The sequence below is a fragment of the Capricornis sumatraensis genome, chromosome 16 (assembly GCF_032405125.1).
Source record: "Capricornis sumatraensis isolate serow.1 chromosome 16, serow.2, whole genome shotgun sequence".
In the NCBI taxonomy this organism is placed as follows: domain Eukaryota; kingdom Metazoa; phylum Chordata; class Mammalia; order Artiodactyla; family Bovidae; genus Capricornis; species Capricornis sumatraensis.
In genome coordinates, this window is record NC_091084.1 from 51709549 (window position 1) to 51962991 (window position 253443).

At 42.6% G+C, this 253443-nt stretch overlaps 2 protein-coding genes and 1 pseudogene across 9 annotated transcripts; all 3 read right to left on the reverse strand.

Annotated features, from left to right (window-relative positions):
* Positions 1–2363: 2363 nt before the first annotated feature.
* On the reverse strand, positions 2364–41881 carry RRM1 (ribonucleotide reductase catalytic subunit M1). Its single transcript, XM_068988278.1, has 19 exons — positions 41767–41881; positions 34611–34699; positions 31003–31180; positions 29812–29912; positions 28028–28087; positions 27136–27175; positions 26727–26889; positions 21568–21709; positions 18961–19044; positions 17703–17864; positions 17260–17339; positions 14465–14666; positions 11693–11842; positions 11267–11488; positions 9476–9552; positions 6633–6768; positions 5662–5757; positions 4451–4639; positions 2364–2903 (listed from the first exon to the last, which is right to left on the reverse strand). The coding sequence occupies exons 1-19, from the start codon at positions 41783–41785 to the stop codon at positions 2718–2720; spliced, it is 2376 nt and encodes a 791-aa protein (XP_068844379.1). The 5' UTR covers positions 41786–41881; the 3' UTR covers positions 2364–2717.
* Positions 15625–16510, reverse strand: LOC138092912 (transcriptional enhancer factor TEF-4 pseudogene; annotated as a pseudogene).
* A 2202-nt stretch (positions 41882–44083) lies between the features above and the next one.
* Positions 44084–242441, reverse strand: STIM1 (stromal interaction molecule 1). Of its 8 annotated transcripts, none has more exons than XM_068989186.1 (13): positions 241861–242441; positions 126167–126297; positions 98823–98937; positions 82754–82865; positions 79180–79295; positions 63432–63609; positions 58945–59122; positions 54595–54762; positions 53996–54096; positions 53467–53702; positions 52227–52319; positions 50358–50424; positions 44084–45984 (listed from the first exon to the last, which is right to left on the reverse strand). In XM_068989186.1, the coding sequence occupies exons 1-13, from the start codon at positions 241991–241993 to the stop codon at positions 45468–45470; spliced, it is 2145 nt and encodes a 714-aa protein (XP_068845287.1). In that variant the 5' UTR covers positions 241994–242441; the 3' UTR covers positions 44084–45467. The 8 variants fall into 8 exon arrangements, with proteins under 8 accessions (XP_068845287.1, XP_068845286.1, XP_068845288.1 ...); XM_068989185.1 differs by having other exon boundaries at positions 53996–54117; XM_068989192.1 differs by lacking the exon at positions 52227–52319 and adding an exon at positions 48190–48226 and having other exon boundaries at positions 45815–45984.
* Between the last annotated feature and the right edge of the window lie 11002 nt (positions 242442–253443).

Sequence of the window (253443 nt, forward strand, 5' to 3'; positions counted from 1 at the left end):
CAATTCAGGAAAATTCATCCGTAGGGTTCCATTCCAACAGAACCATTTTCAGTACCAAAACCTTTTATTAGTCAGGGTTCTCATTCTCCAAAGAAAATAAGCTCTGTGTGTGTGTGTATATATATATATATATATGCACACATATACTATCTTATCTATATATTCCCTTGACCCTTGAACAATGCAAGGATTGGTTTTAGGACACACTAAGGATATGAAAATCCATGGATGTTTAAGCCCCATGATACATCCATGGTTCCACATTCAGATCCAACCAATCACAGATTGTATACTACTGCCACATTTATTGAAGAAATCCAAGTATAAGTGGGCTCATGCACTTAAAACTCATGTTGTTCAATGGTCAACCATCTCTCTCCCCCCTCTATATACACACATATATAAAATTGTGGAACTGGGAAATCCAAAATCGGCAGACTAAGCCACTGGGATGGGAACCCAGAGCAGAGCAGACATTGCAGATCAGTCCAATGGCAGTCTGGAGGCAGCAGTCCTTCTTTCTCAGGGGACCACAGTCTTCTTCCTCTTAAGGACTTTAACTGATTGGATAAGGCCACCCACATTTTGGAGAATGATCTGATTTACTCAAAGTCAATGAATTTAAATGCTAATTTCATCTAAAGAAATATCTTCATAGATCTATTTAGTGTTTGATCAAATATCTAGATACTATGGCCTAGCCAGCTGACACATAAAATCAACCATCACATTCCTTAGGCTCAGAGCAAGCCTAGAGAAGTATTAGTGTCCTAGCACAGAGCCAATCCACAAAGACCTAGGAAAGCTATCAGAACATTAACTGAACATACTCTGAGAGCAGACTTCACTGCAAAAACATTTTGGAAACGACTCAGAATGTTTCAACAACAAAAATCACAAACATTATAAAGAAACAGGAAAACATTCAAAGGAACAATATAAACTGACAAAAACCACTCCAGAGAAACTCAGCCATCAGACTTTCTAGACAGACATTAAAACAACTGTCTTAAACATAACCAAAGAGCTACAGGAAAACAATGTAGTAACAGAGATTTTGTAGTAACAAAATCAGACTATCAACAAAGACAAAGAAATAAAAGGAATCAGACATTCTAGAGCTGGAAAGAGCAATAAGCGAAATGAAATTTTCACTAGAGGGGCTCAACAGCAAGCTGAGCAAGAAGAAAGAATAAATGAACTGGAGGATAAGACTACTGAGATTAGAGGAAAAAATAAGATGAAGAAAAGAGAACAAAGCCTAAAGGACCCGTTGAGACACTAATAAAGTGGACTGATAAATGCAACACAGAAGTCCCAGAAGGAAAAGAGCAAAATCATTATCTGAAGTAATAATGGCTGAAAACTTCTCCAATTTAACAAAAGATGTGAATCTACTATACCAAGCAGCTCAATAAACCCTAGTTAGGATAAATTCAGGGACCCACACCAAGACACATTATAATCAAATAGTCAAAAGTCATTAGTACAGTTAAACAGAAGATTACCAGATATTCCAATCACTGAATTTCTAGTACATACCCAAAAGAACTGAAAGCAGGAATTCAGACTACTTGTGCATCAATGTTAAGAGCAGTATTACTCACAATAGCCAAAAGGTGGAAACAGCCCAAATGTCCATTAAGAGATGATTGGATAAACAAAATGGGGTGTGTATATATATATATATATATATATATATATGTGTGTGTGTGTATATATGCATATACATATATATATATATATATATACATGACGAGGTATTACTCGTCCTTAAAAAGATATGAAATTCTGATATGTGATACATAAATGAACCTTGAAAACATTATGCTAAGTGAAATAAGCCAGATAGAAAAGGACACATATTAAGATCCCTTCTACTTGAGATACCAAGAATAAGCAAATTTAGAGACAGAAAGTAGAACAGAAGTTACCAGGCAATGATAGGAGAAGGGGACCGGGAATTCATTGTTCTATATATAAACTTTCTGTTTGGGATCATGAAAAAGTTCTGGAAATAGTGGTGATGGCTGTACTTTGTATATGTATGTACTTAATGTCACTAAATTGTATACTTTAAAATGGGTAAAATGGTAACATTTAGTTATGCTTATTTTACCACAGTTTTTTAAAAAGAGGAAAAAGGCACATATTAAAATCAGAATTCTATATGGTATCTAAGTAATTCGTCTTAAAATTTCTTCTCTGAACTCTCAAAGAACAAAAAATGCTTTTACAAATTTGACCTTTGAAAGAAAATAAGTGACAAAATTAGTCTGACACAGTCATTTAGAAATGTTTATTATCTTTATTTCAGAATGACCTATTAAGACCATACGCAGATAAAGGCCCCATCAGCACTTCTCACAGGTTATGACTCATTTTGCTTCTATGCACACACCAAAGTTTCCTTACCAAAATGGAAGTCACCAGAAAAGGGGTGCCATATGGGTGATAAAAACCCTACTTAATCACTCCCTATTTGCAAAATGACTTCTTTTGCATTTCTAAAACATCTACTTTGATTCCCAATATATCAATAAAAAAAAAATAATTACTTTCACACTTATACAGAAATAGTACTTTAAACCAATTGATCTTTTTGCTGCAAAAAGGTCCAGCAAAGCCTTACCACTTCAAGCAAACCTACTGCACCTAACTATGCTCAAGAAGTAGTTTGGCTACTGAAGAAGTGCTGGTCTCTTCTAAGCCCTTCCTCAGGACCCACACATCAGACATTCATCTCTGTTCTCCAAAGAGCACACCATGGCTGCTGTGTTCCTCTCCTTCTCTTCTTCTTTCGATACCTTTTCCTTATCTTTCAGCTTTTCTTTATTTAGAGTGAACTGGATTGGATTAGCGGCTGGTCTTGTCCTTAAATAATACATCCCGGTCTTCAAACCCTAAAAGGGAAGTAAGTACAACTAATTAGGAGAAGCTGTGAGAACATTAAACATTCAAGACCAATTGTAAAATACATTTCCATAGACCAGGTCAAACTGCTTTCTAAATTTAGAATTATATCTCCTCTAGGAACCCCCAGCTGTTTTTTTATTTGGGTATCCCTGGTGGCTCACATGGTGAAGAATCCACTTGCAATGCGGGAGACCTGGGTTCGATCCCCAGGTTGGGGAGATGCCCTGGAGAAGGGAAAGGCTACCCAGTCCAGTATTCTTGCCTGGAGAATTCCATGGACAAAGGAGCCTGCTGGGCTGTAGTCCATGGGGTCGCAAAGAGTCGGACACGACTGAGTGACTAGGCATGGCACACACACAGCACAGGAAGCCCTCTCAAAAACGCTTAGAGAAAGAGGAGACAGACAGTACACGCTATCCTTTTCACCACTAAAACAAGCTTATCTCTTTCAAAATGTCAAATATTTTTGTTCTCTAGTCTTTTTTTGTTTATGTGTATGATTTCCAAGTGTACCTAAGAAAACCTGTCTGCTTTAGATTATAACTATTCAGAGGTCTAGACTGTTTCTCTGTATAAGAACAGATGACGAATATTTCATGGATAAGAACCATCACCTTCTATTCAGTACCCCCAGTCCTGGAACACAGCACAAGTTCAATAAAAGTTTGTTAAATAAAAGGATAAAATTATAATTGTATATAAATACCTAGAACATTGTTAGGGAGTACGAATACATTATAGGGACTTCCCTGATGGTTCAGTGGTTAAGACTCTGCCTCACAATGCAGGAGACATGGCTTTGACCCCTGGTTCAGGAACTAAGATCCTGCATGCTGCAGAGCAACTAAGCCTGCACCCAACTGCTGAGCCCGCACACTCCAGGGTCCAAGCACCACAACTAGAGGGTCTGCGTGCCCCAACGAAAAAGACCTGCGTGCCACAACTAAGACCCGACGCAAGCCAAATAAATAAAAATAAATATTCTTTTTTTAAAAAAAGAATACATCACAGACTCACAGGTCTTTACAGTTGGCAGTGACTAGCTAAATGATTGGCTTTTATTCTGTTTTAAAGCTGGGAAACAATGGATATTTTTGAATAGGTGGCTGATGTATATAGTTTTATTTTAGGAATGGTAGCAGGACACAAGCTGGCCTACAGGAAAGATACCAGAAGCAAAGAGATGAGGTAAGAACTTAAGAATAAAGGTGGTGGCGGCGACGGAACAGAAAGAAAGGCATTCAAGAAATAGTACAAACGAACAACCAACAGCACACGGTGAATGACTACACGGGAAGTAAAGGAAGGATCATAGATAACCCCCATGAGCTTACAAACTTCGAATAAAATAATCCCACCCAAAATAAGAAAATTCAAAGTGAGAGCTTAATTAAGTATAAACCCGTGCGTTAGTTTTAACATATTGGACTTAAAGTGAAAGAACTTCTAGGTGGCAATATTTAATAGGTAGCTAGAATATAAAACTCTGTTCCAATTCTAAAATATTCCAAGTTGGTTGACTTCCTCCACCAACCTGTTTCCAGCCGTAGAAGTGCATACTAGTGAGTTTGCCATAGTTAGGCTCAGCAATATGTATGTTCAAAGACTGGCTTTGATCAATGAAAGCGCCTCTCTCGGCGGCCATCTTGAGTACGGTTTTCTGAGAGATTTCCCACACAGTCTTATAAAGCTGCTTCAGGTCATCAGGAATTTCTGGTATGCTCTGAAGAAGGTAAAGCAGATGCTATTGTACTCTGGTTGAAGAAAGCAGTATAATTAATAGAACGATGCCCTAGGGTCTGGCCGTGATTCTACTTCCAGTCAGATCTGATCTTAGCCATTCCATTTAATACAGTATGATCCTCATCAAGTTTCCTAAGACTACTAACTTCCAGCTTACAAAGTCCAATAAAACCCCATCTAACCAACAAAATATTAATCTGGTGGTAGTTATGTAAGATTCATTTTTAATTGGTTAATGGCCAAAAGCTAAGCAACAAATGACCCTTGAGTTTTGCAGAAAATACAAAAACTCAGGGCTGTAACTCACAGAAACATGACCCAAGGAAGCAATGAGACAAAAACGCTTTAAATATGGTAGGACTCCACAAACTCCACTCGAAGTCAATAGAAATAAGGCTTTCTTATTTCTTAGGTCTAGGGTTAGCGTGCATCGAAACATAGACTGGCTAATGCTACAGTTTCCATCAGCAAATACAGAAATGTTACAGGAATCTTTATCTGTGTTGCTGAGCAGACCAATATCTAATAAGTGGCCTCTGTCTACAAATAAATGCTTCTTGATTCTCAATTGCAAATATTTTATTGTTAAACACTATTTGTGGCTCTGTCTTTTGAACTATCAGTCTTCAATCTCCATCAAACTTTTTAATTAAGTTTGACTCTGATTTCAGGCTTTACATCACTGGTCTCCAAACTCTGATGCACTTTGGAATTATCTAGAGTCTTTAAAAAATACTGATGCCTGAACTCTCATTCCCAGACATTTAATTGATATGGGAACAACCTAAGCTTCAGCTTTAATAGCTCTTTAATGTATTCTAACGTGCAGAAAAGTTGGGAACCATTGCTTTATAGTGCTGCACAAACAAGAGGGTAAGGCCTAGACATATGACCAGATGAACAGCCATTCTTTCTCTGTATTGCCTGGGATAATCGAGAAGGTACCAATGTTCAACTTAGCTCCTGAAGAGCACACTTTCTTTTTTTTCGGTCATTCTATACCTGGATGGAGCCATTGCATGCAATAATCTGATTCTTCATCTCTTCATTCCACAAGCCCCGCTCAGTAAGATCTTTCAGTAAGTGAGGATTTACAATCTGAAAGGAAAAGGAGAAAAAATGTGAAGGAATAAACAACAACAGGGCCTGAAGAGGATTACACACTTGGAGTTTAACATTTGATTGCTTGGTAAATTCTATTTTTTATGAAACTGAGTGACATATTCCATCACATGAAAGCTACATTCCTCTAAAATCCTGATACCTGTTATTCAAAACATAACATACAGTATTTGCAAAAGTGGAAGGAGCTAACTGCCTAACCTGGGTATGTAGAATGATTCTTTTCTTGTTTTAAGTATGGACACAACAAATACTTGAGAAAATTATAAATGTACCCAACCTTATAAATTATAAATGTACTCAAACCTTACAGAAATTTACTTCAGAATATTTGTGAATTCACAAATAAATATCTTTTAAATTAGTGGTTCTCAACCTGCACACAAGAATTACTTGGGAACCTCAAAAAAAAAAAAACCACTGGTCCTTCCCATCAGAAATTCTAATTTGTAACCAAGGCTGAGAACCACTATCTTAAAAGATACTTCTATACATCTGCAGTATCATCAACTTAAGCATTTGAGGCTATAGTATATGTGTTATAGTTTAGCACACATAGTATAGCGTAGTATATGACATATACTACATGATTAAAGAATGGTTACACATTGCATGAACTCTCAACAAGTTGCTTTCATACTCAACCCTCAATCCTTCATTCTTCTGACAGATATTTATAAAATGTCTATTATATGCTGAAGTAACATAAATAATATTAGAGATGACAGCTCACTTTACCAAAACTTTGCCCCCATTCTAAGACAGAGGGTCATCCTAAATATGGGTAGCATTTACTCCTAACATCAGGCTTCTAAAAGACTTTCCAGTAGGTCTGGTTGTAATCCTCTCACCTGAAATTCTCCTGACAAGACTCTGCGAGTGTAGATGTTACTGGTATAAGGTTCAATGGACTCATTATTTCCCAATATCTGAGCAGTTGAAGCAGTAGGCATCGGGGCAATAAGTAAACTGTTTCTTATACCATACCTGAAGAAAAGGAGATTATTAGGTGCTGGTCCATATGCTACTATCTGTCAGGAAGACAGCTACTTTAATCATTGTAGCAAAGCAGTTGCTGTAATACCATACATGTACTACACTCACATGCTGACGTTTGCATTTAACCCTTACAGGGATGCAGCTCTACAGTATGTCCCTCTCCTAAATGAATGGCTGATTCCTAAACAGAATGAGCACAACTTTTACTGCTGACAATCTTTATCATGCCATGACTTATGCCATTTAAGAATCACATTTTGCCCAAGGAAACACTCAAATGGCTGTTGGAGAGTCCCCACCTGTTTCAGGTACACTCATTTAACCCTCACTCTTTTCTAACAGTCTGTGTGATCACTGTGCTAGGCTCTTTAAGGAAACTTAATGATGTGAAAGTGGTAAGACCCAAACATCTATCACCACAACTCTTCATTATACTGAATAGGATAATGAATAGAGAAAATGATGCTCAAAGTATAATATTCCTGACTTCCTCTATCACCTCGTTAATTAAAGTTCCTAGAAGAATGCTAACACCTTTTGACTCTATTCAGTACCATAGAGAGTGCTTAAAAATGTAGTATCTGAGCTCTGAAAATCTTCAAACTGCGCTAAGCACATCTTTCAAAGCTCAGCCTAGGGACTTCCCTGGTGGTCCAGTGGTTAAAAGTCTGTCTTCCAATGCAGGAGATGTGGGTTTGATCTCTGGTTGAGAAACTAAGATCCTACATGCCTCACGGCAACTAAGCCCACATGCCTCAATGAAGAACCAGCACAGCCAAAATAAATTAACAATAATTGTAGTAATAAAATAGTAATAATAAAAACCTCAGCTGAAGAGATACCTATTCTAAAACATCTTTCCTGACCAGGCAGACAACACTAAGTAAAGCTGTCAAATACAAGTATTTGCATTGCAAATATTTTTTATGACCTGTACCTTTATGTATATTTTATGTGTTTACATGTCTTACTTAGTTTCTCAAGCACAAAGAGCTTGCCTTTGCTACATTCCATACCTCTAGATTTTTGCCTGGAAAATTCCATGGACGGAGGAGCCTGGTAGGCTGCAGTCCATGGGATCGCTGAGTTGGACACGACTGAGCGACTTCACTTTCACTTTTCACTTTCATGCATTGGAGAAGGAAACGGCAACCCACTCCAGTGTTCTTGCCTGGAGAATCTCAGGGATGGGGGAGCCTGGTGGGCTGCCGTCTATGGGGTCGCACAGAGTTGGACACCCCTGAAGCGACTTAGCAGCAGCAGCAGCAGCAGATTCATACAGTACTTAGCATCGAGCCTCATATCCTAATGGAGTGTGTACAACTGAAATTTCAACTTCTCTATGTCACTTTCTAGTTGTGAGGCATCAAGTAAACCACAAACTAGCTCCATGTCTTTACTCCTTCAGTAAAGTGGACAGTGGTTTGAAAAGTCACATACATCCAAACTATGGAATCATCTGTAATCACTAAAAACATTAGGTAGATTTGCATGTACTAAGAGAAAGATCTGTAAAATACATCACTAAATAAAAAGTCTCAGAATGTGTCAAGTTTGATCACATCTGCAAACGAACTGAAAAAGATCTAGAAAAACATATACCATTCATGCTGGTGATCTCTGAGAAAAGAAATAAGTTGGTTTTTTGTTTGTTTTGTAGGACAAGTGGTTTGCAGAAGAGGTATAAAAAAGGGTTTTACTTTCTATTTTTTTTCTCTACTTGAACTGTATTAACAATGAATGTGTATTTATGTTGAAATTTTTATTTTAATTTTGAAACTAAAAAGTTATACATAAAAGAAATTTAAACTACAGTATTTTGAGAAAAAAACAAAGTAAAAAATGGAGTTCACGGGCATTTTTTTAAAAATTGAATTTGCATGTAAATACACATATATATACAAACCCAGAAGAAAGTCTGAGGATGACAGACAAAAAAATACAAACAGGTTTTTTAGGGGAAGGTGGTATTGGAATAATTTTCATTTCACTCCCTTTTCACTTGTATGTTTTTCTAAATTGTCTAACATATATTATTTGAGCAATGAAACAATCTGAAGGTAAACTGGTATTTTTAAAGAGCACTTTAAAGCTACTGCTTCCTTCTGCAAACATTAACCCAGACATGTCAGACAGTCATGATAGAAAGCAAAAGCAACTTGTTTCATTATTGACTCAGCAAAACATTCTGCCTGCACTCAAATTTCTTATGTTTATTAATCAAAAAGGCCTACAGACTCAACTTTTATATTTTTCTTTCTTAATATATAAACCCTCCAAAAGCTCTTTAAATTCCCTAATGTAGTCCTATGACAATCAATTCAGTGAAAGCCACTTATGTGCCCAATGTAATTAAGCAATAAATAAAAGTGGAATACATTTAAAAAGCAAACACACTTGGAAATATGAATGCTTAATGAGAAAAAGAATTCCTGTTCTTGCTAGTTAAGCCCCTAAAACAAGATCAACTAATAATACCCACCAGGTATTAAAATGCTTTCATTGTAGGCTACTGTACATATATTGTCCTAGGAAGTATTTTCACAATTACAGTTCTATAGATAGGTCCTTTCAGTCCCATTTAAAAGACAAAAAGATGAATTTCAGAAGCTAAAATAACATACGTAAGTTTGAAAGAGCCAGGATGAAAACCTGAACCCTCCTCACTTCAAAGCTACTTTACATCTCTACTTACTTGGCAATTTTCTCCTTGAGAAGGCTCCAGTCCCACAGGTCTGTAGGAGTAACATTCCACATATCATACTGAAGGATCTAAGGAACAAACAACCCAAATTGATGATAAATCATTCAATGACCATCTGAAACTATGACAAAAACCAAGCAAATGACTAACTGCCATGTTCTTATATCCCATCAAATGCTGTCTTGTAAGGAGTATAATGCCCAGAGATTTTCCTAGACAAATTGCTATGTACTCATATTGATTCAAAGCAGGCTGATTAAGGCTTACCTCTTCCCCTTATCCCTGCTGAGTCCTCTCAGAAGACCCATATCATCTCTACAAACCAGGAAATTTTAACAAATGAAGGCATGTTGCTGAAAAGTATTCTTTTTGTACAATAAAAGAATTACTCTACTCTCTACCTTCATCTTTCTATACAGTCTTGATCTATCCTATCTCTAAATATTATCTACTTAGCTAATTAACACCTATTTTCAAACAATGTAGAGTTCCTAAATTCAGTAGGAACCGTGAGAACTAAATCTAACATCTTATTTTACAGGGAAGAGAATCATCCTACTGAGGATAAAGGCAGTGTGATGGCAGAATGCTAGGACAGCACTCAGATTCCCATCTCCTGGGGTATAGGCCCTCATACTCTCCTCCTCTTCAGTACATACAGGACCTGGAAACACGATGGATGTCACTCATACATTGTGACAAATGTGAAGGGTTTCTGCAGATGCAATTAAGGCTGAGAATCAGTTTAATTTTTTAGCAAAAAGGGAGATTATCCTGGGTGGCCCTGACCTGACAAATGAAAATGCCCAAAATGGTGACTGGACTGGGCTCTTGAAATGAGGGACTCTCCCTCCTACTGGCTTTGAAGACATAAGATACCATGAGCTCTAGAACTGCAAGGAAATGAACAACCAGGAGGGCTTGGAGGACTATGCCTGAGATGAGACCACAGCTTCTACTGATATCTTGACTTTGAGAGACCCAGAGATTAAGCTAACCCAAGTCTGCACTCCTGACCCATGGAAATTGATACTGAATGTATGTTGTTTTAATCTGCTAAGTTTTGTTATAGAAAACTAATACCTGGGAGTTCCCTGGTGATCTAGTAGTTAAGATTCAGTGTTTTCACTACTGTGGGCTCAGGATCCCTGGTCAGGGAACTAAGATCCTGCAAGCCATGCAAGGCACCGCCCCTTTCCCCACCCATCCAAAAAGGAAAAAAAAAAACTAACTCAGCATTCTTCCTACGTCTTTTAGCAATAATTAGTTTTAAATAAAAGAGATTAAAATAGAATATACTTTTTACTCCAGAGAACAAAAGGACTATATGAGCTTCAGATGTCTGGTGTAACAAATTACAACTTTAGTGGCTTAAAATAACAAAAATTTGTTCTCTTGCAGTCTTGGAGGCCGGAAGCTCAAACTCAGTATGTTGGGAAGGCCCCCTCCATCCCCAGGCTCTAGAGGAGATTCTGTTCTTTGCCTCTCCCAGCTTCTAGTGGCTTCAATTCTCCTGGGCTGTGTCTACATCTCTCCAACCTCTGCCTCTATGGTTGTTGCTCCTTCTTCTCTATGTCTCTTGTAAGGACAACTGTCACTGGATTTAGGGCCCACCTGGATAATCCAGGATAATCTCAATTACATCTGCAAAGACCCTTTTTAAACCAAATAATTTAATAGTCAGAGGTCCCAGACATTAGGATGTGAGCATCTTTTTGAGGGCTACCATTAAGCCTACTACAGGAACTCATAGGCAAAGAGAAATTTCATCTGTATACTTACTCCTTTGCTGACTGGAGAGCCCTCATAGGTTTCATATGGGCCATACTCCTTGGCCAGGTCACAGCTGGCTTCCAACGCTCCATAATAAATGGTTTCAAAGATCTGCTTATTCAATAACTGGGCCTCTGGACTCTCAAAAGGGTACCTCATCAGAATAAAAGCATCTGCCAGACCTTGCACCCCAATTCCAATGGGGCGATGGCGTTTATTCGACAAGCTTGCCTTTGTGCCAACAGGTTTAGAAAAGAAAGAGATGACATTAATGAACAGTAAAACCAACATTCTGTACCAAAGGACACACTCTATCTCAGTTTTCTCACACCATTCCAATCATTCCAATGATAACATGATGACTAGAAGACTATGATCAACTCCTTCCACCTTGGATTTCAATTATTAGCAATAAGCAGAGAAATCTATTCATACCTCTGGGACAGGGTAGTAGTTAATATCAATAATTTTATTTAAGTTTCGGACAATGACTTTGGTGACTTCAGCCAACTTTGTAAAGTCATATGTGTGTTCTGATGTGACATACATATTCAGGGCCAGGGAAGCCAAGTTACAGACCGCAACCTAGAATTTGAAGAAAAAGGGTCAAGAATCACATGATTTTTATTTCACTGACACTACCCTGTAAACCTCTAACACTTGTTGACATTAAAGTTTTAGTTTCTATCTTTGATTGCTTCCTCTTCACCATTCACCTGTTCATTTCTAAATCCCAGGACCTATTCCCATGTGTGAATTGTTACATGCACCAGTGAGACAGCTTAAGATGGGGGAAGAACCGTACGCTCCATAGTACAAGGCTCTTTACCAAACGTATGTCACTGTGCTGTAATTTCTTCTGTATGTCAGTAGATGTGCTCTAATACAACAGCCACTAAATAAAAACTACATGAAATTTAAAATTGTTTCTTAATTGCACTAGTTATATTTCAAGTGCTCAGTAGCCACCCAATTCAGAACATTTCTATCACTGTAAAAAGCTGTTCCAAATTACACGTCTACCTCATCCTCACTGAGACTCCAACAGCCTGTAACAAAGGACCCAAGTCTGAATTTTAAAAAAGTTCTTTAGGTGATTCTTACTACATTAAGTGGTGAGCTTTTTCAGGTTAGGGATCATATCTTTTTATCCTTACATTTTCAGGACTAGCACCACACCTGGCATATAGCAAATGCTTAATAATACTGAATGAATATACTTCCTTCACCATTTTGATTATGACTATCCCAATCCAAACTCTCAGCTCCTCTCACCTAGACTCCCTCATGCCCTTCATATCTAATCAATTCTACACATGGTGACAAAGTACCCATTTTTAAACCATAGCTCGAATCACATAAGCCTGATAAATGCAAGGGAGAAAAATAAGGCAGGAAATTGGGGCTAAGGATGGAAGGAGTGCCATATTTAAATAGAGTCATCAAGGGAGACACCACTGAGAATATGACATATGAAGAAAGAACTGAAGAAGTTAGAAAGCAAGTCACATGGCTCTCTGGGGAAAAGAGCATTTTACCACTCAAAACTCCTGCAGCAGGAGTATGCTTGATATGTTTGAGAAATGGCAATGAAATTAGAAGGGTTGGAGCACAGTGGCAAGGGGAAAAATAAGAACAGATGAGGTGGGATACTCAGTTGTGTACCATCTCACAGGGCATTATAAGGACAGAAATCAAGTAATGATACATACTACAGCATGGACAACCGATACAAAAGGCCCAATATTACATGATTCCATTCATACAGAATGCCGACAATAGACAAACCCAGAGACATAAAATAGATCAGTGTTGCCAGGGGCTGGGTGAAGAGGGGAACAGAGAGTAAATGCCAACAGGTACAAGGTTTCTTTCTGGGGTGGTGACAATGTTCTAGAGTTAGTTATCAGTGATAGTTGTACAACCTTATGAAAATACTAATAAAAAATCATGGAATTGTATCCTTTAGAAGGGTGAAATTTATGGTATGTGACTTATATCTCAATTTTTTAAAAATGAACAAACTCTGGATGGGTTGGAAAGTCAAAGATAAGTACTGTGCAGAGAATGGTATGATCTGATTTTTTGTTTTTAAAAAAGGTCATTTTATTCTCTGTAATACAGTCTATCTTATATAACAATATAAGTATATGTCAATTTCTCCAACTGAATTGTAAGTTTCTAGAGGGCGGGGACTGAGCCACATTCATTTATATCTCAGAGCACCTAGTCCGGTGTCTTACACATGCCTGGTGGTCAATAAACTTTGTTAAATCAAACTGCAAGCTCAGCAGTATGTTCAGCTCACTTACCATTTTCTTTGACTTTTCGTCTGTCATGTTTTTAGGTCCTAGAATTCAGGATCTGTTCCTTCCTCCTCATTTTCATAGCTTACATCCAATATCCACAGTCTGTCATCTGACTAACGCAACAATCTCTTATAAAGTAACTTCCAACTACTTCTCACACTAAGCCATTCTATAACCAGAATCAAGAGCTGTCCTTTCCATCCTAGCAATGCTATTTTCCTTTCAGAAATCTACAAGGGCTTTCCTATGTCTGAAATATGCCAGCTTTCACGTACTTTCTCTCTTCCCTCAACCACAGCCATCCCTCCATACATCAAACTTTAATGTATCTGCTCCATCACAATAAACTTACTTTCCACTCACTGCACAAAACCTATCCCTGTCTCTGATCTGTCATACTGGTGGTTCTTCCCAAATAGAAAGCTTTTTCATAAACTTCTTTTTAAAATAACCAAATCTATATCCCATTTCCAGCCTTGCCTCTTCTGTGAATGGCCTTAAAGATTTGAGATGAGAATTTTGTCTCACATTCACTGAAAGGACTCTCATGCTTACATACTTTAAACTGAATGCACATTCTAACACATTACTGTGTTTGTCCTAACTCTAACCTAAATAATTATGTATTGCTATTTTTCTCAAGAAAAGATTATTACAACAATATGTGTGTAAGAAAAAATCGACAGTCTTTTCTATATGGCTCAGACTAAAAGATTTTTAAGGGCACACATTACACCTCTTCCTTCCTTTATAATCTATTTCAGTGCCCTTCTGCTTACAGCAAGCTATGAACACTCCTTCACTCAACTCAAGGGAAATCAAGCGAGAGATTCACAAACAATTCACAAACTCCTAAGATTCTTCCCTCAGTACCCAAGGCAGAAGTTTTTCTACCTACCTCATCTTTGCTGGTATACTCCACTATTTCTGTGCACAGGTTGCTGCATTTGATGGTTCCCAAGTTCTGCTGGTTGCTCTTCCGATTACAGGAATCTTTGTAGAGCATGTATGGGGTACCTGTCTCTGTCTGAGACTCAATGATGGCATACCAAAGCTGCTGAGCTTTAATAACTTTGCGGACACGACCTTCTTTCTCATACCTGGAAGGCAAAGCTAGCATTATTTTAATATTCCCTAAGAAAATCTTTATTGCAGATAACATGAAGGGAAAATACCAAAATAAAAAATACTGAAAACTTTAATTTTCACTAAGTTTTGCTAAGGGAAAAAAATTAGGAATATGATACACATTTTACTATGGCTAAAGCCAGACCCACTAAATCAATAATACCTTCCATAATAAAAAGGAACAAGGACTGAAGTAGTTAAATAGTGCCATTGTGCTACAGCAGTACTCTGGTGCTATTACTTAATGAACTTCTGACACCTGCATCCCAGTTGCTCTCAATTCCTGTGTACAATACAAAAGCATAACTTGCTTTATCAAATGTACTTTATAACAAAGCAAATTAATAACCCTGCTAAATAACTCTGCATTAATTTTTTAGAGGATCTATTAAAATATGATTTAACTTGAACACCTATTTACACATCCCAAAGATTTTTGTCTGTTTCTTAATAATTATCTTTTGTTATATTAAAAAAGAAATATTTCCAGGGCCCACCTGGTCTGCTCCTGCACAGAAAGAGTTAACTTTCAATATTCGCTTATCAGGCTACTGGGATGCCGGTGGTAAGGAGAGGCAGATTGGGAAGAGGGAGAGCGCTTAACAACAGAGAGGGACAAGCCAGTGTGTAACTGGGGCCCTCCCAAACATCCAAAACAGAAAACGGGGAGCGTGCCTGTCAGAGACAGAACGAGTGGTGTCCCAAGGGTTGTCACACGTCTGTTCCCCGTGTCTAATGCTCTGGAGTGATCTGTCCTTTCAGACACCTCTGTGAGGTTCCAACGTTAGGATCCATTCTTTCCTCACAGTCCCAGCACATTCAACTCACAACCCAGTTTTTAAGGAGCACCCCACCCCAAGTAAGAGGAAAGCTGGAGGTCCTTCCTGAGAGGAGGGTATTCTGAGGATGAGCCACTCCTGGGGTCCCCCTTCAGTCCCTAACCAGGCGGTAAATGTGGTGCTGGGCACCCTGTTCACTGGTGAAGACCTCAAAGATGTAGGCGGTGCAGAGCAGCGGTTCCTAGGTGTCTCTGATTGTCACCACCTGGAGGATGGTGAAGTTCTCCAGGATGCTGTTCATCGCATGGCGCTCCAGCAGCTGCCGCAGCTCGTGAAAAAATTCACCAGGTGCTTGCACATGGGTGAGTGCAACATGTGGTACACAAACCTCCCAATCTCCATCAGGGCATGTTCCGTCTCCACCTTCTCCACCACCTGCTTGCCAAAGGAGTAGACCTTGAAGAACAGGCGAGGGCCACGTGGTCCAGGCTCTCATACTGGCTGCTCTCTCCACAGAAGCCACTGCTGCCGCTGGCAGCCCCACCTCCGCACCACTTGGGCCCCAAGTCAGGTCCACCCAGAACCTGACCAGGAAGAAAGTGTGGGTGGCCCCACAGTCATACAGCTCCTATAGCCCTTCTTTTTCAGGGAATTTGTCATAGATCTGTCAGATGTCCACACTCTCGAGGCAGGACACTCCAGGATTGGGGCAGCGCAGGCTGATGTGTACAAACAGGTGCTGTGACTGAGCAGTGCCCAGAGCCCAAGCCCACCAGGCTGGGGGTTTTGTGGCAGGTGGGGGCAAAGCAAGGGGTAAGAGGGCTTAGGAAGCTCATACCCTGGCAGAGCAGTAGATGGAGGATTCAGTGACAAGGAGAACAGTCACTTTGAGAATGGCTTCACATCTGCAACATTCCAGGAGGGCCCAGAAGCCCCGACCTAAAATGGAAAGGTTCTGGGGCCTGAGGACTGGTGGGACCCAGTCTGGCCTGCAGGGAAGATGCTGAGATGAGCTGGACAAAGGACACAGTAGTCATTGTCTGGAAAGCCTTGTCCTTGGAAACCTGGTCCACATTCAGCGCCTTGAGCATCAACTGGATTTCCCCAGATTTCCCTTGGGCCAAAGCCTGGACATGACTAGAGACTGTTTGCGAGTTTAGGTCTTCCATGTTCTCAGTCTGATGTTGCAGGCAATCAGTTTATCACAACCATACAACTTGACTCCATTGAATAGGATTTTCCGCTGGCCACAGGGTAGGTAAGTGGCCGTGGCCTCCTGGAAGCTCTGCTCAATGTCTGTACTCCAGACACCCTCTGCATCTGTCAGGGCCCTCATCGCCCCCCCACCCCCTCACTGCCCTCCTCGCTTCCTTCCGTACTTCCTGTTCAGCCACTGCCATTGGAGGTGTTCCCCTACCTGGGCATCCTGGCCAGGGGGCTGGGGGTAGGTTTGTCATGAGTAATTTTTTTGGCCATGCCACACAGCATGCTGGATCTTAGTTCCCCAATCGGGGATCAAATCTGTGGCCCCTGCAGTGGTAGAGTGGAGTCTTAACCCCTGGACAGCCAGGGAAGTCCCTCCAAAGTTTTAAGAAAGACAGACCGAAATTTTGGTGAAGATTCAGGAAGAAAACATACTAAAACAAAATTACTAGTCACATTCTCTTCTAGATGCTTCTGAAGAATCCTAGAAACTAGGCTAATGATTGACATAGTTTTGAAATTTATATCCTATAAATAAAAGAAACAAGGTTAAAACATTATTACTTTTGTATTTTTCCCATACCTTTCATATAGCTTCTCAAATTCTTCTCCCCAGACCTCATCCAGACCAGGACACTCATTTGGACACATCAAAGACCAGTCCTCCAAAGGGAAGAAGAGTACCAACCATAAGAAACTTCAAATAACCAATCACACATGATCCATTAGGAATACTGCAAGGGAAAGGGTGGCCTCCATAGACTGTCTTAAAATTCTGCTTCAGAAATAATTTTTAGGCTCAAGTCCAAACATCTAGTTCTGCCTATTTGTTCATGACTCCTAAAGCATTTAGAGCATCTGCTTTAGAAAATAAAAATCCAAGAAGGCAAGAAAGGCATCTCTTGCTCAGCGTGCCTTGCTGTTGCATAACATATAGGTAAATTCTTCCTAAGCATGATTTAAGATGACTGAGGAGAAAACTCATATGAATCAAGTTATTATTACTAACAAGTACCTATCTCTCACCTGATTAGTCTCCACTCGCTTCATGAAGAGATCTGGAATCCAGAGGGCAAAGAAAAGGTCCCTGGCACGCTGCTCTTCCTTTCCTGTGTTCTTCTTTAAATCAAGGAACTCAAAGATGTCTAAATGCCAAGGTTCCAGGTAAATAGCAAATGCCCCAGGTCGCTAAGGGTAAATAAGTCATCATTCTTTTCAGATTCAGAATGAAATAAAGGAACTTTATATTTTCCAAAGCACTTCAATAATATCTTCTTGGATCTTCACTACAATTAATGAATTACATGAGATAATACAAATAAAAGTACTATAAAAATATAAAGCAGTTGTATTTGTCTTACAATCCCAGGTGTAAAAAAGAACAATTAACACAAAGAAAATGTAGAACAAGAAAGACTAATTTATCCAAAGTGACACAGTGAACTAGAGATGAAGCTTCCTCTTCAGCTGTCATGCAGCTCACTTTACACTCTGTGACGTGTATGTAAAGCCCAAAAAATTGCTTTGACAATAAGTTGTGCTTTTATTAAAGATCACAAAAAGGTGGTATGTCTTATCAAGGTCTGCAGAGATTCCATTAGGTAGGCTAGATGGCTGCAAAGTATCCTGCTGATAACATTGGGAAAATGGCCCGATACTCTCTATTTTCCCTCTATAAAACAGGCCAAGTTTTGCTTTTTGTCTTTTTTTTTTTTTTAATAAAAACCTAGAAAAAATATTATAACCCCTTTTCAAGATTAGGTATCAATATGTGCTTAATCGCTCAGACGTGTCCAACTCTTTGCAAGCCCATGGACTATAGCCTGCCAGGCTCCTATGTCTATGGGGATTCTCCAGGCAAGAATGCTGGAGTGGGTTGCCATGCCCTCCCTCCAAGGTATCAATATGAGTCACTACTTTAGAAATTCTTTGCAAATAAACTGTCTTGTAAGAAAGCTGACTAGATCACTGGCTGCCTGGAGCCAAGGATAAAGTATGTATGTGTAGGAGTGATGGATGATTAATACAAAGGTACACAAGGAAACACATTGGTGTGGCAATGTTCTATGGCTTGACTGGTGTGATTACACAAGTATATAAATCATCAAACTGTATAATTCAAGTGTCTATACTTTAAAATAAGTGAAAAGTATATACACATTAAATTGATCATAAAAGTAGAAAAAAACAGAGTTGTTAGAAACATACACAGTGAGCTATCTTATTATTAGCTTATATGAGATTTTCAGTTCTGATTTCTAGGACTTTCACTCACAAAGCATACCTTGTTTCCACCTTGATCCACGTATCGAGCTGTGTTGTTATATACTCTCAGCATCGGTACAAGACCATTGGAATTGCCGTTAGTCTGGAAAAGAAACAGGGTAAATGCATCTGGAGGAGTGAGAAGGGGTCAGCAAGGAAAAGAAGACGGCTCAACAGCAAGCAAATTACTCTCTCCCAGTCCAGCTTCATCTGCTCCCCATCTCTACCTCTGCTTTGAAAACATAATGCCCAACATAAAATAAAACTATGGAATAAATTACAAATATGTACAACATTATTTCATGGCATCTCTAGCTTGCGATGATAACAACTATAAGTCAAAAATCCAAAATCAGGATAGTTGAATTTAAACCCCCATACTTTCAAAAGGTCATCATATAATGAAATACTTTGGGTAGAGTAAAAACCCTACTATAGTATATTTTTCCCAAAAGAATTCAAGGTGATTTATAGTAAGAATTATATGCAATGGATAAATCAAGACAATAGGCAAATGGAGATCCTCTAATAAATAAATTCTAAAATTAAGATGAGATACCTATCAAATTTTTAAAATAATCATTCTAACCCAAGGCAAGCCTTTAAGCAGCCTAGAAAGATAATAAACACCATATAACAGAATGGTTTTCTTCTGGACTCTCTTTCTATAGGGTGAGATATTTTCTTCACCTTATAGAGGAGGAAACAAACTCAGAGAAGTAAAATAACTTGTACTAGGCCACACTACTAGTAATTAGTAGAGACAGGATTTAAATCCAGGTCTTACTCAAAATCATTACCTTTTATTCTTTTCTTTTTTAAATTGAAGTATGGTTGATTTACAATATTGTTATTAGTTTCAGGTATAGAGCACAGTGATTCAGTATTTTATACTGAATGTGATTTCAGCATATTATACTCCATTATATGTTATTATAATATAATGGGTATAATTCTCTATTCTACACAGTATATCCTTGCTTAAATATTTTATATATAGTAGTTTATATATTAGTTAATGCCATATCCCTAATTTGTCACTCCCTGCTTCCCTGACCATTTGGTAACCACAAGTTTGTCTTCTTTATCTGTGAGTCTGTTTCTGTCATGCATACACATCCATTTGCATTATTTTTAAGATTCCACCCAAAACCATGATCTTGACTCCCAGTGAACAGTGAACTAAAACAGCTGAAATTTACCTCATAAAGTATTAATGATTAAGCTTGAATCTTGGCTCCATCACATATTAAATGACTAATCTCTGGAAGTAATTTAACTTTGTAAGCTTCAGCTTCCTCACTTGTAAAATGAAGACAACAGTGGCTATACTCACAAAGTTACCGTAAGGAGTAAAGTTTACTGTGTTTGTAATATCTATCTCATAAGGTTGTAGTAATTCACATAAAACTTTTGTAACATTTAGCATATAGTAAGCAATGAATCCAAAGAATTGATGCTTTTGAACTGTGGTGTTGGAGAAGACTCTTGAGAGTCCCTTGGACTGCAAGGAGATCCAATCAGTCTATTCTAAAGGAGATCAGTCCTGGGTGTTCTTTGGAAGGAATGATGCTAAAGCTAAAACTCCAGTACTTTGGCCACCTCATGCGAAGAGTTGACTCATTGGAAAAGACTCTGATGCTGGGAGGGATTGGGGGCAGGAGGAGAAGGGGACGACAGAGGACTAGATGGCTGGATGGCATCACCGACTCGATGGAAGTGAGTTTGAGTGAACTCCAGGAGTTGGTGATGGACAGGGAGGCCTGCTGCTGCTAAGTCGCTTCAGTCGTGTCCGACTCCGTGCGACCCCATAGATGGCAGCGCACCAGCCTCCCCCGTCCCTGGGGTTCTCCAGGCAAGAATACTGAAGTGGGTTGCCATTTCCTTCTCCAATGCATGAAAGTGAAAAGTGAAGTCGCTCAGTCGTGTCCGACTCTTAGCGACCCCATGAACTGCAGCCCACCAGGCTCCTCCATCCATGGGATTTTTCAGGCAAGAGTGCTGGAGTGGGGTGCCATTGGCGTGCTGCAATTCATGGAGTCACAAAGAGTCGGACACAACTGAGCAACTGAACTGAACTGAAGCAATGAATAATAAAAGCTATTAATATTATTATTGCTAAAGTAAATCAGAATTCCAAAATCTGAGCTAAAAAGGACCCTGCTGCTGCTGCTGCTAAGTCGCTTCAGTTGTGTTTGACTCTGTGTGACCCCACAGATGGCAGCCCACTAGGCTGCTCTGTCCCTGATATTCTCCAGGCAAGAATACTGGAGTGGGTTGCCATTTCCTTCTCCAATGCATGAAAGTGAAAAGTGAAAGTGAAGTCGCTCAGTCGTGCCCGACTCTTAGCGACCCCATGGACTGCAGCCTACCAGATTCCTCTATCCATGGGATTTTCCAGGCAAGAATACTTGAGTGGGAAAAAGGACCCTAGAGCCCCTCTAGTCAACCTCTAATAAGATAGAAGTAGTGAAATCACTCATTCTAAGTTGCACAGCCAGCTAGTAATTAACAGAGATCCAGGTCTCCCACACTCCCACAAATGCTCTCTCAACCACAACCCTGGTTGTTTATGGACTTGAATCCCTCTAGCCCACATATTTTTAGCCACACAACAGAAGCTTACCCCAGCAATGTAGCTTCCAGTAGCTCGAATACAACTCACAGCAACACCAATTCCACCAGCAGACTTGGAAATCAATGCACACTGCTTTAGAGTATCATAAATGCCTTCAATGCTATCATCTTTCATACTCAGAAGGAAACAGCTACAGGGGGAAAGAGTCACAATTCAGCAAGGAAATGAAGGAGAGTCAAAAAACGACTATGTAATTCAGAGAGAGTAAGTTAGGCAAATAAATGATCTAAAACTTACTAATACTTTTTTAGAAGGAAAAAAAATTTTTTTTGATGTTTTTAGAAGGAAAAAGAACCAAAACTTTCACTGGATATGACACAATGAAACATATCAGCATACACTGTCTTAAAATCATCTTGCCATCTACCCTAGATACTGAGCCTACATGAAAGTCTTAGGGATAGGTAAAAATATTAGCTTACCTATTCACCAGATTACAAATGTGCCATTATAACATTTTCTGATGTAAATTCCTAAGCATATTTAACATCTTTTCAAGCCAAGAAAAATTAAACATTTATGAAAAAAAATCCACCAATCCAATAATGAACCAAATTTGATATGTCCATCAAAATTTAGCTCCCTAACAGTCTTTTTGAAGACAATCCTTCTACCTGTGATTTGGATCTCATCCTCCCACTCCAGGACCCTTATTCTACCAATGATTCCTTTTACCAACTTTAATATTCATCCAAACAAACAGACTTTATCTTTTGACTTTTTCTACTGAATATTCAGACATTCAGAAATAATAGAGAATTTATAACATATACTTTGTACTTACCATCTGCCTTAAGAAATTTGATACTACAAATATAACCTAATTTTACATATATATATATATAACAAATATATGCTGTTTCCATGCTTTCTTCGTTCCTTTAGCATTTACATATGTTCCACGTTTTTTTAAAATTTCTGGTTTCATACTATTGTTCTGCAACCCGCTTTTATTTAACTCAGTATGGTTTTAGAGAGTCATTCCTACTGATACATATAGGACTAGTTTATTTTCATTGCTATAAGGTATTCCATTGTATGAATATACCAATATATTTGTCCATTTGTCTGCTGGTGGACATTTAGATTATTTCCAACTTGTTTGCTATTCTAAACAATGCTCCTGTGGAAGTTTTTAAACCTATCTCCTTGTGTTTATATCTAAGAATTGTCTATAGGGTGTAAACCTAGGAAAGGAATTTCTGAGTCAAAAGATATGCATGTGTTCCACTTTACTAAAGAGTCTCCAAAGTGAATGGGTAAGTATACTATATCAACCAATGCATGAGCCTGCCCACATACTTACCAATACTTAGTTCATCAGCCTTTTAACTTGTATCAATCTGTTGGGTATGAAATATCTCATTATGATGTTAACTTTTATTTTCTTAATTAAAAGCAAAGTTTATCATCATCTCATGTGTTTATCAGCCAATCAGTTTCTTCTACAAGTTAGCCCATGTTTCTATTTGGTTTGTGTCTTTTTCTTATAATCTTTCAACAGTTAATATACATTGCAAGTTCCCGCTCACCATCTGAAACCTTTTTCACTGTATTTGATTTGCCGAAGTTTAAAATTTTAATGTAGCCAATTTTTCCTTTATGTTGTTTGCTTATTATATCGACTTTAAGAAACGTTTCACTCCTCTGAGGTCATATATATTCTATCAAGATGTAGGTTCATAGTTATGGGATCTGCAGCTCACTCTCAAATGACTTAGCCAAAAATATTTTGAATTTTAAAGACAAAAATATCATGCATTGTGTATACCTGTGGCAGATTCATGTTGATGTATGGCAAAACCAATACAATATTGTAAAGTAATTAACCTCCAATTAAAATAAATAAATTTATATTTAAAGACAAAAATAAAAAATACATGCATATGATAAAATATCAGTAATTTTTTAAATCTAGGCATAAGTGGGTGTATGAGTAGAGTTCATTCCTTTTCTTCAAATTTTTCTGAATGTTTGAAATTCATATTAAAAAGCTGGGGAGAAAAATATTTATTTTCTCTACATGTTCTTCTAAAAGATTTTACCTTCATATTTATATTTTTCTCTTGAATTTATTTCTGTATATGACATGAAGAAAGGAAATCTAATTATACATTTCCCTATAGGATAACCGATTTTCCTAGCAGTTTTCCCGATGAAATGCAATGACATCTGTTATTCATCAAGTTTTCATATAATCCACAAAGTAGGGTATTTACTCTAGGATAGATAAACATAGCTTTATAGTAGTCTTGAATCTAGCAGGTATTTTTCTTCAAAAGTATCTTGCTGTTTATATTAATTTCTTGTGGCTACGCTAACAAATGCCACTAACTTGGTGGCTTAAAATAGAAATTAATTCTCTCACAGTTTAGGAGTTAAGAAGCTCAGCATTAATTTCACTGGTCAAAATCAAGAACATTCCTCCAGAGGCTCTAGTGGAGAACAGTCCTAGAGGAGCCAGCTTCTGGGCTCCTCTGCTTATAGCTACCTCACTCCAATTTCTGTCTATCTGCACAATGCCTTCTTTTCTTCTGTATGTCTTATATTTCCCTTAGCTTCTGTCTTATAAGGATATTTTTTATTAGATTCAGGGCCCACCTGAATAATTTGGGATAATCTCCCTACGTCAGGATCTTTCTTGGAGGGGTAAAATGACAACCCACTCCAATATTCTTGCCTGGAAAATACCATGGACAGAGAAGCTTGGTGGCCCACAGTCCACGGATTTGCAAAAGAGTCAGAAACAACTATCTGACTAAATAATAATGTGGATTTGTCAGTTTCTGTTTTGTGGATACTCTAAGAAGCTAAATAATTAAAAGCATTATTTGTGATTAATCATACCTAAAAGACTGTTTTTCCTTATAAGGTAACATTTATAAATTTCAGGGATTAAGATCTGGTGTATTTGAGCAGCACTAGATTATTCTTAGCCGTTTGCTCCTCCATATAAATTTTAGAATCAGCATGTTGAAATTCTGACTGGAATTACACTGAATCTGTAAATTAATTTGGGAAAAACTGACATTGTTATAACATTAAATCCATTTATGAATATATGGTCACTCTCGATTTGTTTTATAACGTCCTTCAATTACGTTTAGAATTTTTTCCTTAAAAGCCTTATGCACCTTTCATTAGATTTATTCCTGAGTACCTTCCAGTATTATACATTTTAAAATTTAAATCTTTTTTTGGTTTCGTTTTTTAGTTGCTGTGTACAACTCTTTTGCAACTCCATGGACTGTAGCCCACCAGGCTCCTCTGTCCATGGGATTTCACAGGCAAGAACACTAGAATGGGTTGCCATAGCCTTCTTCAAGAGATCTTCCCAACACAGAGATTGAACCCATGTCCTCTGCATTGGCAGGCGAATTCTTTACCACTGAGTCATGGGAAGCTCCTTAAATCTTCTAACAGCTAAAGTACAAAAATTCAATTAATTAATCTATGTTGAATTTATATCCAGATATTCTACTGAGGGGCTTCCCTGGTGTCTCCGATGGTTAAGAATCTGCCTGCAATGCAGGAGACCCAGGTTTGATCCCTGGGTCAGGAAGATTCCCTGGAGAAGGGAATGGCTACCCAATCCAGTATTCTTGCCTGGAGAATTCCATGGATAGACGAGCCTGGCAGGCTATGGTCCATGGGTTGCAAAGAGTCAGACACAACTGAGCAATTAATGTACACACACACATTCTGCTGAAATCCTTTTACTTCTAATAACTTGTCTGTAGATGCTCTTAAGGAATCATTAGTTTCATTCCCTCATTTCCAACCATTTTTTTTCTTATCTTACAATTACAATGCTGGCTCAGGCCTCCACTACAATGCTAAAAACAGCTCCAACAGATCAAAGTTTTTAGTGTATAGCTTTTACCAAAGAAAGGAAGTTATTTTCTACATCTATTTTGCTATTTTTTTATGAAAGTACTAAATGATATAAAATGTTAGGGCAATGAATTACATTAATAAACTTTTTGATGTTAGCATATCCTTGAATTCCTGGGATAACCCAACCTGCTTAGGGTGTATTAGCTTTTTTTTTAAAAAAAATAAATTACTGGACTCTGTTCAGTGGTACATATACACAATGGAGTATTACTCAGCCGTTAAAAAGAATTCATTTGAATCAGTTCTGATGAGATGGATGAAACTGGAGCCGATTATAGGGAGTGAAGTAAGCCAGAAAGAAAAACACCAATACAGTATACTAACACATATATATGGAATTTAGAAAGATGGCAATGACGACCCTGTATGCAAGACAGGAAAAAAGACACAGCTGTGTATAACGGACTTTTGGACTCAGAGGGAGAGGGAGAGGGTGGGATGATTTGGGAGAATGGCATTCTATCATGTATACTATCATGTAAGAATTGAATCGCCAGTCTATGTCTGACGCAGGATACAGCATGCTTGGGGCTGGTGCATGGGGATGACCCACTGAGATGTTATGGGGAGGGAGGTGGGAGGGGGGTTCATGTTTGGGAACACATGTAAGAATTAAAGATTTTAAAATTAAAAAAAAAAAAAAGTAAAAGGTATACATGTATATTTAAATAAATAAATAAATAAATAAATTACTGGACTCTGTTCCAGTGTTTCCTTTCTCAGAAAACGATACCATAATAAATCTTGTTACTTTACCCATAAACTCAGGAACCACTCTTGACTCATTCAAATCACCAATTCTGTCAATTTTACCACCTAAATCTCTTAAATCAACCTACTTCTCTCAATTTCTACTTCCACTTCCCTAGCCCAAAATACCATATTCTCTCATACAGACTACTACTAGAATCTTCTAATTATTATCAGAAAATACTTTACTGAGATATAATTCACATACCATACAATTTCCCATTTAAAGTGTAAAATGAACGGGTTTTAGTATATTTACAGAGTTGTACAACCATCACCAGAAACAAGCTTAAAATTTCACTACTACTGGCATTGTCTCTCATCAATTTGTTTATCACAATGCAATAAGAGAGTTTTCCAAAAAGTAAATCTCATTTAATGATCAAATGTTTATCAAATTAATTTTTATGTGATGAACTGTCTAGTTTCTTCAGGTCAAGGTTTATTTCCCTAGTCAAAAGTGTTTTAGGATGTTAAAAGTGACTATAGACGACACATACCTAGAAAGTTGTGGGCGGTTGGTACCAGCATTGAAGAGAGTGGGAGAGGCATGGGTAAACCACTTCTCAGAAAGAAGGTTGTAGGTTTCAATAGCAGCATCAATATCTTCTTTGTGAATCCCCACAGATACCCTCATCAACATGTGTTGTGGTCTTTCAGCCACTAAAAACAAGAGAAATTTTTCACATGAAAACTAGGCTGAGATATGTACTTGAGTCTAAAAAAAGGAACAACAAAAGACAATTAAAAAATTTTTATGCCAATAAGCAGCAAGATTATTCATAAACTAAACCTAAAGTTTAAAGTGTTACTTAGAGTTTAAATGGAAATGTTAAGACAAATATCTTAAAGTTCTATTTTCAATACAATGAACAGAAAATGTAACACACAAACACATTCATGTCTCACCCTTCCCATTGATCTTCAACAAATAGGATCGCTCCAATGTCTAGAAAAAGCAAAACAATCGAAAAACTTCCATAGTTTTTAAAGACAGTAGATATATCATTCACAATATGCAACTATTTAAATCTACTCAGTTTTTAAAATAATCTTAAATGACAAAAACATCATATTTAGATTTACTATCTTTAACTTAGAACATTATCAATTGACTATTTTTTTGGAAAAGAATGCCTGAAAATTTCTGGAAAAAGCCAACGCTACATTAATATGTATAATGTTAATAGCAGAAGTTGTGGTATTCCCTGTATCATAATGGTTCATATCATTAACATTTACGAAATGCTTATAACAGGCTAGGTACTGATCAAAGTGACATACACACAGTCACTTAAACTTCAAGAGCATTTGATATTGAAATTTTATTATTATCCCCATTCTAAAGATGAGAAAACTGAAGGACAAAGGGATTAAGTACCTTGCTAATAAGAAATGAAGCAGTGATTTGAACCTAGGTGGTCTGACATCAGCATTCACATTCTCAGTCACTACATAACACTGTTTATCAACAAAAAAGTACCTAGAAAATCACTTAGCACATAGCAGGAATTCAATAAACAGTTGTTACATAAACAGAATAATATTGAATCATTCTGGCAAATTACCTGCGTAACTCCACAGGTATCCAGAAATAGTATTTGGAAAATTTGAAAACTGCAAATGAATAAGCTATCTTTCCTTAATTCAATCACCACTACCCTAACCCCACTAATCCCTCAGGACCATCCCAACTCCCAAAAAATTACTACCTTTATAATTATATCACTAAAATATAAACAAAAACCTGCATTTCCTAATTGAAGAAGGAATTCCCACTTATTTGAAACCTGTTATTTACCTTAAAGCCAAAGTAATTATAAGAGAAATCTCGGTCATAGATAATTGCAGAATTCAGGCGCTGGTGAAGGTTTAAAAAAACAAAAACAAAAAAATCCATAATTAAGATAATTAGACTTATTTTCACAAAATTTGTTACCTTTCAGCCCTGATTTCAGAACTAAAATTGATACAGGATACAAGAGATAACACTAAGTATTATTGTTGTAGAACAGAAATCCATACCTAATATTAAGGCAAAAAATTATATAAATTGAGTATCCTAACTAGGTTTAAAAACACATACATTAAAAGACTAGAAGAAAACATATTAAGTTGTACATAAGTAAAAACATAAATGTGACTTTCCCTATTGGGCTTACAGTATCTCTAAAAAGGGAAAGAATATGAGCATAAAAGGGACTATATTATCATCCTAAAACACGTTTTTAGATTAGCTATTAATCCAAAAGTATTGGAGCCATATAAATACTAATACATATATTTATTTTCCATCTTAAACTGCACATAGCAATATATGATAAACAATTACATTAATTCTAAGGCTAATCAAATCCATAGTCCTTTAACAGGTTTTAAACAAAATGTTGCTATGACAGTGATGTTTTAATGCAGAACTGGCCATTGTTACAGAGCTTTTATAGGCTATAAAGCCATTTAAAGGAAACAAAGCAATTAGGTACTAATAATCATTTTGGACAGAGGAACATAGAGCCAATTTTTCAAAATACTATCAGTGTTTCCATAAAAGGATCCATGCCCAAGGACTAGAAAAATCTATAAAAAAACTCCCTCTTAAACTTTTAAGGGCATCTTTGTTGCCAAAGGCAGGTAGGGGCTTTGCATGATTAATGGAGAACTGAGATACTTGATTATCAAAATTTCTATTTTAGATACAGGTTTTTGATGTCATTTATTTTTGTTTCTCACCTGTCTTCAAGATTATACACACGATACACAAACAACTCACTCAGTTTTCTCTCAGTCTCTTTAACATCAGATACATATTTAGGGATAGCCATCTATTAACTACAGTTAAAACTGATTTCTAATCTGTGCAGATATGCATGGTAAATAAATTCTGTGTGCAAAATGGCTGGCTGGATCTACCCATCTTTCCCTCTATCCTCTGGGATGTAGTTAAGAAAGGAATTGAAACACAAATGGATAATTTTTAAGTTGCTGAGCAAGAAGATCTTCCAAAATTTTATCTGAGCAACCTTTTTGGAAGTCAGTTTGGCAATGTCTACCAAAATTTTGAATGTACATACTTTTGGCTCAGCAATTCCACTTAAGGGATTTACCTCACCAATATACTCATCTATGAGCAACTCACTACCATATGAGAATAGCGACTGCAGTGATAAATGGAAAACAAATATTCATCACTAGAGCAATTCTTACATATACATATAATGATGATATGGCTATAGGATGGAATGCTATGCAGGTGTTAAAAAGAATAAGGTAAATTCATAAATGCTAATAAAGAACTATCTCTAAGATACACCTGTAAGTGAAAAAATATTAGAATAGTATGCACAGTACATTACCACTAAAAGGAAAAATAAATGTACACACACCATGTGTTATAGAACAATTCTGGAAAAATACATTTTAAAATGACAAAGTGCTACTCTTTCTAGACAAGAAAACTAGGATTCAGAGAATGAGAATTACTTTTTACCTCTATCACTTATTATAGTGTTTAAATTTTTTAAAATGTGTTCACTGCCTTAAAAAAAACCTATAAAAAATTTTTCACCAGAAAAGCATTATACATACATCTTTATTTGCCAAAACAATATCCAATGTTGACTTGGCCACCATGGGAGAGTGTTTGCCGTTGTGCGGGTTTATATAGTTGAAGAGGTCTTCCATTACATCTAAAAACAAAACAACAGAAAATTAAAATACCAAAATCACTTAACAGCAAGTTCAATATTCAGGTTAACAATTTAAAACAGTGGTTCTCAACTGTTTTTCATCCCAACTCACCTTAGTACCTAGCAAAGACAGTGCTCAATGGACAAATACATGTTATATAAATATACATGGAAACTTACATAAGTAAAATAAGGAAACTCTTAAAGAAATAACTTTCCACAGTTGGAGTGAGCATATGCTCTTATAGTTTGAAAAAGACTGCCAGATGATTCTAACACCTTACCCCATTAAGGATTTATTAGGTGAAAATAAAGAAAAGCATAAATTATAATCTCAAGTTTTCTTTTATCCTAACAAAACAGAAACTCAACTTAAAATTCAAAATCTATCATCTCAAGGATTTTACTTCTATAAATCCACTTTGAGTAATAAGCTCTCTCTCTTTCAGACATCATAGCAGATATTTGGCCCTCTGAGTTTACATATACAGACACATACAAAGCTGGCATTCTGAAAATGACTTGAATCCACAGATCAATTTTGGAAGATCTGATATCTTTACTTTTACAAATCTACTGAAGAGGGAGATAATGTTTAAAGTCCCACATAAAAGATCTGGAATTGAGAGCCAAAAGATTTCTACTCTCAGTCTACCAGCTGACTTCTTACATATCACTTCTTATATACTTAACAAATTATTTAACCATCTTTTGCCCACATTCTCTGAGCTGTAAAATGGGAGTGATGACTAATGGTGACAAAAGACTGATTGTAACATTCTGTTTAACCTAGGAATTATCAATAAATTTTTTTTTCCAACCACGCCACCACCAAGCATGTAAAGAGGGGTGTCAAAAAAAAAAAGATAGAGAGAGAACAAAAAGATAAAGAAAAGTTTTCACTGACCCTTCCATGCAGCAGATGAGCAGCATGGAGAAATGGGAAGTTCTAGTCTCCCCCTGCCACCAACTTGCACACTTCGCTTTTTTAAACAAGATATAACTTTTCTTTTGATACTCAAGGTTTCATTCTAGTACGCTTATACATTTTCTGAGAATACTAAATTCTTTCTTTTTCTTCTAGACTCACCACTGAATACTTTCTTGGTTTCTTTGTGCAAGTTAGAGACGGCAATCCTTGCTGCCAGGATGGCATAATCAGGGTGCTTAGTAGTCAAGGTTGCGGCTGTCTCAGCAGCCAAAGTATCCAGTTCCACAGTAGTGACCCCACTGTATAAGCCTTGGATTACTTTCATGGTGATCTGAGCCTATAAAAGCAAAGCTAAGAATTACTTGTGCTTTTCTAAGAACCAACATCTTCCTTAAAAGAGCAATGAAGAAAACAATCAAATTTATATCAAAATAAAAGACAATTTCCTTTTATGAAAAATCTTTCAGAATTGTATGCTGTCAAAAATTTAGTAATGAGGTGTCATAAGTGAATAGAGCTGCCAAAAAATGCATATTACATATACAATGAAGCGTCCAAAGAAAGAAGGAAGGAAAGGGGGGGGAGGGTGGAGAAGAGAGGGGAGAGAGGCAGGGAGTGGGCAAGGGAGGAAGGAGTGAAGAAAAGAAGGAAGTTAGTTTTAAAATCTAGGTAGAGCTTTACAAAGATTAACAGACACATAGGGAAAGAGCTGAAAACAGACCAATTTTTCTATAAGTATTTTCCCATCTTTCATTCAAATTTTCTGTATGTAATTATGGTTCAGGCCATATACTTACCTATTTTCCCCCAATTATTCCTAAGGACAAGTACAGGAAAGCAAACAAATTTAATCAGTCTAGTGAAAGGAGATCAAAGTGTAAGTTAGAATTGGGACTGAGCTGTTAGATAATATCATGGCTACTCTTTAACACCTCCCTGGTGTGAATGGCTTCCCTAGTAGCCCAGACAGTAAAGAATCTGCCTGCAATGCAGGTTCCATCCCTGGGTCAGAAAGATCCCCTGGAGAAAGGCATGGCAACCGATTCCAGTATTCTTGCCTAGAGAATTCCATGGACAGAGGAGCCTGGTGGGCTACAGTCCATGGTGTTGTAAAGAGTTGGACACCACTTCACTTTTCTTTCACTTCACTTCACTTCTTTAACACGTCACAAAATATCTCAACTTTCATAATCTTCTCTGACATTTCACAATTACCTGTGAGATGGGTATTATAATTATGACCACTTTACATGAAGAACCAGGTTACTGGGACTTGCCCAAGGTTTTTAATGTCTAAGTCTTCTAGCTCGATCTCCCATTCAACCTCACTACATTTCACTGTTTTCAAGACCATACTGTAAGAGGCACCCCTTTTTAAAATACACAATGCCCAAGTCAAGAAAGACAAATTATAAGTTGTATGTTGCTGCTGTTCAGTCGTCCAGTTGTGTCCAACTCTTTGCAACCCCATGGACTGCAGCACACCAATCTAAGTTGTATATATGTATGTAGTTACTGAATCTTAAAAAAAAAAAAAAAAACAGATTAGGGAATTCCCTGAATGTCCAGTGGTTGGGGCTCTGAGCTTCCACTGCAGGGGTTCAATCACTGATGGGAACTAAGGTTGCACAAGCTGTGTGGCCGCAAAGGAAAAAAAAAGATCAATCCAACAGAAAATGAATGCCTTTTCCTAGTTGAGCAAAGCATGCCCCTCTCAAAAAAAAAGTGTAATTACTAGTTTAAAATTTATCCCAATTATGTGTTAGACCTAAACTCAAGTTTCTCCTGATCACTTTCTTCTCAGCAGGTAAGTCATGTTCAGTAAAAGAGTAGTGAAGTCTTCTAAACACTTCCTGGTGCTACAAGGCAAGTAATCAGAACTCAGAATAAAACAACATCCATGTGCTAATAACCACTCCATATTTAAAACATGCAGATTTGTTCATCTACCCTAGAACGCTCATGTGGGCTCCAGCCCCCTTGCACTCTGAAATGTACGCAAGTGGCAACAGAACACCTAGGAGTCAAGATACCAATATTCTTCTTCCTACACTCTCACTCATTTGTACAAGTCACCTCCCTTCTCTTTGAACCTTTCTTATCTATAAAACAAGGGAGATAAAATAAGATGATCTCTCAGGTTTGTTCCAACTCTAATATTCTAAATGTAAAAGGGAAATGTAGTATTCTAAATGTAAAAGGGAAATGATAATAAATATATCTTAAAAGTGAAGTGAAGTCACTCAGTCGTGTCCGACTCTTTGCAACCCCATGAACTGTAGCCTACCAGGCTCTGAGGAGCCTCTCAGTCCATGGAATTTTCCAGGCAAGAGTACTGGAGTGGGTTGCCATTTCCTTCTCCAAGGGATCTTCCCAACCTAGGGATCGAACCTGGGTCTGCCGCACTGCGGGCAGACGCTTTACCATCTGAGCCACCAAGGAAGCCTAATATATCTTAAAGCTGTATAAAATTATTTTCTTTCGACCATTTGGTCCATTCAATATTTATCAAGCATCTAATTATGTATGTGTTAAGTGTTGTGGATATCGCAAGAACAAGATACAGGCCTCCCCAACGATTCTGGGGGAGGACAGGAACATATAGTTAAATTCTATACTAGGTGGTTAATGCTATGAGGCCAGTGCAAGTGCTACAGTAATACAGATGTTATTGTTCAGTCACTAAGTCATATCTGACTCTTTGCGACCCCATGAACTGCAGCATGCCAGACTTCACTGTCCTTCACCATCTCCCAGAGTTTGCTCAAACTCATGTTCATTTAGTCAGTGACGCCATCCAACAATCTCATCATGTGTTACCCCCATCTCCTGCTGCCCTCAATCTTTCCTGGAATCAGGGTCTTTTCCAATGAGTCAGCTCTTCAAATCAAGTGGTCAAAGTATTGGAGCTTCAGTGTCAGCATCACTCCTCCCAATGACTATTCAGGGTAGTAATATAGATGAAATATCTAAACAAGGATGGGGCAATATGGGTTTTAAGAAAAAGATTAGAGACTGTATTTAGTAAGATCATTTTGAAAGTCACGTGGAATATGGATTGGAAGATGGCAAGGTGAGGGAGACCTAGAGGCCACTTTAGGACCACTGTGGACAGCAGGCTAGATAAGGGATGCTACAGGTCTAGAGTAGAGGACTTACAGGAGCTGAGGAGGAAAGCAGAGCAACTCGCTTATGGCGCTCCTGAATTTAAAGGTTGCTGTGAACTCTGTATCACTTTAATGTATCCTTTCCATACGGATAACAAAAAAAGCAAATTTCAAACCAATTTCTACCCAAATGACCACAATTCCAAACAAGTTTTACTACAGATTTTTGCACTTATGAATAAAATAATTTACTCAAGGAAGCCCCTAACTGAAATGTTAATGTCAAGTTTTCCTCTTTCCTCAGCTTTATAGTTCTCTGAGAAGTCAAAATTCACAGCACAGACCAAAACTTAGGGAAAAAAGTGAGTTTTTTGTTTGCTTGTTGTCTTTCTGTTTTGTTTTTTTGCCATGCCACATGGCTTAGGGACTGAACCCAGGCCACAGCAGTGAAAGCCCACAGTCCTAATCACTGGATCGCCAAGGAATTCCCAGAATAAAAAAAAGTTTTAAACAATAAATTCACATTTACATCCAAGCCTGTAAGAGAATACCAAACCAAAATATGTATATATAGCAAGAGAGTGAAGGGGAAGAGGTAAGAGACAAGTAAATGGAATCACATGAAACAAGCAATGCAAGATATAAATCCTATTTACTTACAGGATCAACAAAGTCCATATTGAGTCCATAACAAAGCTTCTGGATTCGGGACGTAATTTTGTCGAACATAACTCGCTCCTGGCGGCCATCTACAGAATCAAACCATACAGTTCGTATTAGCACTTACTAAGATAGCAATGCCAAAGAATCAAACCTAATCAGCATGTAAACTTTCTCAACCGACCAAAACAAAATGCTATTCATAAATAAATGACTCAGACCCCCAAGAGATTCATTGAGAGATTATTTTTTCATCTTCAAAAAGGAGAGATGCTATATTGAGTCTTCCCTTACATTACATATCAGATGGATTCTTGCAATAAATTTCCCAAATGATCTGTCTCCCCCCACCCTTTTCCCAAATGACAGGCATAATTATTCTTTAAAACTTAAGTCAAAACCATGTCATTACTGCCCTCCCAAGAGTGGTTTATCATGTTTCAGAATCAAAGTCAAAATCATTACAATAGTCCACAGAATCCTATATAACCTGTCCTGTGAGCCCCCTCCCCCATGTCACCTCCTACTCTCCCACATGACCCTGGCAAACTTGACTGCTCACTATATATACCTTAGATCTTTGCTCAGTGTCAACTTCTCAGTAAGGCTTTCCCCAATCACTCTATTTTAAATTGCAATGCCCCAAACACAACCTTGCCCCTCTTACCCTCCTTCTATGCTTTATTTTTCTCCAGAGCACTTCTGATCATCTGACATGCTCTATATTTTACCTATATATTTGTTTATTGTATGACTCTTTCACTAGAATATAATTTCCAAAAGGAAAAAGACTTTGTTGTGATTTATTTATCAATGTATTTATTCCCCAGTGCCCAGACCAAAGCTCAAGGCTTAGCACATAGCAGGTACTCAAATAACTACTGAATGCTAAATGATTTATAAACCTGTCTCCATCCTAACACCTTCATGATAAATATGGCTTATGTACTCTCCTAGAGTAATTAATGATTTGAATCTACTTCATACCATGTAAAGAAGTGCTTCTTTCTACTTATAACTCAAAACAATCTTCCAGAGGCAACCTCTTATTGTTTATTTTGGGGATATGGAAGCACATACATATGGACCTTATATAGTTAGTCCTTTCATGATTTGGACTTATATTCTACAGCTCTTCCTTCTTCCTAACAAAAAGTCCGGCTGGCCCAAGGACTTTCTCAAATGTTTGATAAAGAATAATGAACAATAAGATACTGCTAGTAACCCATCATCAATAAAAGAAATTAGTTTTTCTTAAACACTAACACATTAACTAAGATAGCCCTTCTCTTTCTGATTACTATTGTGACCTCCTTTTCTAACCAGACTCACATATGCATTGTTTAACTCTGGAATAAATTAGCTGGCACACATCAGGACTGAGCCCTTAATGCTCTACTAACTGGTTAGGCAGATAGGTGACCACAAGGCAGCTGAAAATCTGCAGCTGTCAAATTAATCAGGAAACTGACAAAAAGTACAAAAGCAACTCTCTAAATTCACACTGGGAAGAGGAGGGATACTAAAGGGCTAAAGGATCAGTGACCCACTGTTCTCTAGCCTATCATTTCACTTGGTCATTTTTTTTCAACCCATAAACTGATTTCATCATATCACTAATCCCTGCTTACATTATCCTCTTCTCTCAAACAAGGATTTCCTTAATTTGGTCCCACATCTCTTCTACTGATCCTTGTAAAATATCCTATATCCCAATAAGGCCTCTCATTCCCACATCCATATAACTGAGCATACCTTCAGTTCAGTTCAGTCGCGTCCGACTCTTTGCGACCCCATGAATTGCAGCACGCCAGGCCTCCCTGTTCATCAAAAACTCCTGGAGTTCACTCAGACTCACGTCCATCGAGTCAGTGATGCCATCCAGCCATCTCATCCTCAGTTGTCCCCTTCTCCTCCTGCCCCCAAACCCTCCCAGCATCAGAGTCTTTTCCAATGAGTCAACTCTTCGCATGAGACTGCCAAAGTACTGGAACTTCAGCTTTAGCATCATTCCTTCCAAAGAAATCCCAGGGTTGATCTCCTTTAGGATGGACTGGTTGGATCTCCTTGCAGTCCAAGGGACTCTCAAGAGTCTTCTCCAATACCACAGTTCAAAACCATCAATTATTCGGCGCTCAGCCTTCTTCACAGTCCAACTCTCACAACCAAACATGACCACTGGAAAAACCATTGCCTTGACTCTGTCCAGAAATCTTTTTTCTGCCTTTCCATACATCTAACTCCTACTCACTCTCCAACTCTCATCACATCCATGAAACCTGTCCCAAACACTGTAACTCACATTGCCCTCTTCCTTCTGTGAAATCCTCTTGAACACTAATTGTCTGATTTGCTCTTAGGTATGAGCTGTCTTTTTAAATTCCTCTCTTCAGGAAGACTTTGCTAATACTGTAAGACCAAGTATATGCCTCTTCTGCAAGATATTAACTTTCTATTCCCTCTACCTACAAAGTTCAGCTCACATATCTTCACACAGCTGGCTCTTAGTATTATTCAGAGCTCAGCTCAAATGTCACCTCCCTACCTGAGGATCCAATCCAAGGTTACCTTCTCATTCATCTTTATCACATTACCCTGTTTTACCACCACCATCTCACAAACCACCACCTGGAATTAACTCATTCTTACTTGTTTCTTGTATACATTTAACTACTGTCACTCACACCAGAATGTAAACTCCAATGAGAAAAGGAATTTAGCTTGTTTTGTTCACTGCTGAATCCATAGCACCTAACACAGTTCCTATTCAAAAGCAGAGACATTACTTTGCTGACTAAGGTCCGGCTAATCAAGGCTCTGGTTTTTCCTGTGGTCATGTATGGATGTGAGAGTTGGACTGTGAAGAAGGCTGAGCGCTGAAGAATTGATGCTTTTGAACTGTGGTGTTGGAGAAGACTCTTGAGAGTCCCTTGGACTGCAAGGAGATCCAACCAGTCCATTCTGAAGGAGATCAACCCTGGGATTTCTTTGGAAGCAATGATGCTAAAGCTGAAACTCCAGTACTTTGGCCACCTCATGTGAAGAGCTGACTCATTGGAAAAGACTCTGATGCTGGGAGGGATTGGAGGCAGGAGGAGAAGGGGACGACCGAGGATGAGATGGCTGGATGGCATCACAGACTCGATGGACGTGAGTCTGAGTGAACTCCGGGAGATGGTGATGAACAGGGAGGCCTGGAGTGCTGCGATTCATGGGGTCGCAAAGAGTCGGACACGACTGAGCGACTGATCTGATCTGATCTGAACACAGTTCCCAGCATAAAAGAGTTGCTGAATATAGTCAGTCCTCTGAATCCACGGGTTCCACATCCATAAACAGTGTATGATCTGTGGCTGGTTTCAACCCTGGATGCTGATCTGGAATTTGCACATGAAGAATCCACAGAGACCGAGGGATGACCATGAGACTTGAGCATACACAGATTTTAGTATCCACAACAGGTCCTAGAACCAAATGCCCCATGGATACGGGGGAATGACTGTAAATACTTTCTGAATAATTGAATGAATGGGCTGCTACAGCCTGTATTTTTCATATTAGAATACTGATCATCTTATGTTAATGTTTTTGTCTATTTTTCTCAATTGATTGTAAGATCTTTGAAAGCCAAAACTATTTCTGCCTACTCACCACAATAACCTCAGTGCCAAGCACAGTAGCCACACAGATCTGTAAAATAATACAGTGGGCTGTTAAGGGAATGAGAAAGGATGGGAAGGAAGAGGGAGGAAGGGTGGTGCGGGAGAGAGAGGATCTGGAATAGAAGAAATTATCAGAGTGCAAATAGATGCTTTAGAAAGTATTGTTTTGCAAACTTTGTTTCAGTTTTACGTGAATACTTACATATACATGTGTGTACTCAGTCATAATGGAAAATAATTTTTACTGTGGGTTACAACCCAAAGTTTTGAAAACACTATACTGAATTCCAAAGCACATTTTACAGCTCGGCTGCATTGCATTTATTCCAGTGGTTCTCAACTTTTAATCTTAACCTCATTGAGCAATACGATGCTGTCCCACCAAGAATAACAAGATAGCAGATAAGAAAAATTCATCTACTATTCCCCTCTGTAATCTAACGCTTTTCATATAGACTATTCCTATATCCCTAATGGCCCTAAGATCATGGAAGATGGAGATGCCTTCTCCCTCTGATATTTACCTCATGGTGCTTGGCAAGACATTACTACATTCAGTAAGTATTTTAAGCTTATTGCAGTTGCCCTACTGAATAATTACACCACGATTAGCAAAAATTGCATGTGTTAGTCTGCTTCTATACTATCATCCCAAAAATAAGGGGAGGAGAGAATACCCTAAACAAATTAAAGATCAAAAATAAAATTAATCTAAGTACAACTTTGTAGATGAACAAGCCTTGCTGAATGTTACTGGCAGTCTAGCAGCAAACCATCTGGATCAAATTATGTTCTCTGAGGGAATGAGAAACAAAATAAGATCTGCCTTTTGTTGTAGGTGGTACTTTTTAAAACCACAGTATTTGAAAGTGGACCCCAAAGGTTAAAAATGCAACACAGAGGTGTTACCCACTCCAGAGATTTATGACAAGTTTTTGATTCATCTGTTACAGATGTATCTTAAGAGCTTCTCATCCTTCCATCTTTTTCTAAAGATCTAAAAAAACGGAATTGTCCCCTCTCACAGGAATCAACCAACAAAAGTGCATTATGTGTTTCGGTCTTTGGTCTCAACAACTAAAATGGGAGATTAGAGAAATGTAGACAATAATGTTTCAAAGATACTGATGACAAGAAGGGCCATAACTCTATCTCTAGGCTGTAAACGACCTAGTTACAATCAAATCAACTACCTTCCTACTTACAACACTCATCATAGTCTATATTTTAAAGTATTAGTTTGGTACAAAAGTAATTGAAGTTTCAGACTGTAAATTTTAAATCATTATAACTAGGGTCAAACACATCTTCATTAATCAAAATAGGAACCATTACAATCAACACATTTTTGCTAATTAGAGATAAGTTCCTTTATTCCTGTAGTATAAAAATCTGTGCTTCAGGATTCGACTAACTCTTGGAAAGCATTTTCTGCCTCCTCAGGCTGTGGAAACATTTTGCCTGAAAAAAGTTGTCAAGATGTTTTAAGAAGTGGTAGTCAGTTGGCGAGAGGTCAGGTAAAAATGGTGGACGAGGCAAAGCCTCGTAGCCCAATTCATTCAACTTCTGAAGTGTTGGCTGTGTGACGTGCAGTCGGGCATTGTAGTGGAGAAGAATTGGGCCCACTCTGTTGACCAATGCCAGCTGTAGTGCATCTCATTGATTTCCTGAGCATACTTCTCAGATGTAATGGTTTCACCAAGATTCAGAAAGATATAGCGCACCAGATCAGCAGCAGATCACCCAATAGTGATCATGACCATTTTCTGGTGCAAGTTTGGCTTTGGAGCTTCTTCTCTGTTCAACCACTGAGCTGGTCATCACCAGTTGCCGTATAAAACCCACTTTTCATCACATTTCACAGTTCAATCGAGAAATGGTCATTGCTGCGTAGAATAAGAGAAGACGACACTTCAAATTATTTTTTTTAATTTTCAGTCAGCTCATGAGGCATCCACTTATCAAGCTTTTATACTTTTTCAATTTGCTTCAAATGCCAAAGGACCACAGAATGGTCAACTTTGAGTTCTTCAGCAACTTCTTGAGTGGTTGTCTAAGAGGATCAGCTTCAATGATGGCTCTCAAATGTCACCAACTTCCAATGGCTGGTCACTACACTCATCTTCAAGGCTCTCTGAAAAACTTCTATAACCACCACTGCACTGTACATTCATTAGCAGTTCCTGGGCCAAATGCGTTGTTGATGTTGCAAGCTGTCTTTGCTGCTTTACAACACATTTTGAACTCAAAAAAATCGCTCAAATTTACTTTTTGTCTAACATCATTTCTACAGTCTAAAATAAATATAAACAGCAAATAATCCTCAGCAAAAAAAACACAAAGTGAGAAATATGCATTAAAATGATGTATAACACAACCACATTTACTTAAGAATGTATTCCAATACCAAACAGCAAAGTTCAAAAATGTAAAACTGCAATTACTTCTGCACCAACCTAATAATTATCTCACCCACTTTTGGAGCATCTATTCACGGGCAGGTTCAGTAATAAATTTGGGCATAAAGTCCCCATCTTTGAAACACTCACAACCTGGTGGACAAAACAGTCAGTCAACCAGTATTTACTAAGTGACTACAATTTTGCAATAACTTTAATGCTTTAACAGAGGCATATTGAGTAGACTCAAAACTTGTTCCTATCTGTCCCATATGGTTCTCTGTTAAACGTATGCAAAGGACTGACACAAAGGAAGTCCTCAGCAAGTCTAACGGAAAATGTGTCGAGGAAGAACACAAGTCCTTGGCTCTTCCTGGCCCCCGCCCTGTCAGAAGATGTCTTGGCCACCTTACTCTAATTCCCTATCTCTTCCTATCAAAGGTAAAGCCAACTAGTCCCGATCCCAGACTCCTCTGGGACTACTCTTCCAACAACGGAAACAAGGAGCGACAACTCTGTGGAGATGTCTGTGTCTGAGACTGACTTTTTCACCGCACAAAAAGAGATCAGGAAGCTGGTAGGCGCCCGTGTAGAATGCAGAGCCCCTGATTACCTAGCTTCCCCGGGGCCTAGGCTAGGACAGGTGACCAGCTTTTTTTTTTATTGTTGTGACCAACAACAATAAAACTGTTGCTGGATACGGGTTCGAAATCCGGCATCACCAGCATCTAACTGGGTGACCGTGCTGTCCGGAAGCCTCTCTCTGCGCGAAACGGAGCTAATGACCCCTACCTCAGGGGCTCACGGAGAGGACTAAAGTACCGCCTGGAAAGTGCTGGGCGCACACGTTTACAACTCGCGAAGGAAAGGTGTGACTACTCTTTAGAAATGCGGCTGGATGACAGAGTCGAGGGGCGCAGACTGAAGCTCAGTCTGTTGGGGACAGACTGACGAAAGGGCAGGAGGCCGAACGACTGACAGGGCGGGAAACCGCTGCCGGTAGCGCGGGAAGCGGCAGAAGCCGGCGGGCGCGGCTAACTGCAAGGCGGCGGCGGCCCGCGTCCCTCACCCGCCGCCCCGTCCCCGGCCTCTCACCTCGCTTGATCACATGCATCGCAGCTAGTAACTGAGGCGCTGAGGGATGCGACACGAGACTGCAGCTCTGAGGCTCCGGTGCGATCAAGAAGGTGGCCGAGCACGGAGGGTCAGGCTCGAAGGTTTGCTCGTGTGCAGGCCCTGGAATTAGGACCAGAGAGCACTTTCCTCCACAGAGCAGAGGAAGGCAATCCAAATCCGCTTCCCGCTCCCGCCAGCCGCGACGCAAAAGCGGCGCGACCAAGCTCCAGTGACATCACGTGACGCAGCCAGCGCCGCGGCCGGTGGGCAGGGCTAGCGTAGCAGAGAGTCGGCCTGGCCCCGCAGCCGCCATGTTGAGTGTGGGCAGGGCCGAGGAGATGGTGCCTCTCCTACGGCAGCATTGGGAGTGAACGCCCTGGCGGGAACGCAGATATCCCCCCGCCATGTTGGATGTGGGCACAGCGGAATCCGGGGCTCAGCCCGCCAGGTCTTGCCCCGCCTCTCGAGTGTATTGGAAATAGCAAAACTTCAACCATCCACTTTTTCTTGTCTTGACGGTTGTTACACTATGATAACCCAAGACTGTCGTCTGAGGTGGGCTCTAGCCAGAGAGACGTAGACGGAGGCCGGGAGCTCCAGGGCCTGAGTCCGGTTGGGAGAGAGCCTTGCTATGCCAAGGAAGGGCCTTTGTATTTTATCCTGATAGAAGTGGGAGCGAGCTTTGGCAGAGTTTGAGCGGGGCAAGGCTATGATCCGTTTGCTTTCAGAATTATCAAGTGGGTGTTGGCTGAAGCAGGGTCAGCCGTAAGGCCTTGGGGCGATAGAATGGACAGGACTTGGTGACCGAACGTGGGGAGTAAGCATAGGTGAGACATGATTCACAAGTCTGGTGTAGAACCTTCAGCTTTGCGCTAGGCAAACTAATTTTTATGAAATCTCGTGTAGCATCTCCACTGTAAAACCTTTCATTGGTTCCTTATTGCCGTCAAGGTGATCCCAAGGTTTCTGTGAGGCATAGCAATACCTCAAAGATATTGGTGATTTGGTTCTCATAGGGACAGAGTAAAGGGACAAAATAGGTAATTAGTTAATCCCACTAGGGGATTCTAAGTAGAATAATTATGGGAGACTCCTATAAGTTAATAATTACTCAAGAAAGCAGACTTGATTAGCAACAAAACCATGCAACACTAGCATGAGACAAATCCCCAAACAATCAAACAATGATGGCATGAGCCCCATATCCTGCCCCATGAGCTCAGTAAGTTAATGATTTCTGCACACATTAAAAAAAAAAAAAAATTATGGACCTAGCTTGACTGTGTAGGAAAACACTCCCCTGCTCATCTTGGAGGAGGAGCTAATGATGTCTACTCAAGAAAGACAAAAACAGTTCTCCTCCTCCCCGCCTTTCCTTTGATTATAAAACTGTAGCCCAGTAAGCTCTTGGGGCACGGCACCCCTCTCCCTCACCAACCTGCTGGTAAGCCTCACAAGCATCCTATTCTAATAAATCACCTCTTATACATCACTTTGCCTCTTGCTGAGTTCTTTCTGCACTAAGACATAAAGCACCAGGAGTTCTTCAGAGCCCCCCGAAGTGACACCAAATAGTTTCAGTTCCAGACCACTGCAATGTAGCAAATATCATGATAAAGCAAGTCTCGAAATTTTTGGTTTCCCGGTGCATATAAAAGTTATGTTTACACTATACTGTAGTCTTTTATGTGTGCAATAGCATTGTCTAAAAAAAATGCACAGCTTAATAAAAAATACATTACTGCTAAAAAACATTAACCACCATCTGAGCTGTCAGCAGTGGTAATATTTTTGCAGGTGGAAGGTTTGAACTACTGCAAGAATTATCAAATGTGACACAGAAACATGAAGCAAGTAAATGCTGCTGGGAAAAAAAAATAAGACTCCCTTGGCCACCAATCTTCAATTTGTAAAAAGTGCAATACTTGCAAAGTGCAATAAAATGAGATATGCCTGTAATTCTAAAAGGCATAGGTGACCAGTGAAGCTATATGATAGACAGAATCAAATAGCCTAGAGGTAGCGTTGCCGGGTTAAGCTAATAAAAATTTATCCCTAACATTTCATAGGACATAATTACATTTTTAAAAGTTATTTGTCTAATATTCAAATGTAACTGAGTATCTTGTATTTCATCTGGTAACCCCACCAGAGAGTTTTGGGTAAGTGTATTAGAGTTTCATTTTCCCTTGGCAGAAGAGAAATGTCCCTTCATCCTATCTGCTATGCCACAAAGAACACAGAGAACACAATGAGAGTCAAAGCCAGCAGAGGTTAAAATCTCCTACATGCTTTATTGGACTTCGAAGAGTCTTATGAAATAACACAGAAAAACCCATGTGAGGTTGTCTAGGGGGTACAAGGCAGTCTGCAGCCTAGAACTGCCTAAGACCAGCCCCAGGTGCCCCCACCCCAGGCCCAAAATAGGATCCCAGAGTACAGATGGCAGGGAGTGGGGCAGAGGGAAAACACCTTTACAGCCATAGCAAAAACAGGTAAGGGAGAGTTGTCTAGAGGGTGGGAAGGGTGAGGGGGAAGCGGTCACACAGCCACCTTGACCTACACCAGCTTCCTCAGCCACCCCCATCCCTAAACCGGCTGTGTCCTTGAGCCTCTAGCCCAGGCTATGCAGTAACATGAACACGGGTCTGACAGGGGGAGTATGTGGTGCAGGCACTTGGGAAGTTCAGGAGATTTCAATTTTAAAATGTCTTTTGGTTCAAATGTGACAACACTCTGCCCAACAGCTTCGGGGCCCCATTAGAGCCCTCTATCATAGCTGAGGCTCCTATGGTTGGGGAGCCGACTGTCCTGAGCCTTAGGAGTAATGATGCTTGGGGAGCATTTGGGGAGCATCTCTTACAGACAAACCCTCCTGCAGTATGGGGCAGTGGGGATAAGAGAGAAGCAGGTGTGGGTGAGACAAGAGAGAAAAGGTGACTGCCTTGTAGCCCACATCTCTGGCTCCTACTCATCCTCAGACTAGAAGTTGCTTCCTATCTAACCCTGAGCCTAGCCTCTCTTCAAAACTCTAGTGAGTTGTTCTCTGGGAATTGGTTTTACTCCCCCATGGACCCCTGGAGTCCTAGTAAGCTCCAAGCCGAGGTTACCTCTGGCCCACCAGACTTCCAGAGAACAAACCTCAAACATTAGGTCCTAGGCCCCAGTCTGGGGCAAAGAGAACCATCGTCAGTGGCAGGGTGGGGGTGGGGGGGTGCAGGGGGTAGAGATCTGAGGCACAGGTGTCAGAAGTTACTCCCCCTTCCTCCCCCGCTAGCTGCTAGGGGAAGTTGGGGAGTGGTAGGAGAGAGAAGCCTGAAAGCAGGAACAGAGAGTAACAAGAAACCAAACCTCAAAACTGGGACAGCAGAGACATGGAAGCTGGACCCCAGAGGTGGTGCTGGGAGCTGAGGGGACAGCAACCAAGACATGCACTGAAGAGGAGAGGGAGTGACAGCGGCAGCCCATGTTTGGGAGGGAGGCAGGCCATGGTGGTCAGTTAATAAATAATGTTGAAGGACCCAAGGATGATGTGGGAGGCAGGTATGTACAGTGCCCAGGCCCCGGAGCCAGCCCCTCCCAGGCCCTGTGCTGGGGGCCAGGTATCTTGGAAGGGAGGGGAGGGGAGGCAGAAGACCAGGGAAGGACAAGTTGTCCCACCACCGCCACCCCCATCCTGCCTACTTCTTAAGAGGCTTCTTAAAGATTTTGAGGGGAAACTTCTTCCGGCCTGGGCTGGAGTCTGTCTCCTCGCCAATGGAGCCATTATCCTCCTCAGCCGCGGCCTTCTTGCCAGCCAGGTGGGGGATACGTGTATTTCGGCTAGCCTGGAGGGCTCGGCTGTCCCCAGCTGGAGATGGCGTGTCTGGGTCTGGGGGACTTGGGCTGTGAGAACGGGAAGAATCCAAATGTGGAGAGCCACTAGGTAGGGCCGGGGAACTCAACTCCATCAGGCTGTGGGCCTTGTCCAGCCCATGGTTCAGTGCCAGCAGTGCTTTCTTGGCCAGGGCAGGGCTGTCAGGCAGTTTCTCCACCAGAGAGCCGGGGTGGGCCCCCTCAATCAGCCGGTGGCTGCCGTTGGAGGTCATGGCGCTGAGAGCCTCATCTGCAGCACGGATCATCTGAGGAGGCTTGGGGGCCAGACGCTGGCGGTCACTCATGTGGAGGGAGGACTCCGAATCGGAATGGGTCAAATCCCTGCAAGACAGGTCAGAGAGGAAGAAAGGGACACAGAGGATGGGGGCAGGGGGTAGTTTGAAGAGGAGAGGGGGACCATGGGAGAAGACAAGAGCAGGGGGATGAGAGGGGCGGGAGAGAGCAAATAGGGTGCCCAGCAGGTGGGAAAGAGCGAAGAATGGGAAACAGAGGGAAGTTAACACAGCACAAGAGAGGAGGTAGGAATAGGGAATAAGGATAGATTGGAGAAGAGATAAGGAGAAAAGAGTAATATGGGGGGGGCGGGACATGGGGAGCAAAAGGAGAAGCAGGTAGAAATACAGAGGACCAAGGGAAAGAAAAAAAAAAGAAGGAAAAGTAATGGAGAGAAAAGAGAGATAAGAAGCAAAAACAAACGTCATTATACCATTAACTCTCTGGCCAAGGGCTTTCTAAGGTCTGGCCCCCACCCCTGATGAATAGCCAGGCCTTAAACCAATACAGCCATAGGCTTCAGTGCTACAGGCATCCTCCTCAGCAAAATCTCTGCTTCCAGAGCTGGTTAGACTTCTTAGGACTGAACCCTAAGCTAACATACATAACTCCTGTCCCACCCGGGGACACATCCAGTCTGGGCCAGGCCTCAAGGAACAGGGAAACATGCAGTCAGTGGGCCTGACCCGGACTGGGGAGAAAAAGACTAGAACAGCCTTGCAAACAATCCCTCACCCCCCTGAAAGGCCAAGATGCTGCCTCTTCCAACCCTCTCTCAGGATTCAAAAAAGGTCACAGAGAAGTGTTTTGGAGTTCAAAGTTGGCTGGCAGTAGGAAGACTAGGGTCTTTTTCAGAGCTCTGCTGACAGGGAGAATGTATGGAGGTGCAGAAAGACAGGATGTTGGCCTTTGAGGAGCAGTGGTTCAGAAGAGCTGCCCACTGGAAGTCCCAAGGTCTATTTCAATTTCCACCTCTGCCTGAGATTTGCTGTGTGACCTTGGACAAGTCATATAACCTTGCTGGTCCTCAGTTTTGGCCAAATGAAGATAACATCAATTCAATTATTTTGTAAGACTGTTCAGAGGCCCAAGTATGTCGGCAAAGCACTTGAAAATGTAGAAAGAACTGCGGGAATGAAGATGATGAGGCCAGTCAAGCAGGAAGACCCTTCCATGGGCCACTCACAAGAGGCTTCTTTGCAAGGCTGAGCTATGGGGACACGGCACTGCACACTGGACATGCACACAGAGGTGGTCCAGCATAGTTGAGACCCTTTAAAGGGCTGGCTATTTCTAAGAAGACCATGAACGAATTCTGGGTGCCACCCCTCCTACCTTACAGACAGAAAGGTAGATATAGGAGTCCCCTGCCAATCCTTTAATCCTCCCACTTTCCCAGAGGCCCCAGACCCCATGGCAGAGGCAGAGGAGGGGCTAAAGGAAATGCTTAAACATCCACGTCAGAAAACTAAAGGGAAAGGCTCATGAGTGGGAGGGGAGAGGACAGCACAGCAGGACCTAGAAAGGAGAAGGCTGTGGGTAAAAAATTAGGGAGGGCACCAGGCTCCAAAAACAGGCAAAAGCAGGAGGCTGGCTAACAGTCATTATAGGTTTAATTCTCAGTAGGCAACAATTAACCAAACAGCCACTCTGTGGGCCAAGGACCTTCCTGGAGACATGGAACAGCAGAGAACTATCTCAGCTCCAACTTCCACTCCAAACACTGTTCCAGCCACGTACCAAGTGTCTCCCATTTGCTTTCATATTTCTGATGGTGCCCCCTCTTCTATCTAAATGTGTCCTTGTTTCTCTAAGTCCCAAGATGATCCTCTCCATAGCCTGCCTTTTCCACACAGATATGAACCACTGAGCAAGGTGCCAAGGAAATTCTGGGGAGCAGTCACACTGGGACAAGGGGCCTTTTAGACTGAGGAGGTGAGGATTCTAGGAGACTGCCTTTTCAATGCCAAGGAAGGAAGAGTGGTCAAGAGGTTGGGGTCCACTCAGACTCACTCCTCCTGGCTTACTACCCCATTTGGTCATAATTTCCAGACCTCAGTTCCTCCATCATCAACAAAAGCTGAGACTTCCAAAGCAAGAAAAGAACCTAGGGGGAAGCCTGGGTGGACATGTGAGGGAAAGGGCCCACTGAGCAAGCTCACTTTCCCTCCCTGAACCTCTGAGACGATTTAGGTCAGGGGTGTCCCTCCCCAAAGGCTGGGCTGCCTTGGGCTCCCGTCCCAAGCTACTAACCTTACTAGAGAGCCTGTTTGCCTTTAGAGATGATCCTCTGATGCATGGTGTGAAAGAAAATTCAGTAGTGAACAGGCCAGGTGGATGCAGGTACTCCTTCCCTTCCCCCCGCCCACTGCCCTCAACCTGGACCTTTGAACATGAGATTCACAGCATCCTCTAGTACCCCCAAACTACTTTGATCCTGTCCATCTGTACTGGGAAGGGCAGTCTCCCTGCATAGGCTTCTGGATGAAAATGAGGATGAGGATGAAAATGAGCAACTCTGCTGAGTGATAACACTAGGAAAGGCTGTCCTTTTGTGAAAGAGAAAGGAACAGACTTCAAGGATACCATCCAGAGGTCCAAGGGGCAGAGCTAGAAAGACTGGTATCCAGAGTGACGCAGGATCAAAAGGAAGCAACAGGGTAAGCTGCAGCTCAGAGGCCAGGACTAAACCATGGTCACAACTTCAGAGATGACAGGTGCTTTCTGATGGTCTTTCTGAGGGTCCTCTACGCTTGTTCAGGCAGGGTCAAGGCTACCATCTCTTACCGTAGCCTGTCACCTTGAGGTGTGAGCAGGACAAGTCCCTGCAGCTGCCAGACCAGGCTGTGGGAGAAAGCCTGTCATCAGTTCTTACACAGTTCACTTACTGAGACCTTCTGGAAGCACAAACATAACTAACAGAGCATCCTGGAATGGAGAGCCAAGTCCTAGTCTGTGTTCTGCTCCTAACTAGCTTTGGGACCTGGGGAAAATTACTTAACCTGCAGAATCTTAACTCCATCTCTGAACAGGAGTGTTTTTATGCCTGCCTGACATAAACCTAGCTTGTCCAAAATCCTTAAATCTGTTTCCTCCTCCCTTCTGAAGAGTAATTTTATGAAGGGTACTACAGTTTTCCTGTCACCCAAGCTAGAAACCTGGGCATCATCCTAGATGCCTCCTTCTCCTCCACCCCTCAAAGTCAGTTACCAAATTAACACTCTTGTTTTCACCCCCAAACCTCATTACCTCCCCTGGTGGCCTACTGCAGTGACTTCCAAGTTCCTCTAGTCTCTCTCTTTCCTTTATACAGGCTATAAAATGTTATTTCTAAAAGGCAAATATGACCAATTCACTTCCTCTAAAAGCGCCTTTGCAGTTCTCTGTCTCTTAAAGGATGATGGCCCAAGCTCCTAGCCTTTCAGAGCCCTGCATCATTCTAGCCTCCTTTGCTACCCTGTCCCATCAACACAATGTTCTAACCACACACAGATCAGATTCTCAGGAACTTCCAAGGAACTTCATGTTCCCTCTGCCTAGAATATCCAATCTCCTTTTCCTGTACACAGGGTGTTGGCATAAATGTCATCTCTTTTGTGAAGCATTCCACTCAGGTTCACACCGTTAGTCATTCCCTCTTCAGCACCCCCATAGCACTTATCAGCTGTTCCAGAATCATGTATGTACCTCTCCCAGACCAGACCATAATTCTTGATGGCTGAGATTGTATCTTATCATCTATGAATCCCCATGCCCAGCAGTCTGGCAGAGAGTAGGTATCCAAAAATGTTTGCTGAGGGGATAAAAGAAGTGAGGACTCCACTGAGATAACGGATGTGAAAGTTTAGGCCAAAGTGCTATAGGACTGTGAGGGAGGGGGTCTGTTACTCATTTTGAGAGTCAGCAAACCCCAAAGAGAGAAGGGAAGAAAGGTGTAGGGCATCAGGCTGACCTCAAGGAGGGGTCCCAGGCTGGGGAAAGATAGGACAAGGAGAAGGTACCCCAAGCCACAGCCCCCACAGCCCACCAAGCAGCAGCCAGCAGGCAAAGGCCAAGGTAAAGGCAGCAGAGAGGCATGGATGGGAAGAAAGGGAGAGAAGAGAGACAGCTGATACCCCAAGCTCTCTGAGTGCCAAGGCATCACAGCGGTGCTGTCAGAAAGGGGTGGGTCAGGGTAGGGCTCCATCTGGAGGAAATAGGAAGTGCTGTGGTGGTAATAGACAGGGTGGACATGGACGGTGGTGATGGAGGTGGTGGTGGTGGTGGTGGTGGCGGCAGAGGAGCAGGAAGAAGAAGCAGAGGCAGGTGGAGCGCTGGTCCCGAGGCCTTCAGAACTGAAAGACTGTCCAGATGAAAGGCTGCGCATTCGCCGCAGAGAGACCCGGCTTGTCAAGAAGTGGCCAGCCTCGCCCTCTACCAACCTCTGAGACCCCAGGCCATGCTGCGGCTCCGTCAGGCGCTGCCGGACGCTGCTCTGCAGGCTGGGAGCTGCAAGGAGAGAGAAGAGAGTGTGAGGAAGGGCCACCTGCTCTGGGCTGGCCGGGAAGCAAGTTTGCCCGTGGAGAGATGCTTGCTGGAGACCACTCTGGGTCTTCGGTCCCCAGTCTGGAGAATGGGCCACCTCCTCCCAAGAACCTCCCACCAGGGATCCTAAAGGAGGGGCCAGTTGAAAATGAGATGCCCAGGTCAATTTCAATGGCAATTCCAATGGAAGGAGACCTAGGGCCAACATTACTAGGAAGGGAGATGGTAAGGCAGTTAGTGGGAGGACACAGGCAGGACGGGGTAGGACAGGGGTTTGGGACAAGCTCCGGGAGGGCACAAAGAACCAGCCTTTTTAGAAAGCCAAAGTCGGGAAATAGTCACAATTCAGAAAAGGATTTATACATAAACATGTTCATCACACCTTTATTAATAATCATATGAAAGCAAAAATAAAGGTGGAATGACAGGAAAATGATAGCACATCCAGTTACTGGACAGTTACACAGCTATTACAAAGGCTACTTATGGGAATTCCCTGGTGGTCCAGTGGTTAGGACTTGACACTTTCACTGCCAGGACTCAGGTTCAACCCCTGGGAAACTAAGATCCCATAAGACTTGCAGTGCAGCCAAAAAAAAAGCACTGCTTGAGATGACTTTTAAAACACAGAAAAAGGCCTATTAAAATGCTCAGGGGAACAAAAGGATACAGATTTTCATGTACAAGGAATACCTTGAGCAATAGAATACCAAAGACAAGAGTTTAAAACCAGGTCTTTCTATTTCTAGCTGTGACCTGAGTAACTTACTTCCCCATTTTAATTCCTAATTTATAAAATCCTGCAGAATTGTCATGAGGCTTCAAGATAATATTTTTAAAGTACCTGACACAGTTCATGGCACTCAGTAAATGACAGTGGTTATCATTATCTTGACTACATAAAAAATTACTTAAAAATTGACAAACAAAAGACTGCTCAAATATGGCGGGAACTACAGGTGCCTTTTAAAGCCCATATTTACTCTTTTTACTTTCCAAACTTCCTCTAATAAGCATTTACACAACAAATAACCAGCTCCTGGATCAATGCTTCAAATCAGGCTCTTAGAAGATGGTGGCCACCATGCCCAGAGAAGGGGTATATGGGTACCAGGTAACTTAGAGACGTGCTAGAGCACCCCTCTTGGGCTCACTGCTAGATCCAGTTGAAAATGGAATTCACACCTTTGTTTTTTCTCCTCTGCCCTGATAGATGGGCCTCCCTGCCTTCTCCCTAAAGATGGGAGAAAGGGCCAGGTTACACGGATGGCAGAAGCCTTGGAAGGGCCACCAGGAAGAGAGCACAGTTCCATGGTGATGGAGAGCTAGCAATGTAGGGCCTCTAAATGGCTGGTGGCTTTCAAGACATGAAAGAGGCTTAAGGGGAAGAGGAAACATGGAATAGAGATGGAGAAAGAGAGACAGAAGGAGAAGCAGAGAAAGAGAAAGGAGGAGGAGGCTCTCTCATTCCTTCTTTCCATCTCAGCCCAGCTAGATGAAGGGCCACTGGGACATCAGTTGAGCTGGGCTGAAAGGAGAAGCTGAAGCCTCCCATCACCATGGCTATTCCCTCTCCAGGCCTCAGCTGAGCAGGCTGATTCTTCTCACCCCCCGAACCCTTCCCTGAAGTTAGTAGGGACTGTAGTGAGGGAACAGAGGAACAGGCAGGGGAGTGATGCAGGCAGGAGAAGGGGCCCGTGGGGTGGGAGTGCTGGTTTAGTCCCCAAAGTCGGAAAAAACAAAAGCCCCAAAGGGGCTCCTCAAACCCGGGTATTTCCAGAGGGACTGATCGTCCGAGCCGGCGGATGCTGAGCAGAGAGAGCGGTCACTGAACCTACGCCCCATCAGCCAGGCAGCATCTAGGGTCCAACAACCAGGCCGAAAGGAGAAGAGAATCGGATTCACCGAGGGCTTCACCCTGCCCCCGTGGGGTAAGGGAAGGGCAGGGAGCAAGGGGGGAATGGCTCAGAGCTCATGAAGGTCCCTCCCAACCCGGAGAACACAGGAGCTCTTTTCTACTTGCTCGTGACTTTAACCTTGTTGGGCCTTTACTGAAAGCCTTGCAAGGCACCAGTCCACAGAAAGAAGAGGCTTGGCCAGAGGCAAACTATGGCTGAAGAAACTTACAAAAACATCCAGCCTGATTAAAGATCTGGCTATCTCAAAGTGAGCCCCTAACCCAGCCCAGCTTTCCACCATCCCCCCTGCATGCATGGGATATGGGCCCAGGACAAGAGCTTTTCCATAAAAGTATATTCTGTTTATCTAAAAGAGACTCTGATCCAGAGAAAAATTCAGCGGGTCAGTAGAGGGTGTGTCCCTTCCTTCACTGAAGAATTCCCACAGAGTGCTGTCTCCCTTGACTCTGCTCTATTCAGCTCTCACCACTCGCAGGGAGAACGGGGAGAGGGAAGACCCAGGACAGAGGTGGGGGGGAGGTGGGGATGGCCGAGTTCAGGTGGAAAGCCGGAGATCCCAGGAGATCCCTCCTGGACAAGAATGTCTTTCTGGCTTAGAAGATTCGGGGCTTTATCACCGTAAGGGACTATTGCTTCCTGGGGCCTCACATGAAAAAACAGAAAGAGGCATCATTTATCTACTTAGCAATTAAAAATAAGGAATATAAAATTAAAACAAGTAAAAGCAACAGTCAAAATGAATGCCATTTTTATGTTACAAGTCACTAAAGGAGGTTATTTTTATAAAGGTAGATAGGAACAGAATGGGGGGGAGAATAAAAGGATTAAAAAAAACACAAAGAGGGAGGGAGACACACTTAGCACCATAGACCCACAGGGCAGATGGAGGATACAGCAAGGGAAGGCCACTAACAGGACAACTGCAAAGGAATGCCTGGGTGCAGGTTGTGCTTTATGAACCAAGGTAATGAGTTAAATCGTCTTGGCTTCTGCCCCACATCTGGCTTAAGCACGGCAGAGACCAGCAGACTTCTCAATCTGCACATCAAAGCCTCCTTCCCTCATCCCTACCCAAGAGGTCACCTACACTGCATGGACAAGGGTGACACAATCTCCTCATCCATGTCATCCACGTCGTCAGTCATGATGAAGTGGGCGGGGTTGGGGCGCGTGCTACCCATCCAGCTGGGGTCTATGTTGAGGGCAGCCACCAGGGAATGGATGCCAGGGTTATTGACAATCTGGAAGCCACAGAGGATCTCAATCTGCTGCCAGCGGTGCAGGCGCTCCCTCAGCGCTGCTGTCACCTCGCTCAGAGCTTGCCTGAAGAGAGAAGAAAGAAAATGGGAGGCATGGGCTGGGCCTAAGCCCCAGGAGAGAGGAGGCATCTTCTCAGAGGAGCAAGTTGCAGGGGCGGGGGGCAGTATGTGTGTGTAAGAAGCACACTTAAATCATAGACTTAAGAGCAGTGTGGGAGGTAGTTAACGGCTGAGGCAGGAGATCAGAGCTGTACCTCTTCCAGTGAAGAAACAGAATCAGGACTGGAGGCCCTGGACACCCTCCAACTCTGAGGATGGGATGGACATCACCAGAGTTGGGCAGCAGGTGTAACTTACTTAGCTGTTAAGATTTTGTGATCCACATCATCCAGGGAAGAGCTGTGGGCCACGTGGAAGGTGCCAAAGAGTGTGTTTCTCTTCTTTTTTATCTTCTCAGCCTGCAAAGATGAGGCCCTCAGCTTAAAAACAGCAGGGAGTAGAGGTTGGAAAAATGAAAAACGTTATTTTGTGGCTGGCTCCCCCTCCTCCTAGCACAGTCTAGGCGGCATGAGAGAAAGGAAGAGAATATGGGAAAGAAAAATGGAAGCCAACGGGAGAGCAAAGAGTAGGGAGAGAAAGAAAACAGAAGCAATGAGAGGAGCCGAGGGATCCTGACTCCAGGAGTCTGTCCCTGTGTCAGTCTGGGGCCAGCAGAGACTTCCCTCTACCTGCCTCCACTTCGCCTTGCCCAGAAGGCAGGTGGGAGTAGCCCGGCACCCTTCTCCAGAAGCCTGAGGACATTATTAGAAACTGTGCATCAGGAAAAGAAACAAAGCCCAACACCACGATGTCTCTTTGTCCAACAGAGGGATACAGAGAGGCAGAGAGGAGGAAAAAGGGCAAGTGAGGGGGTGGGGCAAGGAGGAGAGAAGAGCACAGCAGGAGGGCAGGCTCACCCCCTCCTTGGCCACCAGCAGCTGCTTCTCGGCATTTTGCTTCTTGACGTTGTAGTACTGCACCTCCACCTCATGGGTCAGCTGCAGCCACTTCTGAAGGGCCTCTGGAGCATACCATGAGCTATGCGACTCCAGCTCCTTCTCTGCTTTCCTCAAGGCCTCCCGTACCTGCGAGCCAAGAGGATACGAGTCCTTACTATTACCAAGGCCCTCTCCAACGCCTCCATATGATACATCAGCCTTCTTTTCTTCCATCTCATCTAAGCTTCACCACTCTCACAAGAGGGAGAAAGGGCAAGGATTATTTTCTGTATCATATATATAAGAAACCAAGCTAAAAAAAAAAGAAACCAAGCTTGGAGAAGGAAAGTAACCTACTCAAGGTCAACATTTAGTAGTGTCAACCAGAAGTTAAATGGAGACTTTTTTTTTTCTTTCTTTCTTTATTTTTTGCTGCCAGACTAGAGGATTCTTTTCTCACATATTAGTCACTTCTCCTGGTCATACAGCCAATGTCAGCAATTTTCCCTGCTCTCATGAGGTACAGGTTATCTCAGTGAATCCTCTTCTTTCTGAGAGCTGGGGTCTATTCTTGGACCCAAGCCCTCACAATGTGGCAAGAAAAGCACTTGGGTGGGAGTCTGGAAATCTGACCTGGTCCCTGGTCTGTCACTCAACTGTCTGTGTGACCATGTGCTTCCTAAAGCAGATCTCGCTGCTTTAGGTGTAAGGCCTTGTCCCAGGCAAATCCAAATTGTAAGCAAAGTGATGATCTCAGGAGAGAGTAAGCTCCCCATCCTGAGAGGTATGGAAAGAGCTCATGTCAGAAAGACCTTCAAAATGATTGCTACTCCAGGGGGCAATTGGCCTGAACACTCTCCAAAGGCTCCTCTAGCCCAGAGACTTTGTGATTCCCTCACTGATCAGGGTGGGTAGGCTGTAATGGGCACTGTCTACAAGGCAAGAAAACAACAAGCAAGCTTACACCTAACATGGGTATTGCCAACAGAGGCCAAGATCAGAAAGGACCAATGTATAAGCAGACATCTCTTCACTGACTTCTAAGCAAGGAGCATAAAATGAAGCAGATGGCCACAAAGCACTTAAATATGAAAGGTCTGGAAAGTACTGTACATACAGAACCCATTATCTATGCTTGAATTCCTTCTATCTCACCCAGGCTACCAGTATAAACAATTCCCCAGCTTCCCCATCTGAACACTGACTTTTCACTGTTCAGAATCCCAGAGAAAGGGGATTGAGAGCAGTCTAGTGTCCAACTTTAGCCCATGGGGAAGTATCCCAGAGCAGGTCTGGGGTCCACCCCTGAGCCTAATATAGACCAGGAGGGCCTTAGCTAAGGACAAAACACCTTCATTCCTCTGAGAGCCCATGAGAGGACCAAGCTTCATTGGGTTTTTGTTCCTTGAAAAGGGAACTACAAAATAGCCCACTCCTGGCTTTGTAGATTTAAAATGAGGAAGAGACACCTTAGCGACTAATACACTGAGTCTGGAAATGTAGGATCAAGTTCTACATTAAAAGCAGTTGAAGGACTGGGATCAGCTAAAGGGATAATGGAGAGAGAAGAGACAGCAAGTAGAAGGAAGTATGGCAGTTGGGGAGGCACATGAAAGGGCTGGTCAAACACACTCAAAAACTGTGTAATGAGAGAAACAATTACAAAACAGGGAGCAGGGGGATCACAGGTAAAGAGATAGAGACAGACACATCCATTTTCTTTATTGAGCATTTACTGCACTCTGGGGCTGTGCAAGAGAATAGGTAGCTAGGCCAAAGAGTGGAATAAAATGTCCCATAATATCACAATGCTTAGGAGACAAGGCATTGCAAGAAAAAAGGGATCTGACTCAAGCACACAGCCAGTCCTCTCCTCAAGAGAGCTGCAAAACTTTAAAGTTATGAGGAGTAGGAGGCCAAAGAGCTAACTTAAAAATGTCCAAGGGGCAGAAATAATCTCATAGTCATTCAGGACTGGGAAGAAATAAATTCACCAGATCTCAATAAAAAGTCAGAAAGCAGAATGCCTGAGAAACAGGGACAAGAGGCTTGGACCAACTCTTACTAAACTACGACCCAGTTCCGACACACTTCAGTCTCTCATTGGCTTGAGGTGACCAGATCCTCACCCAGCATACCTACCTAAACTCTGTATCTGACAGAAGATGAAAATCGACTGTGGCCTTTATTACTCTTTATGCACACTATCCAGCATTTACTAAATTACTAGACATGAGAAGAGGCAGGCAAATAGAAGTAATAATCAAGAGGAAAAACAAGCAGTCCCACAAATGATCCAGATGTTCAGAGTTACCCGTCAAGGACTTAAAGACAACCATGACTAAAATGTTAAAGAAAAATATGGGAAAATTCTGGACAGGGAACAGAATCAATAAAAGAGTAAAATCAGCATTCTAGAAAAATACATTATCTGAGAGTAGGATTCCACTGTATGAGCTAAATACCACAATGTTCTTGGCAAAATACAGGATTAGGGAACTCAAAGACAGATTAAAATAAAATAACCAAACCAAAGCACAGAGGGAGGAAAAAAAGAACAGAACTAAGCATAAGAGACATGTGGAATAGAGTTAAAAGGTCTAACATAAATACTGGATACCCAGAAGGAGAGGCGAGAATGGAGCAGAAGCAACATGTAAACACCACAGTGAATGTGTATTCTGCAGCTGTTGGGTAAAATGCTCTATATGCAGCAATGAGGTCAAATTGATCAGTCATGTTTAAATTTTTATATCCTTACTGATACTTTTGGCTGCTTATTATTGGGAGGGGGATGCTAAAAATCTCTAACTTTGATTATGAAATTTGTCTATTATCCTGTTAGTTTTTCTTAACTTTTGCTTTATATATATATATATATATTTACACACGTATATACACACACATATATATTTTAAATTATATTATTAGGTATATCCAAATTAAAGGTTGTTATATTTTACTGTTTAATTCACACATTTATCTTACATGAAATGTCCAATTTTGTCTCTAGTAATACTTTTTTCTCTAAGTCTATTTTGTCTGACATTAACATAGCTACCCCTACTTTATTTTCCATAGTGTTTATCATATATTAATATCTTTTCTCATCTTTTTACTTTTAACTATTTTGTATCCTTATTTCTAAAGCATATCTGTTGTAAACAGCATATAGTTGGGATTTATTTTTTATCCAGTCTGACACTCTTTGCCTTTTAGTTGTTTTCTATAGCCTGCTTACATCATCCAAGTTTCAACATATTTGAAAGGACTGGAACCTGTGGTCAAAGCACATGTTCTTTGAACACACCAAAGTTAAACTGGAAATCAATGAGAAAGATAAACAGAAAAGTCCCCAAGTGTTTGACAATTAGGCAACACACTTTTAAATAACCATGGGTCAAAAAGAAATCACAATGGAAGATAGGAAATGTTTTTAACTGAATCCCAATTTTTTAAATTAGAATATTCCCAAATAAAGTCATCAATAAATTTATGAAAAGGTATTCAATATTATTGGTCAATAGGAAAATTAAAATTAAAATCACAATAAGATACTATTACATCCACATCATAATGTATAAAATGAAAATGCCTAAAAATACTTAGGCTGTAGCTTAAGTAGAACTCTCATACTATCACTAGTGGCTGTACAGATTGGTACAATCATTCTGGAAAATCACCAATTTCTCAAAACAAATATATGAATGCCCTGTTACATATCCAAAAGAAATAAGTGATGCCCACAAAGAAGTTTTAAAAGAAAACAAACTTGCAAACAAACCAAATGTCTATCAATAGGAGAATGGATAAATAATTTACAGTACATCCATACAAGGGATTAACACTCAGCAACAGAAATAAACTAATTATCACTACATGCAATAACATGGTTGCCTCTCACAGATATAATATTCAATTAAAGAAACCAAACACAAAAGAATACATACTGTATAATGCTGTTTACATGATGTTAAAAATCAGGTGAAACTGATCTGGTTTAGAGGTTACAACTGCAGTTACCTTTCGGGTGGAGTATTGACTGGGAGAAAGGGGAAGCAGAAGTGAGCCCTCTGAGAGCTTACGAGATTCTGTACCTTGATGTGGACGGCGACACAGGTACATGCATCTGTAAAGCATGCCAGCTGTATACTTATGATCTGTATATGTAAATACCTCAACTAAAAAGGGACAGAGTAACTTATCACCTGTTATTCACTGTGCTTTCACAACCGCAGTGATCATTTCTGCAACTTTTCCACTACTCTTGGCCAGACCCTTGGCTCCTGCCCTTTGACCCCAGCGCCTCGGGACTGTAGACTCTCCTACCTGCTCCAGCTCCTCCTCGGCATATTTCTGGCGGCTCCGCTCATTCTCCGTGCCCTCCCGCAGCTCCTTCAGCCTCTGGGCTTCCTGCTTGGCAAGGTTGATCTCGTCGCGCAGCTTCTTCTCCAGGTGCACCTTTTCCACCTCCACTGTGCGGTGCTCCTCCTGGGCTTTGTGCAGCCTGGAGACAACACAGGGAGCTGGAGGAGGCCAGGCCAAGGCAGTGCCCGCCACCTTGCCACAGGGCATGGCATCAAGAGGAAGATGAAGCCTCCAGCATTCAGAATATACTCTCCCTACCCTGCCACCTGCCTGGCCCTGGTGAGGCAGCTCAGGACCAACAGCAACCATGGCATTACCCTACTTATCTGGACCATCATTCTGCTGCCAGTAACAAAGGCTGTGAAGCCAAGGTTCCGGGGTATCTGAATCCTTCCTTCTAAGGTGTCGGGGAGACAGTGGGAGACAGTGGAGAGCCTGGAGTGCTGCAGTCCATGGGGTCCCAAAGAGTCAGACACGACTTACTGACTGAACAACAACAAGATGTCTCACATACTCAGATCATAACAATTACTAGTTTACAAGGTCTTCCACATTTGTCCTCCCTGCAGATAATGATATATTGTACAATTATCAGCCTGGGACAGTATGGACACAAAGGCTTAGGAAAGGGAACAAATGGCAGACAGAATTGAGACCAGAATTCTAATCTTTATGTGTTCAAATTGCACATTTACTACCCTTATACCAAGGTATCTGGAAGGTGCAATCAATGTAGAGTACCCTGAAACATAGACCAAAGACCCAGGGAAAGCTTGACGGTGAAATATGCTGGGGGTGATGGTCATGGGGAGATTTAAGGAAAATGAGAAGGGAACTACTGAGCTGTACCTCTTGGACTCCTGAGTACCTAAATCCCAAAAGCACAGAAATATGAAATTCATGCTAAAGGGGCTAGGCAGGATTTGGGGGAGCCCCTCATGCCCCTGACCGTAAGCTCCCTTCCTAAGCACATTCTTTCTCAAGGGCACCACTTACAATGAAAATATGCCCTTGGACCCACCCACACATTCCCTCTGTTTACTGACAAAATCCTTCATCCATCCAACTAAGCTTCCTTCCTTCTTCCCTTTCTTTGCACTACATTTCTATGTTTATTCATTCATTCATTCATTCATTCATTCATTCACCTATTCCTTCACCTAGTACTTTAAGGTGTCTACTAAATGCCAAGCCCTGTGTGACTCCTAGATATATGGAGATGAGTGAGAAGACTGCCCTTGCCACTGAGGTGCTCATGGCCTAGTCCAATACAGACAAGTAAACAGATAGGTGCACACAGTGTGATAAGTTCTGTAATAGAGAAATAAAGTGTTGGGTAGGCCCAAAGGATGGGGTGGTCAACTCTGCCTGAAAGGAGTAGGGGAAGGTGAGGCCTGGGTTAGACCCAGAAGAAAGAATAAGCATTAGCTGGTCCCTCTGGAAGAGGGAAAGGATTTAGCTACTTCAGGTCTTCCTACCTTAGTAGGAACCACTATGTTACAGGATAAGAGGGGAAAGGAAGAGGAAGAAAACAAGTGATATATGGCTTAGACTTGAGGTACCGAAGAGAAGACAGGCTGCAGAACAAGTAGGGACCACAGAAAAAAAGCACTGACCACTGAGTTAATTAAGCAGGTAAACGAAAGAGGCAGAAACAGAACTGAACCTCTAAAAAAACCCCAAGTCCAGATCTGTCAATGACTGAAGCCTCAAAAGATGTGGTGAACAAATGAGGGAAGAGGAAAAATGCCTAAGCTGCAAGCTTTCTGCTGACAAATTGCAGCCTTCTGTGCACTTTGTCCCTGGAGTGAAAAGGAATTGAACCTCATCGAGGCACTCAGCAGGTGGCGCTATGTGCACAGCTAAAAACAAGTCGGGGGCGCCATTTCCAGCACAATCTCTTTGCCCTGAATATCCTCCTTTATTGTACTCTCCCATGACTCAACTGCTTGAAATTAGAGATTCAATTCTTCACTGAAATATTATCCTCTCTGAAAGCAGCCTCTTCTGAAAAGTCTATGATATGACTGTCTTCTTCATACAATAGGGAGAATCAAAACTGACCTATTTTGGATGTAAAAGCAATGAAGATCAATAAATACTACTGGGTGAAGAAATGAGCTAATAAATGTAAAATCAAGCCTGGGCCCACTTCGTCTCCTTCACAGAAGACCGAGCATCTTGAAGGCGGCAATCAGTTACCATCAGAAGTAAGAAAAGCAGGCAGTCTGACCACAGCTCGGATCTAAGCAGCTGTGTGACTGTGGACAAGTCTGTTCCCTGGACCAGGCCTGTTTCTTCCTTTTTAAGTGGGACTCAAAATTCCTGCCTGCCTCAAAGAATTATCTTGAAACCCAGTGAAATCTTAACTGGAATGCACATGTAGCATTACATTTATTCACCCAAAGCATCAGGAACTCTGGAAAAAGCTCTTTGGTGACTGGCAGTGCAGGCCTGCCAAAGTAAGGAGGCACAAACAGGCACATGGGCCCCTGTGTCAGAGGAGGATATGTGTGTGCACAGGTGTAAGACTGTCGTGGGTTGGGAGGGGTGTGCATTCGTTTCCCAAAGTGCCACAGTGGCCAGTTAGCTCTGGAGGCCTTGGGGAGCAGGGAGGGCTGGGAGTTTAGTTTTATCCCCAAACTTGGAATGCCTCCTGCCTAGATTCTTTGCCTTTGGAATGAAAACAGTACATGTTTTTCAGACAAATGAAGAATGGGGACTGCCCACATAGCAGCATTTAGCCCCCAGTTGGAAAAGGGCCCAGGAACAAGGGGCCCAGCAAAGTAGACAGGAATCAGCTCAAAGATAAAACTCCTCTTGCCTCCTAAAAGCCCATGGAAACGAATCTGCTAGGGGTGCCTTTACTGAGGCAGCAGCCTGTGATTAAAGAAATTCCTAACTTACTACTTACGCTCACTTACCCTCTCCGAGGCTTCATTTCTTCAACTCTAAAACTGGGATAACAATACCTACCTAAGAGGGTTGTGGTGATTACAAACAATAATGTTTAAATGTACTTAACAATATCCAGTTCTTAAGAAACCATTTCCCCATCCTTCCAAAATAAATAGATAAATAAAAATAATAGAAAAGAGACAGACTTCATTTCCTTTTATGTGGATTCCTGCAAAGACTCCCCAACAGGAGTCCCTAGGGTGGCTGAACCATTTTCTGACAAACACTCCTGAAGCAGGCCTCTCCTTTTCTTAAAACCAAAACAAAGCAAACAAGTAAAATACCCACATTGATTCTCTATTGCCTTTTGCATCCTACTAACATGTGGACACGACTGAAGCGACTTAGCAGCAGCAGCAGCAACATGTGAGTCCAAAGGTACTAGGGATCTGGCCTCACTCTCTACACTCAACCACAACCACCAGGTTAATCTTTCCTACCCATCTTTCAAGGCCACCTCCTCAGACTCCACATCCATTCATCTCCTGCCTCTGTGCCATTCCAGTCCTTGCAGCTCTCTTCCTATAGGCTGGCACTGAGTCACTGCTCCTTCTTAAGTGCGTGCTCTCTGGCCCAGAAGCAGTGATTTTCTTCCAATTCCCCAAACAGACCTGGTTCCTAGATGTCAGAAAGTACTTAGGTTGTCTGGCGGACTGTCACCTTCCCTTCACAGCTAGATCTTCTACAATAGTTTATAAGCCATGCTTTATTCAAACAGAACCTCAGACTATCAGAGCTAAAATGTCCTGGTATGCTCCTAGTTCAATTCCTTTACATTACTAATGAAGAAATATGTCCCAGAAAGGAAAGGGATTTACCCAGTCATACAACAGTGGGTGCTTCCCAGGTGGTGCTAGTGGTAAAGAATCCGCCTGCCAACACAGGAGATGCAAGAGACATGGGTTCAATCCCTGGGTTGGGACAATCCCCTGGAGTAGCAAATGGCACCCCATTCCAGAATTCTTGCCTGGAAGATTCCATGGGCAGAGGAGTCTGGCAGATTACAGTCCATGGGCTGCAAAGAGTCAGACTGAGCACAGCACACATACAACAAGTGAGATTTAGATGCCATATAAGACAGCATGAAAGGTATTAGGAAGATAAGTTTGCGAGGTTTCTTTGGGAAAGGACAGTGATTATGTCTACTTCTATGGAAAGGGAAGCAGTCAAGAGGGGGGATGGAGGATGGAATGACCCGACACAAGCCATCCAACCAGGGAAGCTCAAGACCTTCCAGCAGCTCCACACTTCTCCCTCTGAAGCTCCGGGGGAGAAAGGATAGAAACAAGCTTCTGCTCTGGGGAGGGATACTTGCCTGTGTGACTGGAACGGCAGGAACCTAGGCTCTGACGCAGGTTTGGGAGGATGACACAGCCTGGGCCACCATGTCAGCAGGGTCTCGGGAGCCAGATGGCCCACATCTCAGGTGGAAACTGGAGGCTCCCAAGAGCTGGCAACACCAGGGTCAGGGGGCAGGAACAGGGCCTTACCTTTCCTGAAGGTCATGCAGACTCTGCTCGGCTCGGTGTAAGCCCTCCAGGTCCTTCATCATCTTCTTCATGTGCTCCTTGGAGTAACGGTTCTGGATATAGGCAAACCAGCAGCCACCCACACCAATAACAATAGACACCACCAGCATGAAGTCCTTGAGGTGGTTATGGCGGGTCACTGCCAGAGAGGAAGGGCACAGTGAGTCAGGGGGCCCACTGCCTGCTCAGCCTCACACACTGTGTGTCCCCTCCTACACAAAGCCTTCCCACTCAGGAGGAATTGGTTTCTCTTCTTAGACACACACTCGCCACACTCTGCTTATTTCTCTGCTAGGTCAAGGCCTACTTTGGAAAGGATGAGAGGCCTTAGAGCAATACAGGAAGCTCACTGGATCACGCTTCCCTAATGTGCAGTGGAGAGGACTAGTGCCTTCTCAGGACATCCCAGCCATTCTGGGCTGCCGTGAGCCCACGTGCCCAGATGCAGTGGCTTCTACCCTACAGGGTAAGAAACACTAGGAAACTACAGTAGGCAGGAGAGGGATGGCTGGTAAGGATACAAGCAAAGTCACTAGAGCCTGAGGATTGGCTGTGGGGCTGAGCTTACTGCAGGAGCTGGGTCTCCCAGACCATGAGGCTATTCTAGGTGCAAGATACAAAGACTAGATCATATAGAGGTCTGCAGGTCTCATCTACAGAGAGCATTTCTATCTAGGCTGTGGTTCACCCAGAGACCAGGCAGAACAGGAGCAGCATCAGGATGTCCCGGAACAGAGGGCTAGGTCTACCTCCAGAGAACACCTGGCGGCTATTGGTGAAGTGCCAGGGCCCTGTTCACCAGCTGGGGTTCAAAGCAATGCTTTGCTCTGGAGAGAGCAACACTGAAAAGCTAAACAAGGAATAACATCAGAAGATAAGAACAAATGCCGTGTCCCAAGAACTGAACTGACCAGCAGAGGGGCAGTCCTGGAGCCGGAGACTGGGCCACAGCGCAGAAGACTGAAAGAGATACCAGGAGGGAAAGAGGCTGCTATTGCATGCCCTGCCTGCACTGTACTCCACTAGAAATAGAGCAGCAACGGCTTAGAAAAGCCCTAGACAAGGGGAAAGAGGTAATGACCTCCTGTGCACACTGGCTCACCTGGTGTTGGGGAAGGGGCGGGGGGACTGACAGGATCTCACTGCCCAGTAAGGGGCTGAGGGGGACCCAAAAGGACCCAGTGGAGCCACAAAGTTGGGACAGGGTCTAGACAGACAGCAGGAAAAGACACATGTAGCTGAAATTCCACCTCATGAAGCTGACGCCCACTTTGACAAAAAGGGTTATATTCATAGCTCCTCATTGAAAGGCTGAGCAATAGGACATGGGGATGGTGTGAAATCAAGGACAGATTAGCACATGCTATTTCCATCCATGGGAGGGGAGTTACTAGGTCCAGGGTGTAGCCATGTCCTTCACATGTCTGCGCCAGACTGTACAGAGGAACTGGTCGCTGCCCTGGTGGCTCAGCTGGTAAAGAATCTGCCTGCAATGCAGGAGACCAGGTTTGATCCCTGGGTCAAGAAGCTCCCCTGCAGAAGGGAATGACAACCCACTCCAGGATTCTTGCCTGGAGAACCCCATGGACAGAGGAGACTGGTAAACTACAGTCCAAGAGGTGGCAAAGAGTTGGACATGACTGAGCGACTAACACCTTCACAGAGCAACTAAGGGCCCTCCAACAGCCACCCTCCAGCTTCCTGGAAGGTCTACACTTGCAGCCATGCTCACATCCCCACTCCCCTGTCCTTAGATCACAAGCAGCAATATCTCTGCAGTATAGTGAGTTGCCTTACTTTCTGGAACACACATACCTCCTATCCAGCCTCCACCACAGGCTAGGATACTCTCTGTCTCCTCTGTTTATTAAGGACTTTTCATCTTGGATTCCCAGGGTTTCTCACCTCCAACATCCCCAACATTCCTATCCAAAGTCAAAGATGCTAAGTTCCAACAATTTTTCATGTGACTAGCTCCCTCCTCCTATTGCCTCCAATACCTCAAAGCCCTTGAGTTGGGCATACAGATTAGGCGCCAATCATTTCTACTCAGTTCCTTATTCTACCTTGTCCAGATTAATTTGAAACAAGATCCTATTTTTTTCAGCTTCATATTCTCATCCAGCTCATGAATAAAAATATTGAATTACCAGGGACAAGGACAGGATCTATCCATCACCCCCTCTTCTAAGTTAATATTGTTCCACCTATCAGTACCTTCTCAATCTTTTCAGTGAGCTTTGACTCCACTTAAATACATAAGCATTTATCCCCTATATCCTTCTGCCTTGTCAGATGCATAGCTGAAACTCAGACATGCTGCCTGTCAACAGCCTGTGGGCTACCAAGCTTGGTGGGAAGAAAATGAGTCTAATCTGGTTGATTTACTCTGTGGCCGCTACCGATCATCATTTCTCTGTACGCCAGCACCAAGCACAGCACTGACCAGCACACAGAAGCCACTCAATAAATATTTGTGGGGTTGAATCTTCACTGAAAAGCCTTAAGTGTGATATCTCCCTCTCTTTAATCCACATAAGAAGGACTTTTTTTTGAAAAAAGGGAAATAGAGAAAACATAAAATGTATCAGATATTTACATTAACATTTCAAATTCTCACAACTAATCTATACAGTAGAGTATTCCCATGTTGAAGACCAGAAAAGTGAGGTTCCATAGAGGCACTGACTTGTCAGAGTCCATGAAAAGTAACAGAGCAGGAATTCAAATCCAGATTTGTTTGACTGCATGGTCTTTCCGCTACACCCCACTTTCTCATACTCATGCAGCAGGCATTGTTTCTGCTTTATTACACGCAAACATGTCTCACCAGGGTACACCTATATCCCCTGATCTAGCCCCGGTGCAGCTATAGGAATTTCACGGCCTAAGTTTCCCCCCTCATCCTGCTGGGAGCTGACTGTGGCACTGCCATCAGAGAGTGAAGATCCAAAAGCTGAATGGCCAGGCCTTTGAGGTTAAAAATAAGGCCTCGTGTAGAGAAACTCTTATTTCAACAAAGGAAGCATCTTGCATGAAGTATTAGGAAGTTTGAGTTCTGTCCTTACCTCTGCCCTAATTTGTTATGAAATTCACTTCCCCCATCTCAGTCTCAGCTTCCTCAGCTGTAAAATGCATTATCACAGAATTTCTAAAAGATTAAATGCCTAGTTGTAAATGAAAGTACTTTGAGGTGTTCAGAGAAATAGATGTGAGAATTGTCAGTTCCTTTCAGTGGGGTCCACAGTCCTAGTTCAGTTCAGTTGAGCCACTCAGTCGTGTCCGACTCTTTGTGACCCCATGGACTGCAGCACGCCAGGCCTCCCTGTCCATCACCAACTCCCAGAGTTTACTCAAACTCATGTCCATTGAGTCAGTGATGTCATCCAACCATCTCATCCTCTTTCATCCCCTTCTCCTCCTGCCTTAAATATTTCCCAACATCAGGGTCTTTTCAAAAGAGTCAGTTCTTCACATTAGGTGGCCAAAGTATTGGAGCATCAGCATCAGTCCTTCCAATGAATATTCAGGGTTGATTTCCTTTAGGATGGATTGGTTGGATCTCCTTGCAGTCCAAGGGACTCTCAAGAGTCTTCTCCAACACCACAGATCAAAAGCATCATTTCTTTGGTGCTCAGCTTTTTTTATAGTCCAACTCTCACATCCATATATGACTACTGGAAAAACCATAGCTTTGACTAGATGGACCTTTGTTGGCAAAGTAATGTCTGTTTTTTAATATGCTATCTAGGTTGGTCATAACTTTTCTTCCAAGGAGCAAGCATCTTTTAATTTCATGGCTGCAGTCACCATCTGCAGTGACTTTGAAGCCCCCCAAAATGAAGTCTCTCACTGATTTTACTGTTTCCCCATCTATTTGCCATGAAGTGATGGGACCAGATGCCATGATCTTAGTTTTCTGAAAGTTGAGTTTTAAGCCAACTTTTTCACTCTCCTCTTTCACTTTCATCAAGAGACTCTTTAGCTCACCTTCACTTTCTGCCATAAGGGTGGTGTCATCTGCATATCTGAGGTTATTGATATTTCTCCCGGCAATTTTGATTCCAGCTTGTGCTTCTTCCAGCCCAGCGTTTCTCATGATGTACTCTGCATAGAAGTTAAATAAGCCTTGACGTACTCCTTTCCCAATTTGGAACCAGTCTGTTGTTCCATGTCCAGTTCTAACTGTTGCTTCCTGACCTGCATACAGATTTCTCAAGAGGCTAGTCAGGTGGTCTGGTATTCCCATCTCTTTCAGAATTTTCCACAGTTTGTTGTAGTCCACACAGTCAAACGCTTTGGCATAGTCAATAAAGCAAAAGTAGATACTTTTCTGAAACTCTCTTGCTTTTTTGATGATCCAGTGAATGGTGGCAATTTGATCTCTGATTCCTGTGCCTTTTCTAAATCCAGCTTGAACATCTGGAAGTTCACAGTTCACATACTATTGAAGCTTGGCTTGGAAAATTTTGATATCTAAGGGAATCCCTAATGGTTAACTCTATGTGTCACCTTGACTGGGCTAAGGGGTATCTGGATAGATGATAAAGAATTATTTCTGGGTGTGTCTGTGGAGTTGTCTTCATATGAGATTAATATTTGAATCAGTAGACTGAGTTAAGAAAGAAGGTAATCTTCATTAATGAGGCTGGACATCAACCAATTGTCCACATGGCACTAAGGGTCTGAACAGACCCAAAAGGCAGAGGAAGGGCAAATATGCTCTCCAGCTTGAGTTTACACATTTATATTCCTCTGCCCACCCACATCAGCACTCCTGGCTCTTGGTCTTCAGACTCACAGGGATTCACACACCATCAGCTCCCCTGGTCCTCAGCCTGCAGACTCAGACTGAACTACAACCCTACCTTTCCTGGGTTCCAGCTTATATATGGAAGACTGTGGGACTTCTTGCCCTCCAAGATAGCGTGAATCAATTTTCATAACAAACCTCCTCATATATCTATCTATATATATATACTATTGGTTCTGTTTCTCTGGAGAACCCTAATACAAAAATCTATAAACTACTGTGTCAGGAAAAAAGAAGGAGAAATAGGGAAACTAAGAATCTAGTTTGTGCCTTATTCATGATGTTCTTCTTCCTATCATAACCTGAGTCCCATTCTTCGATTCCTACCACCTTCCCAGCCCACCATAGTTTACAGAGACCTGCCCATTCCTTCTCCTCTGGACTAGGATTCCCTGACCAACCCACTCACTGGACAGCTAAAAACATATATTTTCTCTAAGATTGCCCTGTGTGCTTTTTAGCTTTCATATCAGTCACTGTGGGTTCCTCAGGACCAGGGCACAAGACTTATTTATCTCTGTAGCCTCACACTTAGCATAGAGCCTGACCAGAGCAGGCACTTAGCAAAGGTGGAAAGGAGGCAAAAAGGAAGAAGAAAGGGAGGTTCTAGCAGGAAAGGGTAGGAACAATATAAAGTGCATACAGAAGGCAAATACCAGCTCCTGGGAACAAGAGTCTGGCAGAGTGGGAATTTGATGTATGATGCAGAGAACTCAGAGCTGGTGCTCTGTGACAACCTGGAGGGATGGGGATTCAGGAGGAGGGGACACTTGTATGCCTATGGCTGATTCATGTTGATGTATGGCAAAAAAATCACAATATTGTAAAGTAATTATCCCCAATTAAAATAAGTTAAAGAAAGGAAGAAATGTCTGGCGAGCTGTCCTCACAGCCTCTACGGGAACTCAGCTCTCAGAATCCACCTGTCACCAGTGAACTCAGCCACGGAAAAACTACAGAGGTTTCATGACAGCGGGCATGGCCGGCGAGATGAACACAACTAACCCAGGGAAGATGGTTTGGGCCTGGGGAGCCAAAAGGTGGCAAAATTCCCAGCCTGAGTGCTACAAATAGATTTTAGCAAAATGAGGTCAACTGTTAACACAGTCAGGCTTGAGGCAAGGGAGGAGGGTGTAAACAAATGAGATGCTGACATGTGCACAGAGCGCAGAGTGACAGAATTCTCAGGGTGCCAGTTTTCAGGGTGAGAACGTGAGGCTCCAGTGATTATCACGTTCTGGAATCCCCTCTCCCCACGTATTCTATCTGCTTCTCTACTGCCCACAGTCCCCTGTGCCTGACAGATACAGATACTCACCCCTCACTGCCACAGTAGGTGCTAGGAATTTCTTTTGTCATTTACATAGCCTTCTATGCTGAGGTGTCTGTTTAACCTGTAAGAACTATTTCTGGGCCCTCTTTTCTTCTGATTGTAGCCCCCAAAAAAATGCCTTAGCTGCCCCACCGGTGCACAGATACTACACGGGGAGCAGTTCTCCCCACAGCTAAGCTGAGCCAGACTCTTCCCCTACCTCCCCCCCAAGCCTGTAGCTCTGGAGAGGCCCAGCCTCCTTCTGTGTAACTTCCACCTCTTCCTTGCTGGGCCTTAAGCTGAGTGGCAATGACAGATGAACAAAGCTGTATCTATCCTGAAGGAGCTTCCAGTTTAAAGAGTAACAGACAGGGAAACAGACTGTTATACAGAAAGCAGATATAATTACTTTTCTGCACTCCTGAAACTAACACAATATTGTACTAGTATAATCAATTATACTTTCAATAAAAGAGAGGGAAATCTGAAATAACAAACAAAAAAGCAGGTACAAAGGGCTGTGGATCCCCAGAGGAAATTGGAAAGTAAGAGGGAAGGGTTGAGCATGCCCAGGAAGAGGCTGGAAAGGCATCCTAGAGAAGGAACATAACAAAAAGGAGAAAGCGCCTAAGAACAGAGCAAGCTGTCCCAGAAGGCAGCCCCTCCCGCTCACTGGTGCCTTCTCCTATTACCTGAGCCACTGTGGAAGGAAAACAGGTGCAGTCTTTGTCTTTTCCTCTTCACAAGTCCCCCCAACCCCCATGATTACTGTGCAGGCCTCTTTCTGCACCTTTCTCAGTACTCCTAACAGCATAAAGGGCACCCACCCCTGAGCCCAAGACAGTGATACACACTAACAACAGCAGCTACCACTTAGGGGAAACTGGGACACAGAGAACCTTAGGAATGTGCCCAAGGTCACCAAGTGACTGAGTGATAGAGCCAGTCTGTTTGATTTCAGAGCTGGGACTCTTACATCTTGTCTCCTCTAACAGAAGTGGAGGGTGGGATAATACAGTAGAAAAGAGAGCTGAAATATAAGCTAAAAACCTAGGTTTGAGTCATGGCTCTGCTGTTTAAAACTCGCCTCATTTGAGCCTCAGTGAATCATTTGCTGCCATAATGAGAGATCAGCTGAGACCCCAAACTGAGCACTGTCTTTGGGCCTCTGTGTCTCAGAGCACACCTGACACCGGCACTGTCAGGAGAGCCCCAGCTGGGCCAGCCTAGAGCCAGCTCTGCTGGCGGAAAAGACGGGAAACACCTGCGCTGCTCTGTGGCCCAGGCAGGGAGGGCCGAGCTGTCTTCCTGGTCAGGACTCCAGGCTGAGCCAGTCTGATCCTCCTTCCCTCTTCCCAAGCTCTGAGGCTGCTGCGGGCAGATGGATCCACTCACTCAGCAGACCCTCCAGCTACTACTGTAAACAAAATTGTGATTTGCAATTTCTCAAGCCTCAGGCCGGTGGTGGGATTTCATTAATACTGGGCAAGGTAGCCACAGCTGGCAACTGAAGCCAGCCCAGGTGCTCAGGGGGTGTTCACTGCAAGCCAGTGGGGAGGCCTGAGATCACAGCCTTAACCAGCTCACCCTGGATGCAGAACCCAGGTCCAAGCTAGCACAGGCCATCACTCTAAATCCTGCATGGGTGCTGGACAGGGAAGAGCACTGACTAAGGGTTTTAGTCCACGTGCAAATGGGAAAACAGAACCTAGGGGACACAGGTCAAGGGATTCTCTGCAGGCACCCACCAGGGGCGGCCCACTCTTGCAGAAGTCTCCTGGCAAAGAGCTTCCTAGTATCTTCCTTAGGTTCCAGCTGACAATTTTCTAAATTTTTCTTTAAGAAGCATTAGCAGGAAAGTATAAAAAACAATCTCTGCCATCAGGACAGCTGCTGGATTCATCTTAGCTCCCAGGAGGACACCAACTCTGAGTTCTTGAATGAGAGAGCCAGTAAGAGCCTAAATGACCAAGACCATTCCACAGATGAGGGAAGCCAAATCTAAGCAGGAAAAGTGAACTGCCAAAGGTCACATGATAAGACAAGGGCTGAACACAGAAGTCCTAAAAGTACAGGATACAGGTAGTAAGGGGAAAGAACAGGCCTCCTATCTTTTACACAGAATCCTTATTAACCAAAGGGTTTCTCCCCCAAATCATGGAATGTCACAGCTGAAAGAAGTCATAAGGATCCTTCAGTTCAGTTGTTTCATGATACAAATCAGCAAATATATACTGAGAAAAACAATCTACACAAAAGTCATACAGTGAGGGGCAATTTTGAAAAGAGACCAAGGTGCTTCCCTAGGTTTATAAGAAGTTCTCTAAATGGAAGTCTAAAGGTTATAAAAAATCAAGTTGAAATAATGATGATGGTGATGATGGGAGATATAATCCACATACTCTAAAATTCATTCTTTTAAATTAAACAATTCAGTGATTTTAGTGTATTCACAAGATTGTGCAACCATCAGCACAATTAATTTTAGAACCTTCATCATTATCCCAAAAGAAATCCCATACCCATTACCAGCCACTTCCCATTTCCCACTCACTCTAGCCCCTGCCAGCCACCAATCTTAATTTGATCCCTATGGATTTATCTATTCTGAATATTGCATATAAATGGAATCAAACAATACATGTTCTTGTAGCATGTAATCAGAACTTCACTTCCTTTTATGATTGTTACATTTCATTGTGTTTATATACTACAACTATTTATCCATTCATCCATCAATGTATATATGGGTTGCTTCCACCTCAGCTATTGTGAATAAAGCTGCTATGTACATGTACTTGTTTCAGTACCTGTTTTCAATTTTGGGGTACATTCCCAGGTATGGAATCGCTGAGTTATATGGTAACTACGTTTAACTTTTTGAGGAACAATGAGACTATGTTCTAAAGTAGCTGAACCTTTCTCCTTATAACTAGAAATGTACAAGTGTTCTAATTTCTCCACATCCCTGCCAACACTTACTTTCTGTTCTTTCCTCTGTTTTCACTTTTATTGTAGCTATCCTAGTGGATGTGAAGTATCTTCTTAACTATAGCACCTCTGCTCTGCCTACCTCAGAAAGTTTTCTGCTGACCTCTGATCTCCTTTAGATTAGGTTACAGGCAACCTAGAGGCTAAATGAAATGAGTCTAGGAGAAGATACTCCTGTCTTGGTATCAGCCTAACCCAATTTACTGGGGCTCCCCTTGCTGGCTCTGACCTCCAGGACCCAGTACCATGTACCCAGGATTCTGATTCTCATGCTCTCTAGACCTAGCTGATTTTTCTTTTTTTTTTTTAATTTATTTTAATCGGAGGATAATTACTTTACAATAGTGTACTGGTTTTGCCATACACTGACATGAATCCGCCATGGGTTTACATGTGTTCCCCATCCTGAAACCCCCTCCCTCTTCCCTCCCCATCCCATCCCTCTGGGTTATCCCAGTGCACCAGTCCCGAGCACCCTGTATCATGCATCAAACCTGGACTGGCGATTCATTTCATATATGATATTATACATGTTTCAATGCCATTCTCCCAAATCATCACACCATTGCCCTCTCCCACAGAGTCCAAAAGACTTTTCTATACATCTGTGTCTCTTTTGCTATCTCGCATACAGGGTTATCGTTACCATCTTTCTCAATTCCATATATATGCATTAGTATACTGTATTGGTGTTTTTCTTTCTGGCTTACTTCACTCTATATAATAGGCTTCAGTTTCATCCACCTCATTAGAACTGATTCAAATGTATTCTTTTTAATGGCTGAGTAATATTCCATTGTGTATATGTACCACAGCTTTCTTATCCATTTGTCTGCTGATGGGCATCTAGGTTGCTTCCATGTCCTGGCTATTATAAACAGTGCTGCAATAAACATTGGAGTACATGTGTCTCTTTCAATTCTGGTTTCCTCACTGTATATGCCCAGCAGTGGGATTGCTGGGTCATATGGCAGCTCTATTTCCAGTTTTTCAAGGAATCGCCACACTGTTCTCCATAGTGGCTGTACTAGTTTGCATTCCCACCAACAGTGTAAGAGGGTTCCCTTTTCTCCACACCTTCTCCAGCATTTATTGCTTGTAGACTTTTGGATAGCAGCCATTCTGACTGGCATGAAATGGTACCTTATTGTGATTTTGATCTGCATTTCTCTGATAATGAGTGATGTTGAGCATCTTTTCATGGGTTTGTTAGCCATCTGCATCTTCTTTGGAGAAATGTCTGTTTAGTTCTTTGGCCCACTTTTTGATTGGGTTGTTTATTTTTCTGGAATTGAGCTGCAGGAGTTGCTTGTATATTTTTGAGATTAATTCTTTTATGGGTTGCTTCATTTGCTATTATTTTCTCCCATTCTGAAGGCTGTCTTTTCACCTTGCTTATAGTTTCCTTTGTTGTGCAGAAGCTTTTAATTTTAATTAGATCCCATTTGTTCATTTTTGCTTTTATTTCCAGAATTCTGGGACGTGGATCATAGAGGATCCTGCTCTGGTTTATGTTGGAGAGTGTTTTGCCTATGTTCTCCTCTAGGAATTTTATAGTTTCTGGTCTTACATTTAGATCTTTAATCCATTTTGAGTTTATTTTTGTGTATGGTGTTAGAAAGTATGCTAGTTTCATTCTTTTACAAGTGATTGACCAGTTTTCCCGGCACCACTTGTTAAAGAGATTGTCTTTTCTCCATTGTATAACCTTTTCTCCTTTATCAAAGATAAGGTGTCCATAGGTGCGTGGATTTATCTCTGGGCTTTCTCTTTTGTTCCATTGATCTATATTTCTGTCTTTGTGCCAGCCATACTGTCTTGATGACTGTGGCCTTGTAGTAGAGCCTGAAGTCAGGCAGGTTGATTCCTCCAGTTCCATTCTTCTTTCTCAAGATTGCTTTGGCTATTCGAGGTTTTTTGTATTTCCATACAAATCGTGAAATTATTTGTTCTAGTTCTCTGAAAAATACCGTTGGTAGCTTGATAGGGATTGCATTGAATCTATAGATTGCTTTGGGCAGCATACTCATTTTCACTATATGGATTCTTTCAATCCATGAACACAGTATATTTCTCCATCTATTTATGTCCCCTTTGATTTCTTTCACCAGTGTTTTATAGTTTTCTATATATAGGTCTTTTGTTTCTTTAGGTAGATATCTTCCTAAGTATTTTATTCTTTTCGTTGCAATGATGAATGGAATTGTTTCCTTAATTTCTCTTTCTGCTTTCTCATTGTTAGTGTATAGGAATGCAAGGGATTTCTGTGTGTTGATTTTATATCCTGCAACTTTACTATATTCATTGATTAGCTCTAGTAATTTTCTGGTGGAGTCTTTAGGGTTTTCTGTGTAGAGGATCATGTCATCTGCAAATAGTGAGGGTTTTACTTCTTCTTTTCCAATTTGGATTCCTTTTATTTCTTTTTCTGCTCTGATTGCTGTGGCCAAAACTTCCAAAACTATGTTGAATAGTAGTGGTGAAAGTGGGCACCCTTGTCTTGTTCCTGACTTTAGGGGAAATGCTTTCAATATTTCACCATTGAGGATAATGTTTGATGTGGGTTTGTCATATATAGCTTTTATTATGTTGAGGTATGTTCCTTCTATTCCTGCTTTCTGGAGAGTTTTATCATAAATGGAGGTTGGATTTTGTCAAAGGCTTTCTCTGCATCTATTGAGATAATCATATGGCTTTTATTTTTCAGTTTGTTAATGTGGTGAATTACATTCATTGATTTGTGGATATTGAAGAATCCTTGCATCCCTGGGATAAAGCCCACTTGGTCATGGTGAATGATCTTTTTAATGTGTTGTTGGATTCTGATTGCTAGAGTTTTGTTAAGGACTTTTGCATCTATGTTCATCAGCAATATTGGCCTGTAGTTTTCTCTTTTTTGTGGCATCTTTGTCAGGTTTTGGTATTAGGGTGATGGTGGCCTCATAGAATGAGTTTGGAAGTTTACCTTCCTCTGCAATTTTCTGGAGAGTTTGAGTAGGATAGGTGTTAGCTCTTCTCTAAATTTTTGGTAGAATTCAGCTGTGAAGCCATCTGGACCTGGGCTTTTGTTTGCTGGAAGATTTCTGATTACAGTTTCAATTTCTTTGCTTGTGATGGGTCTGTTAAGATTTCCTATTTCTTCCTGGTTCAGTTTTGAAAAGTTGCACTTTTCTAAGAATTTGTCCATTTCTTCCAAGTTGTCCATTACATTGGCATATAGTTGCTAATAATGGTCTTATGATCCTCCATATTTTTGTGTTGTCTGTTGTGATCTCTCCATTTTCATTTCTAATTTTGTTGATTTGATTTTTCTCCCTTTGTTTCTTGATGAGTCTGGCTAATGGTTTGTCAATTTTATTTATCTTCTCAAAGAACCAGCTTTTGGCTTTGTTGATTTTTGCTCTGGTCTCTTATGTTTCTTTTGCATTTATTTCTGCCCTAATTTTTAAGCTTTCTTTCCTTCTACTATCCCTAGGGTTCTTCATTTCTTCCTTTTCTAGTTGCTTGAGGTGTAGAGTTAGGTTATTTATTTGACTTTTTTTCTTGTTTCTTGAGGTAAGCCTGTATTGCTATGAACCTTCCCCTTCGCACTACTTTTATAGTGTCCCATAGGTTTGGGGTTGTTGTGTTTTCATTTTCATTCGTTTCTGTGCATATTTTGATTTCTTCTGTGATCTGTTAGTTGTTCAGCAACATGTTGTTCAGCCTCCATATGTTGGAATTTTTAATAGTTTTTCTCCTGTAATTGACATCTAATCTTACTGCATTATGGTCAGAAAAGATGCTTGGAATTATTTCAATTTTTTTGAACTTACCAAGGCTAGATTTATGGCCCAGGATATGATCTATCCTGGAGAAGGTTCCGTGTGTGCTTGAGAAAAAGGTGATTTTTCCATTTGTAATTCTTACTTACTTTAACCTGTTTCTAACACACCCTTTCAGATATGGTAAATACTATTTCGATACAGACCGTGTGTATGCCACATTGCTTCAGTCGTGTCTGACTCTTTGCAACCCTATAGACTGTAGCCCGCCAGGCTTCTCTGTTCATGGGATTCTCCAGGCAAGAATACTGGAGTGGGTTGCCATTTCCTTTTCCAGGGGATCTTCCTGAACCAGGGATCAAACCCACATCTCTTACATCTTATGTCTCCTGCACTGGCGGGTGGATTCTTTACCATTAGCACTAGCTGTGTTAACAGTCTATTAGTATATCTCAGAAGACTAAAGAAGATTTCAGGCTGCCAAAGGCCTCCCCCTAACTGCAGGGTAACATGGGAGAGCCTCTGAAAAAATAACCTAGCTTTCACTGCTGGGTTTGATTCTTCTGATATAGTTTTGCTGGTGTATACAAAGAGAGGGGGGTAGGCTGTTAATAAAGAAAGTTTAATAAGGCCACTTCCCATTTTTCAAGAGTCAACTCAAGAGTGATCCTCTCCATAAAACTTCTCGGTCTCCAACTGAAAACTCCTCCCTACTTTGTGCTCCCATCTGAACTATGGAATGACTTACATGACTGTTATACCACTGTATCTGTCGACCATTTATTTAATTTGTTGACATGCCAATGTTCATTTAGATGGAACTTCTTGAGAGAAGAGACTGTCAGTTAGTGGTGCACAGTAGGTGCTTTAAAAAGGTTGGTAGATGAATAAAAGGCCATTGCTCAGTACAGAGGGTGGGCCTCACAATTAGAGCCTTCATTGTGTCATTTATTTAAAACTTATAAATGAATGATAAGAAAAAATGTGTCCTAGGACCTAAAAGGCTTCCCTGGTGGCTTACACAGTAAAGAATCCACCTGCGATGCAGGAGAGCTGGGTTTGATCCCTGGGTTGGGAAGATCCCCTGGAGGAGGGCATGGTAACCCACTCCAGTATTCTTGCCTGGAGAATCCTCATAGACAGAGAGGCCTGGTGGGCTACAGTCCATGGGGTCGCAAAGAGTCAGACATGACTGAGTGACTAAACACATAGAACAAGACCAAAAAAGGCAACAAAGCGGATGAAAACGGTCTTCTCCCATGTTGCTCTGTTTCACACTTACAAAAGGTAGAGACCTTCTGAAGAAGACAAAACTATGGAGAGGTAAAGAAAAAAAAAAATCAATGATTGCCAGGGGTTGAGGAAGAAAGAAGGATAAACAGGTGGAGCACAGAGGATCTTTAGGGCAGTGAAAAACCATTCTGTCTGACACCACACAGGTGGATACAACTCATTATATATTTGTCCAAACCCACAGACTGCACAACACCAAGAGTGAATCTTAATGTAAACTATGGACTCAGGGTGATAACGCTGTGTCGGTGTAGGTTCAGCAGTTGTTACAAATCTACCACTGTGGTGAAGATGTTTTTAATGGGGAAGGCTGTGCATGTATGGGGGCAGAAGCGTATGGAAAATCTCTGTACCTTCCACTCAATTTTGATGTGAACCTAAATCTACTCAAAAAAATAAAGTCTAGGGACTTCCCCAGTGGTACAGTGGTTAAGACTCTGCTTCCACTGCAGTGGCATGGGTTCAACCCCCGTTAAGGGAACTAGGATCCCACATACCATGCAGCATGGCTAAAAGAGAAAAAAAAATTTGTTTAATGTTTTAAATTAAAAAATAAAAATAGGGAATTTCTTGGTGGTTAAGACTCGGGCTTTCACTACTGTGGGTCTGAGTTTGATCCCTGGTTGGGGAACTAAGATCCCACAAGCCGTGTGGCTAAAAACTAAAATAAACAAATCTTAAAAAATAATAAAATAAAAATAAAGTCTATTAAAGCTTTTTTAAACCAAAAAATTATGGACCTATCCACCTCTATTGAGACATCAGCTGGGGTATTTGTCAAGCCAAACGCACAGACAGGGAAATGTCACACTGCCACTGACCCTGCCTGCCTGCGGCTTCTCTGGACTGGTGTTGGGCTTCAAAGTATCCTGCTGCTGGCATCCTCCACTGGGGTCAGGCTGGTGCCAACAGCTCCCAAAGGACACAGAGTAGGCCTGAAGGGCCTTCTGGTCAAGGCAAATTTTCTAAGAAATTTTACTACTCTGTGTTGAGTTCACTTAGGATAAAAAAGGATGGCAAGGTTGATCATTCCCACCTGACAGATGTTCAGGAGCTGAAGCACCTAATCCCCTCAGCTGACCCTGGGCTGAAGAGACCAACCTGCCCTAGTCTAAGTGTATCTTTGTTGCTTCAGTGAAAGCCTGCTTAGCCCTGTCTGGTTGTTCAAGGACACGAAATGTTCAGCAGTCAGTCCATGGCCTCTGCACGTCCACAGCGGCAGCAGGAACAGCTAGACGGCACTCAGCCGGCTTCAGGTTGTTATCCCTGAGCATACCATTCATATTTAGTGTCTGCATTCTCACTCAGGTTGTCTTCTCCACCTAGACTGGCCTCTCCTGCCTCCTCCATGGAATAAAGCCCTACCCATCTTTAAAGGCAGAGGTCACATGCCACCTCTCTTATAGAATGCCTTCTTTAACCTTCTGATGTACCTCTCTAGAACAATCATTTTATCCCTTTGGGGCAGACCCAGGACCTCAACCCAGCCTTGGGGTCCATGGCACATCAGCAGCCTTCCCTCTCCCCAGGACTCACAGAGAGGAGGCCCAAAGAGCACCGTGTCCAGGGCCTTCAGCTGCAGCTTCTGCCGATGGCTCCGGTCTGTCATCTTCAACACAGTCCCTGTCATGGTGGTATTGGTTACAGCGAGCCTGTGGGGGCAAACAGCAGGGGCTCAGTTCCCTGCCGGCAAAGCAGGAAGGATCCTGGTAGGATTACCCACCTCCCCCAGGAACACTTCCATGAATTCTAGCTCCTGGTGCTTGCTCCCGTCTTCACTCTAGTATACGGGTCAACACCAGTGGATCTCAACAAGCAGTAAATAGAGCACGTAACATTCACCAAGAATTTCTTCACCTTTCTCCCCATGTCCATCATCTCCTGAATATCATATTTTCTAAGATTAACTACCTGTGACCATTCCCATACTCAACTGTAAATTTTCTGTTGTGCCTCTCCTCCCAGGGATTATCCACCAAACACCTGTCTCCACACTCCCACCATCTGTAAATGCATTCTCCTGTCCAGCCCAGGTCAAAATGTTATGCCATATGACCCAGGGATTCTGAGGGCCTCTGAATTTACCTGATTCTAACTGTCATTAAATATAAATCTGCTGACAAAAGAGCATTGCATTAGTCTTGTCATCTTGTATTTGAGTAATAGTAATTGACTCTCAATCACATTACTATAGCTTTTATATTCTTCAATCATACTGTTAATAATAACTTAATAAGAGAGGACCTATAAACAAGGAAATGATATAGGAAAAACTGGACTTTTGTTTCTCTTCTGCTCGAATTTAGTGGGTATAGAGGGGAGAGGAGTATAAGACATGAAAGGTTGAAAAACCACTGGTCTGGGTCCCGCAAGTGAGGATGATCTACTATACTATGGTTTGTGCTCTTTTCTGATTCATAGCTTTGTTTCCCTAGATAAAGAAAAGCTTCTGACATCAGTGTGTCATTTACACTCCTGCCTGGGCATGCAGGCATAGTTACTTCTTTCTCTAGTCCTGGGAAGCAACCAAGCCCATCTATAAAACAGGCAGTGAGATACCCTGATGTGGGTGAGGGTGGGGTAGGGGTGGGGATGGTCAGGAGATCCAGCTTCTGGCCCCAGCTCCATCAATGATTCACTTGTCTGACATAAGCTGCTTAATCTCTTCCCTGGGGCCTCAATTTCCTTCTGTGTAAACTTAAGTAAATCCGATGCTTCCTACAAACTTGGGAGTTCTTGGGGCACTCTTTAGAGCACCTCTAACAAGTGGTGGCTCAGAGGTTAAAGCATCTGCCTCCAATACGGGAGACCCGGGTTCAATCCCTGGGTCGGGAAGATCCCTTGGAGAAGGAAATGGCAATCCACTCCAGTATTCTTGCCTGGAGAATCCCATGGACGGAGAAGCCTAGTAGGTTACAGTCCATGGGGTCGCAGAGTCGGACACGACTGAGCGACTTCACCTCATCAACAAGTGTACTGGCCTTCATCTAACTGATCAAAGTAAGTATCACCTTTTCTACAGTCTATTTGTCAAAGAAACCTATGAATTTCTAAGCAACGAGAAATGAGAAAGGAACTAACATTTATTAAGCAGCTGCGTATCTCATACTATTCTGACACTTTACATACAATACCTCATTTAGTCCCCACACTTTAGGAACCCAGTTCTTTTATTAGCTCCACTTTACAGATAAGAAAACTGAGACTTCGTGATAAGTAATTTGCCCAAAGTCACACAGCAAGTAAGTGGCAAAGGCAGGATTCAACCCAAATCTGCTAGATTCATCCCATTATACCATGCTGCCTAGTGATAGGACTAGAAAAACACCCCCACTCCACCCCACACTCCCTGCTCTGAAGGCTCCATGCTTCCTACTGTCACTGAGGTACCACAGTTTGGCTGCCTCTACCCCTGTGCCCAGCCTGGCTGGGTCTGGTCTCAGATCTAATCCTAGTCACAGAATGGCCAAGTGAGCTCACTACCTGAGAACTGATTCCTCATCTATGTTTTCCAGTTTAATCCAAGCCATTGCCATTCTTCAAGATGGAATGGGTCAGGGATCCACAAGGTAATACTGCTATTTCCATGAGAAAGAACCTAAATCCTGGAGCTTCATGGTTTAATTGTTTCAATCTGTTTAATTGTCTGTCTCTTCCACTAAACATGGAGTTCCTCAAGGCCAATGTGAGGTCTAATGTGTTTCTTTGTCCTCAGGGCCCAGGAGAGAGCACGGCACAGGGTATGCTTGGTAAAGTGTTGTTAAATAGAACTACACTGAGTATTTCCAGGATCCCTATTTTCAACTACATGGGGCAAGAGGAAGATGCAGTGAAGAAAACAGGGCAGCTCTGCAACTTACTGGCTTTGATAAATCATAAAATATTTGAAATTCAGTTTGCTTGCCCAAAAGTTGGGATAATTCCTTCCTCCCAGAATAGTGGGAATCAACTGAAATAACAGGTAGGAAAGAAACTCTATAAAGGGATGTACAAACATTAAGATTATTACTCTCTCTAGAGTAGGGAGAAGCCATGAAGAAGAGGCTGTGGGCAGCAGAAGAGGGACCAGCCGGCTCAGCTTAGCCTGGACAGCACTGCCCGGTAGCTCTATGGCTGGAGGCTGCAATGTGTGGACATTCCAACAGCTTCACCTTCCCCTTTTTCCTTTGCTGAAGCTCATAAACAGATGCACCTACATAATAAGATGACAGAGTATACATAATGAGCACTTACCAAACAGTAAGCCCTTTGAGGGGAAGGGCAACTTGTTGCCATCTTTATTCCCAGCACCCAGCACAAGTGCTTGGCACAGAACAGGTACCCAGTAAATATTGATTGAATGAATAAGTAAATGGATTAATCACTGGATGACATACGGCACTAGGTGACATAACAAGAAGTCCAAGCAGCTCTAGCCCCTCCCCACACCACCCCAAGTCCTAGCATACTGTATCTATAAGAGAGGCAGAGTTAGGACACAGCAGTTGTTGGAACATTCATTCCAGAGAGGAGGCTGGGGCCAATGCTAGTTGGCCCCCATCTCTGTACCATTTTTTAAGAGTAGATAAACTGTATATGGGTAATTTAGGGGACGTTAAAGGAACCCCAGGGCCCCAGTGCCCCAGACAATGAAAGAAACAGCTGCTGGGGGGAGCCAGCTGAAGAAAAGAGAAGCAGCACAGGCTTTGAAGTCTACCCAGATCTAGGTTCAAATCACAGTTTTGCCTCTAACGAGCCATGTGACCTTGGAAAAGTTACTTAGCCAGGTTTATCACCTAGACACAATAATATCTACCTTACAGGACTGATGTAAGAATTAAATGATACTGTATATAAAGTGTTGAGTAGAGTGCCTGGCATGTACTAAGTACTCAATAAATGGCAGCCATTAGTACTCTTCTCAGGATTGATAGAAATATTAAATAAGAGAATAGATGTGAAGTGCCCATTATGCTTTATAGCAACTACACAATAAATGTGAGAAAAGAAGTCTACAAATTCTGCCCTGAAAGGAGTGAAACTTCACTTAACACGTGAGAGCAAACTGAAGGCAGGCCAACCCCAGCCCATTCCCTACACCCCAAGTGAGAAAACCCACCCTCCTCCTGACCTTGGCATGGCATGGCCACTGAGCTGCAGCTTCCGGAAGGTCTCCTCATACTGAGGCAGCTCCACATACGTGATCAGCCACTGCACCACCTCATCCACGGTCCAGTTGTATACTGCAGGAAGAGATAAGTAAAGCCATGATTCCAGAATGCAACTTACTGTCACAGTCACAGTAACCTTAACACTCGCCACATCTACGTGTTTTCTCCCATAAAATCCTAACTATGAAAGGAATACATACAGTACTTTTTGTTTTCTTGGGCTCCAAAATCTCTGCTGACGGTGACTGCAGCCATGAAATTAAAATACGCTTGTTCCTTGGAAGAAAAGCTATGACCAATGACCAATCTAGACAGCATATTAAAAAGCAGAGACATTACTTTGACAACAAAGGTCTGTCTAGTAAAACCTATAGTTTTTCCAGTAATCATGCATGGATGTGAGAATTGGACCATTAAGAAAGCTGAGTGCTGAAGAATTCATGCTTTTGAACTGTGGTGTTGGAGAAGACTCTTCAGAGTCCCTTGGTCTGCAAGAAGATCAAATCAGTCAATCCCAAAGGAAATCCACCCTGAATATTCACTGGAAGGACTGATGCTGAAGCTGAAGCTCCAATACTTTGGCCACATGATGTGAAGAACTGACTCACTGGAAAAGACCCTGATGTTGGGAAAGATTGAAGGCTGGAGGAGAAGGGGACGACTGTGGACGAGATGGTTGGATGGCATCATCGACTCAATGGACATGAGTTTGAGCAAGCTCCAGGAGCTAGTGATGGACAGGGAAGCCTGGTGTGGTGCAACCAATGGGGTCACAAAGAGCTGGACACAACTGAGCAAGTGAACTAAACTGAACTGATAGGGAATGGATTTTTTCTTGTACTATCCTGGTGTATCTGGGATAAAATAATCCTGAATTACTCTATCATGACTTCCCTGGTGGCTCAGACGGTAAAAGCATCTGCCTACGATGCGGGAGACCCGGGTTCGATCCCTGGGTTGGGAAGATCCCCTGGAGAAGGAAATGGCAACCCATGCCATCCTTGCCTGGAAAATCCCATGGAGAGAGGAGCCTGGAAGGCTATAGTCCATGGGGTCACAAAGAGTAGGACATGACTGAGCAACTTCACATCATTTCACTTCATATTATATTATATATTTTTATAATAATAATAAAATGATACTAATAGAATCCATCATTTACATAAACTTACTTTATAACAGGAACTGTGCTAAGCACTTCACATATATGAGCTCACTAATCTTTTTTACAACTATGTAAAGGATATATACCATTTTACCCCTATTTTACAGATGAAGAAACTGAGGCACAAAAAGGTTATGTAACTTTCCCAAAATTATCCAGCCAGGAACTGGTAAATACTGAACTCAAGCAGTCTGGCTTCATGACTTCCCCTGGCCATTATGTCATAAACATCATATGTATATAACATTCTTTAATTTATATAAGAATATACATGGAGGTTATTTATACACACACACACACATACATATATTCTCCCTGATGCTGCAGGAAAGCCTGATACAAATCTGAGGCAACAGATGGATCCAGATGACATCACTTAAGCTCTGAATGAAATCATACCTATAGATAGCCCTATTCATATATTTTTCAGTTCTATAAGCAAAATAAATTTCCCCTTTTGCTTATATCAGGTTGAAAAGATTTTCTCTCACAACAGGAGTCAATTCTAACTGAAACAATTACTAAATGATCATTCATAATATGGCAGATCACATCATTAGCATATGTGGACCACTGTACCTAATCATTTCCTCAATATTATAAGACTATTATTTTTTTTAATGGAAACCATAAAAATAATAGTTTAAAAATATTTTTAATAGTTGGGTGGTATTTAGCCACAGAGATAACAAATTTATCTCCATGTTTTGTCAGGAATCAACATTAAAGAAATAGGAGGGGACTTAATGTACAAGGAATATGTTCAAGCCAAGAAAAGGTCGAGTGAAATCATGATGCATTATATAAAACAAAGTTTCATAGGAGCTTGAATAGAGAAAAATAGTGGGAGGACTGAGTCACCATACAGCACCCAGTAATACAGCCATGCTGAACTTAAAGAGCCTCGGGTGGGAGCAGTCGGGTTTCGGCAAAAATGTGTCATTTTATTGGATTTGAAATGCGCTTTTATTTAAAGTATCAGCGTGGGGTTTTTTTTGCTTATATTTGTACACAAATTTTATATAGCAACTTAAATTTTATTTTGTGTTTGTACATATTTGAATGCTATTAAATAAAACCAGGTTTGCAGGCCCAAGATAAATGATTTGCCTTAAAAGGAATTTGTACATTCCTCAAGTTTGAAAACTACTGCTGTGAGCAGCAAGAAGCCAAAAAAGTTTTGAAACAGAATGAAATGGTGAGATTTATTACCATCCTCTTTTAAGATCTGTATCTTTCCCCAAAACTGTCTTGCATGAGAAGGCTTTCTAATTTCCCCTTAATGGTCAGGAGAAATTGAAGGCAGGGACCATGTCCTTTTCTGTTTTGCTCACCCCCTTTGTCTCTAAAATAGTGCTTTTTATACAGTGGCATTAATAAGAATTTACTCAAAAAATAACTATCCTAAATGAGGCATTCCAGAAATGTTCTGAATGTGTGCCACCAAACAGCAACAACAATCTTCCCAGACAAACCTACAGCTCAGGTGGAGGTTAACTTCTGAAACACGTGACCAAAAATCAGCCTTCCTCTGATTGTTGTTGTTCAGTCACTCAGTCATGTCAGACTCTTTGTGACCACATGGACTGCAGCATTGCAGGCTTCCCTGTCTTTCACTGTCTCCCAGAGTTTGCTCAAACTCATGTCTACTGAGTCAATGATGCTACTGGTATTCCTCTGGTAGGCACACCTCAGATCTTAGATTGCTTCTGCCACTCTATATAAACTAGAGAAGTTACAAGTCTGGGCCCTGCCCCTTTATCCTTCTCCTCCCCCATAGTGGAGCCCAGCACATGGTATAAAGCAGACACTTAGAAAGAACAAAACAGTGGAAGACAAAATACTCTAATCTCTCTATGTCCCCAAAAAACCGCTGGGGCTCAGGAGAAAAGTTCTAAAGCCAAGAGGCTTTGGAGGTAGCTTAGACCATTCGCAGAGGCACAGGAAAGGTTCTGCGAGAGGAAATGAGGCAGATCTAGTGCACTCAGCTGCATCCTAGAAAACAAGGTCCTGGAGGCTTAGGTGGAGACCGCTTAGTCATTGCCTGGTTGAATTTCTAATTTCCAGACTAGAATACATTGGAGGGAAGAGAGAGATTAATTTCCGAGAGATATGCGCAAATCATAGGGCTTAGGAAAGGAGGGATGACAGAACAGGCATTAAAATGTGTTGACGAAAGTACAATGGATTGGCCTTTTATTCCTGAAAATGAATATATCTCCACATACACTGTAAACATGATCACTTGCTATCATCCAGAGTGTTAGGTAATGAAGACCAAGCAGAATGGCACAAGATGTAAGGTGGACAGACAAGTGTCAACCTGCAAAGTGCAGGGAACACATTCCTGCCTGTATTGTCAAAGGAGCTTGGCCTCACCCAGCATGACGTATGGAGTAGAAAGGCCACGTCATGTCTTGTTGCTTGAAAGGTCCACAGCCAGCAGTGCCACAAGAGTCTTTTGTCTACAGGGAAGACACCCTGATACAGGCCTGAGCATAGACCCTTGGCAGGCAGGAACTCCTCTGCTTGTGCCCTACACTGCAGTGGAGACAAGCAGGAGTCACTCTGGGCTAGGGTTTCTCAAGTCTCTGCAGCTCTGACCTTTTGGACAGGTTAATTCTTTGTTGTAGGGGGCTGCCCTATGCACTGTACGACAACCCTGGCATCTACCCACCAGATGCCAGTAGCATGCTGCCAATCATAACAATCAAAACTGTCTCGAGATACTGCCAAATGTACTCTGGGGAACAAAACTGCCCCCAGCTGAGAACCACTGCTCCAAACACATAGCAGACGGTCTATAAGGAGACCTCCAATGAGGACAGTCAGTCTCTACAGAGCTAAGCTTTGTGGAAAAGGACAAAGACTCCAACATGTTAGGACAAATCTCAGTTGTTTTGGGGGCTATGCGCCCACATATTATTCTGTTATCTGGCAGATGCCCTACCTAGGTAAGGCTTGGCTACGGTGTTGCCCACTCAGAATCACTGCAGTCTGAACAAAGTAAGCCAGAGTGAGCTGTGTCCTTGTCAGAGAGCAGCCCTGTGTCCCAGCATGATATCCCACCGCTCAGTCAAGGCGGGGTGTCATGACCTTGTTCCTAAGGTTCAAGTGCCTAAAAGCTAAAAAGCTTGTTCTGCTTTCTCATTCCAAAAAAGAAAATGGGAAGAATCCCTGGCCCAAAGTGAGGAAGAAGGCAACACCAAGTACAGAGAGCTGTGGCTATCAGTAAGGGGAGACAGAATTTGGCCAGGAGATCTTAGTACCGAGAGAGATGCCAAGTGATTCACATGACCAAATCCCAGGAGGACATGCAAGCAAGAGATAGTCTTCTAAAGTCATGATTCTCTCATCCCCTTAAGCATCTGTCCATTTGGCTCCTAAAGACATCAAAGACTACATATCTGGTCAAAATGACAAACAATATTGCACAGAATCAGAGAAGGCCAACCCCTGGAGTTTTCAGCAACACATAGTCCTTCATAAAAGAGATGCACAAGGTGACTAACTTTGTAGTCTCCAACATTTTTAATGACATAATCTGCATGTAAAAAATTCAAGCACACATTACCATATATGAATATATATTTATAAATTAGATATATATACTGACATTGCTGCTGCTGCTAAGTCGCTTTCAGTTGTGTCTGACTCTGGGTGACCCCATAGATGGAAGCCCACTAGGCTCCCCCATCCCTGGGATTCTCCAGGCAAGAACACTGGAGTGGGTTGCCATTTCCTTTTCCAATTCTGACATTAGGTATATTGTAAAAATATATAAAACTTAAAGAATGAGATAAAAATAAATGTAATATAAATACACACTATTATATTCTCCTGTTGACCCCAGCTGATTGTCTTGTGCAGTTGGAAACCACTGGTCTTTGAGCCATGTAGATGCTTGAGGGAAGGGCATTTCAGCCAGATGGAAGAGTAAGTATTACTCCCTAGCACATGAGCTATAGCAACACCTCCAGGGATATTCCAGAACAGATCTCTGGCCTTGGCCAAGCCTTTTTCTTGTCAGAGAAAGAATAAGCAGTAAGAAATGGGCTCCTGAATCATAGTGTTTTTTCCCCTGATGGACCAGTGGTGCCTCCAGATAGAGCCCTCACTCACCTCTAGTTTCAAACTCACAACCTAGAAGAACTATGTCTGGCAGAAGGGTTACCAGTACCTTCTCTGCCTCTCTTTCACACAACTGTTAGTCACTTACTTAGTCACTCAGTTAGCCTTTGGTCAGTCTTTGGTCAACCTTTTGGTCAACTCTAGCACCATGGTTAAGGATTTGGACTCTGGAACCAAGTGATTTGGATTGAATTTGAGATCTGCTACTGACTAGATGTAAGGTCATGGACAAGTTACGTAACTTTTTTCAGCCTCATTCTGTCACCTATAAAATGGTGAGAATCAGAGTTCCTACATCATAAGAGTGTAGTGAAGATATGAGAAGTTCCTAGCATACAGTAAGTGCTTAAAAAAATTAGCTATTATTATCACCATTCATTCATTCATTCACTAAGCTTTCACTGGCTTCTACTCTAATAGATCCCTGGTTGGCTACAAGATACAGCGATCAGTCTGAATGATCTCCATCATCAAGGGCTCTTTTCTAGAGAAGGAGACATACAGGAAATTAAATGAATACGTGACAAGTGCTAGGTAAGAGCGATGTATGGGATGATGTGGGAGCACAGAGGAAGGAGTAACTGCCAGAGTGAGTCAGAAAAGGCATCACAAAGCCTAGATTCTTATCTGGCTACTCAGGAGACAGCATTCCAAGACACCTACAGAATCTCACCAAAGGGGCCCTCCCTAAAGACAGTTTGTAGCCTAGACTTGTGATTTTTCTCTAAGTGGTTTCCTTCTGGCTCTCACTAGCAGTTTGCCATCTGAGCCTAGAATGAGGCAGATACCACAGTTTTCTAACATGGTATCAATACCAAGCCTTAAACCATTATTGCAAAAAGAACCTGGCCCTTTCACCTAGGACTCATGTGATAGACCCACTAGGCTACCTGGCAAAAATCATCTCTGCCAGAGTCCAAAAGAACATACTAGTGAACACCATCCAAAAGGAAGCTACCTGGCTAGCAGAGACCAGATTAGAGAAACACTAGCAGCATGGCTGCAGAATATTAAAGGAACCTAAAGTTTGGAATGTTGAATGAGTCAAATAACTTATATAAGATCACACAAAGGCAGACTCCTCTCTTCTACATCCCTGCTCTGGGCCAGCTCCAGTGCTGTGTGTTAAAATATGGAATCATATCTTTAGGGAATGGAATCATTTAGGGACTTCCCTGGTGGTCCAATGGTTAACAATCTGCTTTGGAATGCAAGGCATTCAGGTTTCATCCCTGGTCAGGGAAGTAAGATCCCACATGTCACAGAACAACTAAGCCTGCACACCACAACTACTGACCCCATGTGCCACAACTAGAGAATCTGTGCACCACAACTAAACACCTCACATGGCACAACAAACTCCCGTGTGTCATGACAAAGACCCAAAGCAGCCAAATACATATATTTTTCTAAAAAATATGGAATCATGTAAGATAATGCCCTCAGGCATTCTGGTGGGGAAATAAAAAAGGCAGGTAACCAAGAACTTCCAGATGTACAAGTTGGATTTAGAAAAGGCAGAGGAACCAGAGATCAAATTGCCAACATCCACTGGATCATAGAAAAAGCAAGACAATTCCAGAAAAATATCTACTTTTCTGCTTCATTGACTATGCTAAAATCTTTGACTGTGTGAATCACAAACTGTGAGAAATTCTTAAAGAGATGGGAATACCAGACCACCTCACCTTCCTCCTGAGATAAAATCCAACATCCAGGACTTCCTTGGTGGCTCAATGGTAAAGAATTTCCCTGCCAATGTAGGAGACGTGGGTTCCAACCCTGATTCGGGAAGATTTCACAGGCTGCGGGGCAACTAAGCCCATGCGCCACAGCTACTGAGCCTGTGCTCGGAGCCACAGCTATTGAGCCTGTGCTCTGGAGCGTGGGAGCCACGGCCACTGAGCCTGTGCTCTGGAGCATGGGAGCCACAGCCACTGAGCCTGTGCTCGGGAGCCACAGCCACTGAGCCTGTGCTCTGGAGCGTGGGAGCCACAGCCACTGAGCCTGTGCTCTGGAACGTGGGAGCCACGGCCACTGGGCCTGTGCTCTGGAGCGTGGGAGCCACGGCCACTGAGCCTGTGCTCGGGAGGGTGGGAGCCACGGCCACTGAGCCTGTGCTCTGGAGCCACAGCCACTGAGCCTGTGCTCGGGAGCATGGGAGCCACAGCCACTGAGCCTGTGCTCTGGAGCCACAGCCACTGAGCCTGTGCTCTGAAGCCACAGCCACTGAGCCTGTGCTCTGGAGCATGGGAGCCATGGCCACTGAGCCTGTGCTCGGGAGCATGGGAGCCACAGCCACTGAGCCTGTGCTCTGAGGCATGGGAGCCACAGCCACTGAGCCCATGTGTCACAACTACTGAAGCCCTCAAGCCCTAGAGCCATGTTCCTCAACAAGAGAATCCATCGCAATGAGAAGCCCACGAGCCACAACCAGACAGTAGGGTCCACTCACAACTAGAGAAAAGCCTATTCAGCAACCAAGACCCAGAACAACCAAAAGTAAAATAAAGAAAATTTAAAAAGAAAATCCAACATCCATTCCTGATCAAAGTTCTCAGCAAACTAGGAATAGAAGGTAGCTTTCTTGATCTGACAAAAGGTTTTTATAGAAAACAAACAAAAACAACCAACCAACCAACCAAAGAACAACAGCTAATGTTACATTTGAAGGCTTCCTTTGTAGCTCAGTTGGTCAAGTATCTGCCTGCAATGCAGGAGACCCAGGTTCGATTCTTGGGTCGGGAAGATCCCCTGGAAAAGGAAACAGCAACCCACTCCAGTATTCTTGCCTGGAAAATCCCATGGACAGAGGAGCCTGGCAGGCTACAGTCCATGGGGTCCCAAGAGTCAGACACAGCATTATATTTAATGTTATATTTAATGGTGAAAGACTAAATGTTTTCCCTTTAATATGAGAAATAAGATGAAGATGTCTGCTCTTACTGCTTCTCTTCAGCACAGTACTGGAGATACTAACCAGGGCAATCCAGGTTGGAAAAGAAAAAAATTAAACTTTCTTTACTAGCAGACACAACTATCTAATTTGAAAATCTGATGGTATCCTACTAGTAAGTGAGTTTAACAAGACTGCAGAGTACAAGATCAATATATAAAATCAATTATGTTTTTCTTATAAAGTAACAATCAAAAATTAAATTTTTAACAATTAAATTTTTAATAGTAAAATTTGGGGTGGCCAAGTGGCACAGTGGTAAAGAATCTGCCTGCCAGTGAAGGAGACACAAGAGACAGGGGTTTGATCCCTGGGTTGGGAAGATCCCCTGGAGTAGGAAATGGCAACCCATTCCAGTATTCTTGCCTGGAAAATTTCATGGACAGAGGAGCCTGGGAAGCTACAGTCTAAGGGGTCGCAAAGAGTCAGACATGACTGAATGACTGAGCATACACACACACAATAGTAAAATTTATGTTATGTATATTTTACCACAATTTAAAAAATACTAGTCACAATACAACCAAAACCTGTGAAATACTTAGAAATAAATCCAACAAAAGATATGAAAGATTTGTATCCTGAAAACTGATCCTGAGAGGGACTTCCCTGGTGGTCTAGTGGCTAAGATTCTGAGCTCCCAATATAGGGGGCCTGGATTCAATCCTTGGTCAGGGAACTAGATCCCACATGCCACAACTAAGACCCAGCACAACCAAATTAATTAATTAATTTTTAAAAACATACTGAGAGAAAATGTACCTCCTAAACAAATGTAGCAATATACTCTGTCCATAGGTCAGAAAACTAAATGTTAAGATGTCAGCTCTTACAAACTGATCTACAGATAAAATCCCATAGGGATTTTTTTTTTTTTTTTAGAAATTGACAAGCTGAATTGTGGACAAACAGCCAAAACAATTTTGAAAAAGAAAAACAAAGCTGGAGGGCTAACACCTATCTGACTGAAAGAATTACTATAAGACTATTGTAATCAAAATACCATGGTACTGACATAAAGACAAATAGATCAGTAGACAGAACAGAGTCCATAAGTAAACCCACACTTATATGGACAACTGATTTTATACCAAAAGTGCAAGGCAACGCACAGTGGAGAACAGACAGAATTTTCAACAAATGGTTCTAGAACAACTAGGACATCCATAAGCATAAAAATAACTAAAATCCATACTTAACACCATATACAAAAATTAATATAAAACAGATCATAAGCCTAAATGTAAAACCTAAAACTATAAAACTTCTAGAAAGAAATATAGTAGAAAATGCTTGCATAAGTGTGGGTTAAGCAAAAATTTCTTACGAATGACACCAAAAGCATGATCCATGTAAGAACTAACTGATAAACTGAAGTTCAGAAAAAGTAAAACTTTCTGCTCTTTAAAAGATACTGTTAAGAGGATGATAAGACAAACCATAGACTAGAGAAAATCTTTACAAAGCATACATCTTATAAAGGATTTTTTTTCATAAAGGATTTATATCCAGAATATATAAAGGACTCTTAAATCTCAACAATAAAAAAAAAAACCCACAAGCCAATTAAAATAGAGACATACAATTTGGACAGATAATTCACCAAAGAAGATATGTGAATAGCAACTTTAGGACATAAAAAGATGCCCAATATCATTAATCATCAGGAAAATGCAAAATATAATCACTATGGAGACAACACTATACTGTTAGAATAGCTAAAATTTAAAAGACTGACCAGGAACTTCCCTGGTGGTCCAGAGGCTAAGACTCCAAGCTCTTATGGTGGGGGGCCCAGGGTTCAATCCCTGGTCAAGGAACTAGATCCCACATGCCGCCGCTAAGAGTTCGCATGCTACAATTGAAGATTCCACGTGCCGCAACTAAGACCCAGCACAGCCAAATAAACAAATATTAAAAAAAAAGAAAAAAGAAAGACTGATCATACCAAGTGCTAGCAAGGATGTGGAAGAACTGCAAGTCATACACTACTGGTGGGAATGTATAATGATACAACTACTTTGAAGACAATCTGACAGTTTTTTAAAAATATATACCTACCAAATGATCTAGCCATTTCACTCCTAGATACTTACCTAAGAGAAAAGAAAATATACGTCCATAGAAAAACGTGTATGTGAATGTTCACAGAAGCTTTATTTATAAGAACTGAAAACTGGATATAACTCAAATGTCTATCAGTAGGTGAATGAATAAATAAATTGTGGGATATTTAGAAAATGGACTGTTATACTATTTAGCAATAAAAATAAATAAAGTATTTATATATTCAACAACATGAATGAATCTCAAAACAACTACGCTAAGTGAAAGAAGTACATATTTAAATACCTATTATATGACTCCATGTGTGGAAAATTCTATAAAATGCAAACAAGCCTATAGTGACTGAAAGAAGATCAGTAGTTGTCTGAGAGGTAGGAAAGGAAAGATCACAAAGGACTGTGAGAAAAATTGTAAGGGTGATGAATATATTCACTATCTTGATTGTGGTGATGGTTTCACAGTTGTATACATGAGTCAAAACTTTGAAAACTGTACCCTTTAACTATACCTTATTTTATTGTTAATTACAACTCAATAAATCTCCTTCAGAAGAGGTAGTTGAGCCAAAACAGTATCATAGGAAATGCACATAAAATATATTAAAGAGGTAGAATCCTCTGGACTTGGGAACAGAAACAGGTGAGAGATGCTCAGTTTCCTTTATTAAATGGGGTTACAAGTAGGACATTTTTACCCTCAAGTGGCTATTAATATAAATAGAAAATTACTGTGGTTTGTTCAGTTTTTTTTAGATAACAAAATACAACCAGCACTGATGCAGTGATTTAACACTTATCACAGTCATTTTATATTTATACCTGAAAGAATGTAAGACAAAGAAAAAGCCAAGTGTATCTTTTTTCCCCAAAAAATGCAGCAACAAACAACTAATGGTTGAGGAATTTAACTAAATGACTTGAATAGCTAAAAGAACAGAATAAATAGATCTCTTGTTGGGTTTATGTAAAAGCAAAAAGGGGATGTCTGCTCTTTTATATTGATCTGACTTCTGAAATGGTTTATGCTAAATTCTAATGCCACCTGGTCCCCTGTGTTATGTCAACAGAGAGGCCAGTTCTGCTGAGTTTTCTTCCTGAAACCCTTCTGGTTCTCCAATATTGCTCTACTGTTTCTGTAAAAAATCTTGTCCTACAATGAACAGCACAGATAGAACAGGAAGACAGTCAGCTTATTTTCTTATTTCCAAAAGCCTAGTAGAAAACAAACATCCTCTCAAGACAAAGTTCTGAGTGATACTAGAATACCAAGTTCTTTTGCTTTTATCTGGAATCATATTCCTTAGTTAGAATCAAAGTTGATAGTTAAGGTGCTTTTGAGCCATAAAAATGGGTAAAGAAATTATTATGAAATATGATTTGTTCAACAGATAACATCTTTTTAAACCTCATGTTCAGGAAAGGGGAGAAGAAATAGTAAAACAGCACACTTTGTTTAAAGAATGAAAGCCACGCTTCAGAAGGTAATTCTCTTGGGTCAATGCCTCCCCTCACTACAAAGGGCATAGTTACTGTTTTCACTGGCTCAAGCAAACAAGCAACAATTCTTTTTCTCAAAGATGCAACAAAATTCACTCAGCTTCTCTTCCATTAAAGAACTGCCCTTCCCCTTACCTCAAGGATCTTAAAGGGATTCGAATTTACAGCACTCTCCAGCACCGCTCCCCCCGACCCACACACATACTCTCTCACTATGACTATCATGCATAAGTCTGTGATCCAAACTATGCCAGTCTGATTCTCCCTCCACCATATCTGACTCTTGAACAAAGACACTTAGAGATGAAAAAAGAATATAGCTGAGTCATATGAGAGTTACCAGTTAGAAGAGGCCAATTCCCCAGTCCTGGCTGCTGGGATTCCTGGAGTTGCCCTTGTTCTCAACTCTTCCTCAGCCCTACCAGTTCAGCCCTCCCTTACTTAATGACTTAATTGTGTATAATAAAGAATTTGGTTGTTTTTTATCTTAAGGTCAATTCCCTTGATGATAGGAGTATCTCTGTTATTTGTGGTGGGCTCTGGATCACACTTGAGTTCATGCTAATAAGAGAACTCTGGATGGGGGCTGGTCACCAGAAAGATCAACCATGTGACTAGAGGATTGGGACTTTGAGCCAAGTGATATCAGCCCAACCTTTGGGGAGGAACAGGGAGCTGGAGATTGAATTCAATCATGTGTGTCAATCAATCATGCTTATATTCTAGGAGAGCCCAATAAAAACTCTGGACAATGAAGCTTAGCTGAGCTTCATGGCTGCATTATGACTCATGTGCCAGGAGGGTGATATGTTCTGATTCCATGGGGAGAGGGCACAGAAGCTCCACATTCAGGACCCTATAAGACCTTGCCATATGGGTGTCTGTCTTTCTTTTGCTGGTCCTAATTTTTATCCTTTATAATAAAATTATAATCATAGGCATACCACTTCCCTGAATCCTGACAGTTATTTAGTAAATTATTAAACCTGAGGGGATTGTGGAAACCCCTGCTTTTGTAGCCAGTTAGTCAGAGCACAGGTGGTCTGGAAATACCTAAAGCTTACAACTATTAATAGTTTGGTGTCTGAAGTGAGAGTAGTCTTCTTAGGTACTGTGCCCTTTTCTTATGAAGTCTGCACTAACCCTGGACAGTGAGTAACAAAACTGCATTACATTATTTCACTTAATGACTCTCTCTGCTTCATCTTCCTCATCTGTAAATGGAGACAATTGTAATAAGTGTACTTCATAAGCTTTTTGTAAGAAATAAATGAGTTAATATACGTAAAGCACTCAGAACATTGCCTGCTGCTGCTGCTGCTAAGTTGCTTCAGTCCTAGCACATGTTAAATATCAGGTTTTTAGTTGCTATTGTTTTTATTATTAAAGTTCAGAGCTGGCTAATGTAGAAATTATCAGGCTTTTTGGCTTAAATCTAAATAACAGAGAAAAGACTGGCTCCAACATTAGTCAGAAAATGTTAACAACACTAATCACATAGATGGTAGTGACATTAGTCAGCTAATGTTCTGAATAGAAATGACCACTGCTGATAACTACATCATCTAGCAAAACCCAGGCCAGCAAGTTTGAGCCAGTGCCAGAATAGCACATGCTTTCTGTAGCCCTGGAAATTGTAACTCCAGAGAAATTAGGAGCTTTAACTTGGAATAATGAAACAAATTGTTTGGAGAAATTGTACATAAGATTCTCACTGTTAGTTTGTCAAACCATCAGGAATGACACATGGTGAGAAAATCCAAAAATTGTCTGTATGTATCATTTCTAGCTTAGCTATGAGCAACATCACTGCAATGAAATGTTTTTCTCTGCTCATCAGTGATGGGTACCAACTCTTAAAAACTCACTTCATCGTCTTCCATCTTCCTGTCATTTAGAACATGTTTGGAAGTGTTCCAATTAGTTGCTAAGTTCAGAAGAAAAGTTCTTACCAGAAAATTGCCTTGAGCTGTTTTTTAATATTATGATTTGGTCCCTCTGCTGCTGCACTCTCTTGGTCACTTTCCCTTCCCAGTTCTTCTCTGTGGCTTTTAGAGAAGGCCAGGAATGTTCTCCCTGCCATCCTTCATTCTAAGTTCTTACTTATGACACCCACTCTTAAAACCCAGGCGCCATGGCCTGAAGTTATTACAGAAAAGAAGAAAACTAAAATTAAATGATAGTGTTAGAAGATTTTTCCTGGTGGTGCTGGTATCATTCCAAAGATCATTTCTGTGCTTGATCTCTCGTCAGTAGACAGCCTGACTTGCTCAGGAGCTATTAAACAAAAGTACCCCAAGGAACTCAACTTCTAATGACTTCCAGTAAGCTATGTATATAGCTAAGTTATGATTCTTCTAAACTGATTTTTTTAAAAATAGAGTTAACAGCATGCTTGGGGCTGGTGCATGGGGATGACCCACAGAGATGTTATGGGGATGGAGGTGGGAGGGGGGTTCATGTTTGGGAACACATGTAAGAATTAAAGATTTTAAAATTAAAAAAAAAAAAATTAAAAAAAAGAAAAACATATCTCCTGTAAAAACTGAAAAAAAAAAAAAATCCTAATAACAAAACAGTGGGAGATGATGTCCCCAACCCAAAAAAAAAAAAAAAAATAGAGTTAACAGGAAGTATCAGCCTGTCCATCCTACAATCAGGATTAGCATCTAGGTCTTACTGTTTAAATCTACTGTTTTCCATCTACATTATAGATGATCCCTTCAAGAACTGAAATTCCATAATCCTAGGTAAGAATTTAAACAAAAATAGAAACTGCCTCATTCCTACCAAAACTGATCTTCTCTACAGCCAGATCAGTGCTCTCAACCAAAGTGGTATGGAAAAACAATGGCCTAGAGAGCAGAAGATCCAGGTCTAAGTCCTGGCTCCACTATTTACTAAATACAATGAACAAATAACTTTATAAATCTAGGCCTAAGGTTCCTCATCTGAAAAACCAGGGACATTGGTGGTCATTTACGTTTAATTCTTCTTAGCATCAAGACCTACCCTCAGAGAGCCAAGGGAAAGATTGCTTCCATTCTTGTTCAATATCAAAGGACACTCTAGCCACAGACACAAATGGAAAGGAGGCTAAAGCACTTTTTTTCCCTTCCCTGTCAAGTCTCACACAGTTAGACATGCCCTTTCATTTGGAATTCTGAAGCAAATGCTCTAGGAAAAACAACCCCTCCCCCAAGAAAAGGTACTCTTAGTTTAGCGGGGTTTCCCAAGTGGCCCAGGAGTAAAGAAGCCACCTGCCAATAAAGGAGATGTAAGAGATTCCAGTTCAATTCCTGGGTCAGGAAGATCCCCTGGAGGAGGGCATAGCAACCCACTCCAGTATTCTTGCTTGGAAAATTCCATGGACAGAGGAGCCTGGCGAGCTACAGTCCAAGGGGTCACAAAGAGTCAGACATGACTGAGAGACTGAGCACAGAGTCATAGTTTAGCAGTCTTACACAAGAAAAGGATCTAAAGTTCTAAAGCTTTAACAAGTTCAGCATGAGTCTGCAGAGTGACATGACTGCTGAAGATACCAGCAGCTAATCAGACTGCATGAACAGACACACAGGGCATCTCTGTGCTAATCAAACTACACCTGCGGGTCTGCATCCAGCTCCAGGAGCCATGATCTAAGAAAGACATTAATGAAAGTATCTACAAGAAGGAGACCAAGATGAAGAGTAGGATGGGGGGGGAAATGCTTTCTTCTAACTAGGTCTGTTTTACCTGGAAGAGAAGACAAGAGGGAGTCTTAACTGTACTTTGACCCAACCTTTGAATCATCCAGGACTCAGCAGAGCCAGGACCAAGTGGGGATCTTCAGAAGAAAAGGGCTGCTTCAAAAAGCCAGCAGGCTCCCTGTCTCTGGAGATGAAGCAGCCAAAGCTGGGGATTCCTCTGGGGGATGTGGGAGCTGGTGAAGATAGGGGTAGGGAAATAGGATGGTTTTCAATAAGAATTCTGCTAAAGAACAAACCCAACTCTCTTTGGAGCATCTTTCCCCATTCTCAACAGAGTGACTCTACTCAGTGTTATTCAGTCTTGATACAGTCTCTTTTGAGTGACTGGACGTAGAACCATTTCAGTAGTTTGCTCTTTACTAAGCATTTTTACTCATGTCCTTTTAAAGCCAAACTGCTACCCATCTTCTTCTCTCTTCTCTAAACCTTCCAGGAACTAGCACTGACAACCAAGCTATTAATTACCTTCTGAAGACTTCCATGCCTTCCACAGGTCCTCCACGCTGATGAGCTTATCCTCACCATGGAAGGTGCTGTGTTTCACTGTTGGGTCATGGTAATTGAGGTCTTCCCTCAGGAACTGCAAGGGAAAAGCACACAAGTCACAAGAGACCCCTGGGCACCACCCCACTAAGATCTCATCACAGGTCCCAGCATATCCCATCTGCCAGATGTACAAGTGTATCACATCATCTACGTGTCCTTCCATGGGAATATGTCCTACTTGCCAACCAGACTGCCTTTTCTTCTTTGTTACATGTTTCACTCAAGAAAAAAATATAAGAAATTCCTTCCTCATATTTTTCATTCATGGACAAAGGAAGAGGAATTAACAACTTTTTGAGTGCTTATTTATACACTAAGCAGCATTCTAAGAGCTTCTATTTTCTCATTTAATCTTCACAACCAATGGATTATATCATACCTATTTTACAAAAGAGAACAGTAATACCCTACATGAACACAATTTGCCCCCAAATTTTGCCTCAAAACATTAAGTTTAAAGAGATTAAATTACTTGCTGTGAAGATTTTAAAATATGTCCCCAAGTCTTTGACAATCCTCCCACAAAAGCTGAACTCCCCCCTTGAACACAGACTGACATTAGTGACTCATCTTCTGAAAAACAGAATGTGGCAGCAATGATGTCGAATGATTTCCCAGGCTAGGTTAGAAAAGGCAGTACAGATTCCACCTGGCTCACTCCCTTTCGGGACACATGCCTTGGGAGCACTGAGCCAACATGTAAGAAGCCTGGCCACCCTGAATCTGCCATTCTGGAGAGGTCATTTGCAGAGACTACAGAGAACTAGCGATGCCTGAGCAGGCCCAGATGTCTGAGTCTTCCAGCCCAGGAATCAGACAAGGGAGTGATTGAGACTTTAGGTTATTCTAGCCCCTAGTTTTTTAGTTACTTCACCTGATGCCAAGTGGACACAGAGGAGCTGTGCAAGAAGAGGGGGGTCAAGTGACGAATGTAGGCTGATGGAAGCTATACCTAGAGGAAGGGCCAGATGCTGAGTGGAACCTCTTTAGAGAACAAAGAAGTGGGGCTGCACCCATCAAGCCTTAAGGAAAGGAAGGGAGCGTACTGTAAATATAAAGCAAACAGACCATTTCCTGTGTGACTTTGGGACAAGCGACTCAGCATCTCTGACCCTGTTTTCCTCTCAAAATGAGGGCTAATTATCCCTCTCACTTGAGTGCGGTAAGGATTAAATAAGTCATGTTTGCAGAAGTCATAAAATGCCTTTGCACATGTCTTTTAATAGCCCACATAGCATTTTATAAATCGAAACTATACTTAAAAAGTCAAATTTCACCCAAAAAGTCCAACTCTCTTTAAAAAAACAACCTAAAGTTCTAAGAACACTGAACTCCAGTGACAACTCTAGAATTTTATTTAGGAGAGGCTTAAGGCTGCAGTTTGATGGGAAGGGAGGGTGGTGGCTAAGGGACTTGTCATAAGACTGCTTGTATAGCAAGCACATTGTTTTTATGTAGATTGCTCATTAAAAATTAATATTATAATGCAAAATTTTATAAAGATGCTTTTGTTTAAATTTTACTTAAAATTAAGAAAAAATTAACTGTCCATATCAAACAATATGATGTCACAGTTGGGGCAGCTTAGAGGTGGGGGATGGAGAAGGCAATGGCACCCCACTCCAGTACTCTTGCCTGGAAAATCCCATGGAAAGAGGAGCCTAGTGGGCTGCCGTCCATGGGGTCACTAAGAGTCGGACACGTCTGAGCTACTTCACTTTCACTTTTCACTTTTCACTCTCATGCATTGGAGAAGGAAATGGCAATCCACTCCAGTGTTCTTGCCTGGAGAATCCCAGGGACAGGGGAGCCTGGTGGGCTGCCGTCTATGGGGTCACACAGAGTCAGACACGACTGAAGCGACTTAGCAGCAGCAGCAGCAGCAGCAGCAGCAGCAGCAGAGGTGGGGGAGTGGGTACTGAGGAAGACAATGAGGGCTTCTTGATCAAAGATGATACTTCTGTGCTCCCACGGCCCCTGTGTATACCTTCTTCAGTCTTGTTATGGGTCTATCTCCCCTATCAAACTGTATACCCTTTGATAGACAGTCCCAATTACCTAGCTATAAACACAGCATTGGAAAATGTTGTATAGAACCAGAACTCTGATGTCCAATATACTTGAAGAAGGCATTATCCCATATCACTCTGAACTGTCCCACATTCAGCTAATAGCTACAGTCTAATTTAAGACAAAGTTTAAAAGCAACAAAAAGGCAAAAACAAAACCAAAGAGGCAATTCTCAGCTCCCACACAAGGATTTACTATCTCAGACTCAGAACGAGCAGCTCTTCTGTCAGGAAGGTCTAAGAGGCTCCGTGAGAGTCCTGCCTCACCAAGGGGAACGCAGCACTGGCTAGAGCTGCAGCTCAGCAGCTATCTGGAGAGCCAAGGGACCAGTTGTCACTAGGTATATTTAGTTCTGTGAGCTCAGAAAAGTGATTTCCCTGGCAGTGGCACAAAGCATGCAACCCCATCCCAAGTGAAGCAGTAGTGAAGGGGTGTGGGTGAGAGCAGACAGGAAGGGAGACATCTCTCCAGAGTTCCCATCAAAATAGGTCCATCCAGCTTCATCAGGGAACAGAATTCAAAGAGGTAAAGCTGGAAGAGCAGCAGTACATCACTGGGTGCCGGAATCAGGCAGGCCTCCTAGGTTCTTCCCTGGAAGCAATTCTTCTCCTTCCCCTTTTCACCTTGTTCCCCACTTCTCACCCTCCATGTTTCCCAAACCACACCACACCACCTGCCCTCTCACTTCTCTATACATACAATGTTAATAACCCACAACACACATACCTCAGGTCTGAGAAGCTTCCCAACTCTTGTTTACCCCTTGAATATCTAGCAAGGACCCACATTTTAGCTACAACAGCTCTGCACACCATTGGTACTGATTGCTAGGACGTGAACATGTCGGGATAAAGTATCTGTTCTCAGTGAGACCAGAAGCTATTGCTCAAAGTAAGGGAGAAGGCAGTCATTTCTCACTCACCTTTATACATCTAGTCTTACTCCTGTCAGCCCGGCTACCATACTCACCAAAAGGAGATTTGTAAAGTATAAATCTAATTATACCAACATACCTACTTAAAACCCCATGACTCCCCATAACCTCCAGGATAAAGCCCTAGCTTCTTGGGCTTACATTCAAGGCCTGTTCCAATCTGGCCCATAGAGTAACTTCTCAGTCAGTTTCCTAGCCATTCTCCCTCCCTACCAGACATCTACACTCCAGGCCAGGGGTCGGGAAACTACAGTCGTGGGCCAAATCCATCTTGCTGCTTGTTTTTTAAATAAAGTTTTATTGGAATACAGACATCATTCATTTATGCACTGTCCACAGTTGCTTTCATGCTTCAAAGGCAGAACTGAATCGTTGTGACAGAGACTATATGGACAGTAAAGCCTAAAATATTGACTATCTGGCCATTTATAGAAAAAGTCTGCTAACATTTGCTCTAGATACATCAAGCCACTTCAGGTTACTTGAACAAACCATGCTCCTTTATACTTCTAAGCTTTTACACAAGGTGCTCCATTTAATATATATCTCCTCTTCCATCTGCTGAAGAAAAAGTCTCTGCTTCTGTGAAGTTTTCCAGATCTCTCCCAAGCAAGTTAATTGCCCTATCCTATTTGTTCTCTTAGTTCTCAGGGTCATACATCTGTGACAGTACTTATCCCATTATACCATAATTGCTATTTAATTACTCCCCTTTTACTCCCCCTAAGCAACTCAAATATAGAAACTGTATTTTATTTGTCATTTATCTCTTTATCCAGCACCTTGCAAATTCTCTGGAACACCTAAATAAATAATTCAGCTCTGTAAGCCAATCTCCAGGCATACAGCCTGGCACAGAGCAGGGTATGTGGTTATTAAATAACTGAATGAGCATCTCTCTGGAGCCAGTATTATAAATGGTATTATAAATGGATTAATTCACATAAAGAACTTAGAATAGTACGTGGCACAAAATAAGCTCTCATATGTATGAACTGAGCTCCACTAAATATTAATACATTTAATATACTATAAGAGGAATATAAGGATACTAAGAACATTCAATTCTGGAGCCTACTATTACAATGATGCTGATCTCTCATGTGTAAAGAAGACACAGAAGAGGTAGAAGACAGACAGTTCCTAAGTGCTTGCTTTTCAATATATTAGGACCATGTGCCAAGCAATCAGCAATAGACAAGGCACTGTAATCTACTGCCTTCTAAGTCCCTTTCTATTTTATTCAATGATTCTTACTTTGAAAGCTTTAACTCCATTTAAAATAGAAATTTCACAACCTTGGCAAGACCCTCCCTGCCTTATTTGCCATATCAACTGTCACTTCTTCCCATCCCCAGTGATAATGAAATACTTGCAATTCCCTGAAAGTACCAGGCTCTTGGCAGTTCTCACATCTTTGCACATACTATTCCCTTAGCTAAAACACTCTCCTGCTAATCATTCCAAATCATCTTTTCAGATTCAAATGACACGTTAGCAACCCTGTACATGGGTAAAACTAACTTAACTCTTCCTCTTCTGTGACTCCATCATAATATCCACTTATCCTTTTTATATCCTTATCTGTTTACACAGATATTTCCACAACCAGGGGAACATCTTCTAGGCAGCAACTTCACCTTTCCTTTTACTTCCATATATCTAGTACCCAGCATACATGCAGGTATATAGAATCTCTCTGAGGTCAATAATATAGTTTAGTCCTTGTCATGGAATTCTCCTTGATGTCCTCAGGCCATGACACTGGTCATATGATGCAGATCAAACCTTAGAGGTAGCATCTAAAGTTGCAACTTGCTAAGTACCTGGCCAGAATGGTAAAGACTAATAAATACTAACATCTCCAGTCTTGAAAACTATCAGGACCAAAGTATCCAAAAACAAGCCAAGGACTACTGCCTGGGGATTCTTATGAGAGGAGGATGAAGATGGATCACTAAAAATATTTCCCCAGAGAGAAAGGATTATCTTCTTAATTGGGATCAATTCTGCTATATTTGGGCTTCCCTGGTGGCTCAGTGGGTAAATCAGCCTGCAATGCAGGAGACTGCCTGCAATGCAGGATTACCTGGATTTGATTCCTGGGTTAGGAAGATCCCCCGGAGAAGGAAATCGCAACTCACTCCAGTATTCTTGCCTGGGAAATCCTATGGACACAGAAGCCTAAGAGTTGGATACAACTTAGCAACTAAACCACCACTGCTATATTTATATAGGATGAATACACAGCAGGGTACAGAATGTACTATGGGTAAGACTGTTTTTAAAAACTGATGAGTTAGAGGGGACTTTTGGCTTGACAGTGTAAGGAGCTCCACAGACCCACTCTCCAGTAAAAGTGGCAAAAATTACTTTCTAACAGCAATCATTTAAAGTCTCTAGAAATGGTCCTAGGGCATACAGCAAATGAAGAAACATTTGCTCAAGATCTACTAAAACTCAGGAAGAAGAGTGACAGTCTGTAGTATTTTAATTAACACTTGCTTTCTCTCTTCCTCCCCACTTTCAAATCAGTAAAACAGAAACTCCATTCCAGACTGGTGCAGCCAAGAACAGAAGGCTCCCTCTTCCCCAGGCTCCCAGTTGGAGGGCTATCTGCTTAAGAGAAGCAGATGGCAGCATGTCTCCTCCCATCTTCAGTTACCTGTTGCTAAAGCTAAGTTCTAGGTGAATCCAGCCAAGAAGTGGGCCTCCCTACTTCCACCTGCTGCTGCTGCGGCTGCTAAGTCGCTTTAGTCATGTCTGACTCTGTGCAACCCCATGGACGGCAGCCCACCAGGCTCCCCTGTCCCTGGGATTCTCCAGGCAAGAACACTGGAGTGGGTTGCCATTTCCTTCTCTGATGCATGAAAGTGAAGTTGCTCAGTCGTGTCCGACTCTTAGCGACCCCCATGGACGGCAGCCCACCAGGCTCCTCCATTACCTCCACCTAGGTCCCACATATGGAGCAGGGACTTCACCTTGGATGCAGAGCCACGGAGGACATTGGGGAGTTGATTGCCATTTTCCTAGCTTATAAGACAGCAATTATACTCTGGGAGAGGTAAGCCAAGAAGGGTACTGCCACCCTTCCATCAAATGCTCGCCTACTAAGGTGGGGATGTCAAAGAGAAGCCTTTATCAACTGACCTTCAACTCCAGAACCATAGTTCAGAGATTTTCCCTGGTGGGAGAAGCAGGGTTTAAACAGAGAGTTTTTAACCTCTCCCCAAAGGAAATTATTTTATTTGCAACAGAATGTGAAGAAGTTCAATACTAAGGGCTCTCTGAAAAACAGTGAAAATTGTGGTGAAAGGCAATTGAGAGGAGATGGGTGGATTCATTAGAGATATAGGTTAAACTGTAGGCTAAAGAATTTGCTGATGAGAACAAGGAAAAGAGAGAGCTGGGAGGAGCCCCCTTGGATTAGGAACAAATCTCTAACACTGATCTCAGGAACTATTCTTTCAAAGGAGCTCTAATATGATTGGATCAGTCTGTGGAGAAAACTTCTGCCCCAGGGCATTGTTGAAAGCAACAGAGTAATAATCAAATGACAACTAAGAGCACTTAACAGCTGAGTGTGACCAGGAAAAGAAATCAAAGACAGCCCTGCCAAAACCACTGCCATTCAAAGTGACTGCAGGCATATCCAAGGCTGCACCCGCTGAGAAGCAACATCAGAGGCTTCACATTATAAGGAGGTGGTAGGAATAGACCACTGAAATAATCTTTCTAGTCACCAAACAAATAAACAAATAAATAATAATAAGCCTCAGAGGAGTTGGGAGTTGTAGCCAGAGTTGCTACAGTATACTATCAAAAAATCCACTAACAACATATATATTGTGCATGTATGTATATGTATGTGTATGTGTGCATGCTAAATTGCTTCAATTGTGTCCGACTCTTTGCCACCCTATGGACTATAGCCTGCCAGGCTCCTCTGTCCATGGGATTCTCCAGGCAAGAATACTGGAGTGTGTTGCTGTGCCTTCTTCCAAGGCATCTTATCAACCCAGGGTTTGAACTCACATTTCTTTTTTTTTTTTAAGCCTCCAGCATCTTTTATTTTTCCTAGAACCTATATACAATTAACTCTAGCAGGGCAGTACTCAATACTGTTTAAGCCTCACATCATTTCTTATGTCTCCTACATTGGCAGGCAGGTTCTTTACCACTAGCACTACCTGATGGAGAAGGCAATGGCACCCCACTCCAGTACTCTTGCCTGGAAAATCCCATGGATGGAGAAGCCTGGTAGGCTGCAGTCCATGGGGTCGCTGAGGGTCGGACACAACTGAGCGACTTCACTTTCACTTTTCACTTTTCACTTTTGTGCACTGGAGAAGGAAATGGCAACCCACTCCACTGTTCTTGCCTGGAGAATCCCAGGGACGAGGGAGCCTGGTGGGCTGCCGTCTATGGGGCTGCACAGAGTCAGACACGACTGAAGTGACTTAGCAGCAGCAGCAGCAGCACTACCTGAGGACCCCATACATATATAGATATCTCTTTCTCCCCCACCCCATATATATATATGGCATGCAAAATAACAAGGCAGTGTGACCCATACACCAGGAAAAAAAGCACACAACAGAAATTGTGAGAGCAACCAAATTTCAAACTTAACAGAAAAAGGCTTCAAAGTAACCACTATAAACATGTTCAAAGACAAAAGGAAACCATAAGTAAAGAAGTAAGGGAATGTGTGATAACAATGCCACATTAAATAAGGAATATTAACAGAGAGAAATTACAAAAAAGAACCAAAGTGATGCTGTAGAGTTGAAAAATACAATAACTGAAATGAAAATTTCAGAAGAAGAGCTCAACAGCAGCTCTGAACCAGCAAAAGACAGAAGTAGCAAATCTGATGATGGACTAAAAGAGACTATTACACAATCCAAAAAAACAGACAGGAAAAAAGGATGAGAAAAATGAACAGTTTCAGAGGAATGTGGAATACCACTTTGCTCACATGCATAATGGAAGGATCAAAAGGTGAGGATGGGGAGTTCCCTGGTGGCCTAGTGGTTAGGATTCTGCACTTTCACTGCTGTGGCCTGGGTTCAATCCCTGATGAGGAAAATGAGATCCTGAAAGCCACAGAACTTGGCCAAAAGAAAAAGGAGAGGATGAAGAGAAAGCAGCAGGGAAAAAAATTAGGGTTTTTCCATAGCACAGGAAAACCAAACAAACTTTTTGGCCAACCCAATACAAAAAAATAATACCTGAGAATTTATTGAGTTTATTGAAAAGCATTAATCTAGTCATCCAAAAAGTTCAACAAACTTCTGTGTGTGTGTGTGTGTGTGTGTGTTAGTCGCTCAGTCATGCCCGACTCTTTGCGACCCCATGGACTGCAATCCACCAGGTTTCCTCTGTCCATGAGATTTTCCAGGCAAGGATACTGGAGTGGGTTGCCATTTCCTTCTCCAGGGGATCTTCCCAACCCAGGGATCAAACCCGGGTCTCCTGCACTGCAGGCAAATTCTTTACCGACTGAGAGAATAGGATAAATGCAAAGAGACTCACAAACAGACACATCACAGAAAATGTTAAAAGCCACAGGCAAAGAGAAAATCTTAAAAGCAGCAAAAAAAAAAAAAATCATTACACATCAAGGAAGTTAAATAAAATCAACAGCCTACTTCTCATCAAAAACAATAGATGCTATATATCCACAGAAAAAACATGGTCCAAAAGGATACATATACCCCAATGTTCACTGCAGCACTGTTTACAACAGTCAGTACACATTAACAACCTAAACGGATAAAAAAGATGTGGTACGTATATACAATGGAATATTACTCAGTCATTAAAAAGGATGAAATAACTCATTTGTAGCAAGTTGGATGGACTTATAGATCGTCATACAGAGTGAAGTAAATCAGACAGAGAAGGAGAAATACTGTATCACATCCCTCATATGCAGAATCTAAAAAGAAATAATACAAGTGAACTTATTTATGAAACAGATTCACAGAGAACAAATTTATGATTCCCAGGGGGGGAAGGATAAGGGAAAGGGATAGTTAGGGAGTTTGGGATGGACAGGTACACTCTGCCATATTTAAAATGGATAACCAACAAGGACCTACTGTATAGCACAAGGAGTTCTGCTCAATGTTATGCGGCAGCCTGGATGAGAGGGGAGTTTGGGAGAGACTAGATACATATATATGTATGGCTGAGTCCTTTTGCTGTCCACCTGCAATGATCACAACATTGCTAAATCAGTTATACTCCAATACAACAACAACAACAAAAAAAACAATTGATGCTAGAAGGCAGTGGGATTGCAAGTTTAAAGCGCTGAGAGAAAAAACTGTCAACCAAGAATCCTGCATTCAGCAAAACTATCTTTTAAAAGCAAAGGCATAATAAAGAAAAACAAACACTGAAAAATTCATTGCTAGATGACATACCTTATAAAAAACCTTGAAGGAAGATCTTAAGATAAGTAAGGGATGCCAGATAGTAATTTGAATCCACATTAAAAAAAAAGATTTTTTTAAAATAAATTCATTCATTCTCTTAATATATATTGAGCAGGCACTATTAATATACAATGAGCAGCACTGAGCCAGATACTGTTCTAGGTACCAGGGACTTAGCAATAAACAAAATAGTTCCCTTGCCCTTTTGGATTAAATGATAAAATTCAGAAGAGGATTATATCCTTAAAAAAAAAAGCTAGCAAGCAAACAAAAAAAGTCTAATGTATAAAAAAAAATGTATATATATGTATAACATTTATTAAAAAGTATAACAATGACCAAGGTGCCAGAAATGGGGTATACTTGCAGATTTCATTATTAAGTAGCATAGTCTGAGAAAGACCTCACTAATAAGAAGAATGAGAAAACACAAAATATTTGGAAACATGAGGAACTTATCAAAGAGGATATCTGGGGGAGGACTATTTCAGACAGAGGTAAGAGCCCTAAGATAGGGAAAAAAAATAAAAAGGAATGTTTGAGAAACAGCATGGAGTGTGACTGGAGTAAAAAACTAAGAAAGTGAAAGTGAAGTCGCTCAGTCATGTCCAATTCTTTGCGACCCCATGGACTGTGGCCTACAATGCTCCTCTGTCCATGGGATTTTCCAGGCAAGAGTACTGGAGTGGGTTGCCACTTCCTTCTCCAGAGGATCTTCCCAACCCAGGGATCGAACCTGGGTCTCCCACATTGTAGGCAGATGTTTTACCATCTGAGCCACCAGGGAAGTTCATGCTTAACAAAATAATAATAATAATAAGGGAGATATATAAAGAGGGGAAGATCCTAATGATAAGTGGGAGTCAGGTCACACAGGACCTTGCTGACTCTTGTGTTAACTTTGGCTTTCACACTAAAGGAGAAACAAGGCTATAACAGTGTTTTGAGCAGAGGAGTGAAATGATCTTGTTTACATTTTTTTAAAGCTCTCTAGCTGCTACACTGAGAATAGATTATAGACATGGTGATTTGTTAGGAGGCTGTTGCATCTCAGTGCCTGCAGGGGAGTAGTGGTGAGAAATGAATAAACTTTGGACACATTCTGAAGGTAGAACCCACTGGATTTATCATCAATGGATATGGTGTGTGAGAGGAATTAATGGATGATTCATAATATTTTTTGGCCCACACAATGGAAACACTGGAGTTGCCTTCAACTGAGATGATGAAGTTGGGGAAAGAACAGGTTTGGGATGAGGTGATATTTAGAACCTAGTTTGGGTCATGCCAAGCTTCAGACGCCTTTAAAATTCTTAGAAGAAAAGATCAAGGTAAATCACCATGATCTTGGATTTGGCAATGGATTCTTAGATATGACATCAAAAGCATACAACAATTACAAAAAAAAATTAAACTGGACTTCACTGAAGCTTAAAATTTTTGTGCCTCAAAAGACACTATCACAAAAGTGAACAGTTAACCTTAGAATGGGGTAAATATTTGCAGATGATGTCCCTCATAAGGGATAAGGGACTTGTATCTAGAATGTAAAAAGAATTTTTACAACTCAATAATAAAAAGACAAATAGCCCAATTAAAAACTAGGAAAAGCATATGAATAAAACATGGATGGACCTGAAGATTATCATATTTAATACTGAGTGAAGTAAGTCATACAGAGAAAGACAAATATAATATAATATCATTTATATGCACAATCTAAAAAAAATTATACAAATGAAGTTATTAACAAAACAGAAACAGACTCACAGACTTAGAGAATGAACTTACACTTACCAGGTGAGAAGGCTTGGTGGGGATAGATGGGGAGTTTGGGATTGGCAAGCACACTGCTATATTTAAAACAGATAACCAATAAGGATCTATAGCATAGCATAAGAAACTCTGCTCAATATTATGAAATAACCTAAATAAGAAAAGAATTTGAAAAACAGACATATTATGTGTTTAACTCAGTTTGCTGTATACCTGAAACACAAAATTTTTCAACTATGCCCAATATGAAATAATTTTTTTTTCTCAAAAGAAGATATACAAATGATCAATAAGCATATGAAAAAATGTTTGGCAAAATTAATCACTAAAGGAATGCAAATCAAAACCATAATGAGATATTATTTCACATCCACTAGGATAGCTATAATTTTAAAAATCAGATAAAAACAAGTGTTAGTGAGGATATGGAGAAATTAGAACCCTCATGCACTGCTGACATGAATGTAACAATATTCAGTGACACTTTGGAAAAAGTCTGGTAGTTCCTCAAAAGGTAAACATAGAATTACTATAGGACCTAGACCCAGCAATTCCACTCCTAAGGATACATTCAAGAGAAATAAAAACATCTGTCCACTGGGAATCCTCTGCTAGTCCAGTGGTAAGGACTGTGTGCTTTCACTGTCACGGCCTGGGTTCTATCTCTGTGTGGGGAACTAAGATCCCAGAAGTTGTAAGGCATGGCCAAAATAACAATAATACAAAACTTTTTAACATTTTAAATAAAAGTAAAAATCTGTCCACAAAAAACTGTACAACGGCAGAATTATTCATAACAGCCAAAAGGTAGAAACAACTCAAATGTCCATCAACTGATGAGTGAATAGCAAAATGTAGCATGTCTGTACAATAGAATATTATTTAGCCATAAAAAGGAATGAAGTTCTGATATATGCTACAACATGGATGAACCTGGAAAACATTATATTAAGTGAAATAAGCCAGTCACAAAGAACCACATATTACATGACTCAAATATGAAATGTCTAGAATAAGCAACTCTTCAGAGACAGAAAATACATTAAGATTAGGGGACTAGGAGGCAGGAGGACAAGAGCCAAAGTGTACTGGTTTTCTCTCTGAGGTGACAAAAATGTTCAAAAATGGACTCTGGTGATAGTTGCATATATCTGTGAATATATTCCGACTCTTTGCAACCCCATGGACTGTAGCCTACAACACTCCTCTGTCCAAGGGATTTTCCAGGCAAGAGTACTTGGAGTGGGTTGCCATTCCTTCTCCAGAGGATCTTCCCAACCAAGGAATCAAACCCGGGTCTCCCACATTGCAGGCAGATGCTTTAACATCTGAGCCACCAGGGAAGTCCATAAATAACCATTAAATTATATATTTTAAATGAGTACAGTATGTGAATTATAGCCCAATAAAGCTGATTTTTTTTTAAATGGTAGGTTCAACCAGGGGCCAGGCAAACTTTTTTGTAAAGGGTCAGACTAAATATTTTAGACTTGGTGAGTCATACAGTCTCAGTTACAACTACTCAACTCTTCTCTTCCGTGAAAGTAGCCAGGGACAAGATGTAAATGAGTAAGAGTGGTTCTGTGCCAATGAATCTTTACTTATGGACACCGAAATCTGAATTTCATATAAATTTCACACGTCATAAAATTCTTCCATGGGTGTTTTCCCCCAACTATTCAACAAATGTAGAAGTTATTCTTAGTTTGCAAACGCTATAAAAACCAGGAAGGGGGTCGTAGAGATGCCCCTGGACTGAATGCACCTAGTTCTCCCCCCATTATGGCTTCGAGCACTAAGGAAGTTTCTCTCCCTTAACAATTCCCATGAACAAGAGTCAATTTTTATTTCCTTTTCAGTTTTCTCCCCAAAACACTGCCACCCCTATGCGCGGCTTTCCAAGACCCTGGGAAATACAAACCCAGCCAAGCACTCAACAGCAGGAAAACCTCCTGGACCCCATTTCCAAAATAGAATAACAACTTATACCAACTTGGTTCCTTATAATGGCCAATCACCATTGAGCAGTGAGTAGGTAGAGGAAAAGGCTTGGGAACAGAGAATATAAAAGAGTAAGGCTAATTCATGTCCCCTTTTTAAGAACGCTCTGGCTCTTAATTCTAACAATATTAAAAAAAGAAATCCTTAAGAACAAGATCTCATATTAGAGCATGATGGTACCCCAAGAGAAGGCAGAAGGGAGGAGTGAAGACAGGAAGCCTCTATTAAGAGACATTTGCTCATTCATTTGCCCAACCAGCATTTACTGAGCAGTGACCACATGTCATGTCCTGTGCTGGGATCTAAGGACACAAGAATTAATCATGCTGAAAAGCACCTGGATGAGTCAGATATATGGCGGAAAGTCAGTTCTTTGAAGGCAAGAACTACTGTCCTGCGTGGAGGAAAGGGCTATGGTTCAATCCCAGAGAAACACCTCTCCAGTCCTCTTAACCCCACACTGCCTGAGACCTCACAGTTTTCCACTGAACTAACCAGGGAGCTTCTCACCACCCAGAGACATCAGAAGGCTTGTGAAGGGACATATGGGAAAAAAATCTCACAGATACAGACTCGAATCCCATCGGAACCACTTACTCACCACATCACTTTAAGCCTGAAACACGTAGATGACCTCACAGTTACAACGGGGAGACAGTGAGATCGTGGAAGGCACAGTCCCTCACACTTCCTGCACGTAGAAGGTGCTTCATGAATGTTTGACTATTCTGAAGCTGGGTCGCTTGGCTCACACTGTGAGAAATGATGCATCCTGAGTAAATCAGCACTCAGCCTCTGAGTTCCAGCAGCTTCTAATCTCAACCCTTCCTCCTCGAGATGCAGGACTGCTAGGTGACACAGGGCCTGGTTCTCACCAGTCATGCCATGTTGCAAGGTGCATGCCTAGCTGACCTACACCTGCAAGGGCCTGATGCTGCTGGGCACTGAGGGGGAAGAGGACAAGCTGGGTAATAACTACCACTATTGAAATGTTCACACTGCATTACGGTTTACAGATGCTTCTTTACATCCATTATCTTATTTGAGCCTTATGCCAGCAATCAAAGGGATGTATTGATATTACTAGTATCACTATCTTGTAGATGAAGAGACTATTCCCTAGACACCGTCCTCTTGAAGGAAGTGTCCCTGTTTTTTTGCCTCCTGCCTTAACTCACAAAGTTCTTCTTTCCTGGAATGCTCCTCCTTCTTTCTTCATTGGTAAACTCTGCTCTCCTTTAAAAGACCAAGTTCCAGTTTTACCTGCTCAGCAAGGCCTGCTCCTGACATACCTTCAGTCAGAATTAGAGCCATCTCTGTTTAAAATCCTTCAAGCTCATCATCTTTGGGATGAAATCCAAGTTTCTCAGTATGGCTAGAATCTGGCTGGCTCATGCCTGCGTCTCCAACTACATTTTCAGCCTCTCCCTCCCTGCTCCACCATTACTTTCTATGCTCACAGTAAAAGAACCACTGAGTCACAGATCCCTAAGGACATCATACTCATTCCTTCACTTGCTATGTACTCTTCTCATCCCCAGGTTAACTCCTGTTCATCTCAGGCATCATCTCTTCTGAGTCATCTTTCCTGACATCCTAGAATGGGTTAAATTCCCTATTCTGTGTTTACAGATCATGCAATGCTCATCTCTCACCACAATACCTACTAGGATTGAACACACAGTCTTTCTGCCTCACTAATACGTGAGCTCTCTGCAGGGAGAAAAGCTGTCTTCCTCATTAGTCTTTGCATACTCAGCATCCAGCACAGAGCAGACAGTAAATATACCTAGAGAAGGAAGACAGGAAAAAAAGGGTGGGGAACACAAGAACAAATAAAAGGGGTAGCGGTGATCCTGGATCCCTCAAGTGAATGAGACACTGCACTGGAAACCAGTTGTTTCTAATGCACTTAGGTACACTGAATGTGATGCACACGTAGATACAGACATGCACAGAGAGGCTGGCATCAACACAAACACCAATCAGGTATGAAGACAAGCAGGGCCTTGGAAGCCAGTGGCCAATTCCTCCGCAGACAGGAAGATCCAGAAGCTTACTTAATACTTGAAACAGAACTTTTCTCTCTCCTCCGGCTTGACCGTTTTTGGCCGTAGACCACCCTTGCATTCTACTGCCACGTTACAGGGCCCAGATCCTGCCTGGACTGGCAGCATCTTCGGGTCCCTGTTTACCCCCAAGTCCTGCACACTGTACTACACCCTCACCTTTCTCTCCTAATCTTTTGCTTCATCTTTGACCTGGTTTATGTGTCTTCTCTCAGCTCCTTCCTTGGCTCAGTATTCCTCCCCTCCTCCACTTCTTACGCACAGCACCAGGGAAGCCTTCATATGCACACAGACACACCTAAATACAAAAAGACACATACAAATACAGAAAGGCACAAAATGATGTATACACACACACAATGGCACAGACATATACACATATATAGACACACACAGAGAAGCCTTACAACTAACCCCTGCCATTAATAGGACTGCCATCCAGAACAGACAAAGCAGACTCACCAACAAAGAGGGAAGGAAGGAAAACAACAGTCTGCTTGGTGAGAAAGAATTTCCCTATCTATCAAAGCAAACCACCGTCTGGGTTTTCCTGGAAACATGAGCGAAGCCATCTGGGGGAGCTGCTGCTTCACCCTGTATCTGGCTAAGGCACTGGGACAGATTGCAAACGATGCCTACTCCCTCGGATGTGTAGCTCAGCTTGTCTAGCAACAGCTACTCTTCCCTGAGTGCTGGCTGACAATGTGTCTTCTGCTACACCAGCACATGTTAGATTACCTCACCCCATTCCTCTTGAAATTCCCACAGTCTCCTGTGCGCGCCACCATTACAGCCCTGAAGATGTGATGTTGTCATTGCCAGTTTACATATCTGCCTCTCTCATTAGCCTAAGGGCTTAAGAATGGCAAAGGGTATCTTATTTTCATCTCTATTCTATTCTACAGATGAGGCAAGTGAGCCTTCAAATTACTTGGTCATACAGCTAGTACACTGGCAAGCTTGCATGTGAACTCAGGTCAGACTCCAAAAGTTCAAGTTTAGGCTTTTTAAAAGTCAATTTCCAAATACTCTCAGAAACCCACAAAAACACCAAGAAGCCCTCATCAAAGTTAGAGTAAGGCCACAGAATTAGGACTCAGTGGGGCTGCAGCCTGGAAGCTGACTGTGAGCCAGCCCTGGTAAGTGAATGCTACAGCCATCCATTATCTAGGTATTTACAAGGAAAACAAGGATAGGTCCTTTCCCTAGCCGAAAGAGCAGGTTTCACCTGATGAATGATACCATTCACTTATTCATCATCTCTGTTCTGTTGAAAGGACCCAAGCAGACTTCAGTTTGTGCTCTGTCTGAATTAAGGGCAGGGGTCAGCATGTTCCACAAGGCAGGAGATAAGATGGTGACCGCATCAGGAGATAGGTGGGGGGCTAGAAGGAAAAAAACCCACAGGGTGCCTCCATACTGTAACAGTCCTTTAGTTCAAAGAAAAAGAACTGCAGCAACAGAAAGGTATACATCAAAACTTATGCTGAGGTTATTTAAATAATTGTGTGTGGTTATTTTCTTCTGCCCTACTTAACATGTAGTAAATGTAAACAAACAAACAAACAACCTTCAGGCTGTCAAAATTGTTCCAAGAGGAAACAAGGAAATCCATGTTCAGGACTGGGTCCAGGGGAGAACTCTGCTTCTGAGGGGCAGCATGGTAGCAGCAGTAGAAATTAGAGGAAGGCCCTGAACACAAGGCAAACTCAGGAAAAACAAAACTGGGGATAATTAGCCAGCTGCCTTTGACATCTCCCCTTATGGAGTTCCATATGATAAGCGGCTGGAATTTGATTCGGGTCCCTGGTCTGTGGGTGAGAGGGAATTATTACCAGGGTTCTCCCTTAGCTTCCCTAGAACAACTACCAAAAAAGAGAAATGAAGGGACAGAGGGCAGGAGGAAGAGGGAAAGGAATTCTCCCAAAGGCTCTTCAGTCTGGTGTCCTCAAAGCCATCTACGCCTGCCTAGAAAGAGGCAACTTAGCTGTCGGCTAGCTAACCAGGGATCTCTGCTTCCAGAAACCATGGTAATTCGGACTTGGAAGCACCTCTGCATATCTGTCAAAGTAAGGAGTGGGAGAAATAAAGATAGAAGTCAACAGGGTTTTCAATGTGTTTTTTTACAGAGCCCTGGGGATTCTCATGGGTTGGGCTACAGAAGGCAAGTAGGAGGTGACCACTACTTCAACCAATGTAGTGACACTTACTTTTTTAACATCTTCACTGAGTTATAATTCACTGTCAACTTAGTATACAACTCAAGGGTTTTTAGCAAAATCACAGAGGTGTACAATCACAAGTCTGAAATACTCTCATCAGGCTGAGGCAGATCTGAGTTTCAATAACCCCTAAAAAATGGATAACTATGAGCTACTTCAGTCTCAGTTTCCTTACCAGTTGTATGGAAAAATTACTATCCACCCCACAGTAGAGGTTTCTTGTAAAGATGATGTGAGCAAAGTACCCAGCACCATCCAAACACATCACAGCTGTGTAGGAGTTGAAAAAGAAGTAGTAATACAACTGCTGGCAACTAAGCCACAGGCTGGGCACTCCCTATACATGAGGTCATTTCATCTTTGCCATAATCTTTCTAGGTAAGGATTACTATCCCTATTTGACAGCTAGGAAACATAAGCTTACAGAGAACTTTCCAAGGTCATGCAACTATTGATTGGTGAAAGTAAACCTGAAACCCCCATTTTTCTTGCTCCAATGCCTGCGCATTTCTTTGCTCAGTCACACAGCCTTTTAGCAGTCTCAGTATCTTCCTTTCTTAAACAATAGCCCTCTTGTATGTCTTTCTCTATTCTGTATGTGATTCACAGAACAGGGCAGAGGGACAAGGAAGGGGTCACAAACACGTCTGGAGCCCAGACCCTAGCAACTCCTAGACACAGCCCACCATTGACTTAGCTGCTATCCCGGCCAGGAACTCACAAGTCAGAAGCACCCTGTCCCCCATATCATTGACCAGCTAACTCTATACTCTCACTCTGCCCCAGAGAAACAATTTAAGGAGCACACAGCAATAAGATAGGATCTTCGCTTTCAAATTAAAAAACACATAACTCATCACCTTTCTGTGTAAGGCCCTGCGACAAGCACTATGGGAGAAGCAGTGATGGATGAGACCTGGTTCCTGTTATTGGAGGCACTCACAATCTGGAAGACAGACAGATGAACCCAACTAATTACAATATGGAGCAGAGCAATATGCAGATAAGGGCTTCACACCCAGTACTCTGGACCATGGGAGAGGAAGAATTACTTCCCAATGTAGGGGAACAAATAGGATTTCTTGGAGGGAACATTTAATCTAGGGCCAGTAGTTCTCAACTGGGAGAAATTCTATCCCCCAGAGCAACTGACATGTGCTCAGTTGCTCAGTGGTGTCCGCATAGATTGCAGCCCACCAGGCTTCTCTGCCCATGGAAAATTTCCAGGCAAGAATACTGGAGCAGGTTGCCATTTCCTCCTCCACGGGATCTTTCTAACCCAGAGATTGAACCCTCATCTCTCTCGTCTCCTGCACTGGCAGGCAGATTCTTTACCACTGCACCACATGAGAAGCCAATTGACAACTGGTGATAAAAAAAAGTTTTGGGTTATCACAATTTGATGGGGTTGGGAACACGGTGGCTGCTATTAGCGGCCAGTGTGTAGGAATGGTGCTAAATATCCTACAATCTGGCCCAAAATGTCAATAATGCTTGCAGCTGAAAAATCCTGATCTAGGCCTTGGTGGACAAGTGGAATTCTTACAGGCGACAAAATGATACCCAGATGAGGATTTAACTGGAGCAAAGGCATAGCAATACTAGGAGCATGTTTGAGACGGCTGCAGCATAGAGTAAGAGAGAGCAGGGTAACAAGGACTAGTCAGGTGAGCTAAAGTCAGACTGCAGGAGCACTGATAGGCAGGTCAGAACTTAGTTTAGTAAGTGAAGGTAGGCCACTCTCTTATCATGTCATCATCTCTATACAGAGTTAATAAAACCTAGCTCTTGGAGTGGCTGAGAAGTAAATGAAACTGTATATGTACTCAGCCAGCAGAGGACTTGGTACATTCTACGAGTGCTCCTTTTCCACCATACTCCCTTCACAAGGTAGACTAAGGTTTAGAGCTGTGCTCTAGAAATTCCAGTAGTAGTGCAAAAGGCAAACTTTTAGGCAATAATACAATCAAAATCATCAGGGTACAAAGCAAGTCATTCTAATAAAGTGCTAAATGAGCGATGGAGACTGCACTGCACGAGTTAATCCTGAGATGAGAGAGATCAGAGGGGTGAGAAAGTCAGGGAAGGTTCATGAAAAGTGAGCCAGGGGTATTCCAGAGGACATCTAAGACTGATACAGACAGAACCAGGAAGGGATATGAGAACTTAATTCCCAGAAAGGAGAACTATCTGAGCAAAGAAAGGCACCTGGAATAAACACGGAATGACTATGACCCAAGAAAGACAAGTATCAGATCAGAGTGGTAGGAGGTGTGTCTAAGGCTGGGAAACTCCCTGGCGGTCCAGTGGTTAGGACTCGGTGCTTTCATTGCCATGGCCTGGCTTCAATCACTGGTCAGGGAACTAAGATCCTGCAAGTTGGCAGTACAGCCAAAGGAAAAAAAAGAAAAAGGCTAAGGCCAGATTTGAAGGGATGGAATGCCAGGCACAGGAAGTTGGATGGAAAAATAAAAGGAAACTCAAATGTAACTTTGGAAGATCACTGACAGCATGGACATATGTTGGTGGAGGAGAAACTAGAGGCAAGGGAATACTGAGAAGAGTCCACAGCTACCCGATACAAAGAAATGAGGTCCCAAGCCTGAGGAGGGAATAACAATTATTATTAGTCATGATGATAACTTATGAGCATAATACAGCTATTTATCTTCTTCCAAATTAGTGCATGCTGGGCACAGCACTGGCTCTGTGCGAGAAGCACACAGGTTCCTATGGACCACTGCCCTTCCAGTTCATTCCTACTGATCCTCTGGCTATCTGCAAATGGAACTGCCTGCTGCCCCCCTTAGGGTTTAGTTTGCCCGGGCCTGGTTCCACCTGGGGCCAGAGTCCATTCTTCCCCAACTCTCACAGCCTCCGAGGACCTAGCATGCCTCTTGATGGAAGTAAACTTTCATCCTGCTGAAGTCAAGGAGATCTGATGACCCCACCACAACATAGCCTGTTCAAAATCCTCTAACCTTCCAAACAGGTAGGAGGAAATTATAAGTTCTCACCTAGACCTTTTCAAAAGATAAAGGCATAGGCAGGGGCTGAGTGAGCTGACAGAGAAGCTGTGCCCCTAGAAACATGTGTCCCTGCTCTATCACTCCCCACTTCCCTTAACATCAGCCACTTGGATGAACTACCTCCTGCAGCGGCCTGGCTCTCGGCATGTCGGCCAAGCTGCTGAGGGTGGCTCCCAGAGTTGAATGCACTGGTGCCCTGGGATGATGAGGGAACTGATTTGAAATTCTTGTGATATAGGCTAGCCCTCACTATCTATATCATCATGCTGAGGGAGGGATAAAACGTGAATTTGGAACCTATCATATGCCAGCCTTTGTGCTTGGTGCTTTGCATACATTAACTTCTTACAACAACCATGCAGAGAGTCGCCCTCCTCAAATATTAATTGTGGAATAACTGCAGCTCAAAGAGGTGAAGTGATGTGCCTATTTGTTGCATAGCCAGTAAGAGGCAAAACCAAATTTTGAACACAGGCCTATCTATATCAAAATGCATGCTCTTTCTGAAGATAACAACAAAAACTCATGGAGACTCTTCTGTATGCCAGGCACTGCACTAAGCGTTTTACACGCACTATTTCTTTTTTAATCTTTATTTATTTGGCTGTGCCGGGTCTTAGTTGCAACACACAGGATCTTTGATCTTTCTTGCAGCATGAGGGATCTTTGGGTGCATCATGTGGGACCCTTAGTTGCAGCATGTGGGACCTAGTTCCCTGACCAGCGATCAAACCTGGGCCCCCTGCACTGGGAGCGTGCAGTCTCAGCCACTGGATCACCAGGGAAGTCCCTATGTACATTATTTCGTTTAATCTTCACAATAGCTTCATGAGGTGCCTAACATTATCACTCCTCTTCTAATGAGGGAACTGACGCTTAAAGAGATTAAGTAACTTCTCAAAGTTTCCACAGCTGGTAAAGGGAGAGCCAGGTTTAAGCCTAAGTCTCTGTGACTCTGCAGCACAAGCTCTTAACCCTACACTATGTTCTACAGCAGACACAACAGGCACCAAAGGAAGCGTAAGTATATTTTGCAACTTCCCAGTTCAGTTCAGTTCAGTCACTCAGTCATGTCGAACTCTTTGAGACTCCATGGACTGCAGCACGCCAGGCTTCCCTGTCCTTCACCAGCTCCCAGAGCTTACTCAAACTCATATCCATCGAGTCGGCAATACCATCCAACCATCTCATCCTCTGTCATCCCCTTCTCCCACCTTCAATCTTTCCCTACATCAGCGTCTTTCCCAATGAGTCAGTTCTTAGAATCAGGTGGCCAAAGTATTGGAGCTTCAGTTTCATTATCAGTCCTCCCAGTGAATATTCAGGACTGATTTCCTTTAGGATTGACTGGCTTGATGTCCCTGCAGTCCAAGGGACTCTCAAGAGTCTTCTCCAACACCACAGTTCAAAAGCATCAATTCTTCAGCACTCAGCTTTCTTTATGGTCCAACTCGCACATCCATACATGACTACTGGAACAAACCATACCTTTGACTATATGGACCTTTGTCAGCAAACCAATGTCTCTGCTTTTTAATATGCTATCTAGATTGGTCATAGTTTTTCTTCTAAGGAGCAATAGTCTTTGAATTTCACGGCTGCAGTCACCATCTGCAGTGATTTTGGAGCCCAAGAAAATAAAGTCTCTCATTGTTTCCATTGTTTCCCCATCTATTTACCCCGAAGTGATGGGACCAGATGCCATGATCTTACTTTTTTGAATGCTTAGTTTTAAACCAGCTTTTTCACTCTCCTCTTTCACTTTCATCAAGAGACTCTTTAGTTCCTCTTCATTTTCTGCCATAAGGGTGGTGTCATCAGCATATCTGAGGTTATTGATATTTCTCCTGGCAATCTTGATTTCAGCTTGTGTTTCATCCAGCCTGGCATTTCACATGATGTACTTTGCATATAAGTTAAATAAGCAAGTGACAGTATACAGCCTTGATGTACTCCTTTCCCAATTTGGAACCAGTCTGTTGTTTCATGTCTGGTTCTAACTGTTGCTTCTTGAACTGCATACAGGTTTCTCAGGAGGCAGGTAAGGTGGTCTGGTATTCCCATCCAGTTTGTCGTGATCCACACAGTCAAAGGCTTTAGCGTAGTCAATGAAGCAGAAGTAGATGTGTTTCTGGAATTCTCTTGCTTTTTCTATGATCCAACAGATGTTGGCAATTTGCTCTCTGGTTCCTCTGGCTTTTCTAAATCTAGCTTGAACATCTGGAATTTCTTGGTTCATGTACTGTTGAAGCCTAGTTTGGAGAATTTTTAGCATTACTTTGCTCGTGTGTGAGATGAGTGAAATTGTGCAGTAGTTTGAACATTCTTTGGCATTGTCTTTCTTTCGGATTGGAATGAAAACTGACCTTTTCCAGTCCTGTGGCATTACAGCTTCCCAGGCTCATACTAACCTATTCATCTTCATCCCCCAAAATGTGTGATCACACCCTTGTGTAAGACTCCCATCTCAGTCTAACAGCATGCTTGCTACAGTGATATCAGTCAGTCATTCCACGCACGAACATTAAAATACAAGTGTCAGATAGGTAGCTTTCCTGGAAATACAGAGAAAACAGAACAGCAGCAATAATTAGCATTCACTGAGCTTGAATTGTGTGTCACTGCTATGCCAGGAACACTTTTCTTAATTAACATATGATTACATTAACTGTAGTGGAGGGGGCAGAATATTTTCCTATGAGTTTTAGTACATATGTAAATTCCTATAACTGCCCCCACAACCCAGACACAGGACAGTTCTATTACCAAAAAAAATTCCCTCATGCTGTCCCTTCATAATCAAACCCACGCCGTATCCCTTATCCCAGGTAACCACTGATCTGGCCTCCATTCTTATAGTTTCTCAGAAAGTCATTAGATGTTATCATATATTAATAGTATGTAACTATTTGAGATATGGCTTCCTCCCCTCAGCATAACGCCTTTGAGATTCCTCTATGCTGTGTGCATCAGCAGTTCACTTCTTCTATTGCTAAGTAGTTTTCCAAAGTTTGTTTTCTCCATTCACATATTGAAGGACATCTGATCTGTGTCCAATTTTTGGTGATAATGAGTAAAGCTGCTAAAACATTTGTGTACAGGTTTTAGTACAAATATAAATTTTCATTTATCTATGGGGTAAATACCTAGAAGTAGAAATGCTGAGACATGTATTAAATTATGTTGTTCAGCTTTATAAAAATCTCTGTAAGAGTTCAAGTGACTCTTCCTCATCACATGGTACTTGGTGTTGACCACTTTTTAATTTCAGCCATCCAAAGAGGTGTGTAGTGATATCTCATTGTGGTTTTAATTTGTACTTCCCTTAGTGCCCAACAATATTGAGTATTTTTTCATATGCTTGTTTATCATCCATATGACAATAAGAATTGTTTAATGGCTAAACAAATGTCCTTTATTTTCTATGCAGGCCCTACAGAAGAAAATAAAACTGTCCTCAAACTGTCTGGTCCAGTCAAGTGTTTTTAGGAAGGCTCTTGTCTACACACCTCAGACTGTCAGCACAGGCTGAAATGCCATACCATGGCTGCAAATCCTTTGCCCAAAGGCAGTGTCTCCACCAGAGGTTTCAGTAGAACACAGGTCATGAATTCCCACCCTGCCAGCCTGAGAGAACTCCCTATCAGCTTTACATGGAGGACACCAGTGTCAATAGTGCCATCTTGCTCATCTGAAGGGCCCTCAACCCTTGGCTGCCCAGGATAAAAGCAAGCAAGGACGGCACTTGAGAAGCCAAACTGGCTTCCTCCACACAAATGACTACATATTTTCTGTAAAATGGCGGCTGAATCTCAGTGTACTATAAGCCTAATTTCATAGCTCATAGCAGAGATAGAACAATTAGAAATGAGAATGAATCAAAGAAGAGACAGAACTATAAAAAGAAATCCCAACAATGCATACAGGAATGCGGGCACTAGGGTAACAGTGCAAGAGGCTGTGCAGACCTGCTCCAAACGATCCAAAGAAAGTTAAGACTGTTCGCAATAGTCTGAAAGAAGGAAACCTGACCGCAAGAATGGCTAACATTTTTAAATATCTAGAAATCAGGTTATAGTTCAGGTATCTGAAAAACTTACTGATATGAGGCTGAATAAATGAGGCCTGAATATAGTATCCTTGCAGACTGCTACTAGGCTCCTTGGGTAATAGCAGTTCTGTTAAACGGGCCATAAAAATCTCAGGTCCTTGATCACCAGCACAACCAGGGTTTCATCTCTGCTGTCTCAGAGTCCATAATCCAATGTTCCAAGCTCTGAGCTGTCCACTCAATGGGTCTAGTTAGATCCTGAACTCCATATATGTTGAGACTGTCTTAAACACATAGACTTTGCTACCATGACTATCTGTTTCAAAAAGAAAGTAGCTTGTAACTGATCATGAGAAACCCAGACTGGCAGGCCCCTTGGCCCACCAGAGGCCTGGGACTGCAGGGAGAGCACAGGAAGAAGCCCAGGCAGGCAGAAGCTCCACTGAAAAAGAACAGCTCACCACTGGCACAGGGAAGAGCAGGGTGACAGCTTTTGTGTTATTTTAGAACAGTTTGTGCTGATGAGCTTTTTGTTGTGGTACATTCCTCTAAAAAGAACATTTTCTTCCTCCTCTCATTGACAAAGTAATTCAGCAGAAAGTGAAAAAAGAAAGAGGAGCAGATGACAAAGATATCCAGGAATTTGTGGACCTTGGAATACATCACCTTCTTGACTGTGGTGCCATGCACCTCCCAGTCGGGTGGCCAGGTCCTTGGAGAGACATCAGGAAACCTCTCGGCCTCTCTCACCACCAGGAACATGACACTATTCCCAGCACAGACAAATAAAATCTGGGTCCTTTGAAAGCCAGTAACACTGCTAGATGTGACCAAAAGCTCAGATACGTTCATCATGGCTGTTGTCCTTAAAAACCTACAGCTGCCAGATCGTATACGTATCTTAGCCTGGTTGCCTGGGCCCCCTTTCCTTTCCAGTTTTTTGTCCTGTGGTTTTCCACCACAGTCACACTGTCCAACCAAACCTACCAACCATGCTTCTTCCTGCCTCCACATCTTTGCTCACACTCCTTCCTACTGCTCAGGCTGCCCCATCCCTTTCCACTCTATCCCAATTCTACGTTTCCTCTAGGAAGTCTATTTTTCTCCTCTCATTAGACATTATCTAGTTCAATCTGATACAAGGATCCCCTCGGTAGATCAATCAGTGGAGGTTTATGTTCTACTTGCCAATCTTCAGTGACAGGGAGTTCATGATCTACCTACCAAGGAAGCCTCTACTATGACAAGATAGCACTGTTAGGCAATTCTTTACTCCAGAAGAATAGGCCCATATTTTACTTTCCCTACAGTGGTCCTGGTTCTGCCCTTAGAATAAGAGAGACAAGACAGCAGTACTTAACAGCATAGGCTTTGAAATCAGATCTGTGCTCATACTCCGTGTGTCCTTGAACGAAATGCTTAACCTTTCCAAAATTCCAGTCTTGACGATAATACCAACTTCATAAGGCTGTTAACAAAGTTAAAAGAGTAACTATGCAAAGAGCTTAACACTGTGCCTGGCATAGAGTAAGAATTTCATTGCTAACCATTATCGTCTTTTAAGCCTGATTCCTCTACTTCTATTTTATTTGAAGATAGGAATTATATTATCTGAATCTTTTCCAAGTTAAAGTTTCTTCATTAGATTGTAAATTATACAAGGACAGATGTATCGCTATGTAATTATATGTATTTACTATCACATTCCCCACATCTAGAACAGTGCCTGGCACACATAATAATAGATACTTATAGACACTGAATTGTACTGAATGCTCTCCATTTCATGGTTTTCACACCCTTCATCAGTCATGTCACTCCTTTGTACAGGATTTCACTGCTTCAAGATGTTTCTGACAATGTGAAATCCAAAACTGAATTCAAACTAACCAGCAGGAAGGAAAGACCAGAATTACCTGCTCCCTCAAGATATACACCATATCACTATGAGAGATTTGGCATAATTTGGCAGCTTCACCAAAGTGCCGGCTCAAGTTGAGCCCGAAAACAACTGAAATTTTTAAATCTTCTCACACATGATGACTTTGTACTCTGGGCTCTGTGGAACTGGAGCTGTAGTAATGCCCAAAGGTGAAACAATAACAGGGCTCTTCCATCCAGAGATTCCTCTCGCTCTTGCTGTCTGGACCACTCAACTGACTTCTAGCAGTTGCAGCCTGGAATTCAGAACGACCTTTCTAGGAACCTCTGTCTCTTCTTCACAAAGAGAGTATAAGTTTCCAAAGGGCAAGATCTGACTGCCTTGCCTTCTCCTCCACATGCCAGCACAGGGTTGAACACAGAGTTAGGACAGATGGGTGCCCTCCACCTCCAGCAAGAATACAATAAGGATGCAGGCAAACTGTACGGACCAGCCTCAGGGTTCCCTCTCCCTCTCAAACAGCACAGCTCAGCCAGTGTTGTGCTTCCAGCTGGTAGGCAGACGGGGGCCGGTCCAGACACGGACAGAGAGGTCAGGCCTGCTCTTTGACAGGCCAGCTCCTCGAGGCTGCTCTGCTGAGAATCACCTGCCCTGGTAGGGATGCGACCCTAGAGAACAAGCCAGTAGCAAGAACACCTCTCCCCAGGGAACAGCCTGTCTAAACAGCTTCAGGGACTGTTGGCACAGGAAAAGGAGAGAGCCACGCAGGGTGAGGGAGCTCACCTCATCACTTTCTTCCACATCCACATCACCATTGGCATCATCATCCATCAGCTTGTGGATGCTGCGGACTGCATCAAAGCTGAGCTTCTCATCCTCACTGTGGCACAGGGGCTTGTCGATCCGGCAAAACTCTGTACAGGAAAGGCAAGAGACAATGTTACAGGGGGCTGCCGCCCAGCTCTATTACCCACCTGTCTCATTGTCCCTAGCTTCTAACACCTGACTCCACTTAACAGCGAGAAGAGTGTTTCTTATTAACTGTCTTCCCCGTTTAGGAACAATGCTTTAGTATCCTAATAGTTTCTTGGCAGGAAGTCAAGCATAGGACTAGGAATACACTGGGATCTACACAAAGAACATGAATAAATAACTCAACAAGAAAAAAAAATACAAGTGAGAGAAAATACAAATAGTCAATGAACACAGGGAAAGGTCTCACTAGTAATCAAAGAAATACATATTCAAAAGAAACAACAAACAAATGTAAATTAATACAATGTCTCTAGAAATAGGAAAACATCCCATTTGTCCTAATGCCAGAGCACCACATAGTTTTCCTCTTCGTTCACTTTGTCACTGCCCATATACATAATGCCAGTCACAGGCTATCCAGGGAAACCCTTCACATCTTATGCCTTCTCCGAGACAGCCTTCAGCTATCTACCTATTAGACATCTAAGGTCCTGAGCATGTCTGACACAACTGCATGGGAGGTGTGGAGTGAAGCTTCCTCTGCCCACCACCATACAGTTATACAGCAAAAAAACCACCCAGCCCATTTCACGACACCTAATTACTTTGCCGACTAAGGTCCATCTAGTCAAGGCTATGGTTTTTCCTGTGGTCATGTATGGATGTGAGAGTTGGACTGTGAAGAAGGCTGAACGCCAAAGAATTGATGCTTTTGAACTGTGGTGTTGGAGAAGACTGTTGAGAGTCCCTTGGACTGCAAGGAGATCCAACCAGTCCATTCTGAAGGAGATCAGCCCTGGGATTTCTTTGGAAGGAATGATGCTGAAGCTGAAACTCCAGTACTTTGGCCACCTCATGCCAAGAGTTGACTCATTGGAAAAGACTCTGATGCTGGGAGGGACTGGGGGCAGGAGGAGAAGGGAACGACCGAGGATGAGATGGTTGGATGGCATCACGGACTCGATGGACGCGAGTCTGAGTGAACTCCGGGAGTTGGTGATGGACAGGGGGGCCTGGCGTGCTGCAGTTCATAGGGTCGAAAGAGTCGGGCACGCCTGAGCGACTGAACTGGACTGAGTCCTCTTAGGAACCTGGAAAATGCCTCGCAGAATGAGCCTGGGATCTAGCTGTAGTTCTACTATGTGGCTCTAAGGAGATCACTTCCCTTCTTCAGGCTTCAAGTCCACTATTTGAAAAAGACATTTTAACTAAAGTTTTTGGCATTTCTTCCAATTCCTAGAGTGTAAAATTCCTCTTTTCTTTTGACCTTGATCTTCAAATCATCCCCAAAGAAGATAGAAGAAAGATCCTGATTTCCCAAATAGAAGAAGTCACAGAAGAGGAAGCAAGGACAAGGTGAAGAAGCTGTGGCTATGAAGCCTTCTAGAAAGCCCTAATCAGAGACCTGAAATGCTCTCATCCATCTAATCATTTACTTATCTGCTGATCAGAAACACAGACAAGATCGGACAGATCATCTCTCTATCACTTGCTAGTCACTCAAATCCTTTTCAAAATGAGGAGGGGTATAAATATTAAATTTTTTAAGTCTCAGATGTAACTCAACAAAAATGTGTTGACTATTGAAGCTCTCAGATGTTAACAGACGTATTCCAAGTCAAAAGCCACTATAGAGGCACAACAGGAGCCCAGGCCTACTGACTCCCAGGCCAGCACTTCACCTGCCTGCCTTTACACCAAGGTAACCAGATAGCTTTAAGTTAGTTGTATCTTCTGGAAGCCATGGATGGTAATGCTGGTAAGAACCACACTGAAAAAATGGCTTTAGAGAAGAAAAACATAAGATAAACAGTATGCATACAAAAGAAATAAGTACCTCCACAGACTCTATGTTCCTCTGCCTCTGTCCTGGCAAGCTGGAGCAGAACATGGAAGGTGGGGTAAAGGTGTGGTGGATACGGAGGGAAAAGAGTAGAAAACAGCCCAAATTTAAGGCACTGTTTCTAATTTCCTCACCAACAAGAGTTCTTAACACGATTGCTTCATTCATGGACTCCTATCCACTACTTATCACAAACAAACTGCAGTAAGTAATGACTAGTTCGGAGATGAAGCAAACAACACTGAGACTGGCATAGCCAGCATAACACTTTCCTTCACTTATTTCTGTATTTACACTACTCAAAGGCATATATAATTGCCTATAAGAGCTTTTCTGATCAACATATGATATGTCCATTCAAACAACATTTATCGAGTACTGTTTATATGTCAGGGTCTATAATCAGCCCAGGGGATGAAGAGATGAAGCAGACCTCATCTTTGCTCCCAAGGAGCTCAGTTATAAAAGCGAGGGGCTCTGCCAGGACCAGCTTGGGTGAACCTCACAGTGTTGCTGTACATGCTTTTATTATAGCATTTATTGACTCATATTTAAATTATATGTGCTCATGCCTATCTTTTCCACTATACTGTGGGTATGAAATGCCTTAAAACGTAATATATTAGATTTGAAAAAAAAGTGGGGAAAATAGGCAATTAAAATACCAAGTGCTAAGTGCCATAACAGAAAGAACTGAGGTTATGCTAGGAGTCAACAACTTTTTCGGTAAAAGACCAGACAGTAAACAGTTCAGGATTTATGAGCTATACAGGCTTTGTTGCAGCTATGTAACTCTGTCATTGAACACAAAAGCAGCCAAAGACAAAACATGAGTAAGAGAACTCAACTGTGCTTCAATAAAACTTTATTTACAAAAACAGACACTGGGCTGGATTTGGCCCTTGGACCATACTTTGCTGACACCATTTCTAGAGCTCCCTAGGTAGTACAACTGAAGCACACTGGATCAACAGATTTTTGACCCAAAACAAAGAAATCTAATCTTTTCACTAGCCTGTATCCACACACAGAATTATCTGAAGTAAAGCATTTCTATTAGGCTTTTTAAAATAATGGAAATAGTTTACCAAGCTCTAGGGACTGGGGTCTCCAGGCTGGGCCTGATAGGCCTACAACAGGTCCAACAAGTTTGGGCTTCAAACATCAGGCTGTAGTTTGTAACCTGATCAGACAGACAGGTAACTTTTGCTTCTGGCATCATTTGGCACAGAGAAAGGTTAAAGGAATTGAGGTTAAGGGAATACAAAGTCTTGATGCCTAATACTGCCATAGAATCCTGTCCAGAAAAATTATGTCAGACAAAATTCACAAAAAATCTCTTCAATGGAGCATTGCCTATGTGGTCTCTCTCTCCTTCCTGAGATCTTTAGTATCTTTCTTAATATATTCCAACCTGGCAAGGTTTCACAGACCCATCTGGAAATTACCTTAAAAAAGCCACACATTTAGCAACACATTATTACTACAGTGCAAGAGCCCTGCCCTTGGAGTCAGAATACATATGTCAAAATTCTGGCCTCATCAGTTACAATCATATGATATTGGACAAGTTGTTTAACTTTTCCCAGCCTCCAACATCTCACTTGCAAAAAAAGGATAATTAATTCTGCTTCATATGGTTTTTGTGAAAATTAGGTAAGATTACAATTGTGAAAGCACTTAGCATAGGGCTTGCATGAAACTGACGCTTAATACATTTGTTACCTCCTTCTTTTCTGCCAGAGCAGCAAATGAACAGTTCCCATCTTTCACTAACTTCAGCCACTTTCCCTCTATGGACCATAAAGAATCAAATAAAGGAAGTACAGTCCAATCAAATTGCTCAAAAGAATGCTCCTAGGTGAGCTGGTAAGTGAGTGTCTGACAATAGCCTGTCTTCCCCCAGTATTTACAAGTCTATCACTAACATTTATCACACAGTGGTGGTGGTGTTCAGCCGCTCAGTCGTGTCAAACTCTGAGACCCCACGGACTGCAGCATGCCAGGCTTCCCTGTCCTTCACCATCTCTTAGAGTTTGCTCAAATTCATGTCCATTGAGTTGGTGATGCCATCCAACAATCTCATCCTCTGTCATCCCCTTCTCCTCCTGCCTTCAATCTTTCCCAGCATTGGGGTCTTTTCCAACGAGTCGGCTCTTTGCATCAGGTGGCCAAAGTATTGGAGCTTCCGTTTTAGCATCAGTCCTGCAGATGAATATTCAGGACTGATTTCCTTCAGGATTGACTGGTTTGACTGCCTTGCAGTCCAAGGGACTCTCAAGAGTCTTCTCCAACACCACAGTTCAAAAGCATCAATTCTTCAGCACTCAGCTTTCTTTATGGTCCAGCTCTCACATCCATATATGACTACTGGAAAAACAAGAGCTTTGACTGTATGGACCTTTGTCAGCAAAGTAATGTCTCTGCTTTTTAATATGCTGTCTAGGTTGGTCAGAGCTTTTCTCCCAAGGAGCAAGTGTCTTTTAATTCCATGGCTACAGTCACCATTCACAGTGATTTTAGAGCCCAAGAAAATAAAATCTGTCATTGTTTCCATTGTTTTTCCATCTATTTGCCATGAAGTGATAGGACCGGATGCCATGATCTTAGTTTTTTAAATGAGTTTTAAGCCGGCTTTTTCAGTCTCCTCTTTCACATACGGTGCTATAGTTGCTTAACCCATCTTCCCCATAATGGCTTGGGATCATGTACTCAGCAGCGAGAAAAAGCCAGGTTCTTGATAGATGTTCAACAAATGTTTTTTGAATGGATAACTAAATACTAGTTCTATAGTCATTTAAGGGATTTTGGGAGGCAGAAAAGAGAATTTTAGGTAGAGAGAAGAGCACAAGACCAAGTTTAACTTTTTTGATCTTAGGACCCCTTTTTACACTTAAAAACTGAAGCTCCCCAAACTGATTGATATTTATTATATTAGAAATTAAAATATAAACCCCATATAGATTATAAAAGCATGTTTTATGAAAAAATAATTGTTTTCTGCAAAAAAAAATCATGAGTGGGACTGTTACACATTTTTATAAATCTCCTTATAAATGTCTGGCTTGATAGAAACAGCTGCTACAGCCTTATTATATCTATTTCTGCATCCAGTGTGTTGTTTTGCCTTCAATCAAAACATAGATATGCAGTTGGAAAAGCAAGAGTATTTTAATAATCTTTCAGATAATCGTGGTCAGTCTTCTCTGGTACTTCACCAAAACTTCAACAAGTAGTAAGTTTGTACAATGTGAAACCTGAAACTATACAGGTGAACTTTTTGTACTCTGTCACAGTAAAATCCATCATCTATCTTGCAGTCTATCTTGCACTTTGAATGGATCTTTTATCCATGGGTGATTCTGAAACAACATATACTAATCATTTGGAAACTAGTGGTTCAATGAGTTAAGCAGATTTTCCAAATTTGACACAGTTCATTTATATAATATCAAAATAATCACAATTATTATTTTTTTTAAAAGCTGTAAATCTAGGGAAGCTGTCAAGCTTACTGTGGCAGATACAAGTTTTCCAAAACTTTTATTTTCAATTAAAAGCTGGAAGTTTATCATTGGCAACAAATACTACCAGTTGTTCTTAAAGTAGCACACTTGCTTCATTCATTTTTAAGAAAATGTCTGCCAAAAACATAAGTCTCAGTAATTGCGATTTGTCAGTTATTCTTTCAAGTAAAAACAGTGTTCCCTGAAAAGGGGAGGTAGTTCGGCTCAATTGCATAAATGCATTTCCTTGAGATAAACATCAGGCTTCGATATGCAGCATAAGTCCTCAAAGTGTACTTCCTGTTTTATCACACAGAATACCACAGAGACAATTCAATAAGTTATAAAAAGTTTTAATTCTCTATTAAAAATGTTAAAAATCTGACAGTGCATGGAGCGGAGGGATGCAATGGTTATTGGCACAATTTTGTGACAGTCTTGATTCCTGTTAAGATGCCAGCAGTTTTACCTACTAAGTTCTTCTGCACCAACAGTGCAAAGGTACACAGGATGGGAAAAGTAAATAGTATCTAAGTATTATTATTAATATGGCTTTGACCTTCTGGGCCCCCCAAAAGACCTTGGTGGCCCCCAATGGTCTACAGACCACACTTTGTAAACCATGGGCAGACAAAATGACAAAGACCTTTCCCTCACATCCAAAGCTCCTCTCCTTTCTCTAGACAGACCTAATCATTTACTGCTCTATGTTCCAAGCACTTTGTACCTAACTCTGTTATATTAATTCTCATGCTCTGAGTTGTTCGCATGCCACAGCCAGAAAAGGGCAAGGACTAAATTTGACTCACTCTATCCCCCAGGGCCCAGTATGGCACTGTCTTAATAACCACCTTGTCAAGTATGAAATCAGTAAATGCTGGCTGAATGAATGAATGCATGAATGAATGGATTCATAACAAACCATATCTCCCCAAAAGACAAGAGAATTCTGGAGTGTAGCCTCCCGATTCCCATCACCAATATCCGGTATCCACCTAATGCCTCTCCCTCTCCCAGCCACTTTCATTTCTCGTCGTAAACACTAACTCCTCCCCAGAGAACACATAGCTGAAAGCATGCAAAGCAGAACCACTGTAGCTGAGCTGGACAATGGATTGTCTGATGTGAGACACAAGCTCAGAGGGAAAGAAGTGAGAAACAGCCGTCAAGGAAGAAAGCAGAGAGAGAGGAGAAGGACACTGATCAGACTGCTCCTCAGTGCTTGGCTGGAACCTGAGGAGAATCTGGAAATGACTAAATTTTACAAACAGGGGCTTCATCTCTGAAAATAATTTCTCCCCCTTCACTCAGGCTCTGTAGTGACTCTGATGGGATCAGAATCCACACTTAGCCTTAGAAAGGGCTCAAAAGTGTGTAAGACTGAGAGCATGAATCCTGAGAAGACGTTCAGATTTGACCAAGACTACGAGGTTGCAGAGATAAAACAGCCTGGAACCCAGAATGAGGATAGGACTGGAGGGAGAGCAGGGGATCCTCTAGACAAAAATGCAAAGGCTGAGAAGAGGAACTGGCTTGGGACCTGGAACTAGCAAGAAAGGTCCCCCCTGGAATACAGCACATAGCAGGTCTAACCACAGAGGAAAGAGGCGTCAGATTCCTGGGCTGTGTAAAACCCAGCCTACCTGAGGGATGTTCCTATCCCTGTTAGAACATCATGCTCAGTTGCTCAGTTGACTCTTTGCAACCCCGTGGACTGTAGCCCACCAGGCTCCTCTGTCCCTGGAATTTTCTAGGCAAGAATACCAGAGTAGGTTGCCATTTCCTCCTTCAGGGGATCTTCCCAACCCAGGGACTGAACCCACATCTCCTGTGTCTCCTGCATTGGCAGGTGGATTCTTTACCAGTGAGCATCACATCCTCATATTCAAGAAGAGGCCCAGCTCTTCTCAGCAGGGTGCAGGAATTGAGAAGAGCCTTCCTTCTGGACAAAGCTGGCACTGGTTCCAGCTAACCAAGCAACATTAACCCAAAAGGCTTCTGACCATGCCCATTTCTCCTCCAAGAGAGAACACATCAAAAATAACCTATATAGCACCAAGAGTGAACCCTAGGGTAAACCACAAGCTTTGGGTATTATGATGTGTCAATGTGAGAGACTTTATTTTTTTTTGGCTCCAAAATCACTGCAGATGGTGACTGCAGCCATGAAATTAAGTGATGCTTGCTCCTTGGAAGAAAATTATGACCAACCTAGACAGCATATTAAAAAGCAGAGACATTACTTTGTCTACAAAGTTCCGTCTAGTCAAAGCTATGGTTTTTCTAGTAGTCGTGTATAGATGTGAGAGTTGGACTACAAAGAAAGCTGAGCGCCGAAGAATTGATGCTTTTGAACTGTGGTATTGGAGAAGACTCTTGAGAGTCCCTTGGACTGCAAGATCAAACCAGTCAATCCTAAATGAAACCAGTCCTGAATATTCATTGGAAGGATTGACGCTGAAGCTGAAACTCTAATACTTTGGCCATCTGATGAGAAGAACTGATTTCTTGGAAAAGACCCTCATGCTGGAAAAGACCGAAGGCAGGAGGAGAAGGGAACGACAGAGGATGAGATGGTTGGATGGCATCACTGACTCTATGGAGATGAGTTTGAGCAAGATCCGTGAGTTGGTGATGGACAGGGAGGCCTAGCGTGCTGCAGTCCATGGGGTTGCAAAGAGTTGAACGCGACTGAACTGAACTGAATGTAGCACCTACTACCACATCACATGATACATTTGTTCACTGATTTGCTTACTGTCTGTCTCCCTCCAATATATGCAAAGTTCACAAGCAGGGACTTTTTTTGTACGCTGCAGTATCCTCAGGGACCCATACAGTGCCTGGCACATATTAGGTATTCAATATAGATTTGCTGCATGAATGAACGAACAGATAAATGAATCTTTGCCTTTCTTAATGTACAGAATTCTTCTTTCTACCTGACTATTAAACGTTGGAGTTTCAAAGAATTTGGGTTTAGTTCTAGTCTCTCTTCTCATACTGTACTCTCTTCTAAATAATCCTCTCTCTCCTCATACCTTCAACTACCATTTAAAGAAATTACTAGGTATTACCAACTCCCAAAAAACAAAATGATGTTTCTGGTTCAAGTTTCACTTTTGGCCCACAGAAACCCAGACTCCAACTACCTACTAAACATCTCCACATGGATGTCCAACAGGCACTTCAACTCATAATGTCTAAACCTCAACTCATTACTTTTCCCCCAAACTTCCTACTTCACCAGTTGTTTGTGTCAGAAACCTTAACATCTCACTCCCTCAGTTGGCACGTTCATTCAATCACCAAACCCAGTTCAAGATTCCTCAACTATTTCAAACCTCATTCTCCACACAGCATGTCACTCTCAGCTGAGATATTCTAAATACTTAATGAGCAGTCAACAGGAACGCTGGCTACAGGCAGTGCTAGTACATACCAGCTGCACATCTGCACAAGTCCTCTTACTTCCTACAACCCTTCAAACGCTTTTCATTATTCTCAAGATAAAGTTCAACTTCCCTACTGTGACCTGCCAGGCCCAGAACAATCTGTCACCTACTACCTTTCTGGTCTCATGTTCAGCAACTTCTCCTTCTTCGTGTAACCCTTCTTTGATGGGTCCAGTTTCTTCTCTCCTTTCTACACAGCACAGGGATTCTCAGCTCTGGCAGTGTATTAGTATCACTTAAGGAGCTCTCAAACTGCTGACATCAAGGCCCCAGTATCTCTATGGTTGAGACCGAGGTATGGGTTTAGGGGCAGGGTTTTTCTCTTTTTCTTCTTTAATTGAGAACTAACACACATAGGGGACTTCTTTGGTGGTCTGTTGGTTAAGAATCCACCTTGCAATGTGGAGGACTCAGGTTCGATCCCTGGTCTGAGAGGATTCTACATGCCACAGAGCAGCTAAGTCTGTGTGCCACAATTACAGAACCTGTGCACTGCAATGAAAGAGCCCACGTACCACAACTAAGACTCGACACAGCCAAATAAATTAATACTCAAAAATAAACAGAAATAACACACCTAAAATAAAGTGCATAAATAAACCTAAGGACCAGACTTCCCTTATGGTCCAGTGGTTAAGAATCCACCTGCCAATGCAAGGGACACACGTTCAGTCCCTGTTCCAAGAAGATCCCACGTGCTGCAGGGCAACTGAGTCTATGCATCACAACTGCTGAGCCAGCGCTATAGAGCCCATGTTCCACAACAAGAGAAGACACCACAATGAGAAGCCTGGGCACTGCAACTAGAGAGCAGCCCTGGCTTGCTTCAACTAGAGAAAGCCCATGAACAACAACAAAGACCCAACACAGCCGTAAATCCATCAATCACAAAACACTCTAGGAAGACTCTCTCCCTTTTCCCCTCTCCAATTAGTACTACCAGGACCCCACACTATTCTGACTTTCAACATCATAGGTAAGTTTTATCTTTTTTTTTTGACATTTATTAAAATGGAGCATGGTTATCTTCAGGGTACAGTTGCACACAATAAAATGTCCCAAATTTTAAGTGTAAACAGTCCAATGTGTTTGACAAACATAAGCACTCAGATAACACTAAACTGTTTAAGATCTAGAACACATCCACTGTCACAAAATGCTCCCACTCAGTTCCTCGGTGCCAACCTTCATACTCTTCCCCACACAATCACTGATCTGATTCCTATCATTAGAAATTACTTTAGCCTGTTCTGGGCCTCCCTGGTGGCTCAAACAGTAAAGAATCTGCCTGCAATGCGGGAGACCTGGGTTCGATCCCTGGGTTGGGAAGATCCCCTGGAGAAGGGAACAGCTACCCACTCCAGTATTCTGGCCCAGAGAATTCCATGGACCGAGGAGCCTGGCTGGCTACAGTCTATGGGGTTGCAAAGAGTTGAACTCGACTGAGACTTTCACTTGCCTGTTCTCGAGCTTCAAATAAATATAATCATAACTCTGTAGTCTTTTGTGTTTGGCTTCTTTTGTTCAGTGTGATTTAAGATTCAACTCTGCTATCACATGAATCAGTAGTTTGCTCCAATTTATTGCTGAGTAGGATTCCATTGAATGGATATACAACTTGTTTATCCGTTAACCAATTTCTAGCTGTTACAATTAAAGTGCTATTAATATCAGTGTATAAGTCTTTGTGTGGACACTTGTTTTCATTTTTCTTGGGTGAAAATGAGGTGTTTTCTTTTCCTTAAGTTCCACTAGGGATGGAACTGCTGGGTCACACAACAAGGCCACGCTTACCTTTTTAAGTAACTGACAAACTGTTTTCCAAAGCAGCCATATCACTTTATACTCCCATCAGTAAGCACAAGGATGAGGCACCTGTCCAGTTGCTTCTTATACTCTTTATTTGGTGATGCTAATGTCTAGCCCAGGTTAAAAACCACCTAGAATTCCTTTTATATGAAAGGCTCTTCTCTTTCTTAACCTGCACACTGTGACTCATTCTGCTAGTCTCAGCTTAAAACATTTTCTTCTTCCAAGAATATTCTTTGATTCATCTTCTTTCCCAAACTAGTTTAGGCCCACATTATATATTCCCCAAAGTACTCTGTATTTTTCATTTCTAACATTTTCACCATCATGATTATGTGATACTTTGCTAAATATTTGTCTTCTTCACTACACTGTAAGCGCCACTGCAGCAGGAATCATGGCTATCTTCATGGCTGAATCCTAGCTTCTAGCACTTAGTACAGAAGTTGGGCTTCAATAAACATCTGTTGAATAAGCAAATAAATACCCAAAAGAATAAATACCCAAATACCCAAAAGAATTTGCTATACGAAGGAGCAAAACCAGAGATGAACAAATACAGTCCTTGCTCACAGAAAGTACTAGAATGAGCATAATTCATGTGTTACAAAGACACGAAGTAGAATATGGTACAGGGTCAAGAGACCAGAGTGACAGGGGACAGCACAGGCTGGACAACAGGTAGAAGACGGTGGGGAGAGAAGCAAAGGCTATCCAAGCAAAGCAGCCCAAGAGCAAGCAGCACAGCATCTCACACAATTTGATTTATTAAAAGACTCCAAGTCAAAGTTTTTTTTGCCAGTCGTACAAAAGCTCCTGGCAAAGAACGGGTGTAACAGATATTGGGATCCCTCATCAAACTCTAACTCTACATGGCAGAGTTAGAAGAGCTTTGGTTGGCATTAAGGGCCACTGCTCACTTTATATACAACGAGAGTAGGAAACTGAGGCCAAGAAATGGGTTTGTTCTGCCCTAGATGGGCTGGCAAAAGCAGTGTCAGAACCAGATTAGAAGATTCACTAACTTCTCTTTTTAATTTATTTCATTGACGTATAGTTGATTTACAATGTTGTATTGATTTCTGCTGTACAGCAAAGTAATTCAGTTATATATATATACACACACATATAATTTTATGGTTTACAGATATATATACACACATAATTTTATGGTTTAACACAGGATATTGAATATAGTTCCCTGTGCTTTACAACAGGACCTCAGTGTTTAGCCATCCTGTATATAATCGTTTGATTCTGCTAACCCCAAATTCCCAATCTATCCATCCCCCACCCTCCTTCCCCTTGACACATACAAGTCTGCTCTCTACGCCTGTGAATCTGTTTCTGTTTCATAGATAAGTCCATTTGTGTCATATTTTAGATTCCACATATAAGAGATATCATATGGTATTTGTCTTTCTCTTTTTGACTTACTTCACTTGGTGTGATAACCTCTAGTCCATCTAGGTTGCTGCAAATGGCATTACTTCATTCTTTTTATGGCTGAGTAGTATTCCATTGCATATGTATACCACATCTTCTCTATCCATTCATCTGTCAATGAACATTTTGGAGAAGGCAAATGCACCCCACTCCAGTACTCTTGCCTGGAAAATCCCATGGATGGAGGAGCCTGGTAGGCTGCAGTCCATGGGGTCGCTAAGAGTCGGACACGACTAAGCGACTTCACTTTCACTTTTCACTTTCATGCACTAGAGAAGGAAATGGCAACCCACTCCAGTGTTCTTGCCTGGAGAATCCCAGGGACGGGGCCGCCTGGTGGGCTTCCGTCTATGGAATTGCACAGAGTCAGACACAAATGAAGCGACTTGGCAGTAGCAGTATTCCACTGCATGTGTATACCACATCTTCTCTATCCATCCATCTGTCAATGGACATTTAGGTTGCTCCCATACCTTGGCTATTGCTAAAAGTGCTACTATCAACATAGAGGTGCATGTATCTTTTTGAATTATAGTTTTCTCCTAGATATACACCCAGGAGTGGGATTGCTGGGTCACATGATAACTCTATTTTAGTTTTTTCAAGAACCACCATACTGTTCTCCATCGTGACTGCACCAACTTACATTCCCACTCACAGTGTAGGAGGGTTTCCTTTTCTCCACACCCTCTCCAGCATTTGTTGTCATCTTTTTAATGAGAGCCATTCTGACTTGTGGGAGAGCCCTCACCAACTTCTATGCCATGTATGTGGCAAGATTATGGCTGATAGACCAAGATGAGCCTTTGCAAGAGGGCTTCTTAGAACTACTAACTATTATTCTCCAAGGCCAACAAAGCAGGGGGTGGAGGGTGGGCAGGATGGGTTCCATCAGGTTCTTTTTGTCTATTAAGGGCAATCACAGAAGCCCTAACTGAGCTTGTGCCACTCCCCAAGAAGAGTAAAACAGAACTTCTTGGGTTTGCCTTAACTTCTTCAGTGCCCAGCACTAGCCAAAGACCCCTTCTCTACTAGGACTTAGAAACAAAGTTTAAAAGACACTAGGAGGGCACTCAGTCACCCCTTTGTGTCCCATTTCTACCACCTTCCTCCTCCCAGTATTCTTTTCTTCAAATTTTGATCTAACAAGAAGCCTCTTTCCAGAGTAAGATGGCTAATCCTCAAAGTTAGTCCCCACCAAGCAGGCCATGACCTCAGTAACTGAGGCTGCTGGTACAGGAGCCTTCTTGTCGTTCCGACTCCCAGTGTATACTCCTGGGTCCCCTCCATTCCTACCCCAAATTATTAAAATATATACTGAATAACAGAAGTGGTAGACATAGGTCTTTGAATCCAACTTTCTTATACTCTGACTACTCCTAAGGATTAATTTTCTGAAAAATCAGTCAGGTTCTTTAAAAACAGTAAACCCCTATAAAAGTGTCAATCATTTATCTGTCAGTTCTCTAGTCTTTGCTTTTTACCTGTGAGTCTGATGTTTCCAACTACAGCAAGAGGAGTCTGATGTTTCTGGCATCCCTTGTTTCTGGCCCAGGGCTGGGCAACACAGTACCTGGCCTAGTGACAACTGAAAGCTGTGGACAGATTTGGAAGATCTGCTTTCTCAGCTCTGGGGTCCTAAACACCATTGGTCTTTACACTCTTTACATTCTAAAGGTATCTGAGACAAGAAGTATGACAGTCCCAGAGAAATTCAACACACACTTGTTCAAAAGCCACCCCAAATTCTCTGACCTGGAGCCTGACCCAAACATTCCTGTGTCCTGGCCAGTACTTGTCAGGGTCTGAGATGGCCAAAAAAATAATTACAAACAACTCAAAAGAGTGTTCTGCTAAGAAGAGTTTTCTAACAATGCTGGAGTAGGTTCCAAGGACCTGCCCAGATAGGGACTATGCACAGTGCCCAGGGCAGATGTCCAGCCTATTAGTGGATCCTCTAGGATTACACCCTCGGGTTCAGAAGTTGGGCTGGCTCCCAACAATCAGTGCTTATCACAGCAGCCCCAAGAGCACAGTGATAAATGCCTTGAAGATATAAACACTGAGGAGCCAGGCACACCATGGCGTGGGGTAAAAACAATGTGGATTCCAGTTTCCATAGCAATAAGAGGTCATCCTCAAGTCTCCCAGACCCACTGCTGGCTGGCTTACCAGAGAACACATTCCTAGGCTCCAAAAGAGACCAGGACTAGGAAGGAGCTTCTCACCATCTTTCTGCCCCATGTAAGCCACCACCTGGACAATTCAGGAAGCTAACTGACCCCCCTTCCTATTTTCTTGAGAGAAGATAATCAAGAACACCTACTGACAAACATGGCAGTCTGAGGATCACGCCAAGAACCAGGTTCACAGCCTTCCTCACCCGACGCAGTTCCCAGCTGTGGTAGCAGAGCCGCTCCTCTGAACAGGGACTATGAGGGATCAAGTGTGCCTGAGCCTCCTCAGAGTCCAGGCGCCCTGACCCTCATCCCTCACGTGCACAAGCCTGATGTGATTTCTGAGGAAGGGCCTCTCTGGCAAAGCACATTCCATCTCACAGAGAACAGAGCTCAGGTCTCAATGTGTCTTGCCTGGGTTACTACAGTAGCAGCTTCACTGATTTCTCCATCTCTGCTATAGTTTCCCTTAAACTCATCCTCTACCAAAGCTGTCAGTGTAATTTTTCTAAAATTCAGATCTGACTAGACCACAGTCTTGAATAAAATCACTTCCAGGTTACCATAAAAACCTGTACACAAATATTCATAGAAGCTTTACATGTAATAGCCAAAACTGGTCTATATGTCCTTCATTCGGTTACACTCTAGTGAAGTGAAGTAGCTCAGTCATGTCTGACTCTTTGCAACCCCTGTGGACTATAGCCTACCAGGCTCCTCCATCCATGGAATTTTCCAGGCAAGAGTACTGGAGTGGGTTGCCATTTCCTTCTCCAGGGATCTTCCTGACCCAGGGATAGAACCTGGGTCTCCTGCATTGCAGGCAGACACTTTACCCTCTGAGCCACCAGGGAAGCTCCAGTACTTACATACTACTAGTACACTCTAGTACTTACATACTACTCAGCAATAAACAGCAATGAAATGATTCACGTAACTACTTGGGTGAAATCCAGGGAATTATGCAGAGCAAAAAGAGCCAATTCCAAAAGGTTACAAACTCATGATTCTATTTATGTAACATTTTTTAAAGGACAGAATTTTAGAAATGAAGAGTACAGGGGCTAGGGACATGGAGGGGAATGGGAGGGAAGGGTGTGACTATAGAAGGACAACACGAAGGAACTCTCTGGTGGTCCGGCGGTTCGGACTCAGTGCATTAACTGCTAAGGGCCCAGGTTCCACCCCACTTGGGAAACTAAGATCTCACAAGCCATGTGGGCAGTTAAAAAAAAAAAAGGAACAACAACAATATGAATGACCCTTATGGTGTCGGACTAGAACTTGGTACACACAAACACACACATAAGTACATGTAAAACTGAGGAAATCTGAACAAGATCAGTGGGTTGTGCTAATGTCAATATTCTGGTTGTGATATTATACTACAGTTTATCAAAATGCTACTGTGGGGGAAGTTGCACAAAGTTTCCCAGTGATCTCCCTATATTATTTCTTAAAAATCACAAATAAATCTATAATTATCTCAACAAAAATTTTAATTAAAAACATTCTTTGTAGTGCTCCCATATTCCTACAACTGTGATTCCTAGCTTTTCTCTAATGAGTAATTCAAAAAAGCTCCATAAATAATAGTTGTACTTTTAGTAACCCCCAACTGAAAAATGACTGTGGAAATAACATGGATTCACAAGACACTCCTCAAGGACCTTTACAGGGCTTCAAATCCCCAAGACTGGAAACCAATGGAAACCTATGGCTCATATAATGAATATAAAATAACAAATCATACAAGGCTCTTCAAGAGGCGGTCCCTAACCAAGTTCTCTAGCCTTATCCCTCACCACTCACTCACACACACCCCACGCTCCCACCACACTAAACCACTTTCAATTACATAAATAAAATAAAAAAGGAGACTCACTCTGCAGCTTTGTACATGATGTACCCTGTGCCTGCAATATCCTTGCCCCATTCTTCACCTGACTAACTCCTACTCAAGTTTCAAGATTCTATTCAGGCTTTTTCCAGTTCCTCTAACAGGTCTCTGCACTGAGTCTCCTAGGGTTAGATTAGAGCCCCTCTTGTGTTCTCGTATCCCCTGTGCCGCCCTCCATCACACTTAGACCAATGACAACCTCTTGATGCCTCATTTCATTTTCACTGTTGTTTTGTTGTTGCTGTTGCTGTTGTTGCTGCACTGCACAGCTTGTGGAAATCCTACATAGTTTCCCAACAAGGGATCAAACCCAGGACCCTGCAGTGGAAGCACAGAGTCCTAACCACTGGACCACCAGGGAAGTCGTCTCATTTCATTATCTTAAAACAAGTAGAAAAGTTGTGCAAATTAAGTGAGTTACTACATCTAAAGTATAATACTTCCAATAAAGCATGGCACATAGTAAGCGTTTGATTACTACCAAGTGGTTTTTGTCTAACTGTCTAATTACTACACTAAAAGATCCAAGCATAAACCAGTATTTGCATCCACCTCTAGGTGTATATAGCATATAGTACGTGTTTGATCAATATTTGGGAAAAGAATTAAGGGTTCTAAGTTTAGGTAAGGAGGTAGAATTTAAGTCAACAGTAGAACTGGAGATCTAGAGAATTGGAAATTTCTACTAAAAGTAAGAGGTGAATATAGGGTGCAAGCCAGGAATAAGAAGGCCATCTCAGAAAAATAAGCACTATTACAGATTACTGAAAACTTAGGTGAATAAACAGAACTGAGAACTGCTAAATTATACATATCTCCTAGCCTGGTTTTGATTATACTCAATTATCATGAAGAACTTCTTTGACTTGTCATTGTAACTTGTTAACATTGACCTGAAAAAGTTGCTCAACCTTTTGGAGGCACTGTTTATTCATCTGTAAAATGCAGCATAAAAACCACAATGTTCTAAGTATTTAAAATTATGCAAGCTAACTTTACCTTGCCCACTGATTAAAGTAAAACTAGTTTGGTCTAGATAAATGTTATGTCTTCTTACTGCCTTAAATTTTTTTTTTTCTCTTAAAAACTTAAATCTCTTGGATAATAACTACCTAGCTGAAGGGAGAAGGAAGAGATGTATGTGAAACTGACCTATCCAAAGCACCAGCTTGACAGAGAATGTAGGTGGGTAGCTAACCCTACTCTCCCTCCAGCTCTTCATGCTTAAGGCTTGCTGGCCCTTCAAGGCCCAGGGAAAGTCCATCTCCACCAGGAAAGCTTCCTGAACCACTCCAGGTCAGAGCACTGAGCCCAGTCTGGGCCAGGCACCACCTCATAAGGTTTCTTCTGCTCATAATTGAATTATATCCCAGGTGGCCTGTTAGCTCCTCTGGAGTGGGACTCGAGAGTCCTATCACTATTTCCGCAAGAACAGAATTGAGGACATTATAACTACCTAAGGGAGAAAGGGAGGGTGAGCAAGACAGGAACTATGCTGCGACTTCTACATACGGTGTCTCTTTTATTACTCTGTGAATTGGTACCTTTATTATCCCCAGTATAAGATGAGGAAACTGAGGCCCAGATACACTACATTATCTACTCAAGTCACATAAATGGTGAAAATAGGGTGGAACTAGGATATTATCTATCTACAGAGTCTTAATAAGAATAAATACATATTGGTGCCCACTTGGTTACCCACCATACAGCTGGTTTGTTAGGCAATTCAGTCGTACCAGCCTTCCACCTCAACTCCTTTTTGCTACCAGTTAGGCCTGAGATGCCAGTTTGACTTTCTTACTTAGTCTTATTTTATCTCACATGGGAAATGTGAAGGGAGCTCCCCAGGGTCCCTTCCAGGGTGGAGTATATGGAAAAAACAGGCTAAACAAAGGGTGCTTCAGGGGGAATTTAAAAAAAGAGGCAAGTATCCAGATTCTATAATATCAGAGCCAGAAAGACTCACTAGTTAAATTCTCTGGTTTTACAGATGAAGATATTGAACCCTAAGAGGTAAGGTCATTTGCCTAAGGTCACACAGCTGAGTGGAGACTGAAATCCTGTCTCTCAACTTCCAAATTAGTACTCACTTTGGTCTACCCTGCACCAGGCTATGGAGACAGAACTGGAGTATGACCTGTCAGGCCTGTCACTAAGCGAAAAACCCAAACGCTGTAAACACAGGAAATGGGCTGGGATGAGGTTCAGAGGGAGTAGCAATCTTTGCCAAGTTAGAAGTGTTCAAGCGTTTCCTGTCCACAGCTGTTAACTGTCACAGAAATGCTCCAGAAAGTAATACAGGCAGATAAAAAAAAAAAGACTAAGGCCTAGAATTGACTATAAATTATTCAGGCTAATCCATTTAGTTTTACAGATGAGGAAGCTAAGATTACCCCCTAAAAGAAAAATGACTTGACCAAACTCACACCACAGAATTCAAAGATCCTTAGAAACCACTTACTTGGTTCAAATCCTTCACTTTAACGATGAAGTTTGAGCCCCAGAGAGGGAAAGGGCCTTGCCCAAGGTCACACAGCTAGACTTGTGTCACAGCCAGCACTGGAACTCGGGTCTTCTACCTCACAGGCCACTATGCTTCCCACTAGTTACAGTGAGCAAGATAAAGGGCTCTGCCTCAGATGATTTGGGTGCTATTTTGGCCTTGAAAAAAATACAATGTGTCAGGAAACTGAAAATAAGCAGGATATACTAACAGCTAATGAAGAATGACAAGGGCCAAACAGAGTAAGCTTAGAGGAGCCAAAACAAAAGTGGTCTGGTTGCTTAAGACTTTAGGAAACTAAGAGGTAGAAAAATATTCTGGCTATTCTAGGAACTTAGAATCCAGAGGAGAACAATCAAGGAAAACAGACAGAAATGGCCGGAAACACTAAGGGAAATCCCAAGGTAATGCTTCCTTCTTCTGTCCTAAGTCAAAATATCCAGAAAACATCACCGCAGGAGCAATCCTCGGTTCAGCAGGCCACTACGGGGTACAATAGTAATTGGCAGATTCCTTGGCCCCCATTCTACGCAGCTCATGGGTATGGAAGGAACTATATTTACACAGTTGCTGGCAGTTCATATATATCCAATCTTCGCATCAGCCCTGCATGACAAGGACCATGATTGCTATTTAACAGATGTGGAAACTAGGGCTGAGAGAAGACAAGTCTCTTGGTCACAGTCACAGTTAGCATTACACATGGCAAATCAAATTGCTGTTGTTGTTTAGCTGCTCAGTTGTGTCCAATTCTTTGCAACCCCATGGACTGTAGCCCACCAGGCTTCCCTGTCCATGGGATTTCCCAGGCAGGAATTCTGGAGTGGGTTGCCATTTCCCACTCTAGGGGATCTTCCTGACCCAGGGATTGGACCCACATCTCCTGCATTGCAGGTGGATTCTTTACCACCTAGCCACCAGGGAATCCAGTATTCACACTTAAACTCTCCTTCCAGAAATTCTTAGCAAATGTCTGCTGCTCCAATCCTATGGGATACAATGAGGAAATAGATATGCTTCTGGCCTACCGGCGTTCCAATCAAGAGATTGGAGAGTTAAGTAATTATTGTAACAACACATAACAATTTTGAATGCTTACTAATATGGCAAGTGCTATTCTAAGCTCTCCACGTATACTGCTCCATTTAATTTACACAGGAACTTAGTGAGGTGGTTACAGTTTTGTTTTTGTTTGGTTTTTTTGGTTTTGGTCATGCTGCTTGGCTTGCAGGTTCGTCATTCCCCTACCAAGGATTAAACCCAGCCACAGCGGTGAAAGCACTGAGTCTCAACCACTGGACCACCATGGAATTCCAACCTCATTACTATTATTCTCCTCATGTACAGATAGGAAAACAAGGCACAGAGAGACTCAGTAACTTGCTTAAGAGCACACAGCAAGCAAGTTGTAAAAGTAAGGATTCAAACCCAGGCAGCTTGACTCTAGAGCTCATACTCTTCTTTTTTTTTTTAATTTATCAAGTATAGTTGAACAATGTTGTGTTCATTTCTACTTTACAGCAATGTGATTCAGTTATATATATATTCTTCTACATATTCTTTTCAATTATGGTTTATCACAGGATATTGAATATACTAGTTCCCTGTGCTATACAGAAGAACCTCATTATTTATCAATTCTGTATATAATAGTTTGTGTCTGACCCCAAACTTCCAAGCCATCCCTCTCCCACCCTTCCTTTGGCAACCACATGTCGTTCTCTACGTCAGCGAGTCTGTTTTGTAAATAAGTTCATTTATATCCTACTTTATATTCCACATATAAGAGATATCATATGATATTTATCTTTTTCTGACTGACTTCACTTAGTATAATAATCTCTAGGCCCATCCATGTTGCTGTAAATGGCATTATTTCATTCCTTTTATGGCTGGGTAGTATTCCATTGTATATATGCACCACGTCTTCTTCATCCACTGATCTTTTGATGGACAATTAGGTTGTTTTCATGTCTTGACAATCATGTATAGTGCTGCTATGAACATAGGGGTGCATGTATCTTTTTGAAGTATAGTTCTGTCTGGATATATTCCCAGGAGTGAGATTGCTGGATCATATGGCAACTCTATTTTTAGTTTTTTTAGGAACCTCCATACTGTTTTTCATAGTGGCTGCACCAATTTACATTCCCACCAACTGTGTAGGAAGGTTCCCTATTTAGAGCCTATACTCTTAATAGCTACTTCCAAATAGGCAATGCCAAGGCACCTTGGTTAGGGCTCTGATAGAGGGAAGCCAGAGGCAATGGAGGGCCTTGCTGGGACAACTCTGATGAAGAATGACTATCAAGAGGCTGGAGAGCACAGAAAGGTCAGAGAAACCTGAACATCAAGAACTGGGCTACAACAGTTGATTCCTCCAGAGACAAGAAGACCCTGGTGAGAAAAGATGGAACGGTGACCACAGACACTATACTTTTCTCCTGCTCTGATAAGGGCACCTCTGTTCTGCAGAGCTTTCTCATCCAACATCTCACCAATCCTCACTACAGTTAAGGGCAGAGATTCCCAATTCCACCTGACAAATAAAAATGAGAACAATAGAGCAGCAGCAATTTGTCCTGGATATGAGCTGGTGGCAGAAGAAAGTCAAGGCTCTTCACTTCTGCTCTTTCTACTAACCTACTCTGACTCTAGATCAGGAAAATCCAAAACATGGTACTGAGGAAGTTTAAAACTCTAGATTCCCCTGAACATTCTCATTTCATCTTACCATCACTCCTACCACTCCATTCCCTCCACCACTCACTGTACGTGCACACAGAGTTCTTGAACTCTCCTTAGATATAACCATGCTCCCTCCCTTGATGCCTCAAAGTCAGTGATTCAATCAGTGAGTTAATCAACCACAAAGTCTTGACTGCTATTAGACACCATGTCCTCAGGGAAACATTCTCCTCCATCAGTTCATCCTCAGCATGCAGATGTTTAAATGGCAATTAAAGAAAAGAGAGAAATGCTGAAAAAGGAAAGGCCAGAGAGAAACACCCTATTAGGGGAGAACATTTCAAATGATTCTTAAGTCTGCGCAGGAGACATCAAATTTAGACCCAGCCTGAGACCCAACCACAAAATCAATGCAGTTGAGGTCTTGAGCTTTTAATAAGGAAAAGAACTAAACACCCACCAAAAAATCTTATATCATTCATTGATTTATTCTTCATTATTGATGTTTACCTTGTATACAACTCAGGTGCTAGACACGCACACACACACACACACACACACACTAAACAACAACAACAACTTCTGCCTTCAAAAAGCATGTTTTACCTTCACAGCTGAATTCTACCAAAAATTTCGAGAAGAGCTAACACCTATCCTACTCAAACTCTTCCAGAAAATTGCAGAGGAAGGTAAACTTCCAAACTCATTCTATGAGGCCACCATCATCCTAATACCAAAACCTGACAAAGATACTACAAAAAAAGAAAACTACAGGCCAATATCACTGATGAACATAGATGCAAAAATCCTCAACAAAATTCTAGCAATCAGATTCCAACAACACATTAAAAAGATCATACACCATGACCAAGTGGGTTTTATCCCAGGGATACAAGGATTCTTCAATATCCGCAAATCAATCAATGTAATTCACCACATTAACAAATTGAAAAATGAAAACCATAGGATTATCTCAATAGATGCAGAGAAGGCCTTTGACAAAATTCAACCTCCATTTATGATAAAAACTCTCCAGAAAGCAGGAATAGAAGGAACATACCTCAACATAATAAAAGCTATATATGACAAACCCACAACAAACATTATCCTCAATGGTGAAAAACTGAAAGCATTTCCCCTAAAGTCAGGAACAAGACAAGGGTGCCCATTTTCACCACTACTATTCAACATAGTTTTGGAAGTTTTGGCCACAGCAATCAGAGCAGAAAAAGAAATAAAAGGAATCCAAATTGGAAAAGAAGAAGTAAAACCCTCACTATTTGCAGATGACATGATCCTCTACACAGAAAACCCTAAAGACTCCACCAGAAAATTACTAGAGCTCATCAATGAATATAGTAAATTGCAGGATATAAAATCAACACAGAAATCCCTTGCATACCTATACACTAATAATGAGAAAGGAGAAAAAGAAATTAAGGAAACAATTCCATTCACCATTGCAATGAAAAGAATAAAATACTTAGGAATATATCTACCTAAAGAAACTAAAGACCTATATATAGAAAACTATAAAACACTGATGAAAGAAATCAGAGAGGACACTAATAGATGGAGAAATATACCATGTTCATGGATCGGAAGAATCAATATAGTGAAAATGAGTATACTACCCAAAGCAATTTACAAATTCAATGCAATCCCTATCAAGCTATCAGCCATATTTTTCACAGAACTAGAACAAATAATTTCACGATTTGTATGGAAATACAAAAAACCTCGAATAGCCAAAGCAATCTTGAGAAAGAAGAATGGAACTGGAGGAATCAACTTGCCTGACTTCAGGCTCTACTACAAAGCCACAGTCATCAAGACAGTATGGTACTGGCACAAAGACAGAAATATAGATCAATGGAACAAAATAGAAAGCCCAGAGATAAATCCACACACATATGGACACCTTATGTTTGACAAAGGAGGCAAGAATATACAATGGAGTAAAGACAATCTCTTTAACAAGTGGTACTGGGAAAACTGGTCAACCACTTGTAAAAGAATGAAACTAGATCACTTTCTAACACCGCACACAAAAATAAACTCAAAATGGATTAAAGATCTAAATGTAAGACCAGAAACTATAAAACTCCTAGAGGAGAACATAGGCAAAACACTCTCCGACATAAATCACAGCAGGATCCTCTATGATCCACCTCCCAGAATTCTGGAAATAAAAGCAAAAATAAACAAATGGGATCTACTTAAAATTAAAAGCTACTGCACAACAAAGGAAAATATAAGCAAGGTGAAAAGACAGCCTTCTGAATGGGAGAAAATAATAGCAAATGAAGCAACTGACAAACAACTAATCTCAAAAATATACAAGCAACTTATGCAGCTCAATTCCAGAAAAATAAACGACCCAATCAAAAAATGGGCCAAAGAACTAAATAGACATTTCTCCAAAGAAGACGTACGGATGGCTAACAAACACATGAAAAGATGCTCAACATCACTCATTATCAGAGAAATGCAAATCAAAACCACAATGAGGTACCACTTCACACCAGTCAGAATGGCTGCGATCCAAAAATCTGCAAGGAATAAATGCTGGAGAGGGTGTGGAGAAAAGGGAACCCTCCTACACTGTTGGTGGGAATGCAAACTAGTCAGCCACTATGGAGAACAGTGTGGAGATTCCTTTAAAAATTGCAAATAGAACTACCTTATGACCCAGCAATCCCACTGCTGGGCATACACACTGAGGAAACCAGAATTGAAAGAGACACATGTACCCCAATGTTCATCGCAGCACTGTTTATAATAGCCAGGACGTGGAAACAACCTAGATGTCCATCAGCTGATGAATGGATAAGAAAGCTGTGGTACATATACACAATGGAGTATTACTCAGCCATTAAAAAGAATACATTTGAATCAGTTCTGATGAGATGGATGAAACTAGAGCCGATTATACAGAGTGAAGTAAGCCATAAAGAAAAACACCAATACAGTATACTAACACATATATATGGAATTTAGAAAGATGGCAATGATGACCCTATATGCAAGACAGCAAAAAAGACATAGATGTGTATAACGGACTTTTGGACTCAGAGGGAGAGGGAGAGGGTGGGATGATTTGGGAGAATGGCATTGTAACATGTATACTATCATGTAAGAATCGAATCGCCAGTCTATGTCCAACGTAGGATACAGCATGCTTGGGGCTGGTGCACGGTGATGACCCAGAGAGATGTTATGGGGAGGGAGGTGGGAGGGGGGTTCATGTTTGGGAACACATGTACACCCGTGGTGAATTCATGTCAATGTATGGCAAAACCAATACAGTATTGTAAAATAAAGTAAAAAGAAAAAAAAAAGCATGTTTTAGTTTATGCTCCATTGTTGTAGACAAAGCCATCTTTTTACTAATACATTTGCTTCTAATGCTTATGTGAGTTTTATATATACAAGTCATAATTTGTGTTCTTCAAGTCTTAGTAATATAACTATATGAGTTACACAGAAAGGAAGCATGAAAAAAAAGGTATGTTTGTTCTTTGATATTTTTTTCATCTATTTCAGAAAATTATTTTAGAAACTTGAGTTGGCCTGAGGTTCCTTTTGGAAAGAGCTATGTTCAGCAGTAAATAATCTTTTTTTTATTAAAAAAATATAATAAATAGATTTACCAGAAAACAAGAACAAAACCTTACCTTCTAGTGGAGACAGCAGGCAATCAGGATATTAAAAAAGGGCTATAATCAAGGGAAATGCCAAGTTCTGTGGAAGCAAGATGAGAAATTCTCCTTCAAGGGGAAGGGAAAGGCTTTCCAGAGAAGAATGATTGGGCATTGACTTGGCCTTAGAGAATATGGAACATGTGGATGCTGGAATGCTGGATGCTTGAGTCCTGCACAGACAGGACTGGAGAGGTCTCTAAGGGCAAACTAAGGAGTCCTAGGTTGGGAATTCCCTGGAGAGCCAGCGGTTAGGACTCTGCTAAGCCATGCATCTGGTGGCCTAGGATCCTAGCAGAGGTGTTGCCTTGGGGTAAAAGGAATACGCTATAGCCCTGGTTGCTTCAAAAACTATATTACCCCTCTGGGGCATTTCCTTCAGGTAAAGCTCATCAAATTCTGTAATGGCCCAAGCTCTACCCTGCACGCAAACATACCCAAAGCTCTGAGCATAAGCTGGAGACTCTGCAAGAGGCTTCTCTATCTTGCCCTCACACATTTCTTCCTGCCTTGCACATAGCCTCCCACAGAAACCAGAGCCACCTAATCTCACAAAGAGCTCTGCTGGTGGATACCACCATTAATGGTCTTTAAGACTTAAAACTTAAAGCCAGCCAATATGAGAAATTGTTTCATTCAAATGCAACCTTTAGTGATTTAACCTTGAGCAAGTCAAAGATGAAAACAAAAGTCCTTTTAATGCTGCACAAACACAGAGGAAAGCAAACAACTCATACCAAACCACAGTTCATTCAAGGGAAGCTCCAAATTCGGTAGTCCCTGCCACCCTACCGCCTCATCACCAAACCCATGTTCTGGCAAGGCCCCGCCTAGGCACACAGCACAGCCAGTACTAGAAAAAAGCATGGGGGAGGGCGGCGGGGGGATCAGGTCCTCAGACCCTTTCCTGAAGCCCTATCCAAATGGAAGAGGGTAACTACACCTTTTCCATACCCCATCCCAGCCCCACAGAATGCCAGTTCAGCCTGGCCCTTGTGGGACTTGAAAATCTGCAAAGAAGCTAGCAATGTGCCACCTGAGCACCACAGACCACACTTCTCGGAAAATGGGAGCTAATTTTGCAGTTCACATGATGAGACCACCACACACAGTCTAGAAACAAGTGGCTAGTTAAGGGGTGCTGCTCTGGAATAGAGAAACTGGGTCCAAGTTTGGCTACTAACTTGATCATATTCTATCTCCATTCTCACCTCCCTGAAGTCCCCAGTAATCATACTCTAACCAACCTTCAAGCCCAGTCCACCTACTGTGTCCTCTAGGGACACCTTCCAGTTCCTACAGTCCTCAATCACCCCTATTTTATTCGGACATTTACTTACTCAAAAAAATGGTCATGTTTTTTCTATGGCAACACTGTTTACTGTGGGTACTGTGCATCTCCCTCACCAGAACTCAAGTTCTTTGACAAGGCTGTACACTTCTACTGCCTAACTCCACCAAGAATTGCCTCCAAATGCAACAAATCTATTATCCTGGATGATTTCATGTGGACACACCCTAAACCCCAAGCTCCACATTCCAAGCCCACTGCCAATTCTTCTCTCTCTCCTTCAGCCTGCACCTCCCAATCAGATCTTGTTTATCACCACTTTTGCAGGTTCACCACACTGATGACTCTTCGTTAACTAGAACAGAGGTCTTCAAAGTACAGATGCCAGTCCCTCAGTTAACAGATCAGCCTTTTTTTAAAAAATTATCCAAGTTGATCAGTAAGGGCATACACTATTTTCAAAAAGTTTTCTTTCATTTAAAGAATAATTACAATAATTATTGGAGACGGAAATGGTAACCCACTCCAGTATTCTTGCCTGAGAAATCCCATGGACAGAGGAGACTGGTGGGCTACTACGGTTCATGGGGTTGCAAAGAGTTGGATAAAACTTAGGAACTAACACAACAACAAATGACAATAATTATAGCAGCTAACATATATGTAGTACTATGTGACAATTACTATTCTAGCACTTTTTACTTTTTATCTCATTCATCACAACAACCTTACAAGGTATCATCATTATCACCTCCAGTTTTCAGGTCAAGAAACTAAGGCACAGAGAAGTAAACTAAGTGGTAGCATTTAGAGACAGGTAGCCTGGCTCCAGAACCCAAACTCCTAGCTACTATACTACACTGCAGAGCATAAAAGGGCTTTTCTATACATATACACACACCAGTGTACAGGGCTCCAAAAAACAAAAAACCTTCCCTTCCCATAACAACATCTCCTTTAAATAAAGCCTAAACCTCTGTTTCTTTAGCTCTACTCCTCACTGCTTCTTTTATGTGCCCTCCACTCCCACCAGACTGATATATTCATGGGACCTGACCATTCCCATTCCCCCTTTTTCCATCACCCTTCTTCCACTCTTTCCTGCCCCCAAATCCAAATCAACCTTTCAGGCTTAGCTCCTCTAGGAAGCCTCCTGGAAAAGGGGAGGAGGGAATTACCACTGGTTTTATGACCACCATATATCAGACATTATGCAGGTACTTTAGACTCATTAAACATCATTTGATCTTCACAACCTTATAAGACTGCTATTACTATGCCCACACCAAAGAAAAGAGAAAAGTATTAATAGTTCAGAGGGTTAACTTGTCAATGGCCCACAATACTAAAGCACACACTCTTTCTACACACTGTACCGTCTAAGCCCCTATGACTTATTTTCCATGTTTAAATATTTATAGGTATACAATTTGATTTTTGTATTTTATTAAAAACTGTCTCACGATATTTTCCTGTTTATAGATGTGCCTTATCTCTCCAGCTGAACTCTGAGCCTCTTACCCCAAGGACTTCCCCTAAAGTACCTAACACATAGCTAAGCACACAGTGGCTACAAAATTTTACCAAACCAAAGCAATGTGTCTGGCCTTAGACAGAAGAGAAGACTCTTGTGTTCTGTGTAAAGCTGCTGAACACCTGTGCCTTAATCACATGTAACTATTAATTAATTTCTCCTAGAGCTAAGGAAAAAGTTCCCTTAACCAAGAAAATAACATAGTGAAGTCTATGAGTCACTCTTGTCAGCAATAACATGAAGATCCCAGAAAACAAGTAATAAAAAAAGAATCACGGTGGGTGGAGTGTTTTTCCCCTCTCACTTTGTAGGGAATACAATTGGGATGATGCTCTCCAACGAGTGCACACAGCTTCAGCTATGGAATGAGGGAATCCCAAAGGAAAGGCCAGCGGAACCCAGCCAGTCTTAAAGTTGCCCATAGAAAGCACCTTGAGGGCTCAGAACACTACAGTAGCAAAATGCTGGCCAAGGAAACAGAATGTAGGCTCCAGTTCTGCTTCTTTCATTTATTCAACAATATGTATTAAAAGTACTAAGGATAACAGTTGTCTAGCATGTAATTCAGACAGGCAAGATGTTTAACTTTTCTGGACCTCGATTTCTTCACCTCTAAAAGAGGTTAAAAAAGAGTTTTAAAAAAAGAGTTTACAAAAAAGATCTTCACAACCCAGATAACCATGATGGTGTGATCACTCACCTTGAGCCAGACATCCTGGAATGTGAAGTTAAGTGGACCTTAGGAAGCAGCACTATGAACAAAGCTAGTGGAGGTATGGAATTCCAGCTGAGCTTTTTCAAACTCTAAAAGATGATGCTGTCAAAGTGCTGCACTCAATCACACAATATGTCAGCAAATATGTCAGCAGTGGTCACAGGATTGGAAAAGGTCAGTTTTCATTCCAATCCCAAAGAAAGACAATTCCAAGAATGCTCAAACTACCACACAATTGCACTCATCTCATATGCTAGTAAATGCTAGTAAATGCTCAAAATTCTCCAAGCCAGGCTTCAGCAATACGTGAACCATGAACTTCCAGATGTTCAAGCTGGATTTAGAAAAGGCAGAGGAACCAGAGATCAAATTGCCAACATCAGCTGGATCATCAAAAAAAGCAAGAGAATTCCAGCAAAACATCTATTTCTGCTTTATTGACTATGCCAAAGCCTTTGACTATGTGGATCACAATCAACTGTGGAAAATTCTGAAAGAGATGGGAATATCAGACCACCTGACCTGCCTCTTGAGAAACCTATATGCAGGTCAGGAAGCAACAGTCAGAACTGGACATGGAACAACAGACTGGTTCTGAATAGGGAAAGGAGTACATCAAGGCTGTATATGGTCACCTTGATTATTTAACTTATATGCAGAGTACATCATGAGAAACGCTGGGCTGGATGAAGCACAAGCTGGAATCAAGATTGCCAGGAGAAATAATCACCTCGGATATGCAATGACACCACCCTTATGGCAGACAGTGAAGAAGAACTAAAAAGCCTCTTGAGGAAAGTGAAAGAGGAGAGTGAAAAAGTTGGCTTACAGCTCAACATTCAGAAAACTAAGATCATGGCATCCGGTCCCATCACTTCATGGCAAATAGATGTGGAAACAGTAGAAAGAGTGGCTGACGTTATTTTGGGGGGCTCCAAAATCACTGCAGATGATGATTGCAGCCATGAAATTAAAAGACGCTTACTCCTTGGAAGAAAAGTTATGACCAACCTAGACAGCATATTCAAAAGCAGAGACATTACTTTGCCAACAAAGGTCCATCTAGTCAAGGCTATAGTTTTTCCAGTAGTCATGTATGGATATGAGAGTTGAACTATAAAGAAAGCTGAGCGCCAAAGAATTGAGGCTTTTGAACTGTGATGTTGGAGAAGACTCTTGAGAGTCCCTTGGATTGCAAGGAGATCCAACCAGTCCATCCTAAAGGACATCAGTCCTGAGTGTTCATTGGTAGGACTGATGTTGAAGCTGAAACTCCAATACTTTGGCCACCTCATGCGAAGAGCTGACTCACTGGAAAAGACCCTGATGCTGGGAAACATTGAGGGCAGGAGGAGAAGGGGACAACAGAGGATGAGATGGTTGGATGGCATCACCGACTCAATGGACATGGGTTTGGGTAGACTCTGGGAGTTGGTGATGGACCGGGAGGCCTGGCGTGCTCCAGTCCATGGGTTTGCAAAGAGTCGGATACAACTGAGCAACTGAACTGAACTGAAAAAGAGTTTAATGAGCACTTTCTTGCCCATTTCACAAGCTGTTTAAGTGGTCAAATGAGAAAAAGAGAGAGCAACATCATGGACAAAATACAAGGCTATGGGTTTTTTTAACTGTGTAAAGCATACATAACATGGTGGCTCAGTTGCTCAGTTGTCTCCAACTCTTCACAGCCCCATGGACTGTAGCCCATCAGGCTCCTCTGCCCGTGGAACTTAACAAGCAAGAATATTGGAGTAGGTTGCCATTTCCTACTCCAGGGGGTCTTCCCAATCCAGGGATCGAACCCACGTCTCCTGTGGCTCCTGCACTGCAGACAGATTCTTTACCGCTGAGCCACCAGGGAAGCCCCATACAAAACACAAGAGGCTCTATTTCATATCTGCATTTCTCTGGCTTAAGGGGAGGGCAGCTGAGGGGAGAAACGGGGAAGTGAGGTCAGCGGTAGCCTCAACAGCATCATATCACTCATTTTACTGACCCCCTGTTGGGCCCATAAGATTTCCAGGAATCACTGCACAAAGTCAGTTCTAGAATTTGCAGGATGGAAAAGCCTAGAAGACTCACAGAATCTCAGAGCTAGAAGTGCTTTTCAGATGAAATGCATCCTAAGCCACATCCATTTCTCATCTTTCTTCCATCCCATGACCAGATAGATAACTGTCATGGCACTACCGGTCTTCTGAGAGCCTCAGATATCAAACAGCATTTTATAAGCCAGATTCTCTAGTTTCAATAATAATGTTTAGAGTCCTATTGCCATGTCTGAGTCTATAAAAAATTGTTGTCTAAATTTTGTGTAGGACTCAGTTACATGATAGTGGAAAAAAAAGGTCCTATACTCAACTTGGACCTAAAAATAAAAGGAAAGCAGTACCTTCCTGAAGCTAGTATGGTGGTATTAACAGCACAGATATTTAGTAAGAGTCCCTTCATGGAGGAAAGGGTTTCAAGATTGAGGCTCAGATGACATGGTCCAGCTGCCCCTTCTTACATCTTCTAATGCTAACCTTACTCATTCTGGATGATATGATAAGATTCCTTATCATAATAAGGAATTCATCATTTCCTCACAGCTAGTCTCTTTTTAACAGCTGAAATGTCAAAGCACTCCTATCTCTGTGTGGCCTACTCCAATGACCAGGAGTTACAGTACTTCAAAAAAAATCTTCCTTGTGTATTAAGGACTGGATTAAACAACAATTCAAACTACTTTAGTTAGAGAAAAATGGCCATTTTAAAAGTTATCAGCCCCTCTCTGTCTTAGAAACATCAAGTCATCTTGGGGCACATCACTGTTCCTGAGGGGCTTTTTTAGCTCCCATTAACTAGATAAATATAAGGCAAGTAGGCACACGTTGTCTTTGAGGAAAAGGATGCAACAGGATCTGTGACTTGGCAAAGACCATCCCCAATACCCTTTGGTACGCAAAACTGGGGAAAATGAATACGAATACACACAGGGTTCAAAGTCCCCCAGGAACAAAGACTGAAACCTTGACCACCTTTCCTTTGAGGTTCAATATTATTAGAATTTCTCAGACTGACTGAGATTTTAAGTCAAGTTAAAGGAAGGAAGAGGCAGTAACAGCCTACAGTAAGTACTCACTCCTGAGGAAAGAGAACGTCCGAATGGGTGTTCCAAACTCAATACCATAACCCAAATGATCATGGAAGAAGGCTGGCTAGGAAACACTTCAAGACCCAGCCAACCAGAGACTGAATGGGCTCCCTTCTCCAGTGGATGAGTATATATGGACATGACTGGGAAGGGTCAAGCACCGCAGAGCCTAGGCCAAGTGACACTCAAGGAGAACTATCATCCTTCCTCAAAGAACCACTGCCACTTATGCAGAACCAAGTCCCCACAGCCACACTAAATAAGGAAACTACATTCCGTGCAAAGTCCGTTTTTAAAAGCCACACTGTGTTATCATCAGCAGAAGCTAAAATATGGGGCCCACAACCAGAACAATACAATTCTCTAGTCCTCTATCTGGAACTAAGCCTGAACCCTTAGATTTCTTGAATAGTTTGACAAAGAGAAAGAGCAGGGACAAAAAGCCCCAAGAGAAACATTCTAAACTTCCTGATAATTTCAGTCATTCAAGAGATTAATCTTAATATTGGAAAGACATTTGACCTTATTTGTATTTCAAGCAAATGACAAGCTGATGAGGTATTTCATATTCACTGCACTTTAATTTTTCCAAAATATGCTACACTGGTCCACCCAAAAGGCTCTGGTTATGCCTTCTGGAGCCACACAGAAAAATAAGATTTTTTTTTTCCTCTTCCCAAGACCAGCCTTTCAAGGACAGGAAGACAATGATTACTTTTTCTCCAGGAATTCCAAACCTGGCTCCTTCAACTCCTCTTCAAAGCACTAGATTTCAAGGCCCCTCTCCATCTCACCTTTACATATGCCCTGGCCTGTCCATGTGGCCCTTATAGTGCCCAGTGCCTTTCGCTGTAGCCTACCACAGACAGCAGTCTCAGAGCATGTGAGACTGCTGTGTCTTATCATCTATATTTCTATATCTTATTCTGTGAGCCTTGGAGCCAGGCCCTTTTTCAGACACTATATTATACCCTTGTTAGCAGGCTCCCTAGTCCACCCCACTCTTCACAGGCCTGGAGAGGCAAAGTTCTGCCTACTCTGGTCTTGAGATTCTAGGGGTACTTATAGCTGTCTCATCCCTCCCCACTGCCTACCTCTGGGCTTTGTGCTCCTCAAGGCCCCTTTAGGGCTTAGACTTTAAGCCTATATCATCTTACTCCTTAATGTACTTAATTACTTAATGCACCAGGGCAAGACAGGCAATGGCTGGACCACAAAAGAAGGGATGGGAGGCAGAATAGCACAGCAGTTAAGAACATGGGCTCTGGAGTCAGACAGCCTAGGTTCAAATCTTGGTTCTATCACAAGCCATGAGACCTTGAACAAATCCTTTAAGTCCTCTGTATCTCAGATTCCTCCTTGTAGAATGAAGACAATAATAGTACCCACTGATGGAAGCATTCTGTACCCTGATTGCAGGGGAGGTATATATATTTTTACAGAGCTGTGTATATTTATCAAAACTCAAACTGAACACTTAAAATGAATGCATTTTACTCTATGTAAACTATATCTCAATAAAGTCAATTTGAAAGGCTCGAAAAAATTGTAGTAACTACTCGTGGAGGATTAACAGTTCCCTAAATCACAGTAAGCACTCAAGCAATGGTATCTACTTGTAATGGAGCCAGCAAGGCTGCACCTCATCTCTATGTCCTATGATTGCTACTGGAGAGCAAGGGAGGAGCCTGAAAACCTGAAGGCATCCTCAGCGGGCTGAGATGTGATATTTTCCCGCAAGTTTCATTACAGATCTGGCTTTCACCATATAAAACACCAGGGTTACAAACCACACCTCTTCCATACTCCAGCCAAGGTTGTGTTTAACACTAGGAAAGCCAAACCACAGGAATCATCACCAAAACCAAAGATATTCCAGTGAAACTGGGAGGGATCTTCTTTCTTTAGTCTCCTCTGGCTTAGCCCATGAGGTCTTGCTGGGCCAACTTAGGTTTCTGTTCAGTGCTTCACCACATCTTCCCTGAATGTCTTCTCTGCCCAGCCTATGCAGGAGGAGGGAGCGACAGGGGGAAAAGATATCAAGTTTCCTGGCTCCCTCAGCCCCACCAAGTTCACAATCTACAGGAATTACAAATAGAAAGAGGAAACTGATATTAGAGGCACAGGGAAGAGAACGCTCTGCAGGGAGCTGGATGACCGGTGTCTAGCCTCAGCTGACACTTATTAGTCACATGACCATGAGCTAGCCCCATGTCACCGTGAACTTCAATTTCATCCCCTATAAAATGAAGGGGTAGGAATAAACAACCTCAGTCTGTGGCCTGACAATGGCAGAAAAACAACTGTGACAGGACTTGTTTCAGGCTCAGTCCTGTGAGAAATCGCAAGGTGAGCCAAGCAAGCTAATGTAGAAGAACTGATTGTCTCAGACCCAGAAGACAGTAAGGGGAGTGGGTGCCTCAGCGCCGTGGCTGCTGCAGCAACAGTGATGGTGACCAGTTCAGCCGCTATTACAGGGAACAGGTTCATTTCCATTTTCTCACCTTGCACTGCCCCACAAGCCCAAACCTGCAAATTAAGGATTCAGGATGCCAAGAGTGGCTGTTTCTGGCATTTCCTCCCTATTCATTCCCTGGATCAGGCCCAGGGGCCTAGAAGAACACTGTAAGGTGAAGGGCAAAGCAGGCAAAGATAACATCTATAGAGCAGGACACTGTTCTCTCTGGAAATCAGCTACTGCAGTGCGTGTTTGAAAGACTATGGGGCCTAGAAGATAACACAATACAGTGAATTATGCAAGAGAATCCTTTTTTAGTTTATGGAGGTACACAAGATAGTTGTACAACCATCTAATTCAGGCATCAATGTAGTTCAGTTCAAATTTCTTGATATTCTAGTCTCCCTCCGGCCCTGTGCCTGCTAAAGAGAGATGAAACCAACTCAGACTCTTGCTCTTAAGAGGCTCAAGATGTGGACAGGGAAGCAGTGAGGAACATGGTACAACAGAGGCCTGTACAGAGTGCCGTGGGGGCACAAAAGTAGGGGTGCCTACCTCCACAGAGAGAAGCACTTAAAGGCAAGTCACTGAAGACGTAACATCTAAATTGAGTCTTAAGGGACTTCCCTGGTGGTCCAGTGGTCAAGAATCTGCCTTTCAATGCAGGGGATGCTGGTTTGATCCCTGGTCAGAGAACTAAGATTCCACATGCTGCAGAGCAACTAAGCCTGCACACCACAACTAGACAGTCCAAGTGCAACAGCTGGAGAAGCCCACGTGCCACAGCAAAGACCCAAGGTACCCAAAATTAAATATATACTTTATATATCTACAAACTGAGTCTTGAAACGATGAGGAGCAGAGAAGACACAAAGGACATCTTCCCTCTTTTTTAGGGATGGAAAGGACAGAGGGAACAGAATTCAGGACCTGCAAGCAGTCTGGGGGAGTTGGAGCACAAGCTAGGTGGGTCCAGAGGCCTTCTGTTACTTAGATCCTACTTCTCAAACAGGCCTGCAGAGTTGCCAAGAGAAAGGAAGGAAGGAAAGAATACTGAAAAGCAAGCGAGGCCTTGAATACACACCCCCACTCCCCTCCCGCCTTCCCCCAGACTCGGCCTGACACAGCCCTCTCCCACACCACACACACCCCTGACAACTCCAGGAAGGAAAAGCCCTTACCACTCTAAGGTCAGCAGCTCCAGATACCCCAAGTGAAGAGGCATGTCCTCTCCTAAAAGGGAAAAACAAGAACCGCGGGTCCCTGGCAAAGGGACATTAATTTCTAATTTATAAAGAGCCAACCAACCTTAGCAGCCATGCAACTCAGAAAGGCTGACGGAATCTCATCTCATCACCCAAGCTCAGATCTAAGGCCTTTTTCATCCAACTCATCTTCAGTGAGCCGCCCCCAGCCTCTGTCCTACTGAGAACGTTATGGGAGCTGGAGCGAGAAAAGCAGCCCAACAAATCCAGAGCTGACTTATCCTTTAAAATGACTAGCTACAGTTATATCGTTGCCTCCTGCTAAACACAAAAATAAATTTTAGATGGGAAAAAAATGACTCTAGAGCATCTCTGAAGCAGGACACATTCCTGAGCCTCAGCCAGGCTGAGGATCCTTAGGTTACTGACACAGGGCGGCCAGGCAGATAAGTCAAATCAGACAAGGCCAAGGAAGCCATGGAAACAAGATGACACGCAAGACCTGAAGTCTCTGACCACGCTGGGAAACAGCTGGGAATGGAAGAGAAGCACGGACTTCAGTCAGACCCAAGCTCTAATTCCAAGGCACCACTCACTAGCTTCACTGAACCTTCAGTCTTCTCATCTGTAAACAAGAAGAACAATGCATTTACCTCAGAGAATTACTGAGATTATCAAATGAAGTAAAGAATATAAACCACTAGCCTGAGGCACACAGTCAGAGTTTAAATAACTTCTCTTCCCCTTACCTAGCCACAACAAAGCACTGTTACACAGGTAGGGAGGGGTGACCCATTTACAACACAGTCTATATAAACAGTACACTCTGAAATTAGGCAATGCACAATCCAAGGCAGCTAGCCACTGAGACTTCTGTCTATAAGCGGAGCCACAGCTCAGAATATCAGAGCTAAAACACTACCAAACATGCATTCAAGACAATGGATGGACCTGAGACCACACAATCAAGTCAACTAATAAATACAAGGCACCAGGGGCACAGACCCTGACAACCATTGTAACTCCATCTTAGCCAGAAAGCCTCTTCTATGCTCCTGCTGGGGTAAAAGCCAATTTCTTGACCTCCAACAACCTCGAGTCTGTAGATGAACACAGATTAACCAAGGATCTGGCAAGTGTGAAGCCAGGGATGAAAGCAAATGCTACAAGTTTGCAGCTGAGGTCTAACATCCTCTTTGCTTGACAGGTGGGCCAAATACTCAAGGGCAGGCAGTGCCACTAAAGGTGTTAAGTCTTGTCACATGAGACCCAGGAGACTGAGTCCAAGACTTAGGATGACCTTAGCACCCTAGTTACCAAGGAGTAACACCACCACTCCTGAGTGTCTCCAGGGCAGGTAGAGACCATGTCTGATTGTTTTATATGTCCCCAGACACTAGCACAGTGCACGACATAAGCCACCAGCTGTAAATGGTTGCTTAATGAATGAACCAACATGGATGTGGCCTTATGCCTATCACTGGCCTCTGAGTCTCTGCATATATTCTACCTGTGGCCTAGAATTTGCCTTTCTGAGCCCCATTACTTGGGTATTTTTTTCTCAATTTTCAGGTCTCTATTTAAATGTCAACTACTAAGGTAGTGTTGAGGTCTTTTCCGACACCCTAAACAATATTAAGTTCCCCTGCAATATGTACCCTCTCATCACATCCCTTATTTTCCACTGCATAGGTCATCATACTTCACTATGATTATCTGCTTCATTTTTGCCTTCTCTGCTACACTGTAAGCTCTAGCAGAGCAGGAACTACCTCTGTCTTGTTCATTATGCTGATTCCCAGGGCCTAGTGCAGTACCTGGCACAGAGGGAAAGCCCAGTGTTAGAATGACTGAACACATGAATGAAGGAATGAGAGAGCTCCAGTACAAAATGACTCTGGAGTGACTGGGGATTCAAAACTGGCTACACAGCCCTAAGCGGTCAAAGGTTACTTTTTGACTCGAATCTTAATAGAGCCTACAAATACGTGGAAAATGACAGCAGATTTGATAAACAATAGGACAAAGTAATCCCATGGACGGAGGAGCCTCGTAGGCTGCAATCCATCGGGTCGCTAAGAGTCAGGCACGACTGAGCAACTTCATTTTCACTTTTCACTTTCATGCATTGGAGAAGGAAATAGCAACCCACTCCAGTGTCCTTGCCTGGAGAATCCCAGGGACAGAGGAGCCTAGTGGGCTGCCATCTATGGGGTCGCACAGAGTTGGACACGACTGAAGCGACTTAGCAGCAGCAGCAGAAGGACAAAGTACAGTTTGTTTCACAGGAAGTGGTAAGAAGAGAGAAAGTAGGAATTACGGGACTTCCCTGGTAGCTCAGTGGTAAATAAAGAATGCCCTTGCCAATGTAGGAGGCTCACATTTGATCCCTGATACAGGAGGATCCCACATGCCAAGCAGCAACTAAGCCCACATGCCACAACTACCAAGCCTGTGCTCTAGAACCCGGGAGCCACAACTGCTGAGCCCACATGCCACAACAGCTGAAGCCTGTGCACCCTAGAGCACGTGCTCCAAGAGAAGCCACCACAATGAGAGGCATGACTAGTGCAATTAGAGAGCAGCTCTCAATCGCCACTAGTAGAGAAAAGCCCATGCAGGCAAACATTTTTAAAACGCAAACAATTTTTTAAAATGTTTTTAAAGTAGGACTTATAAATCAGAAACCCCACCTTGGAGTGCCTTAAATGCCATGCTAAGGATATGGTTTATTAGCCTACAGGACAGCCACTATCTGACTTGAGTCCACTAAGGGCACACAGGCCTATGCTAGGTATCATTCTGCTATAGCCAGCCACTGAGTTCCCTGTGATGCCCAAAGACTGACAGGGCTTCTCCCCCTCCCTTCAGGTTTACCCCCATTTCTCTGAGCCAAATGGGCTCATTCAATAACACAGGTGCCCCCAAGGATAATTTACTAAAGAAAGTTGTAAACTCTACTGTCATTCAGGAAAAACAAGATCAGAACGCCTAGATTCAAGTGTTGTTTAGCTGTGTGACAGTAGGTTAGTCAATTTTATCGAGTTTTAGTAATCTCTTCTATAAAATAACAATAATAAGGACTTCTCTGGTAGTCCAGTGGTTAAGAATCTGCCTTGCAATGCAGGGGATGCAGGTTTGATCCCTGATTGGGGAACCAAGATCCCACATGTCATGGAGCAACTAAGCTAGTGCCACAGCTAGTAAGCACTCCTGCCACAACTAGAGAGTCCATGCGTTGCAACAAGAGATCCCACGTGTCACAACTAAGACCCGATGCAGCCAAATAAACAGATAAATATTTGGAAAAAAAAAAAATAATGCCTATCTCACAAGGCTGTAGAGGTTGAGATAACACATTCAAAGGGCCTAGTTCAGTATATTTCATATAGTGAGGGTCCAACATAGGTTTACTTAAAAAAAAAAATTCCTACCTAGGGCAGAAGGCTATTATTTCCTCCTAAGTACTGAGCACTTTCACGACCTAATATAGCACAGAGACCCATAAGGCTAGAGGTTACTCATAAAGAATTGGGTCTGCCTTACCTCCTAAAAGGGGATGGGCATATTGCCCTGTTTCCATTCTCTCTCGAACTGTCTGAGCACTGAGGAAATTACGAACAGGCAGGCTGCTGGGAGTGGGGAGGTAGGGGAAGAGGTGAGACTCTCCCAGAACTTGAGCTCTATTAATCGCTCGGTCACGTGTCTACAGAGGCACAGGATTGTTGTCTATAAACTTGGTAACCGAAGAATTGATGCTTTTGAACTGTGGTGTTGGAGAAGACTCTTGAGAGTCCCATGGACTGCAAGGAGATCCAACCAGTCCATTCTGAAGGAGATCAGCCCTGGGTGTTCTTTGGAAGGAATGATGCTAAAGCTGAAACTCCAGTACTTTGGCCACCTCGTGCGAAGAGTTGACTCATTGGAAAAGACTCTGATGCTGGGAGGGATTGGGGGTAAGAGGAAAAGGGGACGACAGAGGATGAGATGGCTGAATGGCATCAAAGACTCGATGGACGTGAGTTTGAGTGAACTCCAGAAGTTGGTGATGGACAGGGAGGCCTGGCATGCTGCGATTCATGGGGTCGCAAAGAGTCGGACACGACTGAGCGACTGAACTGAACTGAACTGAACTGAACTGAACTGAACCTATGGACCAAGACAGGCAACTTAGGACTGGGGTGTTTTCCAGACCAAAGTGAAGTATGGAGCAAACTAGAGCAATAAGAACTAAGGTGTTGACTCTTCATACAATTTAGGGAAGGAAACTGCAGAATAAATCCTAGGTTTATGTTACAGGAGACCTAAGATGGGGCTCAGTGTTCACAGGACTTTGGTTTGCCCTTGAGAATATATTTAGATGCTCACTTGAGCCCTGACTGCGTCACCTTAGACAAGTTACTACCCTCTAGGCTTGTTTCTTTTGAATACATCTGAAACTCAAGAAGGGAAGGCCAGATGATCCTGCCTCTTGATGAGCTTCCTCACACATCTTCATCACAAAGTCCCAGCCTTGTGTGAGAACACAAAGTCTACAACACTGTGTTCTAGAGATGGAGAGAGAAGGATCTCTGGTATACTGCCCTCTGCCACCAGCCTCAGCCACTCCACCAGGAAGAGAGGCAAGGACCCTTAGGAACTGAGAACAGGCCACCCCAACCTCTCAAGTCCAGCATCAGAAAGGCCTCATCCTATGGCCCCCAGGGAGGGGCTCAGTGCATACAAGCAAACAACCAGAATGTGGGTGCAAATTGTCAGTTCCCTTATAGTTTCTTCAAGAGAAGACCTGGAACAGAGGAAAAAGAAGAGACAACAGATAGGAGAATTAAGGGACCTGTATTTTTTGCCTTTCCCAATCTCACACTGCCATCAGGGGAAAAGCAGGACATCTGTAGGAAACTTACCTACTTAAAGTCATCAAGTTATTAGATTTACATACACTCATGTACAGAACTGTCTGTGGGCGTATGGTCTTTTCTTTATCCCACAAAAAACTTCCTATGAGGAAGACTCAAGAAATGATGGCTTCCAGAATGCCAGGGAATTTAAGTCCTTGTCAGCACTTTGTGTATGCTATACACACATACACACATGCAACACACAATCACAGATAATCATGCATCCCAAGGCTAAACTAAAAAGTCCACAGAGCACAGATAAGCCAAATGAGTTTACAAGACAAAACAGCTCCCAAGCCAGTAAAATGAAACTGTTATGTAGGGTTACATATGTATTAATACACCTAAAGAAAAAATCTGTACTTCATCAGGGAGCTTTGGACAGCTGTGGAAGCTGAGAAAAAGCAGAGTCACAAAGACGCATACCAGCCAACATACAAATAGGTTCACTGGCAGAATGAACCCAACACTCACTCATTCCACAGTTTTACTGAGCACCTCTTATATACCAGGCACAACCGTAGACCCTGGGAATAGTGACCCTAACACTGTGAAAAAGAGAGAAAAAAAAAAAAAAAAAAAGAGAGGGAGCCAATGAAGTTCAAATATTCCAGTTGCTTTCCATCCCTACTATGATATGAATGCATCAGGTATGAGATGAATGCATCAGCTTGGATCAGTATCAGCCAGAGTCCTTAGTTGCAGGAACAACTTAGCTGGTAAATTCAACAACTGAAACTAATTCTGCATAGTCTAAGCAGACAAAAATAAAAAACAAAAACATTATAAGAACAGCTCACTCACCTGGAGAAGTGGAAAACCCAGGAATGGATGCCAAGAATAATACCTAAAATCAGGAAGCAGAGTTAGTCTGGTCAAGACACCTCTGCCTCCACTGCCAATGTCCACTGTCCCTGGCCACTATGATCCAGCCTGCAACACCACTCCACTGCTGCTCTGGAATCTCAATCCTGCTACACACACCACCACCACCGCAGTCCCTGCTCCCCTGCACCACCAGCTCTTCAGAGTCAAAGTCCATGGTGAGCGGATCAGACCAAAGAACCTATGAAAGTTGAAAGTTTAATCGCTCAGTCGTGTCCAACTCTTTGCGACCCCATGGATTGTAGACTACCAGGCTCCTCCATCCACTCTGGATTTTCCAGGCAAGAGCACTGGAGTGGGTTGCCATCTCCTTCTCCAGAGGATCTTCCAGACCCAGGGATCGAACCTGGGTCTCCCACATTGTAGGCAGACACTTTACCGTCTTAGCCACCAGGGAAGTCCCTATGGCGAGCTACAAAAAAGGCTGAAAGTAAATGTCTAACATTGTAATAATATTCATTTTAGCTATCTTGGCATTATACACAAAACACTGGATTCATCTAACTAAAGCCCCTAATCTAGATTCCATGTTCACCATAAGCTTTATGATGAGGATTTGGTGTTCCATGTTGCCACCCAACAGTAAAAACACACTGCATTCTTGAGGTTTTTATATATTAGCCTCATGAACTTAGTTAACAGAGTCTGCTTGAAGAGGTAAATATTCTCAGTGTACTGACAAAATCTGAACCTTCAAAAAGTGAAATACTAACAAACATTCATTGAGCATTTCATATGTGCAGATACTATCCTAAGCACTTTATATGGATTAACTAATTTTTCATTAACAACCATATATATTGGATAACATTCTTCTATATAACATAACAGAAAACTGTGACACAGAGAGTTTAAAACAAGCATGCTTAAGAATACACAACTAATAAAACAAGGAGTCCAGAATTTGAACAAGGCAGTGTGACTCCATCTTTTTGTCAACTCTCCAAAGTAAATCCCCACTTAATTAAGCCTATTAGGTGGTTTCTTGCTCACTGCAGTGCTCTGGTGGGTTACAGAATGGCAGGAAGACACAGACCTATCACCTCCATTCCACGGTTCCATTCTTGATTTACTTAGATACAAACTCTTATTGGAAGAGACATGGTTATCCACACAGGACAAGAACAGATGAAGCATCTAAGCGAGGCTTTGTTTGGCCTGCAGATTCTCTAATCATAGCTGCTGACAGTATTATTCACACAAGATACTCTTCACTGGACTTCAAGCTCAATTCTTCTCAATGAAAAATCTTATAAAAGGTTGCTACATGCAACCTTTTATTTATATTCAGGAATTATGCTTACATTCAGAAAGAATTTACACAGACAATACATATTAAGAGAGCTATCTACAAAGTGGGATGCTCAAGACTTTCCAACAAAAGTACAGAAAGAAATGTTAAAACTCTTATTTTAACCTGTTTTTATCATTAAAATATAAGAACTATGCTTTACTAATATTAAGTATGGATGTGAGAGTTGGGCTGTGAAGAAATCTGAGCCCTGAAGAATTGATGCTTTTGAACTGTGGTGTTGGAGAAGACTCTTGAGAGCCCTTGGACTGCAAGGAGATCCAACCAGTCCATTCTGAAGGAGATCAGCCCTGGGATTTCTTTGGAAGGAATGATGCTAAAGCTGAAACTCCAGTACTTTGGCCACCTCATGCGAAGAGTTGACTCATTGGAAAAGACTCTGATGCTGGGAGGGATTGGGGGCAAGAGAAGAAGGGGACGACAGAGGATGAGATGGCTGGATGGCATCATCGACTCGATGGACGTGAGTTTGAGTGAACTCCAGGAGTTGGTGATGGACAGGGAGGCCTGGCGTGCTGCAATTCATGGGGTTGCAAACAGTTGGACACGACTCAGTGACTGAACTGAACTGTATATTAAGTATACAGACTAACAATGATGCCCTCTCTGAGTCTGTCAAATGTTTCTATAGCATTTACTACATATAAGATGTCCTGAGAATAGAGTGGGAGTTCCACAGTGTTTGAGGGAGAACAGTGTCTCTCTGCTGGAGAAGGCAATGGCACCCCACTCCAGTACTCTTGCCTGGAAAATCCCATGGACGGAGGAGCCTGGTAGGCTGCAGTCTGTGGGGTCGCTAAGAGTCGGACACAACTGAACGACTTCACTTTCACTTTTCACTCTCATGCATTGGAGAAGGAAATGGCAACCCACTCCACTGTCCTTCCCTGGAGAATCCCAGGGACGGGGGAACCTGGTGGGCTGCCGTCTACGGGGTCGCACAGAGTAGGACACGACTGAAGTGATTTAGCAGCAGCAGCAGCAGCAGCAGCAGTGTCTGTCTGCACTCACTCGTGTGCTCTCAGGATACCATGACATACTGAAGTTAATACATGTCTGACTAAATAAACTTATGAATTATGGTTTCTATTTTTTCCCAACTAAACCAACCTCCATCACACAGATAAATGATTTTAAAGGATTCTTGCAAATAAATAAACAGAAATAAAAAATAATCCCCATGGGTTGAAGATAATATTAAAATTACACACAAAAATAAATAACAAGAAAGTGACAGAGCTGACCTTTCTAGTCATAATTTAAGCTCACTATCAGCTACAGGGTAAAAACAATCTGCTGCTGCTGCTGCTGCTAAGTCGCTCCAGTCGTGTCCGACTCTGCGCGACCCCATAGACGGAAGCCCACCAGGCTCCTCCGTCCCTGGGATTCTCCAGGCAAGAACACTGGAGTGGGTTGCCATTTCCTTCCCCAATGTAGGAAAGTGAAAAGTGAAAGTGAAGCCGCTCAGTCGTGCTTGACTGCTGGCAACCCCATGGACTGCAGCCTTCCAGGCTCCTCCATCCATGGGATTCTCCAGGCAAGAGTACTGGAGTGGGGTGCCATTGCCTTCTAATTGGTTCAAATAATAAGTTGGCCAAAAAGATTCAAAATTATTTTTTTAAATCCCTGAGAAGATGGATTTACATTTATTATTAACAATGAATTGCATCCTTAGTGTATCGCTCAGTCATGTCCGATTCTTTGCGACCCCATGGACTGTAGCCCTCCAGGCTCTTCTGTCCATGGGATTCTCCAGGCAAGGGTACTAGAGTGGGTTGCCATTTCCACTGTGCCTTAATACGTTACACTAAATCAAGGGGTCAGCAAACATTTTCTATAAAGGGCCAGACAGTAAATATGTTAGGCTCACAGGCCAAATCTCCTCTATTCTATTGTGACTAAATAACTCTGCCATTATAGTACAAAAGTAGTCATAGATAATATACAAGTGAATATGGCTTTATTTATAGAAGCAAGTGCAGTTTGCCAATCCTTGTATTAAATAAAGATGAAATAAACTATCGTGATTAAAAATACATTAAAAATTAAATCTAAAGATAAACCTCTATAAATATTCTGTGATGTTTAAAATCTAGAGATACTCAATTCAGTTAAGAAGTTTCTATATAGGCTTTCCACTTACTTGTAAAAACTGCAAGGCACAGATCACTGGTGAAACACTATTTCCTCCTTGCTACAGTGAAAAATGGGATTAAATAGGATGTGAAAAGCAATCTTTTTTAAACTTCATTTGTAAGCAAATGTAATTTGAACGAACATTTCTTAAGATTAAAAACAAAATTACAAACTATGGAGCACGGGAGATTGCTATCCAGTAAAACAAGTTTTCCTTCATGTTCCAATTAAACATATCTGCTACATTCTGTTAAATGGTGAAATTCAAAAGGAACTGCCTTTGAAGAGCCACTAAAGGAAAAAATACACAAGAAAAAATAACCTCTATAGTATAAGAATTCTTTTATAAAACAAAGTTTTATTTTAAAAATAATAAAGTTTTTTTTGAAAATAAGTATAACCACTGATAAGGCATCTGATATAACTGTTAGTTTAAAGGGATTCTAGGTGAGATTAAAGAAACAACACTCCACACAAAATTTTTTCCAGAATCATCTATAAGGAAGCTATTGTAGCAAAGATACAACAAAGAAGAAAGTGCTGAGTGCTAGGAGATTTCCTTAAAATGATTTATTTCATTTTCAGAAAAAGATCTTTAAAATTTAGTAGTCCCATTTACTATAGCATCAAAAACACGTCAAACATATATACATATGCATATGCATGCGTGCGTGCTCAGGCACTCAGTAATGTCTGACTCTCTCTGACCCCATGGACTGTAGCCCACCAGGCTCCTCAGCCCATAGAATTTTCCAGGCAAGAATACTGGAGTGGGTTGCCACTGTCTATTCCAGAGGATCATCCTGACCCAGAGATCAAACACACGTCTCCTGCACTGGCAGGTGGATTCTTTACCACTATGCCATCTGGGAAGCACCACATATGTAGACAGATATAGATAAAAGAAAAGATGTTCTACTTCATTAATCATTGGGGAAACACATATTAAAACCAAAATATGAGAATACCATACACTAACCAGAATGGCTAAAATGACAAAAATAGGGAAATCCTAGATGTTGAAAAGGATGTCAAACAACTAGAACTCTCACACACAGCTTGTGGGACTGTGTATTAGCGTCTCCTATTATATAACAAATACCCTAAAATTAAGTTGCTTTAAACAATAAACATTTATTACTCACACTATTTCTGAGAGTCAGGGACAGAGAGAGTGGCTTAACTGGGTGGTTCTGGCTCAGGTCTCACACACAGATTCATAAAGGACTATAGCCACTGAAGGCCTGATTGGGGGACTTCCCTGGTGGCTTATTGGTAAAGAATCTGCTTGCCAATGCAAGAGACAGAGGTTCATTCCCTGATCCAGGAAGATCCTACATGCCATTGAGCAACTACTGAGCCTTTGCTCTAAAACTCGGGAGCCACAACTACTGAGCCCATATGTTGCAGCTACTGAAGTGGTCATGCCTGAGGGCCCATGCTCCACAACAAGAAAAACTACCACAGTGAGAGGCCCATGCACCCGACTAAGGAGTAGTCCCTGTTTGCCGCAACTAGAGAAAAGCCCGTGCAGCAACAAAGACCCAGCACAGCCCCCAAAATAATAACAACTAATTAATTTAATTTAAAAAAAAAAGACTTGACTGCAGCCAGAGGATCTGCTTCCAAGATGGCTCACTCCACAACAAAAGGAAAATTACAGGTCAATATTACTGATGAACATAGATATAAAAGTATTCAGCAAAATACTAACAAACCAAATCCAGCTGTACATTAAAAGGATCATCCACTGTGATCAGGTAGGATTTAGCCAGGAATGCAACAATTTTTCAGTATTTGCAAATCAATCTGTATGATACACCACCACATTAACAAACTGAAGAATAAAAACCATACGATCATCTCAACAGATGCAGAAAAAGCTTTTGACAAAATTCAACACCCATTTATAATCAAAGCTTTCCAGAAAGTGGGACTAGAGGGAACTTACCTCAACATAATAAAATGCCAAATATGATTAACTCACAGCTAACATTATTCTCAGCAGTGAAAAAATGAAAGCAATCCCTCTGAGATCAGGAACAAGGCAAGGATGTCCACTGTCATCTCTTTTATTCAACATAGTTTTGGAAGTCCTAACCACAGGAATCGGAGAAGAAGAGGAAATAAAAGAAGTCCAAATCAATGAATTTGGTAAAGTTGCAGGATACAGAATTAATACACAGAAATCTCTGGCATTCCGATACACTAAGAATGAAAGATCAGAAAGAGAAATCAAGGAAACAATCCCATTTAACATCCCATCAAAAAGAATAAAATATCTAAGAATAAACCTACCTAGGGAAACAAAAGACCTCTATTCTCAAAACTCTAAGAAGCTATTGAAAGAAACTGGAGATGACACAAACAGATGGAAGGATATACTATGTTCTTGAGTTGGAAGAATCAATACTGTTAAAATGACTATACTACTCAAAGCAATCTACAGATTCAATGCAATCCCTATCAAATTACCAATGGCATTTTTCATAGAACTAAAACAAAAAAATTCTAAAATTTATATGGAAGCACAAAAGACCTCCAAATAGCCAAAGCAATCCTGAGAAAGAAAAACACAGTTGGAGGAATCAGACACCCTGACTTCAGACTATACTACAAAGCTACAATAATCAAAACAGTATGGTACTGGCACAATAACAGAAATACAGATCAATGGAACAAGATAGAAAGCCCAGAGATAAATCTACACACCTATGGTCAACTAATCCATTACAAATGAAGCAAGAATATACAATGGAGAAAAAGCCTCTTCAATAAGCGGAGCTAGGAAAACTGGACAGCTACACATTAAAAAAAGAAAGAAATCAGAACACTCTCTAACAACAAACACAAAAACAAATTCAAAATGGATCAAAGACCTAAATGTAAGGCTGAACACTATAAAACTCTCAGAGGAAAACATAGAAAGAACAGTCTTTGACATAAATAGCAGCAATATCATTTTGGATCCACCTCCCACAGTAATGGAAATAAAAACAAAAATAAACAAATGGAACCTAGTTAAAAGCTACTGCACAGCAAAGGAAACTATAAACAAAATGAAAAGACAACCCACAGAATGGGAGAAAATATTTGCAAATGATGCAACCCACAAGGCATTAATCTCCAAAATATACAAACAGCTCATACAACTCTATGTCAAAAAAACAAACAACCCAATCAAACTATGGGCTGACCAAAATTAATATTTTTCCAAAGAAGCCATATAGATGGCCAAAAAGCACATGAAAAGATGCTCAACACCACTAAATATAAGAAAAATGCAACTCAAAAATACAGTGAGGTATTACCTCACACTGGTCAGAATGGTCATCATCAAAAAGTCTACAAACAAGAAATGCTGGAGAGGGTGTGGAGCAAAAGGAATCCTCCTATACTGTTCATGGGAATGTAAATTGGTACTACTGCTATGGAGTAAAGTATGGAGGTTCCTTAAAAAACTTAAAAATAGAACTACATATAATCCAGCAATCTCACTCCTGGGCAAATATCCAGAGAAAACCATAACCCTAAAGGATACATGTACCCCAAAACTCACTGCAGCACTGTTTACAATAGCCAAGACATGGAAGCAACCTAAATTTTCATCTACAGAGGAATGGATAAAGAAGATACAATACATATATATGGTGGAATATAGCTCAGTCATAAAAAAGAATGAAATAATGCCATTTGCAGCAATGTGGAAGGACCTAGGGATTATCATACTAAGTGAAGTGAAAGACAAATATATGATATTGTTTACATATGGCATCTAAAAAATGAACTTATTTACAAAACAGAACTAGAAGCCTAGATGTAGAAAACATACTTATGCTTACCAGGGGATAAGTGGGAGTGAGGGAAATATTGGGAGATTAAGACTGACATATACACACTACTAGATAACATTTACGGAACTACTGTATACCACAGGGAACTCTATTCAATACTCTATAATGACCTATATAGGGAAGGAATCTTAAAAGAAGGGGGGTATACATATAACTGATTCACTTTGCTGAACAGCAGAAATTAACACAACATTGCAAATCAACTAGACTCCAATAAAAATTTTTTTAAAAAAAGATGGCTCACTCACACTCTTAGCAAGTCAGTGCTGGGTGTGGTCAGGAAGCCTCAGTTCTTCTCCAAGTGGGCAGTTCCATAGCCTGCTTCAGTGTGCTCACAATATATGAGTGGGCCTCTACCAGAGTGAGTGATCTAAGACACACTGAGGCAAACAAATATTAGTACCTTTTATGACCTAGTCACTGAAGTCATACAACATCAGTTCCATGCAGCTCAGTTGTTCAGTCATGTCCAACTCTTTACAATCCCATGGACTCAGCACGCCAGGCTTTCCTGTCCATCACCAACTCCCAGACCTTGATCAAACTCACGTCCATCGAGTCAGCAATGCCATCCAACCATCTCATCCTCTGCTACCCAACCATCTAATCCTCTGTCATCCCCTTCTTCTCCTGCCTTCAATCTTTCCCAGCATCAGGGTCTTTTCCAACGAGTCTGTTCTACACATCAGGTGGCCAAAGTATTGGATTTTCAGTTTCAGCATCAGTCCTTCCAATGAATATTCAGGACTGATTTCCTTTAGGAAATCCTTTACGATGGACTGGTTGGATCTCCTTGCAGTCCAAGAGACTCTGACAAGAGTCTTCTCCAACACCACAGTTCAAAAGCATCAATTCTTCAGAGCTCAGCTTCCTTTATGGTCCAACTCTCACATCCATACATGACCACTGTAACAAACCATAGCTGTGACTAGATGGACCTTTATCGGCAAAGTAATATCTCTGCCTTTTAATATGCTGTCTAGGTTGGTCATAACTTTTCTTCCAAGGAGCAAGCGTCTTTTAATTTCATGGCTGCAGTCACCATCTGCAGTGACTTTGGAGCCCAGAAAAATAAAGTCTCTCACTGCTTCCACTGTTTCCCCATCTATTTGCCATTAAGTGATGGGACCAGATGCCATGATCTTCATTTTTTGAATGTTAAGTTTTAAGGCAGCTTTTTCACTCTCCTCTTTCACTTTCATCATGAGACTCTTCAGTTCTTCTTCACTTTCTGCCATAAGTGTGGTGTCATCTGTATATCTGAGGTTATTGATATTTCTTCTGGCAATCTTGATTCTAGCTTGTGCTTCATCCAGCTTGGCATTTTGCATGATGTACTCTGCATATAAGTTAAATAAGCAGGGTGACAATATATAGCCTTAATGTACTTCTTTCCTGATTTGGAACCAGTCTGTTGTTCCATGTCCAGTTCTAAGTGTTGCTTCTTGACCTGCACACAGATTTCTCAGGAAGCAGGTCAAGTGGTCTGGTATTTCCATCTCTTTCAGAATTTTCCACAGTTTGTTATGATCTACACAGTCAAAGGCTTTGGTGTAATCAATAAAGCAGAAGTAGATGTTTTTCTGGTATTCTCTTGCTTTTTCAATAATCCAGTGGATGTTGGCAATTTGACCTCTGGTTCCTCTGCCTTTTCTAAATCCAGCTTGAACATCTGTATGTCTTGGTTCACGTACTGCTGAAGCCTGGCTTGGAGAATTTTGAGCATTACTTTGCTAGCATGTGAGATAAGTGCAACTGTGCAGTAATTTGAACATTCTTTGGCATTGCCTTTCTTAGGGACTGGAATGAAAACTGACCTTTTCCAGTCCTGTGGCCACTGCTGAGTTTCCAAATTTGCTGACATATTGAGTGCAGCACTTTTACAGCATCATCTTTTAAGATTTGAAATAGCTCAACTGGAATTCCATCACCTCCACTAGCTTTGTTCATAGTGATGCTTCCTAAGGCCCACTTGACTTCACATTCCAGGATGTCTGGCTCTAGGTGAGTGGTCACACCATCGTGGTTATCTGGGTCATTAAAATCTTTTTTGTATAGTTCTTCTGTGTATTCTTGCCACCTCTTCTTAATATCTTCTGCTTCTGTTAGGCCCATATCATTTCTGTCCTTTTTTGTGCCCATCTTTGCATGAAATGTTCCCTTGGTATCTCTCATTTTCTTGAAGAGATCTCTAGTCTTCCCATTCTATTGTTTTCCTCTATTTCTTTGCATTGATAACAGGAAGGCTTTCTTATCTCTCCTTTCTTTGGAACTCTGCATTCAAATGGGTATATCCTTCTTTTTCTCCTTTGCCTTTAGCATCTCTTCTTTTCTCAGCTACTTGTAAGGCTTCATCAGACAACCATTTTGCCTTTTTGTATTTCTTTTTCTTGGGGATGGTCTTGATCACTGCCTCCTGTACAATGTCACAAACCTCCATCCATAGTTCTTCAGGCACTCTATCAGATCTAATCCCTTGAATCTATTTGTCACATCCACTGTATAATTGTAAGGGATTTGATTTAGGTTATACCTGAATGGGCTAATGGTTTTCCCTACTGTCTTCAACTTAAGTCTGAATTTGGCAATAAGAAGTTCATGATCAGAGGACCATACTTTGAGCATCTCTGCTTTAAACTAAGGAGGAGGCAATGGCACCCAACTCCAGTACTCTTGCCTGGAAAATCCCATGGACAGAGGAACCTAGTAGGCTGCAGTCCATGGGATCGCTAAGAGTCAGACACAACTGAGCAACTTCACTTTCAGTTTTCACTTTCATGCATTGGAGAAGGAAATGGCAACCTACTCCAGTATTCTTGCCTGGAGAATCCCAGGGACTGGGGAGCCTGGTGGGCTGCAGTCTATGGGGTCACATGGAGTCAGACATGACTGAAGAGACTTAGCAGCAGCAGCAGTTCATGATCTGAGCCACAGTCAGCTCCAGGTCTTGTTTTTGCTGACTGTACAGAGCTTCTCCATCTTCGATTGCAAAGAATATAATCAATCTGACTTCAATATTGATCAGCTGGTGAAATTCATGTGTAGAGTCTTCTCTTGTGTTGTTGGAAGAGAGTGTTTGCTATGACCAGTGCGTTCTGTTGGCAAAACTCTGTTAGCCTTTGCCCTGCTTCATTTTGTTCTCCAAGGCCAAATTTGCCTGTTACTCCAGGTATCTCTTGACTTCTGCTTTTGCATTCCAGTCCCCTGTGATGAAAAGGACATCTTTTTTGGGTGCTAGTTCTAGAAGGTCTTGTAGGTCTTCATAGAACCGTTCAACTTCAGCTTCTTCAGCATTACTGCTTGGGGCACAGACTTGGATTACTATGATATTGAATGGCTTGCCTTGGGAAAGAACAGAGATCATTCTGTTGTTTTTGAGACTGCACCCAAGTACTGCATTTTGGACTCTTTCTGTTGTTCTTTTGTTGTTCATACACCATCACTTTCACTTTATTCTATTTGTTAGAATTGAGTTACTTAGGTTTAGCTGAGTTAAAGGAGAAGAATTAGGTTCCACCTCTCGATGGGAGGAGTATTATACAATCTGTGGACATATTTAAAAACCAAATACACTGACTTTGGCAAAGAATGTGGCAGTACCCACTCACCCACCATGGAGGACGTATGTCTTACCAAGGCCTCTGTGTGCTAATCTCCTCTTAATGCATGCTGTGTGATTAGCATGATGTTGTCAAAGCAACAGATCAAAGTGATGTTCTATGAGATGGCCAAGTGTCCAAGACTCTTTTGACTATATTGTGAAAAAAGTAAAAGTTTGGAAAGGTTTACATAGCCTCCAGCAAAACTATGAAGGTGTAATGATATCTGTACCACATGAATACAAATGGTTTTTTGGTCTTTTTTCCAACTGAGATAGAAAAGAACACATTCACCAAATCAATACCCACATACCAAACTGATCTGCTCTAGCAAAGATATCAGATCTATCCAGCAGTCATAACTGAGGCTACTAAATGAAACTTACTAAAGTGGAGGGTCTCCAGAATCCATCCAGTTTTGCAAAGAGGGCAGACTAATTAATTAAATGTAGACATAAGAGAGACCAACACCCCTGTATTCTTAAGATCCTTAATGGTAGCACTAATCTCCATCAACCGTCACAGAATGTAATATTGCTTTTGATTCACCATCTTGGCCAGAAGAGAAAGCAACAGTTTCAAAAGCTTCCACTTGGCCTTCTCCACTTAGCTCTTATTTGACAGGGCAAGGATCTGATGTGGGTGCTACCCCAACTGTTGAGTATGTCCATCCCAATTATACGTTTGAGGATAGGTCTGCAGGATAATTCTACTTCTAAAAAGTATCATAAGGAAATAATTAGGTAAATATATGCTAACATTACACTAAGTGAAGCTAGACATGATTCCATTTACATGAAATGTCTAGAACAGGCAAAGCCACAGAGAAGGGAAGTAGATTAGTGGTTGCCAGGGACTACAGAATAAGGAGTGACTGTTTAATAGGGATGATGAAAGTGTTCTGGAATTACATACTGAGATGCTGCACAAAATTGTTTAAAACCACTGAATTGTACACTTTAGAATGGCAAATTTTATGTTATATGAATTTTAGCACATTAAAAGAAGTCAGTTGTTGGCTGCCTGATGACCTGGCTGGTGGAGGAGGGCTGCTTTCCCCCTCACTCAATTTATAATATAGAATCCAGCTCATGGCGCCATACATTCTAGCACCCTGAGCCCTTGCAAAATGCTGAGGATACAAATATATTTCGTCACTCACATTAACCAATACATTGTGAAGCCACTTCCACCTGTTTTCTAGGAGTCCCTATTCACATTTGAAAGGCTCATGGCTTAAAAAATACAAAAAGTACAGTCCTGTGTCCAGGTTAAGCAAGGTCCCTGGCATCTTCAACCCCCAGCAGTGACTGGCTCTGCTCCTAACCGCGCTCTCTCAGCTTTTCTTTCCAATGGTTCTGGCTGCTGTGGGTCTTCACTGCTGTGTGTGGGTCTTCACTGCTGCATGTGGGCCTTCTCTGGCTGTGGCGAGCAGGAGCCACTCCAGTTGCGGGGCACGGGCTTCTCTCGCTGAGCGCTCCGGCTCTAGAGAGTGGGGGCTCAGGAGTTCTGGCCCGTAGGCTTAGTTGCCCCACAGCATGTGGGATCTTCCTGGATCAGGGATGGAACTCATATCTCCTGCACTGGCAGGCATGTATTCTTTACCACTGAACCACCGGGGAAGTCTATACTCTCCCAGATTTGAAGGAAAATACAATCTCTTCTACAAAAAGCCGGAAAGATAGGAAGAAAGGATTCAGAAAATATCACATCTCAAACGAGTATTTGTTGGACAAATTGTCTAGCAGTTTTCAAATTATGCTCTGCAGATCCCTCCTCCCACTAAGGTATCTTGATATGATCCACTTCTTCAAGCAGAGCAGCCCTACTTTGTTGAGTTTTAAACATTAAAAGCATGCTTTAAAAAAAAAAACAAACCCTTTAATGGCTCAATTATGAAGCAGATATCTGTGAATTTTGCTGATTTAATTATCTCCCCACCTCCCACACCCTCTGTAAGTACAAGCACCTTGATCTTCCCTGAGGGAACCATCCCTCCCCTGCTCTCAGTCCACATGATTCCAGAGGAGCTGACCCTGATCCCTGGGTTCCATGAGTATAATATAACTGTTGGCTAATGAAAGTACAGCATTCTTCCAACCACAGTAATACTTTAGGGTGGGCAAATGACTCAAGCCAAAATCACACCTAGGACTGCCAACTCCATCAGGAAAGAGGTACTATGGTTGCTTAGCTGGTGGATTACATACCCAAGGCTGATAACTATCTTTGCCACTACATGGGTGGAGCCTGCCTAAGACCAAAACAAAGAAAAGCAAAGCCAAGAGGAGAGAGATTAGGTCCAAATGACATCATTCAAGTCCCTGGATCTTGCTGTGTCTAAAAGTAAATGGCTTTTTAGTTACTTCAGTCTTAAGTCCCTCTTATAAGTCAGCATGAATTGTATTTCTGTCACTTGCAAAAGAGTCACAATAAATTTAAAATTATTTGCAAAAAAAGTATTGAAAAACCTCCATTTGGTCAATAAACCTCAAACCTTTACTATAAATCACAGTTGGGGAAAGAATTTTTAAAAAAAGAAAAACAAAAAAAAATGCTCCCAGTACACTTAGTCTCTGCCTTGATTCCACATTACATTCCCAAAATTACATGGGATTTTACAATTTCCGCTGATAACTCTGAAAGTGAAGTCGCTCAGTCGTGTCTGACTCTTTGCTACCCCGTGGACTGTAGCCTACCAAGCTCCTCTGTCCATGGGATTTTCCAGGCAATAGTACTGGAGTGGATTGCCATTTCCTTCTCCAGGGGATCTTCCCAACCCAGGGATCGAACCCGGGTCTCCTGCATTGTAGACAGACGCTTTACCGTCTGAGCCATCTCCAAAAACAAAACCACCCTGTGAGGTCAGCATTCACCATGAAGACACTGAGGCCCAAAGAGAAGATGACCTGCAGTCATCAAATTTGAAATCAAGGCTTCTGTCTCCAAATTATACCCTTTTACTCCTCATTACTGCTTTGCATAGTTCTCAGCAAGTCATGCACAAGGCTGGGAACCTGACCAGGCTCAGTACAGACTTGCCACCTGACAGCATTGTTCCCCTGACCCCTGCCAACTTTGCTTTGCTTCAATAAGGCCTCACCCTGCTGCTTTCCACATCGCCCGAGATACAGACAAGCTCAAAACACAGCATCCCACTGTTCGGACATAAGGGTGTGTCACCCAACTGACTGGCAGCACAAACAGTAGCCTTACTCTCAAAGCAGCCCTACAACTATCAAATGTGCATCAGTAGACAGACCTTATCTAAGGAGGAAGAAATGACTCCTAAGCTATACCTATGACAAGAGAAGCCACAATCCAGCTAACAGCAACTAATACAACTTCTGTAACTATTGGAATCTGAAGATCCAAAAATCACTACTGACTAGAAAAACCCCAACAGCATACATTCAGAGTTTAAAAGTACATTAGGCTTACACTATATGTAAAAATTAATTCAAAGTGGATCAACAACCCAAGACCTAAACCCATAAAACTCTTCAAAGAAAACAGGAAAACCTGAATAATCTTCACTACCTTAGATTTGGCATTGGATTCTTAGATATAATATAAAAAGCATGAGCAACAAAAGAAAAAATAGATAAATACAACTCCATAAAAATTAAAAATGACTGTGCATCAAAAAACATTATTAAGAAAGTGAAAAATCAATATACAGAAGGGGAAGGAATATTTACAAACCATATATTTGATAAGGGTCTAGTATCCAGAATATATATAAAAATTCTAACAATTCAACCACAGAGACAGACAACCTAATTTTAAACAAATAAAGGACCTGGACAGACACTGCCCCAAAGAAGACATATACACAGATAACAAGTACATGAAAAGATGCTCAGCATCATTCAGTTCAGTTCAGTTCAGTCGCTCAGTCGTGTCCGACTGTTTGCAACCCCATGAATTGCAATACACCAGGCCTCCCTGTCCATCACCAACTCCCAGAGTTCACTCAAACTCACGTCCATCAAGTTGGTGATGCCATCCAGCCATCTCATCCTCGGTCGTCCCCTTCTCCTCCTACCCCCAATCCCTCCCAGCATCAGAGTCTTTTTCAATGAGTCAACTCTTTGCATGAGGTGGCCAAAGTATTGGAGTTTCAGCTTTAGCATCAGTCCTTCCAAAGAACACCCAGGACTGATCTCCTTCAGAATGGACTGGTTGGATCTCTTTGCAGTCCAAGGGACTCTCAAGAGTCTTCTCCAACACCACAGTTCAAAAGCATCAATTCTTCAGTGCTCAGCTTTCTTCACAGTCCAACTCTCACATTCATACATGACTACTGGAAAAACCATAGCCTTGACTAGATGGACCTTTGTTGGCCAAGTAATGTCTCTGCTTTTGAATATGCTATCTAGGTTGGTCATAACCTTCCTTCCAAGGAGTAAGTGTCTTTTAATTTCATGGCCGCAATCACCATCTACAGTGATTTTGGAGCCCCAAAAAATAAAGTCTGACACTGTTTCCACTGTTTCCCCATCTATTTCCCATGAAGTGATGGGACCAGATGCCATGATCTTAGTTTTCTGAATGTTGAGCTTTAAGCCAACTTTTTTATTCTCCTCTTTCACTTTCATCAAGAAGCTTTTTAGTTCCTCTTCATTTTCTGCCATAGCATTAGGGAAATGCAAATGAAAACCACAATAAAATGTCACTTTACACCCACTAAGATAGCTGTAATTAAAACAAACAAACCAAAAAATAGCAAGTGTTGGCAAAGATATAAAGAAATGGAATCCTTATATTTGCTGATAGCAATATGAAATGGTGCAGTTGCTATGGAAAACAGTTTTGGCAGTCTCTCAAGAAGTTAAACATATATTATCATATAACCCCACAATTCTACTTCAAGGTATATAGCCAGAAGAGTTGAAAACTGGTACTCATACAAGTACATGTACATGCATGTCCACAGCAGCACTATTCACAATAGCAAAAAAGTGGAAACAACCAAAGCATACATCACCAGATGGATGGATAGACAAGTTATGGCATTTTCCAGCCATATAAAGGAACAAATTGTTCTGGTACATACTACAACATGGAAGAACCTTATAAACATTATTCTTAAGGAAATAAAGCCAGACACAAAAGGATATAAATTGTATGATTCCACTTATATGAAATATCTGAAAAGACAAATTCATGGAGATAGAAAGTAGATTAGAATCTAACAATATCTAGCAGGAGGGGAACATGGGGAGTTATTGCTTAATGGGTAAAGAATTTCTGTCTGGGATGATGAAAAAGTTTTGCAAATAGACAGTGGTGATGGTTGCACAACAGTGTGAATGTAATTAATGCCACAGAGTTATACACTTAAAAACAGTTAAAATCACTAACTGTAAGCTATATATTTTACCACAATAAAAAAAAAACCTTGAAAAAGAAAAAAATAGAATGACGTGCTGACCCATCCTACAAAATTTTATACTAAGGTAAAGAAGCCAGGGGGCTTCCCAGGGGGCGCAGTGGTAAAGAATCCACCTGCCAGTGCAGGAGATGCAAGAGATGCGATTAGGTCCCTGGGTCAGGAAGATCCCCTGGAAAAGGAAACGGCGACCCACTGCAGTATTCTTGCCTGGGAAATCTCATGGACAGAGGAGCCTGGTGGGCTACAGTCCATGAGGTCACAAAGAGTCAGACACGACTGAGTGACTGATTGAGCACACATGCACGCAAAGAAGCCAGAAGTAAAAGGCCACATACCGTATGACTCTATACAAAACATCCAGAATAGGTAAACCCATCAAGACAAAAATGCAGACTGATGGCTGCGGGGGTAGGGAGAATGAGGAGAAACTGTTGACTGGTGAGGTGTTTTACTGTGGAGTAATGGAACTGTCCTGTGGTCACGTATGGATGTGAGAGTTGGACTGTGAAGAAGGCAGAGTGCCAAAGAATTGATGCTTTTGAATTGTGGTGTTGGGGAAGACTCTTGAGAGTCCCTTGGACTGCAAAGAGATCCAACCAGTCCATTCTAAAGGAGATCAGTCCTGGGATTTCTTTGGAAGGAATGATGCTAAAGCTGAAACTCCAGTACTTTGGCCACCTCATGCGAAGAGTTGACTCACTGGAAAAGACCCTGATACTGGGAGGGATTGGGGGCAAGAGAAGGGGACGACAGAGGATGAGATGGCTGGATGGCATCACTGACTCGATGGACGTGAGTCTGAGTGAACTCCGGGAGTTGGTGATGGACAGGGAGGCCTGGCGTGCTGCGATTCATGGGGTCGCAAGGCGTCGGACACGACTGAGTGACTGAACTGAACTGAATGGAACTGTTTCGGAACTAGACAGAGGTGGTGGTTGTATACAACACTGTAAAAGCACCAAATGGCACTGAATCGCTCAATTTAAAATGATTAATTTTATGTTATGTGACTTTCACCTCAATAAACGCATTGAAAGTACATGAGAGAACTCAGGCGATCACCTGGGAAGGAGAAATTAGGGCTAAGTAGCAAGGCAAGGACAACAATGTCTATGGTCTACAAATAAACACTTCGTTTTGAAAGAAAGAAAGAAAGAAACAGTGAGAGCTGTCTCTGGGCAGTACTGTCACAGGAGCACAGAAAAAAACTTGTAGGGCACCTGTCTTTGAAAAACTCCCAATCTATGTGGCAATCACATACAAAGAAATAACAAAGCAGTGAGATAATTAACAGAGAGAAATATACAACTTAATGGAAGAATAACATTGAAAGGGTCTATCTGTCTATGATGGGAGATCAGAGAAAGTGAAAGTGAAGTCGCTCAGTCGTGTCCGACTCTTTGCAACCCCATGGACCGTAGCCTATCAGGCTCCTCCGTCCATGGGATTTTCCAGGCAAGAGTGCTGGAGTGGATTGCCATTTCCTTCTCCAGGCGATGGAGAACAGAAAAGCCTTCAAAAAAGTGGTAACGCTGGAGGATAGTATAGAAGGATGAGTTTACCAGATAGAAACAGCAAGAAGATATTCATGCAAGGTGAATGAGTAAAGCATAAATAAAAACAAGCAAGATATTTACAAGAAAATACGCAGGAGTCATATCATGGAATGTCATGAAACCAGATTCCATCAAAGGTTGGATTTCATAATATGCAGAGAATGGGAAAGCAACAGAGGTTTCTTAGTAGAGAAAGGCAGGGGTTAGATTAACTTGTTAGAAGTATAACTATGGGATTTTTTCCAGTGGTTCAGTGGCTAATACTCTGTGCTCCCAATGCAGGGGGCCTGGGTTCGATCTCTGGTGAGGGAAGTAGATCCCACAGGCTGCAATGAAGACTTCACATGACACAACAAATACCCAGTGCAGCCAAATAGGTAAGTAAATTTGTTTTTAAAGTAAAAAAAAAAAAAAAAGACAGATGACTCTGGCAGCCAGTAGGAAGGATGGACAAAAAGAGAAAACATGGGGCTTCCTCGGCAGCTCAGCAGCAAAGAATCTGCCTGCCTCTGCAGGAGACATGGGTTCAATCTCTAATCCAGGAAGATCCCACATGCTGAGGAGCAATTAAGCGACAACTATTAAGAGCCCAGAAACCAGGACTATTGAGCCCACACACTGAAACTACTGAAGCCTGTGAGCCTAGAGCCTGTGCTCCACAACAAAAGAAGCAGCTGTGATGAGAAGACCTCACACCACGAGGAGGAGCAGCCCCTAGCCGCTGCAACTAGAGAAAAGGCCACACAGCAGCAGTGAAGACAGCCCAGCCAAAAACAAATCAAAAGAGGAGAGATCATGGACTGGACTCACATCCCTCCTGCTATGCCTAGCTCCAACCTGGACTCCCCAGGACCACCACCAACACGCCAAACCCTTACAGAAAAAAAAAATCAGTCATAGAACGTCAGGCCCAGTCCTACAAAGACTGAGGCAGGATGAGGGTCTTAGTTTTGTAACAATAACCATTTTTAAGTGAACGGTTCCGTGGCATATAGTACATTCTAGTATATTCCCAATGTGCAGCCACTGAAGTTCTTAGTTTTGGATGAGGTCCAGAAAAGCCTCTGTGGTTTCACTGAAGTCAGGCTCTACCCACACCTGCCTGGAGTCCCATGGCTGCCATCCTCTCTTCTAGCCTTTCCTGACCTGACCTGAACACAGGGCATATTGACCAGAAGCAAATTTTACCCTGTCTAATTCTTAGTTAAAACTTTTCAGTGGCTCTGCTTTGCCCAAGGAACAGTTTCAAATCCTGAATATGACATACAAAGCTCTCTGCAACCTGTCATCTGCTTGTTCCCTCCCCTAATCTAAACATGTTGCCGAAGTCCTTTCCTCTCATGTTCCCTTGCTACTGGAGCTGCTGCCACAGGCTCTTTTCTTTCTCTCACCCTGGAAAGGGTATTGCAGTGGCAATCCACTCCGGCACTCTTGCCTGCCCCCTCTGCTTATCCTACCCTGGGGAAAGTTCTCATCCTATCTTCATTACTTCCTGGGAACAGCTCTGCTCCCCGTCTCATTTCACCCTGGGGGCCACTCTGAGCCACACTTTGCTCTTCACTGTTCTCTGGACACGTCACTGCTCCTATCATACCGCAGGATGACGTTTCTCTACCTCCTCCTCTTCTACTTCTGTCATATTACTAAGAAGAACTTTACCCTGAAGAATCCACTTCTGCTCCCTCTGAGCCTCCTATAAGCCCAGAGCTTCACTAGGTTTCACTCCAAAGTTACTGATATGTAGGTCTCTGCAGAGTACATTGTCAAAATCAGGGACAGGAAGCAGAATGGTGGTTGCAGGCCTGGGGAGAAACAGCAATGGGGAGTTACTGTTTAAACGGGTACAGTTTTTGTTTTACAAGAAAAGAGCTATAGGGATGGTGATGGTGGTAATCGCACATTATGAACGTATTTAATACCTCTGAACTACGCATTTCATGATTAAGACAGTAAATCTTATGTGTATTTTACCACAATTTTTTAAAATTTGGGAGGAAAGTTACTAGTACCTGAGACGTAGGAGAGAGATACACTATATCCCAGTCAGCTGGGGGTTGGCTCCTGGTCCCATTCTCCTTCACCCTCCTTTCTGAAAGAATGATGTACCTCTCTTAGGATGGCATGTGAACCCAGACACATTTGACCCTGGGGACTGACTACAGTCTGACTACAGTCTCATCTTACTTTGGGAACAGCTCTGATCTAGGCCTTCTCAGTCACCACACCACAAAGAAAGTCACACTACAGGATACCCTGAAGATGGTTTGCACTCTGACTCTGGATGACATTAAACCTCACATTAAAAGTGATATGAAACAATAAGCCCAAAATAACCTTAATGCTATTCCAAAATAGGGAAAGAAGGTCTTTCCTAGGGAGTGGGGGAGAAAATTTTCCAAATTATCATAAAACTCTTCTGATTTTCTGCATATACAAGCCAAAAGTGTTTCAAAGTGGTGCATAGGAAGACCTCACACAAAGGCCTTTCTCCAGGTGTTTTAGGCTTCTAACGGCAGCAGCATCACAAGTGATCAGTGTGCTTCCACGTGAGTGGATGAACAATGCCCAATTTGGGCATTCAGTCTTTGCCTTTCTTCTGGTTTCTAGGCCTATGGTTTAAACACTCCATTCAGAAGCAAAGAAATAATATTTAGACTCCATCCTCCTAAAATATTTTATTTGAGTTTGGCAATGTTTTAAGTGGAACCGATCTAGGCTTTCAACTTTCTAGCCATGCAATCCTAGGCACATAACTTTCCTCATTTGTAAAATGGGAATATTTTGCAGGGTTGTTGTGAAGAAAATTAAACAAATATATATAAGGCATCTACCTGTGTACCTGGCCCAGAATATTTCATTTAACAAGTATTTACTAAGCATATGTCAAGTGCCAGTCGCTGAGGATTCAGCAATGAACAAAAATGACTGTTCTTATGGAACTGACAGGGAGCAGGGGGCAAAGCAAAGGGCCTGGCAAACAAACATGCTTAGAAAATGATAAATGTATAGCAAAAAATTAACGAGGATAGAGATTAAGGTGTGCTATAGGGGAGGGTTTGCTATTTCTTAATAGAATGACTGAAGAAAGCCTCATTGAGAGTATGACATTTGACCACAGGATCTGAAGGAAATGAGATAATAGGCAATGCAGAGGGGAAAAGGGGAGAACACGTGCCAAGGAGGCACAAGCGTACCTGCCTTGCTCAAGAGAGAATGAGGAAGCCAACGGGGCAGGGCAAGCAGTGGAGAGGAGGATAAGCCAGGTAACTGGAGCCCGGCCACTCTAAGGACTTTGGCTTGTTCTCCAGGGGATATGGGAAACCTCTAAAGGATACTGATCTATATGACTGGATTTACGTTTGAAAGGATTGCTCTGGCTGCTCTGAACTGTAGGCAGGCAAGGGGAGAAGCAGGAAACCAATCAAGAGGCTATTACTTCTCCAGGCAAGAGACAGTGGTAGCTTGGGTCAAGGTGGTAGGAGCAGAGGCACTGAAAAGTATCTAACTGTTGATGTACTTTAAAAGTAGAACCAACAGGATCTGCTGACAAGAGTGAATGTTAAGTATCAACCTGTTAAAATGCCAGTTAGACATCCAGAATGTCAATTAAGGGATTGGATATGCAAGGCTAAAGTTGAAAGGAAACATCTGAGCTAGACACACAAATTTGATAATCATCAGTTAACAGATGATAATTAAAATTGTTAGAGTGGTTTTTAATTGCCATTTACTCATTACTCAATAAATGAATTACCCAGTGAATAGTAACTGCTATTATAGCCCCTTTGTTTTCTTAAGGTGCTTGAAATACTTGTCAGCTCTTACCATGAATACTTAAACTTCAGTGCCCAACCTCTAACCCCACCCCCAAGCCCTCAATTCCCTTCCTTCCTTTCGAATTTTCAAATAAAATAGAAGATAAGTGGAGGCATTGTGGTGTTAAGTGGTAAAGGCACCAACTATAGAGTTAGACAGAATTGGGTTTGAATCCTCCATCCTCCATCTTAGCCACTTACTAGTTCCGTGACTTGTGAACCTCAATTTTCTTATCTGTAAGATGGGGCTAATACTAGCTATGTTACAGGATTGCTGTAATAATACGACATCCATTCATTCATTTGTTCAACAAATACTCGCTGAGTACTCATCACATGCTCAGCACTGCACATAGCCCTAGAGTTACAGTAGTAAACAGGCACAGATACTGTCCTCATGAGCTTATTGCCCAAGGATCCATAATATTTCTAAAGGACCAAACGAAAGTTTTAAATTTAAAAAATCATCTAAATAAAATAAATATGTAAAGCACCTCACACAGTGCCTGGGCAAAAAGCAAATGCTAAATAAATGACTATACTTCTTAATTTATAATTAAGGCATATCAATCTTCATAGAACTAATGACTTTTAGAAATTAAAAGGTCCAATTCCCTCATTCAACAAAGGAGCAAATTAACTTACTTCAAAATAAACTTACTCAGGACACCTCTTCAGTCAGGCCATATGCCAGGTATGTGGGATACAGAGCTGAGTAAAACAGTCCCTACCTTATATCAAGTAAATAAACACGGAGGAGGCAACTTGCCCAAGGTAACCTGGGCAATCACTTAGGCTGAAAATCAAGTCTTCTAATTTTCATTGTTTTGATCTTCCCATCAATCCAAAATTATTCATTTCAAATAGAAGTACTTCAGGAAGAAGACTGCCCTGTGCCAAAGAGTGCCATCCTACGGCTCACTAATTCCTCTCAGGTAGTTTGTTGGAAAGGATAAGCCCTTTGGGCTTAGAACTGGTATTTTTTTTCTCTATAAACCATCAATAACAGGCAGCAGCTGGGACCTCAGAGGCTCTAGTAGAAAGTTACAGAAAGATGGAGAAAAAGAGAGTGAAAGCCTGCAGTCACTGAAGCCACCGGCTAAGCAGAAAGAAGGCAGGGCAAGGCCAGACCAAGATCTTTCTTCTTCATTCAGAGATTAAGTCGTGTTCCCTCCAAGTTAGGATCAACTTCTGAACCCTGGCTTCTGCAATGCAGGAGACTCCAATTCAATTCCTGGGTTGGAACTCCATAAGACTGAAGATCCCTTGGAGAAGGGAAAGGCTACCCACTCCAGTATTCTGGCCTAGAGAATTCCATAGACTGTATAGTCCATGGGGTCACAAAGAGTTGGACATGACTGAACGACTTTCACTTTCACTTTCTTTCTGAACCCTACCTTTGTCCCTCTGGCCCATCCATCCCTACTCTCCCTTCCAGCCCTCCTCAGAGTCTCAGCATTGAGTTACTAATGGAAGACAGCACTGTGGAGTAAAAAAAAACACATCTTGCAGTTTCACAAACCTGGCCTGAAACTTTGGCTCCACCACTAATTGTATGCTCAACTTCTCTGTTTCCGCCTCTGAAAAACGGCAACAATACTTAATTTCTGGGAGTTGTGGTGAGTGTTAGAACTGCATCTACTGTTTAGATGTATCTAGAAAAACGCCTTGCATACAGAGGTCACTCAATACATGGTGCTATCATTAATTGTTAAAAATGTCAAGGTCTCTCTTGTCTACCATACACTCCTTCTAGTGACTGCAGGCTTCAGCGAAGCGCCACAGTTTAGGGATCCCACAAGAATATGGAGCATTCAGAGAGCTGTAGCACCTTGACTTGACCACCTTCCTCTATGTCTTGTTCCGCAATCTGTACCAGCTCAGGTCCCCATTCTACTCCCCAACTCTGGAAAAAAAAAAAAAAATCTTTGAGCCTGTCTCCCCTGGTTCCTCTTCAAAATATTATGCTCTTTCCTTTCTTCTCTTACCACTACATTTCTCAAAAAAGAAGTCTGTGCTTGCTGCCTCTAGACCCTCACCTCATATCCACTCCTCGAGCCACAGCCATCTAGCTTCTGTCTCTACTCCTCCACTGAAACTGCCCTCACCCAGTCATCAACGACCCAGCAACCCCGCTTCAGGGCTCACCCTACTTGGTCTCAGCTCCAACAAACACTCACCTTCTTCTACAGATTCTTCTCATTCCTGGCTTCCAAGATTGATACTTTCTCCTACCTCTCTGCTCCTCCTCAGATGCCTTTCCCAACTTTCCTGGCTACACATATCAGAGTTCCTCTGAGGCCTACCCACAGCCTCCTTTCATTCCCATTTTTTTGGGTTTTACTCAAGCAATTTCATCTGTTCCTCTGGTTTTCATTCTCACTTAGAGGTCATCCTTCCTATATCTACAATCAATCCTACCCCTCTCAGGAACTCCAAAACTCCAATCTTTCCCAAGTGAGTGAGTGATAGTCGCTCAGTCCTGTCTGACTCTTTGTGACCCCATGGACTATAGCCTGCCAGGATCCTCTGTCCACAGAATTCTCCAGGCAAAAATACTGCAGTGGGTTGCCATTTCCTTCTCCAGGGGATCTTCCCGACCCAGAGGATCTTCCCAACCCAGGGATCGAATACGGGTCTCCTGCATTGCAGGCAGATTCTTTATCATCTGAGCCACCAGGGAATTCTCCTGAATGTCACCCATGAGCATCTCAAAACGAACATTTAGCTCAGTTCAGTTCAGTCGCTCAGTTGTGTGCAACTCTTTGCAACCCCATGGACTATAGCACGCCAGGCTTCCCTGTCCTTCAACTCCCGGAGCTTGCTCAAACTCACGTCCATCAAGTCGGTAATGCCATCCAACCATCTCAGCCTCTGCTGTCCCCTTCTCCTCCTGCCCCTAATCCCTCCCAGCATCCAGGTCTTTTCCAATGAGTTGGCTCTTTGATCAGGTGGCCAAAGTATTGGAGCTTTAGCATCAGTCCTTCCAATGAATATTCAGGGTTGATTTCCTTTAGGATTGACTGATTTGATCTCCTTGCAGTCCAAGGGACTCTCAAGAGTCTTCTCCAACACCACGGTTCAAAAGCATCAATTCTTTGGCACTCAGATTTCTTCACAGTCCAACTCTCACTAGATGGACCTTTGTCGGCAAGTAATGTCTCCGCTTTTTAATACGTTGTCTATGTTTGTCATAGCTTTTCTTCCAAGGAAAGTGTCTTTTAATTTCATGGCTGCAGTCACCCTATGCAGTGATTCTGGAGCCCAAGAAAAGAACGTTGGTCACTATTTTCATTGTTTCCCCACCTATTTGCCATGAGGTGATGACACTGTATGCCATGATCTTCGTTTTTTTGAATGTTGAGTTTTAAGTCAGCTTTTTCATTAACTCCCCTAAACCAGCTCTCCAGCCTGTATTTCATGTGTTAACAGCATCATAGTGCTTCCCAGGTGGCACCAGTGGTAAAGAACCCACCTGCCAATGTAGTAGATGTAAGAGACACAGGCTCAATCCCTGGTTCAGGAAGATCCCCTGGAGGAGGGCATGACAACCCACCCCACTATTTTTGTCTGGAGAATCCCATAGACAGAGGAGCCTGATGGGGTACAGTCCATAGGGTCACAAAGAGCTAGACATGACTGAAGCGACTGAGCACACAATGCCCAGACATCTAACATTTCTTCCTTTAGTCACTCAATTTACATCAACACCCATGACCACTGCCTTGGTTCCAGCCTCATCATTCGCTACTGCAACAGTCTTCTGGCTGATTTCCCTGCCTCTGGTTTAATCAATCCATTCTCATCCTCCTAAGCATAGGCGTCAGAGATGTTCTAAAACACCATTCTAACCATGACATTCTCCATCTCAAATATCTACAGGAAAGCTCAACTCCAGTAGCATTTAACGTCTTCACCATTCAGATGTCCTCCCAAGCAGTCCAGCATGATGAACGACTGCCCATTCCCTGAATATGAATGCACTGCCACATTTACAATGCATAGAATGTATTCCAGGACCCTCTCTGCCTGGCATAATTCTGGTCATTCTTAAAGACCTAGATTGAATCTCTCTAAAGCCTGTGCTAACTCATTCTCTGCCAAGCATTTAGACTCTCCTTCCTTTCTCTCTTAGTAAGTTTTTCTACGTCCCTCTATTACAGCACTTGTGATACTATATTAATTGTACTTCCTTATGTGCTATCTTCTTCTCAGTAATTTGTGGATGGCTCAAAGACAAGGATCACGTCACATCTCTGTACCTCAGCACACTTGCCCAGTCTCTCAAGATGAGCAACCAGGGGGCTTCCCTGGTGGCTCAGTGGTAAAGAATCCACCTGCCAATGCAGGAGACATGGGTTTGATCCCTGGTCAGGCAAGATCCCGCATGCCATGGAGCAACTAAACCCATGCGCCACAAGTACTGAGACTGTGCTCTAGAGCCCAAGAGCTACAACTACGGAAGCTTGTGTGCCTAGAGAAGGTGAGCAAGAGAAGCTATGGCAATGAGAAGCCCACGCATCATAACTAGAGAGTAGCCCTCACTCGCTGCAACTAGAGAAAGCCTGCACAGCAATGAAAACCCAGAACAGCCAAATAAATAAATTAAAATCTTAAAAAAAAAAAAAGATGAGCAATCAGGTTCACTATCAATTATAACAGGGGATTCTCCCCCCTATATCAGGAGAGCAAACTCTGATGTCAACAGGAAGTCTTAATAGGTTCAACTTCCCCTCTTGCAAATGCTTCCAGATGCTGCTTGAACTCTTGACTCCAGAAGACGTATTCCTGATCCAATTCCCAGGGCCCCTCTGCCTGGAATAGGAAGGGGATAGGAGAAATTCCTACAGATTAAAATTATTTGGAAAATGATTTCTAAAATGGGCTGAAATTAGAGGTTGCACCGGGAACTACCAGATCCATCTCAGAAAGTAATTTGCGAAATATCATCTTTCTACACCTTCAAAAGCAACTGAGATGATTATTACAACAACTGTGACGAGTTTTCTTGCCTTCAATTCCACGCTTCCTTAGGAAATTGCCCTGCACTAAAAGCAAGAGAACATGTTTCCAGAAAAACATCTATTTCTGCCTTATTGACTATGCCAAAGCCTTTGATTGTGTGAATCACAATCAACTGTGGAAAGTTCTGAAAGAGATGGGAATACCAGATCACCTGACCTGGTTCTTGAAAAACCTATATGCAGGTCAGGAAGCAACAGTTAGAACTGGACATGGAACAACAGACTGGTTCCAAATAGGAAAAGGAGTACGTCAAGGCTGTATATGGTCACCCTGCTTATTTAACTTATATGCAGAGTACATCATGAGAAACGCTGGACTGGAAGAAGCACAAGCTGGAATCAAGATTGCTGGGAGAAATATCAATAACCTCAGATATGCAGATGACACCACACTTATGGCAGAAAGTGAAGAGGAGCTAAAAAGCCTCTTGATGAAAGTGAAAGAGGAGAGTGAAAAAGTTGGCTTAAAGGTCAACATTCACAAAACTAATAAGATCATGGCATCTGGTCCCATCACTTCATGGGAAATAGTTGGAGAAACAGTAGAAACAGTGTCAGACTTTATTTTTGGGGGGTCCAAAATCACTGCAGATGGTGATTTCAGCCATAAAATTAAAACGCTTACTCCTTGGAAAAAAAGTTATGACCAACCTAGATAGCATATTAAAAAGCAGAGACATTATTTGGCCAACAAAAGTCCGTCTAGTCAGGCTATGTTTGTTTGTTGTTTTTTTTTTAAGGCTATGGTTTTTCCAGTGGTCATGTATGGATGTGAGAGTTGGACTGTGAAGAAATCTGAGCCCTGAAGAATTGATGCTTTTGAACTGTGGTGTTGGAGAAGACTCTTGAGAGTCCCTTGGACTGCAAAGAGATCCAACCAGTCCATTCTGAAGGAGATCAGTCCTGGGATTTCTTTGGAAGGACTGATGCTAAAGCTGAAACTCCAATACTTTGCCCACCTCATGCAAAGAGTTGACTCATTGGAAAAGACTCTGATGCTGGGAGGGATTGGGGGCAGGAGGAGAAGGGGACGACAGAGGATGAGATGGCTGGATGGCATCACCGACTCGATGGACATGAGTTTGAGTAAACTCTGGGAGTCAGTGGTGGACAGGGAGGCCTGGCATGCTGCGATTCATGGGGTTGCAAACAGTCGGACACGACTGAGTGACTGAACTGAACTGAACTGACACTACCTACAAAAAGTTGCCTCACTAGCCAGAAATATATGGTGGCTTCTCACTGTATGATATATGATGGCCTAAAACTGTGTAACATGGTGAATTAAGAGCAAGGCCTCTGGGGACTTCCTTGGTGGTCCAGTGACCATGACTCCTTGCTCCCAATGCAGGGGGCCCAGGTCTGATCCCTGGTCAGGAAACTACATCCCACCTGCCTCAACTAAGCGTTCACACGCTGCAGCTCAGAGTTCACACGCGGCAACTAAAGATCCTGCAGACCACAACGAAGATCGGAGACCCCATGGGCCACAACTAAGACCGACACAGCCAAATAAATAATTAATAAAATTTTTTTTAATGTTAAAGAGCAGACTGGAAAAAATATCACCCAAGCATGAATCTTAACTTCATCATTTATCAACCATATCAGTTTGAGCAAATTATTTAAATTCTCCAGGTCTCAGTTTTCTCACCTTTAAAACAGGATAATAATAGTACCTACCCTCTTAGAGCTGGTATTGAATATAAAGATTAGACATACTACTAAGAACTAAATAATGAAAAAAGAATTAAATATTAAATAAGCTTAGCATTTAAAATGCTAACAGTGCTTGGCACATGGAAAGAAACTATATATAAACATTTTCAGGTTTCAAGTCCTCTGTCATTCATAGCCTGAGACATGAACTGTTACCCTGACCCATTTCACTCTCTTCAACTCCCTGGTTCCCTATGCTTTTAACTTCTGACTTCATCAGTTATGATCCTTTCCTCCTATCCACAGTAACAATCCGCTTCTGCCCAGCCCCTCCCTCAGTCCTTAGTTGCAAGTTCTCTCTGGCAGTGCTATCTTCAACTGCCCCGGAAACAAGCCCCCTCAGCAGACTGCCCATGGGAGATGCCACGGCTAAGAGCAGTACAGAATATCACCTTCTCCTGAGCACTGGCTATTCACTCCTTCCTGCACTGAGGTCACCTGCACATCCAAATGCCTCCCTGAACTTCTGCAATACAAAAGCTTTACAGTTTTGGAGACTAAGTCGCACCATCTCCAGGAAGCCTGCTAGACTACAGTGAGTCATACAAATGTCTGCCTTCCCTCAACTACTAAAAGCTTAATCTATAACACACACTTCCATACTCACATAATGTGATCATCTCTATTAGATTAAGTTCCTGAGGCAGGGTCTGCTTTCCCATCACCCTAGAACAATGACTGGATCACAGTACATGTTTAATAAATATTTATTGAATGTAATCAATCTAACACAATTTCTGCATCTTTAAATAAGGAAACCAAGGTTGAGAAGGTAGAAGTACCACACTTAAAGCAAAGTGAGATTGGAACCCAGAACCCCAGAAGACTGAAATATTGAATGCAACCCCTGCCTATCCAACCCACTTCTCGACCATCTGTAATTAACAAGAGAGCAAACAGATAGTTCTCTGACTGAACTCAATATCATTCCCTCAGAGCAGAGCACTGGTCTCCCCCTCTAGAAGCAGCAAGCAAGGTCAACTACAGAAGCTTTACTAGCTAAATCTCCTACCATTGAGTCGGGGACATAACCAGGGACTTGGGGATTAACCAAGATCTCTAGCTTTCTGTAACAATCCCTCAGTCTACGAAAAGAAGGGGAGTCCTGGAGGTACTCTGCCAGTCAAAGGACAGTTTACCACTCTACTTCTTCAAGCCCAACCAACAGAAAATTAGGGAGCCACTTTGTGCTCATCTTACCTCTTGTGTCTCCTGGAACACTGGCATTTTATGAACTATCAAAGATGGGTTGTTCATTTTATTTGGGGGCAAGGGGAGCGGCAATTCCATGATCAAAACATGTAGAATTAGGACCTCCCAGGTGGTACAGCGGATAAGAATCCACCTGCCAGTGCAGGGGACATGGATTCAATCCCTGGTCCAGGAAGATTGCACATGCAGAAGAGCAACTAAACTACCGAAGCCTGTGCGCCCAGAGCCTGTGCTCCACGAGAGAAGCCACCACAGTGAGAAGCCGTGCGCTGCAACTAGACAGCGGCCCCCACTCTCCACAACTGGAGAAAGCCTACACACAGCAACAAAGATCCAGCACAACCAAAAGATTAAATAAAGAAAGGAAACGGAACTAAGTTTCTTTTTTTTAATGTAGAATTATTTACACTTCGATTCTTTTTTTTAATGTACAAAACTCTGCATATCTTTTCTTACCATATTACAGACTCCCAGCTTTTCCAAACTTGACCTCAAAGGTCTTTTAGAGACTAATATTTATTGTCTTTTCATATGACAGTGATGCTCTAAAGAACACTTATTTTAAAAGAGTACACTGTAAAATATATAAAGGTGCTGTTATTCCACCGTTACCCAAAGTAGACAGGATCCTACAGTAGGAGAGAATCCCTAGACCACTTGGACTACTGAAACTACGTTACTTTCTCCATCACAAAAAATTTGTGAGAAGGTTAGCCTAGATTCAGATCTAAGCCTGTTTGACTTTAAAGCCTGTGTCTTTCCATCATTACACTATATTTCTTGACAGTTGTTCATTCTAAAAAATCTTTACTGAGCTTCAGGTGAAATGTTAGGTACAAGGGATACAAGGAAGCATAAGCTTTAGCAATCTCTGCTTTCATGGAACTCATAACTTGGTGATGCTCACTACTATGATGGAGGGAATAGGAAAACAGGGATAGAGAGAAGGATGGGGGTAATGGGAGCTCAGGGGGACCCTAATCATTGTGGCAGGGGAAGCTGTTAGGTAAGGCTTCCCAGAGAAGTTGGTACCTTGGCTGGTCTAGAGATGAAGGACATCAGCTCTAGGGGGAAAGACCAGTTTCTACAGGAGGCCAGCTTCCAGACTATCCAATGAAAAGACAGCAGAGAAAAGAAGGTCTTTTTCAGGCATATAGCACTTACAGGGGCCAACCAGAGATGGCTTTAGGGAGTACAAACTAGGTCAGGTTGTTGCCAGATACAAAGTTCCTTGCCAGTTAGACCTGAAAGAAATCTTTTAAATCACCTAAATAAAGCCCCACTTCATTGACAATAAGAGGTCCTAAGATAGCCTGGTTTCATTTGTCCCCACAAGTTGATGATGGGAAAAACACACGTTAGACAATGACAATTATAATGGCTGACAATTAATGACAGTTTATTGTGTGTCAGAAAGTGAAAGTGAAAGTTGCTCAGTCGTGTCCAACTCTTTGTGACTGTATTCTCCAGGCCAGAATACTGGAGGGGGTAGCTGTTCCCTTCTCCAAGGGATCTTCCCAACCCAGGGATCAAACCTAGGTCTTCTGCATTGCAGGCAGGCAATCTGTTAAATGTTTGACATGGATTATCGCATCTTAATCACCACAACAGCCCTATGAGGTGGATAACATGATTATCTCCAAGTTAGAGATGAGGAAGTAAGCTGAGAGAGGTTAAGTAACTTATCCAAAGTATTACTAGCAAGTGATGGGACCCATGCAGACCAACCCCAGGGTCCATGTCCTTCATCACGAGACTAAGGTACCAACTTCCCCAGGAAGCCTTCCCTGACAACTTCCTCTCCCACCAAAAATGAGGGGGCCTCCGGTGCCCACTGCCCCCACCCTTCTATCTACCCCTTTGTCTCCATCCCCTCTATCAGAGCAGTGAACATCACCAAACTGAGTTCCATGAAGGCAGAGATTAGCAAAACAGAAGCTTCCTTATATCCCTCATACCCAGCACTGCATTTGCAGCTCAGTAATGCCTTGAGAATAAACAACTGTCAAGGAATATAGTTTAATGATAGACACATACTTCAAGGTCAAACAGATCTGAATCCAGGCACACTCCTTCTTAGCTGTATGATCTTAACTGTGACTTAACCACTCTGGGATTCAGAGTGGTAACATTTTTCACCATAAAACTTTCTGAGAAAACTAAGCCAAGCACCTTATATAGTACCTCACACATATCAATAAAAGTCACTCAATTTCATTTGCCATCCTCCTCCTTTCTCCTTGTCCTACATATATCAGTAGAAAGAACACTAGTCTGGGAATCCAGAATCTAATTAGCTATAATCTTTGTTACTTCTCCTTTCTGGGCTTCAATTTTCTCATCTGCAAAGCACAGAACTATTGGTCTGGAACAAATGAAATAAAATGTGCTTCAGTGGTTTAAAAGCCCTGCACAGATGGAAGGAATTTTTGTCATACCATCTATCCAACTTTTAATCAGCCTTGAACCACGCTGCACCCAAATGTCTTGAAGCTCACAGAAGAAGAGTGATCTCTCAGAGATCAAAAACTAAAAAAGGAGAGTGCATTTGCACTGTCACTAGGGGAAGGAGCCAGTCCCACTGAGGAGCTGAGGTAAGACACTGCCAAATGGCTTTGCTCCAGCAGTCCCTAGCTAATTAAGGCCTTACTCCCCTGCCTTGTCTGCCGCTGACCTCTGCAAAGGCTAGAGAACACCAAGTGCTTCACAGAAGCTCTTCTCTTAGCCAGAGCGACAAGGTATTGCCAGCTAAGGATCAGCCATAGTTTTTGCTAAGAGGTTCTTTGCCCTTGGCCTTCCTTAGAACAGAGCCAAAATAGGGAGCCCTTAGGCTGTCCTGAGGTTATCAGTTTAGAATTCCTAAGAGTCAGCCCTAAACACAGCTACCAGGACCCTGGCTCTGCAATATGTCAGATGTGACACAACTGAGGCCTGGCCAGCCAGGCCCTCTGGACAGATGAGGGGAGTCCTCTCATGCTGTGGAGCACAGAGCTAAGGATGAAGGGTTCAGCCTTCCCATTCTCAGCTAGGAGTATTTCATCTTAGATGCATCCAAGGCCGTTTTGCAAGCTCCTCAGGCTTCACAGGCCCCAGAAACTTAATTGCTTCCTTTGCCTGTGACTCAGATGGTAAAGAATCTGCCTGCAATGCAGGAGACCCAGGTTCAATCCCTGGGTCGGGAAGATCCCCTGGAGAAGGAAATAGCAACCCACTCCAGTATTCTTGCCTGGAGAATCCCATAGACAGAGGAGCCTGGGGGGCTACAGTCCATGGGGTTGCAAAGAGTTGGACACAAATGAGCAGCTAACACTTTCACTTTTTGCTAATTAAGGCAGAACTCTCGCTCTGCCCCTTAAGGCTTCCTATACCCCAAGCCAGGGTCTCAGTTTAAACTGTCACTCCATTTATCTCAATCTTCAATAGTTAAAATGTACAAACCCTTTTTGTTGTTAAGGGTTTAACTGTTGGGTTGGGAAAGACTATAGGTCAAAAGCAATACACATGAGGAAGTGAAGAAGTTTAAAAAGTGTTACAAATTAGTTACAGTCACTGTCCTCATTTCATAGTTCCTGGTTCCTGTCCTAACTGGTGCTTTTAGAGAACAACTACAGATAGTCTTCAAACTATTTTTAAACAAAGTTTAAACATTGTTTCAAACAATGCATTTTTCAAATGCAGTTCAAATTAAACCCAATTAGAGATTTCAATATCTACCTCTAGTTAGGTCTCTAATGAAGTAATGGCTCTAGGCGGTAAACATCAGTTCAGTTCAGTCGCTCAGTCATGTCTGACTATTTGTGACGCCATGAATTGCAGCACAGGCCTCCCTGCCCATCACCAATTCCTGAAGTTTACCCAAACTCACGTCCATCGAGTCGGTGATGCCATCCAACCAGCTCATCCTCTGTCGTCCCCTTCTCCTCTTGCCCCCAATCCCTCCCAGTATCAGGGTCTTTTCCAATGAGTCAACTCTTCGCATGAGGTAGCCAAAGTACTGGAGTTTCAGCTTCAGCATCAGTCCTTCCAATGAACACCCAGGACTGATCTCCTTCAGAATGGACTGGTTGGATCTCCTTGCAGTCCAAGGGACTCTCGAGAGTCTTCTGCAACACCACAGTTCAAAAGCATCAATTCTTCGGCGCTCAGCCTTCTTCACAGTCCAACTCTCACATCCATACATGACCACTGGAAAAACCATAGCCTTGACTAGATAGACCTTTGTTGGTAAAGTAATGTCTCTGCTGGTAGGGTAAACATCAATGGCTCCTAAAATCACTGACAAAAAGCTGATGGGAAATATGTTAATGAATAGATCAAGTGAACTCTTCCTCAATCTTAACATTACAAATAGAAAATCAGATATTTGAAAATAAACATATTTTCAAAAAAAGGAAAGAGAGAAGAAAGAAAGAAAGAAATTATTGATTCTGAATCTGATCAAGCCTTAAGATTCGAATACTAAATTTATAGACAGTATAGAGGACTTAGGGACATGTTAAATGCCATAAAGAAAGCTGAGCACCGAAGAATTAATGCTTTCAAATTGTGGTGCTGGAAAAGACTCTCAGGAGTCCCTTGAACAGCAAGGAGATCAAACCAGTCAATCCTGAAGGAAATCAACCCTGAATATTCACTGGAGGGACTAATGCTGAAACTGAAGCTCCAATACTTTGGCCACCTGATACAAATAGTCAACTCACTGAAAAACACCCTGATGCTGGGAAAGACTACGGGCAAGAAGAGAAGGGGGCAACAGAGGATGAGATGGTTGGATGACATCACTAACTCAATGGACACAAGTTTGAGCAAGCTCTGGAAGATAGTGAAGGACAGGGAAGCCTGGAGGGCTGCAGTTCATGGGGTTGCAAAGATTCAGACACAACTTAGTGACTGAATAACAACAAGAGAGATAATCAGCAAAATCCTGAAATTGGGAAACTCTTCAGGACAAATGACTCAGTTTCTTTAATATATAGTTGTAAGGAAAAGAAAAGAAAGAGGGAGAAGGCTGTGGATTAGATGAGACTCAAGATTTAGATCAATCAATGTGTAGAACTTCTTTGGATACTAATATGAATAAACCAATTTTTTAAAAAAAAATTTGTGTCATGAAAAATTTAAACAACAGTTGATGATATTACTGATTATTATTATATTTTTAAGCATAACGATGATATTGGGCTAACCCAATATTTTGCTTATTTTTTTCACCAAAATGTTTGTGAATGAAATGATATGTCTTGAATTTACTTCAAAATAATCCAAGGGGGTGGGAGGATAAAATGAAACAAGAGTGATAAGATTAGCCATGAGTATGTAATTGTATATGGAGAGTAACAGACACATCGGGGTTCATTATACTGCTTCTCTAGTTTTAGATATGTTCAAAATTTTCCATAATAAAAAATGGCTTTTTTAAAGTTAAAAAATACGCTGAGTGCAGGGGAGTTACAGCTGTGATATGTAAGAAACGTCCAGAGCTCTTTCCATGACTCACCTCTCCCTCAGGTGAATCCTGAGGCACCTCTGAGAAACCCTATGACCCCTTGAAACCGTTTCAAAACCATTCCTGCAGGATAAGGAACATGGATACCTGGGTAACACAGCCTGGTTTCACATTTTGGCTCTGCTGCCTTAACAGCAGTGTGACACCTTAGAGAAGGAACCCTCTGAGCCGCATCTTACCCTTGTGCAAACAGGACTAGCAATGATAGCAATGAGGATCAAAGAAAATAAGAGATTGGAATCCTTTATATTCTTATCATACATGTGATCATTATTTCTAGGACCACTAGGGAGAGAATTTGCCTTTTTTTCTTGACAGTAAAGTTTGTCAACCCCCACCCCACCCTAATCTTCACGCCAATCCCTTCCAATCCTCACAAAATGCACATAAATCACATTAAGAGTGAGAGGCAGTGCGAAGTAAGGGCCACTCGGTGGGCAACCTCCACGTGCCTGACCAGCTTGTGTGTGTGTGTGTGTGTGTGTGTGTGTGTGTGTGTGTGTGTGTGTGTGTGTTTGGGGGCTGGGGGGAGGGCAGAATGGGAAAGTGTCCTAGAGATTACTGAAAATTCACCTTGAACTTTGGATCTAGGTCTTTAAACTACAAGTCCCAAATGAAAACAATAGGTAAAACATACTGTGATGATGGCCAACCATTAGGGGAAAAAGTTTAGTATTAATGACAGGGTTTAGATACCTATTCTCGACTCAAAAGTAATAGGACCCATTCTTTTTATCAACACTTCATTTTCCTTTCATAGCTCATGTTTTGAATGACTCTGTCTATATAAACAAAGCACATTTATTAAGAAATAATTCAACATTCTCAGCTGTATTTATTATCACTACTTTCTACTTTCAAAATGCTGGTTCCGACTTTAACCAACCATATACAATTATCAGAACTTCATAACAATGTTGTGAAATCACACATCTCTCCATCCTGGCTTTGATGGTAAACAAGCAAGAAAGTGAAAGTGAACATGTAGGCTTTCAAGCACGGGGCCCTGCTACCAGTTGCTTATTTTGGCTCTGTACTTGTGTCCAAGGTCATTCACTCACTGGACAGGTTTATGTCTTATGATGCCATCAACTGCCACTCAAAGTACCAATCGGCATGAGGAAACTAGTGTTGCCACACAGCACTGGCACAATTGAAACAAAAAGCAGACGCTTAAATTGTATGCAAGTATACAATTTCCATTAGGCTACTGACATACTGAAAGCAACTTAAATTCATTCATTAGTTAAAAAACAAATATTTAATAAGCCTCCCTGTCTAAGACCTTACACTAGCTGGGCCCTAAAGGCAAAACAAATAAGACACAGTTCACAGCTTCAAGGAACTATGAGGGATTCACACAAATAAACCCTTTACTGTTTCATGGATCTCCAATTTCCATAGACCACAGGCCACCAAAATTGTGCTGGAAGGGATGACATTTTTAATCCCTGATGAATATGAACAACTTGTGAAAAGGCTACCGGCCTCAAGAAATACCTCTCAAAGCACAGCCCTACCCTGGAGATACAAACTGGTATCTACTGGAAAATCAAGAAAAGGGTTTTGGAGATCAAAGTCTTTATCTACAATTCAACAGACATTTACTGAGTTTCTATTTTATCCGTGGGTACTTGTGCTAGATAAGAAATGAGCAAACTGTGGCCCTCAGGCCAAACCCGGCCGAACACCTGTTTTTGAAGATAAAATTTTACTGGAACACAGCCATGCATGATTATTTGCATATTGTCTGTGACTGGTTTCCTCCAACAACCTGCCACTTCAACAAAAACCGTATGGCCCATCAAGCCTAAAATATTTATTATCTGCTACTTTACAGACAATGTTTGCCAGCCTCTATGTTAAACTCTGAAGCTGCAGAAGTGTATCGGTATCTTGATCTGGCCGGTAGTTATATGGGTATACACATATGTAAAAATTCATCAAGCATTTCATTCATTTCATTGTATGTATGCAATAACTTCATTTTTTTAATGAAATAAAGAATACTGAAATATTCTTTCAAATTAAATAAAGAAATTGGTCCCAGCCCTCTAGCAACTCAAAATCTAGTAGAAGGAAATAAAAGTAAACATCTGCAGTCCAATGGTGATTAGAATCATAATGGAGAGCTATACAAATTACAGTATTGGTACAGAAGAGAAAACACCAACCAAGATAGGCATGCAAGGCCAAGTCTTCACAGGGAAGATAACTGAAGTATACCTTGAAGAATGAGTAGGTATACCAGGAGGGCAGTGGAAGTGCAAGAAAATTGGAGGTGAAAGAGATAGATCATTCCAGACGGAGGGAATAGCATATGCAAAGGCTGAGAACTGAAGAAAAGGAAAATAAAAAAAGAATGCCTTTCAGGAATGACAAGTAACTCATGGAAACACTTTGATCTGACCCCTTTGTATTGCTCCAGTCTCATCTTTTGACAATGATGAGACTAGAGCAATACAAAGGGGTCAGATCATGTAAAGCCTCATATGGGGTGGCCACATAATTTATGATCTCAACAGGTTCACTTCTAAAAGAAAAGAGAACCAGAGAAAGAGCTGTAAACAAGGACTATTCCAGGAAAATATCACCATCCTATTATATACCATAGTAAAGAACTTGGACTTTGACCTATAAGGTAGGACAAGTCAATAAAGGAATAAAGTTTTAGAAAGGAATGCCAAGATTTATGCTATAAAAAGCATAAATGTATCTGTGCATGCATGTGCTAAGTCACGTCAGTCATATCCAACTCTTTGTGACCCCATGAACTGTAGCCCGCCAGGCTCCTCTGTCCTTGGGATTCTCCAGGCAAGAATACTGGAGTGGGTTGCCATGCCCTCCTCCAGGGGATCTTCCCAACCCAGGGATGGAACACTCATCTTACGTCTCCTGTATTGGCAGGCAGATTTTTACCACTAGCACCACCTGTGTGAAAGTCACTCAGTCATGTCCAACTCTTGGTGACCCCTTGGAATTCTCCAGGCCAGAATACTGGAGAGGGTAGATGTTTCCTTCTCCAAGGGATCTTCCCAACCCAGGGATGGAACCCAGGTCTCCCTTATTGCAGGTGGATTATTTACCGTCTGAGCCAGCATGGGCTCATGTTGCTGCTGTTGCTGCTGCTAAGTCGCTTCAGTGGTGTCCAAATCTGTGTGACCCCATAGACGGCAGCCCACCAGGCTCCCTCGTCCCTGGGATTCTCCAGGCAAGAACACTGGAGTGGGTTGCCATTTCCTTCTCCAATGCATGAGAGTGAAAAGTGAAAGTGAAGCCGCTCAGTCGTGTCTGACTCTTAGCGACCCCATGGACTGCACCCTACCAGGCTCCTCCGTCCATGGGATTTTCCAGGCAAGAGTACTGGAGTGGGGTGCCATTGCCTTCTCCGGGAAAGCCCATAAATGTATCTATTTAACATATACACAGAGTATTTATGTGCCAGGCCCTGCCATAAGCACTTTGCAAATATCACTTACCAATCCTCATAACATCTTGTGAGATAGATACTATTATTTTCCTCATTATTCAGATAAAAGGCACAAGCTAATTAAGTAACTTGCCCAAATAGCACAGTTAATGAATGGCAGAGCCAGGATCTGAACCCAGGCAGTCAGGCCCCACAGCTTGTGCAGTTCCCCTACCCATGACTCAGAATCCTGAGTCCCCAGTTGGTATTAGGGCCCTCTGTACAGGAACCCACCACACCTTACACTTCTTCGGAGCACTCAGCATATTTTTAAACATTTGTTAAAAATCTATCTTCCTCACTAGACTACAAATTCTTTAAGGACAGGACTGAGATTATCGTGTTTACCACTGTATTCCCACAACTTGATACACTTATTAGCCCTCAATTTAGAAATCATATTAATAACAGCTAACATATATTGACCACTTACTCTGTGCTAGGCACTGTTTGAAGAGCTTTAAGCGTATTAATCCATTTAAAAGAGGTTGAATAACTTGTCCAAGGTCACAAAGCTAGTAAGAAGTGGAGCCAGGATTCTGGATCTAGTTCAATCCTCTTAACTTTATGCTATACCACCTTTTGGAGAAGGCAATGGCAACCCACTCCAGTGTTCTTGCCTGGAGAATCCCAGGGATGGGGGAGCCTGGTGGGCTGCTGTCAGTGGGGTCGCACAGAGTTGGACACGACTGAAGCAACTTAGCAGCAGCAGCAGCAGGAGCATACCACCTTTTTATTGAATAAAACTATGAATTAATAAAATTAGTGCCCCTGGTATCTAAACAGTGCCTGCCACTCAGTGGGCATTGAAAATAAATAACCCAGGTGCTAAGGAAGAGACAGCCTGTAGCCACATCTCTTTCCTCCGGCCCACAGAATATAAGCATATATACAGATCACTGGGGAAACAGCAACATAGACTTTGGAATTAGAACACGAAATTTCTAATTAGGTTGAGTCCCACTTCCACCAGGCTTCCCTGGTGGCTCAGTGGTAAAGAATCCTCCTGCCAATGCAAGAGACGCAGGTTCAGTCCCTGGGTTGAGAAGATCCCCTGGAGAAGGAAATGGCAACCCATCCCAGTATTCTTGCCTGAGAAATCTCATGGACAGAGGAGCCTGGTGGGCTACAGTCCATGGGGTCACAAATGAGTCAGACAGGACTTAGTGACTAAATAACAACCCAATTATACCAATTACTAGATATGTGATCTTAGATTCATCATTTATAAAATGGGAATAACAATATCTACCTCATTGACTATTGTGAGAATAAGGTAAATGCAGAATTATATCTAACACATACATACTCAATATACATTTTTATCATAACATTAACAGTATTGTTTTTATTATCAATATTATCATTAACTTTTGTTTGATTAGTGGTAGACTTAACTATCACTCAGAGTTCCTGTGATATCCCCCTAGATCTCTTGAGACCCCCTCCCCAAATCTTAACAAAGTCAAGTATTTTATTATAGTAATACAAGTTTAGAGCTCAAGTGGGTATTGTGCACAGAGTATTTCATGAAGCTTTAGACTTCCAACCCAAAGCCTGGAGAGGCGAAAGTCCTAAGCGTGGGGTCTGAATCCCCATTGCCTAAGCCATGACTTTCAAAAGCAAAATAAAGAAACCATCACCTATGTTGACCAAGATGATAATGAAGGAAATTACATGAGAAAACACATTTAAATACAATATCCCCTTGAACTTAAAATCTAAGTTAAATCTTAACTGTCAGGCTAGAAAGTCTGACTCAGTCCAAAAAGAAACCAAGAGCTTCTGTCAGTACTGCTGGGTCTAACAAGGGTGATGGAGGAAAGTCTTAGGCTTTTGAGATGCTATAAAACACTCTCAGCAGTCTCTGTGACAAACTGAATTCAAAGCCTGCTGGATGCCCAGTCCTATATTAGGACTAGAAAGATAAGATCACAGAATTAGGAGGTAGGTAGACCTCCAAATATCACCACCTGGACTGGCCCCTGCTTTCAGACTGTAATATACCCAGCTATCATTAGTCTCACTTTACAGATATGCAACTGAGGTCTGGAGACAATTAACTGACACAGCCCAGGTCAGATATTGAGAAGCAACAAGGTTAAAAAATAAAAAAAAAAAAGCACCTGCACCTAGTTTCGAGGATTAAATCTTGACAACAAGGTAAAACTCACGAAATTGGTAAACCATACGGTCTTGAGAAATCTGTATGCAGGTGAGGAAGCAACAGTTAGAACTGGACACGGAACAACAGACTGGTTCCAAATAGGAAAAGGAGTACATCAAGGCTGTATATTGTCACCCTGCTTATTTAACTTCTATGCAGAGTACATCATGAGAAACGCTGGGCTGGATGAAGCACAAGCTGGAATCAAGACTGCTGGGAGAAATATCAATAACCTCAGATATGCAGATGACACCACCCTTATGGAAAAAAGTGAAAAACTAAAGAGCCTCTTGATGAAAGTGGAAGAGGAAAGTTAAAAAATTGGCTTAAAGGTCAACATTCAGAAAACGAAGATCATGGCATCCAGTCCCATCACTTCAAGGCAAATAGATGGAGAAACAGTGGAAACGGTGGGAGACTTTATTTTTTGGGGCTCCAAAATCACTGCAGATGGTGACTGCAGCCATGAAATTAAAAGACACTTACTCCTTGGAAGGAAAGCTATGACCAACCTAGATAGTATATTAAAAAGCAGAGACATTGTTTTGCCAACAAAGGTCCGTCTAGTCAAAGATATGATTTTTCCAGTAGTCATGTATGGATGTGAGAGTTGGACTATAAAGAAAGCTGAGCACCGAAGAATTGATGCTTTTGAACTGTGGTGTTGGAGAAGACTTTTGAGAGTCCCTTGGACTGCAAGGAGATCCAACCAGTCCATCCCAAAGGAGATCAGTCCTGAGTGTTCACTAGAAGGACTGATGCTGAAGTTGAAACTCCAATACTTTGGGTACCTGATGCGAAAAACTGACTTATTTGAAAAGACCCTGATGCTAGGAAAGACTGAAAGCAGAAAGAAAAGGGGACAACAGAGGATGAGATGATTGGATGGCATCACCAACTCAATGGACATGAGTTTGTGTAAACTCCGGGAGTTGGTGATGGACAGGGAGGCCTGGCATGCTGCAGTCCATGGGGTCACAAGGAGTTGGATACAACTGAGCAACCGAACTGAACTGAACTGAACAGGTGCCAGGATAAGAGGCCAGATCCTCAAGAAAGAGGCTAGATAAGGCTAAGAGAAAGTTAGCTTGGCCTAGTAATTTAACCTCTCAGTTGTTCATCTGTAAGATACTGACAACAATAATCATCTCGGAAGATTGTTTTTAAAAAAATAAATGTCTTGACATTTGACAGAAAACAACAAAATTCTGTAAAGCAATTATACTTCAATTAAATAAATAAATAAATAAAGTGAATTGTGCTTAGAGAACAAACACTGTTGCTAGAGAGTAGGGAGAGAGAAGGATGAGGGGAAGGGTAGTTAGGGAGTTGGGACGGACATGTACCCAACTGCAATATTTAAAATGCATAACCAACAAGGACCTAGTGTATAGCACATGGAACGCTGCTCAATGTTATATGGCAGCCTGGATGGGAGGGAAGTTTGGGGGGGAAGTCGATATGTATACATATGGCTGAGTCCCTTCTCTGTTCACCTGACACTATTTTAACATTGTTAATCAGCTATACTCCATTACAAAATAAGAAGTTAAGGAAAAAAGTAAACGTCTGAAAGCACTTAACACAGTACCTGAACACAGTAGGCACTCAACTGCTAGTTCCCTTCTCATACCCCTTCTGAGTTCCTATTTAAAAAAAAAAAAAAAGAAAACCCAACAGCTATTAAACCACAAGTATTTATTTAAATGTTGAGTACTGTGTTAAGCCTCAAGAGTAAGACAATGATCTTATCTGAGGCTTCTTTGATGGAACGTCAGCATCTAGCATGGTACCCACGATAGCTGCCTGGACCCAGTAAGCACTCACTAAATAGGGAACTCCTGAGAAGATTACTGGACACAGACCACTGATGGGTCACTTGCCAATACAGCAAGGCCAAGCCATCTGCTCAGCTAGCCTTGGAGACATGCAGACACAGAAGAGATCAAGTCCCTGGCCAGCAGCAGGTCTACACGTGTACAGAGCCCCTCCCATAGCAGAGCCAGGCCATCAAAGTGACCAGAAAAATACAAGAAGGATCCAGAAGAGTTCCTCAAAACTGCTTGAGACACCATATGGCAACCACCATATGTGGTTCCAAACTACACTGCATCTCCATGTAGAACCTGGGTTGGAATATTAAACTGAACACCCACCGTCACATTTCCCATGCTCCCCATTGAGAAGGAAGGAAAGCCTCCTTCCTTTTAGCACTGCTTGTTTAGAAAAGCTGATCTCCTGGGAAATGGCTGGGCCCATATCCTGGCAAATAGGATCTAGCAAAAGCCTGAACCCCACAAAAGCATCTCAATCATTCCACCTTGCTGGGCTCCAGGGCTGAAAATAGCCCCAAATGAAAAACAAGCTGTGTGGACTACTTATCCAGTTTCATTGCAAAGGCAGGCCTTAAGTTGGCTGAAGACGACAAACCCCTTACTCCTTAACTCAACAGGGCTAGAAGCCTCACCTGTTTCCGGCCCCATAGCAACTGGCATAGCTCTGGCACCTCTCAAGCTTCATCTTTCCAAAACAGCAGGACAGACAAGGGCCTTCTGCAGGCAGCTCAGCACTGCCTGAAGGGGTGGCAGGGAGAGAAAGAGCTATTCCCGAACACAGATCCTCTATTCTTTTGTCAAATCTGAGAGCAAATGAAAGACCTCCAAAACAGCCTACACCCCCAAAAAAGAGAAGCGTTCTATATCTCTGCTTCATCTTTCGGCAATGATCGTTAAGAGGCTTCTTCACCAAGGCCTGTCTCAGGGCATATTTAAGGGTGAAGTGAAGTCGCTCAGTCGTGTCTGACTCTTTGAGATCCCATGAACTGTAGTCTACCAGGCTTCTCTGTCCATGGGATTTTTCAGGCAAGAGTACTGGAGTGGGTTGCCATTTCCTTCTCCAGGGGATCTTCCTGACCCAGGGATCGAACCCAGGTCTCCTGTATTGCAGGCAGATGCTTTACCCTCTGAGCCACCAGGGTAGCCTTACCTAATCCCAAGTCAGAGTCAGTCAGCCTGCAGCCTTACACACCAAGTCCATCCCTGTCTATTACACACCCTGATCCATGCCATTAGAGTTAACTGTCTCCAGGTCTGTCTCCTCCAACACATTAAGTACTTCTAGAGACAGGGCTCAGCTCTCATAACGCCAGTGTCTCAAAGTTTTGCCCAGCACAAATTAGGAGCACAAAGGGCTGTTTGTTGTAGCACGAAAATGAGCAGGAAGTGTAACAAACAGGACAGAAAGTGTAAGGACAAGAATGTATCTGCCTTACTCTCCCTGCAGTCCTCACCCAGAACATGCTACCCTCCTGGGGCCCTAGGTTCAGACTTCTCTTATCACCAACCTAACAGCCATTTCTCCCTCCTTTGGCTGTGCACGATCCTGTCTGAACCATTCCCTGGATGCTTCTTGACATCCGAGCTGTCTGTTTCATCTCCTGGGTGTGTTTGGGAGCTCCTTAAGCACAAGACCCATGGACCAGCCACAAGGTAATCCACCAAATAGCTGTTTACCACGTGAAGAAAAAGAAAATCAACTTCGCTTGAGCTTTCAGCGGCTCATCTGTAAACAGGTGAAAAGTGTATCTGTCACTGGCATTTCTCACCTGGTTTCACCTTTCCCACAGGCTGAGATTCTCTCTCTTTCTCCAGGTCCTCAGCTGGTTCCCAGGGAATTCTCCATAAAGAATTCAGGCCAAATGGTTCGGCACCTATATTTGGCCTACCACTGTGTGACACTCAGGATGTCATCAGAAAGGAGATGACAGCTCATTCTTCACATCCCACATCCCTCACGCTACAGGGGGTGACTCATCCATGCCCATCCCAGCCAAAGGCAGGAAAAGTCCCCTTGAACCAAAGCAGGACTATGCTGCACCCTCCACCCACCCACTGGTGAGCCCATGCCTAAGATCCTGTGTTCACATCTCAAACTGGGAACGGGCCCCTAAGTCCTCACCTTGGTGGGCTGAGATCCTGGGGAAAAACTTTCAATCAGAAAAGAAAATAAATTATAACATTTTACAACTGTATTAAAACCAACAGTTTTTAGTACACCCAAATTATCTTTGTTTTTATTTAGATACACTTCATCCACTTATAGTACATAATTTAGTGGTTTTCGGTATACTCACAAAAGTTGTGCAGCCATTACCACAATGTAATTTCGGAACATTTTTATCACCCCCAAAAGAAACTCCATATCCACTAGCAGTCACTCCCCATTTTGCCTACCCTCTAGCCCACGGCAACCACTCTAATCTGTTTTCTTTCTCTCTCTTTCTCTCTCTCTAAATACACATGCTGCTGCTACTGCTGCTGCTAAGTCGCTTCAGTCGTGTCCAACTCTGTGCGACCCCATAGACGGCAGCCCACCAGGCTCCCCCGTCCCTGGGATTCTCCAGGCAAGAACACTGGAGTGGGTTGCCATTTCCTTCTCCAATGCATGAAAGTGAAGTCGCTCAGTCATGTCCAACTCTGTGCGACCCCATAGACGGCAGCCCACCAGGCTCCCCCGTCCCTGGGATTCTCCAGGCAAGAACACTGGAGTGGGTTGCCATTTCCTTCTCCAATGCATGAAAGTGAAGTCGCTCAGTCGTGTCCGGCTTCGTGACCCCATGGACTGCAGCCTATCAGGCTCCTCCATCCATGGGATTTTCCAGGCAAGAGTACTGGAGTGGGTTGCCGTTGCCTTCTCCGAAATATAGATATATATACCTATCTTGGGCATTTCATTTAGATGGATCATATAATATGTGACCTTTTAACCAAGCATAATGTTTTCAGGGTTCATCCACATTGTAGCATGCATCAGTACGTCATTCCATTTATAGTTGAATAATATTCAATTATATGGATATATCACATTTTGTTTATTCATCAGTTGATGAACACCTGGGTTTTCTCCACTTTTTAGCTATTATGAATAATGCTACTATGAACATTTGTGTAGAAGTTTTTATATACACGTTTTCAGTTCTCAAGAGTATATACCTACAAGTGGAATTGCTGGTTCATATGGTAATTCTATGCTCAACTAGAGATGGGCGAAATTGCCTTTTAAAACACTTTAACTCACTCCTCTGCCTTCCTCACTGTCAGGACCTTCCATGGCCAGCACACCTGCAGAAACCCAGTGGCTGCCATCTTAGCTGGTGGTTACTATATTGGACAGTAAAGATATAGAACATTCCAATCATTACAGAAAGTTCTACTAAACAGTGCTGATCTAGAATGAAATAATTAGAACAATTACAGCTAACATTTAATAGATGTTTAAAGGGATCAGACACTGCACCAAGACCTATACAGAGACTATCTCTTTTAATCATCAAAACAACCTCATGTAAGTATCATTCCCACTTTATAGATGGGAAAATAAGGCTTTTAAGAGTTAAATAACTTTCCTGAAGTCACACAGCTAGTAAACAGAGCCATGATTTAAATCCATAAAGTCTGACTCCAAAGTCTGTCTTTTTAACTGCTGCAATACACCCCAATGCTTGTAATAAGATGTGTTAATGGCACAAATGAAGTCCAAAAAAGAGCTAAGGGACATCAAAAGAAAAGTCACATCAGGATATGGGCGTGGGAGAAGACTTCATTAAAGAAGCATGAAAAAGAATCACTAATCTCAATCTACTCATTCTATATTCAAGGCCTATTCAAGCACCATCTCCTTCAGAAAGTCTTCTTAAATTACTCCAGTCCACACTATTCTCTCCTTTTATGTTTTATATTTAGTTGCTCTCCAACTAGTTAAGAAATTTTCTGATCTGTCCGCTCCCCCAAAACAATAATAGAGACCATGCTTCAGTCTCTTTTGTGGCCCACAGTACAGCAAAAAGCCGAACTCAAAGGAAGCAGTTCAATCTAAGTGTTTCTGGAGGACTGCTGATCACTGTGTGTGCATGCGTGCTAAGTCTTTGCAGTTGTGTCTGACTTTTTGCAATGCTATGGACTGTAGCCCACCAGGCTCCTCTGTCCATGGAATTCTCCAGGCAAGAATACTGGAGTGGGTTGCTGTGGTCTCCTCCAGGGGATCTTCCCGACCCAGGGATCAAACCTGTGTCTCTTACATCCTTTCAGACCATGTTTTTGTCCAGGAGTGGGATTGCAGGGTCATATGATAGCTCTATTTTTAGTTTTTTAAGGAACCTTCATACTGTTCTCCACAGAGGCTGTACCAGGGTACATTCTCACCAACAGTGTAGAAGAGTTCCATTCTCTCCACACCCTCTCCAGCATTTTGCCAACTTACATAGAGCCCCACTTGGAGTATGGGTTTCACTCTCAGTGTGGTGAGAATTGTGGTGAAGAGTCCCTTGGACTTCGAGGAGATCAAACCAGTCAATCCTAAAGGAAATAAGTCCTGAATATTCATTGGAAGGACTGATGCTGAGGCTGAAGCTCCAATACTTTGGCCAGCTGATTCGAAGAACTGACTCATTGGGAAAGACCCTGATGCTGTGAAAGATTGAAGGCAGGAGGAGAAGGGGACGACAGAGGATGAGATGGTTGGATGGCATCACTGACTCCATGGACATGAGTTTGAGCAAGCTCTGGAAGATGGTGAAGGACAGGGAAGCCTGGCATGCTGCAGTTCATGGGGGTGCAAAGAGTCAGGCACGACTGAGCGACTGAGCAACAACTCAGCCCCTGAATGAGGGCTTCATCAGCCAGGGTTCTGAATAAGGTGACAAAGCAGTTTCTATTGTAAGCCAGTCCCTTGGTCTTCAAGGTGCTGAAAACATCTGGCTGGCTCCCACACCACTCACTCATTCTCTTGACTCAAGAAAGGAAGAGCCAAGCATCAGGCTATCACCACTTAAAGTGTCCATTAACTTTCAACGTCCATTAGATCACTGAATCTTTACAATACTCCCCATAATCCCAAGACAGGGATTCCTGCCCACATTTTATACACAAGGAAACTCCAACCTTGAAATGTAAGTAATTGTGCTAAGTCACAAAGGTACAGAGACAGAAGAAGAACCCAGATCCTCTGATTTTTGGTCCAGACCTCAGTGAGTTGATTTAAAGGGCCATGCAATGAGAGGCTTTCTATGACCACTACCTAAAATAGTACCCTCACCACTGTAAGCCTTTGCACTGCTTTATTTTGGTTTCTAGAAGTTATTACTACCTGAAATTATATTACATGTCTACTCATTTATTGCCTAGCTTCCTATTTGACTACAAGACAACAGGGGTTATTCTTATTTCTATTATATATCAAGTGCCTAGCAGAGTTCCTGGCACACAGTAATGCCTTAATATTTATTATATGAATGAATAATTCTCATGCAGCCCCAATTGATCCCCTCTACACCATTTCTGCTAAGTAAGCCTATAGTCTACACTCAAATTCCAGTCAATGCTCATTTCATTCAGCATTTATTAACATCCGCTATATGCCAGGCATATGCTAGGTGATAAGGACAGAAAGGAATCAGAATACAATCCCTGACTCTCAAAATACAATCTAGTGGTTTGAAGCAGACAATGAAAAAGTGTACATTATAGCAATTTTCACAGAAGAAGCCATCTAACTACTGGAAGAAGCAAAAAGGGCCTGGGAGAGCTTCACAGGGGAGGTGACATTTGACCTGAAGCTAGAAGAACAATTATCATTTCAGTCACCAGAGAAGGAGGGAGGGATATTCCAGACAAAAGGAAAAACATAAGCATAGGCTGAAAAGACATGAAAGATCTACGAATATTGAAAGATCAGTGAGTGATTTTTTTTTTCTTAAGTTGTGGTGATTTACAATGTTTCAGGTATATAGCAAATTTATATATATATATATATTTTTTTATATTCTTCTCCATAATAGATTATTACAAGATATCAAACATAGTTCCCTATGCTATACAGTAAGTCCTTGTTATTTATCTATTGTATGTATAGTAGTATGTATCTGTTAACCCCAAATTCCCAATTTATCTTTCTCCCCATCTTTTCCCCTTGGTAACTGTATGTTTGTTTTCTGTGTCTGTTATTAGTGAGTGATTTTTAGGTCAAGGAGGGTTTGCCCGAAAATAATGTTTTTATAAAAAAATCTAGTCCAAAATATCTAAAGAACACTGCAAATTTTATATTCGAGTTTTCCAGAGAAACAGAACCAATAGGATAAGCATATATGTAGAAACATATATGAGATTTATTATGGGAATTGGCTCATACAATCACGGAAGTCAAAAATTCCCATGCTCCGCCACCGGTAATCTTGAGAACCAGAAAGCAGGTAGTATAATTCAGACCAAGTCAAAAGGCCTGAGAACGGGAGGGGGTTGAGGGAGTGCGAGCAGTGACAGCATAAGCCCCAGTCTGAGTCCAAAAGCCAGGAGAAAACGGACGTGTCAGCTCAAATAGCAAGAATCAACTCAGCTTCCTCCTCTCTTTGTTCTATTCAGACCCTCCATGGACTAGATTATGCCCACCAGCACTGCTAAGGGTGATCTTTTTCTTTTTTTAACATATATTATTTATTTGTCTGTGCCGGGTCTTAGTTGTGGCATGTGGGATCTAGTTCTCTGACCAGGGATCGAACCCATGCCCCCTACATTTAGGAGCACAGAGCCTTAGCCACTGAATTACCAGGGATGTCCCAAGGGTGATCTTCTTTAATCAGTCTACTGATTCAAATGCTTATAGATTCCAAAGATACCCTCACAGATACACCCAGAAATAATGTTTTATCAGTTATCTAGGCATCCCTTAGCCTAACCAAGTTCACACATAAAGTTAACTATTACACAATTCAATCTCAAAAAGACAAAACCCATCTTTCAAATTGACAAAAATTTCTAAGTGATATACCAAATATACAAGTATAGGAAAAGATGTTCAAAATCATTAGTCATTGGGGAAACACAAATCAAAACCATAATGAGATACCATTTCATACCCACTAGGATGATAAAAAAAAACAAACAGAAAACAAATGGTGAGAATGAAGAGAAATTGGACCCCTGTATATTGCTGGTGGGAGTATAAAGTGGTTCAGCCACAAGGGAAAATAGTTTGGCAGTTCCTCAAAAACTTAAACATAGAATTACCATATGACCCAGCAATTCTACTCCAAGTATATACCCAAAAGAATTGAAAATAGGTACTCAAACAAGTACGTGTACACACATGTTCTTAGCAGCACTACTTACAAAAGTCAAAAGGTGGAAATAGCCCAAATGTCTAGCAACAGATGAGGTACTGCCCCAAAATAATGTTTGGGGTATGTATATAATAATGTGGTATGTATATACCACAAATTGTGGTATTTACATACAATGGAATATTAGCTACCCATAGAAAGGGATGAAGCACTGCTTCATTCTGCATGCTACAACATGGATGAACTTCCAAAATATTACACTACAGTAAAAGAAGCCAAACACAAAATGTCAGAAATATGACTTCATTTATACAAAATGTCCAGAAGAGGGATAAATCCATAGAGACAGAACACAGATTGGTGGCTGCAAGGGGAGGGGAGAGGGAGGAACGGGAGCAACTACTTCATGGGTATGGGTTTCCTGCAGGGTTATGAACGTGGTTTGGAACCGGATAGACACAGTGGTTATAAAACACTGTGAATGTACTAAATACCACTGAATTGTGTATGCAAACGGTTAATTTTATGTTATGTGAATTTCACCTCAATTTTAAGAAAAAGATGAATGGCTCATGGCATCATATTCTAAAAGGAAAAACTCAGAAACAACTGTTTCTATATCCAACTGCTCCTTCCTGCCCTTCCAGGAAGCTTGCCCTCCATCCTACAGCCATCCAAACCTGCCATTTTAGCAATGAGTTATGTTCCCTTGTTCTCATTTTCTAGTCATTCCGTGTGTCAACCCATCCAAAGTCCCCAGTGAGAAAGCAGATCTTCCCGATCCAGGAATCAAACCAGGGTCTCCTGCATTGCAGGCGGATTCTTTACCAACTGAGCTATCAGGGAAGCCAAGAGAAAGCAGACTTCCTTATAAATAAGGTCCATGTGTACCTACTCTGTTTCTCCTACAGTACAAATCAGGCAGGGGTGGAGCAGGGCAAGGGGCTGAATGACCTCTCTTGAAGCAGCAGTTTGGAGTTGTGCTATCTCTGAGAAAGGAGCTAGAAGCTAGGTGGCCAGGGAGACCAAAGACATAGGCATCACACAACAATATGAATTTGGTTTCTTTCCTTTGGGGTAGGGACAGGAGATCAAGAAGAATAGAGAAGTATTTAACAAACAATTTTGGAACAAAATCTAATTTCAGAAATAACAAAAATCTCTTGATAACAAGTGGGTTCTCAACTTTTCCAAAGCAACCATTCTAATACCAAAGTCTTTCAGAAAAGCAATAAAGATTTAACTCCCAAAGTCCAACCCTGAAGCCATCCGCTAGCTAACCACAAGCTGTTTTTATTGCCCTCAGGAGGCACTGGAGTCTTTGGGCTCAGCATTCAAGCTCAGCCCTGTCAGCCAAAACGCTACAGCGTAGCAGGCATATCATCATCACTGAAGCCTGGAACTCAAGCCATGAGGAGTAACCTGCAAGAGTCATGGGCACATCTTCCCCAGGCTCCTCATGCTTTATATTTATAGTTATATTGACAATAAAAGCCACCAACAAATACTTCTTTTCTTAAGGGCCAATATGTGGCCTTTAATTACATTCTCACAACAGCCCTAAGGCTCATACAAAGCTTCCCTCGAGGCTCAGATGGTAAAAGCATCTGCTTGCAATGCGGGAGACCTGGGTTCAATCCCTGCCTGGGTTGGAAAGATCCCCTGGAGAAGAAAATGGCAACCCACTCCAGTACTCATGCCTGGGAAATCCCATGGACAGAGGAGCCTCATAGGCTACAGTACATGGGGTCGCAAAGAGTCAGACACGACTAAGTGACTTCACTTTCAAGGCTCATACAGATGAATGTTTTGCCTGGGTCACAAGGCTAATAAACAATGGCAAAGCCAGATTTTAAACTCTGGTTTGCATGCTTCCAAAGTTCATGCCATTGCAAGACACAAAACTGGCCGGCATCACATATCCCACCCCAACTATTTCCTGGTTGTCCGTGAGAAAATGCTCTGGCCACTCAAAATAAATAAATGCTTTTCAGTTTAACATTAATCCTAGTAGCTCTGGGACAGAATCTCTCTTAGGCAGTAGCAACCCAGAGTACTGACACTAGCAAGAAGTACCTGAGATTGCTATCGAGCCCACTCCACCATTCCCCAGGTCGCCAATCAAGCCTTCTAAAAACCTAAACAAAGATACTCTTCCTTGGATGGCCCTTGAAGGTAGAAGGAGAAATGCCAGGGAGAAACATGGAAGGTACAAAACACCAAGCCAGAAATCAGCAGACCAAAGACTTAGACTCAGTTCTGCCCCTAGTTAGTTATGTGACCTTTGGAAGTCATCTGCCTTCTTTGCATTTGTTTTTTCTGCTATAATCTAGAAATAACAAATTCCTTTCATCAAATTTCACAGGTTTTCTATTGATATGACAATGAAAAAAAAAGTCTTAAATAAGAAAGTGCTTTGAAAAATGTGAAGCACCAATTAATCTGAGGGGTCATTATAATATCATTATCATAAGCTAGCTGGAGAGAAGATTAATGTCCATGAAACAATTAGAAGGTGAAACAGTATAGTTAATTAGGCACCAAATGATATGGCACAGACTTAGAAGATTATAGTTTGGATAGGGCTAGTCTCTGGGATTAGTCAGAGAAAAGAACAGACAGGATTGAAGAGGGCTGGAGAACAAACGGTGGCAGCAAAAATCAAGAGCCAGGGAAAGAGGGGTGAAGAAGCGAGAGAGCAACAGAGGTGGTTCAGACGCTGTGTGCTGGGAGGTCAGGGCGGCCACAATGGGCAGGGAAGGTAAGGCCAGACTGGAGAGAAGACAGTCAGGCCAAGATGCTGGGGCAGGATGTAGTCAGCAACCGGGGGCAATGGGGGACAGCAGAGCTGGATTTCATGGCAAACATTTACTGAGTGCTAATAATAAGATCTGGAGAAGGAATTGGCAACCCACTCCAGTATTCTTGCCTGAAGAATCCCATGGACAGAGGAGCCTGGTGGGCTACAGTCCACATGGTCGGAAAGAGTCGGACACGACTGAGCGACTTAACTAACTAATAAGATCAGTTAATAATATGATAGGCACATCATAGATTATAAGGATGCAGAGATGGAATAAGACATGAACCTTGCTCTCGTGACTCTGTATATGAATCCTACTCTTCTAGCTGCAGTGACATGGATATCAAAGAACAAGCTTTATAATCACAGAACTCTTGGTGGTAGGGAGGGGTTGTTTTGTTTTTTTCAGTCACGCCGCTTATGGGATCTTAGTTCCCTGATCAAGGACTGAACAAGGGCCCTTGACAACTAGAGCACAGAGTCCTAACCAATGGACCACCAGGGGATTCTCCATAATCATAGAATTTTGGATTCAAGTCCCTGTACCACTATTGCTAGATGAGTGATCTTCATCAAGTAACCAAAGTTCTCTAATTCCCAGTTTCCTCATTTGTAACGCAGAAGTAATAATAATCTTTTATAGGCTGGTGGTGAGTGCTAAATATAAAGTACTTAAAAAAAGAAACTTGGTATGTGGCATCTTAACATACAACAAATGGTAACTATTACCATTATCATTCACCAGCTCTGTGACCCTGGGAAAGCTGCTGAAATTCTAGGGACTTCACCTGTAAACTTTACCAGGTTGTTGTAAAAATTAAAGGAAATAATTGTTCTAAAGCACCTAGCATAAAGCAATAGCTCAGCAAAGTTCCTCTTCTTCCCTCCACCTCCTTCCTCAAGTCCACATGTGAGATCTCCCTTGTGGCAATGCTCAGGTCCCCAGAGAGGGTACTGAGGACACAGCCAGAGCACCTGCAAACTCTTTTCTAGAAGGCAGGTCCACTTAGCCCCCAAACTAGCCTTAACTTACCCAGTGCCTGACTACCCCTGTCCGGAAACATGTTCTTCACCCACTTCTTGCCAAGTGGCTTCAAGTCAGTTGTCTGATGGCCAGACAATTCCTCCCTGCTTACTCATCTCCAAGAAATTAAACCAGAAGAGAAAGCTCTGAAGTCTAAATGTTGATAAAAGAAAAGGACAGTGATATGTCCAGTGTCACAGGCTAAAAGGGAGAGGTGCTGACCACCCTTGCTGAAGGGCAAATAGACCCCACTGGTCTTGTGCACGTATGACAAGGGCAGGGAAACCTGCAGCAGCGTCCAACAGTTCCAGGAATGTCTCAGAACAAGGCCCTCAGCCTACCGGAGTCACTCAGGCATAAGGGAAAATTAGGTTTTTACTAGCAAAGGTCAACTCGTAAATACCTGATTAACTCATGCAAACACACTCTGCTCCAAGTTCTGTGAGAATTTATAACTGATCCGGAACAGAAGTCAAGCCGAGGGCACCTTTCAAAGGCTATAACTAACAATAACTGAGGGGAGGGGGGGTGGGGGGGTGGGTATGGGGGTGTGTGTGTGGGGGGGTGTGTGTGTGGGTGGGTGGGTGGGCGGGTGGGTGGCTGGAGGGGGGTGAGCCTAATCCAAATCAGGTGAGTCCAGACTCTCCAGGGTAAACTACTCTTTCTGGAAATAGCCTCTGCACAAACCAGAAGTGCAAACGTTACCTTGCCTTGAAAGACAAGAGCCAGCCCTCCCACCAAGACCATGGGAAACACAGAAGCAAAGCATATTCATTCCAACACTCCTGCTCAATCCCAATGACTTCCATTTGTGGGGAAATAACACCAAAAACTCTAATTTCACACATTAGAAAGACATGGTCAGGTCAAACCTGTGAGGTCATTAGTCAGGTTCCCCGAGCAGATCTGCTTTATCCTCGCTGCTTTCATTATACTTTGCAAACCAGGAAGGGAAATCAAAAGGAACTACCTTCCACTGAGCACTTACTAGGATTTGTACAAAAGTTTTAAAACTTTTACTTAAAAAAAAAGAAAATCCCCCCAAAAATCCTCTATGAGAGCTAATCCTAGTCCCATTTTATAAATGAGGAAACTCAGCATCAGAGAAATTAAGCAATTTGCTCAGGGAAGGGGCTGGTGAAGGGCACAGCCCACATATGAATCCAGTCTGTCTGATTCCAAAATTCAGCCTTTCTTTCCACAAATATTTATTGAGAGCCTACTATGTGCCAACCACTACTCTTGAGTAAAAACATAGCAGGGTATAAAACAGACAAAAACTCCTGTTTTTATGGTGCTTTCATTGCTAAGCCAAGAATCCTCTGTATTTAGCATACCAGACATTTAATAGGGACATGTCTGTATTTCTTTCTCCTCCACCAGGCAGGACTCAACAGACACAGAATGAAGGGATGAACATGGCCGTTTCCCTCACCTCACAGGAATTCCTCTTAGGTGCTGCCCAAACAGCATTCAATGCCTTATTCATCAACTCAGCACCCTTCTTCCCGCCTATGTCACAGGTTTAAGCCATGTGCTGTGCTTAGTCACTCAGTCATGTCCAACTCTTTGAGACCCCAGCGACTGTAGCCCACCAGGCTCCTCTGTCCATGGGGATTCTCCACACAAGAAAACTGGAGTGGGTTGCCATGCCCTCCTCCGGGGTATCTTCCCGACTCAGGGATCGAACCCAGGTCTCTCGCATTGCAGGCAGATTCCTTCTGGTAGCAAATTGGCTCCAGTCACCCACTGAGGACACGTCTTCCCAGGTGGCGCTAATGGTAAAGAATCTGCCCCCAGTGCAAGAGACATAAGAGAAGCAAGTTCCATGCCTGGGTCGGGAAGATTCCCCTGGAGGAGGGAATGACAACCCACTCCAGTATTCTCGCCCGGAGAATCCCATGGACAGAGGAGCCTGGTGGGCTACAGTCCATAGGGTTGCAAAGAATCAGACACGACTGAAATGACTAAGCACGCACCCAGGCACCCACTGAGTATGACTACAACAGTACTTGAGAGTTTATAAAACACTTTACAAACACTGTCTTATTTAATCCTCATAAAATTAAACAAGGTAGGTACTGCTTTCATTTAACATGGAAACAGATACGCAGCAAGTATTGACTAGTTACTTGTGTGCTTAGACACAAATGAGTAGCGGAACTAACCCTAATCCTGGAACAGCTCTCTCTAGTCCCAGAATGCATTCTTCTCCCCTTGGCCTAAGGACATCTCATATCTATTCTTAATACTGGAGCCATAAAATGGTGTCATGTCACTATGTACATCATTCTGTTTGATTATGCTATTTCAGATTTCCCATTGTATCTAAACAGAACAAAGAACTCCGTGTTTCAGCCTATTTATTTTGGAATTCATTTTGATTATCATTAATATTTTATTACTTTTTCCTGTTAAAGCTGTTTATACTTTGTTATGTTCTAATTTGCCATTTATTCCTGAAAGAACAAACGTTTGATGTTACATATACGCTACATGCACAGAAAAAGGCACAAAAGTACTTTTATAATGTGTTTCAAGTCAAGAGAAAGATAATTCAACTTATAAAAATGCCTTCACAGGCTTGCCTTCTTTAAGAAAGTCTTTATCCTATGAAATGAGGCAGACCAGTAGGCCAAGGCTGCAGAAACCGTAAGACCCAAATACAGGGTTAATAACTTAGCCTGCTCTTTGCAAAACAAACCCAAGTATCCGCAGTCAGCAGGAATATTCCAGCAACCACAGCCAGGCCAAGGGCTCTGTCACACCACTGTACTCCAGGGAGCACTGCTCTAACTCTTATTAACCGCAGGGAGACTATAAGAAAGAAACTGCAAAGCCAGATACCAAGGAAAGGGACCTGAGGTAAGAGATGCCTGCTCCTTGGGAACCCAAAAAGCATCTTGGCTAGAAGGCCCTACTGTCTCCAGAATAACAGCACACTGGGGCAAACCAAGAAGAGAGAGACCTGACTTTATGTGGGAATGAGCCAAGACTATGCCCAAGCCTCCCCTTTACCAGTCTGTCAGAATGACTGAAATTCCAACACTACAACTTCCTTTGGGTTTTTGGTGAACACATCCTGAGTACCATACCTTGCAGGAGTGGGAGCAGTCAAGTGAGAGAAGTATATCCATGCCTCACTGGGTATCAGCCAGAATAGAGTGAAGGGCAGAGTACTCTGGAAAGAAAATAATTCTGGCTGTAGGAATTGGATAAGACTTTCCAGAGGCAAGAAATTCGCTCAGTTTAGAAAGACAGGAGGGACCTCCCTGGTAGTCTAGTGGTTAAGAATCTGCCTTGCAATGCTGGGGACATGGGTTTGATCCCTGGTTGGGAAACTGAGATCCTACAGCCACGGAGCAACTAAGCCTGCCCACCACAACTAAGCCCCTGCGCCACAAGGAAAGATCCCACGTGACACAATGAAGCTCCATCACAGCCTAATTAATTAATTAATTAATTTTTAAAAAGAAAGGATATGAAATTGTTTGTGCTGCCTTAGGAAGGTAACTAGAGGCTTTGAGAGAGACATGGGTTTGAATTCTGCTTCAGCTGCTTACAAGCTGTAATGACAACCAAACAAATTATTTTCCATTTATGAACATTTTCTCATCTATAAAATGGGCATTATGAAAAGATATGGCCATATCTCAAGAGACAGCTGTGTGAAACACCAGCCCTGACCTGGCACATGGCAGGACTTATCCATATCCCTTTTTCTGGTTAGAACAGGAATGCACGACAGGGAAGACTACCCCAGTGCAATGGGAATTACTTGTCAGCTAACAGAGCAAAGCCCGCTGGGACCTAACAGAACAGACAGTTGACCTGAAAGAGCAATATGGAAGTCTGGAGAGTAGCAAATCCAGGCATACCTGGATCCAGGTCTCAGCCTATATCTCTCTCCACCATGAAATGTGTGGTAGCCCATTCTGGACAAATATTATTACATCATCATACCTTTCATTAGATGAAGACATGGAAACCCACTCCTCAGCTCCCCAGGAACGACAACCCCATGCTAACTTTTGGTACTCTAGGAGGCCGGAGCAGGACCTAGTGCAAGGAAAGTATTGAGTCCAGCTGCCAACATTTTAATTAGTCCAACCTGAAAAGTCTATAACCACAGGAGATTAAAAGGAGCCCCCAGGGAAAGCCTCTGACCTTCACTCAGTTCAGCCAATTAGATCTGCTCAAGTGCCCTAATTTTTATCACTGAATTCCTGGAGGAATCAGGCCTCACCTAGCTCTGACTTCTGGCTGAAAGTACAGGCACAAGCTCAGCTCAGGAAGAGAAGCCAGGTTGGGCTGTAAGAGAGGCAGCAGCGTCAAATATGCCTGAGGCCCTGACACCTTTCTTGCATTAGTAAACTAAGAACTGCCCTCTTGAAGGCTCTATCCTCCACCCCAGATTCTCACTCAAGGGTACCCTCAATCCAGTAACGCTTGTATTTTAAAGGGGGATTCTCCAAAATGAAAATGACTTAAAGCTCACAAGAATCAAGCTGCATGGTACACAGGGGGCAAATGTAAAAACTGAGGCACAGAGGGATAAAGAGTCTTGTTCAAGTTAATGACAAGATGTTATACTCAAAAACCAATAGACGTCACTTCCCCTAAGGCTCAGCCCTCTGCCTTACAACTGTACCAGGTGTGGCCATACCCTACAACTGTACCAGGTGTGGCCATACTTTTCTGATCGTCATTAAGAATTAAAAAGCAAGGTTATAAGGAAAAGCAAGAACCTAGGAGACATAAGGTAGTAAAAAGAGGGGAAAAACCAGAGAACTGTATACAAGATCAGATAATTCAGAAGAGGAAAACTAATAATAATAAATTACTCACATTTGTATAAGACACTTGTCACATTATCTCATAAAATCTACATGCATTGACCTTGTGAGATCCCTTCTGTTACTCCCCCAAATACCAGGCATGGGAAAACTGAGGCCCAGAAAGATCAACAGTATCACAGCCCAAGCAAATTCCTAGTCTAGTGTTCTTTTTTAGTAAACTAGATTTTTCATAAAGAAAGTCATGAAGATTCAAGAGGACTAATCTAGAAAGAGGGGAGAAAATGAAAAAAAGGTTCAAGAAAAACAGTGGGGAAAAAATGCTTTAAGACAGAAGCTACAAAACAGTAAATAGGTATTTTATTAATCAGAAAACCTTGAGAGGGTGTGTGACAAAACATCAGACAAGATGGCCAGTTTCAGGCCTGCTCCTATGACAATGAGTGGACACAACCACAGACCAGACCTGCTACTTGACGACAGCCGAGCAGCCTCCTCCCCATCTCAAGAGGACTCAGGAACATGTATGCTAACCAAAAAGATGACCACCAGAGGACTCCAGGCACTAGCTTTGACCAACAGCTGCACCCGGGCACCTCTGTCCCAAGCCAGGGCCACTGCTGCTGCTGCTGCTGCTTACTGTAGTCTAACAGGAGTTTCCCCTCAAAACATAGCCTAAATTCAGCTAGCACTCTGCCCCTACAGACCTTGAAGGTTGGTAGAAGCTGAAGGCTGGTAGAAGAGCCTGGGGGAAAGGGATAATAATCACCTTTTCTCAAGCCAAGAACACCTGGAAGGGTATAAAGCACTTAATGTTCCTTCTGCAACTTCATTTCACACTAGAAAATTAGAGATGTGTGACTGTGGAAAACTTAGCATGTTCCCAGATCTGAAAGCCCCAAAGGAAGGTAAGTTAGTTGCCTAGGAAGCCTAAAATGAAAGACCTTCCACAAAAAACTGCAAGTTTAAAGTCTTCTCTTACTGGGCCGAAATACTCACTATACATATGGCTCCAAACCAAGTCAAAATCCTAGAATAACACCCTCACACAGCCCTTGAGGGTTTTACAAAGTGCCTTATCTTCCATTGTCTCTATGACGTAGGGATTAATACTCTCTTTACTGCAAATTTGGAAACTAAGGCTCAGAGAAAAAGCAACCTGGTCAAGGTCTCACAAAAGGAAAATAGCAAAGCCTGGAGCTAAACCCAGGTTTTCTTATCTGCAAGAGTCTCTGATTTTCCTGCAGTAAAGGCCCAGCTTTGTTAGGAAGCTTAACGGGTAAAAGCAAGAGATCTGGATTCTCACACTTGGAATCCACCAAGTAGTTCCTGTGTGACTTTAGACAAACCCCTTGACCTCTGGGCATCAGAAAACTCATTCAAAAATGGAGTGAAGTAAAACAAGCACAAAGAGAAGAGAATTCTTTGGTTCCTAGAGAACAGTGAAGTGTGGCCATTGCCTATCACTTCAGATGAAGTCAACCAGCCCCCTAGTCATCACACCCTAGCACTGGCCCTCCTTCAGACTGCCATTTTCTATTACTGGCACCACCAGGACCTCACTGCTGCTGCTGCTGCTAAGTCGCTTCAGTCATGTCCGACTCTGCACGACCCCATACGGCAGCCCACCAGGCTCCCCCGTCCCTGGGATTCTCCAGGCAAGAACACTGATGTGAGTTGCCATTTCTTCTCCAATGCATGAAAGTGAAAAGTAAAAATGAAGTCGCTCACTCGTGTCCAATTCTTAGCGACCCCATGGACAGCAGCCCACCAGGCTCCTCCATCCATGGGATTTTCCAGGAAAGAGTACTGGAGTGGGGTGCCATCGCCTTCTCCCCACACTCAAAAAATGGTTTTGACTCTTTTCTTCCCTCCCTACACTTAAACTCTAAGTCCTATTGAGTGTGCCTCCACAATGCAGACCCTGATCCCTGCTCTTGAACAACTGCAAAGTCTCCTGTGCAGACTTCCTGCCTCCAACCTCATCCCATCAATGCCTTGTGTGTAGTCCATGAGATTAATCTTCCTAAAGCAAAACTCATGTCATGTCTTTCCCCTACTCAACACCTGCAAGGACTACTTAATGCCTACAAAGTCAATCTGAACTCTTCAGCCTGACATTGAGGTTCTCCATTATCATTCCTGTCTTTTTTTTTTTTTTTTTTTGCCTTATTTTATAGTACTCTCCATCATAAGTGCTACTCTCCAGCCAACCTGGACTAGCTAATGTCCAAAGGCTCTTCACTTTGTCCCACTCCATGCCTTTATTCATGACACTTCCTCTGGGTGGAATGCTTCCCAGCCAGAGGAAACCTTCAATTTCTGCCTGGAGTACCTGAAGACCCACCACTTCCTCCTCCATACAGCTGACCTCTCCAGGTGGAAGTGATCCCATTTTCCAATAAGACCATAGGACACTGAACCGAGATTGCCTTACATGATAAGCTATAAAATGGGAGACCCATTGTGAGGATTAAACAAAATCATGTATGTGAAAGTATTTAACCCAGTCCTGGTATAGAGTATGTGCTCAATAAAGAGGAGCTCTTATTAGGATAAAGAAAAACAATGGTACACATCTAACTTCCCTATTATACTCAATCCTTTTCCCAGGCAGGGTACAACACACATGTTAAACATTAACTGAAGAGGTGAAGAACGCTATATATATATATATATATACACACAGACCCTATCCCAAAGCTTATATCCACAACAGCTCAGCCACAATGCTACTTTTGGAGGCTAGAGACTGAATGCATAGCACTCTGTAGTTATACTCTTCATCGATGTGAGGCTCCCATGCAGAATGTATAAGTGCATACACTTTCTCACTCCCTCTCCCATCTCCTACAAATTCTAATCCCAGTTTATTCCAGAATACATAGGTGACAGAACAAACTAATGTCGCTAATGGTCTGACAAGCTGTATACTTTTTAATCCAAATGCACATCTCTACTAAAATTCATACAGGTGTCTCCTTCCCTCCTACAGTTATTAAACAAAAACAGAAACAGCACTGGCCTTTGGGTCAGATAAACCTAAAATTCAAATCCTGGCTTAGTCATCTTGGGAAAATTACTTAAATTCTCAGTTTCCCCATCTACACAATGAGAAAAATGCCCACCTTTAAGGGCTGTTGCACAGATGTAAAGTATCTACCACAGTGCCTACTGCAGGTGCTCAATAAATGGTAGCTATCATCGCCATTCTTATCATTGAAGTTATTTGAGTTGTCTTAATTACACACATCTCTTTAGTGATATGCAATATGAGCGCCAGCGAACTTTGCCCTTGTCAGCAAAGGTTTCTTGAAATAAGACCTGAAGTCTGAGTACCCAGGTACACACACGGACACAAGCTGCTTTCTAACTTGTGTATGTGTTATACCTGAAGTGCACCCAGCTCCCCTGGTCCCTGCGTTCTAGACACTGGCTCTGGGAACTTGGAAAACACTAGCACGTTTGTTTTAACATACACAGTGGTGATGAGAGTTCTGAGAGCTTCGTGAGAGCCCTGAGATAACCCAGAGAGGCCAATCAGGAGCAGAGCTACTGAATCTCACTGGAGAAAATCAGAGGCATATGGGATTTGGAAGCCTGCCTGCCTGCCTGCCTCAGGCCTGCCAGCCAGTGAGATTTCTGGTCACTACCTCGGCCAGAACTCAATACAAGGCAGCCAGGAGCTCCGTAAACGTGGCTCATGGAGAAAGGGACAGGTTCGTCTGGGTTGGACCATGCTGACACCACAGCTGGCTCTCTTAGGCCTTCTCTCCTTTACCAACTCTCCCTAGAGGCCCCTCCCCAGTGTCTTGAAGGAAAGCTGGTGTGATGTCTGCTCAGCTGGAGTTCTCTGAGGCCCAGGGTGTTCTCAGAATCAGGGACAACATTTAAAACACCAGTGATCTTCACCGGACTATCCTACCTCCCTACTGCACAACAAGCCCAGTATGAAAGAAGGTTCCCTTCTCCATCCCACAGGACAGGCTAAGGAGAGTAGTTCTGTTTATTCGGCCGCCTCATGCTTGCTCTGTGGTAAACCCACAGGGTCCATGGAACCGATGACAGAGAGCAGCAGGGCCCAAGGAAGCCCTGCCCCAGTTCTCATATCAGGCCTCCAGGAGCTCAGCCCTGCTCCACCCCTACGACAGCCACTGTCTCAGGGCAGCCAGTGCCGCGGCAAATAGAAACCGCCAGCGAAAGTCAAGGGCAGACCCACCCCCTGAGTTGTCAGTGTGGCTGATAACTATCTCCAAGTGCAGCTTCAGTAGGTATTCAATAAATAGGGATGAAGTACCAGGCAGTATAAAAACACTGAATGACTACAGAACTTCTCAGAAAGCTCCCATGTGAACTCTACCCCTTACCTCAAAGCACTCTTGTCAAAGTTTTTCCTAGGAACTGATATCAATTTACTTGGCACTCTCCCTCTATGACTATTCGGTCCCAAGATCAACTCATTATTATTCATCCATTTATTCAACAGATATCTACTGGGCACATACCCTCTGATCCATGCTATGATAGATACTAAGGATGGGTGCTATGGTTAAAAAAAAACAGACATGGCTCTTACCCTCAAGAGAGAAAAATATGCAAAAAACAAACAAACAAAAAAGGCTTTAAAAGCTATACAACCACTTCATACAAATTTTAATCCCATTTTCAAGGGAGGAGACTGAAGTTTGGGTTGTGATGTCAGTAAGGACTCAAGTCATGCCCAGTGCTCTTGATTCCACATCAGGCTATCTCTTGTTTTAAGTGGCATAAGCAGGGTGAGAAGTGCACAGAGTGTTGTAGACAGCAAGTGCTACTGGAGTCCAGAGATGAGAGGGAACTTGTGACTAGCATTAATGTCAGGGAACACTTCACAGGGGACTGAGAGGTTAGGGAGGAGACGGGAGGACATTCAGGGAGGCAGTAAAATGATATCTGTAAATAAAGGCAAAAGAGAAGCAGGATAAGGTGCGTTCTGCAGATCAGGACAAAGGAAAGAGCCTCGCTAGGCCAAAATGTAAAGGGACAGAGGAAGACGAAGTGGGCAAAGCGGTCTGGGCCCAGAAGGAAAATACCACCCCTAGAGGGATTTTTGGAGAAGGCAATGGCACCCCACTCCAGTACTCTTGCCTGGAAAATCCCATGGACGGTGGAGCCTGGTAGGCTGCAGTCCGTGGGGTCGTGAACAGTCGGACACGACTGAGCAACTTCACTTTCACTTTTCACTTTCTGGCATCGGAGAAGGAATTGGCAACCCACTCCAGTGTTCTTGCCTGGAGAATCCCAGGGACGGGGAGCCTGGTGGGCTGCCGTCTGTGGGGTCGCACAGAGTTGACATGACTGAAGTGCCTTAGCAGCAGCAGGGGGATTTTAGAGCCTGCACCATCTCCAGTCCAAACTCCCCAGCAGAAAGCAAAAGTAGAGTGCTGTTGACTCACTTCAGGTTTTTCCTTGCAGGCCTCTCATTGACATAAATCTGCTGCACTCTGATCAACACGACAGGACCACAGCAATCCCTATTCAAGTCTCACCTGCCTTAGCAAGTTGTGCCAAAAGAGGCATGGCTTTTGACAAATTCTCAGTGCTCAGAAAGCACTCCCTTGGCACTTTTCAGGTGATCACGAGCAACCCCACAGGGCTTTAGATACATTTACCCTGCCTGTGGAGGCCCCAAATCTATATATAATGCAACAAGCTGAGCCAAACAATGGTGACAATCTTAGTACAGCACTCTGACCCACCTCCTTCAGGAAGTCTGCTCTGTACATCCCAACAAACAGCTCTCTCCTTGCTTGGAACTGAGATTGCCAGTGGAATGTAGAATGCAGATATTAGTTACCATATGCCACAGATATTACTGAGCTTCTTTTTCTATGCCTCACATAAAAGCTCCCTAGCCAGGCAGGGAAGCTCCTCAGAAGCAGCGCTGACTTAACATACCCCCAGTTCTGCCCAGTGCAATTTCTGTGAACACTATGCAGTATTGTCAACTGCTTTCTGCTCCTCCTCTATATGGGTCTCAGACCTCCTAACAACCCAAACCAGCTGCATTAGGGTAAAGAGGCTCCACCACAGAGTGGGAACAGCATGTGAATGATAATCAGACAAAATCAGATTACAGACCCAACTGAGACCTTGGGCAAATCTCTTCCTGTCATATGTCAATTGAGGAGTTTAGGAGCAATGGTACTTAAAAGCCCTGCCAACTCTGACATACTAGGATGTGAAGTCCTGGCTCCCAACACCAACAACGCAAAAGGTCAGAGTAAGTTTTCCAGCTGTCATGTGTAACTCCCCAGTTCAATGGCACTAATACGTCTAGCTCTCCAAAGCCAAACTGGGGCAGTGAAAGCTCCAAGGTCAGTGGCTATACAATGAGCTCCAGAACTGAACGTACCAAACAAGGAGTTGGGAGACATGACTAGAACCTGGAATAAAAATCTAGTTTAGAATTGGGTTTAAAACAAGGGAGGAATACAGACAGAAGGGCCATGTCAACTCTACATGTCAAAGCATTGAAGTCATACATGAACCAAACAGACGTACCACCAAAGGGAGTATAGAAAGACTCCACAAGACTCTATGGAGCAGGCAAAGGAAGTCAGAGAAAACTTCAGAGGACTCAGCACCCAGAAGCCACTATTCCCAAGATCATGGCCCTAGAATGATATCACAGGCATCCTCTATGACGGCCCCCAGGGATCCCTACCCTCTTGGTATTCATGCTATTCTATGATCCCTTGGGAGCGGAAGGGACCATTTACGCTTAAGTGAGGGCTTCTTTTAGCAAGGGACTTCCCTGGTGGCTCAGGTAAAGTGTCTGCCTACAATGTGGGAGACCTGGGTTCGATCCCTGGGTTGGGAAGATCCTCTGGAGAAGGAAATGGCAACCCACTCCAGTACTCTTGCCTGGAAAATCCTGTGGACGGAAGAGCCTGGTAGGCTACAATCCATGGGGTCACAAAGAGTCCAACATGACTGACTAAACTTTCACTTTCACCTTGAGTTCATGCTAGACTTACTGACTTGCTTCTAACATACAGGATATGGCAGAAGTTGTAGCACATCAATTGCAAGATTAGGTGATGAAAAGACTACAGCTTCCACAGTGGGCACTCCCTCTTACATCACTTGTCCTAGGGAAAGCTAACTATCACGTCATGAGGCAGCCCAGTGCCAAGGCCCATGTGGCAAGGGCCCAAGGCCTACCAACAACATAAATAAGCTGGAAAGCAAATACTCGCCCCCCAGTGAGCCTTGAGCCTTCAGCCCTCTCCCAACAACTTGACCACAGCCTCATGAGAGACCTTGAGCCAGAGGCACCCAGCTAAGCAGCACCCAGATTCCCAACCCACAGAAACTGAATATAATAAATGTTGACTATTTTAAGCCTCTACATTTGGGGATAATTTGTTATGCATCAACACAGGTAGGGACTAGGCCAATCTCAGCCATTTCAAGTCTGCAGGTGGGGCTAGGGAAGTGGTTACAGCCAGTAAAAGGAAGGGGGTATAGGCCGGAAATAAACTGAAATACTAGCACCCAGACATTATCAACAGCATTCCTGTGGCCCAGAGTAAGCCTTGAGTAAATGGTCTAATTTGCTCACACCCAGAGTCCATGTAAGTCTAGAGGGTACACCTGAAGTAAAATACGAACTGCAGCAGGTTCAGAGAAATAACTTTCATTAGAAAGGTGCCACCAAAAGGAGCTGAAGCTCCAAAACTCTGGCCACCTAATGCAAAGAGCCGACTCATTGGAAAAGACCCTGATGCTGGGAAAGACTAAAAGCAAAAGAAGAAGGGGGCAGCAGAGGATGGGATGGTTAGATAGCATCAATGCGCATGAATCTGAGCCAACTCTGGGAGATACTGAAGGACAGGGAAGCCTGAAGTGCTGCAGTCCATGGAGTCACAAAGAGTCGGATACGACTTAAGCGACTGAACAACAACCATAAAACACTCAGGTTCTGACTAAGGCTTTTCAGGATCATAAACCTGAGGTGCTGCTGCTGTTGCTGCTAAGTCACTTCAGTCGTGTCCAACTCTGTGTGACCCCATAGATGGCAGCCCACCAGGCTCCCCCGTCCCTGGGATTTTCCAGGCAAGAGTACTGGAGGGGGTTGCCATTGCCTTCTCCAAACCTGAGGTGAGAGAACCCAACTATCCCTAATTGTGCAGTACTTTAGAGCTTATAAAGCCCTTTCATCACATGTTATCTCAATTGATCCTCACTACAAATCTATTCCTTAAGGTTTTTGCCCTTTCTACAAATGAAAAAACTAAGGCTGAGACAGGTGAAGTGACTTACCTTCTACAAGCCCCACAGAGCTGGAATTCTGAAGCTCCCCTAGATCCAGATATTTATGTCTGTTAACTATGGCCGATTTAGATCCTCTGACAACCAAAGTTAATCATCTCATCTAGGCTTCTACCCAGGCCCACCCACTCAATTCCCAACTTTCTCCTCCCCATTACACATAAGCCTCTCTGGAATTAGACAGTTTCCAGCTACTTTTAACTGCATTCTCTTGGTAAGGGCTGCAACAATAAAAGTCTGGTTTCTTTAAAATCCTAGACAAACTTCTTCCAAGTGAAGTGAGGCTATCGCACTCAAACTGATCTGAATGACTTCTTTAACAAAAGCAAAAAATGAGAAATTCTTTTTGTTCATTTGTTTTGCCTCATCGCACAGCTTGAGGGATCTTAGCTCCCCAACCAGAGATCAGAACTAGGGACTGAACCCAGACCCCGCCAGTGAAAGTGCCGAGTCCTAACCACTGAACCATCAGGGAATTCCCAAACAGTGAGAAATCCTAAAGCAGTGAACTTTCTAAAGAAGTAAAGTTTATTTCTTCGACTTTATCTAACCCTTTCAAAGGAAAATTTTTTTCAATTTCTAAGCAACTGCCTAGTAACCTATGGGAGAAACAGAACCAGACAATAAATCCCCTCCAATTCAGTTTTACAACCTCTACAATATGTAAAGTTTACCACATGCCTAGCCTTTCGCTAGCAGAGAAGGCAATGGCACCCCACTCCAGTACTCTTACCTGGAAAATCTCATGGATGGAGGAGCCTGGTGGGCTGCAGTCCACGCGGTCGCTAAGAGTTGGACACAACTGAATCGACTTAGCAGTAGCAGCAGCAGCCTTTTGCTAGAAGTTTTTTGTACTAACCCTTGAGGAGTTTATATCAAGGAGGCCGGGCACATACACAGAACACTCCAACAGGGCAGCATGATTGATAAGATTATAGACTCTACCATCCTCCAAAGCAGCACTTTGTGGTAGGTGACTAGACTGTTCAAACCCCTTTGTTAACACAGCTATGGCCAGACCAGGGCTTCCCTGGTGGCTCAGATGATAAAGAATCTGCCTGCAATGCAAGAGACCTGGGTTCGATCTCCTGGAGGAGGGCATGGCAACCCACTCTAGAATTCTTGCCTGGAGAATCCCCATGGATAGAGGAGCCTGACAGGCAATAGTCCATGGGGTCACAAAGAGTCAAACACGACTGAGCGACTAAGCACAGCATGGCCAGATCATTGAGGTTAAGCTCTGCAAGCCAGACTGGTTAAGGGTACACTGACAGATATAGTGTTTTGATAAAAACAACAAGGGCTGGATACACCGATCCCCAGAGTTAGGGTTCTGAGCCTGCCAGTTTTTAGCTATGTGACCAACACCACAATTTTCTCAGCTATAAATCCTTCACCTTTAAAATAGGCTTAATGGGAATTCCCTGGTGGTCCAGTGGTAGGACTCCATGCTTCCACTGTAGGGAGCATGGGTTCAATTCCTGGTCAGGGAACTAAGATCCTGCCTTCTGTGCGGTGCAGCCAAAAAAAAAAAAAAAAAAAAACACCAGGCATAATAATAAAAACAGCTCTACCTACTTAAAAGTTAAGCATAACATAAAACAATACATTGAAAACGGAAAACAGATCTGAGCTTCGATGAAAATACTGAGTGCTCTGGGTGAGCAACACCTCCAAGATTGAGGAAAAGCCCAGAATGGGTACCAAGATATATGAAAAGCTTTGAAAGGAAGAGAGAAAGTGCAATCCATTCAAACAGGCCCTGATTCCAGCTTTTCTAATGAATTTTAATAGAGGTTTTAGGTTGGACCCAATAAAAACAGAGATAGACAAAGTACAACCCCTCCTCCCCTTCTTCCACAAAGAGCTTATACTTGCAAAAGAGCAAACATCTGTACAATGTGCCATGTGTTACATTAGAACTTTATATGTAGTATCCAGGGGTAATAAAGCAAGCTCTGTATTATTATTAGTTGACTTCTTAAACTGTGTTGTAGCACATGGGTATTCAATGCATTATTCTTTATATTTAGTTGTATATCTTCATAGATTGTAATTTTTTTTTTAATTAGCAGTAACAAAAAAAAGAAAGCTCTGTTGGAGACCCAGTTTGGTATCGTTCTCTCTCCCAAAAAGTGTGACAGCCAGAGCTACAGGGTCTCCTGGAGAATCATTCCTCACAAAGGGTAGTATACTACATGGGTAGTATGCCCATGCAGTCACTCAGGACTGTATCTCAAAGCCACACAGCAGGAAATGAAGGGCCCCTTGGGGCTCAAAGCCAAGTCCTTTGGAGATCTAGAAAACCCTCCCTGTAAGACCTCATCCCCTCCTTGTCAGAGTACAGGAGTTCTTAGCATGAAGGCTCCACATTCCTAAGGGGCCCGTGAGAAGAATTCAGGAGGGCTTGTGAATTTGAATGGGAAAGAAATTATATCTTATTTTCAGTATTATCTTACTGAAAGTTAGCATTTCCTTCAATTATATATTAAAACCAACCACAATATTATTAGCACCACCTACGATTTTGTCACCAACAGAAATTACAGACATTCCCATGCCACATTACATTGGTGAAGACATCTCCAAATATTATACACGATCATCATTACTTCAAAATTATAGTAGTTATCAGACCTGCCACAGATCACACATGACTGCAATCTTCCTGTCTACTGGCCTCCACGTGAGGTAGTTGGCCGACTATGAAGCAACTCTGCCCAGTTATTGTTCAGCCTCCAAAGAGACCCCGTGGGCTCACACTGGTGCTCCAGACCTTTACAATACCTCCTTTCCTCCAGCAATCCCCAAGTCAGGCTACTCCCCACCAGGTTCTCTTTTGCCTCTGCCCAACCCCTCCTTCCCGGAGAAGGCAATGGCAACCCACTCCAGTACTCTTGCCTGGAAAATCCCATGGATGGAGGAGCCTGGAAGGCTGCAGTCCATGGGGTCGCGAAGTCGGGCATGACTGCACAACTTCACTTTCACTTTTCACTTTCATGCATTGGAGAAGGAAGTGGCAACCCACTCCAGTATTCTTGCCTGGAGAATCCCAGAGACGGGGGAGCCTGGTGGGCTGCCATCTATGGGGTCGCACAGATTCGGACACGACTGAAGTGACTTAGCAGCAGCAGCAGCAGCAACCCCTCCTTCCAGGAAGCCCTCCCCAGCCACCTTAGCCTAGCTCAGCCCACGCAGAGCCCTTTTAATCCTTAGCCTATACTGTCTTCCCTGCTTGCTTCATTAAATTTGTGCATTATGCTGTATTTAATATTCTCTAAATATATATCCCCACCCCCACTCCCAAACTGGATTTCTTTGTAGCCCTAGGTTCCTTCCAATTGGACTTGTGGTTTGAATAACTGATTAAGCCTGGGTCCCTGACTCAAAGTTCTTTGTCTAGTTCTACTAATAACCCACTGTGGAATTTCTGTGTGATGCACCTCTGGACATCAGTTTCCTCACATGTAAAAAATAAGTTGAACTAACTGATGTTTCCACCTCTAAACTTTTGAGTTAAGCAATCACTTTTTATCTCCCCAAGATCTGAGAAAAATTATGGAGGAAACTGAGAAGCCTCCCCCAGCTCTCTCAGGCAGGGTTAGTCACTTGCTCCTCTGGGCTTCCCACAGCCTTCTGTATGTATATATCATACCTCTACTATAGCCTTTATCACAAAGTTTTGAAAGAGTGTATAACCCAGTGGCTGAGGTGGAGGTGGGGAGAAGAGTCAGACTGCCAGGGTTCAAATTCTGGCTCTATTCCCTACTATCTGCACCACCTTGGACAAGTTACTTGACCTCTTTATGATTTCATTTCCTTACTTATAAAACAGAGATAATACCAAGCACACAGAATGGTTTTAAGAATTAAAAGAAATAAAATGCTTGGAATAGTGCCTGCCACACAGTAAGCACTAAAAAATGTCAGTTGCTATGACTGTTGATGTTAGTGATGTTATTAATGTCTTACCAGGCACTAGGTTCCTACTTTAGCTAGCTCTTTCCTCTTCTCATTCTCTGCCACAGCACTCCATGTTTTCTTCCATAGTACCTACCACTACATACTACATTTATTTATTGATTTATTTTCTACCTCCCCACTAGACTGTAAACTCCATGAGGCCAGAGAACATGTCCGTTTTGTTCATCCCAACACCAGAACGTCCCTGGTGGTCCAGTGGCTAAGACTCCCAATGCAAGGGACCGGGGTTCCACTCCTGGTCAGGGAACTAGATCCTCCATGCCACAACTAAAGAGTTTGCATACTGCAACTAAGAGCTCGAATACAGCACCTAAAGATGGCACATGCCCCAACAAAGATCAAAGATCCCGCCGCATGCCACAACTAGGACCTGGCGCAGTCAGATAAATAAATAAGCAAACAAACAAATATTTAAACAAATAAACTCCCAACACCAAACACAGAGCCTGGCCCAGAGCAGACACTCAAATATTTGCTGAATAAAGAGCACATGAACTGGCACTGTCCAATGTTTGCTAAATAAATTAACCTAGTTAAGGATGACTGTCAAAGCTGAGGTGTGGGTGCAGATGATGTCCTAGCTGTCCTAGGATTAGAGTGACCCTCTGCCCATCCCCCAGTATTAGTCTCAGCCAAGCCCCACCCACCTGCTCTTGGCCCCACTCCAGTTCCGGGAGCTACCCTCAGCTAAAATTAGCATAGCCACCAAGATGGGCAGGCCATTTATAGCCTTGGAGGCAGCAGCAGCTAGCTGGGTGGGCAGGCAGGACTCTGGCCTCCCACTCCATTAGCAGTTGGTTGAGAAGCCAACCTGCACTCCGTAGACTGCCTAGATGCCTTTCCTCCAAGGCCCTGTTCTAGCTCTGCTGAGTCAAACCACAGTTCCTGAGTAGAGGCCCTCAACCAACACTGGCAGTCACAACCCCAGACTCAGGTAGGACCCCTCACACACATTCTGCAGGAAACATTTTGAGTTTCTAGAGACAACGGGTCCAGAGACTAAGGGAGGTTCTAAGCATCAATTTCAGGCCAGTTTCACAAGTGCCAGCCCCAGAGCAGCACCACCATCAAGCACAGATCTTTACTGAAAAAGTAATTTAGCACAGCTGGGTATACAGGCACCAAATGGGAATGGCCTCTCTACAGTTCAGTAAGTTCTAGCAGAGCACTACCTTCCCTAGAGAGCCAGACCTTTATGATAGGCATCTACATCCAACAATACAAAAAATGCAATTTTCTGGCCCCTGCAGAAGACCCTCCAGAGGAGAAAAATACAGCCTTTTTATTGGTTTTCATTAGGGCCCACTAACTCACCAGGAGGAAACTAACATTGTCTTGCCCTTGCTTAGTGCTCCTTTAACAGGGCAGGGCCTACGAAGTTGGAAGAAGGCTAGGTCTTAAGAATTAGAAAACTGAGCATAGGACCCAGTTTCTTCAACAATAAAAACGGGGATAATACCACCTGCCCCACATTCTAATTGAGCATTTGCAAGACTTGTGGGGAAAAATAGCTGTGTGTTTGTAACATACAAACTTTAGAAAACATACAAATTGACTAGATATGTTGAAGATGACTTAGAAAAGTGGCTGTTGTAAGGCTAAGTAAAACTCCTGTGTTCTGAGGATACAGAGGGAATCGAAAAGCTATGTAAAAAGCTCCTCACCAAATCCAGTCCATAAGCCCAGACCACCTCTCTGCAAAAATGAGTTCCTATCTGAGTCAGAGACAAAGTCCCAGACAGGCGCAAAGGGACAACCTACCAGAACAACAGTGCTGGGGCCTCCAGTTTACCACAAACCATAGCCATTCCCAGCACCTGGGTCTCTAAGATTTCCTGCCTGGGATTCAACATTATTGTGACAACAGAAAGTAACTTCTGAACTGAGAGGAAAAAAAAAGAGAGAGAGAGAGAAGCTTTAGTATAATCAACATAACCAGGCCTCTAAAATACATTGTGTGGAGGGCTGTCTCCGTAAGCTTCATTCAGGGGGTGGTTATGAGAGATGAGGAATGCCTCTTACCTATGGCATACACAAACACACAAATCTTCCTGATAGCTAGCTAGTGCCTAAATTCAAAACTTCATCCCTTTTAGCACGTGTTTAAAATACACAAATCGTTCCTTGCTGACCAAAAAAAAAATATATATATATATATATTCATTTTACATCAGGCAGTCATATTTTAGGGTGAAAAAGGAACATATTATTAGTTACAAACAGGGATGTCACTGGGACAGCAGAAATGCTCCTCAAGTCTTCTTCACAGTTTGACCTACATCGGCCTACTAGTTTTCCCCTTCATAGCCCAATGAGAACCAAGCTTTCAGTTAGTTTCAGGGGCCAAGGAGACAATGTGTGGAGAAACAGGATTAATATGCAAGGAGGTCCTATCTTCAAAGCTACATCCTAGGTGCCATACTTATACATAAGGCAACTTCTGGCCTCACTTGTAAGTCAACCCTTGAGGTACCTATAATCACACCCAGCCCAGTTAAGGAACTTAAAGGGGGATTACCTAAGAAAGGGTCTACCACCAAAGTCAGCCCCAGAATCCATCCATGAAACTTCCTGGCCACCATGACACTTCCTTTTCCTCTTTGTATCAATGGGTGTTCACTCAGGCGACCCCTCCCTTGAGCTTGCCCACCAGTAGGAAGAACCCAGCTATAAATTCTCCTTACTCTGCAGCCCACTGCTTTGGGCAGATCCCAGTGACAGGGGAGAGACATGAGGGTAAAAAACTGGATTCCTTCTAAGCTTTGTGTAAAACAACTGAATTTTAAAGGTGCTTTTTTTTTTTCTCTGCAACAGAGCACCAGGGCTCCTACTTTTTTGACAAGGCTCTATGAGTACACAGGAAAAAGCAGGAGAGATCAAAAATATCGTAGAACTCCTACCATCATCAGTCAGAGGAAACAGAGTAAGTCAACAAGTGGTCCCAGGAATTATATCATGCCTATGTCAAGAAAAGTCCATTTAACTCCCTAGTGGTAAATAGCATTCCATCTAAGGAACTGCTTTGATATTTCAGATGGGCACAGCTAGGAGACAGCAGATTACCTAAGGGCAGGGAGGAAATAGGGTTCCCATGCTCACTGGAATAGCAAGGCACACCTCAACACTAACTTACAGAGTAATAAAGCTGGCTCAGTCCTGACTTTCCCTGCCCAGTCCAAGTAGCCTCAACCTCCCCTGTGCTGCCAAGTGCTGAAACTGGCCAAGAGCAATAGACTTATCATCTGCCCAGGCCATTATTCCAGGCAAGTAATCCTGAGACAGGGTCTTGACTTGCTGATCTGAAAGGCCAAGGTGTGCCAGAAGCAAACAGCCTTTCTCTGCCAACAAAAGACATCCTGAGGAGGGATGAAGAAAGTTGTTCAAGAGACAAAGACATCAGCAGTAGCTCCTGAACGGAAAGAACTCCCTGGACTCCTAAGAACTGGCAGTGCCATGAGTGGGTCCTCCATCAGTCACAAGTGTAGAAACCGACTGTTCAAACTTCCCCACTTGGGCAACTCAGTTCTTGCCCGTGGCAAGGCCTTACCTGCTGCAGTGGACTCCTCAGAATTGGCCCCCGAGCCGGTCGCCTTCTCGCTGTGGCTTTGGCTGAGGCTCTGGCCGTGATGCAGGAGGAGCCCCCAAACGAGCCACAGGGCAAGACGAGCGCACACATCCATGACTCCAGGTCTCAGTCAACATGCGCCTGATGGAGACACCTCAGGGTCTCAGAGGCAAAGTTGGGAGCCCGGTCTTGGAACCCCAGGCAAGATGCCCTCGAGGTGCCGCAGCTGTCCAGCCACCCGCGAGTCTGCCTCCTCCGACAGCCAAAGGTCAAGTGCTCCAAGTTTGGGAGCGGGAGGAAGGCCGGCGTCTCCGGCCCAACTGTGGGTCCGCTGGAGCTGCGACGGCCTGAGTGCCCTGTCAGCTCGAGCCGCTTCCGGAGAGTTTGGACAAGGTGGCCGCGGAGCCGCTGTCCGCTCCGCAGCCGGCTACACCCCTTGGGGAGGGGGTGAGCGGGCGGGACCTCTCGCGGGCACCGGAGTGGGGGAGGGAGAGAAAGGAGGAGAAGGGGGCACCTGGCTTCGCCCCGCCGGGGATCCTCGAGCAGCGCAGGTTCGGGGAGGGCGTGCGACTCCGAGGCCCCCGCGGGCGCGGGCGGCTCGGGGATCCCAGGCCTCCAAGGCCGAGGTCAGCGATCCCGCCCAGTCCCGTGCCCCGGCCGGCGGTGCCCAGGTTCAGCAGGCGGACGCGCACGGGCCAGGCCCGGGATAGAGGCTCGCGGGCGTGCGGGCGGGAGGCGCGGGGCGGGCCCGGGGCGGGCGGGGGCGTGCTCTCCCGCAGGCCCGCCCAGCGCCGCCCGGCCCCCAGCGAAGCCCGGGCCCGCCCCAGCGCTGGGTTTATCCCGGAATAACCTGTTGTAGGCAGCCACCCGGCGCCCGCAGACCCCGGAGGGCTCCCCCGGTCCGCGCTAGTCTCCGCTAGGATCCCTCTCCCCAGCCAAGGGTCGGGTCCCAAGCTTTCCTTTCGCCCACTAGTCTCTCCCGTGCTAACCGCCCGCAAACAGACGGGCTGGCGGGCGCTGACACGCAAGTCGCTCAGGTAACCCAGGCCTGCGGCGGCGGCGGCGATGATGACAGTGGCCCGGATCTCCGGGCCTCGGTGCCGACCCACTCGCCTCAGCTCTAGAGCCGGGCAGGGCAGAGGGCCTGGACACTACAACTGCCGCCCGGTACTGCCCGAGGAGACAACGACCCGGCCCGGTTCAGCGTGGGTCGCGTTCCCAGCCCCCTACTCCCGGCCGGCATCCCAGGCTCCGCCCCTCTCGCCGCGCCCCGCAGCCAATCGGCTCCCGCCTCTCTGCAGCTTAGGAACCCGCGCGCTTAGTCACCCCTGTGCAGCGGCCCCTGGCGGGCAAAGCTAGGTTCTGCGGCCGGGATCGGAGCTCCTTGGGAGGCCCTGCCCCTTTGCAGAGAGCTGGGGAATTAGAGCGAGGACCCGCCCCGGGGGAGGCCCATTGGGGCCTGCTAGTGTTTTCAGAAGAAATGATGCCAGAAAACAAAGCGAAGCGTCCAAACCAGTATAGGTAAAATGGCCCCACACATTCCTAAGTGGCCAAAGGGCCCCATATCTGCCTTCCTGACCTTCCCCCCCAACTTACCCCCCCCAATCCAAGCTAAGTAGGATGCCCTCCCTTAACTCTCTCAGCCCGTTTTCCTACCCGTCCCCCAACCCCCTCCCCTCTGAGGTTTCTGCGGGTAGGGCCTGTGTAGGTTCCTCCCTGCATCTCACTCTCCCAGCTCTGTGTGTGGCTTGAGGGTGTTAGCGACTTGAGAACGAGTGCCCCTATAAAGAGGGAGAAGCGTCTGGGCCTCCCTCAACAGAGCCTGCACTTCCTGTTCTCTTCTCAAGTGTGCTGTCAGCAGATCTTCACTGAAACCTGCTCTGTGCCCTGCCCTGTCCTTGGCACCGGCGGCAGGAGAAGGGATTAGGCCCCGGCCCTCCCCTGACAGTGCTAAGCCAGCTACCTGTTCTGAGCAAGCCCTCTGAAGATCGGGAACACGGATTTGCCCAACAGCTGCCGGGCTTAAGAGTTAGGCTGTTAATATAAAAATACACCTCCGACGTCATCTACTACCACCCTCCCACTCTCTTATTGAACTTCGGTAACACTGGTCTTAAGTTCCTCAAGCACATGGAATCTCAGCCACCTCCCATGCCTCCTAGCTACTGTGGCTTCTACCTAAAACACTCTCTTCCCCTCCAGGGCCTCCCATCAACATGGGCCCCTTCCTCACATGATTGACTTCTCATTCTTCCAGATATAATTCAACGGACTTCCCTGGTGGTCTAGCGGCTGAGACTCTGCACTCCCAAGGCAGGGGGCCTGGGTTTGATCCCTGGTGAGGGAACTAGATTCACATTCGGCGATTTAAAGATCCTGCGTGCTGCGACAAAAATGAAAGATCCCACGTGCTGCATCCAAGACCCAGCACAGGCAAATAAATGAATAAATATACATGGAGAAGGAAACGGCAACCCACTCCAGCATTCTTGCCTGGAGAATCCCATGCATGGAGGAGCCTGGTGGGCTTCAGTCCACGGGGTCGCAAAGAGTCCGACACGACTGAGCGACTTCACAAACACACACACACATACATTTTTTGAAAGATACAGTTTAAGATCTTCTCCTCAGAAACTCCTACTCAGCCACCAAGTCCAGAATTGGACCATACACATATCTGTCTTCCACCACCACACAGGATTATGACTTCTCAGAGGTTAGGGCCTGTGCTTTATTCATCTCTGGGAAATGGCCATCCATCACAGGCCCTGTACATAGTAAGTACTCACAAAACCTGGTTGACATAAGTTAATTCATTTGATTGTACAAATATTTATTGAGTAACAACTGTATGTTGGAAAACTGGCCCTAACAGAAGATAAGCCCCTGATAGACTCAGAGCCTTAAACTCAAGCAGCAAAGTGGGAAAATAGCCAATATTATTGAGAGAAGTAGATGAGAGTAATAGGGAGTGGTAGGGACTGGGGCACCCTGGCGGCAGGCAGGAAGGCGGACTCAGTGTTGCTGGATCATCTTTAAGAGAAGATGGAAGTCTGGACTTTTAAATGATATAGCCCCTTTATCAACAAGGACCTACTGTATATAGCACAGGGAACTCCTCTACTCAACATTCCATAACAACCGGCTCAATGGTAAAGAATCTGCCAGTCAATGCAGGAGATTCAAGTTGGATCCCTGGGTGAGGAACATTCTCTGGAGTAGGAAATGGCAGCTCACTCCGGTATTCTTGCCTGGAGAAGCCCATGGACAGAAGAGCCTGGCAAGCTATAGTCCATGGGATCACAAAGAGTCAGACACGACTGAGTCACAAATATTCATGCTCTAGAGCCCAAAATTGCAATTACTGAGCTTGCCCTAGAGCCCAGGCTCAGCAACAAGAGAAGCCACTGCAATGAGAAGCCTGTGTACTGTAACTAGAGAGTAGCCCCCACTCTCTACAACTAGAAAAAAGCCTCCGCAATAACGAAGACCCAGCACAGTCAAAAATAAATTTTTAAAAATTATTTTTTTAATTTATAAAAAAATATTCTGTAATAAACTTTATGGGAAAAGAATCTCTAAAAGAATGGATATATTTATATGTACAACTGAACAAAGTATATATGTACACTTTGCTGTACACCTGAAATGAACACAACATTGTAAGTCAGTTATACACCGACATAAAAATTAAATTTAAATTTTTAAAGACAAAAAAAATGATACAGTCCTTTAAAGGTATGAAACCCTTTATAGGCCACATAAAGCACATCTGTAGCCTAAATTGATCTCAGACTATCAGTTTATAATTTCTCCGAGCCAGTCCACCTGCCTGTGCGCTCATTTGTCTAAAAGAACACAAAAGGAAAGAGGAAAGTAAATCAAGCTTAATACAGCACTTTTAAATTCACGTGCATCATTTCTCTTAGCTATCATGTGATTTCTTAGGAGGTATGGGTGCAAACCCATTTGGTACAAAGAGCTGGGGTCTTGGAGGCAGGAAGCAAGAGTCTATTACCAATTCACAACCAAGACCTTGAGACTCTCAGAACCTGTTGCATTTCCTGTGAGGCTAAAATGGTGTCCGGAAACTAAAATTAGAATAACCATATGCTGCAGCAATTCCACTTCTGGGCTTATGCCAAAAGAAATTGAAAGCAGGGTCCCAAAGAGATATTTGTACACTCGTTTTCATAGCAGCACTATTCACAATAGCTGAAAGGTAGGAGCAACACAAGTAAATTTCCATAAATGGATGACTATATATATATATGCAATGGACTATTATTCAGCCTTAAAAAGGAATAAAATTCTATATGCTATATGAATGAACCTTAAGGACATTATGCTAAGTGAAATAAGCTAGTCACAGAAGGACAAATACTATATGATTCCACTTATTTAAGGTTCCTCCTGCGTCATGCTAAGTCGCTTCAGGCGTGTCTGACTCTTTGAGACTTTATGGGCTGTAGCCCACCAGGTTCCTCCGTTCATGGGATTCTCCAGACAAGAATACTGGAGTGGGTTGCCATGCCTCCTCAAGGGGATCTTTTTTCCTGACCTAGGGCTTGAACCTGCATCTCTTACATCTCCTGCATTGGCAGGCAGGTTCTTTACCACCAGCGATATAAGTTTCCTAGAGTAGTGAAATTCATAGACACAGGAAGTAGGATAGTGACAATGGCAATGGCAGTGGCAACCCACTCCAGTACTCTTGCCTGGAAAATCCCATGGACGGAGGAGCATGGTAGGCTGCAGTCCATGGGGTCGCTAAGAGTTGGACACGAGCAACTTCACTTTCACTTTTCACTTTCATGCATTGGAGAAGGAAATGGCAACCCACTCCAGTGTTCTTGCCTGGAGAATCCCAGGGACAGGGGAGCCTGGTGGGCTGCTGTCTCTGGGATCCCACAGAGTCGGACACAACTGAAGCGACTTAGCAGCAGCAGCAGCAGGGCTGAGGGGAAGGGACAATAGAAAATTGTTGTTTAAGATATAGTTTCCATTTTGCAAGATGCAAAGAGCTCTGGAAATTGGTTGCCAAACAATATGAATGTACTTAACACACTTAACATGTAAATTTCATGTTATGTGTATTTTACCACCATTAAAAATAAATGGTGTCTGAAAGCAAAAACCATGGCCTGGACAACAGGAGAAACATTCTTGTCTCATCTCTGACTCCCAGATCACAATGTGACATCAGAAAAGCTAGTTTCCCTCTGGATCTCAGTCTCCCCAACTATAGGACGGGTAGGTACCAGGTTATTGATCCAGTTCAGCTTTAATATTCTATAACGTAGGAAAGGACTTCCCTGGTAGCTCAACTGGTAAAGAATCCACCAGCAATGCAGGAGACCTGGGTTCAATCCCTGGGTTGGGAAGATCTCCTAGAGGAGGGAATGGCAACCCACTCCAGTATTCTTGCTTGGAGAATCCCCATGGACAGAGGAGCCTGGAGGGCTATAGTCCATGGGACTGCGAAGAGCTGGACACGACTGAGCAACTAAGCACAGCACAGCAAGGTAGCAAAAACCTGAGACCTCATGGATCTTTCTGGATAATTGTGTTCTCATCTAAATGTGGCCTCCATAAGAGCCCCTCATCACATTGTGAGTCTCAGAAGGAGACCAAGCGATTGGTTTTGCTTTGTTTTTTCATCTTGGTGTCTTCTTCTTCTTTTTTTTTAATGTTGGGTTTTTTTGGCTGCACTGGGTCTTCACTGCCACATGTGGGTTTTCTCTAGTTAAGGTGTGTGAGGGCTTCTCTAGTTGCAGCACACAGGCTTAGTTTCCCAGTCAGGGATCAAATACGAGTCCCCTGTATTGGAAGGCAGATTCTTAACCACTGGACCATCAGGGAAGTCTCCTCAGTGTTTTCTTAAAACCTATATACCAGGCCTTTACCATATGCCGAGATTATCTCCCTTGCATCACTCTACATTCAGCAGATGTTGGCTAAATCAAACTGATTAACAATTTTTATGCCTCTATTCCACTATTTGCAAGAGCTTTCACATCTATTATCTTATCTCTCCCTCACAAGACCTCTGCTAGATAAGTCAGAGACTACACTTATTCTACAGATGAAGAAACTGAACCTAAGAAGATGAATTGTGTCATGTTCTCTTTCTCCTTTGGGATTTCCTCCCCATCCTTCAATTCTCAGTTCAAGTGATATAAATCAGCCATGCCTTGACCACTGATGACAGTATAGCATGAACCAAAAGCTATGATTTGTCAAAAATAATAAAAGTTCAGCTCAAAAGTCACCTTCCTTCCTTTGACTCCCTCCTTGACTTACCTTGTCTCTCCAGTCTTCTGCTATACCTTAGGGTACTTAAATAGCTAAATTATAATTATCTAGCAGGTATCTGTCTTCCCCATTAGCTTCTGAGGACTTCATTTCATTTACCATTGTATACTCTCAGGCTAGGACCATACTCAGTACAGAGCTGGTACTCGATAAAAGTGAATGAATGAATGATGTGTGTTCTTTATAGTAGCTTAGCTGTCCTTTACACCAGAGGGTTTCTGATTACCAATAGCTTTCATCTGGAAAGTGAGAATCTTCAGTAGAAGTGTGCTAAAGAGTCCAAAATCTGCTCAGAAAAATTTAGGAATCCGTGAGTTTAGGCTGTATTATCTATCAGTGCTGCTCCCTGGTGTCCAAAAATGGCAGGTGCAGTTATCACTAAGAAGCTGCCCAAAGTCTGGCTGAGTAGGGAATGAGGACAGAAATCTTGGCTTCTAACAATGCTTTCCAGGCCAGCTTCACAAAGGGAATCATCTCTTCGTAAAGAGATGCTTCTGCTTTGCAGAAGCAATGCTAGACTCTTAATGCCAATGTTCATTCATTCATTTAACATCTACTGAGCCCCTGTTTGTAACAACCCAGTTCATACGCCCAACAAGCTCAGATTTTAGGGGAAATATATAGATGAAGAGTAATTAGAACTTCTTGATAATGTCTTGAGAGAAATCGATATGGAGCAGGTGAAGGAACACAGAATTACACAAGTAACTGCCTACAGCAGTCAGAGAGGCTGTGCACAAGCACTGAGGGAAGAGGAGGGTGTCTGGAGTCACACTGCCTAGATTCAAATCCTGGCTCTGCTGCATGACTCTGAGCAAGGTGAGCCGCTCCTGGAAAATACCAGGGCTGAAGAAGAAAGAATTTCCCAGAGGGGAGTATGCCAGATGACCTGGGTACCGCCTGGTTTGGAGAATCTCAAAGATGCAAAGGTGTCCTGGAGGCAAACAGGACAACTATTGTACTGCCTGTCTGAGACGAAGGACACTCCTGAAGGATTGGGCATGTGCTTAGTTTCCCCTCCCCCCAATCCAGTTATTTCCTTAGAGGGAATCAAGAACAATAGATCGGAGGATACAATGGATCAAAGGATGCAACTCCAGAAATTTGTTTCATTTGCCACTTCCCGCTTGTTCTTTCTGCTATCTCCTGTTCTGTCCATCATGTTCTCATTTCATGAAATGAAACATTGTGTTTATCTTTGGGGGTAGCAATAAGAAGAGTGAGGAGGGGGAGACTCCCATTTCTACTCAGGCAGGTTGAGAAAGGGAAGACCAGGGAATCAAGACAGTTGAGTCCCTGGAGCCACATCAGAGAAAAAGAGCTCAGATATGTTGTCTCAGACTGTAAAGTATGAGCCTACAAAGCAGGAGACCTAAATTAGATCCCTGAGTCAGGAAGATCCCCTAGAGAAAGGAATGACTACCTACTCGAGTATTCTTGCCTGAAGAATCCCATGAACAGAAGAGCCTGGTGGGCTACCGTTCACAGTTTCGCAAAGAGTTGGACACGACTGAGCAACTAAGACTTTCAGATTTAGGGTTAGCTTGAGGTTGGGACTAGGACTGAGCAGAAGATCCTATGTGCCACTTGTGGTCTATGGAAGCTGGAACTCAGTGAGGACCAGGCTGGAAAGACTCATCTGGAAAACATCAGGGCAGGGGTGAGATCAGTGAGGGCCTTTCTCCTCCTCTCTGTCTCCATCTTGCGCTTTTAGGGGAACTGAGTCAGCTTTAGCATTTGACCTTGAGAAAGAAGGAAAAATTATCAGGGGGAATAACTTGAAAACAACATGAGTGAATGGAGAAATTAAGTAATGTTTATTCATTGTACCCTGGGCAATCTGCTAGACTCTTGGCTTCCTTATTTCATTGAATCCTCATAATCCCACAAAGTACACAGTATTGTCATTCTGACTTTAAAATGAAACTAAATGACTCTATCATATACTCTTACAGCACTCTGTACTTTTGAATCATTACCTGTTTAAGATTTATCTTGCTCGCTAGTTATATCAGGATAGGCACTTGTCTTTTTGTTTTCACCACTGCATCACTGGAATGTGACACTATACCTGGCCCAGAGGTTTTCGATAAATATGTATTTAAGGAATGAATAGAGAGGTCATGTGACTTGTCAAAAGCTACAAGGTAAGTGGTACAACCAGGATTTGAATCCAGGACCGTTTGCCTCCAGAACCTGTCTCTGACCTCTCTATCCAACCTCACCAAGTCCTTTCATATGCTGTCTCACTTCTAAATGTCCTAGCTCAGTGACCTTTTCTCTCAGCTGCTTGTGAACACAAATGTACACTGTCTACCAAGGATTCACTTATTCAGGGAAAGCAAATGAAAGAAACAGCCCATCTGGGGTTGTGCCCTCTTCCTACCCTCTTTGTCTCATCATCTTCTTCCTCCAAAAAGCCTTTGTAGACACTCCACCTGTCTACCTGTTTCCCTCTCCTCTGGCCTTATTGGCCCTTCCTAAACCCATGCCATAAAAGCAGCCTCAACTCACCTGGCCTCTGACGCATCCATACAAATTAGTTATGGGTTATTAAGGCAATTTTGTTCCACAATATACTGAAGGCAAATGTATGCTCAGACCTGTCTGTGCCAGGCCCAGTGGGTGGACACTGAGATGAATCAGACACAAACTCAAAGGACGTATATTTAGTGGAGAAGGCAGACATTAGACACAGATACAATTAACTGGAGCACAAAGCAAGATGACCTAAATGGTATTAAAGAAGTATGAGCAATATGTTACATGCATAAACCTTAATTACATAACGATTATTTTGAAGAACATATCATAGAAGGTCACAGCTCAAAGGTATCATCGTGGTTCAACTTCTTGCTTTCCAGTGGAGGATTCTGGGACCCAGAGTAAGTAAGGCAAGACCTCATCTGAAGTCTCACAAGCCAGTCTGACTGAGCCAAGATTAGACTTCAGTTCTTCTGAAGCCTAGCCCAGGGCCCTTTCCTTGTCTGTGATTAGCTTGATATGTAGCAGTCCTGGATCCCATTGGATCATGACATTCTCAAGGCCAAGTCAGGTTCTCCCACCTAAGCAAGCTGAACCAGGACCAGGCATGAAGAAGACCAATGCCTTAGGAAATGCAGTCATCTCAGGCTGCCAATCCAGGCTTTTGGTCTCCTGCACCTATCTTTACTGCTATGCTTCTAAAATTGACTTTCAAATATTTTTGCAGAAAACTTTTTTTTTTAATGAGCCTTTTATTCAGAACACTAGTATATAAGTTAGATAAAAGCAAAACAATTCTAGTTGAAGAGAAGGAAGGCCAGAGCCCCACTATTTTCCCACCCTCAAGTCCTGGGAATAGAACTTTAGAAACACAGTTCAAAAACCTTTGTTCTAGGACACAATTCTTAATGGCTTCATGAAAGCCATTTTAGTATGTGGTCCTCCACTGAACCCTGTCTTTAATGGGAACTCACAATGCTTCCTTCATCATCAGATGCCAAGCAGCAGCCATGGGCTCCCATTAGAATATGGAAGGAAATCAGATTTTCCCCTTGTCTTTCCTGGTTTCTTCTCCGCAGAGAGGAGTATGTCCCAAGTGTTGTGGGGAGGGAGGAGAGAGACCCAAATTCTGCTTGGAGGTTCTGAGGATCCTTGAGCAGAAAAATCATGGAGAATGAATTCATCCACTGTCATTTACCAGCCTAAATCTGATGGAGGTTTTAACATCTCTGTCCCCATACCCACTAGCTACATGTACCATCAAGCATTTGAAATGTGTCTAGCTAAAATTCAGATGTACTCTAAGTGTAAAACATACACTAGATTTCAGGGACTTAGCACAAAAAAAGAATGTAAAATAGCCTATTCATTTTCATAATCAATAATTTTATACTGATTACATGTTGAAGTTGAATGACAATATTTTGCATATGTTGGGCTAAGAAAAATATATTAGTAAAATTAAAATTTACCTGTTTCTTTTTAATTTAATTGGGGGAAGGACTTACAGCTGGTGAGGTCTTAGTTCCCTGACCAGGGACTGAACAGGTGTCCCCTGCAATGGAAGGGTGGAGTCCTAACTACTGAACTGCCAGGGAATTCCTTTTTACTTTAAAAAAAATGTCAGCACTAGAAAATTTTAAGTTACATATGTGGCTCACATTTCGACTAGACAGCACTGGGAGAGACTACCAAGTGCAAGCCAGAGGTGGCGTGTGTGTGTGTGTGTGTGTGTGTGTGTGTGTGTGTGTGTGTGTGTCTCGTTGGAGGCAGTGGTCCATTGTGAAAGGCTGAGTCTATTTCGACCGGCAGTCAATACAGAAGTTAGGCGGAAGGAATAGAATGCACAAAGACCCAAAGATGTGGGCAGGCACGTTGTGTTTTGGGAACTCATTCTTACATTAACATGATTTTTAAAAAGAGGAAAAGAAGCATTTGGAGTGTTTACTGTGAGCCAGCCACTGGCAGCAGGCCTTTTACACCCATTCTCATCTTCACAACTGCAGGATGAAGGGGATATCATTCTATATTGCCAAAGATAGAATGGAGGCTCAGAAAAGTTGAACAGTTTATTCTGAGTTGTTCTTCCTCTTTCTCTGGAAAGCCTCTTGGAGACAAGGAGCCTTTCGTTAACGTCTCTGTTTTCCTCCACAGCACCTAGCACGCAGCCCTCCACGTGGTAGGCACTCAGAAAGTTTGTGTTGGACGAAGAATATTTTCTCAAGTCAGAGCTCCACGCGCAAGGCCTAAGAGCAGAAGCACCAGAGGGCGCCCACAAGTCCGCCCACCCGCCCATCCCCAGGGCCCCGGCAGGATTCAGGACTGGGTGCGGTCCTTCTGTCCCAAGCAGTTGCGCGCCCCAGCGAGAAGAGGGGGCGAGGGGAGCCCCACGTCCTGGCCCCGCCCCGCTTCTTCCCCGGAGCCCAGGCGCGCGGAGCCGCCGGGTGCGGAACGACGACACGACATCCTGTTTTTGGGGCCCGCGGCTCCGCCTGCGCCTCTGCTGATCTTGTCTTTCCCCGGGTGCTGACGCCAGCTCCCCTTCCCCCAGTCTCCGCACCCTTCCCAGGGGTCTGGGGCCTTCCCACTGCTGAATCACCGCCACCCCGCGCTCCCCCGGGGCTCGGGGCAGGGGTGGGGACTGTCCCAGCCGGACCCATTCTGGCCAAATCCCAGCCTGGGCCATCGCTCGATCCCGGGGCTTGACTGAAGGCACCAGGCCTAGGGGCGCCCGTTCTCAGCATCTTCTCGCAGGGGTGGGTGGGG

Bases quoted from the DNA above. Each gene is read 5' to 3' on its own strand.
- RRM1 (XM_068988278.1), bottom strand. The intron at 29,913-31,002 runs GTGAGTCTAGAA...TTTTGTTTTTAG, and splicing joins AACCAAGAAAGTATTCAGTG to ATGTAATGGAAGACCTCTTC. The intron at 6,769-9,475 runs GTAAGTAGAGAT...CCTTTTCTTCAG, and splicing joins CTCAAGGAGAAAATTGCCAA to GTATGGTATAAGAAACAGTT.
- STIM1 (XM_068989184.1), bottom strand. From the start codon at position 241,993: ATGGATGTGTGCGCTCGTCTTGCCCTGTGGCTCGTTTGGGGGCTCCTC. The intron at 79,296-82,753 runs GTCAGGAGGAGG...TTGCCCCCACAG, and splicing joins AGTGGCCATGCCATGCCAAG to GCTCGCTGTAACCAATACCA. The intron at 54,097-54,594 runs GTGAGCCTGCCC...TCATCTTTGCAG, and splicing joins TGCTGGTGGCCAAGGAGGGG to GCTGAGAAGATAAAAAAGAA.